The following is a 276,497-nucleotide window of genomic DNA, read 5'->3' on the forward strand; positions in this document are numbered from 1 at the left end:
TATCTTTTCTTAAAGAGCATTCCAAGCCGCACTGATTTAAACAATAAAAAAGGGGGGTCATACGTTTTGCAAGAAAGAACTCGACGCGAATCAGCGGTCACTGTTTTATGGCCATCTATTTACCGGCTTCGTACCAGTTGAGAAGGGTTTCCCGCCATCTGTTAAAATCTCATGTAGTCTCCAACCTTCAAGCAAAAGAGTGAATTCCTGTTAAACATCAATGTTTTCCCTACCACATGCACAAAGAAACGTTCTAAAATAAAGCCATGGCAAGTGCCCCTACAGAGAATTGTGTCTTCTTACAAATGATGTTCATGTTTTTAGAGAGTATAGCGTTGTACTCCAAAATGCTTGCATGCGTCGAAATTGGGCACTCGAGGATAACTATTTTATAGCAGTAAATGTGGAAATAGTTTTGTTCGAAACGGAATTTTCATGAAAAACTGTAAAATTTTCTAACTCGGATAAAGGTGTGCACAACTATGTAGAGTATGTAAAGTATTTTTCTTAAAGTTCCCTGTGTTATTGGTAACTTGACTGTACTGAATGCGATGTTTTTCGTTTGCGTCGTCTCGCGGTGTTAGGTTTAAATTTTGAATTATCACAGTCAGACTGGTCCGACCTACTTAAGAGTTTTAAGACACAATTACAATAGACAAAAAACAACCAGGTAACTAAGTATTTTCAAATAATAACATGAAGCACGGGATGATAGATTGCTTTTTGTATTGAATGATTTGTCATATGTTTTCGTGTCAAAGCTTGTTCACGTTGTTTGTACCACAGGTGTAGGGGACGTGGCCAAGTCACTTTAACACTGATTTGATCTGATTTTTTTCTGATATAATATATATTAATATTTTTTTCTTGTCAATATGATAAAAAATGTTGTTTTATTATAAATTGATAGTGTTAAAGTGACTTGGCCACGTGCCCTACACCTGTGGTTTGTACTCTAGAGTTGGAACTCCGATAAACAGTAAACGAAAATAAGATCTTGCTAGCAGCTAAGTTTGTTTCAAGTTTGTGCGGCTTTAAAATGTACATGTAATGTAAGAGGTGTCTTCACCATTTAATTGTGATGGTTAGCTGGGGCTTAATTCGTACCACGGACACATCATACCAATGTATGCTTATACTCATTTATTGGAGATTTCGTAATATATATGAATAAAAATGAACTGACTAATATAATTATATATAGGTGCTTCCTTATTAACGGGCAAAAGCTATTTTAAGTTTTTTGATAACCATGTATTTTTAATAAATACATGGACAATATATTGGTTCAAAATAGTATAATAATTGTTTCAATAATAAAGTAATGCATCCAAAACAAAATCAGGGCCCTCAATCCATTTTAGGGGAAGCGGGTCGCTACCCTCATAATTTTCACAGCGTTTCCTTATTTGGGGGATTATTTTACTTTAGTTGCAATAATATTACTCCCAGCTATTGACCCTCCGGGTCGCTGGGAGTTGCAACTGACAACCCGATTTTCCATAGTTTAATCGGAAATATTAGCTACATAAACTATGTTCTGGCATAAATAAACACAAATAGATCGTAAATATATCCATAATGCACAAATTAAAACAACTAACATGATATGTTATGCTCGCATAATAATTAATATTGATATTAATCCAAAGTTTCAAACACGTCAACGGTTCTTTTAAATGTGTATGTTTTTGCAATGGACAAAGCCGAGTATTCAGAGTAATTCCGAATTCTAAAATACCCTTTAAACTATCTCCGGAATCTTCGGCGAGATGGATCTCGTGTCTAATCTATCGTAATATACCGACTATCTCCGGAACACCCGTAAGATAGATGGAATCGTCAATTAAAAACTTCGGCTTTCGGTTTGATAACGGTTTTTGTATAAAGATTTGTTTTAAGTATTTCTCCATAATTCACTTGCAACCCAGCAAACATTACAAATCGGTCCGATATCGGCCCGATATTTATTTCAATATCGGCCCGACATCGGTAATTACATCGGCCCGAGACCGGGAGTGCAACAACGCGCAATGTTGGCCCGACGTCGGTATGTATATCGGCCCGACATCGGTAATTACATCGGCCCGAGATCGGGAATGCAACACGGTTCGATGTTGGCCCGACATTGGTATGTATATCGGCGATACCTTCTTGAGCCAGCATGGTGCCGACATACATGTACTTTTAAGGGCCTACCATTAAAACAGTTTCTTAAATAAATGAAAGAACATTTTCTTCAAACAACATTTTATTTTTACATTCTTTTTAACAAAACTGGAACACAGTATTTGCTAACTATACTACTGATTTGAAACTGAAAATAATAAACGTATTTAGTACTAATTCCAACATTTTGATTCTAATGGTGTAAAATTAATTAATATATATTATACGTTGACTAACAACAAATGTAAAAGAAATTATTTAAACAGACTATAATTCTACTGGTACAGAAACTGAAAAAGGAACATATTGAATCAAAATGGTAAATGACAAAATGACTTGAGTATTGTACTTTGGTAATAGAATGCTCAGCAAATGTAAATAAAATAGAGAATTATGAAAAAACGAACGTATCCAACATGCATAATGTATACATGGAAAATTACCAAACATACATGTATAAATGGCTCATATCACCCATATCATCAAAACTGGTCTATATATACCCTGGCAATTAATAAAATAACCATTTCTTTAAACTGGATGGCGTACGATACACATAAAATAGTAACAACAAGAGATTGCCAAGCAATATGGTCCCATACCGGTGAAACTCCACCATTGTCAGTTAAAAACAATTTTTTTTAAATTTGTTGTCATAGCAACAAAAATTTTTGACCTAGGAACAAAAGGAAATAACGTGCATAATCTCCATATAGCCATCTATCCCTGTTTCAAGTTTCATGAAAAAATATGAAGAACTTTTTAAATTATCGCAGGATCCAGACAAGTGTGACGGACTGACAGACAGACTGACAGAAAGATAGACGGAGTGCAAACCATAAGTCCCCTTCGGTTTCCCGGTAGGGGACAATTAAGACTAGTCAGCAAAAAACAACATAGTATATAGTCATACGATACACACAAAAAATAGTAACAAGTAACACAAGTCAGCAAAATACAACATAGTAGTCATACGATACACAAAAATAGTAACAAGTAAGACTAGTCGGCAAAATACAACATAGTAGTCATATGATACACACAAAATTGTAACAAGTAAGACTAGTCAGCAAAATACAACATAGTAGTCATACGATACACAATAAATTTTAACAAGTAAGACTAGTCAGCAAAATTCAACATAGTAGTCGTACAATACACACAAATTAGACACAAGTAAGACTAGTCAGCAAAATACAACAATTAAGTCATACGATACACACAAAGTAGTAACAAGTAAGACTAGTCAGCATAAACAACATAGTAGTCATACGATACACAAAAAATAGTAACAAGTAAGACTATAGTCAGCAAAATACAATAATGAAGTCATACGATACACAAAAAATAGTAACAATACTAGTGAGCAAAATACAACATAGTAGTCATACAATACACACACAATTGTAACAATTAAATTCAGCAAATTTCTATCCAGCAGCAAAAAAATCAACAACATAGTATTGGTACTTTTAACCATTCCCCAGTCCCTGTCTGGCCTTAATTATTTGTAATTGTTGTTGGTATTGTTAAGGGCCTACCATTTAACCAGTTCCTTAAATAAATGAACGAAAAATTTCCTTTAAACAAAGTTTTATTTTAATATTCTATTCAACCAAACTGGAACAATTAAAGTATTTGTTAATAATACTACTAACTTAACTGAAAATGTAAAACAATATACTTTTGTATTACTCATTCCAACATTTTTATTGTAATGGTGTAAAACATATTTATATATACCAAAACTAACAAATGTAAAACAAATTATGTAAAAAGTCTATATAATTCTACTGGTACAGCAACTAAAAAATTAACATTTTTAAACAAACTGTTTAATGACAAATCGACTGAGTTTTCTTTAAAAAAAAAAGACAAATTAAAATGATTATAACACCAATATATTGAAAAGTAACACATGCACAATTTAAGCTATTTATGTAATAAAGGCTAAAAAAAAAATAATAATAAAAACACTGCTTCCATCATTATGCATAAAAGTTGTGTAAAATAAGTAATTACAAGTTCAAAGAGACCTTTACATAATAAATGATTCCAGTAGAAGACTTAATTCACAGTTTAAACAAACGAGTTATAATAAATTGCGACGCTTCATCATGTTTCTTGTCCGTCCTTGCTTTTCTGCCACGGTTATGATCAGAGGCTGTTTGAAACCATTCCTTGCACTCAATTTCAACTTCTGCAGCAGTTCAAGGAACCCATGACAGCTTCTGAAAATGGTTATGCAATGTAGGCTCATATTATTAGAATATTCATTCTATGTTCAAACAGGGTTGCAAGAATTAACGATACTGGGCAGTTTAACCAATGAAATTTCTTAACACTTTTTACATTACAATTAAGACTATTTCTGAAAAAAAGGAAACAAGCCAGATGTAATTTTGTATATATAAATATTTTGAACTGTGACAAAGTCTTTTTATACATACTATGACAACTTACTGTGCACAGCAACAGACAATCGAAGTTCTCCAACAGCTGCCTTTCGTTTCTTTCCATGCCTGTTGTTCTACCTGGCGACCACATTTTACATGCAATGAAATACAACAAACATTAGAAAGTGGCGAAAACATGTGACATTTAATGACAGATAACAATTTCGGAAAAAAGCTTTAACAAACATTGTCAAATCTTGTGGATAAACAATTAAAACTGATTGCTAACCTGGAAAATGTTAAGGGCAGAGTGTTTTTACCTTGATAATTTCGAAATAATTCAAAACAGCTCTCCCGCCTGGATCTTCACTACAAATTTAAAATGCCAAGGGAAACAACCACGGTAATTTCTTTTGACAACTTTTACTCTTCCTGGACACACCATTACATTTTTATTTTATACAAAGTATCATTCACGCTTTTTAATTAAAACAGATATATACAATTAAATTTAATGCAGCAAGTAATTAAAACGAAAATAATCAAAGTAACCTTTTCTCTTGAGTGTTAATAATGATATCGGGCCTATGTTGGGCCGACATCATACTTTAAACTGTCGAGTTATAAGTATGTTTATAACAACGGGCCGACATCGAGTCGACATTGTCCTATAAATATCAATTTTATAATATGCTACCTATTCAAACGTTATTAAACCAGATGGATTCACTAACATTGAACATTACAAAAAGGGTCTTATCTTTTAACAAAATAATTTTTGTTTAACATAAAGGTCGGTCCGATGTCGGCCTAACATCGGCAAACCTCTGCCAATATGCCGTCATTTAGCCAATATCGGGCCGATATGGGCATGTTTGCTGGGAAATTGATATCGGTATTAACTGGTATTGTGTTTGTAACGATGCATTAGGTTGATTGAACTCGATTTGATAGACATACGTGAGACATAATTTTTTGACATTAAAAAATGAGTGAACAAGAAGAACTCTGAGCTGTTTGTATGTACTTATAAAAGCTCAGAGCATTCAAGAAGAACTATATTTTACTTACTCTTTCATTACTACATTTGTACATGTTTGCACTATATTCATTTCTTTTTTCATAATTTAGTATGTTTGACAAGATTAAATTGAAATAGAATTGAGATATAATAATCATGAGACACATCTTTCTATCAAAAAAAATCAGGGGGAATTTCCCCCCCGAAAAGGGGAAAAAAGTATACTTTTCAGGTGGGGGACTGCAGCGGAAAATCGGCCGCAGATTTGATAGATTGATCAGGGTCCTGAAAATCAATCTTAAAACGAGTAATATGTTCCTAGCTTTAAGATCTAGCATCTTATAATTTTGTGTTTTCTAGCCGCAGGAATTTAAAGATGGTTAGGTGACTGCTGTATAGTCGATAGGGTGTCTGCTTACTGGCTTAGTCACTGGGAGGTCTCTGTATTGATCCCTTAAGTGGGAGCATTCTTTAGATAACCCTAAAGACACTATAAAGTACTGGTCCTACCCAGGAAACAGTTTGTTTCATCAAATGTCTCAATTCAACTTAACAGCTTGCTAAATCAGTTGATTGTAGCATACACTGATTTAACATAATCAAAATAATGAAATGTGTCAAATCAGTTTTAATTCACATGATTATTTTTTTAATTCAATAAGTTTTAGACTGTCAAATTACACACACTATGTACAGGGGTTTTCCTCGCTTCATTAGGAAAAGGCCCTAGTCTATGGATTTTGGGAAGAAACTGCTCATTTTGGGAAAAAATCTCGCTAAAATTACTGCAATGAGAAATGAAAAAGCTGGTGTAAGTTAGGATTTTGGGGAAAACTGCATGATTTTAAAGAAATGTTCAATTGGAAGCGGCCTTAAATCGGCCTATGTTATATAAGGCTGAAAACACATTCACTTAAGTATTGAAAGCCATACCTGGAGCTTTCGTCCATGTACTACGGACTTCATCAGCAAAATGATTTCTAATGTTGGGATATGTTAACACCGCTAAATGTCTTCTTTTTTAGCTCGGCTGTTTTCGGAGAAAACTCCGAGGTATTGGCCTCTTCGTCGTCCGCCGTCCGGGCGTCGTGCTAAAACATTTACATTGGCTCTAAAATTAAAGTGCTTTCACCTACAACTTTGAAACTTCATATGTACATGCACCTTGATGAGTTCTACACGCCACACCCATTTTTGGGTCACTAGCCGTAGGTCAAAGGTCAAGGTCACTGTGACCTCTAATGTAAAACTTTAACTTTGCATCTAACATCATAGTGCTTCCACCTACAACTTTGAAACTTCATATGTACATGCACCTTGATGAGTTCTACATGCCCCACCCATTTTTGGGTCACTAGGTCAAAGGTCAAGGTCACTGTGACCTTTAATATAAAACTTTAACTTTGCCTCTAACATCACAGTGCTTCCACCTACAACTTTGAAACTTCATATGTACATGCACCTTGATGAGTTTTACAGGCCACTCCCATTTTTGGGTCACTAGGTCAAAGTTCAAGGTCAATTGTGACAAGCTTTCGCAGCCGAGCGTGGCACCCGTTATGCGGTGCTCTTGTTTAATTATCAATGTATTATTCAGGGCCCTCTCTTGTCGCCAGGGGAAGCCACCCACAGCCGTCATGAGGGGGAATTTTCACGACGATTACCTTTTATGAGGGATTTTATTACTTAGTCTCTCATGACTTCTTTTTTTTGTACATGTTTGCACTATAATATTTTTATGTGATTTACATAGATATACATATAACCAAAGGTTAGTAGCAAGATACCAGCTGGCAACATATGTATAAAAGTAAAAAAAATGTTGTTTTTTTTGGAGGGGGGAATTATTAGCTGAAATAGGGGGAAAAAGTATACTTTTTTCATTGGGGAAGCCGCCGATATTCGGCGGTAAAAAGTGCAAAACGAGGGCCCTGTTATTATGTGGAACAGAATGACAGCATACTTGTTTTGCAATTAAAATAATTTATAAAATAAAATACAGGTATCTTGCAGGGTTCTAATTTTCTTTCGCAAACTATCGTCGAATAGTTTAAATTGTTTCGCCACTAAAAAACTAGCCATTTTGTAGCAATTCATAAATCACAGTCTAAACTGCATACACTTAGTTTGTAGCTGTATACCGGTAGTTACAATTTGAATGCAAATAAACATAATGTTATATCATCCATATTTTTTTATTCAAACATTCAAATAGCACATACAATAAAACATAGATTATTAGTTATCATATGAGCTTATTTAAATGTCAATCATTGTCTTTCTTGGCTAAGCCGCATGAAGCATGTAAATGATGTTAGTATTTATATATTCAGTACCAGGGCTATAGATAACTTTTGGGGTATATTGGGTTGTTCACCCCTTGTTTTGACAACAATAAGGTTTTTGTAAATTCAATAGAGTTTCAGCAAAAATTGTTGCCCTATACTTTTGAGCTTAATTGGGTTTTTCACCCCCGGTTTTTTAACTCAGTAGGGTAATTTAGGGAATGACATATATAATATAATAACAATCTACTAAGGTTACTATATTATTTATATAAATGGAATTCAAAAAGGTACCTGTACATAACAACAAACAATTACTGAATTTCTGATCAAATATCATTCATTTTTTGCGTTGGATAAGACCGAGGTCGTGAAAATCGCTGGACAAATGATGAAGTTATGTCTGTTCAAAGCGATGCACCCAGTTTTCGGGGCATTTGAGTTGAATACCTTGAAAAGGAAAGTTCAAATCGGACGGGTCTACGAATAATTACAATAATGCCCCAAAGATTGATTACCGCTGGAAATACTGCCTTCTTTTCTTCATAGGACGGCATATAAACTATCCGGTACATTTTTTTACGGAAAATAAACAGTCTAAAAAATACGCCCGGTGTTCGTAAGAATTGCGTTTCATGACGCATTTTTTATGGGAATTACGTTTTTAATTTGTATTTGCGTTTTTGTACACTTTTTTTTTTAAATTAATGACATCTTTGGTTGTTTTAATTTTGTAATTGCGTAATAACGCAATAAATACGCTTGTTATCTATAGCCCTGCAGTACATATATAAAAAGGTATATGATATTGTGTGGAGATACAAAACACTTCACATCATTTATAATATTTGCACATAAAATAATAGTTACACAATAAGTAATACTAAAACCCTGTCATCAACTTACAAGAATATTTACATATATGAAATTACAAAGTGATGTTATCTTTTGAAAAACTGTGGAATTAATGAAGTAACATTTTATAATAAATTATTACCTTTTACAAAATTAACAATTCTGGTTTTGTTCTAGCGCATAAAACATTTATCATGGAACAACAAGTAACAACCAATGTATTAATTACACAATAGATAGGAAATCATATCAATGGCATAATGCATTAACTAAACAAGCTATTTGCTACTGTTAAGAATTACACTATCTTACTAAAAATGATCACAGCAGGTACTTAGTGCTTTTACATACTTGTGGTAAGTTTTGTATTACTAGTTTGACATTTATTGGTAGACACTTGTCGATATACAGACTAAATTTGCATGGAAACCTTAATATTTCGTCAGCATAAGTGCCTTCAAATTGTTTATTTAACAACCCTTCGACAATGTTTGCACATCTGATCTTATAATGCCATAGCTTATTTTTTTTTAAAGATAGAAATATACAGACTTTTCAAAGTTCTATAAAAGTTCACACATGTTCCATCCAAGTAAACCCACACAACCAATAAATAAGATCACCACAGCTAATAACTGTAAGTATACACTATGCGACCCGTGATTTTTGCCTAATTCGCGGGGTCACGGTGCACAGTTTGAATTTTTTGTGGAAAATCACCGAGATTTCATGTGATTCGTCAATCCGCTGTCGCGCGAGTGCAAGATAATCCTAGCGCTGATTTCCTGAAATTTTGTGGTGATTCGCTGCGATTCGCCATGATCGCAGTGGATATCGGTACATAGGTGATTCGCCAATTAATGCATATTAACCTAATCATATCGATAATTGTATACATACCACTTTTCTAATGTTCACATTTATCCGATAATCCAATATAATTACAACATCACTTACGAAAAAATCATCTTAAACATTTATGACTATCAATATGTTAAAGAATTTCAAAAATACAACCATATGCCTATGCCATTTTTCAGAAGTGTAAAGAGTACAGTGCATTATGGGACACAGCTTTCATTGAATGAGCGAATATAAATTTAGATTGAATGCAATACGATCATGTACAAAAAAAATGTTTTATTTCGTCATACATAGTAATGTAAAAAACATACTTCCCGGGGACTTTCTGATAATGGGTAAAAATGAAAGTGAATATCTGATAACAGTTATACTGCGTTAGCATGTAAAAAAATCGTCTGGATGATTTCATTTATTTTTCTTACACGTACTGCTGTGATAGGGAATACATGTAATAAACACTGACTCGTGAGTGTTTCACACCTTAATTGACATTACACAATAGATTAACACCAATTAGCTATCGAAGGTCGTTTAACCTTTTAGAATTGGTTAAACGGACGGATAAAGCAATGTTTAAAGCTGTGATCGTCGCCATCTTTGTACCGGATTGCTGTATTTCGAATGTCAGATTTCCAGTTTGCAAAAAAATCATTTTTGACAAGTCCCAAATGGCCAAATTTTTATTTTTTCGGTTATTTACAATGAATCCTAGTTTGCGGAATACATATTTCCGATTCCCATGTTTCCGACTTCAAATCGCGAAAAAAGGTGAATCACGGCGGTTCGCGGTGATTTGCACTGATTGCCTAACAGCGAGATATATCGCGCGACAGTCACCGTGGAATTGCTGAAACATCACCAAATTTTTCTTGTCGCTCCGAATCAACTCGATTTGTCACGTTGCATCGATTGCGGTGATGTGAGATGTATGCAAAAATCACCGGTCGCGTAGTGTAGCTTGGAAACTTTGATAGTTCAGGAATCCCTACTCTGTTGATTTCTGGAAATCAAAACTGTCAGTCTTGCTCGATATAATGGCTTGTGTGATGCCCAGCTCTTGCCTTGGCAGAACAGCTTCTGAAAACGGAAAACAACATCTTAAAATTTGATTAATGATGCAGACAATTTATAAATATCTTTTTTTGTTGATTTCGAATCTGGAAGATTTGTTATGAAAGATTTTGGTACGAAAATCCAACGATATTAGATTTTGTGGTTTTAGGCCTAAACTTCATATAGTGATCTGTAACCTTTGGGGATATCGGCAAAGTGCGAGCAGACGAGGTGTAAATACGCTTAAAATAAGCTAAAAGACTAACAAGTTACATCGGAATATTGTTAAATTGTGTGAATAAATGTGTTTCTCATGGATAACAACTACAACTTACCAGAATATTGCTCATGATCACACGTAAAACTGCTTGATGAGAGCGAATGGATAATGCGTCACGAATTCTGACAAGTAAACAGTAGGGTGTCGTTATTGAAATACCGCGAGAATACAGGTATTAACCGGACGTTTTATGCGCAATGGTGAGCTCCCCTTAAAAATTTGAGAGCTCGATATCAATGCCAATGTTCATGTTTTCAGCGAATCAATTTTTTAAACAGTTTGATTTATTGATTTGCGAGGATAAAAATAACATTAAGATATTGAAATTTCGGATCAAATAAATTCGCAACTAAACAAACGGAGGCAGAACATGGACAAGATAAGTATTCAAGGGAGATAATTGCATCGCGAAGATATATGTCGCGTGGCAATTTTTTTAGATGCATCCCCTTTTCTAATTGTTTTGTCTAAATTTCCATATGTATGAACGGTCAACGCCCGCTAAGCGGGCTTTTGCCCGTACAAGATAGCTATTTGATTTTCATCTTTAAAAAAAAGAGACAAGCCATATCCAATCTACCATAGCGCGAAGAATCCAATATACTTTTACATTTTTATATCAATTTATTGTTTATCTTCAAAAATGAATTTTTGTCAATTTAATGTCAATGTGTGAGTTTTTTTAATGCAATATACATGAAAGAAAAAATGACTTTAATTGTGTATGATCTTTGTTTAGAACATGCATGTATACCTGTTATTTTAATTTGAAGGTATTGGGATGTCATAAACGTTAAGACCGACACACACATATTAAAAAAAATGTTTAAACCCATTAACAGTTTAAATAACATAATGTACAGTCCTGAATAACACAGTGAAAGGAGTATTCTAGTTTTTAGCTCGGCGTTTTCGGAGAAAACCCGAGGTATTGTCATAGCCAGCTTGTCGTCCGCCGTCTGCCGTCCGCCGTCCGCGTCGTGCCAAAACCTTAACATTTTGTTATGGTTTTGAACATCGGCTCTGAAATCAAATTGCTTCCACCTACAACTTTAAAACTTCACATGTAGATGCACCTTGATGAGTTCTACACGCCACACCCATTTTTGGGTCACTAGGTCAAAGGTCAAGGTCACTGTGACCTTAAAAAAATCTTACAAGCTTTCATTTATTCAAAAGTACCTGTAGCCGAGCGTGGCATCCGTTATGCGGTGCTCTTGTTATCTTTAACTTATCACTGGGCCTAAAAACGACCTAGCTACGACACTATATGATATTATTATTTCACTCCTCTCTCTATTATTGTCAAATACTTGTGTGATTATCAGATTTGGTTTTTATATCAAATGAATACAGGATTGAAAGGTCATTGTTATAGCCCTCCCCCCTTCTGGTTATTGTGAAGACTGACTGCATTTGTTTTAAATTTATTTTAAGTACTAAAGAAATCAACTTTAGTAAATAAAATCATTTAACATTGCTGTTTGCATGTTCACAAATGGTCTGAACAATTACCCGATAACACACACATAATTAAGTCCTAGTACCAGTATATTTAGTATATTTATATATTACAGTTTTTCCTTTAGAGTTGTTTATAGTCTTACATTATTTGTATATTTATAAGTACTAGTGAGGTCATTGTGAAACTCCTTTTACTCCAATGTTCTTCAACATAAGTCTATATTGTTCACATCAATAATATTGTTTTTGGCATTTATATACATCTACCATCTGTGATAAAGCATGTAGCAATTGTACATTGACATAATTTGTACATTTAAAATATTTGATTTACTGATGGTAATTTAAACTTAATATTAAGCAAGGCGTAGTTTCTGGTTAAATGGGTTGATGTCATTTAACCATAAAAAGACAAACATCTATGGTTACTTTATCATTTATACTGAGTCTTTCAATATTTGTATTCAAATCTATTGAGCTCCACATACCAGGGTAGGTGCTATCGTTGCAAAGTGAATATAATACAGGTGATAAATAGAAAATCCATTTGATCTAGTGTAATCATGGTTATCTGCTTTACTAAGCTCTGTAAATGCACTTTCCTTGTTCATTTCAAGTGTAGAAAATCTACACATGCCTACTTGGTTAAACAAACTAGATTTTGTAAATTACTAGATTTGCTGTTGTACAACTGTAAGAGTTTTTTTAGTCAAATGAAAGGCAAAATTCGGCCCGGTTCCTAATCTTAAAAAGTATATATTTTTCCCAAATGATAGCCTAAAATTTTCAATGAAAAGTTAAAAAAATGAGTTGTTTAAAAAAAAAATTAACTGTATAATATAAACTTGTGTATGTATTATATTGAAATGTTGAAATTCTCAATTTTAAAATTTTTGTTAGCAAAAAACAACAATGTTCCATTTGGAGTAAAAATAACACAATTTTCCCAATCCTGAGGTTCCTAGCCCCATTCCCAAAAATGATGAAAAAACACTGAATGTGTCTTCAATGGTAGAACAGCTGAAAATTGTGTAAATAAAAGTGGAACCATTTCTGTATGATCAGCCAGAATATGTGTGCATTTTAAAGTAATGAATCATTGTTTAAGATAGGGTGACAATTAGTTCAGTGGATTTTGATTTTCCTTTACAAAAGGTGTGTACAATACTGCTTAAAATTAATGTCATTGAATTCAGAGACTACGTCTTCAGTGAAATATTATGATGGGTCCCATTAAAGATTCTACATTGTTGTCACTACGATTTAAAATGGGCATAGTCGTGGAAAGGATTTCCTTTTGAACTATTTATTCTTGAACTTGAATCATAAATGTATTTTCTGCATACAGAATACTCTTAATGACATGTACATGTATGAATGCTGTTTATGGTAAAGCTTCAGTATAAAGTGTTGCATAAGTGTGTTATCAACAGTAGCATGTAAAATAAGCTTGCCTACACCCATCTGCTATATACACTCAAGTTTCTGATTAAATAAGCTTTTAGCAAACATTTTATAAATCCAGTGTCCATAATGTACCAGAGAGTTTTTGAATTAAAATATGATTGATGTTTATATGAAAAGCATACAAAATTTGAAAGTAAAAGATATGACAGATCAAGACTGTCATATACATTTTATTTCAGTTGAAGTTTAACCATCTTTTTCGTCTTCATGAGTTTTTATTTTAGAATTTTGCCATCATTTGGTGCAAAAAATAATTTTTGGATGACTTAGTTTTTGATACCGAGTTTAATTAAAGCAGGTAATATGAGTATAAGAAAAAATAGTGGAAATTCTGCGAGGTTATTATTTGCTGTTATTAAATCACACATTTGTATTTGTTAAAAAAATGTTATTCGTATAAAAAGGTATGTATTCCTGCCATCAAATCACTATTTTTATTTAAGTTAAGTAGACTTTGCGTTAAACTTGTAAAGAAATCATTTAATAAGTTTGATCCTTTATGCGCACAGGTGTTAAGTTTGATGACTTGACAATTTTAAGTATTTTTCATAAAACAACAACAAATAAGCACATTAGTGTCTAAAAATACCTAAATTCATGTTATGTTTATTTCTGCTGTTTATTTACAGGGCCAAGCCACTATGGCCCAATCTACCTTGCCCTAGATCTTGGACCCATTAACTTCATAAACTTCTACCCATTAAAATGATGTCTAACCGTCGGTACCCTCCAAAGGAGGAGTGGCATGGATCGCCATCATCCGACCGATCGATTGTCGGGCGCCGGAAGATTGACGAGCTCCAGCGTCAAATTGCTGCCATGGAAACGGACATAAAGGGCCGGTCAGACCTGATACACAAGTTGAGCCGCTTGCAAGAGATTGAGCGAGAGAAGAGGGTTGTCGAAGAGCGTGTTTTGGTGTGTATTTGTAGCCGAGTTTAATTTTTGTTGATGATTTCTGATAAAGGGTTTGAGACATTTTCAGCGCATATTTTGTGCATTTATGGGCCTGAAATGTGGTACTTAATAATACACTGTAGTTTGGCTCTTTGTTTTTCTTGACCTAACTGAAGCATTGACACTGACTGTTTTGGGATCAAACCAGTATGTTGTACACAATGTTGACCTTTTCAGGAGAGGAACAACAGTAGAAACAGCAGTCGTAATGAGAGTCGCAATAACAGTCGCAATGGCACGCCACGCTTGTTACATAGTGAGATGCAAAGAATTATCGGTCGAGAATCAAAAACAGGTATTAATAATACAATATTTATTAATATTGTACATAATAAAGAAGGTGCAATGCAATAATTTTATTTAATCCTCATGGCTTTTTTTTGTTGTAATTATATAATGTTAAACTGTCTAACTGGTGTTGATGTTGTATTCATTTTTGATAAAAAGTTGATTCAGCATTGAGTGGCTGAATAAAACCTGAGTAGCAGGGAAAGAATCATTTAAATGTAAGCTTCACACTGGTAAAACTGGGCTTCATGAACATGCATACAGCGTTGTCCCAGATAAGCCTGTGCATTCTGCATCGGGTAATGAGGGACAACAATTTTCGCTTTTATGGTATTTTTATTGAAAGTCTCTTCTTAGCAAAAATTCAGTTGAAGCGGAAAGTGTGCTAGAGTAGCTTGTACCTTCACAGGCTTATCAGGGGCGACACTTAACACACATGCATTAAGCCCTGTTTTCCCAGAGCAAGGCTTATATTAACTGTACCAATGCTTGGAATTATCTCCCACTGAACATATTACTGAATGTTCAGGTGCTGACAATCCTGCTGGTGTAGACAGGCATGCTATTGAGACCGTAATCAAACACAGAACCAAGGAGTTTTCAACCAAGCAACAGGAGGCTGCAATGAAAGCAAAGTTAGTTGTTTAGATTGTACAAAATGAACAAATTTAGTTATTAAGCTACTACAAATAAAACAAAAAAAAACAAAGTTTCTATTGAATATAATGTTATTCATACAGTCTAAATAAATTCAAGGAAAATTGAATGAACAGTTAACAGTTGCTGATAGTTGTTTTTTTATTGAGAATTTTAAAACAGTTTACAGGTTCATGTCTTTCTTGTTAACCATATTATTTATTTTAATTGTGTATACAATAAAGGTATTCTAAAATTTATAACCAATTGATAGCAGTTTTTGTTGAGAAATTATATTTCGCACAGGCCTTTAGAAGGGATCGTTCTCTCACGAGAAATATTGATATTCCTTCAGATTCCCCTTGTAACCATTATTTAACTCGGAATTTCCATTCCCTAGTGTGGAAAACTGTCAACATCATTGTCAAATATAGATCTGTTTTTGCTAAACAAAAAAGCGCAAAAGGCACTTACACTAAGATGTAAAAAAAGTATAACTACTAGCTGATGAATATGTTCCCATTCTTTGCAGGTACCTTGATAAAGAAAGGCAGCGTCTGCAGGAGGCTCGTAGATTGGTGGAAGAACAACGTCTGGCCCTGGCTCAGGCTCAGTCTCCAGAGGGTAAGCCATTATTTCGATTTCATAACGATAAACTCTACCCGCGCTACGAACCGTACCTTTTCTCGGAGGACAGGGAACGACGGTTCAAAGATTCTTTACCCTTGCCTTTACAGGTAGATGTGCCGAAAACAAATTGTTGAAAGTGAAATTTGTGCCAGTTTCGATCGAGGAGAGAGACTGGTGGAAAGATTACCATAAACAAATGCTTGAAAACAATGAAGTTGCGGTGGACGACGCAGTTGCAGCATTTCAGAGATTGACCAAGAAACCGAAGCCGAAAAAGAAATGGAATTTACCATTGCAGTATGTGCCGTATTTTGACCGAGATTACCGAACTTATATGGATATTCCTGTGTACTATCCAATAGATAAAAAAGATCGTGATATTAATGACATCAGCAACTCTTCTTTACTTAAGGTGCCAAAAATGGCAAACGGTGGTGATGGAGGCAAATTTAAAGACACAATGAAGTTTACGGAAACACCTGACCAATACCGAGACTCAAGAAAGCGGGACATGGGCACATCAAACCTACCAGATTTTTCACACCAGAAATCTCAACACTCAAATATACAATTAGCAAAAGCTGAACAGCAGAAAGCTGAGGGAAAGCAAATGAAAATTAAATACAGAGCTACACCTGCATATTTTTTAGATATACGCATTATATATATAATACTAGCAAGTATGATATTTAAAAAATGGTTAAATAATGTGCAATATTTGTTGCATGTTTTTATAGTATGGTAACAATGCACTATTTTTATTTACTGTACAGTATCATCATCAGTTTTCACTTAAATAAGTAACCTTTGAATGTAAACGTACTGTCTGCCATATCACATAAAATAATATTTATGCTTATAAAATAGCAAATGGAATATTTAACCAAGGATCAAATGTTGCACTTGAAGGAATGTGCATATGAACTTTTTTTATTTAAAATCAATAATTGTTTTTAACTTTCATTCCATTTAAAATAAAATATATTTGTATTAGCTTTATTAGCTCATCTATTTTTTGAAAAAAAATTATTAGCTCATCTATTTTTTGAAAAAAAAATGAGCTATTATCATCACCTTGGCGTCGGCGTTGGCGTCCGGTTAAGTTTTGCGTTTAGGTCCACTTTTCTCAGAAAGTATCAATGCTATTGCATTCAAACTTGGTACACTTACTTACTAGCATAAGGAGACTGGGCAGACAAAGGTAGATAACTCTGGCGTGCATTTTGACTGAATTATGTGCCCTTTTTATACTTAGAAAATTGAAAATTTTGTTTAAGTTTTGCGTTTAGGTCCACTTTTTTCAGAAAGTATCAATGCTATTGCATTCAAACTTAGTACACTTACTTACTATCATGAGGGGACTGGGCAGGCAAAGTTAGATAACTCTGGCGTGCATTTTGACAGAATTATGTGCCCTTTTTATACTAAGAAAATTGAAAATTTGGTTAAGTTTTGTGTTTAGGTCCACTTTATTCCTACAGTATCAAAGCTATTGCTTTCATACTTGCAACACTTATTAACTATCATAAGGGGACTGTGCAGGCAAAGTTATGTAACTCTGACTGGCATTTGGACGGAATTATGGGCCCTTTATACTTAGAAAATTTGGTTAAATTTTGTGTTTTGGTCCACTTAACCCCTAAATTATCATAGATATTGCTTTCATACTTGGAACACTCGCAAACTATGTATATATGATTAAATTTTGTGTTTCGATCCACTTTACTTCTTAAGTATCAAGGCTATTGCTTTCAAACTTCAAATACTTTCATGCTATCATGAGTTTACTGTACCTGGCAAGTTGAATTTAACCTTGACCTTTGAATGACCTTGACTCTCAAGGTCAAATTATTAAATTTTGCTAAAATTGCCATAACTTCTTTATTTATGATTAGATTTGATTGATACTTTGACAAAACTACTCTTACCTGACATACCACAATAGACTCCACACAAACCACCCCCGTGCTCCCCCCTCCCACCCCCCCGAATCGCCCCCCCTTTTTTTTTTTTTATCATCTTACAAATGACCACCACACCCTCACACTATACCCCCCCACCCCCACCCCCATTTTTTAACCGTTAAAAAACACAACTATTTATTTGTATTATTTTATGTTTGAAATACCCTACAACCATCGCACCGAAGAATCCCCCCACCCCCCATCCCCCCACCCGAATCCCCCCCCGAATCCCCCCCCACCTATTTTTTTTACGATCATCTCACAAATTGACACCACACCCTCACACTATACCCCCCAACTCACCCCTCCCCCCAATTTTTTTTTAAAGATCTTCTCACAAATTACCACCACACCATCACACTATACCCCCACCTCCCCCCCCCCATTTTTTTTAAACGGTTAAAAAACACAAATATTTATTTTTATTATTTCATGTTTGAAATACCGTCCAACCATCGCACCAAAGAATCCCCCCCCTCCCCCCCCTCCCCCCGGAATTTTTTGTGTGCATTTTTTTCGCATTTTTGGAAGATGTAATAAATGTCCACACCCCCACACTATACACCCCTCTTCACTCCACCCCTCCCTCCTTTGTGATTGAAAATGAGAGTCCCTTCACCTTTAAAAAGACAATAGATGAGCGGTCTGCACCCGCAAGGCGGTGCTCTTGTTTTGTAATTTGTTCTAGTACCCTTGTATATGATGTAAGACAATGCATGCCTTAGTATCATAAACACTTATACATGTAATATGTGGATCGTTGCAACTAAATGATCTATTCGAAATACATGTTATATATAGTGAATATACCAAGCGCATTTTTACACCAAAGTAACTGACACTGATAAACAGAAAAATAATGGAAAAATATAATATTTCATATTTCTTTTAAATATTTGCACTGCAGTTCAAAAAAAAAAATCATATGTCTTCACTAAAAAATCAAATTTTCATTCACCAATAACATTCTATTTTCCACTGAAGAGCCTATAATAAATAATAAATTGTTATGGTCGGGTTTTGCATGTATATTGTTGAAATCAGTTGGTTTCTTTAATTTGTACAACACATTTGAACAAAAACAAACTCAAGTCAACTGTAAATTGTATTAGTTTAACAATCTTATGGAAACTGGATCTGTCACTGAGCTTGGAAAGAGTGTAATTTACTTAATAATTTTGTAAGTGAACAAAAGTTAATAACAGTTCAGTATTCCACTCTTTTGTTCTCCCACTAGTACATGTAGGTGATATAATTTTTATTTGCTCGGCTGTTTTCGGAGAAAACCCGAGCTATTGTCATAGCCAGCTCGTCGTCCGCCGTCCGCCGTAGGCGTCGTGCTAAAACCTTAACAATGGCCATTACTTTTTAAATATTGAAGATAGCAACATGATATTTGGTATGCATGTGTATCTCATGGAGCTGCACATTTTGAGTGGTAAAATTTCAAGGTGAACATCATCCTTCAAGGTCTGGGGTCGAAAAACAAATCTAAGGGAAGTAATAAGCTTTCAATGGACATAATAATCTGACGTGCCAACGTATATATTTTTGTTAAATAAATCAAAGCGGGGCAGTAAGTGGCATTGTGTTTCTAACAAACACATCGTGGTAAAAGGTCAAGATAAAGGTCATCCTTCAAGGTCTAAGATCAAAAATACAAAATCAAGGAAAGTAATAAGCTTTAAAGGGAGATAATTATTCAATATTGAACATAGCAACTTAATATTTGGCATGCATGTGTATCTCATGGAGCTGCACATTTTGAGTGGTGAATCTACAGTCACGGTAGTGGCTTTTAATTATTTGCTACTAAAAATAGATTTGTTAGAGACAACTATTTTCAAGGGAAGTAATTTATATAAGTATAAATCTCATATTATATATTTCCTTACCAAGAATTTAAGTTCTTTTCACAGTTACTGAACAGATTTATTATTTTGATTATTTATAACTCATATGATTGATATGTGAAAGTTTTTTTTAATGATATAATTATCATTTCTTATCTGTTCTAATTTGTGAATGCTAGTTTTCATTAAATACCAGTGGTATAAGCTTTAAAGGGAGATGATTTCTATACCTGCAAAGTAATAAATAGACGTTTTATTTCAAAGCGGCGCAGTAGGGGGCATTGTGTTTCTGATGAACACATTTCTTGTTGGGTCAATAGGTCAAAGGTCAAGGTCACTGTGACCTCTAAAAAAAATAATTCTGACAAGCTTTCGCAGCCGAGCGTGGCACCTGTTATGGGGTGCTCTTGTTTGCTTTAAATTTTGTAATTGATTGATGTATGAATAGTTGTAAATCATAACTTATAATTCAGTAAAATGTGTTCAAACAAATGTTTGTAGACTTTACCAAGCTTTACTGTTTGCTTTTATTGTGTTATTTAAATAAAAACCTATTACACTTAGGTGTGTTGTTGAAACAAGTTTGTTGATTTACTTATATACAAGATCATAGAAATACAATGTATTGATTTCGAAAGGGTATTTAGATCTTTTTACCATTTAATGTATAATCAATAAACATTAAATTTCTGATTGAACTCCTGTGAGGTATCTGAATGTGATATTTGAGAGAACGCTATTCATACTGAAAGAAAAGAAAATGAAAAGAAGCAGTCTTCAGTCTTTCATGCCCAAGGGACCGAAACAATCTGGTAGCAATGAATAGGCATTCACTGTCTGTGTGACGAATATGATATACAATCTGCGTCAATGGAAGTGGCCTTGAACTTTCAACTTTGCTATTTCGTACCATGAATATTTATGAATGCTTGCTTGAGTGACCAGCAACTCACACTTTCTGCCATGAATGAATGATTTATTATCACCCTCACTGAACGCAATAATGAAAGAAGTTTATGAGTTGAGATGGATCCAAAAGTTTTAATACGATTTTAACGTTCAAATTATAATATGAATTCTTTTTGTTTGGCTTAGCTGAAATTTTGCAAATATGATATTTTAAAATGTTTGCGTTCATTTCAATCAAATTTGTAATTAACGTGATGTTGAAGAAATTATTTTAAATATTTTTGCATTTTAAGCTCACGTGATTGCTCAGGTGAGCTTTTGTGACCGGTCTTTGTCCGTCATCCGTCCGTCCATCCGTCCACATTTGTTCGTAAACACTCCAGAGGCCACATTTATTGTCCGATCTTCATGAAACTTGGTCAGAAGATTTGTCCCAATGATATCTCAATCGAGTTCGAAACTGGGTCATGCTGGGTCAAAAACTAGGTCACTAGGTCAAAAAAAAGAGAAAAACCTTGTAAACACTGTAGAAGTCACATTTCATGCCCAATCTTCATGTTACTTTGTCAAAATGTTTGCCTTAATGATATGTTGGTTGAGTTCAAAAGTGGTTCCGGTCCGTTGAAAAACATGGCTGCCGGGGGGGGGGCGGGCAGTTTTCTTATATTTATATACATGTAGTAAAAAAAGCTTGTGAAGTCACATATTTGCCTAATCATCAAGAAACTTGGTTATAAGATTGGTTATATATATATCTCAAATGAGTTCGTAAATGGTCCTGATCGGTAAAAAAACATGGCCGCCAGGGGGGTGGGGCAGTTTTCCTTATGTGACTAGAGAGAAACCTTGTGAAAAAGGCTCAGATTGGTGAAGCACAGTTTTTAGCTCACTTGATTGCTCAGGTGAGGTTTTAGGATTGGTCTTTGGCCGCCGTCCGTCTGTCCACATTTGGTTTGTAAACACTCTAGCATTCACATTTCTCAAGCATTCTTTATCAAAGTTGCTGAACGATCTAAGTTAAGTTTGATAATGAGCAAAATCACATAATTAATGCCATAATTATTGCCCTTAGATCGTCCAAATTTTCATTATATTATACAAAATCCTTGAAAACTCTCTAGAGGTCACAATTTTGTTTCAGATTTTATGAATCTTGGTCATAATATTTATTTTTGTAAGCAAAGTTTGATGTTTGGTAAGGGGGGTCAACTTAAAATGTAGCTAACCAGGTCAAATCTTACAAAAACAAAAACACTCCATATGCCAGAGTTTTGGTTCAATAATGATGAAACTTGACCAGGATGTTTGTCTGGACAATATCTAGGTCAAGTTCGACATTTGGTAAAGATTGAATGAACCGACTCGTTCAGGTGAGCGAACTAGGGCCATCTTGGCCCTCTTATCTTATTTATGATGTGTATCAATATTTATTTTTTTTATAAAATAAAAACACGAGGTGTTTGTTTTTTAAATAATTATTTTCTTATTATTACTGCTAATTACCTAGAATTATTTTATGCGGAACATGATTTGAAGTAAAGGATAACTGCCAATCTTAACATTTCAATGTATAATAGTATTATGGCAATTTAAAATTGAATTTTAATTTATTTAGATTTGCTTGTAATAATGCAACTTACCATATGTGTCTTGAAAAGAAAAAGTTAGAAGGAGAATGATAGATAAAAACAGAACTGTAGAAATTGGGTTTGAATGAAGTGAAAAAAACACAACTTATATTGATATAACGCAAAACTGTACAAACTTCATAGTATTAAAAGCAAATATTGTTCATCATTTGTTTATCATGAGAAAACTGAAACTAGCTAGTTTTTTAGATTTAATGAAAATACATTATTTTATAGCAAATTGTTTGCCAGGGAGTTCTAACTTTTGAGGGGAATAAAAACTTAAGTAAAATTATAGCCTTGTAATTTTCAGTTACTGAGAGGATGGCAAAGACAGTTGTCAAGACCTCCCAGGCTGTGGAGTCCTATATCAAGTCCACTGTGGCCAGACTGCCAGGCACCATGGACAAGATATGGAAAATGAGGTGAGAACCTGGGGTTGTTTGTATGGAACGTTGAAGGAATAATTGCAGGGCATTTTTGGCTCGTTTTATAGCCTTTTTTGGGTCATATTCACAATTGAAAAAAGAGTACATTTTAAGTCCTAAATCATGTCTTTAAATAATCAAGTGATAGCTTTCTGTCTAAATCAGTGAATTTTTTACCTCTACGTCCTGCGTCCTAGACGCAAAACAATTGCCGTAGACGCAAAGTTTAAGAATTTTCGCATCCAAAGGACGCATGCTTTTTTCAAGTAACGAGTTCGTCCGAAATCGTATTTGTTATAATTGCACTTTCCGTACGGGGTACAATGTAGGTAAACACGATGTCCCGTCAAAATTGCACGGCTCGTAATAATTGGATAATCAGTTGCTTAGAACCAATGAAATTTGTTGTTAGTAAACTGTCTAGGGGTAAGCGGTGTAGTAGTAAAAATTTACATAGTCAGTGATGTAGCCAATATCGTCTGCAAAAATGGGTCCAAAGCGAAAACACAATAGCGAAGGCCAGCGGATTTTATTCGTTTTTTTTCCAAAGCGATTCAAACGCATCTACAACGACAACCAGTACGACTGTTTCCAGCGAAGAACCACATAATGAAAATCGTTCTAAAAAAGCTAGAAAATAACAGACGGAATGGTAAAAACTGTTTAGCTGGCTTGCCTTTGACGAGTGCACAAACATTATGTATTGTAAATTATGCACTGATGCTAAAAATTAAATGGCATGACTAAAAGTGCACAATGCACAAATTTTCAGCAATCAACTCTAACAATATAAAGAAGTGAAACTCCAGCTGCTGGAGCAGTATTGAATTTTCATTAAAACAATTAGTTGGTCCTTTATTTAAGGCAAGTGACCGATTGCCCAAACAGTACAAAACAGCACAATACAGCACAATACAAACCAACATAAACACAAAATATGAAAATAAAGCTGGGGTCACCGCCTTGGAACGGTCAATGCAAAGCATTGGGGGTTTAAACCTGGTTATAGAGCGCTCAACCTCACACTTGGCCCAGCAATATTCATAATACATTTAAGTGTAAATAAAATTTAATGTCATAGCATTGTAACTCAAATTAAACAATAATAAAAGGGAATTAAAACGCATTCAATTTAATTACTATTTAATTACTCAATTGCATTGAAGATACAAGAGTAACAGAATTACAACTTTTTGACGAACGATTAAATAAAACTATTAACAATTGTCAACTACATTCCTTCTTTATAGAAAAGATTTGAGAATATAGAATCATATAGTTAATATCTCAGATAATCATCGCGCAAATACAGGAAGAAGCAGCAATAATGGGTGTAAAAATTCCATATTACATAGCTTGGTTGTTTATGTGACTGCTAAACAAATTAAAAATAATTAAATCAAACAAGAAACGCCTATCAGAGAGAAAATATAAATAAAATGGAACGTTATGACATGCTTCTTTGCCTGAGCACAAAATGTTAATTGAAGCACCCGTCTTGCAAAAAGACCTTAGTGTATGTTTTAAATGCCTTGTGCGTGATAACTAGTCAGCATATTTGTAATTTCCAACATAACATGTATGTGTTATGCTCTTCCTTAGCTAATAGACCATTTAAAACCTGGTTACTGCTTCTCATTTGTTATGTGTGTGTGTTTTGTTGCTAAATTCATCAATGGACAATACTTGGGACTCACACTTTCAGTTTGGAACTCACACATTTTTAGTCCAGCGAGTCCCAGGACTCACATATATTAAATTGTAAAACAATCACTGCTAAATGTTTGGAAAAACGACGGAATCAGTGTAGGATTAGTTAAAATTGCAATACATGCTTTGGAATATTACCTCTACATATATGGTATTAGATGGGTTGTATTGCTAAAGATGATTGGATGATGTCGTATTACACAAACCAGCAGGTTAAGTGGAATACAAATTTACACAATCAATGAATGCAATACAACCAATTGAAAAACCACAACCATGCAATATCCCATTTATAATAAACCTTCCCATCCCCAATGTAACAAATTATGTACCAGTATACATTCATGACATTAAAAAAGCATTACATGTATATTGAACGTCCTAATGATGCCTTCATAAATAACATCATTGAAAAGTCCTTTTTCCAGCTGTTGAATACTTTCTAACACCAATCAAGCACAATGTTGAAACTTTCCATAATTAGAGTCATATCATCAAAAGGTAAAAAATTGAAAAAAAAACAATGCATTCTAAAGGATTGATTTCACCTCATACACCTGTGTTTGTTTTAGAGAGGATTTGCAGCAGCACTACAACTTCTACAAGCGCCCATACAACGGCGAGCTAGATATTGGCAGTTATGAACCCTGGCAGGTCCAGGACTACTTTGTGGTACGATGAATAATGTATTTATACACCACATTTTCAAATTGTAATTGGTATTTACAGGTATATTTTCTGGTATGTTGAATTGCATTTTCATACACTATACATTCTAAGTGTTATTTGTAATTGAAACACAACATTGCTTTCGTGTGTGAAGCACATAGCATTTTCTGTGTCAGTGTATTTTGCAAGACAATACATTATTGTTGTTGTTAATGACAGGACTATACTAGTCTTTCTGTTGTGCTGAATACTGGTAGTGTTATTCATGCACAAAATGAACAATTTTGCTTTTTAGAATGTGGCGTTATGTTTAAATGTATGAAGGAACTATTTTAAATGGTCATAGCATTTTAAGAAGCCCTAATTGGTATTCATTGATAAATTATGTGAGTTGCCAAGAAAGCCTGTAGTATTTAGTGAGCACTGAGATATACATCAAGTATTGATTGTTCTCTGGAGATGGATGTAATAGTATCTAATTATGTCCAGGGATGTTGACGCCATCTTGCTGTAATAAATACATGGTTGTCTGCCCTTTTCAGTGTCGTAAAATTGTGAATGACGTTGTGGAGGACTTTCTCAACCTCTACTTCTTACATGATGACGTCGTGGAGAAAGGCACTTACAAGTAAGAAATTGTGCATTTGCATTAAAATGAAAACGCACTTTATTAATTTGAAGTCTTTGTATGATCTTTTTTTGTGTGTTCTTTTACTGTTTGAAAAACATAAAAGTGAAATTTTTAAACATGTTTTCGATATATATATTTTTTGTTTGAATTATGATAGAAATAAGAAATGTGTTTTAATAGAGAACATAAGTACTGCTGCTGACTATAATCAAGGTGCCTAAAAGTTGAATCGTTTGCATTTTGCAATCTCAAGATGCTTACACACACATTGTCCATAGGAAGAACTGCTTGTGTCATTTTATTGCATATGGAAATTTCTCCAGTTGGTTTGTCTATTGACAAGTTAAATTTTTGGGTTAACAAAATATTTAAAAGTTGATAGTTAAATTACTATGAAAAAAGTACTTATTATTTTATGAAAAAATATTACAGGACAGTGAGGAATACAAACAATATTTTTCTGTAAAAGTATAAACAATTTTGCACATTCAACAATTTAAATAAATTCCCTGTGCTTAGAATTGGTTTATCAATACGGGCTTAGCATTAAGATAACATTTCCTTTGCCTCTCAGATATAAGCATTAACACTTCTTAAAAATCTGTTATTGGTTATTTGTAGAGCCATGTTGGAAGAAGATAAGCTGTGGAGGGACAGACAGACAGAGTCCATAGCAGAGAAGCGTGCAATACACCTCATAGCTGAGGAAACCATTCTTGATGTAGGCTATTATTTTACAACAATTCACACATATTTGTGTTAGATTGTACTATTATGAATGGCTTCTTAGCTCTCCTGAGCACAACTTGATCATGGTGAGGTATAAGGATACCGGTCATCGTCTGTCTGTCCATGATGTGTTTGTGCATTGTCAACGTTTTCTTTAAAAGACATCTCTTGAACCGCTGTGCGGAATTTGACAAAACTTCCTGATAATGTTCCTTGCACTGCCCTCTATTAACATTGTTAAAATAATTCTGGTCCATTGATTATTAAAATCACAGGGCCTAAAAAGGGGGTTTTAATATGAAAACATTATTTTCCACTCTGAAACCACAAGGCCTAGATTTTCATATTTTGTAAGTAACTTAGTATTGTTTTCCTTTACAAAGCTTGTGTAAAATTATGCCCCAGGGGTCAAAACTAGCTTTGTCCCTGGTCCCCAATTTAAGAATTTAAGAATTATATGGAGAAAACCTTAAACAGCAAAACTTAAGATTTACATACTATTTGGAATTTAGCATCATCTAAAGATCTTCTACAAAATTTATTAAAATCATGGCACTAGGTTGAAAAAAAGATGCATCAGGGTGCACATGTTTAATTTAAATATTAAGCGAAATAATTTTTCTGGAACAACAAGGCTTTTATATTTGGTATGTATATACAGACAAAACCTGATGGCTTAAACTTGCGGGGACTGAAAATGGAATGTTTAAGCCATCGGGAATTCATGTCAAATGATTTGTAATGTAATGTGTTTGCTTTCACTAGACTGCAACTGGGAGCCGTTTCATCAACGATTTACGACTAGTTGTAAATTACGATTTACATAAATTACGATGTTTCAATGAAATCGCGTTTCATCAAGCAAATCGTAAATTAAAATTACATAAATTTCATACATAAATATACGACTGGGTAAGGGCACCCGTAAATTAACGTAATGGCGGTCGTTTTTGTCATCCACGATGACAGGAGACAAAAAATTACCAATGCCAAGGCTTTTTAGGGAGAGAATTGTTCTCGAAAACCTAAGAGATGAGAACATTGCTTCGATATATCGTCTAAGTAAGGGCGGAATAGAGCGATTGTTGGTTTTGATCGGGGAAGACATAGCACCAACTTACCGGCGAGCTCATCCCTTTCATTCCGTCGCTTAGGTATGTAAATAAGGCGAAGAAATCATTGATTTAAACAAGTATAATTATGAAATTGTATTTATTTTCAAATAGCAATTAAGTAGAATTTAACCCAAAAACTTTAGAGTAGTTGCCCTTTGTTTACTTCATTCTATACATAGATGGTGACGTCACTACGTTATTGTCACCTCTATGCTAGGACGCATCACATTCCCCTGGTAAGGGGATTTGTGATTCCGCCAAAATAGTTCCGCGTAGGAATGAATATTTTTTTTAATGAGAAAAACGGTGTTGAATATGTGTTTAAAATGGAATGTTATTTAAAGAAATTTTATTAAATTATGTTTAAGGGTGATTTCAAATGTCTATAAAGAAGAATTGCAATTATTAGAAACATGTTTATCTGTCTTACTTTCGCTTTCACAATTCAATCGTAAACATGGCAAGTCCAAGAGATATCATACTTGAGGTTGCTAAAAAGGGAGGATTTCCCATGCCACTCAAGGAACTGCAAATCGAAGCGTTACTTTGTGTCATTGAAAAACGTGACATTATGGCTATACTCCCAACAGGTTATGGTAAAAGCCTGATTTACCAGCTGGCACCACTTATCCTTAAAGATTATTATAATCTACAGAAGTCTGTTTGCATCGTGTTGACACCTTTGAACAGTATTATGCAAGATCAGATCATTGCACTGCAAAAGATTGGAGTACAAGCCTGTTGTGTGGACTATAACTGTCAGGGTGGTCAAGCATTGTTTGATGATGATGATGATGAAGGGGGTGCTAAATCAGATGGAGATGTAATATTAACGGTCCCTATGTCCGATATTGCTGATGGAAAGTTCACATTGGTGTATTCTCACCCTGAGGCGCTTTTAAGCACTGATACGGGGAAATCCTTGATACAAAATTTGAAGAATAAAAAAATAATTTCGTGCATAGCTGTAGACGAGGCACACATGATTCTGGAATGGTAATTGTTTCTATTATTTATACTGATGTTTAATACATATACACATGGCTGGTAGATTTAACACTTGAAAAATGGTGATTAAACAGTTACCTAATCCACCCCTGATCCAGGTCTCCAAGTCACCTCACCAACAAAATTTCACCTACATGATTATAGCCATTCACTAAGCAAATATGAAGATATTCAATGAGTAAGATATGTGAAATACTCCAGAGTTTGGCAGTTATTTCACCTATCTTGATTTTAAATTTGATCCTCAAACTGATCCTGGATCACGTACTAATTCCAATTTCAATTTCAACTACTGAAATGCTTGGAAAATGTACATGTGTATTCCGTTTGATATTCTGAACAATGAACCCTTTGCATGCTGGGAAATTTGTCGTCTGCTAAAATGTTGTCTGCTCAATTTTTAAAATTAGCATTTTCTTCGATTTTTTTTCAAAGAATACTATCAGAATAGCAAACAGTTTGGATCCTGATGAGACGCCACGTTTTGTGGCGTCTCATCTGGATCCAAACTGTTTGCAAAGGCCTTCAAATTCCGGTTCCAGCGCTCAAAGGGTTAATGAAGAACAATCTTTAATGAAGTATGACTGAGTTACGATAGTACTTGATCCCGATATAACTTTTGGCACTTGATCCTTTGTGAACATGGGGCCAGGTGATCACTTCAGGATGCATTTTTTTTAAAACAACACACACAACTGAATAATATGTGTTTATTTATACATAAAATACATATATAAGTCCAAAAGAGGTATAATGATAAACACAATAATGACATCAATAATGCTGTACTTTTTTATAATGGTTTATGATTATGACAATGATGGTCAGCTGAAAATCATTTGAGACACTGCATACAGTTTTCTGCTCAACAACTCTGAATTGACACTTGTAAGAACTACACAGTTTTTAAAATAAGTTAAAACAGGGTCATTATCCTTTTTTTTTCACTGAAAATCTTTCATACTGAAAAGAGCAAAACCATGGGATAGTATTATGGACCTATGTCTCTGGCTCATTTAACCTGACAGATAATTGATTTCCAATCCTGTGCATTTTATGTCATGTTTTTCTTTCACAAATAAAAAACATTCAATAATACAAGTTGACATGAGGTGAGGTAGCAACAATTGTAAGATTGAATGACAAAAGTCTAAGTAACACATATTGAATTTCACTTAAATAATTCAAATAAGACAGGAAATTTTACTAATAACACTATTTGTACCTCAATTTCATCAATATCAAAACAGTTTTATCATATACATGTACTTATAATTATATACACGGAAAAGTACAACACGAATTTATTTATAATATTACGTTAAAATATTATTCACAGTTAGGCTAAGAAAATAAACGTGTCACTCATGACCAGAACAACCAAGACTCACACAACTTTTGTCACTAGTGGCTATTTTAAAACATTATAATGAATAAATCATGCAAAACAAGTTAAAAGCTACACAATTTTTGATAGTTAACACAAATTGAAAATAAATAAGGAAGTGTTTGCATATTTCTCATATCTAAACAAGAGATGTGTTTGTCAGAAACACAATGCCCCCTATTGCGCCGCTTTGAATCCATATCTTTGACCTTGAAGGATGACCTTGACCTTTCACCACTCAAAATGTGCAGCTCCATGAGATACAAAATGTACACATGCATGCCAAATATCAAGTTGCTACATGTATCTTCAATATTGCAAAAGTTATTGCAACACTTTTACCTACGTTAAAGTTTTAGGTTAAAGTTTTGGGACAGAATGACAGACAGACAGACAGGCCAAAAACAATATACCCCCGATCATTTGATCCGGGGACATAAAAATGATTGCATGAACAAGACTGACATATGCTTCATCAATCACATATTACTATGAGTGAAGTAGACCACTCTCCATTGCACATATGTGCCCTCACAAAAAGATTTCTCCTTTTAAAATACTTAACCTGATAATACAAATGCCATACTAGTAACTAATGTTTTCCAACAATTTTGGGTAAAAATATCCAGTGGAGTAAGTTCATATTGTGACAACTATTCATAGAAAGTTCTCACTGTTTTTGCTTCTGATATTTGGGTAGAGAAAAAATGGATGTTATATAGTTAGATGAAAAGTAGAATTCTTGTCTTTTTACATAAATGTAATAACATGCATTCTTATGTGATGCCATGGTTATAGGTCCAGTAAATGCAATAAAACTTTTTTTCTGACATATTTTAGCAATCAGACTGTAAAAATTGTAAATGGTATGACAATTGATACATATTTCTTCATTAATTAATATCAAAATATTGTGCATCTGGTAGAAGGAATTGCTGGTTGCTAAAATCAAATTGTTGATGGTCTGTGCTCAATATGTACACATGATTTATTTTACAGGTTACAAAACAATATTAATGTTCCATTAATGTTAAGCGCCATAAACCATTTCTCAGACTTCAGGTGTGTTTTTTTTATGTTTTTATGTGTTTTTTACACAATTTAATTTTCATGTGCACTTAAGTTAAAGAAGGATACAAAACTTTAGTGCAAATAGCAAAAAGCAAAAAAACCCACATTTTTTTCAATTTTGCAAAAATAAGTGTTGAAGATCTGACTACAAAAATCAATTTAACGAGTCCTTATTGGCATTAACAGCATCCCTTATTAGTCTTCATTGTCATAAAAAGCAAGCTTATTAACTGCTCTGGAGCTGTGCCTGATTATAAAGTCCTTTAATTTGTCTTTGTTCACAGCACCAATCACATTTGATGAAATTTTCTTGAAAGGATTCATTTGTCTACCCTTCTGATAGTTGAAAGGCCTTATTTTTCGAATTGCATCCCCTAATCTTGAAATATCTTCTGATATTGACTTTCTGGAGTGTCTATCTTTATGTGTCTTGCTTCCTTCTAGTCCATTTACCATTGCACTGATTACAGGTGCTGCCTTCGATATTCTTAGCATAGCTTTATCACTTTTTCCGGCTCCAAGTCCTCTAATTACGTGTTTGACAAGACGAATATTATTCTCCTGTTCCATGTCTGCTGGTTTGTTTTTTCTTGGTCGGCCTTTTCTGTTGACCAACAATCCCAGTTTCACTCTAGCACTTTCAAAGTCTGACAACAGGCATTCAGTTTTAGTAAGGAAGTTGACACACTCAATAGCATACTTTGATTTGTAGGATGACAATCCTATAAACAGTGGAATGAATCGTTTCATAAGAATTGTAATCATGTCTATATCACCTGATTTTATTGCATCATTGAACATGATAAAATCCATTGCAACTCTGACAATCCCAAGGCTGTATGAAAACACACCATCTTCTGCTTCGTCAGTTTTACAATCTTCAGACACTCTTATGCGGACAGCTTCACCTGAAAGCCAAACAAAATTATTTTTACAATAGAAAAGCTGTCATCATAAACAAATAACTTAAAGATACAATTAGTTGTAATTTACCTCTGACTGATTAGACTGATATATGTTAAAAAAGCGAGTTTCCAATTAAAGGTTACACATACCAGGAAATAATATAATATTTTTGATAAAAAAAAACAAAGAAAAATCAAGACGAGGCATTCAGTAAATGCACATGATCTGGATGTTTATTAGTGAGTTATGTGAAACAAAGCCCAAATAAGGTCAAGGTCAAATATGGGTTTGAATTAAGAATTTATATTTAATTACCATTTATGATAAGATCAATGGTTTTCCCGACATCTTTTGAAGGCACCGTAACACAGTACAAATGGCCACTGCGCCGAAGGTATATTTTAGCATCTTTCGGAGCAGAGTATGGGCAGAACAGTGTATCCACCACTTTGGTCACTTGCTCCTGTAACCACTGCTTCTTCCCTTTGGTATTAGAAGTCTTCACTTCTTCCGGAACCAGAGACCCCAAGTCTGTCTTGGAATCAGCCCCCCATCTTTCACAAGCTAACTCTATCACAAGAGCTCTGAAAAGATGTAAAATAATTAACAAACAATAAAATAAAAGCTACAATGACAGGGCCTAAGACATTACTGTTAATTGTATTACTCTGAGCCATCACCAACTCTAACAACCCTGTGTTAGCCCTTATACTAAATGATGAAACCACTGTGTCAACATTTATTATGTTGAATCGCTGGTAATAGCAAATGGCAAACAACTACAGTCATGCATAACACTGAAGTGCCAATTTTCTATGTAAATCTCTTAATAGGCATTCAAAATATATTTCTATAATTTTGCTCAAGCAAGAACCAACACAGTTAACGGATTTTATGATGATAATGTTAATTTATAATGACAGCATATAAGTGTACAAACCTAGTGACAGTAATGAGGAAGTCTTTGTGTGATTCATATCCATTAGCCTTAACTTGACCATTAACGTTTGTTCTATGAAGAATTGCTCTGTACTGGGCAAGTGATCCCTCTTCACGAGCTGTTTCTGGTATGTAGAAGGTTTTGATGATTTTCTGAAAATACATAACACACATTTTGTTTCATTTCAGGGGACAGCAGTTTCGACAAGACTTCAGCAGAATAGATTCTGATCTCTTGGCAAGGTTTACTAACATTCCTGTTCTCGTGTTCACTGCTACAGCTTCAACAGATGCTCAAAAGAAGATATGCGCAAGTCTTCAACTTAAAACTCCAAAGATAATAGCAATGAATCCTGATAGACCAAACATTAAATATATTAAAACTGAACGACCGTCTTCTTCAAACACACAAGACCATCTGGATGAGATCCTTACTCCTATGGCTGAACAGCTTATCAAAGAAAAACATCAATATCAACTTACTATCATGTACACGGACACATATGTAATAAGCTATGTCTATGCTTTCTTTCAGAAAAAAATGGGTGACCTTCAGTATGTGGGAGATGCCGTGCCGGAGAACAGACTTTTTGCTCAGTACCACCAAACATATACAGAAAAAATGAAACGACACATAGTCAAAGAGCTATGCAAAGAAAATTCGAAGATCAGACTCATATTTGCAACTGTAGCCCTTGGAATGGGACTAAATGCACCAAATATCAGAACTGTTATTCATTACAAGCCACCAACTTCCATCGATAAGTACTTCCAGGAAACTGGCCGGGCCGGAAGGGATGGATTACCAAGTACGGCAGTTATGTATTATAACAATACTGACATACGAAGAAATCGACCAGGAATAGTGCGGCAAATGATACAATATTGCAAGAACAGTTCAAAATGCATGAGACTATTAATGCTGGAATGTTTTGGATATTCAAAAAGTGAAAATATTGATAACAACTTGTGTTGTAGCATTTGTGATAAGAATCTTCAAACAACAGTTGCCTAATACAAAACAAGAATTAGCCTATATGAAAACTGTCACTATAGAGATACCATTCACATACCTCTAACAAGTCTTGCTGAACATGAAATAGTTCTTCGATGACTGGAGACAACTGGTCAAACCTCTCTGTTCGACTGTGAGTACCAGATCTCAGAATGCGTGCCGAATCAAATGTTACCCGTGTCAGCTGATCACCACCCAGGGGAATACTGGCCATGTTGTTAAACTCATCACCTGAAAATAACCAAAACAAATAATTAATTGTTGCATTTTATTTGTTTCATAAAAATACTAATTTGTTTCAATGCACATTCTTGTAGTATTTTTAATTGTTTATGTTTTCTTTACCGATATACAATATATTTGGTATGCCTGATGTTTAGGAAATGTGATTAAAGAATTTAAGTGTTATGTGCGTATTTTTCCGAATAATAGAGACACTTATAAATGGAGAAGACAATTAACTTTTTTCCTTGTTTTCGCTCTGTTATTGTATTCATAAATGAAAACTTTGAGCTTTATGTATATAAAACAAAAATGCTTAATATGGTGTTTGTGAAACAGAAAGCCAGTAAAACATTTTCATTAGTATTAGCAATAATAAATACCATTTCTGACACAAATATTTTTGTAGAATGGGAATAGTGTATAACATAATGATGTATATTGTAACTGAAAAGAGTTTCAAACAGTTTATCAAGCAACTAAACTGTAATATGTTGCAACATATTAGGGAAAGATCTAGGATCCGATATGGTACAGGGTGCTGCATAAAAGGAGCAGGGTGGAAATTTGGACCAAAAATTTTCTTTTAGTTTGCTATATCCAGGGTACTCATTAGTCAAATGCATGTGATCAAGGGTTTAAAGCACATCTGCTGCATTTTTCATTAAATATTTGGGAAAATTAAATATTTTCATAATTTTTGTTGGCCGGAACAGAGGGGCAGGAGGGAAGAACAAAAAAGGAGCAGGTTGCAGCACCCTCCTGTTTTACTTTAGATCTTTCCCTAGACATACATTGTATATAACTAAAGCCAAGCAAAAGTGTGGCCGTAACACATGCTTATTACGTCATATTTTACTAGTACGCGAAGCAGAAAAGTGTAAACATCGTTGAAAATTTTAAAAATCCATGTAAAGTATCTTATTTTTCAATTGACTTTAATGAAATAAAGACGAGACTTTTGAGCCGACACAAAAACCCCATAAAAACACAAACTGAAATTGATAAAAACGGACTATGTAAATATTTCAACAAAAGCATGACCCGTTGTGCACATTTTCCTTCTTTCTGGGGGAATTTGTTTTCAAATTAGGGAAAAATAAACCTTTGGGGTCAAATTTTCGGCCTCAAAAATATGCCCTGTAAAGAATATGGAAAAACAACAATAACATGAACTTGGAAACTGTGGTCTAACTCAAACTAAATACCTCTCCCAGCAGATGTATATAATGACTCTATGGTTCCTAATATAGTGTCCATTATCTGAACACAATTAGGTAATGACTTTGGGTCTTTCATGATCACCTAATTAAAAAAAATCCATGTAGCTTAGTTCTTAACTATTTACTAGTATATATATATATATATATATATATATATATATATATATATATATATATATATATATATATATATATATATATATATATATATATATATATATATATATATATATTCTTTAGGAAAATATCTAGGACCACTTAAGTTATACAGGGTGCTGCTGCTTAAGTGTTAACCTTTTAGTAAACACTTATTATTAGTAAATTCATTTGCATAAAAAGACAAGACTGTGTATTTTGGTGATTAGTTAACATGGCAACATAATTGGTGTATTTTTAACATGTCCATTATGCTGTTGCTACTTGATTATATTGTTAACAGGTATTTGATTAAAGAAATATTCCTATTTTAAAAAAGTTTGGCTTGTTGTTTGAATAATGTTTTAAGTGTGTTTTATTCTAGAAAGTGACCATTTTTCCTACCAAAAAGCTGTAGGGTTGGTCATTTTTGCAAACTACAATGTTTACAGAATCTCAATTAACCAAAAAGTCAAAATGTGATTTTTGACCACAAGACTGATTTTCCCAGCTGCGGTCACATATAATGAAGTTAATTGTCAAAATGTACAAAATTTTCATTTAGCCAATTCCATTATTTATTAAATCATATTTATTTGTCCTACTTACAAACATTGGATGAACTTGTGATGGTCTATCAACCACTTGTCTGTATTTCTGGTCCACAAGACGAGGTGTTGCCGTAGAAAACATGGACAATGGCTGTATTTCTTCTACCAGTATCCGCATGACAAGCTGATTACATCTTTTCCTACGAATAAAGAAAATCAAAGCGCTGAAGGCACTGAATTTGTTCGGCATCGCTGTTGTATAATCTTAGACGCAACTTAGTTTTCAAAATTATGTTATAGCTTTTTATATCGCAAGTTTGAAATGACCACAACCCATTCAAATTTATAAAGAGCTTGTCTTAAAGCACTGGTCAAGATGTGGGTTTTTTTTCAAATCATTAATAAAAAGCTTTAAGCTTCATTTTAGGAAAACAGGGCTTAATGCATATGCATTAATTGTCATCCCAGTACCAGAAACTCTCTTTAAACAAAAAACACCACAATATCAGAAAGTGTCGTCCTTGATTAGCCTGTGCACATTGCACAGGCTAATCTGTGTGCACAGGCTAATCTTTTATGATATGTATTAAGCCCCGTTTTCCTTGAAAGCAGCCAATATGTACAGATTTCAATGACAAACACTAGACTAGCCAATGTTGTCTTACAAGCTGTTAAATACTTTTGAATGCATACACACTTTGTAGTGTACCAGTGGAGACTATAAACAGGCAGATGCGGTGGATAGGCTAGGATCGTCTGCTTAATTTTACTGCAGTTATCCATACAGGTAGTGGTAACGGTTCCTAGCGTACTTAACGCAGACTGACTTGAAAAATTGTCTCTACATTATTTGTGAGCTAACGCTCACATATAAAAAATGAACATTACCTTATGTAATTATCTGAATTGAAAATGTATTGCTGGATTACAAACAGAAAGGTTGCAATTCAATCAACATGGTTAACTGTTTCTTATTGTTCTTTTCTTCACTCACATGTTGTATTTGCGCTACTTTCAATCAAGTTGAAAAAATAAATGAATACCTTAATGCTTCATGTTCGTTTGAAGACAAGAAGAAGATGGTAGGGTCAGGTCCTTGGGCAGTTATCTGTTTCGGTTGTGTGCTCAGTCCTTGAAGATCTCTTGGGTCAATTCTGTCGATAAGGATCGACCAATGAGTGTAGTGAAAATCTCTGTTTCCACTACCAAGCCTGACCTGTGGAAAATAAATTCATATTACTCCTGTTGAATCTACAGACTCTATCTGTTTTAATTGTTGTTTTCTCATTTTTTTATCAAAATTATTCTTATATATTAAATATATATTTATATATTAAATATTGTTAAAGTGCAACAAATAGTAAAACATTGATAAAATTATACAGCTTAATTAAAGTTACAAACATATTAACTTCCTAACCTGATAAGCTTTTATGTGCCCGTCAATGTTATCAACTGTGATTTTGATGGTTTTCCCAATAGCCAAAGCAGAAACTACATCCCGACCATTTATTTGTCCAAGGTCATCCAACATTGGCAGCTTGCTTTTTGTAGGTATTGACATTCCCAGATTGTGTAAAAACTCCATGAGCTGGAAATGAAATTTGAAATCTCAAGCATTGTTTGATATTTAACAACACTTAAAGCTGCACTCCATAAACTCTAAATCAATATGTTTGACATTGGCATAGGTTGCTTTGAATATAAATGAATTTTATTCAAACTAAAACTAATTTGTATTAACCAACAAATGTATGTTTGAAAGTTCTAGGGTACATGTATGACTAATTGTACATATATGTCCGTTTTAAATTGGTAAGAGAAGAAATAGAAACCTTATCTACAATGTAGACTAGTAGTTTAATATATATATATTTATATAAAAAAGCCATCTATGGAGCGTGACTTTAAACTACAGATACATCACAGGCATTCATGATAACCATTGATTGAATCTTCGTGCACATTACAATTATGTTTTAATACCGTCATTATGTGCACATTTTTGTATGAAATTATAACAGACATTTAAAAAAAGTTGTTACAGCAAAATGGAAAGAACATGACTGCACATATAATACATTGTTAGATATGATATAAATTTATAATAAAGTACACATACATAATCCAGAATGTAAATGCCAACCATTCCACAGGCTTATAAACTAACATTTTGAATCCATTAGCCCAACATTTTTCTTTTAATCTGTTTGTGTAGTGGATATAGAAGTTGTCTATGAAATTTTACTAGCCCATCACACATTTTAGGGGCCATGGCTAATTTGGGCTAAAGCTAATGTATATCCCTGTTACATGTTAATGTTTTAAGGCCAGAATAAACATACTTACTCCATTCCCTGCATTATATCTTATACATGATGCAGCAACAGCTTTTTGAAAGGCAATCATGTGGTTGTTCCGTAAGTACATGCCAAGTGCATACATAGCTGCTATGCCATGTTTTTTCTCTAGAACTGCAAGATCCTTTGGGCAAGACAGGGTTATCAGAAACTGCAACACCTTCGGACATTTCAAGTGCATTTCTTTTACAATGTCACTGAAAAAGGTTTCAGGTTCTAGTTCTGACACCTTTGTCCTTAAAACACTTTTGTCTTTTGTTCCACAGATCCTGTTTAGTTCTCCAGATAGTCGTTGCAATAAACATAGATATAGTCTTTCATTTACAGAAGGGAGATCAAGAAGTTTTTCCAAAACAGTATTAACACTTACAGTGTCTTTTGATGATTGTTCAAATATTGTTATGACACTTTTCTTTTCGTTAACAGTAATTTCAGGAGGCATCAGTATTTTCTTCTTATGAAAACTGTATGGATTATTAAGATCTACATTTTGATTTACGGTTGTTGAATACAAATGGTCAAGGATTTGTGTTTTTGTTTTACTTGGTATACCAGAGTATGAATGATCAATGCTGCCTGATTTTGGACTAATAACTGAATCAATACATCTTGATGGAGATGGAGATGGCATCTTAAAAAGTGCCCTTGAACTTTTTCTAGATTTTACTGGTACAGTTGTGTCCTTGAACTTCTTAACTACTGGAGAAACAGAATGCATAATTAATCTCTTTGTTCTATCCTCACTCTTCTTTAGTTCCTTCATGTTCATTTGTAAATTCAACTTCATTTCTGATAGTTTGTCCAATATTTTCAAACATGTGTCACAAACCAACAGATTTTCATGTCCTACTTTCACAAGGTCTTCAATATTGCAGCCCAGACATTCAGACTGTTTTTTCAGTAGTATGGATCGCATAGCTACATTTCTTAAGTTTTTTAAATGTCCTTGAGATGAACGATTACAGGTTAGACAGGCCCTCACTGACTTTACTGGAGTTGCTGTTTCCATGGCTACAAAAGACAATAACATAGTATTAACAAAATCTGAGCATGACCTTTTCACGGGCTTGTGGTCTTCAAACTGGATATTAACCACCGCATGCCAAATCAAGTTTGTTAGATAAACTATATACAAATGATGTTTAAGCATACACTTAATACAGCATAGTTAAAGCAGGGCTTTTTCATGCTGATTTTATAGCCGTTATTCAGTCATATTCCCAATGGTAAAACATACCTTTTTTCCAAAATCCACTAAAAACATTCCCAATGGTGAATGGATAGTTTCAGTTTTCAAAGTATAGAAATAAAAAGATTTTCAGTGTAGAAAAAGGACTGGTAGGTTGAAATAACCATTTTTCTGATAGGTTTTCAGTTTCTATTTTATAACAATTAACTTAGAAATTTTACTAATAATATTTTCCCAATTTAGGGTGAATTGACACTTCAATTCCCAATTTCAAGGGTATGGGTCATGTTCCCAAAGTAGGGTATACCTAAGGTAAAGGAATAAATCAACAAAGTTTAAGCAAGAAAGCTTTTGTATTATGCTTACAGGGGGATAAATGCAGCAAAAAGTTAACTGGAACTGATTGAATTAGTTATGTTTTGAAATGTGAATATGGATATAGGAGGCTTTATAATTTTCAAATAAACTTTTTGCTGATTGATAACAAATGCCATGACAATGTTTTGAAATACTAATTATATTATTATTATGTAAATGATTTTTAATAATTCTCTAAAGGGTGAACTTTAATTGGCTATTTTTGACAAATAACTGCATATGCTGTCTTGCCTAATCTGTTATCATACAAAATAAATTTTACCCTTTATTTTTACATCTTCTCACATTAACACTAAATCCCGAAAGAATTATCGTGGTAAAAAAATTCAAAGTTTTTTGCCGGGTTATTCTAACCTGGTGGACTGACTGTACAATATCATACCACTTTCGGAGACTTACATGTAGTACCACATAAGAATATGTGTTCAAACCTATGAAAATGTGTAAATGCTTTAGTTTAAAATAAAGGTGTGATATACATGTTGAGCAATATAGCAACTCATTTTGCTGTAATAAATTATTATACAATCTGAGAAAATAATTACTAGTACATGGGAAAACATCTTCAATTAGCATTAATGTGAAAATACTGAGCAAAGGCCTGGGATTGAACCCACGACCTCCAGAGTGGTAGTCAGACACTTTAACCACGTCGCTAAAGATCTATCCCAACAACAAGGCTGTTGGAAGTGACCTTATTTCACTACACTCCTCCCCCTTTTTAATGTTTCAAGGCCCATACACGCCCGCTACAGCATGTCTTGCATCCGCATGGCCCTCCCAGACACCATTGATCAGCTCAGACCCATTTCCGCATTCACAGTTCTTTTTTGCCTCGTCGCCATTAATGTGAAAATACTGGGCTCAGGCCTAGGATTGAACCCACGACCTCCAGAGTGGTAGTCAGACACTCAAGAGCTAGCCCAACAGCAAGGCTGTTGGAAGTGACCTTATTTCACTACAGCTTTAATGTGTGTGGTTCATTGTTGTAAAATACTATATAACATTACTATGACATTGACACTGACAGTTAATGTAATATATCAAATAGCTTTTTATTGGTGATTTATCGTATTTCATCTAATTAAACTTACAGCCAAACAATGTATGCAACAATAAATAATAACTACAACTTACATGATTGTAACTGACAATCAGTATACTCACATATTGTTACCTTGAACGTTGACAAACTGAGATGATGTCAATCGGCAGCCATGTTGAAAAAATAGTGCTTCCCACAATTCCTTTCGCGATAGTACACAGGTCAGTAAAAACCGGTGTGTACACAATGTTGTTTACTTAGCATTTGACAACTCGGGTTTTGCAAAATGGTTGAAGATGAGTAATTGTTGTATCTTTTCTTAATAAAAGCATTCGATGATTACCGGTATTAGTTTAAGCATTTATTGTTGTGTTTCTTTACAAATGACTTTATGTTAAACTCATTATATTTTGTGTCGACGTGTACTTAGCGATGACTTTAAGTGCAGACTGATTTACCCCACCCGTTAATGTTGAACTTGTAGTTGTTCTACTTCTAAATGTTGTGATTGAACAATACTTTACCTCGAAATTGTTGATTATAACATCATGATCATGAAAATTAGTATGACATTATGATACTGTTTGTGTTTGCTATTTTTAAACAAGTTTATTGTATTGGTGAGTTAAGTAGATGCTGATGGTACCTTATGTATTTAATAATTGTAGAAAAATCACCATAATTGTTTCTATATTGTTCTCATTTGATTACAATGTTGTTCGATTGGTCATTGTCAGCTCGGATACTACTTACCTGTACCCCGGGTACTCTTTAAGTATACTTACATGTAGAGCTAACCCTGTTACAGTTAATATACTTTAACATAGCCGGAAATTTAATGCTAAATGGGTTGTTGTAGGCTTAATTTTTTTAATTATGTTCACATTAATGTCATTTTTTTCTCTCAAATAGTCTTTACATCATCGAAATTTATACTCAAAAAGCATGTTGATGCAGTTTTTTTAAAAGGTAAGTTTTATTTAGATAAACAATATCGCTTTACATTTATCTGTAGTGCGCTGTACCACATCGGATTTTGGGCAGGAATACAACTCAGGTACAGTCTAATAAGGTAATAAGGACCGGGTACGTTTAAGTATATTAATCTTACCCGAGGTACATGCAAGTATGCTTAATGGTACCAGGGGTACATGTAAGTAGTACCCAAGCTGTGAATAACCAATCGAGCGTGAGTAAAGTAGATTGTACCTTATGTCTTTAATAATTGCAGAACAATTACCTTAATTATTTATATATTGTTTTCATTTGATTACAATTTATTTATTTGTCAAATTCAATTCTGCAGTGCTATACATATGCTCCCCCCATCCAAAAAATTTATTTCGTGCATATTTTTTTTATTTATTTACTCCTTTTCTGCATTCCTCCCTTTTGTGTTGGTAATGTAAACATGAAATGATGAGCACTCTCATGTTAATGAATAACTTTTATTTTTTATAGATTTTGGCATATTGCATATTGCCAAGGGAGATGTTTACTGAGGATTCCATGCCATTAATGTGCAGGCTGTTGCTGACGCCAGCATGAGGTAAATGTAAATACAGTATTATGATTCATTATCTTATCATTAAATTTGGTATCAAAGCAGATAAATACTATGAAAGGTTGAAATAAGCGTAATGCTTATCATCTTTGACATCTAATAATAATTAGTTAGGTACGTGCGCAAAAATCATTAACCACCACAATAAGCACCATTAGCACTGTGTGATCAAGCTTTTGTTCTTTTATGTGTTAGCCAATGCAGCTATCAGTATTATCTTTAAATAATGTCTTAAGTAACATTATTTCATCTAGGTAACTAAAATGTAGTGATTTGATAATACTTAAGCTAGTTTTGTGAAACTTATTGAGATGCTTTCCTTCCTTAATCTAACAATATTAACTGTGGACTGCTGTTTTATCAAAGACAAAGCAACTGCCCAATAAAATATTTCAATTTACAGCAATATCTGAGCACCAATGATGAGGGTCATCGGCTGGGAGATAGTGGGTATCCGTTAAGGACTAACCTGATGACCCCTTAACCTCATCCCTCCCATGCTGCGGAACAGGCCTACAATGACCATCAAAAAAATGTCCGTTTAAATAAACTGATGATTTATTCATTTTATTTTAAATATTACAAATTCGTTTTGCTTATCCTCAGACACTATGTATGAAATATTGTTTTTAATGTGCATTTAAATGATATTGTGCATTAATAGTGAATACAAGCACAAATAAAGTGTTTTGTAGGCTATATATTATATATAATTTATATTGAAATTAAATTTATGTCAATGGTATCAGGACAATTTAGTCACTTAGACAAATGTCTATGTTAAAGAAATACTTTTGATATTTGTTTAGATATCTGCATGCCACTGGTGGATGTTGGCCTTTCAAGTCCAATAAGTGCTGTGAAATATCAACTGTGTACATGCCACTGCATAACCTGCGTCTGGATTCAAACGTTCCACTGATAGAGGAATTGGTTTGAAACATGATGGAACCGGAAGTTATGAACAACACACCAGTACATCGAGCAGCATGTGATAAGAGGTAGCAGCTTATCAAACTGTTTCATAAAAAATGTTAAAAAGTTATAGTTATAAATGTTATAAAGTGATAGATGGCTTGAGTCTTCTCTGAATAGGCAGAGCTACAATACTCAGCCAAATGGCGTAAAGTTGTGTCATAGCTGATTTGGAAGGATTGGTATTCCTGGTCGTCTAGACACAATAGTTACAACAGCTGATGTTTGCATGTTTTATAATTGTGTATGCATAATTTGTCTAATATTTACTTCAAGGTTATAGGTTTGTGAAAGAAAAAAATGCCAATGTTCTGAGGACCAATAAAAAAGTTATGTGTTAGATATTACCAAGTGCTTGATTTAATATTCATTTTAAAGGAAACTTTTCCTAAATTTTGGCAGATATTTTAGTTTTTCATTAAACGCTTTTATATTGATACATGTAAACACTGGATCTAAAAAGCTCCAGTAAAAAAAGAATACAAATAAAGAAAGATAAAAAGTAACTCCTACAGGGCTCAAACCACTGAAGTAAAAGCCTCACACTAAGACCACTTGTCCGTCCATGTTGATACAATGAGTGATGTATTTTACACTTTATATAAGCAATCCTCATCGTGTCACAAAATATAATGACAACAACAGAACTCTACAAATTATTCAATCGTCGAGTGTTGCAGCAGTTAGTTGCAACTCTTTAAAATTTTCAAGTTTTTAAATCGTCAAAAGATGCATATAATGGATATTTTAGAGCATGGTAAATGTTCAGTATTACTGTTTCCTCACAAATATCATAACTACAACAAAAGTTTGCGAATCTTAAACTTATTTTTTTTAATATAGTCAATTTACCCAAACTGGACAAGGTCCCTTGAATATTAAACAGTTATCTGAGCTCCAGAAAAGATCATATACTCAAGGTACTTTTCCCCATTAACAATTATTCAAGTGATATTTTACCCACTGACTTTCGCTCTAAAAGGTGTTCTCTGTAATGAACATTCTCAAAGCCACATTAAAACAAGGGCTGTTAGAAAAACATGCATGCCCCCCATATGGGCTGTCAGTTGTAGTGGCAGTCATTGTGTGAATACGTTTGTTGTCACTGTGAACTTTACCTTTGACCTAATGACCTGAAAATCAATAGGGGTCATCTGCCAGACATGATCAATGGACCTATGAAATTTTATAATCCTAGCTGTTAGCATTCTTGAGTAACCATCCGGAAACCATTTTACTATTTCGAGTCACTGTGACCTTGACATTTGACCTAGTGACCTGAAAATCAATAGGGGTCATCTGCAAGTCATGATCAATGTACCTATGAAGTTTCATGATCCTAGGCGTAAGCATTCTTAATTCATCATCTGGAAATCATTTTACTGTTTCGACTCACTGTGACCTTGACCTTTGACCTAGTGACCTGACAATCAATAGGGGTCATCTGCCAGTCATGATTAATCTACCTATCAAGTTTCATGATCCTTGGCCTAAGCTTTCTTGAGTTACCGGTATCTATCATCCGGAAACCATCTGGCGGACAGACCGACCAAGCAAAACAATATACCCCCTCTTCGTTGAAGGGGGGCATAAAAAGTGGGCTTGTAAATGTATCGGTACTTTATTATAATAAGTGGGCTGTCTATAAATATGGATATTATTGTCATAAAAAATAGAAGTTTTCCAGTATATTAGATTGTTTCCGAATGTATTTACTAAACTTTACCCCTATATGATTCTCTGTTCAATTATTTATTCATCTACCGTTAAAATATGTTGTTTACCTGTGAATTTTTTTGTATTTTTATTGAAATGTTTATCATAATAATGTTAATGGTTTTTGATAAGAGTTACTATGGCACTAGTTTTCAATGAATAAAACACAAAGAACATTCACAAATATTTATTATGAATCAGGAAGTACAATATATTAATTGGGCATGGTATTATAATTCATATGACAATTTATATCTTACATGATAGTATGTGTTATAATAAGTTTCATAGACTCACTGAACACCATCACATGTATAATAAATGAAAAGTTCCAGAAACAATTGAGCAATTTAAAATTTCATTTTTTTTAAAGAGAAACCAGTTCCTCATGATTATTGCTCATGTCCCTCTGAATGACATATCTTTCCCTTGACGCCATCAACATCTCCTCCCGAGTTTTATTACGCTGTTGCTTCATTCTTCACATGTTGCTGCAAGCAGATAAATTTACTAGTTTATACATTTAACAGAACTAAATATTAAATACACAACATGACACTATGGTCATAATAAGTAAGCATGCCTACATGACCTGGTTTTGTTTCTGAAAGTTGGTTTTTGTATTGCAAAATTAACCTAGCTTTCTGAACTTAAACTCAACATTTGTGTGTGACACTAATGCTCTACATTCCAATTTCTTTTTTTAATACATTGATGTCGAAAGAATTAAATAAAAAATACCTTGACACAGAAGTTCGTACCCTGGTAAATAGGTTACCGGTAATAAAGTTAAATGAATAAATGCAGCAATACTTTATACCCATAAAACAGAGTACAATGAAAAACAAGAGCACCGCATAACAGGTGTGAAAGCTCGGCTGCGGGTGCATTTTTTAACGAATAAAAGCTTGTCAGAATTATTTTAAGGTCACAGTGGCCTTCACCTTTGACCTAGTGACCCAAATATGGGTGAGGCGTGTAGAACTCGTCAAGGTGGAGCTGCATATGAAGTTTCAAAGTTATAGGTGGAAGCACTTTGATTTTATGGCCAAAGTTCAAGACATTGACAAAATGTTAAGGTTTGAGCATGACACGACAAACGACACGACACGCTGGCTATGACAATACCTTGGGTTTTCTCCGAAAACAGCCCAGCTAAAAATTGAAAACATAAATTGTTACATTTTCATTGTAGGAAATAATTAGCAGTCAGCTTACTATAATCTATAGAAAGAAAAAAAAACACTATTTGTTGCTTCTGCCTTCAGTTTTATGTTTTAATGTAGCTGAGTGACACAACTTCTGTTTGAGTTTTGACAACCGTGTTCTCTTTCCATTCAATTTTGGTCCTTCAGCCAGTAATAACATTTTGTATTCTGGAAAAACAAAGAAATGAAAACTGCATTTGTGGTCTTTACATGTAACACAGTTTTGCAGAGAAAGCAATATAAATCAATGTTGATTATTTACATCTTGTGAATCAACACTATAATAAATTATTGTGGACAATGATATTTATTTAATGCTTTCCGGAGGTTTATAGAGAAATATCGGTGGATTAAAACTGATAATTTCACTGTTTCAAACAATGAAAATTATCAGTGAGAATTGTCGATAATTTTCACTGTTTACTGTGAAATGACGTCATTTATTTGACAAAATGACAACATAATCCCAACGACATTCTTAAGTAAAACTCTTTAACAATGTATATAAACTGCGAAAAAAGCATAAAATAAAAAGAAAATTGGTTGGATTTGGTGGATTATCGTTTTTAATTCACTCGTGATCATAGAAAATATATATTTTCACTCGTGGCTGCGCCACTTGTGAAAATATCATTGTCTATGATCACTCGTGAATTAAAAACGATAATCCACCGAATCCAACAAATATTCTCTATATAATAGACAAACAAGTAGCATTCTCAATGATATGACATTTGTAATGACTAAACATGTTGTGTCATGTGAATCTAATACCTTATTGAAATAAAATATTTGATAATTGAACACTAAAATGCTGACATGACAAACTTTCAATCCGTGATGTCTTGTTATTGTCAGCCTGAATTCCGATTGGTCTATATTAAATTATATTATTGAACTGTTAATTGATTTACACCACAGTCGCATTTCTGCATAGAAAGAACAAAACAATTAATCTTACCAATACATTTTTATTCATGGATAAAGAAAATAAGCAAAAAATAATCTTCATTCTTGTCAATATCAATTGCCGCCTTAGAGTCTTTTGATGATTTTTGCTTTGGCAGACACTTGGCTGAAATAATTCGCGTTCAGATTTATCCTGAACGCGAATTATTTCAGCTGTCTTCATTCATGACCAACAAGTTCTCAACTCACATTTCAACCGTCTCCATCCAAAATAACTTCTTTTTGCGTTTAATAACGGAAGGAGAATGTCGGCCAAACAGCAATCGGTAGCCTTCCACACAGGTCTACACGTCGTTTTCCAGTGTTTGTTTTTGTTTCGATTCACAACTAGCATTGTTTGTGTTAGTCCAAATAATTAGACGTAAATCGACCTCATATATATAGGAGTATGTTTTTGTGCGATGTTTTCCTTAGCTGACAGAACGCGCGAAAATTACGTCATGCAATTTTTCAGACTGTGTCACTATTTTTTTCGGTTACAAAATACGTATATTTAAGTAGTCGTTTTTTATGTATGTTGCATTTACGATTTCGTTGATGAAACGGAGTTTATGTAAAATCGTAAACGACTACATTAATCTCGATACATAATTTACGATCGTATAAAAATACGTAATTATTAATGAAACGGCCCCCAGATTCGTATCTCTATTGGAAGAGTATGCATACTGCCTAATCTCCTTACTATTTTCTGCGTGTGGATAAAAACAAGTTATTTACTTGAAAAAAAACCACACACATTTAAAAGCTGTTACACTTAAGTCGAATAAATATCACAATATAAATGTATATTAGATCAACTTGTTTTTACGAATCATATTTACGGGTACATGAAAGAAACAAACCTAGATTCAAAACTATAATATGCACTTTATATATTACTTAAGATTATCTATCTATTTGTTAGCTTGTATAAAAATTACATGGTGAAAGCTTGTTTGATGTGTGGTGTTGATGAATTGTCGTCAAGATACAAATTTTTTAATTACATCCAGTTTAATTTGTAGATGTTGTGAGTTTTTGCATTCTTCTTGAAATTCAGGATTATATGTATCGCTCTAATTGCTGACTTCACCAACGATTAACGATTGATGATAATGATGATTAATGTATGCTCATGAAGTCAATTGTCAATCGTCACCCCAAACCGTTTTGTATCCATCTTAATCATTCAAACCTGTGGGATCAACTTAGCTGTATTTCCACTCTTTTACACTATGATTTATACAACATAAATATGCATGGATCCCTTGATACTACTCCATTGTGTATGGAGCCATGGTCTTATGCACAATCATTGGCTTTTGGGTTGTGAGGTCAAGGGCTTGAAAACTACCCAATTGGCTGGAGTTTGTCTGAGCTTACCTCATGCTTGCTCCTTTCTGCTTAGGGCTTGAAATGTGTACCTGTGGGGCAAATAAGGCAATGTGCTATACCTGTGTGGTTGAGACTTCTATCTACAATCCCATGAAGGTCAAAGTCTGCTGTAGAAGGCTTTGATCAATATGAAACTAAACACAACCTTAAACATTAAACTTTCTTCTGTTTTTAGGTGACTGGTGACATGATATATGAGGTGATACGAGAACAGTACCACATGTACCGCATGTTTGGAAACATTAGACACCATGCTGATATCTGAGGCAGAGGTAATATCATTTCCATTATGATATGTGAGGCAGAGATAATGTCATTTCCATTTTGATATGTGAGGCAGAGATAATGTCATCTCCATCCTGATATGTGAGGCAGATATAATGTCATCTCCATTATGATATGTGAGGCAGAGGTAATGTCATTCCCATGCTGATATCCGAGGCAGAGGTAATGTCATCCCCATGCTGATATCTGAGGCAGAGGTAATGTCATCCCCATGCTGATATCTTAGGCAGAGAAAATTTTATCCCCATGCTGATATCTGAGGCAGAGGTAATGTCATTCCCATGCTGATATCCGAGGCAGAGGTAATGTCATCCCCATGCTCATATCTGAGGCAGAGGTAATGTCATTCTCATGCTGATATCTGAGGCAGAGGTAATGTCATTCCCATGCTGATATCCGAGGCAGAGGTAATGTCATCCCCATGCTGATATCTGAAGCAGAGGTAATGTCATCCCCATGCTGATATCTGAGGCAGAGGTAATGTCATCCCCATGCTGATATGTGAGGCAGAGATAATGTCATCTTTATTCTGATATGTGAGGCAGAGGTAATGTCATTTCCATTCTTGAGGCAGAGATAATGTCATTTTCGTTCTGATATGTGAGGCAGAGATAATGTCATTTCCATTTTGATATGTGAGACAGAGGTAATGTCATTTCCATTCTGATATGTGAGGCAGAGATAATGTCATCAACATGCTTATTGTAAGATTATTTAAACCTTTACTGTATACATCTTCCAAGATATTGCGATTAAACAGTATAGAAATTGCTAATATAAATCATTTTGTTTTTTATATAAATTGCAATTGTGAAATTAAACTTTATTCGAACAAATGGCCTTGCTGGTTAACAATTTTGGATAACACTTTCTCTAAATTTAAGTTTCTCTCTAGTACATAGATGACAGTCTTTCAATGCTGTCAGTGCATTAATTTCTTTCAAACACAGAAGCTCAGTCTATTTTACAAATCAGGCATACCGTAGATTTCATTTCATTTTAGTTTCTTTCCTGTCATTAGAGCTTTGAGTATGCATTGTTTGTAGTAAGGTGCTACTGGGAATGACTTTCAAAGCTCTCAGAGCTTTGATTATGTGTTGTTTGTAGTATGGTGCCACTGGGAAGCAGAACCCACATGAGCCTGGTGACCGGGCATACAACATGATCACCAAGGGTTACTTCAGTATCAAGGAGAACAGAAACAGTCACAGGTTAGCTTCAACGAATTTTTCAGATATTTGGTCCTATAGACAAATGCACTGTCAAATTGTTTACATATAAATAAATTTATCATAAGATGTAATAAAATATCGTATTGCTGATACCAGCACTTGTAAAATTGTATACATTATTATTCACAAAGTATAACTGCTAGGGTGATAACACTTTATACACATTTTCAAAAGTTCTGGAAATTGTGCAATCAGGCAAAACCTTCTAAAAGGGTAATTTATTGCAAATGATTTGAGTCTTTACCAAAAAATGAGAGCATGGTTGTCCAAATGAAACCTGTTTAAGAGCCTTAATGCACCAAACAACTATTTAATGCAAGTAAAAAAAATACAATTTTCTTAAAACTGTTGCTCTAATAATATAGTAAAGTTCAATGTGAAATGGAATTTTACTGTTCTAGCAATATGATTCTTCTGTTACAACTATTTATTGATGACATAAGCAACATTTGTAGCCTGTATACATGTATATTGAAACTCTTTTTTAGCTCACTTGAGCACAATGTGCTCATGGTGAGCTTTTGTGATCGCCTTTTGTCTGTCGTGTGTCGTCTGTCGTCAACATTTTGCCTTGTGAACACTCTAGAGGCCACATTCATTGTCCAATCTTCATGAAACTTGGTCAGAACAATTGTTCCATTGATACCTCGACTGAGTTCGAAACTGGGTGATGCTGGGTCAAAAACTAGGTCACTAGGTCAAAAAAAAGAAAAACCTTGTGAACACTGTAGAAATCACATTTGATGCCAAATCTTCATGTAACTTTGTCAAAATGTTTGTCTAAATGATATGTTGGTTGAGTTCAAAAATGGTTCCGGTCCGTTGAAAAAACATGGCTGCCATAGGGCGGGGCAGTTTTCCTTATATGGCTATTGAGAAACCTTGTGAACACTTTAGAAGTCACAATTTTTGCCCAACCATCATGAAACTTGGTGGAAACATTGGTTTAATTAATATCTTGCATGAGTTTGAAAATGGTCCAGATCGGTGAAAAAACATGGCTGCCAGGGGGCGGGGCAGTTTTCTCAATATGTATATAGTGAAAACATGTGAATACTCTAGAAGTCACATTTTTGGTCCAATCTTCATGAAATTCGGTTAGAACATGTCGTTGCTCGATATGACGGTTGAGTTTGAAAATGGTTACGTTTGCTTGAAAAACATGGCTGCCAAGGGGCGGAGCATTTTTCCTTATATGGCTATAAACGGCTATAGTTAAATTTTGTTAACACTCTAGAGGCCACATTTATTGTCTGATCTTCATGAAACTTGGTCAGAAGATTCATCCCGCTAATATCTTGAACGAGTTTGAAAATGATGCCGGTTGGTTGAAAAACATGGCTGCCAGGGTGTGGGGCATTTTTCCTTATATGGCTTTAGTTAATCTTGTTTACACTCTAGAGTCCACATTTATTTCCCGATCTCTATGAAACTTGCCCAGAAGATTTTTTCCAATGATATCTTGGATGAGTTCAAAAAGGGTAACCTTTGCTTGAAAAACATGACTGCCAAAGGGCGGGGCTTTTTTCCTTATATGGCTTTATATAGCTATAGTAAAATATTGTTAACACTTTAGAGGCCACATTTATTTTCCTATCTTCATGAAACTTGGTCAGAAGATTTGTCTCAATGGTATCTTGGATGAGTTTGAAAATGGTAACCTTTGCTTTAATAACATTGCTGTTAAGGGACGGGGCATTTTTCCTTATATGGCTATATATGGCTATAGTAAAATCTTGTTAACAGTCTAGAGGCCACATTTATTGTCCAATCTTCATGAAACTTGGTCAGAAGATTTATCCTAATAATATCTTAGAAGAGTTAAAAAATGATGCCCTTTGGTTGAAAAACATGGCCGCCAGGGGGCAGGGCATTTTTCCTTATATGGCTATAGTAAAACCTTGTTAACACTCTAGAGGCCACATTTATTGTCCAATCTTCATCAAATTTGGTCAGAAGATTGGTCTCAATGATATCTTGGATGAGTTAGAAAATAATTATGTTTGCTTCAAAATCATGGCTGCCAAGGGGCGGTCTTCTTAAACTTGGTAAGAAGTTTTGTCCCAATAATATCTTGTCATCTCAGGGGAGCGACATTTTGACTTTCAGGCCCTCTTGTTCTTTTCTTGTTGCAATTATTTTCTTTTTTCTTGAGTCTAAGAATGGGATGGTGAATACAGGCCCATGTTATCATTTGTTTTTTGCTAATGTTGAAATGAACAGCTGTTCTGAATTGTATTGCTGCAGGGATGATATATGGGGGCATTCCCAGTATGCAATGAATAAAGTGAAGAAACGGAAGATCACAAGGAAGGCTGGAGGGGAGGAAGTGGTGGAGGAAGTGCAGGAGCCGGAGAATGAGGAAGAGTAAGTGTTCTATTTTTAGATCTCGGAAATTCCATGATTTTATAAAATAGTTTGCAGTTTGTTTTACTTGTTCCTGAATGATTTCAATTACTATTAACTGTGTTTAACATGTTTTGTACGATAACATCCAGTCTGATTTTTTGTTATTATATACGTGTTGTTAGTAAGCTATTTTAACCAGTTTGAATATTCTAAAAAATATTATGGATGTTTAATCAATCTGACATTTTAGTTTTAGTAATACTTTTAATGAAAGTGTTAACATTTGTTGCTGTTTTTATGCCACACTTCTAAAAGGCAGCTGCACTAGCAATGTGTAAGTCTCTATGTAATTGCAAAATTTTATGTCTCAGCTATAACTGGATTTGAATATAACTTGTCACAAATGTAGACCATCATAAGACAACATGTTGCCTGTAACAACTGTCTCCTTACCTCAAAGATCATGGTCACACTTAGAGGTCAGAGGGCAAATTTGTCCAAAGATGACCTTAACAATTTCCGTCTAAACCATATTTGTCCATGTATGATGGATTTTAAAGTAACTGGGCAATCCCATCATAAGACAAAGTGTTGTTTGTAACACATGTCTCCCTACCTTAAAGGTCAAGGTCATACTTAGAGAAGGTGGAATGAGAAAATAAAAAAAGCTTGTCTGAACCTCACCTTTGTCATTGATAATGCTATTTTAAAATAGCTTACCACTCATGATCAATATGTGGGATGGCATTTAGTTTCCCTACTTGAGGAGTCAAGATCCCACTTAAATCAATTCTTACATTTTTCCATAAATCAGCTTCTCTCTGCTGTAACTTTGTAATTCAACATGCAATTTCAAGATAACTGATTATTAAGCTTGAGGACACTGTGTATTGGTTGCATTATCTGTCTCACTCCATCACATGTCAAAGTCACACTTAGAGGTTAATATTCAAATTTGTCCATAACAAACTTCTTTTTTACACAAGAAGATTTTTGACATTTTCGCCCTATGAAATATATTTTTTGGTAAAAATTGCAAAAATCTTAATAGGAGAGAATCAACAGCATACGTTTTGTTTATACAACCATTCTTAATTGACTATCTTTTGTTTATTAAATAATGCTACATACTAATTAAGCATAGCTTTATATGATAAGAATGTTCTATTCAATATCTCCAATAAAAAAAGTATAATAGTGTATGATCAGTCAAATGTTTTGTTTTGTTTGTGCTTTATTTACACACATGCAATGTTTACTACTCTAGATGATAGTGTGGTAAGTATGTCACTCCGTAGTTCTTGCAAGTCTTCTGTATAGACACGTAGACCTTAGTCTTTTATCCACTCTGTTTCAAATTTCAACCATATACTTGCTTTATAAATTGGTAAAAATCATTGGTATAATGCATTCTGACAGAAAAATTCTGTATTGTGCTACTCAGTTTCTTTTTCAATTCTGTATTACATTACTGGCTGTGCAAATCAGTTTATGATAGAATAATAGACCAAGATTTTAACACATATTTTTTATACATAAACTTAAGATTTTTAAGTTCGTCTTTTAATTTTGACCTAAAGTGACAGGGTTTTTCACCATCTCTATCAAAAGCTACACCGCTTATAAATACATTTATATTGAACAAAACTTGGTCTTTAGCATAATATCCCATATTATATATCAAAAACATATTATATAGTAATACTTTTTTAATATATAATTCAGAGCTCCAAAAAAATTATCGCCTAGGCCTCTGTGTTCATGATCAGTTATTGAAAAAGTAATGTAATTTATGATAAATTTTATTGAAAGTGATCATGCATTTTATTTAGAAGTTGTATTATTTATTGCTTAAAAAACGAACATTTAGTTCTATGGCTTGAACCTAAGTTATTATCAAATTGAAATCTTGACAACACTTAGTTATAAATTGTCAAGTATTTGTGAGCAAAAAATCAAATACACCAATTTCCCAATCTGAAGACTTCATGTTGCGAATTTTACCAATATCAGGGTGTTTTGCAGTAAGTTTTCCCAATGGGGCTGATATTTTACCAATATCAGGGTGTTTTGCAGTAAGTTTTCCCAATGTGGCTGATATTTTACCAATATCAGGGTGTTTTGCAGTAAGTTTTCCCAATGTGGCTGATATTTTACCAATATCAGGGTGTTTTGCAGTAAGTTTTCCCAATGTGGCTGATATTTTACCAACATCAGGGTGTTTTGCAGTAAGTTTTCCCAATGTGGCTGATATTTTACCAATATCAGGGTGTTTTGCAGTAAGTTTTCCCAATGTGGCTGATATTTTACCAATATCAGGGTGTTTTGCAGTAAGTTTTCCCAATGTGGCTGATACTGGTACTTTTCCCAATATCAGGGTGTTTTGCAGTAAGTTTTCCCAATGTGGCTGATACTGGTACTTTTACCAATATCAGGGTGTTTTGCAGTAAGTTTTCCCAAGGTGGCTGATATTTTACCAATAACAGAGTGTTTTGCAGTAAGTGTTCCAAATGTGGCTGATATTTTACCAATATCAGGGTGTTTTGCAGTAAGTTTTCCCAATGTGGCTGATATTTTTCCAATATCAGGGTGTTTTGCAGTAAGTTTTCCCAAAGTGGCTGATATTTTTACCAATATCAGTGTGTTTTGCAGTAAGTTTTCCCAATGTGGCTGATATTTTACCAATATCAAGGTTTTTTGCAGTAAGTTTTTCCAATGTGTCTGATATTTTACCAATATCAGGGTGTTTTGCCGTAAGTTTTCCCAATGTGGCTGATATTTTACCAATATCAGGGTGTTTTGCAGTAAGTGTTCCCAATGTGGCTGATATTTTACCAATATCAGGGTGTTTTGCAGTAAGTTTTCCCAATGTTGCTGATATTTTACCAATATCAGGGTGTTTTGCAGTAAGTTTTTCCAATGTGGCTGATATTTTACCAATATCAGGGTGTTTTGCAGTAAGTTTTCCCAATGTGGCTGATATTTTACCAATATCAGGGTGTTTTGCATTAAGTTTTCCCAATGTGGCTGATATTGGTACTTTTCCCAATTTGAAAAAAAATCACTGCTTATAGTAAATCCAATTACATCTGTAGATACACATATTCTGTATGTAGTATCCATCAACAACATTCATCTGACAATAACAGATATGTATGAATATTTAAAATGCAATTAGATTGCATTAGTCATTTCCAAAACTAAATATAGATAAGTAAAAAGAAAATTTTACAAAATTACTGTTAAAATTCTGGCTCTTCATCTTAAGCAACAATTTCCCAGACAAAATAAAATGACACCAGGAAACATATTATTTCAGATCTATAAATTATTAGTAAATAGTCCACACGCAACAAATATAACATGTAATGTTGGCAAGCCTTTAAGGACAGGCTCCTTAAGTTACCATTATCACAATGCAAACCTACCATCAAATACAGCATATCTTTATTCCCATACAGAACATCAGGAGACTTTCGGCTTTGGTTTTGGCTCTTTCCCACAGCTTTTTTCTGCACCACAATTAAATTGCTTTTCCAGCTACTTACGAAAGACTTATTGAAAATAAATATGTTATTTATAAAAAACTTGCTATGTTTTATTATATATACAAGTAATTATTGCATGTAAATTATCTTGTTATAAAAAAGGTGAAGTTTTCATTTATTTAATATTTTAATTGACAAATTGTATACTTTTTTGATGTTAATTCTATTTTTATATAATTCGTTTGATGTAAATTCTATTTTTCAATATGGCTGTACATGAATGTATATTAAGTGTTGAAGAACTTATATCCATGCAGAATATATTTTGATAAATTTAACATAAACACTACATGATAAATTAGGAAAAGTGACATTTACATTATGTCTTTCTAAATTGGACTAGTAATTAGTTGTATACTCCCACTGGCCTTTTTGGAATAGAACATTTTGTTACTGTAAGAGTATTAATAAGTTGGTACACAAACTGCTTTGACATTTTCATGTGTTTTATAAAACCAATGAAAGCAAAGATAATGCTAATATTGATTGCATGGTCAGGGACACATTATTGTCCTAATTTTCACACTTTCATCTTATTTTGGTACTTCTTTTGCATCAAAACAAGTTAACTCTACTAATTGCCATGTACCAGTACATAATTATGTAAATATTGTACATGACACTATGTAAGTCTAATGATTTCATTTAAAAAAGGGGGTCTGCATATCTGGGGATTGTATTTAAGATGTCCGCAAATATGCAGAGTATTAACTCTACCCAGAAACAGACTCCACTTTGTCTCAATAAGTCAAAGGCTTTTGATGAAATGCAGTTTAACCCATTTCCCCAAAATGAAAATGGCTTTTGCAACCAGCTTAAAACCAGAACAGCCTGCAAGTAACTCGCAGTCTGTTCAGTTTTTATGCTGTTTGCTGCTCATCAGTAACTAAGAGTTTGAAATGAAACCTTTTAAACTTGAATTTAGTAAGAAACGTCTTACATTAAATTAAACTTCCTAAGGGAAAACAAATGCGTAAAAATACGTATCTAAGTGGTTAAGGGTTAAACTTATTGGGTTCTTGTTATGTTTTTTTCAGAGAAGACATAGACGCACCAGATTTAACACTAATAGATTTCAACACAGTAGCACGAGAACAATACCGTAGTTAGGAGCCTGCAATCATAGACCCGGTGGAGGTTGTCAAGGAAAAGGATGCCTTCAGACGCTACATGCACAGAGAACTGAAATATTGGAGGGTAAGTAAAAGTTGATTTGTTAGATATCCCTTATCCGGGTAGCTTTTGTTCTGTTAGGATTGCTGTAATGATATTCCAGAAACAGTTTAAGGGTAAATTATGCCAACTAAAAATCATAAAATTTCTAAAGCATTGTATTCTATTATATTAGGAACATATTACAATTGTGCTCACTTTTTTAACTGTTTATTTTCTACTTTTACTGACTTTTAGGGCCTATAGTCAAGAAAGAAATATTTTTTGTTTGTTTTAGTTCCATGTTGTTATTTTGCAGAACATGGAAGTCACAGTACATGAATTGTTTTTTAACAAGAAGACTAGAGGACTAAGTCTAGTCCGTCCATCACCAAATCACTGCTTTATAGCTGCTTGTACATATCATGGTAAGTCAAAACATGCCTTGCATGCTAGTTTAAATAATCAAATGTTTTACAGAAAAAAATAAAGATCAGCCGCAAGTGTATTTAATCATGCTTCAAAACAGTTTTGTTTTTGCCTATTGCTAATAAATTATTCAATTATTGTGTAATAAACTAATACTATTATTGAAAAGCTCCTTACAAAGATATGGGATTGATATAATAACAGGTTTTAATTATTTTGGTCCTGATATACATGTTATTGATGCAATTATTGAAAGTTGAGTTAATTCATGTATGATGCTTTAACTAAGTTTCAAGGTCAAATAAAAAAGATTGCTAACATTATATTGTCATATTACCCAAGATTTATGAAACTTGTTGAGAACATTTACCTCAGTGAGGTCAAGGCCAAGTTAAAATCTGGTGGTGTAAAAACAAGGTCACTTGATCAAATTGATGGAAAATCTTGTCAACCATTTTTAGGTCATGCTATTCTCATTCTCACATAAGCTCAGCTGAGGACATAGGGCCCTTTGGCCTCTTGTGTAGTTGTTAGTTGTTTTTTGTAAATCGCAGACTTGTTTGATACACTTTGATAATAATGGTTTTAAAATATTGAACATAATTTATTCTTCATCAGAAGTTAAAATATTTCTAAACAGTTTAACGAGCGAGTCAGTGTACAAACATTGACATCCATCTGGTTTACCAGGAGACCTGATGGTGTACGACGTGTCAATAGAGCCATGGCGACCGTTCAGAGTTGTCACGTACGATGACAAAAAAGACGTTCCTATAACTTACCTGGAGTTTGGATAGCACTAGGATCATCACTATCAATCAGTTGGTTTGGGCAGCATATATACTAGTGACAAAAGATCATCAGGCATTGAATGTCATAGGATGATCAGAGTAAATGAAATCAATGAGTTTCCTAGTGTTGAAGCAAATATGTATGTCGTACAAAAGGTAACATTTGTTTTACAGATATCAAATCAGTGTCATCACGCACAATTAAATGGTAATGCAGTGGTATTCTGAGCTTCCCAAGAGATAAGTATGTTACACATAGAATGGTGTGTTTGGACACACCAGCGTATTTATCATTATTGAATAAGTGTTTTGCATGCATTACGTTATGAAAAATCAAATATGGATGTAAGCACAATTGAGGAAATGGTAATGCATTTACATTTCCTGCAGACAAACCAGATAGGTTTATCCCACATATCTAGACTTATTGTATTCAAAGTCCATGCAATGGTGTTGCAGTTGTATTTCTTTATTACAAAACTTTCGCAGTGTTTAATTCCTAGCATGGTGTTTTAATTAAAAGCTCTAAACTAATGAAAAGCTGGTTGTATTTCCTAGCAACAAAATATCTTACAAGGAGAAAGCTGTACTACATGCATACTAAGTTACTATATTTCTGTTCAGGGCAGACTGCTGGTTCTAACAGTGCTGAATGGGCCGGTGAGTTTTGCTGCACAACGTGTATACTTAAGTACCTTATTTCTGTTCAGGGCAGACTGCTGGTTCTCACAGTGCTGAATGGCCCGGTGAGTTTTGCTGCACTACGTGTATACTTAAGTATCTTATTTCTGTTCAAGACAGACTGCAGGTTCTCACAGTGCTGAATGGGCCGGTAAGTTTTGCTGCACTACGTGTATACTTAAGTACCTTATTTCTGTTCAGGGCAGACTGCAGTTTCTTACAGTGCTGAATGGGCCGGTAAGTTTTGCTGCACTACGTGTATACTTAAGTACCTTATTTCTGTTCAGGGCAGACTGCAGGTTCTCACAGTGCTAAATGGGCCGGTGAGTTTTGCTGCACTTCGTGTATACTTAAGTACCCTATTTCTGTTCAGGGCAGACTGCTGGTTCCCACAGTGCTGAATTGGCCGGTGAGTTTTGCTGCACTACGTGTATTTTTAAGTACCTTATTTCTGATCAGGGCAGGCTGCAGGTTCTCACAGTACTAAATGGGCCGGTGAGTTTTGCTGCACTACGTGTATACTTTAGTACCTTATTTCTGTTCAGGGCAGACTGCAGGTTCTCACAGTGCTGAATGGGCCAGTGAGTTTTGCTGCACTACGTGTATACTTAAGTACCTCATTTCTATTCAGGGCAGACTGCTGGTTCTCACAGTGCTGAATGGGCAGGTGAGTTTTGCTGCACTTCGTGTATACTTAAGTACCTTATTTCTGTTCAGGGCAGACTGCAGGTTCTCACAGTGCTGAATGGGCCGTTGAGTTTTGCTGCACTTCGTGTATACTTAAGTACCTTTGTTCTGTTAAGGGCAGACTGCAGGTTCTCACAGTGCTGAATGGGCCGGTGAGTTTTGCTGCTGGTCAGAAGCTGGAGCTTCCTGCAAATGTCAACGGCATCTACCCCAACCAGTAAGAAGTGCTTATGACCCTGGACACTAAGAGGGGGGACTTCCACTTCCAGCAGGGTTGGTGGATTGGTGGACTTTATTTTCGGGTATCGGGGTTTATGGTAACTATGGTCACATAACCGTAGTTGGGTGATATTGTGCAGTATACATATTATGATGTCTTGGCTTTTGTACTCCCTTAATGTACAGTATAGTGTGAATAATAATGTTTGTTTTTTATATTTTAAGTTTTTAACTATGGAAAAAGTAAGTGAAATAAATCATTTTTTTAACTAATATGATGGTTTTTAATACCATAAACGGTGAAACCATTATAATTCGTGGGACATTTCTTTTGGACGATTTTGTTTGACTGATCCACACATTTAATATAGCAACACATACTTATGACCAATGTTTAAATTTTTTAAGAATTACCTGAAGGCATTAATTACCATAGGCATGAATCCATTTGTTTCTTAATCCCGATATATGCAGATACTATACAAAGGGGAGTACATTACAGTGTGTACTGAGCTGACACTTTACATTTCCTGTTGTTTTTTGCAGCAAAACTGTATCATTAGCTTTGACTGGCTAAGGTAGAATAGTAAGTATGAGGTATAATTTTTTAAAACTCTTATGGCAAGTATATTAATTGTAACCAATAATACTTGCACTTCTCTAATAAAGTTAAATTTTTGTCAGTATTGTCATTATTGTTATTTAATAAAACCAATTGGAAATTTGCTTGTCGCTTCAATCACTGGTTAAGGGTCATTCAGTCCCACTAATCTACTTATCATAACAATGCACTCCTTAAGTGGCATGCAATAAAAAGGGCCAGTTGCTATCACATCATAACAGTCAATAGACTAGTTGATTGGCATGTGATAAACATTAGGGCCCAACTCCTGCAAGTGATCCCTCTTCCCACAGTGTAAATGTATTTCAAACAAATCAGAAAAAGACCCACATTTTTTTACACAAAATAAACAATCCACGAATTTCATGTCCACAAAAAATAATTTCGTGAAAAATCAGCACAAAAAAACCCTGAAGTTGATGCTTATGCGAATCCACTGTGTTGCAAGTCATTTGTTGTGAAGTTTTATTAAGTCTGCTAATTTCTACACTCTTATAGGGCCGCTCGCAGACCAATAGGATAAGCAAATTTAACAAGAACACCACTAGGTGATGATATTTCAAACAGCATGGTCATGTTATTCATTTTCAGTTTCCTTAAAAAAATATTGGAGTTGAAGAAAATTTTGATTTTGCCGCTCAGCTAGTAGGCTTTACAATTGTATGCTTTATTTTAAGTATGATTCAAAACTAGACTGATATCTTTATGTGGTCACATTACACTATACATTGAAATAGGCAAGCGTATGGATTATGTCCAACACTATTATTTAAGGCTATTCTTATGTCATATTTTGCAACCTCTTGTTTCAAAGTGTATCTGTGGCTCTTTTGTTCAAGTGTATATGTGGCTCTTGTGCTCAAGTGCATACTAGTATGTGACTATTGTGTTCAAGTGTATCTGTAACTCTTGTGTTCAAGAGTATTTGTGGCTCTTGTTTGAGTGTACATGTGGCCCTTGTGTTCAAATGAATCTTTGGCTATTGTGTTCAAGTGTATCTGTTCCTCTTGTGATCAAGTGTGCTGCATAATGGCCATGTAATGACCCAGTTTAGCCTTGAGAATTACCTGTACCTGTATTTTTATATAGCCAAAGTCATACAGATTCTGAACAAAATAATACAGCATTAAATTTTATTTTTTGTAATACTATTATAATTGTACACTTTCTTCCTTGGGTTATTTAAGAAAGAATAATCTGTGGGGTGAATCCTTACCACTTGCCAGTAATCAAACATTTACTATTTAAGTAAATACAAGTCCTCGTTTAGTTCATTCATCCCATCAAGGAAATACAAACTGGAGACGTCAAAGGTTATGTACAAGGAATCAGATTCAGATAAACCAAAGGTAGGTAACTCAAAGAAGCATTCACTGGAGTAATAATTACACCATTTATATTGTATATACAATTACGTAATCGGTACTTGAATGAAAGTTATCACTTAGTGTGAGTATAATTATGATTACCACAACATGTAAACAATGTCGTTGCTTTTTTGAACCAATACTTTAAAACAATATCAACTCAGGTTGCTTTATTAACAAACCTATTCTGTTCGACTTAAAAACAAATGTACACCAGCTACTGTATTTACGAATCCATTCTTAGACTTAAGAATTAGGAATGGACTTAATTCAAGAAAAAGCTCTTCTGACTTTGAATATGTGCAGGTTACCACTGGTACTTATGTCAGTAAGAAAATGTCTGAAAAAAAAAGAAACTTGTCAACTAAAATTGATTTATTGTGAATAATGCCAAGTAAAACATACAATCAAAAGGGATTATTTAATATTTCAATTTAAATAAAATTCTGTATTATAAGCCTAAAGTCTAAGAATCGTTTTGTGAATAAGGGCACAGGACAAATAAAAAATACATCTTAGATTGTGTTAATACAGTAGATCTTCATTATTGTAATATTGCATGTGTATATTCAAGTTGTATTCCCATGAACAATTGTATCTTTAGAAAAGATAAATAACAAGTACTAGTTTTTTACATTAAAGCAATTTAAGAACAATTCACTTGTAAATATTCCTTTTATGCCACCGGTAGGAGGGCATATAGTGATCGGACTGTCCGTCCGTTTGTCCGTCTTTCCGTCACACTTTGCGTTTAGGTTTAGAAAAATGCTAATAACTTCTATGTCCCTTGAGATGTAACCTTCATATTTGGTATGCATGTGTATATGGACAAGGCCTTTCCATGTGCAAATTTTTTTTGACCCCTGTGACTTTGACGTTGAACTTAGGGTCCGCATTTAGGTTTCGAAATCTGTGTTTAGGTTTCGAAAAATGCTCATAACTTCTATGTCCATTGAGATATAACCTTCATATTTGGTATGCATGTGTATATGGACAAGGCCTTTCCATACGCTCTCAAATTTTGACCCCCGTGATCTTGACATTGAACTTAGGGTCCGCGTTTAGGTTTCGAAATCTGCATTTAGGTTTCGAAAAAAGCTCATAACTTCTATCAAGCATTTATAGGGGGCATAAGTCATCCTATGATGACAGCTCTTGTTTTACACTAGGTAAAGTCTTAGATTTGTTTTCATGCACCCGGATCGATTGATCGGGGGTATATTGTTTTTAGCCTGTCTGCCTGTAATTCTGTCTCCAAACTTTAACCTTGGTTTAACTTTTGCAATAATTTTTGCAATATTAAAGAAAGCAACTTGATATTTGGCATGCATGTGTATCTCATGGGACTGCACATTTTGAGTGGTGAAAGGTCAAGGTCAGCCTTCAAGGTCACAGGTAAAATATATGGCTTCGAAGATGCGCAATAGGGGGCATTGTGTTTCTGACAAACACATCTCTTGTTTCATACTGGACCCAGGTATGTGTGTTTGTGCATACCCGGACCATGGATCAGTGTTTGTTTTTGTCTCAGGTGATTTTCACTGATCAGCCCCAGCCAGGGAAGAAACCAAGAACCAGACAGGAGCTGGCAGCAGAGAGACAGAAGTGTGAGAACTATATTAGCCTTACATCAAATAAATTTAGTTTGCATTTTTCAGTCTAGTCTAAAATAATGCTATGCTTCCAAATTACTTTATTGAATTGGTGATGCAATTTTTTAAGTATTTGGTATGATAAGTCTTAAATGTGTTTTGATGGCATATATTGTTTCTATGATAAAATGTTCACTCACTATTTGCTTTGTGCAGATTCTGAACAAAATTGATAGTCTTTTAGAACCTATTGACAGTTTACTTCGGAAAGAAAAAGGAGAAGAAGTATATACAAATCTCTGCCAATGAACTATAATTATTGGTCATGACACCGTAACAGTTATAACAAGACTATTGCCAAGCAATATATGTCCCCTACCGGCTCCACCATTGTTAGGAATTCCACCATTGTCATATTTTTTTTCTAATGATATTTGTTGCCATATCAACCAAAATTTGTGACGTAGGAACAAAATGAAATGACATGCACAATGTCCATATTGCCATCTATCCATGTTTCAAGTTTCATGGAAAAATATGAAGAACTTTTAAAGTGATCGCAGGATCCAGAAATCCACCATTTTTAGCAGTATTTCTAGTCTATTTGTTGCCATAGCAACCAGAATTCTTGACGTAGGAACCAAATAAAATGACCTGCATAATCTCCATATTGCCATCTATCCATGTTTGAAGTTTCATGAAGAAATATGAAGAACTTTTAAAGTTATTGTAGGATCCAGAAAAGTGTGACTGACTGACAAACAGAGCGCAAACCATAAGTCCCGTTCGGTGAATCCGGTAGGGGACAATAAATATCCTCATAAACAACATTGAAGTAGTAGCCTTTTTTCCCAATTCTAACTTGAGATGGTACATTGTCTCTGTATTTGCATGCATTTAGATAAACAAGTCGTTTTCACAGATACGAAAAGAACATTTTGTGTTTGGACTTTGGATAATCCTTTCTTATTCAGTTTACACGTTCTTAATCTATGTACATGTATATCAGAACACCGTTGTCTTAGTCTCCATCTCAATCAATTTAAAAGTTTTCAACTTTTTACAGATCAGAACACTTTGGACAACATGCAGCTGGGTAACCCCTGGTATGAGGAAATAAATGATCAAGAGGAAATGATTGTGAGTGTTTAACTCTTACGAAGTTTTATGACTCTAGTATTATTATGTGGTCTATGAATGCTTTCTGCTGACTAAATTTTAAGTGATTGACTGGAGTTGAACTGTTGAATATACTCTGACATGTGGTCGTGATAGATGAATTGTTGAATAAACTATTACTTTGGATCCTGATATTTATGTTTCCATAATCTGTTTATATGTTATGTCAAGGTTTCATAAGTTTTTTGTCAGCTTCTCTTCTGAAATTGACAATGACAAACCATGATCGTTTAACAATTCTAAACATAGTGAATGAATCAGTTTTTATGCCCCCAGATCGAAAGATCGGGGGTATATTGTTTTTGGCCTGTCTGTCTTTCTGTCAGTCATTGTGTCAGTTATTGTATGTATGTGTCTCAACACTTTAACCTTGGTTAAAGTTTTGCAATACCGGTAACTTTTGCAATATTGAAAATAGCAACTTGATATGTGTCATGCATGTGTATCTCATGGAGCTGCACATTTTGAGTGGTGAAAGGTCAAGGTCATTCTTCAATGTCAAAGGTCAAATTTATTACTTCAAAGCAGCGCAATAGGGGGCATTGTGTTTTTGACAATCACATCTCTTGTTCTATGTTTTACAATTTACCCATCACTTTCCAGATCCAGATATTCACACCACGTGTAGTGATAGCTGAGACAGGCGCCATGTTCCATATTGTGTACCGCCATTCAGAGGCACAACAGCTTTCTGCCTACTATACCAAACTGTACAAACCTGTCAAGGTGGATTAACAATCTGTTCACTTCTCCATGAATTATACTCTGTTGTAAGAACACATTATTCCTTCATGAACAACCGAAACATGACATCAATTTCGTAAGGGTCAATAATAATATTACAAACTCGACGTTCCTTTCTGCAAAATATTTTAATGAAAGTTCTGAACATCAAATCACTTAAAACAAGCATCTTAAATTAAATTCTGAACATTTTATCTCTTCATCAGACATCAATTGTAAACATAACATCACTACTTCAAACATAAAAAAAATTAAGGTCTGAACATAAAAAACTTTTGCATGGAGCAAAAATGAAGCTTTGGTCATTATATTTCTTCTGATAGGAATCAAAAATAAAATTTTGAACATTATACCACTTCGGAAGAATGATGAATCAAAAATGAAATTATTTACAGAACTTATGCAAGCATCAAAGAAGAACTACATTAATAAACGAACCCATTAAAAAATACTTTTAATATTTCTGGAGTTTCATTATTTCTGTTCATCTTTTTTGTAAATGTAAATGTGACCTAATAAAACGTTTCCTATCTCCAGTTAACAGCAAATTACAAGGTTTGTCCAGCTATTAGTATATTCCTACATGCCGGATAACATAATGACATAATCAAATATTAAAAAAACCTGCTCACTCTGGTATTTCCATAATAAAAACATTGGGACTGAGATGCTTTGTAGTGATACCTTCTTCCATACTAAGTGTCCTATCAGGACATTACATTTATAAAATGAGTGTAAAAAGTTCTTCATTAGTTACCATTTATCAACACTAGATAATCAATGTAAACGGATTACCATTTTTTGGGATAGTTATTTTCTTTGAGTTTTATACCAACAACAAAACAGTATAGTTATAAACTAAGTAACTCTGGAGCCTTAGTATACGAAGTACGTTTCATTGAATTTGTCAACAATTTCCCCACCCATTAATGTATTGTTCTGAAAAATCAGAGTACATTTTATTTATTGGAAATAAAATCTAGAAAAATGAATTCTCACTGGTTTGATTTGAGGCAAATATTTCATAAAGATGTTAATAATTTATATTTTTTACTTTAACTATCCGTATTAAAGAAGCACTAGCAGTTTTTTTTTATTTGCGTTGAAATTCCAAAATGTTCCATTCCTAGTTTGATAACTGACTGAATTGCTAACTAAACCATATTTAAATAATTATATAAAATAATCATTACACTTGCATTTTCTAAACATCTATATTGCAGTAAAACATGGACAAATATATTAAACTCAGCATTCTTAAGTTTTGTTCAAAATTTCAGTTCGCATGTGAAAGTAATAATAAGATCATTATTTTGTTTGGGTACTATGAAAACATGCTAACGCGAAAGTTCATCCTATTTGTCATGTTCTTAACTCCAACGGACAATCTTTCTCAGATTACGTATTCTTTATGTATCAAAAGGATGAAGCATTGAAACTGTTCCAATAAACCTTTGTTACGTTATTGTGATTCTTAAAGCGGTAACATTAATGTTTGAAAATGAAACATGTGAATTTTTGAGAATTCTATTTGGGTTATTATTTCTGACAAGAGCTTATTGAATCAGTCCCTTACTTAACAAAAAGTGTAATCGATCTGACATTCAATATCCCCATATTAACCACAATTAAATTAAATGCCAATCCAAAAAATCTCATTAAGAAATTACCAGCACAGGGTCTATAACTTTGTTCTAATTTCAACAATTTAATAGAAAATTTAAGGAACTAATTTTATTGATTTTAAACGTTTTACACTTGCCATCGTACTTTTGAAATGTGTGTTTCATCTAAGCAACAAATAGCTTGAAATATTGAATTTATTATAATGCCATCCCTTTCAATATATTATGCCCATTTGATTTTGTTTTGCATTATTCCGACCACTTTTTGGCTTAATCCAAATGATACTTATTCATAACAGTTCAGTTCCATTGTGCATTAGAGAGAGCACCCGTGGGCATCAGGGTAGTCTTCTTTGAAGTTACTATTCTTTCATGTTGTTGAAATCATCACTTGATAGAAAATGCTGATTATATAAGAATTATGAGATGCTAATATGTTCAAACAGTTGTAGAAATTACAATGCTAATAATTTGTACAGTTCCTCAAAGGTTTTTTATTACCCATTTACATTTTAAATCCAAATATTTTATCTGTTCTTCTAATTAAAATAGTGCAATTCTTTCATCAACAGGTGCGCTGTTCTCGTATTGTTCGAGTGGTAGGTACTCCCACCAGTACAGAGCTGATTGTCATCTTGTTGTTCAATGCATACCCACCTCAAGGTCAGAGACGTGATTGGAATAGGTTGAGCAGCAGAAAATATATCGTTTCGAATAAACATCTGAAATTCTCAGCTCTTCTTTTCTGTAACTAAAACTTCAAAAAAGGTTTTGATTTAAAAAACTAAATTATTTTGCAATTGGTAAAATGATGGTTTTGTACTTTCAGGTGAATACTAATCACCTTAATCTTGAGCCAGTTTAGTTTAAACCTATTTCATTTTAGCTCAGCCTTATTTGAAATGCTCTCCAGTCCGTTTCCTGGAACTATTGGGGCTCGAACCCACGACCTCCTGATTGATAGGCAGACACCATAACCACAACATACAGCCTATTTGAGTCCGTTTGCAAATATTCATTTGAGCTAGGTGCAAATAACAGAAAATGTGTGTGTACCAAGGAATAAGTTTAGGTCCAAATAACGTATACTCTAATAAATGGAAGAGCAAAGTCCGTTCTTTTTAAGTTGATAACAACATTTCAGGTCCAAATTTCACAGTGTTCATTGTGGATCTGAGAGAGATGACATTGCGTGACTTCAGGAAAGAGCTGCCAGTGTCCGTGCAGGAGTACAACACCATGATGACAAAGACCATCATATCATGTGACGTGAGTGTTCATCTCACCTTGCCTTGCAGCAACTTCGGCAGGCATAATAGCCCTTGTTTGAAATGGGAAATTCCTGTGGATAATTTTTTTCTATACGAGTTGTTAAACTCTTGATAAAAATGGAATATTCATGTAGTAAAACGTTCGGTCGGTTCAATGAGTAGTTAAAAAAACGTTGAGGAAAATAAGATATTCTTGTAGTTCAATTACTGAAATTCAGATCTGTTTAACATACAGTTTAAAACTTTAAAAGTTTGGGTTTATTCAAATGGCAGTCGCAATATATGGGGCGTATGCCCCCAGGCCACATGCCCTTACAATATTCTAGTCAAAATCGAATTTATGCCCTCTGGTACCTATGCCAACCTGTACTTATGCTACTCCGCTTAATGCTACTTAAAAGATGACCTTTTTGGAAATTTTCCATTCCGCAAATTATGTTTTCACAGTTTTACAAGTGACACATTAAATATAGTATTTAAATGCTGAAAGAGATTTCCCAACTATTTGAAATGTTAAGGTATTTTTTTATACAAACGCCTAATCAATTCCCTTATTTTCATGAAATGTACCGAATGGTTTGTTCTTTGACACTAAATTAGTTTGCTGTTTCAATACATGTATTTGTATTCTTTCATAATTTTTAGATTTGGGATACACGTAGTGATTATCCTGTGTTTTTGAACCTCAGTAACAGGTTAAGTGGATTTTAAAAATTTTGCCAACTCTCCTTTCAACATCACTTCAGTACTTACACATTTGTTTCTTATTACCATTCCAAATAAATCCATATTAACTTATCGAACCTTGATTTAATTTTGACTTATTATGAAAAATGATCTCTTGATAACATAGTACATTACTAAGTGCATTACTATATTTTATGCCCCGGGATCGAAAGATCGGGGGTATATTGTTTTTGGCCTGTCTGTCTGTCATTCATTCATTGTGTGTTTTCCAAAACTTTAACCTCGGTTAAAGGTTTGCAACAACTTTTGCATTATAGAAGATATATATTAAGCAACTTGATATTTGGCATGCATGTGCTTCTCATGGAGCTGCACATTTTGAGTGGTGAAAGGTCAAGATCATGCTTCAAGGTCAAAGGTCTAATATATGGCTTCAAAGCGGCGCAATAGGGTGCATCGTGTTTTTGTCAAGCACATTTCTTGTTTCCTGATAATATTTGGTTATGAAACTAACATGGCAATATGTATGCTTTTCTGTTCAGGTGACTCGAGTGTTGGGAACTTCAGGCTCTGACTATATATTCATCGTGTTCAACAATCGCATTCGCTGTATATCACTATTCTCGGGGAAGACTGTTGTCAGGAAAGGTCCATTACCAAGTGATGATGATGAGCAGGAGGAAGAAGAGGAAGACACTGGTGGGTGGGGCTTGGCTGAATGTAGTGAAATGTGGTTTAGTTTATTAATGTTAAGGTGCAGACACTGTCTTAGGAAAGGTTTGAAACTTACAAATTATGATGATAATGATGCAATGGAGAGTAGGAAACAAAAGGGCGCATGGGGTAGGTTGTAATATAGCTCATTGTGGGTTTGTAAATTTAACTGTTTTACTGAAATGATTGTAACAGGTGTTTTACTTGTTCAGCTTTAATTATAAACTAAACAAACCCATATCACCTTTAAACCAACATAAAAATACTCAAAGAGAAAAAAAAATTCCTAGGATATCAATAGTCAGGACATGATTTGACAGTCCGATGTTGCTATTTCCTTTTGGTTGGATACATTATCAAAATATAAATAACGTTCATGTAGGGGTTTAATTTTTTCTAATAAAATGCAAAACAATTTGATGTAGTTAAGTTTTATTTTTTTTAACATTAAAAAAATAAAATATGAAATCAATCTATTTCAAGCTTTTTTATTTATGTTTACATATCAACCATGGGTTGATTGATGTATTGCAAGTATGCGTGTAACTTTCCATTATGAATATTTCATTATCATGGCTGTATGACATTAGGTATGGACACACATGTATTTTATATATACAGATCGCTTCAACGGCTGTATTATTGATGAGACCCTTTTAGATCTGCCCCTATCCACTGACTGTACAGTGGTCAGCTTTGAAGGCAGAATACACCTGGTCCTGTTTGCAAGGGTAATTCTTACCAACATTCAACTTGTACAATAAATAACAACAAATGAGTTTACTGAATTTTGCATAATCTTGTATATGCCCCTCATTATTTGCAATATTAAGAATCCTGAAGATTGGAAACAAATCTACCAATACGTTAATTTATGTAGAAATTCCTATGTGTATCTGAATGGCCAAATGTTGGAACAAACGTTTGACAATTAGTTTGTTTACACACCCACAAAGTTTGGGGCATAAGGCATTGCACTTGTCTGTCGCTCTATAACTACGTTTGTCGGTTTGTTTGCACAATTGTACCTGTTTATATAGGTATGTCCTGAAATGTTGTGTACTTTACCGCTCTTGAACTGGTCATCTTCACTCATACACTCTTACAGCTGAATGGTCACACCGGTAGTTCTATGGGATTTTAAAGGGAGGAATTTTGGCTCAAATAATTTAAGCATATTTATGCCTTTTGTAATGTGCTAGTAAGTATGAAATATATTCATGTTTAAAGATGATGTTTTAATTAAGAAAAAAAATATTTTACTAACTGGTTTATTTGTATGTGTTGATTCATGTTTTGACTTATCAGTGTCTTGGACACAATCGAGTTTTTGTTGAGATACAATGTTTATGAGGTAGATACAGGAACTTCTATAAACAGCTTTTAAAAAACATTAAATAACAATAAGTTATAAATTCTATTTCAGAAAATGTCCAAGATGTACATAGTCACGTTCATAGACAAAAACAATTATGCAGACAGACGGGCTCTGTGGAAGACGTATACCACAATGTAAGTGAATAATACTAGAATCAGAATAGTTTATTCAGACTTAAGCATTACAAGCTCATCGTCATTTACAATCGTATACAATAACAGCATGAAGTAAATACAAACAAAAATATACTCATTTCGAAGAAAGATCAATTTACAATATAAGGAGTAAACATGTCAATGTGTTTTCGTGAGAATTTTATAACATAATTTCAAACGTAGTTTAATAATTGCAGCACTAATTGTATTATTCTGCAACAAGTTGCACTAGTGAATAGAATTATTGTTTCAATCTTCATATGGAAGATATTACTCGTTTTTTTGTATGCATTTAAACTTATGAGTCTTTTTAACAAGGAAAAATACATGAATATGAATTCGTATGATGGGCATATATAACCGCATAATCCAACTTTATATTTGAATGTTATTTTTCATTCGTAGTTAAATGAAATTTATACTTATCGGATAGGAATGCTGATACCTTTAAAGCTGTTTGTAATCAAAATCATATGTCGAAATGTGTTACGCTTACTTGTAGTTAAGTAATGTATAAGTGTTAATAATAGTTCTTTCCCCTTTGTTGACCACCTAAACGAAACTATAGTTGGTCTATAGGGATATTGCTCCTTAGTAAATATTAAAACAGTATCAGTTAGAGGGCAATCTTAGTTTTAAAAGTAAAATCTCCATCTATATACACTAGTCAATTTAATTTAAATTGTATCATACCCCAGCGTCGACCATCTATGCGAAAAAAGAAATATAGATGATCTAGGAGTATGTATGCGACAAAATAACTTTCATAGCAGTTACACAAAACTTTAAATATTTGATAAACAAATAAAAATACAAATAGCACACAAACATACACAAACATGATACAGGGGTATGTATGCTGCAAGATTACTTTCGTAACAATTATACAATACATTAAGTATTTGAAAAATAAATAAAAGGAGAAGCAGCACAAAAATACACAAACATGATCCAAGGGTTTGTATGCGTCAAACTTACTTTCATACCAATTATACAATACATTAAATATTAGAAAAGCAAATAAAAACACATACAGCAAAAAGCATACATAAACCTGAATATTCAAAATTATTTGGGTGTATGAAAGCTTTGAGTGATGTGTAAATCACAGATTTTATAATTAAACTGTAGATATTAACGTTTCTCTTAGTTGGAAAGCTCTTTGGCAGTATGTTGCTAGCTTTTTTAAAGTAGTTTTATTTTCGCTTTGCATAAGTAGAACATATTTAAGCATACTCGTGTGAGCATAGAAATATTTTGAAATATATTCTTTCCGAATATGGATATATATATGGGGCACTTTAGGACAAAATGAAACTCGTCTTCTATATCATTTAGGTTACAGAGGGTGCATTTTCTATCTTAGCTAGGCACATTATTATGACGGCCGATTTCAATATTTAATTTGTGGGATGATAAATATAATTTTGCCAATACATTTCTGTATTTTGGATTTTCCAAATGGCTAATATATGCTGACTTTTCAAAAGTAAGTTTTATTTCTCTATATACATCTAGAGACGTTGAGTGTTCTAGTCCTGATCGCCAATCGCTAATAAAGATATCGCGAAGTCGGACTCTTAGCTTTGGGGTGAATGTTTCTATTTTAACAGAGTTCGGATACATCCATATTTCATGTAAGCCCGAGGATTGAAGAATCAGACGCACTTTTGATGCCCAGTTTGAACGAAATTTGTTAGCATTTATGTTATTTAATTGTTCGTTTAAAACGGTATTTAAAATACAATTTTCTTGTTTGACAGTGTGTTTGTTTAAAAAGTATTTAACAATTCTAATGTATCTTTCGATATACAGTGTAAATCTAACCAGTTCGCTATACAATGCAAGAGTATTTGTAGAGGGTTTTACATTAAGGACCCATTTACTAAACTTTTTGTGTACTCTTCTTAAAGTTTCACCTTGATCGTAACCCAAAACTTCCGAGCAGTAATTTAATACTGATAGGACATACGCGTCAAATAGGTTAAACATTATATTTATTGGTACTTTGTTATTGTTAATTAAAGACATAAGCGCATGTAAAGATCGCAATCCTTTCCCCGCAAGTGTTTTCATTGCTAGAGCGAATGACCCGCCGCTGGTAAACACAACCCCTAAGTAGTTGAAGGAGTTAACAATTTCTACCTCTTGATTATTATAAAACTATTTATCGGTAGCACCTACCCTTCCCCTTTTCGAAAGATCATTACTTTAGTTTTTTCGATGTTAACTGTTAAATTCCATCTTTGAATAAAGACTATTGAGAGAATTTTGCAGTCCATCTTTGGATTCAGGTACGAGCACTGCGTCGTCAGCGAATAGTAATAAGAAAATAGCGATTTGGTCAATATTTATACCTGCATCTATATTTTCCTGTAAGTGCATCTCAATATCATTTAGAAAGAAAAGCAGATCGGAGAGGTGGTCTCCCCCTGGAATAGTCCAATGTTGCTATTGAAAAAATTTGACAATGTTCCTAAATGTTTTACGCAAAGTTTAACTTCACTGTTCATAGAACGGAGCACGGATAATAATTTTCCGTCGATTCCTAAATGTATTAGTTTGTACCACAGTCTATTCCTATCTATGATGTCATATGCTTTACGATAATCCACAAAACAGCAATACAATTTGTTCTTATTACATATTTGTCTCTGTATCAATGAGTTTAAAATAAACACCGAGTCTATACAGCCATAATTGTTTTTAAATCCAAATTGAGCGTCCGTTAAAACCGAGTTTTCGTCAGCCCATAATTTAAGTCGCTCGTTCAATACTATAGTGAACAATTTGGAAAAACAGATTGTTAGTGTAATCCACCTATAATTATTTGGGTCGGATTGGTCACCTTTTTATGAATGGGGATAATCATGCCCGAGGCCCAAGCACGGGGAAATGACTTTGAGTTCAGTATGTGATTAAAAAATGTGTTAAGCGGGCGGACTATTTGTGGCGCGCATACCTTAAAATATTCATACAGAACATTGTCAATTGATGATGGTTTATTAACACCAAGTTTCTTAATTGTTTTTAAAATTTCAGTGCCCGAGATTGGGCTATCTTGGCATTCAAATGTCGATCCAATATCTTGGTCATTATCAAACTGGCTAATAAAGTTTCAATAATCATCATTCGTTTGCGTGTCGCCACCAGACATGAGTGTATTAAAATAGTTTTTAAATTCTTCATTTGAAATATCATCTCCGGTTGCCGATTGTTTTCGCGATTTAAATATTTTCCAAAATTCTTTCGGTGACTTTCGCCTTAGATCATTCATCTTACGACAGCGGGCATTATTATATGATTTTTTTTACTTTCAACATTTATTTCATAATTATAAATAAGTTATTTTATACAGTCACGTTATTTGAGTTTTGCTGAACTTACAAAAGCATGTATTGCAAATGAAACTACAGCATAACAACATATATTGGTTAAAACAATCTTACAAATTGATTCATCATAAAAGTTACAAAATTAAAGATAAATTACTTTTTATGGAATTAACACATTAAATGTGATAGGAGCTATTTCCCTGGAAGTCCAAATGTTCAGGTTTTGTTTTAATAGTTATGTATTATCTTTCTTTTTGTGTAAAAAAATCATCAATATATTCATCAATACTTTAAGTACAGGTAATCATTATTCAAAGAACATATAACTGATTTAAATGCTACAAACTACATCACCAAAACCATACATTTTGAGTAGTATAAGCCATTCCATTTGTTTTTATAAAAAAACAAGGCTGATAATACAATCATCAGTCATCAAAAATAAATTTAAAATAATATGTCAAGATAATGCAATAACAAATTCTAACAAGAGCACCGCCTTGCGGGTGCAGACCGCTCATCTATTTTTCTTTTCAAAGGTGTAGGGACCTTTCTCAATTTCAATCACAAAGGATGGAGGGGTGGAGTGGAGAGGGGTGTATAGTGTGAGGTTGTGGTCATTTATTACATCATCTTCCAAAAATGCAAAAAAATGCAAAACAAAAATTTTTTATTTGGGGGGGGGGGGGGATTCTTGGGTGGGATGGTTAGACGGTATTTCAAAAATAAAATAATAAAAATAAATATTTGTGTTTTTTTTAACCATGTTTAAAAAAACAAGAGATGTGTTTGTCAGAAACACAATGCCCCCTATTGCGCCGCTTTGAAATTATTTTATTTTACCTTTGACCTTGAAGGATGACCTTGACCTTAAACTTCCAACACTCAAAATGTGCAGCTTTATGAGAAGGCCGCTTTAAAATATTATTTTTTGACCTTTGACCTTGAAGAATGACCTTGAACTGCCACCACTCAAAATGAGCAGCTTCATGATAACGCCGCTTTGAATTTATTTTTTTACCTTTGACCTTGAAGGATGACTATGACCTTGAAGAATGACCTTGACCTTGATCTTCCACCACTCAAAATGTGCAGCTTCATGAGAATGCCGCTTTAAATTTTTAATTATTTTTTTGACCTTTGACCTTGAAGGATGACCTTGACCCTGAAGGATGACCTTGACCTTGAACTTCCACCACTCAAAATGTGCAGCTTCATGAGAACGCCGCTTTGATTTTTTATTATTTTCTTTTTTGACCTTGAAGGATGACCTTGACCTTGAACTTCCACCACTCAAAATGTGCAGCTTCATGATAACGCCGCTTTGATTTTTTAAAAATTCGTTTGACCTTTGACCTTGAAGGATGACCTTGACCTTGAAGGACTTGACCTTGAACCTACACCACTCATAATGTGCAGCTTCATGATAACGCCTCTTTGATTTTTTTTTTACCTTTGACCTTGAAGGATGACGTTGACCTTGAAGATTGACCTTGATCTTGAACTTCCACCACTCAAAATGTGCAGCTTCATGATAATGCCGCTTTGAAATTTTGTATTTGTTTTTTTACCTTTGACCTTGAAGGTTGACCTTGACCTTGAAGGATGACCTTGAACTTGCACCACTCAAAATGTGCAGCTTCATGAAGAACGCCGCTTTGAATTAATTTTTTTTGACCTTGAAGGATGACCTTGAAGGAAGACCTTGAAGGATGACCTTGACCTTGAACTTCCACCACTTAAAATGTGCAGCTTCACGAGATACACATGCATGCCAAATATCAAGTTGCTATCTTTAATATTACAAACGTTATGGCCAATGTTAAAGTTTTCGGACGGACAGACGCCATATATTTGACACTTGACCTTGAAGGATGACCTTGACCTTTCACCACTCAAAATGTGCAGCTCCATGAGATACACATGCATGCCGAATATCAAGTTGCTATCTTAAAAAGTGAAAAAGTTATGGCCAATGTCAAAGTTTTTTTCGGTCTGACAGACCGACTGACTGACGGACAGTTCAACTGCTATATGCCACCCTACCAGCGGCAGAAACATTTTTTGGGGGGTTGGGGGGGTATAGGGTGAGGGTGTGGTGGTCATTTATTAGATGATCTTTAATTTTAAAAAAGTAATGGGGGGATTGAGGGGGGTATTCGGGGGGGGGATGGTTTGGAGGGAGTCAATTGTGGTATGTCAGGTAAGAGTTGTTTTGTCAAAGTATCAATCGCATCTAATCAAATCTAATCATAAAAAAAGAAGTTATGGCAATTTAAGCAAAATTTAATAATTTGACCTTGAGAGTCAAAGTCATGCAAAGGTCAAGGTAAAATTCAACTTGCCAGGTACAGTACCCTCATGATAGCATGAAAGTATTTAAAGTTTAAAAGCAATAGCCTTGATACTTTAGAAGTAAAGTGAATCTAAACACAAAATGTAACCATATACTCAAAGTTACTAAGTCAAAAAAGGGCCAAAATTCGGTAAAACTGACAACCAGAGTTAGGCAACTTGTCATTTACTGTCCCCTTATGATAGTTTGCGAGTGTTCCAAGTATGAAAGCAATATCTATGATACTTTAGGGGTAAAGTGGACCAACACACAAAACTTAACCAAATATTCAAGTATAAAGGGCCCATAATTCCGTCAAAATGCCAGTAAGAGTTACATAACTTTGCCTGCACAGTCCCCTTACGATAGTTAGTAAGTGTTGCAAGTATGAAAGCAATGGCTTTGATACTTTAGGAAAAAAGTGGACCTAAACACAAAACTTAACCAAATTTTCAATTTTCTTAGTATAAAAAGGGCACATAATTCCGTCAAAATGCCAGTCAGAGTTACATAACTTTGCCTGCACAGTCCCCTTACGATAGTTAGTAAGTGTTGCAAGTATGAAAGCAATGGCTTTGATACTTTAGGAAAAGTGGAACTAAACACAAAACTTAACCAAATTTTCAAATTTCTAAGTATAAAAAGGGCACATAATTCTGTCAAAATGCCAGTCAGAGTTACATAACTTTGCCTGAACAGTTTCCTTATGATAGTTAGTAAGTGTTGCAAGTATGAAAGCAATATTTTTGATACTTAAGGAATAAAATGGACCTAAACACAAAACTTAACCATAATTTTCAATTTTCAAAGTATAAAAAGGGCACATATTCTGTCAAAATGCAAGCCAGAATTATCTTACTTTGCCTGCCCAGTCCCCTCATGATAGTAAGTAAGTGTACCAAGTTTGAATGCAATAGCATGGATACTTTATGAGAAAAGTGTACCTAAACGCAAAACTTAACTGGACGCCGACGCCAAGGTGATGACAATAGCTCATAAACATTTTTCAAAAAAATAGATGAGCTAAAAAAGCAATTTATATGAACATAACAGCAAATCTTTTAAAGCTATTACAATCACCTATCACTAAAGTTATACAAGACCAAACACACACCATATTACCATCATAATACATGCACGGAATATTATACATTTTTCAATAATCAAAATGAAATTCATGATAGTTATCTTAATAAATGAGCATAATTATATATGCATTTTTTGTATAATTACCAGTTATTAAAATGCAATTGAAAGAACCAGCATCATAATAAATGACACCGAATTATGATGAAAGCAATTATCTCTATATTTATGTTTTTGCTAAACTTTTGTTTGTATTTAATTACACATATCAACAAAAATACAAAATGTACAATTTTATAATAGATCAGAATATATTTGCAACAATATACACACATACAACGAAAGCCATATAATAATGGACTCTGTTAAATAAATTCATTGTGTAGAAGCAGACATGACTGGCTTCAGTCTAAAAGGTCATATAATGACAAGGAGAAAACACAATACAGGGGCTGGACATTTGTAATTTCTATTTCTTAAATTAAGAATAAATATTACTATTAAGATACCATAAACAGTTATTTACTTTGGATGGCATTCATAATGGGTTAAGTTGGATTGCAAGTGTAACGGAAAATAAAACAAAATGTGTGCTCAACAACAGTACAATAAATTGAAATACATGCAAACATATATTTTATTTACCATATAGCATAACTCTGATCTAGATTGGAAAGGTTTGAGTGAAGGTCTATGATGTGAAAATAAGAAAATAAAATAGACCACTCTAAAACTTGATAACAATAGGAATCGTACTGTCCATCAGTCAGTCCAGTTGTCCTTCTGTCTATTCTAAAGCTAATCTGCATTTTATGCAAAACACCAAAAAATAAATATAATCGCCTAGTATGTTGAGACAGTTTGACGCATAAAAGAACAACATAAATTTACGAACCTTTATAGATCAAGGTAATTCCTTGGGGTCAAAAGTAGCAATACAACTTTTCATTATCCGAAAAGGGCCAGTCTATTCTCTTGCTTTAACATGCATTCAAAAAATTTGAAACAGTTTTGCTCAAACGTAATTCTATATTACAATATGTGTCAGTCATAAAAAGACATTGCTGCCATAAACGTCAATACCATACTTACTTGAATGTCAAATTCATTGTCAGAATGATATTTTCTGCTCTCATATTTCCTAACAATTTAAAGATTTCAAAATAAGTAACACAATTAACCACTATAAAATGTTGTTGTGTCGAGCACAATCACAAACGTGCAACCTTAAAGCCGAGGTCATAGTAAGAAGTGGAAGGTCAAAGTACAGCAATTAGTTTCATAACTGTCTCACAATTTTCACAAAGCAGTATGTTTGGTATTAATAACCTTATGAACATCCAGAAATGTTTCCAGACCAAATCATCAGGTTGTCCCACGTGAACTAAGAGTGAACACGAGTGATTGGCTAATAGACGACGTACAGCATGTGAGTGTGGCGGCACGCAAGATACTCCTACGTAAGGTGGATATGGAAATGAGGAAGGCGGGGCTTATCAGGGACCATCCACGCACCATTAAACGAATCATGCTGTCAGACAAAGTGGAAAATTACAAGATACTTGATAAAACAGTAAGTTTAATTTGTGTTTTTTCCCCGGAAAAATGTATGTATAATTTCACTCAGTGCATGCCATTTACAAAAGGCTTGATAACTGTTTCTTACATGTTTTTTTTTCTCAGGTCACAGAGAGAGCCTTGCTGGACAAGGAAGCGGTGATGCAGAGACGGGCTGCAAGTCGAGCTGAGACTGCCAGCCCAAAAATAGACGAGGACGATAAATTCTAGTGATCTTGTTGCCTTAGTGATATCATATGAAATGCGATTCCTGTTCTATGGAGCCTGATACCATAGTGTTGTCATTTTAAATGTGCTTCCTCTAGTGACATTCACGCATATTGAATTCATTAGGACCATGATCAGACTTAGGTGACCTTGTTGTCATAGTGATGTCATTTAGAATGGGGTCTGGCTTTAATCACGCTTTTACCATAGTGATATTTTAGGGACATAGGGTCATAAACACAAACAATGGAAGAGAGCTGATTTTATGTATTGTGATGTGTTTAAGGACAAAATAACTCCAAAAAGACAATATTTTGTAAAATCTGGTGCGTCTATGTCGTATTAAGCAAAACAGCTTAATCTGTTCATGATGTTTAATGTCCCCCAGTCTATACTGGTGGACATATTGTTTTTGCCCTCTCTGTTTGTTGGTTTGTTTGTTTGCGTCAAACTTTAACATTGGCCATAACTTTTGCAATATTGAAGATAGCAACTTGATATTTGGCATGCATGTGTATCTCATGCAGCTGCACATTTTGAGTGGTGAAAGGTCAAGGTCATCCTTCAAGGTCAAAGGTCAAATATATGGGGGGACATAGTGTTTCACAAACACATCTTGTTTCGTATTGTTTTTATATTGTTATGTGTACTTACGAAACAAAAGTATACTATTTTGTTTTATTTGAATTGATTTAGTTGCTTTAAATGATGTGGAAATGCTAAACAATAAATGAACAATGTTCATTAATGTGATATCAACGTTTGTTGTATTATGTTAAATATTATTCTTTCGTCATAAAAAACGAAATGTAAAACCAATGGTTGCGCATGGATCCATTACAATTTATTATTGCATAACTCGCCAACCATAATATTGTGTACATATTACATAATTAAGTATTTGAGCCGTGTTCTGTGAAAAGGGGTTTTAATGCATGTGCGTAAAGTGTCGTCCCAGATGAGCCTGTGCAGTCCACACAGGCTAATAAAAGACGACACTTTCCGCATAAACTTGATTTTTGCTAAAAAGAGACTTTCTTTCAACGACAAATATCATTAAAGCCGAAAGTGTCCTCCCTTATTAGCCTGTGAGGACTGCACAGGATAATCGGAGAAAACACTTTACACACACGCAATATACCCCCTTTTCACGGAGCATGGCCCATTTGCTTAAAAGCATGGTGGAATATAATTTCGTGAAACGTCATTCAAACGATGGGGCAATGTTCATGGACATAATTTAAACTATGTAGAACTTAATTATAGCCTTAATTTAGACGAATCTCAAAATTAATATTTCAGAATTTTCTAATTAGATCACTCACATGCATTTGTTGTGCTTGGAAATGAACTCATTTTAACAAGGAAGACAAAAATGTAATATAAAATGGGCTAACAATGTTATGTCATGTAAAGACGATACTGTAAAAAAGTTAGGCAATAATGTACAACATTTATCAGACATTTAAAATGAATTCCCTATTTTTTGAAGTAGTGCATGGAATATAAATAAGTTGTCATACTGGACACCCAAACAATAGCACATAAAATGCATAGTGAGTTGAGTAATACTTTAAACAGTAAGGGATTCATTTAATTTAACAATATAAATACAATGAATAGTTGATATCTAATAAAAATGTTTTTCACTATGATCGTGAGTAATAATGCGTTGATCCAAACAAGCTCTGTTTTCAAAGGTTAAAACCGTTTAAATGAATTATTGAAGCTTGGTCAATACGTATGTTAGTTATTGACATTTTGTTTTACAATCACATATGTATTATCCCGTTTAGTGTCAAAACCGTTCGTGTCCACTATGTATAAAGCAAAGAAGCACAAATAGTATGACGTATTTGAAAGAATCCAAAGTAGACATGCACATAAATATTTGTGTTAATAGAATATATACGCATACATGTGAACTACGTTAAGGGGCAAAATGAAACGATTCAATCAAACATTTGAGTTATATCCATGACTTAATAGTATGTATTTCATTTAAATAAATAAATAAAGTGGATACATTTTTAGGTGATTCACATTTTTGTACTTAAGTTAGTAAAATATCGGAATTCAGTTGTAGTTACGATAAAGATATACCTTTGGTAACTAAGAATAAAAGTTAAGCATTAGCTATACAATCATTTATCATAATACCGTAATTTTGCCTGACGTCTAGCCGATGATGGTCAAATTGTTGAAATGTTAAAACAATGCGTTAGCAAACAGCTAAATTCAAATCAGCAATTCAGCACAATGTGTGCATTTCTACATGGCATTTAAATATTATATTGTGTAAATGGCACGTAATTCTTCAAAATAATTATATGTCTACATTCCTTTTGTTAACGACTCTATTCTATTATGAATAATTCTGTCACTATTACTATTATTAGTACACACTTATTAAAATTATTTACATCAATGTATTTGTAACCGTCCTTTGATCAAACACATACTTCAACAAACCGTCAACTGCTGATCAATGATGAAGTTCAATGACCACATAGATAGCAGCTGATCTGTGATCACATTCTAGTTATTGAGTGTTGGTAGTATTTTATATAGCTGAAGTTTTTTGTCACCAATAACGCTGTTGGACACCGCCAGCCTAGTCTTATCCCTAGACACACATATGCTGCACGGGAACGTCATATTCACGGGGTATGTACACAGGATGTCACCGTCTACAGTCAGGTGCACAACGGAGTGCATTTTGAAACTGCACACCATGACCGTATCACCTGGTCCGACACAGGCACCACGTGGTTCCTGTATGTTCCCATTAGTGACTGCTCTAGACGTGCCCTTCACGGTGTCGTACATATGCACTGTGTGAGCAAGCCTGTCAGTCAGTACTAACGTGTTCTTGGCTTCAACATACGTGCTCCTACTGTAATCTTGTTCATAAGTCTTCTTCGGAAACTCCACGTGCTGAAAGTCAGCCTCAACTCCGTCCACAGATATCATTCTAACATTACGGATATCATGGATCGTACTCACGACCAATTGTGTTGGCGTCTTGCAGCATATAGAGTAGAACCTCGACGATGTGTTAATTTGCCTAGTCATACTGATGACATTGTCTAAACTCACTGATAAAAAAAGTAAATATTTAAAACATGTCACTACTATTTCACTATTAGACAAAACTGCTACATCGTATGGGGTTAACATCAACGTGTATGGTGTTCCGAGTCGCCTCAGCCCTTCGTTCAGTATCATACATTTGTCGTTCATGTTATCCACAGCTACCAGTCTTCCGTCAGGCAGGAAGTCTAGTCCAGAGAGCAAAGGTTCGTCTTCATTATCTTCAGACTTTGGTAGATTCAATGACACAATCAGCTCCAGGGTGACTGGCCTCGACTGAGATAGTGAACTGATGGAACTGGGATTTCCTGAATACAAAGTACGATATGGACTCACTATTTCCCTTTCAATTATATTAGTAACACGTGGGGTAAGTCAACGTACGACGCGCTTTAATTTCATGAGCTAAACACACTATTTTTATGAATATTGAATGTGGTTTTGCAAGGATGTAGCTGACATTTCGATTGAATTGTGTTCGCATGTAAATCTACTGGTGTCGTGATGATGTATGGTAACAGCATTTAATCATGCCATTCAATAATAATATGCAAGATGTAGTTATTTTTCATACTTAGAAGACTTATCGGCTTAAATGTGACAGGTTCGAAAATCCAAAAATTTAGCGTTTGCATCAAGACTATCAGGTAAGTGTTGAATGTATAGAAGTTTATTTTGCGAGCTATCGACCAACGGAAACGGGATTCTTGACATATATATACATTAAAATAACTATCGATGCTTTATGAACTGGATCAATTCGTAACAAAATAACACTTTACGCTTGATGAAATGAATATCTGAGTCTATCGAATTTATACTTTATAAGTAATTTGCATGTGATCACAAAGTCGTTTTACTATTCACTTTTGTATATTAATTCGTTAATGTATTTCACGAATATCCATGGACAGTGTTGCTTAAGTTACAATATAGCTTGTGCATTCAGCACGCCGTAAAAGACGACATATTCTCGGCGAGGGCACCGATGCCTCATCCAAGACGACGTTTGGTTTGATAAGCTTTGTGTTTATTAAATAATGCATCCATTTGCAAGAAAATACTTTTTTTATATAAATATGTCAAATTCAAGAGTTATTATATACATTCCGAGAGAATGCGAGTACAGCTCGAAACGTGTATTTGTGAGGTAGTTTTTAAGGTTCATGTTGCTTTCTCTAAACAATAAAACCATTTTTATAGAATCGATATTTTTTAAGAAGTTCGTAGTAGTATTATAACAGATTCAACACACTGATGTGATTGGGGGTAGATACGCACCGTTCCACGCGATTTCAATTGTTCACCGACGCCGCCGTATGACCATAATAAGTAAAAGTTGCAAAATAGTCAGATCATACTGATTTACTAACGGCATACATATATTGCTAGTCAGATTCAGATACATAGCAACATGTGTTCATCCACACACAAAAGTACACGGAATTATACAATATACGTGCAGATGGTTTATTAACATTACTTTCCGTGTCCTGTTTAAACGGGTTTGACTTATTTCCGGATAAGACATGGGAATAATACAAGTACAGTTTGTTAAGAGTCGTTGCATGTTGAGCTTAATGGTCTAACGTGTTTACTTTCATATCTGTAGGTCGGCTGCGAAAAATGTATTAAATATATACACAATATATTGTAATACTCGATGGAGGGATTATGCAACATCAAACTAGTTCCTATATAAAAATAAATCGAAAGAACTATCTTTATAAATGAAGGTTAATATGTTAAGATTGTAACTTCATATTGCTATGCTTTACAAAAACCAGAATTTTATTATCTAATTTTACATGGTTATAATAACGTATACAAAGTATTAATTTTAAAATAAATACCCTTTCGTTCCAAATTCACTTTCATGAATTGTTTTCCCATTTCAAGAATCGACGACAGCTTTCCCGCATACGACAATGCCACTTTTGATGAAACTTGCGTAATTCGTTGTTCTTTTATAGATTCGATATTTTTATTTTTCTCCTCAACCTGTTTAGATAATATAAACATTTGCTGAGGTGTACCTAGGTCTGCAATAGAAGACCACATTGGAAACAGTTGATTTATTTCTTCCATAATTTTTGTAGAGACAGATTGCAATATACTAAGTCTCTTCACTTCCTCAATCTTTAAAACCTTTGCTTCGGTAAGCAATTCTTGTTTCGCATCGTCAAAGAGTTTTATCATTCGATCTGTCATTTCGTTGACATCTTTGGATACGTCTTCAACTGATGCATTCAACTCTTCTTCTGGGTGCTTACATTCGGCAACAATAGCGTCAGCATCGGATTTCAATTTTAACAAGGATTGTTTCAATCCGTGCAGCTGTGCTCTTTTTTGCCTTGAAATGCTGGCTATGTCATCCAATTTGTCACACTTCTCGTGTGCTATTCTACAGGTAGTACAGCAGAGCTTGAAATGATCTTCACAGTAAAACTCGAATCCTTTACCATGCTCTGAGCATTTGTCCATTCCATTCATGTCCACTACCACAGTAATATATATAGTAATCATAATACAAATAATATCAAATTTAACGACTTTTATGAACAGCCATTTTCATAATAGACTAAGACGTTCAGGTATATTATGAGATATATTGGGTAGGTCGCTTGTGCCACATTGGATTGCTAAAAGATACTAAACATAAGGGTAGTGGTATTTAAACAATTTTGTTGATTTGCGTTTAAGCTCTTTATAATTTGAAATGTATTTAAAATAAAAATATTGGAAATAAATTTGGCTGAATTTTGGAATTGAACAGACATTTCTGCGTGGGAGTCGAAAACTTTATCCGAGACGCTAGTTAAAAAACTTGTAATTATGAACGTATCGCATGTAAGCTTGGTGCCTCCTAAAGTGTAATTGATTGGTAAATTACGACCGCGAGGTATTTTAGAAACAATCAAAGAGTTCCAAACCTCTGTAAAATAATGCGTTCAAACAAATCCTTGAAGTGTTTAGACAATGCATAAAAATGCATGACAATGTTATTTTAAGCAATTCTTTTAAATACAAACTGGATTTAATTGGTATTTTCGCTATGTGTAATGTTCGTTATATGTGGCGGGCAGCTTTAAAACAATGCAAAATTCATGTAAAATTTACCTGGATTGACAAGCAAAAGTTGAACCACGCAGCTTGTACATTCATCAAAGAGATCAATGAAGCGAAGTTGTATTCTTCGATGCTTCAGTTGAAAGAAACACAATAGTATCATACAAATACAATATCTCACTCTGCAAATCACTACCGTTCTAGTGTCACTTATGCGGTACAATTGCCGTACCATAACATATATATTAATATAATTTCGGTTTTATACTGACTTTCACTCAGTTATGGTTTCTGACAATACAGAATTCTAAGGAGCTGAAAGTTAATTACGTGAAAATGTTTAACATGTAATACGAAGAAAAATGGCTTCTTCATGTACCTTAAACGGCCAACGTAAAATTGGTGGCGGTGAAAAGAAATCGAAGTATTTCACCTCCACCATATTCAAATGTACTTTAGACATATTACAAGAAATGGTTTTTGCAAAGAAGATTTTCAACATGTTCAAAGTTCGTTGATCCCTCACTAATCACTATTTCTAAGAACTATTCTATTAAGATGTTTTATGGGCGACTTGACATTTTTAATTTTGTCATTGCTCTTTTCAATGTTCTCAACTGGTTGAAATTGTTTCTCAATGGATGGGAATGATTTCAGCTTAAGAACATTAGTAAACTTAGTCTGGAAAATATGGTTTTAATATGACCACATTAACTGACTTGTATTTGGGCATATACGTTTAAATGCCACCTCATTTATTCTTATTGAGTAGAACACCGAAATCATTTCATTGAAATTATTTTTTAAATTTACACAGCTGTTTACATATTTGTTTCTTCACACATCTCTGAATGTCACGTTTTTAAGCAAACCGGCTCATAGAAATGGACATGGTTAATGGAAGAAATAAGTGCATACAGCAATATAGTAACACTTATTGATATACCTTGTTCCATGTGCAGCCATGAATAAATAAAGACATGTTTGAAATGAAAACGGTTAACGCTTGTTCTGTGTCAGTGTCGCACTTATTCCTTTTATCTTGTAAATCCTTTATGAAACTCTCCATTTCAGTCAACTCAAATTCTTTCTGGAAAACACGCAAACATTTTGTTTGTAATTGACAATAATAATCAAGCATTCATGGTCTTTAACCTAATTTAATATATCATATTATCACATGATATACCCTGTTTCCCATGTAATACAACCATTACATATTTTTTTATATTACACATGTGTAATACAACATTTTTAAGCGTTTCCATTGGCTTAGTTTTCGTTTATTGACCAATCGCATTTTGTTATTTTGCTGAAATGACGTTGCAACGTCAAATGATGTCACGAAATGTAAACAACATTCGGGATTTATCATTATGTTGCGTATATATTTATTTAATTTGCTCATATAAAAGCATATGATAAAAATATCTGACACTCGTTGTCATATCATACCATATTTTATTAAACTCGTCCAGGAAATTCGTTAGTAAGCTCGCTTACTAAAGGCTCGCTTACTAACAAAATTCCTGAAATCGTTTAATAAAATATGGTATGATATGACAACTCGTGCCAGATCCTATATATATATTACCTTTTCATGCATGTAATCCTTGACAGATTTACCATTTTTCAAGAAAAAACCGGACGGTTTATGACAATTGCCTGTCAGTGAGAATCGTAGCTTGCAGCACAACAAACGCTTCGAGTTCCAAGCAAGCACAAGTTTTTCTATGTTGTCTACTTCTTCACAACATTTGGCACCCGTATCATAAACAATGCACAAGCAATCGGCAATCTTGTTTGCATGTGACATTGACTTTTGATGCACATTAAGTTGTTCTCCCAATAAGTCTGCAATGTTTGAAATTAAACTTTTATGAAAACATAACTATAAGCGTGAACATTTTAATGCAAATTGTAAAGTTTTGTACACGCTTGATCACACAGATATTAGAAGTGGTATTTTTGAATTCACAATGTATATACGTTTGTTCCTTAAACAAAGGCAGTGTTTAAAAAAATTAACATCGAATCTAAAGAGAAACTAAAATAACTTTAATTATGGAAATATGAGACAGTACAGGTAACTTCAATTGATTTTCTAGGGTACAATAACACTGGCTGATAAATTAACTATTTGATACATCTGTAACGAATATAAATACAAGTGTATTTGCTAATTATATTGAAACTTTATAATTGTTATTGTACATAATTCAACTTTTATGCTTTAAAAAATATTAAATCAATGGTTACACAGGAATAGATCATTCACGGTTCTTGAACGCAAATGTGAGGTTTTGTAATTAAACTTATATTAACATTAATTTTAAAACGGAAAATCGTCGCTGTTCTTCAAAAACCGCGTAAGTACATTTTTACAACTTTTTAATAGGCAAAAAACATTTTTAAAATATAATAATTTAGATAGTCTAAAAAAGGAACAAATTTTAAAGAGAAAACTGCGTATGTCCATTTTTAGAATTAAAATGACAACTACAGACTTTTATATTTTCATAAATAAAAAGTATGCCCATTTTGACTTAGACTATCTAAATTAATATATTTTAAAACTTCAAAAATAATTTTTACAAAGTTTTTTGAAAAGTTGGAAAAAATGACTTACGCAGTTTTTGCAGAAACAATTAGTGCACCAATGAGTGTTCAGGATTTTCTCACGTGCTCATAACTATGCCTTCCAATTGGATATGAAATCCAGTATTTTCACAGAAAATGACCCGTGAACCCGCCGTTCTTATAAAAACAAATAACAATTTGCGCCAAATTTAACTTACGCGGTTTTCAAAGAACAGCGACTAAATTCATTTCGCCCAGATAATACACGCTTGCATAAATCACATTCACATAACAAAATCGTCAATTACTCTATATGTTCAGCGGTTATCTATTCAAGCAAGCACAATTGCATTACTCAATATATAATCATTACAAGAAAAATTAAACACTTGTTGATAAAGATCAGAAGCAACATTTATTGTCCGTTCGTTTCGTTTTTAAATTACAAATTTTAAATCTCTGGCCCAGACTTCTCAAATGTTCTTTAACAGGATTTACTTAAGCACCGTATTGTAAAATTGCAATGCAGTTAACAACATTTAACTGAGCTTTTCATTAAAATTTGATTTGAAATAAATAGTATAAATACTATTTTATGCAACACCTTCAGATTTTAAAAATAAAACAACTGCATTAACAAATGGCTTTAGCTATTTTAACTGAAAACAGACTATTGTATTAACAATCGGACTGGTAATTACATTTTGATTCAGCAAGAAATCATACAACAGAAATGCATAAGTGTTAATTTTTCTTTATTATTAAACTTTAAATTTAGTAAACAGTATATCTTCTCCTACCAGCAAATCTCGGAAATAGAATCTTTTGTATCAGGACATCATAGTCGTTTACAGTTGTTGCCAAAACCTTGTATGGGTGGTTTGACGTAAACGGTGAAGGAAGTACAATGTCGAAACGAAATTCCACTTTGTATGAGTAATTGTAGGCAAGGCATTCATTTTCCCAATTAATTTTGATCAAGCTCTTTTCAGGTTCCATGCCATGCAGAAGTCCGTTTTGTAAGTGTATCTCAATGTAATGCGATAATGAATCAATTGTTATAAAGGGTCCATCTATGCGACATTCACAATGCGGCAAAGCACATTTGCCACCTGAAGCTTTCATCGTGAAAGCCTGTACCAACAACTTCGTAAAAGGACTTCCTTCGTTTCGTAAAGATTCTGCCGTATCCGTACTTGCAGTTGCGTTGAATTGAATGAGACGTTGTTCTTCTTTTAATTTGATTATTTCTGGCTGGCAACAGTCCACGAAAGCTATGACTTTTTCAACATTTGTACATTCTTGTATTTTTCTGTTAATGTGTTGCATGCTGACATATTCATTCATGCCAACTTTAAATCCGTCTTTGCCGTGGTGTCCTGAGTAGAGAAACACCAATGTGTGAACGTTCTGTCCCATAATCGTCTTAAATGCATCATCAATCCGGACTGACACAGGTTCTGTTGTTTGCGTTGCCGAATCAATTGTGATCACAGTGCTAGACATATAACATGATATACGTGCATTTAACTGATATATTTCACAGTAACAAATGTGCATGCTCCAATAAAAGTTGGATGGGAAAGGTAGAAAGTGAAGATATAACGGTTTAATATTTTTATGAATTGGCTCTTATGTATTGACCCGTAGTGACCTTGACAGATGAGGCGAAAAGACGGGTGTTAAACGTGATACATTGTCTTATGGTGGTTTACATTTACTGCAAATAATCTTAAATTATTGCAAAATTATTGCTGAGACAATACTTTCCTGAAGGACATGGAGATCAGGACGGCCACACTGACGCAAAGATACACAGATGCATAGACAGTGCAACTGTTATATGCCGCTTTTTTTCAAATGAAGGCATATTAAATAATGAGCTTCTATTGTTCCTAAAAAGGCTTTGATGTCATACACCGTTTATATTTCTTCAAATATTTGCAATACATGAAATAGTTGAAATTGCTTTTACTGCTTACTTTAAAGTCTTAAGTGTTTAGATAGTCTTCAATACAGGAAAATAGAAAAGACAAACACTCGTCAAATACCATGCCTGTCTAGTTTACAAAAATGATCATACATATATATAAATTTATTTATTTATTTATTTATTTATTTATTTATTTATTTATTTATTTATTTATTTATATAAATATATTTATATATTTATTTATTAAATAATTTTATGGATTGAAAATCATTTTATCAAATTATTTACGCCAATCTTTTCAGACAGCATTTATACTTGTAACCATTACTTTTTATTTGAAACACGTTAAGGTAGGGTATTTGTGGCTTCACATTAATTTTAAATAACACGGAGTCCCATTGCTTTTAGAATATGTTAATAATGACATATGTTTCATTTAGATCAAATTATTCACAAAGAATTATTATTTTTAATGAACATAATGCTTAATATTGATAAGAAAAGGGACATTACCTTACACACATCGATGGTAGAACTTTCGATGATATAGCATGTGCAAACATCTTCACATCATTTCGAAACGAATTGTTGTCTTCGTCGAATCCAGCTATTAAGATGGCGCCCCATCCATCTCCTTAATTAGTGATGTTTAGTAATGAATTTCAAATAAATAGAAACGTAAATTAAAGTATAATGCATTTAATGATATCGTGTGAATGTTTACAGAATAATAACAAATACGTTAATCATATCAAATACATGGTATACTGAAGCCAAGAAGTGTGTTGAATTTTGGATTTACCTATGATAGATTTGATCTCGTTATCGCACTCTTGACACTTGACTGTATTAACGTACGAATTCTTCATGCAGGCACAACATATTTTTATTTTTGTTGCGCAGTCAGAATGATTTATTTCCGATACTCGGCGAAAGGAAATATTTTCTGAAATTTAATATTACAACGTCTACTGACAATATGATTACATTCATGTGTATGTTATGTGACTTCCTACTTCCTTCCATTCTTACTTACCTGTTTTTAATCACACTAAATTTAAATTCGAATAAGAAGCATTATTGAAATACAAAGTAATTGGCAAGCAAACAAGCGTCTATACGCTGTTAAATAACGGACTCTTGTATCTTTGGGAAACGTTCAATTTGGCTTATCTCGAACACAATACTTATATATGTGTTATGCCGTTTCAGTTTAAAAACTGAAAATTGTTTTGAATATTGTCGACGCAATATATTATTGTTTCAAAAATGATCACTGTTTGACATGAACACAAAAGCATACCAAATAATACAATTTCAAATGATTTTATACGAATAACATCGTTCTTTGTGTACAAATTTTACACTACTGTTCAAAGCCGGTTCAAATGAGAACTAGCTGATTCTTGTCATTATTTACCTGAGATGGATTTGTATATTAAAACATGTTAATTATTGCCGGATTTATTTTTATTTAAAAGGTCTCCATTCAGACAAAACCCCTAAATATTCCTTCAATGTTTATGTTGCTACCCCTGGAGTGCAATGTACAATTGGTGTGGAACAAATTAACTAGGGATGGGGGCATACTACCACACTATGATTCTCAATCGTGTCTTTGAACAAGAAGACAGACTTGAACATGTTAGCAATACAACTATCCATGAAAATAGAAACGGGGATCTATCCCGGGTAAATGATCTCAAAAATTGAAAAAATAACAATAACAAGACGGTCATAATAGCCATACAGAGCTCTCATTCGTTTTGGACACAACATATTGAAGACTGGACCAGGTGATCTAGTTTTTGATCAGAATTAACTTAGATCAAACAGGGCCTATAAATTGTTAAGATAAATATTCTGACAAAGGTTCATCAATACTGAGTCATAACTGTGGCTCTTATTAGGTAATATGTTGTGTTTGTTTTTTTACCGGTGACTAGTTTAATACGCATCTGACTCAGATACAAACTGGGCCTAGATATTGTCAAGATAAACCTTCTGACCAAGTTTTATCAAGCTTGAGTCATCACTGTTGCCCGCAAAGTGATAATATAGTTCCTTAACGCTAGCGACCCAGATTTCAACTTTGGTTAATCATTGTTACAATATAAATTATGGTAAAGTTCATTAATATTGAGTCATAAATATTGCCTATCGAGCATTGACATGGTGAACTAGTCTTAGCAAAATCTGTCCCCGATTAGAACCCGTCATTGACATTGTCAAGATAAACACGCAGAAATATATATTAACTCTAACGTCGTAACAAGAAGGTTCTGAGATTTGACCTGTTGGCCTAGTTTTGATTTTACGAACATGATACAGATTCAAACTGGGCCGTGATTTTATGAAAATAAACATTTTGATCAAGTTTCATTAAGATTGACTTTTTGCTCTAGAGCCTAAAAGGAAATAAACCTTTTTACCAGGTGACCTAGTCAGACGGTTTTGAAACGTACGGAGTCCATATTTGAGCTCGGCCTAGCTTTCGTCAACAAAATCGTTTTAACATCGTTTCTACGTAATTTGACAAGGTAACAAGTTTTTTTTTACATTTGACCGAGGTTTTGGACACACGTGACCCAGTTTCGAAGTAGTCCTAGATATTGTCCAGATAAACATTTTGACAACGTAACATCAAGATTGAGTCACGTGTCATATATGTTGCTTCTAGAGCTATAATACAGATTTCCTTAGATACGACCTGATGACCATTTTTTGGACGCAGGTGGCTTAGATTCGTACTCGGCCCATATATTGTCGAGATTAGCAATCTGGTAAAGTTTTATAACGATTTATTAATGAATCTAACCTCTTTAGTGGTAACAAGGGTTTCATACAATTTGACATGATGACCTTTTAATGCACGTGACCTAGATTCAAATAGAACCTAGGTAGTGCAAAGATAAATACACTGATCAAGTTAAATCACTATTGAATATACATGTTGCCTTTTTAGATAGGCTACACACTTTTTCTAAGATTTGATCTTTTAACATAGTTTTTGGACGCACGTGGTCTAGATTCAATCAGTAAATGTCAATATAAAGATTTGACCTTTTTGACATAGATTTGAACTTAACGTAGATATTGTCAATAACAAACATTATGACCAAGTTAAATCAAGCTTGAGACATGAATGTAGCTTATAGAGTGGGAACAAGAGAGATGTAATTCGTAATTTTTTAATCGTTTTTGAATAAATGTAATTAAACTTTTTTTGACGTAAAAATATGGTTAACTCTTAATACCGATCGAATCGCGACAGGAACGTCAGCATTCTTGTCCCTTCTTATAATAAATGCAACCATATACCGTTTCAGGTTTTCTAACATACTATTCACCACATATCACGGATATGTCTCATAGAAAGGAAATCAAGTTCGAAAACAAGCCAAACGATATGGCTTCCCATGAGGTCCATCCTAATCACATTATTTATTTAAATTATATATGACAAGTTCTTGAAATTACGCAAAATAAAAGCAGATACATTTAACAGTAATTCACAGATTAGCACCAAACACGCTTCATATTTGTATCAAAGACATTGAATGATAACTCAATAGTTAATGCAATCAATTACTAACCTTTTTCCAATTGTCCATTAACCATACATATTTCGCAGTTATTGTCATCCAGGACCGTCCACTTTTGTATTGATTCTTTGCTTAAAATCGACTGTAATTAAAGTAAGATAACAATTAATCTACGTGTTTTCTTTAACAACAGCTGCAATGAAAATCTTTTTTTCTGAATATATATAATGGAAACAAGAAAACACGCTTAAAACATACACAATAATTTATGAACGCAGACTATAGCATTATTTATTTATTTATTTTTTTCCTAAAAATCATAATTAATGTACGTACGGAACACGTACATTTTATCAAGATGTTTATACTGGCCCTAAAGCGCTCGAATGAGTTCAAGGCATCCTAATTGTTCAATACTTGACCTATTGATTTATTGTGTGGCCCAAGTAAACTCAGCAAGTAGACTCACATTCAAAAACGGACTAGATATTATCAAGATAAAAATCTTACTAAGTTTCGATAATACTGAATCGAAAATGCTGCGTGTATAATTTTAACACGTTTTTGTTAATATTTTACCAGGGGACTCAGGTATTGGGCGTAGATTTAGACTAGACTTAGATATTATCAAGATAACTATTCTAACCAATTGTAATAAAGATTGTGTCATGAATGTGGCTTCAATGTTTTTATAAGATTTGACTTGGTGACCTAGTTTTCAGAAGCTCGTTAATAAGATTCAAATACGTTATAAATATTGATTACATGAATATTCTTTTCAAGATGCATCAAGGTTGAATCATAACTATGAGCTCTAGAGAATTAACAACCTTTTTCTAGACTTAACCTTGCTACATTTTTTTGACAAACCAGAGTTGAACGCGGCCTAGATAGTGTCATGATAAATATTCTGACTAAATTTGATCAATATTACTTCATTCACGTGGCCTCTTAAGTTGCAACATATTTTTATTTTAAATTTGACATTGAGAAGTGCTTTTGGATGCACGTTACCCAGACTCGAACTCGGCCTTAATATAGTCAAGATAATGTCGCAATAAGTTTCATAAAGATGGAGTCATAACTGAGTTTACTATAGTTGTACCAATGTTTTTATAAGATTAAACTAACATACCTTGTTTTTGACGCACGTTATCATGAATCATATTAATCCAAGAAATTGTTGAGATAACTTTTTTGATCAACATGTATAAAACTTAGATGACTTTTGTTACCTCACGAGCAATACAAAGCTATAAGTTCAGGACATACGACATTTAAACGACACACGTCGCACAATGCCGGCCATGGACTTACCACAATAACTTACCATTCTTCGTGCTCAGGTGAGTTTAAAATACTACCAATACGTTAAATGCATAAACAACACCCAACCGAGTAATTATATATGTTTCCAACTATTATTTCAATCTTCTTAATCCGCACAAAAAATAGTTTTAACAAGGGCTGTTTGTAAAACATGCATGCCCCCATATGGGCTGTCAGTTGTAGTGGCAGCCATTGTGTGAATACGTTTTTTGTCACTGTGACCTTGACCTTTGACCTAGTGACCTGAAAATCAATAGGGGTCATCTGCCAGTCAAGATCAATTTACCTATAAAGTTTCATGATCCTAGGCGTTAGCATTCTTGAGTTATCATCCGGAAACCATTTTACTATTTCAAGTCACTGTGACCTCGATCTTTGACCTAGTGACCTGAAAATCAATAGGGGTCATCTGCCAGTCGTTATCAATGTACCTATGAAGTTTCATGATCCTATGCGTAAGCATTCTTGAGATATCATTCTGAAACCATTTTACTGTTTCGAGTCACTGTGACCTTGACCTTTGATCTAGTAACGTGAAAATTAATAGAAGTCATCTGTGAGTCATGATCATTGTACCTATGAAGTTTCATGATCCTAGGCAAAAGCATTCTTGAGTTATCATCCGGAAAACGTTTTACTATTTTGAGTCACCGTGACCTTGACCTTTGACCTAGTGACCTGAAAATCAATAGGGGTCATCTGCCAGTCATGATGAATGTACCTATGAAGTTTCATTATCATAGGCGTAAGCGTTCTTAAGTTATCATCCGGAAACCATCTGGTGGACGGACGGACGGAAGGAAGGACATACATGTGAAAAACAATATACCCCTCTTCTTCGAGGGGGGCATAAATATTAAATATTGCGGGTTGTGGCAACGTTTTCTATAGCTATGTGTTTATTACAAGATTCTCACCTTCAATGATGTGCATATTTTAGCTGATGATATTTTGCCATTTGTTTCGTCATCATCTACGCTAGATATGCATCGATTTACTATACGTGACACACTCTCCCAGACATCATCAATCGTCCATATGCGTCTCTAAAAACATGACAACGAAATGTAATTATAACAACTATTGTGTTCATGATCGTTTGTGTTTAGCTACTTAATATTATACCTTAGTTTTAACATTCCTGCACATAATCATATTCGAAGGTGTTCTCGTGTAAGAATTTAATATCACTAAATGTGATTAACACAAAACATTAACATTCAAGCACAATAACGGAAATCTGCTCTGCTTGTTTCGCGTTTGAACGTGGATGAAGTCCATATTTTTCCCGCTATTGACAATCAGGAATTTGCATGTTTGTCAATCGATGTTGCATTCCATGTCTTTTTAAATTGTTGAATGGGCTAATTAATATTATACAATGTCATTTTTATAATAAATTTGCAATAAAACCCTAAACAAATGGATCTGGAGAGCGAAAACACAAATATGCACTTAATCCACAAAATTGCAATGCTTCAGATAAAACTTCACCGAAATAATATACGTACTGATATTTTCCGGAAACAAAGTACTCAATGGAACAGAAGGACATAAGGAACCTTTTTGTAGTTTTTTTTTCGGAAAATGTACAAAGCAGCGAATACATATTTCCTATTTTGGTGCATCATACACACCATTAAATACATTTTAAATTTCTGATAGTTGTTATTCTACGCCGTTTTTCGTACCTTTTAGGGAACTGTAGTTCCTTTTAATATCGTCAAAAACAGAGAGAAATTAGCCCAAACGAGTAGAAAGTCTGTGGACGCCATTTAAATATCACGGATGGTACGTATTGTTCGACTTTCTAGTTTACCCGCAACTGTTAACTTAAATACCTGATGGGATTTATACATTGGCAACACACGAATAATTGAAGATTAAATCTACTAAAATCCAGACCGAAATGACTTCCAGAAAGCATTAAATTGTGTCTACGCTCAAACAATGTAATGTTTGTAATGTAACCTATGTTTAACCTTTCGTGGATTAGTTTTCGTTAAACACGGTAGAAAATTTGTTTTTGTATATCATGATAATTATTTGAATGCTATTTAAACAGAAATGTTCTGCATAATATTATAAAGCAAGTTAATTTAATCTTCATTTAGAATTCAATTGAATTGATATTGATGTTGTCGCGGTTTTGGCGCGCAATACCGAAAAATTGTATACAAGATCCGGGAAGCAAAAAATAAGTATCAGGAACATAAGTCAAGCGAAAACTGGTTACAGTCCAAACAACTTAGGAATCTTAAAACCAGGACAAAACGAGAGTCAATATCAGTCTATTTCAAAGAAAGATGTGATGGGGGACCCAAATCCAAAGACTTCTGGCCCACTTTAAAACCCTTCTTATCCCAAAAGTCAACACAGAAATCAGACAGTCAAATTATTCTTAAAAACAATAAAAATAATACACTGATTTCTGATCAACACCAGGTAGCAGAAAAATTAAACACATTAAACACATTAACATTGCTAAAAATATAGGTATAGAAAACAAAGTCCCAGTAAATGAAGAACACCCTAGCATTAATACAATAAACAGTAAAACTAAGGTCAAGACTTTGGAATTTAATAAGGTTACGGAAAAGTGTATTAGTGAATGTATAAAAAATCTAAACCCCAAAAAGGCCACTGGTGTTGACTCAATCCCTCCTAAAATTATCATAGCAGGTCAAAATAGCCTCAAAACCCCATTTACAAATATAGCAAACGCCATTATAAATAAAGGTCAATTTCCCGCTAAACTTGAGCAAGCGCAGGTTACACCAATATACAAAAAAGAAGATCCTTTCAGTAAAACAAACTATAGACCAGTTAGCATCCTGCCCACAATGTCAAAGATATATGAAAAAATCATTAGCAACCAACTCACAGAACATTTTAATAATAAAGTTTTCCATGCTTATCTATCAGCATTCAGATCATCTTATGGATGTCAAACAACTTTATTAAAACTAGTAGAAGATTGGAATCAAGCCCTAGATGAAAACAATTATGTAGGAGCTGTTTTAATGGACCTGTCTAAAGCGTTCGATTGCTTACCTTACAATCTAATTGATCTTAAACTCAAGGCCTATGGATTAACCGAGCATGCATGTAAATTAATGTTAAACTATCTATCAAACAGGTCTCAAAGGGTTAAAATAAACAATTGTACTAGTAAATGGCAAGAAATCATTAAGGGAGTGCCTCAAGGCTCTATACTCGGTCCGTTGATCTTTAATATCTTTATCAATGATATTTTTTATTTTATAGATAAGTCAACCCTGTATAACTATGCAGACGACATTCCTTCCTTTCCTTCATTTACAAAAACTTTAATACCTTTAAGGAAACTATTGAATCAGAAAGTAAATCCCTGATACACTGGTTCAATATTAACCAAATGCAGGCAAACCCCGATAAATTCCAGGCAATATGTGTAGGTAATAAGACTTATAGAGAAGTTAAATCATTTACTATAGGTCAAAATGAAATTAAATGTGAACAAAAAGTAAAACTCTTAGGAGTGGAACTTGGTTACCAATTACATTTTGATCCACAGGTTACAAATGTATGCAAAAAGGCAGCCAAACAATTAAATGTTCTCCAAAGAAGCAACTTCCTGAGTGTAAGCACTAGGTTAATAATCTTTAAATCTTTTATCCGGTCAAATTTTAATTTTTGTCCCCTTATATGGCATTTTTGTAGTAAATCCAACACAGAGAAACTAGAAAAGCTACAGTTCAGAGCCCTTAGAATTGTATTTAATGACTATGAATCTAGTTATGATACACTTCTAAAAAAAGTTAACAGTACTACTCTTCACTTAAACAGGTTACGCCTCATTGCGTCAGAAACATTTAAATGTATACACAATCTTTCCCCAGAATATCTTCAATCCTTGGTTCAAGTTAAATCCTCTACCTATAATTTAAGATATTCAAACATCCTTGAGACACCACAAGTAAGAACAACAAGGTATGGCAAAAATTCCTTTCGTTTTGAGGCTGTACAGGTGTGGAACAGCCTCCCAGAGGATATTCGCACAGTCGACAAATATAAAGACTTTGTACGGCTGATCCGCACCTGGACAGGTTCAAAATGTAAATGCGCCATGTGTGAGTAACCCGCTTCTCACATTTTTTGCTTCCGTGCTTGTTTTTGCTGTCCTGCTTATATTATTTATTTATCTGTCAGTTAACCCCTTGTTTATTATCCTTGTATATAGTGTATATGAGTTTCTTGTGTTTAAACAAAAATAAAAAATAAACATGTATATGTGTGTATATATATGTGCTATGTAGTTGTTTTTCATGTGATTAAATATGTTGTTTTGTTTTTGTTTTTTTATACTCCCTTCTTGTGTGTTTTTAAAATGTAATAAACATGTATATATGTGTATATATGTGCTATTTATTTGTTGTACTATGTAGTTATTGTGCATGTGCTTGTATATGCTTTTGAACATGAATTGTGTGCTATACTTGTTTTAATATCTTAAATTTTATTATGGATATGCAATGCTTTGTTTGTAAAACTTAAAAGTGTACAACATATGTTTAAACATATGAACAATGTAAAAACAGCTCCAATATAGTTTTTTAGGTATATTTCCCTTTGTCGTATCTGTGTGTAACTTACAAAATATAATGCTGTTAATGAACATTTTTTACTTAATTATTGTGTTTTATATGCTCTAAATATGCCCTTGTAGTATAAATGCTTATATAATATGCTTAATCTTTCTTTCTTTCAGCTCAATATACAATTGTTATATATACATATATATATATATATATATATATATATATATATATATATATATATATATATATATATATATATATATATATATATATATATACACAATTGTTTAGTCGGGAAATAGCTCATGAGCTAATGTTTATTGTTATTCACATCCGACGTTAAATAAAGATTCTTGTATCTTGTATCTTGTATCTAACGTAACGCCGTCGTAACGCCGCGCCACTTTAAGTAACGTTGTTTTAACGTCATATCCTATTAGTTTGTTCTTGTTAGTTTAAATACAGGAACGAACCTGAACACAACGTCTTATTACTTACAAAGCCTTTACATTTTGGTGCCGTGCCGATTACACTAGAAGAACGATGAATTTACAGAAGTTACGATCAATTAGAGGAGGTACTAAACGCACAATCGCTATTTTGCTGGAGAAAATCGAAGAAAAGAAAGAGAATGGAACGCTGATAGAAATCAACTCACTTCTGAAAATTTTGGAGACAAAAGTGGAAATGCTAGAGACACTTAACGAAAAAATCTTATCAAACACTGAAACTGACGGAATCGAAGATAAAATTGTGGCAACAGAAATTTACATGATGGATTTACGCATGAAATAAAACACACTTATCGCCGAGCGTTATCAACGGGATACGAGCATAGGGAGTCAGCAGCCGACATTTCATCCCATGGATACGCAGCGTGGGCGAGGGGATACGGGTTTAGAAGGTCAACAAACGACATTTCATCCCTTAGCACATCGTGATCAAGCGGATACGAGGTTGGACTTTCAGCAGACGACATTTCATCCCGACGATACACCACTTACACTGGATAACAGAAATTACTATGCGTTACATAATCCAGTCAATACCATTCATCTTACAGCCGTGAAGCACGAGAGGGCGCCTTGCAGCTTCCAGTTCCGGCGGGAAGGATACGACGGCTACCGGGCGGCACACGATAGACGGTCCCCGTTTGCGTACGGAGAGTACCTCGACCGGACAAGATCGGAGTACTGGCAATCAAACCAACACAACTCTCACGCAAACATCGCAACTTAATTCCCTTTCGTAAGCGGCCTTTCGAACAGGGTCGGCGTACCGCAAAATACCCACAGCCATTTTCCGGCCGTTGACCCACAGGATGTCGCCGCCTGGTACTGGCTACGAACCACCCACTATATTTCACTTCAATGGCGTATATCCGACGCTCCATCACCATCCCGCCGCCGCCCACCTGCAGCCACATCCTACACATTCAGTTTACCGGAACACCTTCTCACACAAAGGCCGCTACGCAAATGTTAACCTTGCGACTCCCTTGTGGCCTAATTATGGCGGACGCTCAGAACGCCCGGATCCGCCTTATCCTAGCAGCGCCGACGGCGACCACGAGCGACCGCGGAGCTCCGGCGATCCGGCGGGAACCGCTTTCAGCGACCAGACAAGCGTCTCCTCGGTAGAGATTAAGAGCGAGCGGACGGACGGCGGATTGGAAACTGAGACGATCTCAGTTTCCCGATATCCGTCACCGCAGAGTTTTCAGGGAGCAAGCCCCCAGTCACGTGACACGAGCATGCCCGATTTCAACCCACCGTCCGACTCCAAGCACTCGTCCGGCTCTAGAGCGAAGATCATAAATCAATCGTGGTGTTCGAAAAGTCCCGTGGCGATAGTCTGACGGTCAGCTCTTCGGTCACCGCTTCTCACCAAGATTCCTGCTGGTCTCCGCTTTTGCAGCGTACGCCGTACCATCACCATAGCGCAGGAGAGGCGCCCGTCGGCTTCGGCTTCCGGTACACCAAGTGCGCGGATGTCAACATGAGCATGTACCCGCATGCACAGAGAGAGCCGGTGGAGCAGACGTACGAGGCGGCCGCAAAATTGCTCTTCATGTCCGTGAAATGGGCGCGCAAATTCCCCTCCTTTCGGCTAGATTGAACTTTACTGGTACGCAGTTGTTTACCACTATCGACAAAGCGGGGGTTTGGGGGCGGTAGCCCCCGATACAAAGGAAATATATAGGATAACAAGATGAGTTTGTAAAACCCAAGTTCCCCCTATATGACGTTTGACCTTGAAGGATGACCTTGACCTTGACCCTTCACCACTCAAAATGTGCAGCTCCATATGATGCACATGCATTTCAAATATAAAATTGCTAGCTTCAATATTGCAGAAATGACATTACATGGAAATTTTGACCCATATATTTGACCTTGAAGGATGACCTTGACCTTGACCTTTCACCACTCAAAATGTGCAGCTCCACGAGATACACATGCATGCCAAATATCAAGTTGCTATCTTCAATATTTCAAAAGAATTCATAAAATAAGCGATTTGGGCCACATATATTTGACCTCTGACCTTGAAGGATGACCTTGACCTTGACCTTTCACCACTCAAAATTTGCAGCTCCTTGAGATACACATGCATGCCAAATATCAAGTTGCTATCTTCAAAATTGCAAAAGTATTCATAAAATGAGCGATTTGTGCCACATATATTTGACCTCTGACCTTGAAGGATGACCTTGACCTTTCACCACTCAAACTGTGCAGCTCCATGAGATAAACATGCATGCCAAATATCAAGTTGCTATATTCAATATAGCAAAAGTTATTGCAAAATGTTAAAAGTTGGCGCAAACCAACCAACAGACCAACCAACCAACAGACAGGGCAAAAACAATTTGTCCCCCACTACTATGGTGGGGGACATAAAAAGGATTATAAGGTGTTGCGTTAGTTGTTATGTGTTAGGTGTTAAGGGTTAGGGTTAGGGTACGCTGTTTGATGTTAAGTGTTGCGTACCGGTAAAGATCAATCGTCCCCCTCCTTTCTGTCGCTGCCCTTCCGGGACCAGGCCAATCGTAAAACTCTATTCGTTAGACGTGCTAAGTGGAAGCGAAACCGAGAGATACTAGTGATTAACATTGTGATTAAACATGCGAGAAACAGCGCTATAAACAGTTGATAAACAATGAGCTTAACATGAGATGGGTACATATGTGATGCAAAGTGAACTTTCAAAGACAGTGCAATCTATTCTTGGGTTAAGGTGATTAATCGATACTTTGACAGTAATTGAGATGATCATTTTGACTAATAATTTATTCTTCGTGTATTTTTGTTGGATTAACATTTTGATCATATTTTTGTTGGATTTACATTTTAATCAGACTCATTGATACATGGTGTTTAATCATTTTGAGGCCCCCAGAATGTCGCTGTTTTGGCGCGTTAACGTAACGCCGCGCCACTTTATGTAACGTTGTTTTAACGTCATATCCTATTAGTTTGTTATTGTCAGTTTAAATAAAGGAACGCACCTGAACACAACGCCTTATTACTTACAAAGTCTTTACATATGTATTATCTTTGGGCTACAGTTATCTGTTTTAGGCACCGGCCTCAAGCTACTATGGCAGCCATTACACACAATAACGAGGTTAATAAGAAATAAACTAAGTATAATTTATTGTATTGATATTATATTTTCAATATGTAGTTGCATTCCCATTTACAACCGGCATTCATGTTTCCTCTCAAGGTTTATGTAACCTATAGTGTGTTGTTGTTGGGCCTAAAGTCACATGCATTTATGGAAGTATTTGCCTTTAATCAATAATTTGGTGTAGGCGTCTTCAAAATACAGGATATAGATGAAGAAATGGTTCATATAGTGAACAATGAAACTCTAGATAGTAAATCAGGAAAGATATTCAAAATTTCTTGACACATATGTGTACTTGCAAGTCAAATGTCGCAAATAGGCTTTACTTTTTCTAAGCTTGTTAGATATGATGTTATATATAATTATTATAGTGTGCGCAACCAAATGAAACTTAAATATTTTACGAAAAAAATTGAGTTTATTTATACAAACCTACAAGCTTTTTCAAACCATACGATTTAAATTTCAAATACAAATTCACCTGTATCAACACTTCAAAATTCACCCTGTCCAACCGTCCCAGTGGTGTCTGAGAACGACATGTTCCCTCAGGACCTAGGCCGGTTAAAATTTCCCGAATAACTGGAGAAAAGAATTATAACACATATATCGCTAACAAAATAAAGAAGCATATTGGTCAACGTTAATATGTGTTATATTGCCTGTGAACTCGTCATGTAACTAAATAATTAAATGCGAAGGAAAATTTTCAAAATTAACACATTTGACAAAAATGCAACGGGCCAATAACAAAAGACGTAAAGAAGGTGTATATTTAAATGATATGAACAATCAAACACCTTACACATGATCAGATGGAAAGTTCTTCCCCGTTATACGTAAGTGGTGCTTTTTCTATATAAATCAGGACTATAACACACACGATTTACTGAAGTCTTACCAACACCGAAAGCATAATAATCCAGTAAAGGGCTCGTTTTGTGAACACCTGGTGGGCGGTATAATTCGGTTCCTGCTAAAGGCGCTGTTGTGAAATCGCTTCCTGTCATTGATTCCCTTGACAAGCCAAAATCTATCAACCTAGCGTTGAATTTTTTGTCAAGCACGTTGTTCTTTGACTTGATGTCCAGATGTAGAATGGTTCCCCTGTTTGAAAGATAAAGAAAATGAAAACAAATACTTAAACTTTGGACGCAGGGTCAGTAATATGAGACCTATACTGGCCATGATATCATCTGATAAAACTAGCATCCCCGTTAGCAGGATAAAGGAAAACAATGTTAGTGCGTGTCTCTATGGATATTCTTTCCTAATATGCATCCGAGCAGCTTGCATACAACGCATTCATACACTATTAAAAATCGGAAAAGTCGGTATACTTAATTAATCCTTTCAGAACACTTTTTGAATGCCTTTGGGAGAGTCGATACACTGTAGTGACTTATGCAAACACTGTTTTTATATAATTCCGACAAAAACAGTAATCGAAAACAAAAAGTGTGAACCAGAGGCGCTGTCGGCTTAAGAGATCGAATTTGGTTCAGAGATTATTGTGCTTCAAGTGTTTTTTTAATTCACGTTTTTAATTTGAGGTCAATATAAATATGAAAATGGAAGACATACCGAAACGAATTACTTGTATGCATGTAGTCTATTCCACATGCTATCTGGTAGCTCACTTTCAGCCTTGTTTTCCAGTCAAGTAGAACGTTGTCCCCGTTGTCGGATCGAAGTGCATCGAACAGATCACCATTTTCAAAATACGGTGAAATTAAGTAACATATACTGTAATGTAAATGATATATTTATAGAAAATAATACTAAATAACGACAGTTACTGTTTAAATAAGTGGTTGTTATGATGTTCCAAAGGGGAGGTGTGAATTAATTTGAATTTAACATTAACGCACTTACACACAAGCACGCACGCGTGCACACACACCCGCACACACACACACGCGCGCACACACATACACATACATAGATGTGTACTTAAGTGTGAGCATGCGTACCTAAGTGCGTTGGTACGTGTTCATTAGTGTGTGTGTGTGTGTGTGGGTGCAGTCATGCACGATTAAGGCCTCACAAGAGGTGAAGTAATTAAATGTAACATTGAAACATTATATCAATACTTACTTGTTTTATATATTGTTCCTCATATTTATTTGTCCGCCTTTATTTATATGACCGGGTTCTGTATGTTAGGTATGTTTTAAATAAATAAACACTATAAAGTTGTCACCATTGGTTATAAAATGTGCGTGCTTACTATTATTTCGGATGACAAAACTGATTGGATTACACAAAGCTAATTTGGGAGAGAACAACTTTCAACAGTAGTTGACACTGACGATTTTTTTCTACATGGATATAGTGAAAGTGCATGAACGTGTGCGGTTCAAAATATATTGATACAACCACTAATAATATCAAGTCAATATGTCGCATGCAATATCAGTGCGCTCGCTGAAAGGTCTAGGTGATAATTATCAATTGCAGTATATGATGCAGCGCTGTGTAAATCAAGTATGACGTTCGTTTACAAGTCAATGTTAGAATTTAGTATGAGAAAAAATATTCACAACAGTTAGTTACCTTTTATAAACTTTCTTTCGAAATGTTCACTGTTTATATTTATTGTTTACATCAATATGTGTCACTCAACATCTATTTCTGTTAGAAGTATGTTTTGCGGAGACATTCGTTTTCTATGGACATATTATTAGTATTCAAAATAATGTTATCCTTCGAACGGAAAAACCAATAATATCATTCGAGTTTAAATGTGTGTTCTTCCGGAGCTTGGCAAACATGTGAAAAAAATGTGAAGTACCATAAAAAACAGATTACCTGTAAGTTGTTATGTTCATTGCATCTCATTTAACTTTTGAAACTGTTCCAACTTTTCTCATAAACAATACAAATACTTATTACTAAGCATTTTGTTATATGAAGTGTCCTATTGCAGATATCGATGTTAAACTACAAGTCAGGAACATATTTATCATTTTGTTTCGCTCAAGTAATATTAATCTAAATTTGATGTACATAACACTATTGAAAGTCATCAACGGTCTGTTATACATTAGATAGTTTGGATTTTTCTATGTGTATTTGTAAATATGTTGCGGGACAGGTCGATTGTGTTCTCAGTAGTACGTACGAAATCGTTGTGTTTGCCATCATTCTTAACGATTTTTGGACACACGAATGTGTCGATGATTTTAATTTATCAATGACATGGTCGCCTAAATGTAGGGCAAAAAGCATGTTTGTTTACAAAGCTGTGTCAATACTATCGTTTATTTGATAACATACGTTTTTAATGCAATCTATTATTACTGATAACAATTTAAATTGGGTTAAACTAGAGAAATGTTGCAAAACATTCGGAAAGTTTTATACCGATTAAGTGTGGCCATAAACACAGTCTACTAATGGTATAGATGAGTTTCATAACAAGAGGACCATGATAGCCCAGAATTGCTTACACGAATTCTTATTCTGATACAAGAGTGATCTTTGCTATGAGACGATTTTTATGTTGTACAATAACGAAAACAACTTACGAACAAGCCGTGGCAAATTTTGAACACAAAGTCAGGGTTTTAATAATTTAAATCGAAGATCACTCTATGATTTTACATACCGTATTCGAAACCGCTTGATTGTATGGTTATATATGAGAACATATAAGTATGGAAGAGAGGCATATTTTATACTTTATATAAGCAATCTTCGTAGTTTCACAAAAAAAACACGACAGCAACAGAACTCTCCAAATTATTCAATCGTTTCGCGTTGCAACGCTTTATAATTTTCAGTTTTTTTTTTACATCGTCAAAAGATGCATTTAACGGTTATATGAGACCATGGTAAATTTTCAGTATTACTACTTTTTTACAAATATCATAACTTAAAAGAAAATTTGCAAATCTGAAACAACTTTTTTCAATTATGTCAATTTACCAAAACGTGAAAAGATCCATTTAAGGGAAATATGTAACTATCAGAGCAGAGCCAGTATTACCCACGGACAAGATTTGAACAAACAGGATAGAGGACCGCTATACCGCTATACAATAGAAAATGTCATATACCAGACCATTATCATTATATTCATCATCATCATCATTATTGTTATCACAAGAAGGTGTTGTTTTATTAGTAGTAGTTACACTAAGTGTAATGGTAGAAGTATTTAAGTAGTAGTAGTAGTAGTAGTAGTAGTAGTAGTAGTAGTAGTAGTAGTAGTAGTAGTAGTAGTAGTAGTAGTAGTAGTAGTAGTAGTAGTAGTAGTAGTAGTAGTAGAAGTAGTAGTAGTAGTAGAAGTAGTAGTAGAAATAGAAATAGAAGTAGAAGTAGAACTTGTAGTAGTATAAGTAGAAGTAGTGTACTCATTTTCACCTGTAACGAAGATAAACGGTTCAATAATAATACTACAAAATTCATATGATGCTGTTTTATATAATCATCTACTTAATTGAAATGAAATAATTCATCTGTGATGCTTTAACACGCATGAACGCGTGCGCGTCATTTCTAAGTGTAAATGAAAATAATTACATATTTCTTATGTTCATTGGAAAATAATTTTACAAAAAATTATAAAAGATCAATCTCTTTTCAGAAAACCAAAATATGTTTTGAATACATTTCACAAATGAGTGAATTTGCGAATAGACGAGAAAAAGCGTGCATTTACACATGTATTACATCTCACAATCTATGCTTACTCTGAATCAAAATAACCCGACTTAAAACTGTTTAAACATATTCATGACAATTGTATCATTTATGTAAATAAATATAGTGTACGAGAACCTGAACGGAAGAGTATTTGGGAATGGAAGAACATTCCATGACATTCATCAGATATTACGGTTCTCGACGAGATAAATAAATAAAAATGTCTTCAAAGCAACGAGTTAACCTGCATTATACCTTGCACCTAGGAGTTGATAATTGTTAAGTTGAAGTTCAAATAATAAAGTACTTAAAGAATATAAAAAAATAAACTTTTACGTCGTGTATTTTTGTTTTAGCGTAGTAATTCGTGTTCGAAATGTTGACGAAATCGCATAAAGATCAAAATATTCAGAGATGTATATTTGTGAAGAATCTAAATTTAACAAAAATTAGTTAATAAATAAGAAAGGCATCATTAAAAATCGTAAATGTTGCGTTATTCGATGGAGTGTCGTTCTCATCTATCAACAAAGCTTTTCCGTTTCGTTCGTTTCCGTTTGCATAATCTTACCCTATCGACAGATCATCGTGGTATGCCAACAGTGGAACGATAGCAAAGTGTCTCAAGCGTGATGCCAGCTTCTCCTAAAACAGCGCTGATGTAAGTACATTTGTTTAAATCGAACGAACGAGTACTAAGTAGCTAAAGTATATTTAGAGATGCGTATATGCATGGTGATTGGACAAATTACCACATATAACACATAATACACATACTCACATTTTTAACGGACCCAAAAAGTTGCGATTGAGATTTTGAATTCTCATTATCTCCTCCAATTTCCTTTAGGACAAGTTTGTGTTTAAATCCAGGAATAGGAATGCGAGCTTAAACAAAAAAGTAAGGACTTGCAAAATGTACGAATGGAACATTAAACTAGATTATAAAGTAACAGATAACAAAAACTAAACAAGATATTACACATTATAAAGATATATATATATATATATATATATATATATATATATATATATATATATATATATATATATATATATATATATATATATATATACTTACAAATATATATTTTACCGAAACCACCACCCTTGTTCGTTAGGTCGGAACAATTTTTTATCTTCATGAGAAAAGATTTGCTAAGTTTAACTATTCTGCCATCTTGTAAATGTGATGCAATCTCTTCGACTTTGCTCTCATCTTCCATTTCTCTGATTTCTGCAATTATATATAATATCGATAATAATTATTACTACAAATATTTTGGATATGTCTACTTTTCGTAAATGGACTCCTTTACATTAAGCATAAAATCGATTCAGTTTTCGAACATGTTAAATTAGAACTAATGACATTATAAAATGACTTCAAGTCAACTTTAATTTGATATGTTATGCGAATTAAGATAAGCACACTCAGACTATAACGTTACTTATAAAGTTTATGTGTGTATATGCTATTACTAGAATCGATATATACTGGATTGAAACAACACTTTCTAGACAATTTATGGTATTTACCTTTGCAAAATACGTCTTGGAAAAGCCAAAAGCCAAGATAAACAACAGGTACGGCATATTACCTTTTGTTTTTAACAAAAAAAAGTTGCTAGTTCATAAGTATTTACTATGACATCCATTTAAACTGTTTAATTATTTGAAATTTAAAACTAAAAAAGACCAAGGGCCATAACAGAGCCAAAATATGTCGCAGCTAAAATAACTTCTTAATAATCATATACACCTGAAAGTCGGTCAGCTACGAAAGTTTGAGCACTCTCCGCTAGGCAATCAGGGGAATGAACACACACTGTTGGGACTCTATTTTCCATGTTGGAAACACAAACAAGAGTCATACTTCTGCTAAGCACGACGCAAAAACAACAGTCCATTATAAGAATAAATATTATTAATTATTACCTATAATAACTGTAAAAATGTCATTTTGCATTAAATTTAATTGAAAAACAAACAAAAGTTGTTTAATGACCAAACAATCGCAGAAAAGTCGTAAATGTGACCTTAAGCTGAGATCTCCTGATGTGAATATCCTAAAGGGTCGTCTTTCGTGCAAGTCTATTAACCAGCATATGAATGCGTATGATGATATTAATTCTCTAGATATTGAGCAAATCCCAATCGATTATACAAGCTCAAGTGACCTTGAATTTGCATGATCGTAGGTGAAAGCATTCTCTAGATACAATGAAATAATAATTTTTTTGATACAAGTTTATGTGCCCTTCACCTTTATCCTGTTGACTTCAAAATTAAACTGCGCCTTCCGTTCTTTCCATCTATATATACTAATGTACATGATCGCAGGTCAAACAATTCTCAATTCTAGAAACCGAAACAAATGTTCTGTTAATTGACACATTGACGTTGAGCTTTGATCAGCAGCAATATTTTTCCTTTCTTATAAAGCCCCGGTAAATTTTCTCAAAAATGCAAAATTGCAAAATCCCCATTGCCGTCTAAACATAAAAAAACGAAGGCAAGTTGGCTCAATATCGTTCCTAATTCGTGTTATCAGCAAGTGAACACATACAAGAGGTTGCATGTAACCACGAGAACATGGCTTGATTGATTAAGGTTGCATAAAGCAGCGTATTCGATCAGGTCATTTCCGTTTTAATCATTATTGATTCCGCCGGCGAAGTTTATTAACGTAAAATGAATACTTTTTTGTAATTAAATGAGTAACTCATAACAAAAATATTATAATAACTAGAAAATAATAAAAGAGAACATCTTCCTCATGTGCCGTTGTCAATGCATGACTTTAAGAAAGCTTTAACTGTTGATGATGACCAACCTGGGTCAGGTGTCAAACGATGCCCTGGAGGTTCATCAGTAAGGTTCTCAGCTGAGTGAACAAGTCCACATTTCATCGAAAAAGGCATGTAAAAGAATATTTAGATGGGTTCGTACAATTAGGTACAAAGAAATTAATAATACCTACAATGCCCAGTTTTAAGATTTCACATGGGAACTTTACAACTTGTCATTTTCTTTGTATTGCGCTTATTTCCTAATTTGGCTGGTAGAGATACTTTTCTCAATTAGATTAAAAAATCGCTGGACCGGATGACTTCAACAAGAGTGCGAAACTGTCACAAATACGCCCGTTTGAAGGTTTTGGACAATTCTATAACTTTACCATAGAACGAATGAAAAATAGTTCAATTAAAGAGCAGACACCGTGCTAAATGCTTGAAATGCAATAAGCAACCTCGTGAACTAGTCTTTGACCCGGCATGACCCAGATTTGAACTTGACCTAGATATCATTTAGACACAACTTCTGACCAAAATTGGTGAAGATCGGATGAAAACTACTTCAATTAGAGAGCGGACACCATGCTAAATCCTTGAAATGCACTAAGCGACCTCGTGACCTAGTCATTGATTCGGCATGATCCATATTTGAAATTGACCTAGATATCATTTAGACTCAACCTCTGACCTAATTTGGTAAAGATCGGATGAAAACTACTTCAATTAGAGAGCGGACACCATGCTAAATCCTTGAAATGCACTAAGTTACATCGTGACCTAGTTTTTGACCAGGCATGACACATACTTAATCTTTTCCGAGATATCTTTCAGACACAACTTCTGACCAAATGTGGTAAAGATCGGATTTAAACTACTTCAATAAGAGAGCGAACATCATGCTAAATCCTTGAAATACACTTAATGACCCCGTAACCTATTTTTGACCCGGCATGACCCATATTTATACTTGACCTAGATATCATCTAAACACAACTTCTGTCCAAAATTGGTAAAGATCGGATGAAAACTACTTTAATTAGAGAACGGACACCATGCTAAATCCTTGAAATGCACTAAGTGACCCCGTGACCTATTTTTTGACCCGGCATGACCCATATTCAAACTTGACCTAGATATCATCTCAACACAACTTCTGACCAAAATTGGTGAAGATCGGATTAAAACTACTTCAATTAGAGAGCGGACACTATGCTAAATCCTTGAAAAGCACTAAGTGACCTCGTGACCTAGTCATTGATTCGGCATGACCCATATTTGAACTTGACCTAGATATCATCTAGACACAACTTCTGACCAAATTTGGTGAAGATCGGATGAAAACTACTTAAATTAGAGAGCGGGCACCATTCTTAATCCTTGACATGCACTAAGTGACCCCGTGACCTATTTTTTGACCCGGTATGAGCCATATTTGAACTTGACCTAGATATCATCTTGAAACAATTTCTGACCAAATTTGGTAAAGATTGGATGAAAACTACTTCAATTAGAGATCGGACACCAATCTTGAAATGCACTAAGTGACCTCTTGAACAAGTTTTTGACCCGGCATGACCCATATTTAAACTTGACCTAGATATTGTCCAGATACAACATCCGACTAAGTTTGGTGAAGATCGGATGATAACTCTTTGAATTAGAGAGCGGACACTGCTGTGGACGCCGCCCGCCCGCCAATGGTGATCTTATTATATTTTTATATATTTTTTTCAGTACAACAATTTAAATGATCATATGTTAAAGTGTTCGCAAAAAAAAAGTTTGAAAACAACTGTTGGAGACACTCTGACATATGACCTATTAACTCGATAGGCGTCTACCTATAATCAAAAGTTACCGTGAAACCAATTTACAATTTGCAGAGCAGAGCGTTCTCTGAATATCATTGGAAAAGTCTACAAACCGACCAACCGACCTTCCTACATTTTATCGTCCTACAAACCTACCGATCTATATACTTTTAACGGTTAATTTTTAAATGCTTCTCTTTAAGACATATCTTAATATAAATGCATACTTTTAGTTTCGGTGTGCCTTGTAAATCGATAGCTTACTTGCAAATAAAAGAATGATGTTAGCTAAATATGCAGGTTTTCACTATACACAATAAGGAACACAAGTTACCGATTTCAGCCACATAAGCAAGATTTGAAAAAATAAATAAAATAAAAGGCAATCAAAAAATGCTACCATATGTAAACAAATAACACATGTCTGGGCCTTGTGGCATCGGATTAGGTTGTTGAAGTAGTTTTTTCTAATATTCTTCGTACACATGCGACCTCACTACCGGGTGTCGCCAGTTTTGTTCCCAGTGGCATAATTGGAACACAACTTTGTCAAGGACCACTACATATGCTAAATAACAAATATAATGCAGCTTTATAGTTTTGGAAAATAAAATGTATCATGTTTTTCTTATATACATATGACGAAAGCAAGTTACACCCAGGATGGGAAAATCCTTGAGAAAAGAGCATGGTTTGAACAAACTGCTAAAAAAACACGATGTTCCCTAATAAAACACTTAACTCTGGACATTGCAATTTGAGATTTTATCTTTAAAGATCTCGAAATATACCTTCAACCAAAACTTATAAAGCATTTATATATTTATATTTAATAGACCCGTACTTTTACATATGAAATTATTATTTGAAACTTCGCATTATGGCAAAGGAACCACGCATCTTCACGAGCATGAAGTTTTCATAATGTATTGCAATGAACAACATTGATATGTGCGCATTTTATGTAAATCACCATAAAATCCAAAATAAACAATACCAAACATAGATTTGTTACAGCTCCTAACAATTGTAGACAAACATCCACACTAGCGGATGGTGACTTAGCTTCATGAAGTTTGAGAAATAAATGTGGTCTTCGGAAATAAATGTTGTCTTTAGAGCTTTCATAAGCTGTTTATTTAAGTGTCACCATGCTTAAGGTTCGAGACAATTGGACAATAAAAGTGAGTGTTAATTTCTTAATCTGACCTACGGACCTAATGGTTGACCCAACGGTCCCAGTTGTGAACTCGTCTGTGATATCAATTGGTTCGACCAAATTACCTTGATTTAATAAATTTTGCAATACATCTGACCTTATAAGTGTCAACAATCTTTCAATTCAAATCAATCTACAGATCGACTTTTTGATTCCACATTGCCCATATCATAAAATGGTCGACATATCATCATAACTAATGTGCTGACCAAGTTACGTGTAGATTGAGCAATCAGTGTGGCCTCAACAGTGTTCCAAATCCTCTCCTTCAATTTTTATCTAGTGACCTAGTTTTTTATCCAAAGCGACCCAGTTTTGATAACAATCGTGATGATATCATGATAGGAAATTTTCTGACCAAGTTTCATTAAGATTAAGCAATAAATGTTGCCACAAGGGTGTTTCCAAGCTTTTACTTAAATATGAACTAGTGATCTAGTTTATACCAGTTTTGAATTCACCCGAAATTTCAGGGGGGAAAAATGTTCGTACCATGTTTCCGGCTGAGACTGGAATACAAGTTGCCTAAGGAGTGGTTCCAAGTTTGTATTATCTGACTAACATTAAGCATTTTCCAACTCGTCTGAGATATCATTAAGAAATATGTTCTGACCAAGTGTAACGAAGATTGGGACATACAAGTTACATTTAGAGTGTTCACAAGCTTTTTAAAAATCCTGACCTAGTTACCTATGTGTTATCACGTCGTAATACACTTTCGGAATCATCAGAGATAGTATTGGGAAAATTTTTATGACCAATGGCATGAATGTGTGGCTATAAAAATTGTCTTTAGAGTGTGAACAACTTTTTTTCTTATATTTGATTTCGAAACTTGATGTGCTCGACCCCACGTATACCAGTTACACAATCAGCCGATATAGCATTGAAACCAATGTTTTGATCAACATTCGTTAATATTTGGAACATGTTGCCTCTATGATGTTAATAGGCGATTTCTGTATATTATATAAGTGGTGTGGTATTAGAACCCACGTATACCAGTTTTGATCTCGACCGAAATATGATTTGGACAAATAATCAATGTTTCATGGAGATCAAGCAATACTTGTGGACTTTAGAGACTTCACAAGCTCGTTCTGTAATTTGATTTGACATCATGACCTACTTTCTTAACCTACGAACTCCAGTTTGAAACGCGCGTAGTATATCACGAGGCTGAATATTCTAGGTTTCATAACAATTTGGCTATAAATACAGCTTCTAATGTGTTCACAGAGGCCATAACAACCTCGTACTCAGGTGGGGTAAAAGAAATCAAGGCGGAGTCCTCAAAGACATTTTCCCAGATGTTAAGAGTCTCGTGGCTTACAGAAAAAAATACATTATATTTTCAAAATTATTTCTTCTGTAAACTGATTGATTCCGTAGATATTATTGTGATCCTACCTTCTTTGCTACTGTGCATTTTTGGGGACACCCTGCGACAGGTGTTTTATTGTTTCTTTCCGGCGTCGGAGTTTGTGTCCACTGGTAAAATAAATAAAAAATATGATGATACATTGCAATTAACAGAGCTTATTCCAACTCTACAAATACCGAGTAAAATTAAATATAATTAGTTTTTTTTCTACAAGACAATCAAGCTGGTTAAAGTTTTATATTCAGAAAAAGAACACTTCATAACTGATATAATAACATAGTTTCACACGAAAGTCAATATACGAAGGATAATCCAGAAATACGTAGGCTTTTGAAATGAAACGCAGAGCATGTACATAACATTAACCCTTTTAACATTAAGAGAAAGCGAATAATTGTCCTTAACACTATTTATATGATTCGTAATAAAAGCCCTCATAAACAACGAACAGTAATATTTATCATTACTTCATCAACGCTGACATGCCACACGACAACCGGAATGAAGGACGTCAAATGAAAATGTCAAACATTATTTAAGCGAACATAATATATAACATATTTATCTTGCGAAGGATATCAATTGTACTAAATTGACCTTGAAATTACGGTAAAAATGTAAACGTTTTTCTGGATTATCCCACGTATTGAAAAAAAAATGATAAAAGTATGTCCTTCGAATGTGTTTACCAAACACTGGTCATACTTCGTACTTCATAATGTACTGTATAGTTAAAATGTCCAACATAAACAAGAAATATGCAACAGACACTCATGTCCCGAAAACACGTCTAGACATAGAACAATCCACTATATAATATAACATGGACACACAGACTTATCGCTATAGTTCTGCCAAACTTCAAAGATCTATGCCTACTCAACTAGATGTATCTTCCCAATCTATAAGCAGTGATTTCAATTGAAGCAGAATCGTGTATGTTGATGCAAGCAAGGTGCAATATTTTCATTTTTGACTCCTGCAAAAAAATAATCTTGCATCATTTTGACACATTTGTTGTCCAAAATCCAACTTAAAAAATGACCAGAAATGGTCAATTAAGAAAATATCAATGCTTTTGTGAAAATATTTTATAAATTATTATGATAAATAAGCTATAACAAAACCCTCAACCTGCATAAAGGAACATTTCAAGTAACTTCAGTTATGTTACCATTATCATGTTTATGTTGACCCCTCATTATTTTGAGACTTTGGGTCATTTTTACTCCTGGTTTTCAAAATCTTCTGAAATCCCTGTATTAGGCCAACAAATAGTATATACTAACGCTCCAGAGCTCTCTATACCCAGTACTCAAACAAAGGCAATTCAGCAAGGGCTTATACAGGCATCCGTTTCAACACGAGATATACCAAGGCTGTTGAAAAAACCAGTACTCCAGACGCCAGTTGACTTATGACTCTCCGCATCAGCCGGGCACACGTCTATGGGTTTTAGTTTAATATATTAATTTGTTAAACACTTTTCCATATAGTGTATTTTGTTTCATATCTCTTTCATTTGTTTGGTCTGTGATAGTCAAATAATCACTACTAAAAGTCTTTGAGAGATAAAGCTATTAGCATACTATTTAAGTGCAATCTTCATCTTGTTTATTTTCAGATAGTGATTATTGCTTGCAGATACCAATAAAGTACTCAACATATTGACAGAATTCGTATTTACAAGCATGTGCCATAGCATTTTAAATCGCCGATACACGTTTTTCGGTATAGTTTAAGACAAACCAATATTTAACGGAATCATGCGAGTAAATGGATTGTTTACAGTGAGTACCTTAGATTGAATACGCGATTATTTTCTGTTCATGTATTACATGTGAAAATGAAAAAAAAAAGATGCATCTTTCTAGTCGAGTAGACAGTTTGAGTAAGCATGTACATCTTATAGACTATTTAGAATGCACTTGAATTCGGTCGTTGTTAGAGTGTTTTTGCCTTGAAACATATTTAAGTTTCTTGAAAATATGCTAACATCCGGCGGCTTGTCTTAAAGTCCTATAAGCGACACCTACATGTCCTGCTCCTGTATACTATCCAAACTCAGAGTAAGAGATACATAAACCGTAATAAACGTTTTCAGAAGTAAAACCTGTATGACCTGTGTTCATAAAATCAAATCAATCATATACAACACCAATCTCTTGCACAACGGTTACATTACATTCACCTCTGTGTTGGGCTCAGAACGGACTATTGTTATGCAAGCGTCTCATTTATGCCATACTCATTCCAAGCGTTCATCAGTGAGGTTACAGAATACTAAACAATCTCGTGCACGACGGTTACATTGCATTCACTGCATTAAAGAAAACCATCTCTTACCATGATATCTTATATCAGTATTAATTCATTATTATAAAATTGATATGTTTTTTTTTATGTTAAGAAACCAACATACATACACACGTCGAAGCAATTCCTAACGTCACTCAAAAAAATATGTTCAATTGTTTACATTTATGAAGTGCGTGGAAAGATTCCATCTGCGTAAATGGGCAATAAATGAGTTCCAAAGAGTTGCATTAAAACTCGCAAGTTTTTGCACGATTTATCGTACATTTAAAAGTCTTATTTCTTAATTTAATGCATGCGATCTTAAATATCCAATCAAATATACGTTGAATGCGTTTGTTCGGTTTTATCTATTATATAGACAAAATGGAGGGCTGAGCCTTTCGCAGAGTTGTATGTGAGAGCAAGGAACGACAACTCTGCGTGGAGATTGATACAACACTGATAAACACTTAGCGTCTGCACATGTGCAGACGAAAAGTCAGCTTGAGTAACTTACCCGACTTGAAATTTCGAGTACAAAATTGAAAACAGCACTGACTTGCTCTGTGAAAGATTGCTCAAACGGCGGTTATTGGCTTAAGAAGTGGAAACATCAGTTTTGTGACAAATGCGGATGTTTGCGCAAAGAGAAGTTGTGTGCATGTGAACCACCTTTCAGGTATGTTTAAATAAATATCGAAATAATGATTGTTTTATGCGTTCATTTAGCCGGTAGTAAATGCGATGAAATTTGCTAAAGTTTAAACGAGTATTTACACCCGTATTTACGAGAGCCTCTTAATTCTCAAATCTTACAGTTTGAATGGGTTAACTGATTTTGAAATGGGCTCAATCTTCATGACTTATGAAGCTGTAGGTTGCAGTACGGAATATTAATTCATAAACATTTTATGACAAATTAACATTCTTAGAACCCTTCACAATTGGACTGTCTAATAAGTATACCCTATTATCGTCCACCTGAAAGGATATTTAACTACAATGCTTTAAGAAAGTATTGTTTCGAGAGATTTACTAAAAAGGACGATTTGAGATGATAACTTGAGAATCAAGGTGTATTTAAAATACATTTCGTTCATTAGGAATAATAAAATAATTAGCTATTCCATTGATAATAAAGAGTACATGCATGGTGGCCACAAGTCACAAGAAAGATAGACAGAGCTCTAAATAGAGGGGTATTTCCACAGCTAACTTTGTAATTCCTGACCCAAACCATAGGTTATTGGTACTCATTATAATATTGTCTCTGAGATCTTTTTTATACCAATAATGGTTAAAAAAGGGGGGATCAAGCAAATATTATATAGACCGGATTTTTATATTTTAAGTGTCGCATGAATGTATTATCTGTATTTTTTAAGGCTGTACCCTTTCCCTACCCGCAAGATCAATCATGAGGCGCGTGACAAATGGCTGCATATTGTTGGGCGGCGTGTAAGCAACAAGTCTTGGTCTCCTTCAAAGGACAGTAAAGTGTGCTCGAGACAACAGCAGTTAATCCCCCACCGTGTCTTGATATGGGGTAATGTATATACTACTATTTACCATTACAAGTTAACGGTGCTTTTAGCTATATTCACATATCAGGGTTTTTTTTATCTGATTTTGTGGAAAGGGCCTGGCCTTTTTTTAGGGGAAAAAATCGCGCGAAACGCCGGATTTTGGGGAAAATAAGGAAAGTCTTAAATAATCAATTTGACATATTTTACTGTTTTTTTTTTAAAACAAAATCTAGGCATTAGATAATTTAATTATGCCCTATTTTTCTATTTTCTACACTGGATCAGGTTAACTTATATATTTAAAGGTTTAAAAAAAATGTTGCTTTATGTTGTTGTTTTTTTTTTTGGGGGGGGTAATAAAATCTTGGGGTTAGTTCACCTGCTGAGGGGAAACAATCGGAGGGGAAAGGGCCGTTTTTCGGCGGGTCACAAAGAAGGAAAACAAACCTGCATATACATGTAGATGAACTCATTTCAAATCATTTGCATACCCAAGCTTAATCTCGGTGGGCTGTCAAATCTTTCTGTAGTCTATCCGAAATGTGTAACCAGTTCAGTTCAAAATCATTAACATTTCTATGTATAAAGGTACTCAACTGAAATATTGATTACAAAAGTAAATTCCAAAAGAGGTTTATAAAAAAAAACGGTTACTTAAGTGTTATGGTTAGAGTATTTTGTACTTTATGATTTCTTGAAGGAATTATCAACCTCAAACAAAAAGAGATATTGATTACCCAAGAAATAGTAATGTTTATTGTATTTTAGTTATGCGGATGCTAAATGTAAAACCTGAGATAACAAGATATTATTGGGACAAATATTCTGACCAAGTTTCATAAAGATTAGAAAATAAATGTGGCCTCTAGAGTGTTAACAAGCTTTTACGATAGCCATATAAGGAAAAATGCCCCGCCCCTGGCTGCCATGGTTTTTTTTAACCAACCGGCATCATTTTTAAACTCTTCCAAGATATTATCGGGATGAATCTTCTGACCAAGTTTCATGAAGATCGGACAGTAAATGTGGCCTCTATAGTGTTAATAAGACTTTACTCTAGCCATATAAGTAAAAATGCCCCGCCCCTTGGAAGCCATGATTTTCAAGCAAACTTAATTATTTTCAAACTCATCTAAGATATCATTAAGACCAATCTTGTGAACAAATTTCATGAAGATTGGGCAATAAATGTCGCCTCTAGAGTGTGAACAAGGTTCTACTAAAGCCATATATAGCCATATAAGGAAAATGCCCCGCCACTGTTGGCCATGTTTTTAAAGCAACCAAAACCAGTTTTAAACTCATCCAAGCAGGGCCCTCACCCTACTTTGGGGGAAGGGGTCCGCAGCCCTAGGGAGGGGGAATTTTTTGTAAATGGGGGAATTTTTATAAAAAACAACAACAACTGTGTTTAACTGTTATAGACATATATTTCTATATGTGACTGTCTATAGGACAGAAAGGTGGACTTTTACTCAATCTATTGACTATATAACAGTAATCTAATTTAAATGTGTGTCGGTAGGTAGGCTTTTTTCTTCTTACCACAACACTAAATTGAATATTTAACTCAATGAGAATGTCATTATGTTCTGGTATCAGCAGTGTGAAATGCATGACGACATATTAACTTTTAATAAGAAGATGTTTGATCCAGATTGTCCCGGGAGGGGGGGGGGGGGTAACTTCCTACATACGGGTATATAGTGGTGTGCCGATTTTATGGGGTGTGTTTTTCGACTGAAATTATAGATATGGGTATGGTTTTGAGCATCTAAGTACAGTATAGATATTGGTAGAAATCAAAAATTTGCTTGTATAAATGCAAAGATTTGATAGTATCAGTATCGAAATGGGTGTGATAAATGTCATTCTTGTGTATAAATTGATATCAAACAGTAAATTTCAGTAACGGGAAAGATGCAGAAACTTGATTGTGTCCACTTTATCAAATTCAAGTATTTAAATGGTTTCAGTTTATCAAAATTCTTGTACTGAAATGGGTCAACTTTCTCAATGGTATCATATACAAATGGGTATGCTTTAAACAAAATCTTGTATCAAAATGGGTCTCTTTTATCAGAGTTCCGGTCACGCTCGAAGTACGACATGTCAAATGATTCTGGAGCGAGGGTAAACAATAAAAAATAATGACGATTGTTAACAATCAAGTTACAATGTATACAAATGTACATTCAAATGTAACAAACCGTTCTAGAACTTTGCAAAAATTATACGGTCTGCAATATCGAAATATACATATTTATTCACGTGTACCTGTATTTCACAGCGAACCACCGAGGCCGCGGTGGTAGACCGCGATCATGGTGGTCCACCGTGAGATCAATTTCCCGATAACGCAGAGACTAAATCCGCAATTCGCCACAGCGAAATCACCGTGTTAAACGGTGTATCGTGGTGAGATAGTAAATGTCCACTCTGGGCTAAATTACTGCGATGCGATGTGGATGGCAGAAATCGCGCTAGACGTAGTGTATATAGCCATATAAGAAAAAATGCTCAGCCCCTTGGCTGCCATGTTTTTCAAACAAAGGTTACCATTTTCAAACTCATCCAACATATCATTGGGACAAATCTTCTGACCAAGTTTCATGAAGATCGTAAAATAAATGTGGCCTCTATAGTGTTAACAAGGTTTTACTAAAGACATATATAGAATAATGCACCGCCCCTGGTGGCCATGTTTTTCAACCAACCGGCATCATTTTCGAACTCGTCCAAGATGTTATTGGGATGAATCTTCTGACCAAGTTTCATGAAGATTGGACAATAAATGTGGCCTCTAGAGTGTTAACAAGATTTTACTATAGCCATATATAGCCATATAAGGAAAAATGCCCCGCTCCTTGGCAGCCATGTTTTTCAAGCAAAGATTACCATTGTTGAACTCATCCAAGATATCATTGGGAAAAGTGTTCTGAGCAAGTTTCATGAAGATTATAAAATAAATGTGGCCTCTAGAGTGTTAACAATGTTTTACCATAGCCATATAAGGAAAAATGCCCCCTTCCCTTGCAGCCATATTTTTCAACCAACCAGCATCATTTTCGAACTCTTCCAAGATATTATTGGGATTATTCGTCTGACCAAGTTTCATGAAGATCAGACAATAAATGTGGCCTCTCGAGTGTTAACAAGATTTTAATATAGCCATATTGAGCCATATACGGAAAAATGCCCCGCCCGTTGGCAGCCATGTTTCTTCAAGCAAACGTAACCATTTTCGAACTCATACAAGATATCATTGGGTCCAATCTTCTGACCAAAAGATTGGACAATAAATGTGGCCTCTAGAGAGTTTACAAGGCAAATAATGACGCCACACGACGGACGACGGACAAAAAGCGATCACAAAAGCTCACCATGAGCAAGTTGTGCTCAGGTGAGCTAAAAAAACGAGCCCTTACAGTTTCAATCCACATGTGAATTTCCTGCCATATGACCCTAATTAACATAAAGAAATGAAACTCCAGCTGCTGGATCAGTATTGAATTCTCATTAAAAACAATTAGTTGGTCCTTTATTTAAGGCAAGTGAACGATTGCCCAAATAATACAAAACAGCCCAATACAGCACAATACAAACCAACATAAACACAAAATATGAATAAAGCTGGGGTCACCGCCTTGGAAAGGTCAATGCAAAGCATTGGGGGTTTAAACCGGTTATAGAGCGCTCAACCTCACACTTGGCCCAACAATATTCATAATACATTTAAGTGTAAATAAAATTTAACTTCATAGCATTGTAACGCAAATCAAACAATAATAAAAGGGAATTAAAACGCATTCATTTTAGTTACAATTTAATTTCTCAATGGTATTGAAGATACCAGAGCAACAGAGTTACAACTTTTTGACGAACGATAAAATGAAACTACAAACAAGTGTCAACTACATTCCTTCTTTATAGAAACAGATTAAAAAATATAGCGTCATTAAGTTAATATTTCAGATAATCATCGCGCAAATACAGGAAGAAGCAGCAATAATGGGTGTAAAAATTTCATATCACATTGCTTGGTTGTTTATGTAACTGCTAAACATTAAATTAAGAATTATTAAATAAATTAAGAAACGCCTATCAGAGAGAAAATATAAATAAAATTGAACGTTATAAACCCAATGACCTATGCATGTAGCTTACAACTGGAACAGAGAAAGAGTTATGACGTAATTGACAGGCGAAGACACAATGACGTGAAAAAAATCCAGGGGCGGTACTGTAAAGTAATAATAAAACTATTAATGGGGTGCTACTTCAAAATTGTACTACTAATAAAACAAGTTTAGTTGATTAAATATTAAGAATCAAATATATAAAAATAGTAATTCCATTAAAGCGACATTATTGGAATCAAACAGTATATATGTGTTTTGACAACTGACGACAGAAATGATTTGATGTACGATTTGAGTCCAAATGTAGTTTTCATGCAGATTTGTTCATACGACACAAAGACACAATTTTGTTCAACAGTTAAAAATGCCCATATAAAACAAGTTAAGTTGATTAAAAATTAGAATCCACCAATTAACATCAGTGTGTACGCTCGACAACATGGTCAACTTACTGACAAGGAACGTGAGACTCTACTCTCTACCGACTGGAAGCCCTCAGAAAAACACGTGTACAAGAAGACACAATTTGGCAAAACAAATCGTACATTCCAGTCATCCTGGCTCCAGAAGTATCCAGGACTTGTGTATAGACTAGAAGAGGATGGCGCGTATTGCCATTTGTGTTCCCTGTCACCCCATGCGAGTGTGAAAGATCCTTTCCTTAGGAGTATCCGTGCCCTAGGACTTGTTAAGACAAAACTAAGATCATCAATCGGTCAGGACAGGTTGTCCGCTTTGTGCCAGCTTTCCAATGTTGTCCGAGAGTTTGCTCGGAAGCATCCTAGGCGGATGGATATTCCTGACATGATGTCTGAGTTGTAGATTGTAACCAGTGATAGTACTAAGAGATATATGAATTATCTAAGTGATCATTTCTGAGAAAGTACAAATATAATAACATTAGTTGAATAGTTTTAAGAACATACGTGTGCATAGATTTTCTTGTATTGTTTTTGTTACAAAATGACATAACATTTGATAAAACTTGAAATAGTAAGTGTTGCTTAAAATTTTATTTTTATCATTTGTAACAAGGTTTATCAATTACTTTGCCCTATTTGACATGTTTTGAACCACAAGACTCAACAAGATATACATAATATGATTACAACCAAGTTTGAGAAATATCCACCCATATAACAGGGTGACCTAGTAGGCTATCCAACAAGGTTAAATGGGAGGTACATCCATCTAGCACTGTAAACAAATTTCTGGATAAAGATTATGTCTCCTACCACTTTGCTGATTAGATAGCAGGAAATTGAATCATTTCAAGGTGCCATTTTAAAAAAAATCGACTAACGGAGGGGACACCCAGGGCTCACACTGGGCTCAAATTTTTAGGAGAAGTGACTTTTCCCTGGACACTGATTTAGGGAGAAGTGAGGAGACTCTATGGAGAAGTGGAGAGACTCGGACACAAGGGTTTACATGTAGGGCGTTATAACACACACATATGTGTATCACATTATATAAGTATGCCAATGTAGTACACATAATTAATTTCTTTTGTGTATCTTAATTTTTCCAGCAGTTCTAATTAACCAAGTAATAATAGACAGATAAATAAAGATTAATAACTTAAATTTGACTAGCTCTGTATTCAATCCATTTTGATGTAAATATCAAGTATTAAGTATTTCCAGATAATATGTTTATGAAGCAGTAGGTAACCTAAGCTTAATAAAACTGTCAAACCAGATAAATATTTATGTTTAAAATAGGACATTTAGCATATGCTTTCTTAATAATTATTTGTTATTTTTTATAGTCTTCTCAATTGCAATTTCATGTGAATACAATTCGAATTATGATAAACCACACCATTTTGACATCACCATGGGCGTAAAAATCAGCCAACTTGTGTTATACATTCCATTATTCATTACCGTTATTTGAGAAGAAAGCATGTAACTCAAAATGCCCTAGGGGTAATGAATTTCTCCCATTTAAATGATGGGAAATGTTTAATGGACCTAAGCGTATATTGTTACATCCGCCAGCGTAAGGTTTCAGGATTGTTCATTAAATGTTGATTAAGATAAACTCTTTTCATTGTAAGAGTGAATATATTGTAGTCAAATACGTTACAGTAGCCAAATACTTTAGGCTTATTTTTAACATCAATCTTCCATGTACAATGCCCTGAATTGTGGAATTAATGTATATTTGTTTAATACTTATATAAGCAAGACAGGGGAATGTTATAACCATCATACATTTTTTCAAGCAGTTTTTGCTGAGATCTATAGTATTGACATTTGAGTTTAATTAACTTGATCATCATACATGTATATCCATTTTGTTACTTTCATCATTAATGACAACATTTTTACTGAGATTTATTGCACTTAATTGTCCCAAATATCAACGCAATTTTTTTTTAGAGTTCTCTAATTGATTAAGAAATCTTACACTTGAAAATTATCAAAACCAACTGTTTAGCAAGCAAGGTATGATACTTATTTCATGTAAAACCCTTTCCAATATCAAGTCCATTTGGCGTCAAAAGCATTAACAACAATAATTGAAACATATGTCGCAGGATCAGGATTACATTGAACGATTTCCAGTAAGTTTAATTTTCTCAAAATATTGACCCTTGTTGCAACAGTTTGCAAATAATTAATATTCAAGCCGTGGGCCTTTTGGGGGAAACCCGCCTGGCGTGACATCGTAAACTTCATACACAGGACTGTTAATGGGCAGATTGAAATGTGAGTCCCCAGATAATAGTAATCTATGACATTTGCAGGGACCAATTTTTTCAAATCTGAAATTCAACATGAAATTATTTCTGTCCTCTATCACTTTAGCCCTTTGCATGCTGGGAATTTGTCGTCTGCTAAAATGCCGTCTGCTGAATTTCTAACACTAGCATTTTCTTAGATTTTTTTTCGAAGAATACTATCAGAATAGCAAACAGTTTTGATCCTGATGAGACGCCATGTTCTGTGGCGTCTCATCTGGATCCAATCTGTTTGCAAAGGCCTTCAAAATTCGGTTCCAGCACTGAAAGAGTTAGACCTCACATAAATATCACTTATAAAACATTTTTTCTTTAGTTTTCTAAATGCAAGCTATTACCATGAGATTTTGCAATTATTATTATTATAATTGCCATTGTTGTTGATGATCATGATGTCATCATATTGCTTCTTGGTCATTAAATTTGTATTTAAGTATTCTTGGAAGTTACACAATCACACAATTATGGTAACTATCATTTATTTTTCTATTAATCAATGATAAAAAGTTGTCATCCTCCTTAAACCCCCCTCCCCCCTCACAGTTGTAATTATTTATTGAAAAACATAATTCTCAATTTTCATTATTGGCATATTCAATTTAATTATAGTTTAATTAATACCAATAGATATGCTTTGCATAAGAAAAAAAAGACTCAATGAATACATGTATATTCCGCACCTTCTACAGTTACCCTTATAAAATGAATTCCACTCTAATAAATTATAATTAATAGCTGAATGAAAGTGATGCAGGAAAGTAGTATCTATATATGAATAAAATGTCCACATACATGTGTATAAATGTGTGTGATTAATACATAATTTGAACAATAGACAACACCAATCATGATGTTTTGAAGAAATGATCACTTATTGAGATTGATGATTAAAAGAAAGCTTTTATTGCCTAACTACTTACTACGCAATCATTAACAAAGCCAAGCTATTAACATAATATGATTTATATTGAACAATCAAACAAGTAATGCATCATCAGAGACAATCTTTATTTTATACAACCAAAAACCATTTAACAAAATATTAAAACAACAAGAAATTTGTCCCCACGACACGGATGCCCCCAACTGTAACTTTGTCACTACATAAAAGCATAACTGTGTATATGTTTTTGAGATATACATCGCCTTTATTTTATTAAACTATTAATTGCTGCATAAAATATTTTCAATAATTAAATTTTGTTGTTTGTTACATATTTTATCTGCTGCAGTTTGTAGATGTTTTTTTCTGCCAATTCTTTGTATGCAAATAACAGGAATGCACGTATCTTCTTGTCAATTGTAGAAAAAAACATTTTCTTATACTTACTAGTTTTTGGCCTGGCATGGCCCATGTCGAACTTGGCACAGAGATCATCTAGATAAAAAACTTATGACCAAGTTTCGTGAAGATCGGATGAAAACTACTTGAATTAGAGAGCGGACACCATGCTGAATGCTTAAAACACACTAAGTGACCCCGTGACCTAGTTTTTGGCCCGGCAAGGCCCATGTTCGAACTGGCGTAGACATTACCTAGATACAACTTCTGACCAAGTTTGGGGGAGATTGGATAAAAACTACTTAAATAAGAGAGCGGATACCGTGATGAATGTTTGAAACGCACTAAGTGACCCCGTGACCTAGTTTTTGGCCCGGCATGACCCATGTTTGAACTTGGCCTAGACATTATCTGGTACAACTTCTGACCAAGTTTAGTGAAGATTGGATGAGAGCTACTTGAAACAGAGAGCGGACACGAAAAGTGTGCTGTACAGACAGACAGACAGACAGACAAACAGACAGACCGACAATGCGAAAACTATATGCCGCCCGTTGGGGGCATAAAAAGTCGTGTTCTTACTTCAACTATTTATTATGTTCAATGTTAGCTTTAAAGGGAGACAAATCAAATTCAACAAATAAATTAACCGTGCTCTGGGAAAACAGGGCTTAATAATAAAATGCATGAAAGTTAAATGCAGTCCCAGATTAGCCTGTGCAGTTTGTATAGTCTAATCAGGGACGACACTTTCTGCCAAATCTGGATTTTCGATTAGAAGGGACTTCCTTTAAATGAAAAATACCATAAAAGCAGAAAGTGTTGTCCCTGTGTGGACTGCACAAGGTGATCTGGGACGACACCTTAAGCATATGCATTAAACCCTGTTTTCCCATAGCAATGCTCAAATACGCCTACAATCCAATACTAAATTGTAGCTCAAGCAAACACTTTAAAAAAAGATTCAGCATCATTGAGCATGCCATCCCAGAGAGCAACTAGGGTAATGTACCTCAATCAATTCAAACAATGTATTATTTCATTTAACATTTATTATCAGACAATCTTACTTTGAATACAATGTGATAATCAAGTATTTGTTCTTAAATACTGAACTGATACAATATTGGCCTGTTTACAAGCAAATCTACTGTGTATGTTATAAACCCGAGTGCATGATACCTGTTCATTTATTATAATTAACTGAGTTTCACAGCTAAAACAACTCTCAGTTCTTCAGTGAAGTTTATAATTAATGGATCATAATGTCTAACTCTGCAATGATAAACTTTTAACTCTGTATATTTAAGTACACTTTAAAGTGTTTTTAACAATGCTTTAAAATTCAATACTTTAATTTCAAGCATGTTTATTGATTAATACGCCAGACTGCCGTCACAAACAATAACATAATACTTTCCAATTAAAAACATCGCAACACCATTTTGAAAGGTTTCCTAAAATTGGTTTATAGTTTACCCATTACTTTTAAAGGGGTCATCCATTAAGGTAAACATAATATGATTTTCTGTTTTAGTGAACATTATCAATGTTTGGATCATTAGTAAAAATGAAAAAAAAAACACTGTAAATTTAATTGCAAAGTGTTTCCAAATGTTAACTATGTGTAATGGGCATTAAAACGAATTTAATAGCTAAGTATCATGTCTATGAATAGTCATGCTCGAGTCTAACAGTGATAAAAATACCAATAAAGTAATACCTTATATAAAAATATCTAATAAATATTCCACAAATCTTAAATCAAGTTCTGAATAATTAAAACATAACAAATTGCAAAATATCAGCCATATATTATGTTTATGGTTGCTATGGCATTTTAAATATATTGACCTATATTTTTTATCATCAAATTTTCAACAATCTCATCAAAGGTTTCTTGGATAAATGCAAAAAAATAAACATAAATTTCATAAACACAATAAAACAAAATAGCAAGCATAACTTTCAGAAATTACTACAGCACGTCAATCAAATAAATATTAGAAAAATACATTTTCTGTCAAATAGTTTCCACTTAAATTGTACTGAGACACGAAAATATTTAATTTATTACCAAATTTCACATAAACATGAGACTAAGCAAAGATAAATGTCACACCTTGAAGAAATTGACGCACAAAAAAGAAGAAGACATTCTTCAACAATTCACTATCTAGTCTTATTTAACATCTTCAATAGAAATATTAGATGGTCTGATTACACGCCTCGCTTCACGCCCAAACATAACATCCAATGTATCTATTTACAATCCCATTTTAATCCCGACATAAACTCCCCAACCTGCCGAAAAAAATCAAATTTCAATAAATTCTCGAATCCTTCGAAAAAACTTTTTAGAACTACTAAAAACTTTTTGCTAAAAACAGTCCCCACGTAACTTGTTTTATATTATTTCTTTTAATCATTTAATGTTATACAACCTTTTGAGTACCAGCAGGTGATTTAAATAGGTGAAACTGGTATACATTACGATGATAAGACAGACGACTTTTTAAAAATGTTTTGGTTGGTTGCACCAATGCCCATGTTAGTGTTTTATTGCAGCAGCTATGGGTGCTAAGGCCCATTCACGGAGCTTGTCGAGCACTGTTGAGCCTGTCGCATACCGTTGACGGATATTTCGCAGTTTAGTGTCATTTATAATACATAAACATTGTTGATGGATGCCACATACCAAATCTTATGACACTCTGCGCTGATATCAAATTATGCCCGCCATTTAAGGATCATAGGTAAACGATGAAATAAATACAAGAATTTTACAATCTAGAACACATAATCGCATAATGCATACCAAAATACAGTATCAAGCAGGGCTCACTCTGGGCTCAAATTTTAGGGGGAAGTGACCTCTCTTGACACTGATTTAGGGAGCAGTGAGTAGACTCTAGGGAGTAGTGGAGAGACTCGGACACAAGGGTTTGCATGTAGGGCATTACAACACACATATATGTGTATCACATTATTGAAGTATACCACTGTAGTACACATAATTAATTTCTTTTGTGTATTTTATTTTTTCCAGCAGTTCCAATTAACCAAGTAATAATAGACACCACAGATAAATAACTAAAATTTTAATAGCTTTATATTCAATCCATTTTGATGTAAATATCATATTATACAGACTCAAGTATTTCGAATAATATGTTTATGAAGCAGTAGATAACATAAGCTTAATAAAACTGTCAGACCAGATAAATATTTATGTTTAAAAAATGACATTTAGCATATGCTTTCTTAATAATTATTTGTTGTTTTTTTATAGTCTTTCCAATTGCAATTTCATCTGAAAACAATTCGAAGTATGATAAACCACACCGTCCGCATCACCCCATCTGGATTCTTCATTCTATTTTTTTCTTTAAAGAACTTCGAAATTAAATTATAATCGACGAAAAATAATGAATCCGAAAACGACGGTCCGAAAAATTGTACGCGTTACGCACATGAAACAAATTGAGCATATCGTTTGACAGGAAAATAATGAAAACCGGAAACCTAGCAAATACGTAATTAAAATACAATTTAATTGACATATTGCTTTACAATAGCATAGTTTGTGGTTAAAAAATAACTTTATTATCACCTTTTAATTTCAAACGGTAATCGGCAGAAAGGCGTAACATCATCGACATAGATCTTATTATTTAATTATCATCATTTTGTTAATTCAGATCGATAGTCGGTAGAAATGTAATTTGATCAACTTAGAAACATTTTTTTTGTTAGGCTCCTTTTTATTTGTTTATCTGTAAATACGACGTTTGCCATCAGCCGCTATATAGTGTTGGCAGACGACAATATCAACTGTGTATTTCCAAGTATACAGTGTCTGCGCATGAATTATTATGTGTGAGCGAACTCATTGTTGATTGGCCAGCTACCATGTGACTTGAATGCTGACTTGACCAATATCGATCGCCGATTCGATAAGTTCGGAGGTTGGGAGAATCGGGGCGGGGTTTACCTTAAATTACCTGTCGCTCAATTGACATGACGCCTTTTCTTTGATCGCTCCGCGCACTTAATCACGTGGCTCAGCGGGTAGCAAATCTAGACAAGCTAACACCAAAATGGCTTCATTGCCTATATACTGCATGTAGATTAACGCGATATTCCGGATTATTTTTATGGATTTTTGACACCATATGACACTTGTATAAGGGGTTTGTGTCATTTAGTTATTCTGCGAATGCAAAAAATATACGTTTATAGAGAACATCAGCTAATTATAACGGGTTTTTCGGTATATGAATAACGCTCTCAAACGCTTGCGCGCTGACCGAAATCGAACCTGTTATTACGTGTGATGTTGGTATTAGCAATAAATTAACACTTCTTCAACGGCATTACCCATGTTATTTACGAAACATTTCCACTCGTGTATTTGACACGAAATAGCGCTTTAAACTGGGATTTCGGTGAAGTTTTACACGCTTTCTGACAACGAGTGTACCAAAATCCTACATGTTATTACGTATAAAAGTGATATTAATAATATTAAACATTGCTTATGGGACATTTATCAATCATTATAATTGAAAGTGCAAGACAGCACAATAAGTTTGGTCATTGTCATATATAAAGTAGCGCTGTATGAAGGGGAATTCAGTAAAGCTACCTGTATCAGACGCTGGCGCAGGTACTGACTTCTCCCAAGTTCGGCATTTATTGGTTATATCAGTAATAATAAATCGTATTATGTGGCATTTATCGATTCAATTCTATTAAAATAGAAACATATAATCGTTTACACTTGTTTCTGACACACGCAAAACTCGATTTATAACGGGGATTTCGTTAAGTTACGCAAAGTTGGTACCAATCTTCTCTATTATTCTGCAAGCACACGTGATATAATTCATACTAAATAATGCGTAGTTATTTCTAACATAACATTTCCAGTTTTTTAAATAAATAAATGCTCCATAAGGGTGATCTCGGTAATTCTAAACATTGAAGCTTCCACTTGATCTTGTCAAGACCGCATTTCCGCGTTTGAAATGGTATATATTTCATTAATCTTACTTATGGATACCGAATGTCAGAGTTACATAAAACCTATTCACACCGTTTTTGCCTTGTTTCATTTCCGCTTTTTTCCCCGAACAAATCAAACGAAACTCGTTGAAAAAAATGAGAACTAGGTATTCGATCCCAAAGGTGGATTAAAAGCGTTCATTGGTGACATCAAATGTCTGCACATGTGTAGATACCGTTATTAATATAATATATCACGTGCCACCTTCTAATAACATGTATAATGGCAATAAAGTGCATTACTATCAGAGTAATATAACACAGCACAAATTAGGCTTCATGCTGGGTTTTATTTCTCTATAAGTAATGCAGATGAACCTCGCTTCTGTATATTAATGACATAGTAACTGATAAAACTATTTAAAAAAAAACGTGAAATATTATGTGATAATCAGATCGATAACATAAACTATTTAAATCTGCTAGTATACCACTACACTCAATACAACTATTACACAATGTTTGACGTGAACATCGTTTATATTTGACACGTATGTGGGCGTTAAGGCGAATTATTCTCTCGGAAAACATGGATGCCGATTATGAGTTTGTATACAACAAGAGCTGTAAGAGGACAGCGCGCTCGACTATTCGAGTGCTTGACAGTATAACGTAAGTCATCATGGAGAGGGGGTATAATGTGGATGTGTGGTCATTTAATAGATGATCTTTAAAAAAAAATGGGGGAGGATTCTGGGGTGGGGCGTGGGGGATGGTTTGGGTGGAGTCCATTGTGGTATGTCAGGTAAGTGTTGTTTCGTGGCAAAGTATGAATCAAATGTGATCATAAATAAACAAGTTTATGGCAATTTAAGCAAAAAATATTTATTTGACCTTGAAAATCAAGGTCATTCAAAGGTCAAGGTCATTGGAGCATTCAACTTGCCAGGTACAGTACTATCATGGTAGTAAGAAAGTATTTGAAGTTTGAAAGCAATAGCCTTGATACTTTAGAAGTAAAGTGGATCCAAACACAAAATGTAACAAAATATTCAAAGTTACTAAAACAAAAAAAGGCCATAATTCCGTTAAAAAGCCAACCAGAGTTATGCAACTTGCCCTGTACAGTCCCCTTTACGATGGTAAGCGAGTTTTCCAAGTCTGAAAGCAATAGCTATGATACTATAGGAGTAAAATGGACCAAAACACAAAACTTAACCATATTTTCAATTATATAAGTATAAAAGGGGCCATACTTCTGTCAAAATGCTTGATACACTTGTCTGCTCTTGTTAATACATTGGGGTCATGTTGGTAAAGAAGTTTAAAAGATATGAATGGAATATGTCAAGGGACATTGAAAATATTTGAGGTGGTACGCAGACTTTAACATAGAGTTATCAATAATATGCATATTCTAATTGGAAAAGGGCCATAATTATTACAAAATGCTTGATACAGTTGTCTGCTCTTGTTTATAGGTTGGGATCATGTTGGTAAAGAAGTATGCAAAATATTAAAGCAATATGTCAATGGACATAGGAAATGTTTGGGGTGGTACGCAAACTTAAACATAGAGTTATCAATAATATGCATATTCTAAGTAAAAAAGGGGCCATAATTATTACAAAATGCTTGATACAGTTGTCTGCTCTTGTTTATAGGTTGGGGTCATGTTGGTAAAGAAGTATGCAAAATATGAAACCAATATGTCAAGTGTCATATGAAATATTTGGGGTGGTACGCAAACTTTAACATTTGCACGCTCACGCTCACGCTCACGCTAACGCCGACGCCGGGGTGAGTAGGATAGCTCCACTATAAATATTTAATATATAACAGTCGAGCTAAAAATGTTAATTGCAAAACTGTTTAGGGCTCGTAACATTTTGCGATTGTAACGCGGATTTGTTGTCAATGATAGGCTATGTTTCCATTACAAGCGTTAGCATTTTAAACAGTAGTCGGAACACGGTCTGCACAAGGTAATGCGACTTAGTGTGACATTTTTGTAATTGAATCTCACATGCTAGCTGGTTATTCAATATTAAGCTCGCTTGCACGCTGTGGAATGAAACGTTAGAATCGGTGAAGCTATCAGGTCATACAGGAAATATGTGTTAGGAATGAAGACAGGTAAGGAATACGAAATCACTGTATAACTTGAAATCAATTTAATATAGTTTCTTGCTCACAAAATATCGATTGTTAGCAAAAGGCTGTGAAAAACAGTATGGGCAATATATTAATTATCTCAAAGCTGACGATGTTACACCTTTCTGTTTATTATCGATCAATATGTACGAGTAATAGTTAATTTCTAATGAGTAATACGTTATGTATGTACATACCATAAGCAAACTGAAAGCGGCGTAATTTAATTTTCTTTACTAAAGCCAGTGGCAGAAGTGATGGTTATTGTCCCCTACCGGTGAAACCGGAGGGGACTTATGGTTTGCGCTCTGTGCGTCAGTCTGTCAGTCTGTCTGTCAGTCGGTCAGTCCGTCACACTTTTCTGGATCCTGCGATAACTTTAAAACCTCTTCATATTGTATCATGAAACTTGAAACATGGACAGATGGCAATATGGAGATTATTCACATCAATTCATTTTGTTCCTATGTCAAGAATTCTGGTTGTTATGGCAACAAATATATATATATAATTTTTACTGACAATGGTGGAGTTTCACCGGTAGGGGACCTAATTGCTTGGCAATCTCTTGTTATTAGTTAGACAATTGCGAGCCCATGTTGACATGTACAATGACCATGATTTATTTTATTGACAACTGCATGTTAAATAACATGACTAATAATATGGACTCTCTTTTCATAAAATGAAATAAAATACAGTAATTACTATTTGTACTATATTTTGAGTTGTCGCAAAACAACAAACGAACAATATTCGACTCAAAGACATATTAATCAAGTGAATACATCCATACCGATACAAATACATATTAAATAAACACTGAAACTCCAGTTTATGTTCTATTATTTGAAGATAAACATTCTCATATCACAGTGTAAAAGATCCCATTTCCATACAAATTGTTTAGAAACCGTAGAACAATAAAAAAAAACATTTAATCGTTTTCTGCTTTAAAGATTTATAAAAACATAAAACATACCCGCGCACCATCAACTCCTTTCCGAACACATAACGTTAGATACCCGTCCGTCTACCATTGTTGAATGCAGTGAGCCCAGACGATTGTCGAATTATATTGAAGTAATGTAATAGGAGAACACATTTTTTTGCGCTGTATATTTGAAATCACTGGGGGCTGACGAGGTCAAAGCGTAGTCCGTTTCGCTACGAAGTCAGGTATATGTTTTTACTACGAAAATATTGTGTACATACACATGCCATGGAAGAATGGATTAGTGGAAAGTTGTGTTTAAAACAGGTAAGATTATGCTTTTGTAATAACACAACTATGAATTTAAGCACAAGGACATTTCAAAGTTCTGTAACATCAAATTATGATTCAACATGTGTCTAGTTTATGCGTTTACATTAAATATACCACTGATTTATCACACCGAAGTCAAGTTTCACTTAAACAAATGCAATTAAGGTTTACAACTATGTTTAATTGACACAATTTTACAATGTCTATATTGATGTATGTATCGTTAAGCCACTGGTGTGTCTAGAAATGTGCAGGGTGACCCAGTTATCAGAAATAAAGGCTAAATAGTATTATAATGTATGATCATGTCTCTGACAGTATACGTATATGTCTCGCTACGACAACGCTTTAGCGTGTATGCGTTTCTCCCAGAAAACTTATTGGTAATCTCTCAAAGGCGAAATAAATAAAAAATGTTTTTTTAAATACAGTGTCATGGAGTAGCTTGATGTTTCCTTTGAGAGAGAGGTAGTAACAACGACACAACATGATCCGAAGCGCACAGTTGACATGGTAATGCACATTATTATGATATAATTAAATTCACGACAAGGCAAAAAAAAACACGATCAAAATCAAAAATCCATTTATAAGACGACAGTTGAGAGTCGAGAACTTATGTCCTCGGTCTCAATAAAAATTACGCATCTTCACCTTGTGACGATCCAATATACAGTCTTTTGGATAGAGACCGACGATAGGTTTTTAGCATACGGTATTCTTTATCAAATAGCATTCGATCCTCGTTATGTCCAACTCGCTTATCTGGAAACTCTGCTTATGTCAAAGTAAATCCCATGTCCCAACTTCGATCCTTCTTTATCTCATACGGATTTTTATTTTTGCCTTGCATATATCAAAGCGATTTTCTTAAAAATCGGTTATCGCCAACTAATTTTAGATGAATTTCATGTTCGTAAAAACGATTTTACCTGTAAAATCAACACCTGTAACAGCCGTAAGATGTGGAAAGTAGGACCCCAATGACACAAATCCGCAATTTCCTAATCAATGTATTGTTGTTAAGGTTTGGCAGTGGGTTTTTGTCACAGGTTATTGTTAACAGCGTACATGACGGCCGGTAAATTTACCTCGTGTTACAATGCGGTTAAGGTCCGGTCTCACTATGATACCGGCGGAGCCCCGGTGCGTGATCAGGCATCTACCGGCATGAAACGGGGCTCTACCGGGATGAACCGGTGCTCCACCGGGATTAACCGTGGACGACCGGGGACAACCGGGGCTCCTCCGGGAACATATTAAAATGTTTAATACCTCCATGATGAACCGGGAGTCACCGGGAAGGACCGGCAACGACCGGCGTGTCACTGGGAACAACCGGGACTGCACCGGGAACAACCGGGAAGGCACCGTAGCTCCACCGGGGCTCAAACATACCCCGGCAGAGCTACCGCGAGCCTGGTGAATGCCGACAGAGTCCCGTCACAGCTACGGTACATAAGTAAACCGGCCACTAGCACACCGGCGCTCTGACGGTGCCGTCCCGGTTGTTCCCGATGCAGTCCCGGTTGTTCCCAGTGCCAAGACAGTCGTTGCCGGTACTTACAGGATGATCCCGGTTTATCCCGGAGGTATTAAACATTTAAGTACTTTCCCGATGGAGCCCCAGTTGTCCCCAGTTAAACCAGGGCGTTGCCGCAGCTCTGCCGGGGTCTGATGCAGGTATAGCCCCGTTGAGTGCCGGCGTAGTGACGGTATACCGGGGCGCTGCCGGAACACTGCCGGGTTTCACCGGGGATCAACCGGGTTATTACCGGCGACAACCGGGGCTCCGCCGGGGCTTCACCGGGATAAACCAGTCCGGGGTTTACCGAGAATCTGCCGGGTTGTTGACCGGCTTCAACCGGGGGCAGTTCAACCAACTGGCATGTCGGATGTGTCCTTAGTTGTATCCGTCTGATTGGGTTTGATTTATATGTATAATTAGATCTGACATATAGGGTAGTGATAATCCATGTGCCATTTTGTAAAATAGAAGTAGGCGATGTTGTTTCCTTCTTTCCGAGAGTGTATCCCATTTGATGTCGTTCAGTAGCTTTTGGATGTTGCAATATTTTGTTGCTCCAGTACATATACGGACAGCTTCCACTTGAACAGATTCAAGTTCTTGACTAAGGTATTCGCTACAGTTGTCCCAGACAACATCGGAGTATTCAAGTGTAGGGCGGAGAAGTGAACAATACATTTTTTTGAGACAAGAGCGGTTAAGGAAGAATTTAAGCGACCTAAGAATACCGATAAGTCGCCAAGCTTTTGTCAGAGTAATTGAAATATGTGGGTTCCATTTTACGTCAGAGGAAAGGGTTAGACCCAGGTGCTTGTGGGTGTCAACTTCTTCAATATTCAGAGAATTCTTAATTAAAGGTGGGTGTTGTGGTTTACGCCTTTTCCTGCTGAAAATAATAGATTCAGTTTTCTCAGGGTTAAACGATACAAGCCAAGACTGGGACGACGAATGTATGGATGCAAGGTCGTTGTTGAGCGTGGTTGATGCAGTTACAAGATCTTCTATAATAATGTAGAGACTGGTGTCGTAGGCAAGCAGCCGGATGTTTGAGTTGACAGCAGAAACGATATCGTTAATATAGGCGAGGAAATATAAGGGGCCAAGGATGGAGCCTTAAGGGACGCCTGCTTGTATATGGCGCCAGGATAATGTAGAATGTGCAAACACAACGCGTTGTATGCGATTTGACAGGTAAGACATAATCCAGTTAAGTAGGGAGTCACATATTCCAAAAGACGAAATTTGTGTGATGAGACCACGAAAAGTTTGGTATAGTAATAGTCCCATACGAATCTGCTTATTGAGTGGCTAGAAGAGCAGGCCATTGCAACATCTCCTATAACATGCGCCCCTAAACTTTGGAAGAGATATGTGGATGACATTCTGCAGATCGTGAAGAAAGGGTTTGTGAATCAGTTGACTGAGCACTTGAACACAGTGGATACTACAGGCAGTATCAGATTCACAAACGAGGAGGAAGTTGAGGGCAATATACCATTTTTGGACTCTTTGATAGTGAGAAATGAGGACGGATCGGTGAAGCTATTGATTAACAGGAAACCTATCCATACATATCAATATCTGCAATTCGACTCCCACCACCCGTTATCTCACAAATTGAGTGTGGTAAGAACTCTAGTTGACAGATGCTTTACAATAGTGACTGATAAAGAGGATCAGAAAAGGGAACTTGACCACAAAAAGGGAGCGCTGAAAGCGTGTGGATATCCACAATGGACAATAAACAAAGTGGTTAAAGACACTGAAACGAAGATATCAAAAACACAAGTGGGGAATGATTAAAGGATGAAAGAAAGGGATAAAACCAAGAACAAGTAAAAGGGTAGTCATTCCCTATATGAAAAAGTGTATCTGAGGCGCTGGCGCGAGTCTACAGGAAGCACTGTCACGGTATGTGAAATATATTCTTGGAATGTACATATACACCGTTCAGTAATTTCTAAAACAATTCCTGATGAATTTCCTTCGTATACAGTCGTCATGTTTTAATGAGTCCATATTCCTTTGGTATTGTCATTCAATCACCAACACATGGAACAATCTATTTAAAGTCATTATATCAAAATATGATTTTTCCTTGTTGCAAATCATGAACAAATCGGGTGTTAAACAATATGAACAGCGTGTAACGTCTCAATGAAACTTCAAGACGTGTTTGACACGATGAACATGTAACACGAGTGAAACTAAGGTGTCGTAATAGTATGATCACCTCGAAGACCATAACATGTTCAGTGGTTTATTGTATACAAAGTTGACAATATTATATAAATATATAATATGAAAATATCAGTGATGATGCCTGTAAAATATGCCTAAATGCAAACATCAATATTGTATGGCGGAATTGAAGATTCCAGATAAGTGATGGAAATAAATTGTGAATGACAGTAGTGGGGAATTATCGTAGGTCATAAGTGTTCGAAAATGACAAGTTACCCATGTGAAAATTATTGATATTGGTTCCACAAATGACTTTCGCTATGTCTGTATCTTTTATTTTTTATTTTTTTAATATGCAAAATATATAATATGTTATTATTTTTTCATTTTACTACAAATGCAAATGAAAATGTTTCCATACATGCGATATAATTCTTCTTTTAAAGTAAGTTCAAATGCCTACCTGCCATATGCTTATGTAAGGTAATGACCGTGTTTGTTAAAATGTTTAAGCAGGTCTTTAAACGAGAACACTTCTTTAACTCAACGGTTATACGTCTTCTATATTAAGAAACGATAATTCACTAACAATACATCGCTTACCGTGTTTCTTAAAGAGGAAGAAGGAAACTCTCTAGTACGTGCATCTTTTTTCATCGACATGAAACGTGGCTGAATTTGTTTAAATATATCACGTACCCTTGTTTTTGAAATACCTTTGCATTAAGCCCAATTTGAATTCAGAATATGTCTTCGTAGTGTCTAAGCGACCACAAAATAATTGACCTGATATTTAAAATTATTGAAAGTATTGCATATTCATTCTTTTATATGCATTTATATCTGAATCGTGGATGATTTTTTATTTTAACATTGATTACAATTGCACTAATTTATTAACTTAAGGAAATACTACTTAGCCCTTATGGGGCTTGGGAACAGTTAGATAGAAAGACAATTAAATAGATTCAAACAAGACTGTTAACATCAAATTCAAACAGCGAATAGCACACCTTACTTAGATAATTTTTAAGAATATCAGTTCGCATATGTGAAATCAACAATTCAAATTGGAAGAATAAAACAGCGTTTGTTTAACAGTTCCTCATAAGGAAATACGGCTAATACTATCAAAACATTTTAACTACGCTGTAAACTTCTAAAACCTGATTGGTAGCACAATAATTATAATTATCCAATCATTATTTAACGAATATCAAGAAAACATAGTAAACTATACAGTTGCTATATCGGAAATAAGGAAAAAGTCAACCAAGATAAATAAGTTAATCAAAACGTTAAAGGCAGTTTGGGACATTTAGCTTAACGCAACAGGCCATTTGCGCCAAAGAAAGTTAACTTTCACAGACAATTATACAAATATATGCAGTGAGCAGCAACATATTGTGTTTAGTACATGTGAACACCAAACATCTTATAAGAGTTAACATATTTTAATATTATGTTACTCTTCAGGACAACATGGCACTGTCTCTTGATGAAGTTACTATATTGGTACTGACACAGTCTTTTGGGGATGTTACTGCCTGGTACTGACACTGTCTCTTGAGGTTGTTACTGCCTGGTACTGACACTGTCTGTTGAAGTTGTAATGTCTGGAACTGACACTGTCTTTTGAGGTTGTTACTGCCTGGTACTGACACTGTCTCTTGCGGTTGTTACTGCCTGGTACTTATAAAATCTCTTGAGGATGTTACTGCCTGGTCCTGACACTGTCTCTTGAGGATGTTACTGCCTGGTACTGACACTGTCTCTTTAGGTTGTACTGTCTGGTACTTATATTGGTATTGACAATCTCTCTTGAGAACGTTACTGCTCGGTACTGACACGGTATCTTTAGGATGTTACTGCCTGGTACTGACACTGTCTCTTGACGATTTGACTGCCTGGTACTGACACTGTCATTTGATGATACAACTACATTTATACTGTCACTTTCTTTTGAGAATGTTACTGCCTTGTACTTACACTGTCTCTAGGTGATGTTTCTGCTTAACGTGACACTGTCTTTTGATGACGTTACTTCCTTGTACTTACAATGTCTCTTGATAATGTTATTTTCTGGTACTGACACTGTCTCTCGAGAATGTTATTGTCTGCTACTAACAATGTCTCTTGAGGATGTTACTGCCTGGTCCTTACAATTGCGGATGTTACTGCCTGGTCCTGCCACTATCTCTTGAGGATGGTACTGCCTGGTACTGACACTGTCTCTTGAGGATGTAACTTCCTGGCACTGACACTTTCTTTTGAGGATGCTACCACTTGGTACTGACACTGACTCTTGAGGATGTTACTACCTTGGTACTGACACTGTATCTTGAGGATATGACTACATTTGTACTGACATTATCCTTTGAGAATGCTACTGCCTTCTACTGACAATGTTTCTTGATTATGTTACTACAAGGGTACTGACACTGGCATTTAATGATGTTGTTATATTGTAACTGACAATGTCTCTAGACGATTTTACTATATTGGTGTTGATACTGTATCTTGATGATATTACTGCCTTGTACTGACACTGTCTGTTGAGGATGTAACTGACTCAAACTGACACTGTCTCTCGATTTTGCCAATGCTTTGTACTGACACTTCCTCTTGATGTTTCTACTACATTCGCACTGCCAATGCCTTTTGGGAATATTACTACACTGTTCGTTGAGGATCTGAATACAATTTTACTGACACTGCCTCCTGAGGATGTTACAACATTTTACTGGCACTGCCGAATAAGCAAGGATGTTTCTACATTTTTGCTGAACTGTCTCTAAAGGATAATGTCTCTTGAGGACGTTACTTCATTGGTAATGTCACTGCCTATTCAGGATAAAACTACATTTTTTTACAGATACTGTCTCTTGATGATTTTATGTATTGGAACTGACACTGTCACTTGAGGATGTTACTACAATTTTACTGACCCATTGTTTCTTGCGAATATTACTACATTTTTACTGATACTCTCTTTTGAAAGTGTTACTTAATGTTTACTGACACTTTTCTCTTGAATATGTTACATCATTGTTGGCGCATTTATCTCTTCAGTATACATTTACATTGGTACTTGCACTTCCGCTGTCATTGCACTTTTAGCGACACTGTGTTTAAAGTAGTTTCCTAAATCGTTACTGAACATATCTCTTAATGATATCTATTCATTGAAAATACAACCGCGTAATGATGTTTAAACATCAATTTAAGCCGCTTCCTCTTAATGACATTAAACTGGTGCTGATATGTCATTATTAGGACGTCCTTAACAAGAACTAAAAATTGTTTTGTTTCTAGTTATTTATTTTTAAGCATAAATTCCGAAAATACAAGTATTTCGTTTAGAAATAATGTTAAAACAATATACACAATATGCCTTTCACTGATTGTTTACCTTAGTAATTACACTTACAATATTTCAAACGATGTTTGCTACATATAAATACATTAAATTATATATGATACCTACACTGATACCTTCAAATACATACAAAAGTAAAAAACGAAGTTAATAGTTTATTAGTGTATTGGCATTTTGGAGATTTAGTCAATATTGATCAAAACACTGCGATTGAACTGTTATTAACCTATTGTGGTATGTTGACATGGGCACGTCAGGACATGAATTGATAATACATCGTATTTTAAAAATCGCATAAGTTGGTAATTAAGTATTCATAAGCATGTTCGACGCTTATAAAATAAAAACCACAACGTACTTCTATGTGCTACAATATTGTTAACATAAATGACAAGGTCACAAGGTCATTAACGCACGAAACGCAAACTCTGTCCTAAAAAGTGTACCTGTAGTATGTTATTTATGAATTAATATTTTCATATTTTCTTTGATACCATTTTGTTACATGATATAAACTTGAATCCAAGCTGCCAAAACGCCTATAATACCTTAACAGTATTAGTGTTTTATTAAGCAGTATAAAGTGTATTCATCACAGAAAACGTATTCATAATGCTAAAAGTTTGCGTGTTGGCCCGTATTATATAAATATTGGTGTACAACTATTGTATTACCATTAACCTTAATCATTCCTTATGGTGCATTATGTTTAAGTGCTGCCTCTTGTCATTTGTCCTCATGGCCATATAGTCGCGCAATCCACTTTGTTCCTTTTTTTCAGAACTTTGGCTCATTTATAAAACTGTCGTTGGTGCAAATACAATTTTAAAACAAACACTGCGAACCTGAATCAGGGCTTTTCGCCTTAATTTAATCATATAGACTGGCTCGCTTCAGAGTCTTTAATGTTATGAACGTTTTAAGAGGGCATTTTGTAATATTTAAAGCAGTTTATACAGTTTATACCTTCAAAACGACCATGATGCATTTTTAAAGATCCTAAGCGAAATGATCACAGTAAGTCGAACTATCTGGCTCCGTATATAGCATAAACATGTAGAGTCACAGTGCTTATATTATTTTATTAGTACGATTTCATAAGTTTGTGTGTGTTCATATTATTTCCGTTTTTACTTATTTTATACTTTGCAATGCTAAAAACACAGACATAAAAAATGGAGCTTTTACCATTATAATTGTTCAATATATTTACCTGACCTGACCACGTATGCTTATTCAGTAAATCAGTGTTGTCTTATTGCATTAAAAGTAAGCATGCTAGTATGCCCGATCAGTCAACATGTAGGCGCTTGAATCAAAGTTATTACATATGGTTGGAAATAAGTATGATGTCAAATGTATATTATCTCAAAATAGGAGTCGAGTTCAATGTTCACCTTAACCGAATTATCTTTTAACATTGAAATTGATTCGTTTCATATTTAATCATGTCAATCAACTATGCAAAACCGACGACCTTCTTATGCAAACGAGTAACTTGATATATATATATATATATATATATATATATATATATATATATATATATATACCGTCTTCATAACAATGACATGACAGTTTTGTAATGGTATAATATAAAGAGAGTAGTTTTTTATGCTGACAATAATCTAGCGTTTTAAGGATAAACACGTTGAAGGTTAAGGCCAATGCTTTTTCAAAGAACACACTTTTGATATTTGATATAATTAAACATTGACATTTTCCTTTAACAGCAAAGATGCTTACCTATTTAGCGATTTATAAGTGTTGACACACGCCTTTATCATATTACCTACTGAAAACGTGACTCTCACTAGTGATATGTCTGCCGCAATGTGTAAAATATACTGCATCATTATACCATCCCGAATTAAATGAGACGTTTCAACAGCAACATTCAAACCTGAACTGAAGTAAGATCGACTGAGCGATCAAGCATATTCAGAAAGCTTTGATAATAAGCTAGTCTGTATAGACTTTGTGATAGATCCTGCTGAATTAAAACCCATCTAATTATACCTAGTGGTCATTATATATTTCGTTTAATCAAATTTCAATCAATTCAATATCAAAATAATCCTCTTAAGTACACACATCGTGATAATATGTTTATATAGTTTTCCCAGTGGAGAGTTATGTACAGATTAAACAATTGATAACCGAGTGCGAACTGCTTAAATTTTATCCATATACCGTTTCATCGATATAATATGTTCTATTACATGTACATGCAGATTATTTTAAAGGATATAACTATTCCTAAGCATATAAAAATAAACGGCAACATCCTGTTCTTTTCGGATTTTTATGTATTCTTACAAATATTACTTTGTGACTAAAACAATCGAGCAATAACAGATATTGACCTAGTGGCTGTTATAACTAATGAGCTGCCAAGGTAACAGGAAGGCGCTGGTCGGCTAAACCAAACTACTACGAAGCAATGAGGAAAGTATATGTGCTTAACAAGTCGTTAAATTAACTAATATGACAAAGAAGAATTATAGGCAATGACAAAGAAAATTTGTTTGCTGTCCTGGCAAATCTTGAAATAATTTTCCAAGAAAAGTTATACAAAAATACATATTGTAAATAATGATTTTTACTAAGCACAGTTATATCTCAAAATCAAACAAACGACCTATATGTAGTAACCTGTTATGGTTTTTATATCAAAAGAAGAAAAGAAAATTCTTGGCAGACATTTATATATAATTATTTTTACAAAGTAGCGTGCATACCAAAACATGAAATATCAAAGCGCTAAAGGCACTAAAATTGTTCGCTATTGCATACTTTAAGACGCAACCCATTTTTCAAAATTAATCGCAAGTTTGAAATGAACACACGCCATTCAGATTTATAAAGAGTGTGTCATAACGGACGGGTCGAGATTTGTGTGCTTTTTTTATCATCCTATTTATTTTATAGAGATAACTTAAAGACAATAACAACAACATGGCCCTTTTTTGACGTTCTGAAAGCATAACAAGTATGATGAAGATGGTAATGAAAACTGAATATAAAGACAATTTGCAATCACCATGATATTTAATGAATATTGTTGGAATATCGAATACCTATCTCACTAAGAATATAATTTCATTATGGAAATTATCTGTACAAAACTTTCGATTTTTGACACCATGAACAAATTGAAAATATACAATAAGATAATTGACGAAGATAAATAAAAAATAAATCTGCGAGCAATACTTTTTACTCACGAATTATGTTGTAATAAAGACAGCCCTGTTGACTCGTACTTTCTTGTTTATGCATTACTTGTTACCCTAGCAGTTCACACGGTTTCAACAATTCTGACCTAAACATAGCTATAGAGCACTAATGCGCTTTTTCGGCATAGCTGTTTTACCCAGCTTTTCACTTTAAATGACGTTTACATAACGAGCAGACACGCATGAACAGTTTCGAATATTTCATAGGCTGATTCGACATAAAACCTCTGAACTTTGGTTACATCACTTTGTCTGTGCTCAGCGCAAAAGATATTGCACTGTTCTGTGTAGGAAATTCCGGACTATTCTCTGTATGTTTAAACGACATAAATTGTGGCCCAGTTACAATTACGCGTTAAAATCCATCTCGTGGAATTTCAGGGTCATTACTCGTTCACTCAATCTTCAGGGAAATATATAATTGACTATCGATAAACACAGTTTTGCTTTCAAGATGAGGAAACAAACATTACCGAAGCAGTATAGTCACAATAAGAGGAACATCGTTTAATTATCCAACCACAAATGTTTGCCGTACTCGGTCAACACTTCTGGAAATCGTTCCTGAACGCCTGGATAGGCTGCCCTAATTTACAAGTTTGCTATTTTTAATTCAATCTGGTATCGAAAAGCATTGTGCTAAAATGTGCCATTTACAATTTGCAATGTGAATTTTTATGACCCTCGTCATGCAAAAATGGGTCTCATTCCTTATGCGCACATCATATATATAGCCCGCTCAGCCTGCGCATCTCTCAGTCTGGTCAGGAGATACATAATGCGACCATAACACATTGAGTGATTTTATAGCGAACAGCATCGCCTCTGACCAGACTGCGCACATGCACATGTTGGGCTTAAGATACGCTGACCGAAACGCATAAGACCCATTTTCTCATGACGCCGCTATGAAAGTGTGATTTAAATGTGTTGAAAGAAAACTGCGTGTAAATCAAATCTTAACACACGATATATTTCGATGGTGAAGAAATATACTCATAATAAGGCATCTGATGCGCACTTCCGTAGGATTATTTTTATCTACTTGAACTAATGTGTGGTTTGACAATGATAACACACATTTCATGTGGTGAATATGCGACTTCCAAGTGAAAAAAAGTTAAACTGTTTTCAATTTAATTGTTTAGAAACGTAAATTGCAAACTTTATTTCAAAGTCAGCATTAACGCCGACTACTTTTTTTTAAAGATATGTCTTGTTGGTGTAACGATAGAACCCATGTCTTTTTTATTTAATGTTTATTATCGGGCCTCATATGTATAAAACTGTGCATTTGTCAAGTTATGTACGTTTTCAGAGTTTTCTGTTTGGTGGTTATAATAGGGGTTTTAAGCAAGTTTTTGTTAGGCACATTATTCAGAGTGGTAGAAGATACATTTTAAGCCAATACACGATTAAATTCGTTTAGTTTTAAGAAACTTCGATCTTCATATTTTTGTAAATTGTTATGTTTTTCTGTAAAGTAAGACTTACGGGCCTCAGTAATTCAGGCTTGTAGTCGTACGATATCGGGTGATGTGTACATGATCGATTTATGTCTATTTTATCGGTCAGTTGAAGGAAAGTTGTTCAGTTCGAGTTCATGGAAAGCAAGTTTCTCGCTTTGGCGGTAAACGCTGCTGGGCGATTACACGTTTAAAATCGGCAGGCTATTTGATATACACGGACAGTTACAGCATTGTGACAGGAGCACTAGATGGGAAGTAAGTTTCCGCAACATACGACATTTGGGTAAGTTATTTTATTTTCCATTACATTTGATACTCGTTTTTGCTAGGTTTGAAATTAATTGTTGTTTTGTTTAAATATTACAATTAATGCGTATAGGAATAAAGTAAATTGTTGTTTGCATTTTCATAAGTAAGCGCCGAAGTCGTGTTTCTTTATAAACCAGGTTTTCCGAAGGAAAAAACTGGTTATTAGATTGGCGAATGCGGGCGTGCTGGCGGGCTGGCTGGCGGGCGGGCGGAACAAGCTTGTCCGGGCCATAACTATGTCGTTCATTGTCAGATTTTAAAATCATTTGGCACATTTGTTCACCATCATTGGACGGTGTGTCGCGTGAAATAATTACGTCGATATCTCCAAGGTCAAGGTCACACTTTGAGTTCAAAGGTCAAAAATGGCCATAAATGAGCTTGTCCTGGCCATAACTATGTCATTCATTGTGAGATTTTAAAATCATTTGGCACATTTGTTCACCATCATAGGACGGTGTGTCGCATGAAAGAATCACGTCAATATCTCCAATGTCAAGGTCGCCACGACTAAAAATAGATTTTTTTTAAAAACAAACTTACAAAGGGGGTTAATTTTGTTTGTCCATTTCAAAAGTTCAGTTTCTCCCTTTATCAGATTTTTTTTCACAATGAAAACCCGGTTTTGTGACAATTTTGTCCCTTGTTAAAATATTTGTCAAAGCGGAAATTTGCATGAACCTGTGTAATAGTTTGCTTTTGTACATAATCCTAGGTATGCTAGGCATGTATTATAATGACTGTGTAAATGTCTATATCATTAAATTATGTAGACGCTTTATGTGTTAGTTGATTTAACAAATATTAGAGTTCGATTTAATTAAATATTACACATAACGGCGGAGTATGACATTTACAATTCAGATATTAGTTGGTGAATTTAATATTATATGAGCAACTCTTTGGCACACAGTTCATTTACTATATGCATTCAAGAATATTGTACCATATACATATATATGGTATGACTGTAAGACAGTCGTTAATGACAAAGTATTTACTTATGTCATATATTTTTGCCGTTTCAATGTGGTGATTCGTATGGCATGATATACGTCAGGTCGTCAACGCACCGTTAGCGTTACGCCAGTGCTACATGAGCATCCGCAAGTCTACAGGGCGTCATACTCGTTGACAGTACCTACCACTACTCGTTATACGGCGGCAATACTGGGAACCGTTCACACCGGTATACGGCCTGTCGCGTGATACGTCTCAAATACGTTCTACTTCCGGGCATAGTCTGCTCGGTGTTTGACAGAACACTAATTCCGGGCTTGATACAGCTCGGGTATCGCAGTCTTCTTCCGGGCATAGTCAGCTCGGGTATCTACAGTCTACTTCTGGGCATGATACAGCTCGGGTATCTACAGTCTACTTCTGGGCTTGATACAGCTCGGGTATCTACAGTCTACTTCTCGGCTTGATACAGCTCGGGTATCTACAGTCTACTTCTGGGCTTGATACAGCTCAGGTATCGCAGTCTACTTCTGGCCTTGATACAGCTCGGGTATCTACAGTCTACTTCTGGGCTTGATACAGCTCAGGTATCTACAGGCTACTTCTGGGCTTGATACAGCTCGGGTATCTACAGTCTACTTCTGGGCTTGATACAGCTCGGGTATCTACAGTCTACTTCTGGGCTTGATACAGCTCGGGTATCTACAGTCTACTTCTGGGCTTGATACAGCTCGGGTATCGCAGTCTACGTTCGGGCTTGATACAGCTCGGGTATCTACAGTCTACTTCTGGGCTTGATACAGCTCGGGTATCTACAGTCTACTTCTGGGCTTGATACAGCTCGGGTATCTACAGTCTACTTCTGGGCTTGATACAGCTCGGGTATCTACAGTCTACTTCTGGGCTTGATACAGCTCGGGTATCTACAGTCTACTTCTGGGCGTGATACAGCTCGGGTATCTACAGTCTACTTCTGGGCTTGATACAGCTCGGGTATCGCAGTCTACTTCTGGGCCTGATACAGCTCGGGTATCGCAGTCTACTTCTGGGCTTGATACAGCTCGGGTATCTACAGTCTAGTTCTGGGCTTGATACAGCTCGGGTATCTACAGTCTACTTCAGGGCTTGATACAGCTCGGGTATCTACAGTCTACTTCTGGGCTTGATACAGCTCGGGTATCTACAGTCTATTTCTTGGCTTGATACAGCTCGGGTATCTACAGTCTGCTTCTGGGCTTGATACAGCTCGGGTATCTACAGTCTACTTCTGGGCTTGATACAGCTCGGGTATCGCAGTCTACTTCTGGGCTTGATACAGCTCGGGTATCTACAGTCTACTTCTGTGCTTAATACAGCTCGGGTATCTACAGTCTACTTCTGGGCTTGATACAGCTCGGGTATCTACAGTCTACTTCTGGGCTTGATACAGCTCGGGTATCTACGGTCTACTTCTGGGCTTGATACAACTCGGGTATCTACAGTCTACTTCTGGGCTTGATACAGCTCGGGTATCGCAGTCTACGTTCGGGCTTGATACAGCTCGAAGTTTGCTACTTCGAAGAACACTACGACCGGTGCTCAGTTCCGGCTCTGGTCATTGACGACTGGACATAAGTTCAGTTCGTGACACTCAATTATACTCCACCACTACATCTACCGTTCGACTTTATCATGTACAGTTTGACTACGTCATCTATCGTCCAAATATTACTTGAATATTGGATTTTAACTGGCCATTAACTTTGATACTTTGTTGTTTATTTATTTGTATAGTCATATCATATTGTAAATAGTTTATTTTAATGTTGTAAATAAATTGATTTATTGTACACGTGTATTTGTATCTGGTTCTGGAGGGGTTATTGCGCTGGGTTATCATATCTTCTGCAATCCTGACCGTTAGAGTTATATATAGTTGGGTTTTTTTATATTCGGATTTAGCGATTATAAAGCATGTTGGGGTTGTTTATAGTATACCTATAGTAATTGGTGAACTTATGTTCAACGTTTTATAAATTGAGAACTGTGAATATAAACAAGCTTAACCCACAGGTGGTTAGCGTGTAGCTATGATATTAATTAGTGAAAACATCATTTTGAATGATACATAAACAAATTATAACAAAAAATCAACTTTTCTGAAGAAAAACAAATTCACAATCAAATATTTATATAACATTAACAAGGTATATAACTCAAAATGACCCGAATACGGGGTGCATCGCGTTGAACAGCCATAAATTCATCAAATGTGCAGCGATTTTCACGAACGCGGTCTTATTCAATACAGAAATGAATTTCGCGTTACCTACTCGTTGTCGATCAGACCCGCTTTAAGACTGAAATCTTCACGGAGTAAAGGGCATTTTCCCGGCAAAGTTCACGGACCTCGATACCATAATTCATAAAACGTATGAAAAAACATTCTTACCGTTTTTGCCGTTACATTATGCATAAAAACTAACTGCCCATCGACTTTTGAAACCTTTGTTTTTATACATTTCAACTAACCGACATTTTTAAACACACGAGTGATTTCATTGGTCCAATGCGAAGGTGTGCCTTTACACCGGAAGATTCCATTCATGAATCGGGTATAATCGCTGACAAGTGGATCACGCGAATTGTGTATCGTGTTTTTTCTTTAAATTTGACCGAGTATTTGTAGAAATATTACAAGATATGTTCTATTTTCCAGAAAAGAAATTCATTTCTGCATTTGAATAAGACCGGATTCATGAAAATCGCTGCACAATTGATGAAGTTATGGCTATTCAAAGCGATGCACCCTGTTTTCGGGTGATTTTGAGATGGATACCTTGTTATATCTATATTTGATAGTGAACAAAGTATTTTTCAGAAAAGTTGATTTTTTGTTATGATTTGTTTATTTATCATTCAAAATGATGTTTTCACTAATTAACATCATAGCTACATTCTAACCACATGTGGCTTAACCTTCTACTTTTGCGTTGCTAGCATCCGTAAATATAAAAGATCGACGCTATCTGTTGAGAACAAATGAACGTTTCCCAGAAATTTCAAATTTAACCCCGCTGTAGTACATGTAGCATGCACTATAAACGAGGTTACAAAAACATCCTACTATACTTGTTTATCAGCAAATGTGTTATTTTCCCGCATCTATTAATATCCACAGATGCGGCAGATGCGGTGGTTATCGTTCTTAGCGTAGAAAGAGCAGACCGACTCGCAACGGGAAGTACTAACCTTAGTTGTTCGCAAGCTAAAAACTCGTCGTCAGATATTCGAAACTAACAAGACTAATGTTTTATTTAGAAGACAAAATAAATAATAAATATTTATGTATAATACCAAAATCCCCCACCCCCCCAAAAAAACAACACTTTTTTTAATTGTAGGGTGGATGGGTAGTGTATGTAAATACAATTTATATTAAGCACTTGCATGCACACTTGAATGCCGTAAGAAGTTTGTTTATTGTGTTGTTTTCTTTATACATGATTGTTGATTTAATTAACTATAAAGAGAATTGAATAAGCAGGATTGATAATGCACATCTTGTATTCAGTAATTTAAAAGGGTAAACATTATTGCAAATAGCTACAAGATAAAAAAAAACAAGACTTCTCCTTATTTCTCCTGACTTCTCCCTAACAAATGCAAGTCAAGACAGAAGTCACTTCTCCCTAAAATTTGACCCTAGGCCGACCCCTGTAAAACTGTTAATTAGCTGTAATTGTTCTAACTATAAGCTCACGTGAGCAGGAAAGCTCATGGTATGCTGTTGTGATCGACACCATCTGCTTTTTCAACGGTTTGTGTGTCCTCAAAAGTTTGCTTAAACATTTAACTTCTTTTCATGTTTTTAAACTTTTTTGAGACCCCTCACACTTAATACTGACTGGACACTTTCTGGCAATACCAGGCAAGTCTACAGGTAGTTATTTTTACTGTTTTTAGTAACCTAAACAAATACAAAATACTATTTTTATTATGCCTTATTATTTTTTATTTTTCCTACGATTTTTTTTTAGTTTTTATTTTTATTTTTTTCCCTCCTCCTTCTCAAACTTTCAAAAAAGAAATCCCGTTAAACAGAAAATAATAAAACTCTGGCCTTAGAGGAAATGTCAATGCCAAGTATTTCGCAAGGTACATGTACCCCGGTAATAAAGTCTAAATTCACAAGGAAACTTTTAATGGAAATTAAAATTAATGATATCAATGTTTTGCCCACTATAGAATGTTTATTTACAAATAAATACACACACGCCAATTTTCGCGCGCTTTTTATCAGAACAAAGAAATTAATTTAATTCATTTGCACTATGTATTTGTGGCTAGGATTTGTAACCGAAAACAGCTGTACACGACGCGTGCAAACCGTGTCAGGAGATTTACGCATGTACAATACAACTGATCTGTTTGGGCGCTTATTTCATCAAATCTTTAAGTAGATACATATGCCGAAATTCATTTGATAATTTCGAACGTATGTGTATGACATTCATTGGGACTCTTATTGTCAATATTACCCAGAATTCGCTTTTAAAATGGAAATCGGGCATATGCGGGATTATCGAGTAATGGATAAAGACGGAAGAAGTTGCATGTATGTGATTGAGAAAGTTGAAACGTATGTATCGAGTAATTGAGTGACTCGGAAAAATACGACGATTACATTACAATCAGTTATGAGTTTTCCATGGCTTCAAACTGTTAATTGCATAATCAAAAACGCAATTATCACTCCTCCATCTGCGATATCATACAGCTAGTTGCGAACACTGTTTTGTTTTATACGCAGCATTTAAAAAAGACAAAAAAAACCTGTCATGACATGGGTGTGAAATATATGTTGACATTTAAAAAAAACGACACTCAATTATATCTGCTAACAATGCTAATAATCCTATATTGCTATAATCTCTGTGAAGATTATTTATGTACATGTAACGTAGGAAAATCGTTCTTCACCACGTTGACCGGTAACGCGATTATTCGCGGTGAATCACAACGGAGATTATATTTATCGCATTCGCGGCGATCATGCTCGACCTAGCGTGATGAAACGCGCGAGATTGCGGTGATTTTTCAACCAAAAAAAAAAATGACCAACGCGTGTCGGTGATTTAGGCAAAAATCGCGGGCCGCGTAGTGCATAATGTGACTGCATGCCCTCAGTAGTAAAAGTAAATTATTGTTTTTTCTTATAAATAATTATAATTGTTAACACTTTTGCAATTTACTACATTAATATACATCCTGTTCTGATTCACAGCTATGCGGTATTATTCACACTTATCTATCCGGACATATATTATTAGTGGAATGAAACATCTACCCATTTTCAGCACAAATATCATTGACACATCGGTAGTGGCAAGAAACGTCCATAAACCTTTATGACGGTTGAACAAAAAAATTATTTTATTAGTTTTATTTTCATATAGTTTTTCTTCAATTATACACACGATAAATACGTAAGATAATCTTTGACTAGTCACTTGTAATAATGTCCATTGTGTTCATGAATAAAAAAAAAATATATAAAATAAAGTGTTGTTTGTTGCATGCTTATGTTTATTTAATTAGTTATAGTTATTTTTTTAATTTTTATCAATGACAAGTTATTTTTAGCTCGGCTGTTTTCGGAGAAAACTCGAGGTATTGTCATATCCATCTCGTCGTCCGACGTCCGCACTCGGCGTCGTGCTAAAACCTTAACATTGGCTCTAAAATCAAAGTTCTTCCACCTACAACTTTGGAACTTCATATGTAGATGTACCTTGATGAGTTCTACACGCCACACCAATTTTGGGGTCACAAGGTCCAGGTCACTATGACCTCTAAAAAATAATTCTGACAAGCTTTAATATATAAAAAACTGCATCCGCAGCCTGGCGGTGCCTCCTGTTATGCGGTGCTCTTGTTCACCTTTTTCAATAATTTTATTCTAAGATTACAATGAAAATGTTTTGTAATTGTTTACTTACATTATGCCTTAAAATTTCAGGAAAAAACCTGTATTTTAAGCAAAGACATACAATACTCAGGGTTCCCAGCCAACCTTAAAAATCAGGAAAAACCTGGAAAAAGACTTTCATCTGTCCAAATAATATTTTGGATGAGTTCAAAAATGGTAACCTTTGCTTTAAAAACGTGGCTGCCAAGGGGCGGGGCATTTTTCCTTATATGGCTTTATATGGCTATTATAAAATCTTGTTAACACTAGAGGCCACATTTATTGTCCTATCTTCATGAAACTTGGTTAGCCGAAGATTCATCCCAATAATATATTGGACGAGAACGAAAATGTGTCCGGTTGGTTGAAAAACATGGCCACCAGGGGGCGGGTCATTTTTCCTTATATGGCTTAAGTAAACTCTTGTTAACACTCTAGAGGCTACATTTATTTTCCGATCTTCATGAAACTTGGTCATACGATTTGTCTAAATGATATCTTAAATGAGTTCGAAAATGGTAGTGTTTGCTTGAGAAACATGGCTGCCAAGGGGCAGGGCATTTTCCTTATATGGGTATATATGGCTAAAGTAAAATCTTGTTAACAATCTAGAGGCCACATTTATTGTCCGATCTTCATGAAACTCGGTCAGAAAATTCATCCCATTAATATCTTGGACGAGTTCAAAAATGATGCCGGTCGGTTGAAAAATATGGCCACCACGGGGGCGGGGCATTTTTCCTTATATGGCTTTAGTAATACCATTTTAACACTCTACAGGTCACATTTATTTTCCGATTATCATGAAATCTGATCAGAAGATTTGTCCCAATGATATCTTGATGAGTTTGAAAATGGTTTTGGTTGCTTTTAAAACATGGCCATCAGGGGCGGGGCATTTTTCCTTATATGGCTTTATATGGCTATAGTAAACCTTGTTAACACTCTAGTTCTTACAATAATGATTCTTTAAATTACAATTTTTAATAACTTTTAAATTTATTAATGATAGCTAATGACTTATTAATTCATTAATGATAGACCAGGTATAATTTCTTTGTATGATAATTCTTAATAAATGAAATAAAGGCTTTAAACCTTCAGTAAGTTTAGATAGAGAAAGTTTACATCAGTGGTCAGTGCTCAACTCTTCTGATCAGTGCTTATCTTTACCTGGATACTAAGAATAGCAGTGCTCTCATTTGATTGGATGTTTACCTTGCCAGCTACACTTCAGAATCAGGGGATTAAATGATTGTTGGCCTTTCTAATTGAATTAGTGATTTACTGTGTTTCACTACCTGGGAATATTAAGTTAGTCGAGTTAGTTTAGATTTTTAACTAAGTGTGATTATTAACTTTATTTATAACTAAGGCAACGATACTTAGTTTTTTTTCTCTAAGTGAAAATATTGAGATAGTGATTTAATAAAGAACAGAGTTTTGTGAATTCATGCAACAACTAGTAAGTGTTCTTAATAAGTGATGAGTGAACATCGTGAATTAATTAAATGAAGAATCTCAGCTAGTCTTTTAATTAAAGTAACTTAGTGTGTTGTGTTTAACACAAGTTATAAGTGATTCATCAAAGCCAAAGAAATGGATTTAAACTGTTTGTTTTCTTTAATTGTCTTACATTAGACTTAAGTATATAATACAATGAAAGTGAGTTCTTAATTATTTGTTTGCTGAAAGTGGAGTTTGTGTGTGAATTCAATTTAAGTGATCACGGGTGTTTGTTTATCCTAGTGCTTTAATCAGGCATTTGCCTCATACTGAACAAAAACTGTTGACCAAGTTTAGACATTGTTTAATTGTTTTCGAAACCTTTTTTTAACTATGATTAACTTTTGAAAGTTTATGAACTGTATTCTTACCGGCATATAAGCTGTTTCATTGTTTGCATTATTGCTTAAGTATAAATGATGTATGTTTGGAAAGAATAAAAATAGTTTAGTCACATTGTTGTTGATTTTTCTTGTGCCTCAAGCCAGGCTCAGATGAGCCCCAGTAGCTTTCCCTGTCACTGTATGTGATAAATAAATAATATAGACTTTACCCCATTTTAATAAATTCAACCAAGCCCCACCCACCAGTAACTTCCTCTTCTTCCTCCTGCTCATCATCAGCACTTGGTAATGGACCTTTCCTGACAACAGTCTGCCTTGATAATAGTGATAGACAGCGAATGCGATTGTTGAACACGATGAGTATATAGTCAGAGCCTGAAGTACCCAACACTCGAGTCACTTGAACAGAAAAGCATACATTTTGCAATTTTAGTTCTTTAACCAAATATCAGCAGGAAAAAATATAGTAATGTACTTAGTAATGCACTATGTTATCAACAGATCATTTTTCATAAGAAGTCCAAATCAAATCAAGTTTCGATAAATTAATATGGATTTATTTGAAATTGTAATATGAAACAAACGTGTAAGTATTGAAGTGATGTTGATAGGAGAGTTGGCAAAAATTGTAAAATCCTCTTAACCTGTTACTGAGGTTAAAAAAACACAGGCCAATCACAACATGTATCCCGCATCTAACAAATATGAAAGAATAAAACATATTTGAACAATAAACTTATTTAGTGGACTAAAAAAGGATAAGAGCTATATGAATTGAAACAGCCCTTGTTAAAATAAGATTCCGACGTTAATGTTTTTGTACCCGAGTGTAAATGGTCTGGGACACAGTTAAATGAGACAGTTGTATAATTATATGTCTAAAGAAAAAGATGAGAAAACGAAATCCTTTCATAAAACTGTTTGAAGCGTCAAAGATTGAAGTTATCGTGAGCAACAATGTCCACATAAGTAATGAGGAGTTAATTACAACGCATATTTGATCATTTGTGTTATTCTAATCTTGATACATTTAAAAGAGACATATTGCGAAAAATCTATTTGGTTTGAAGCTTTATTTCATGACAATTAAAAAAGTAAGAATAAACTTATTAGCATTCATGATAGTTCAGTTTGTTAATTGTATTGCTACGTTTGTATAATGTAAACACGTTTAACAACACACGTACGCACTCATGAATGAAAACATAGCATGTGTAGTCTGGTTTTATTCTAAACTTCAAAAGCTACTCGACGTTTATAGAGTCTTTTAAATGTAAAATGTTTTGATGGCGAAGTTAAATTGTGCGGTCTTATTGTTAACTAAATTATGAATTTCAGGAATTATTTCGGGTTGATTACCTAAATTGTATATGCCAAGATTCCTGTTTCAATGTTTGAAGAACAAAATAACCTCTATATTCAACGCGTTGCTTATACGTAAGCTAAATGATGTGATTTGCTAATATGCTGAATTCGAGCATACGCGTCTTCAAAGAACGTTGTCTACGATAGCATTATGTTTAATTGTATGATGATTGAAGGGCATACGTAAAACAAAAGTGTAACATATATCGCATTGAGAGTGAGCGAACTGTTCGAGCACAAAGCGTGTTAAATTTAGTCCTACATGGGTATATAATTTATTTATAATATTCAATTTACGGAATCAACTGCTTTTCACACTTTAATATAGTTTTACAAAATTGATGTATTTGGGAATTCTTAAAATTGGAATTGCAAATTTTTAAAGGAATGCAACATGAAAGCTATAATGATATTATGTGTTCGGTAATGAGCATTACCCTTTTTTGTAGCGTTTATAATTTCATCCCACATACTCAATACTGAACATAATTTCACACACATTTAAACGATACCGCATAGTTAGCCTGTATACAATATACAATTCATGTATTAGCTTCACTCCTGACAAACGCTTTATACATGCTGCAAAACGCCAACAACTTTTTCAAGTTTTTTCAAGTTTATTTGAACATAACATCCAGAAGGCCAAAAGCCCACGTGGACAAATTAAGCGTTCAGTGTTTACAGAGTAAATAATCATGAATTTACAAAGTAATAATACGTGCGATTGCAACAATACATATATATTAATAATTTGTAACATAAACTAAGTCTTAATATGAAATAATACTTTATACTTAATCAAATAACAATATTCATTCTTTGTACATGTTTGATAATTGTAGTACATTATGTGTACAGTACATGTACGCTGTAATTCAACTCATTGCAATTAGTAAACAGGGGCACAGTTATAAAACATTTATCAATAGGCACGATAATGTTAGATAACATTCATTCAAAAGATAATTATGACAATCAAATACATTCAAAGACTTTTTTATAATAGATTTTTAAGGTCCGTTTAACAAGTACATATATCAACAGGGAACATACATGTATGTATTACATCAAACATGGCCGAGGGTAAGCGCAACTATCACCGTCCAGTTAAAATGATATCTGTTGACGGAGTTGAGACTGACCCTGTGAATGCGATCATTGACTGATGCTGTCTTGGTATTTACTGAAAAACATCTTCAAACTACCATTATTTGTTTGTAATTCCTTTTTGTATTTCCCTAACATACATTGATATATTTTGCATAAAACAGATTTTTTTTTATTCACAAACAGAGAATATCTGTTCAGACATTTGTCCCGATTCTCGTTATGGTTCAAACATCTATAAAGAATATGATTGATTTGGGTAAAATATGTTTAAAACAGTGTAAAAAAGGGAAAAATTGTATGTTGCTTTAAGATAGGTGTACATATGTTACAAAGTATATATAAAACTGTTTTAGGGTTGGCATACTATACCATTTATCGTTTGCTGAAGTATATATTTGTTCAAATGACAAAGTACACATAAGACAGACGACAAACCTATACACATGCAATGCATCATATCTTGTATTCCGGAGTAAAACGAAGAACTACACGTACTGGTAATTGTGCAATATTCATTGAGATCGCGAATTACCTCACAATTCCCTTGTATTGAACTATCCGCCAAAGAAACAACACTATATTTGCCATCACGTATAAGGGATGAAATTATATATATATATATATATATATATATATATATATATATATATATATATATATATATATATATATATATATATATATATATATATATACATCTAAATACATAAACTGGCCCTTCGTATGTGATTTTAATCAGGTCATTAATATATACATTTAATGTACATAACTTGAGTTACTGTTACATCATAACATGTATATGTATACTATTCTACAATATTCACTATGTTTCACTGCCCACAATCATTTCAAACTTGGCAAATATATAATTCAAACAAGTTAACCACAATGTCGGTTTCAATCAAATGGACACAATATTTAAAAAAAAGTTAAGGAAAACAAAACGATCTAATTGTCACATACCAAACTTCGTACCTTGCAGTTTAAGAGAAGATTTTGAAAGTTTTCACGTTTATACTGTACAGGAAACCCGTTACAACATGGTAGAGCCAATTTAGAATCAGTTGCACCATTTGAACAAACTTGTTAAAAAAACATGTCATGTATCATGCAAACTACCAAAACCCTTTTCAAAGGGGTTTTAGTGCTTTTTGTCAGTTTTACTTTATATATGGAACAGGGGTAACATCCATGTGTCAGTTGTGAACAAACTAAGTACAGAAGCTCAATTTATGTTAGATGCCAATACCAAAACTCTGGGCCTTATAGTTCCAGTGAGAAAGATTTTTCAAGTGTTCAGTATATACGTAATATGGAAACAAAATAGATGCAGGACAAGGCACGTTTTTATTATAGGGGCATGATTTTAACAAACTTGGTAATGGAACACAATATACATGTAATTGAACTTTCAAATGTTTAACCTTCATGGCTTATCGTTTAAAGGAAGATTATTTACTTATCTTACTATACAAGTTTATATTACTCACAAGAAGCCCTAACACTTGTTTTATAAGAGATTTTTGATATTTTGCTGTTAAAGATATTTCTTCAATTGTGTATCCTTATGTGCTTCTACAAAATATCACTCGTGTTTGATGCAGAAACACAAACTCCTCACACTTGTACAGCCTTTCTCGTGAATGTATCCTCATGTTTGTCTTCAAGTGACCACTCTTCTTACATGCACAACCACAACTCACACTTGTTTCTCTCTTGAATGTATAATCAAGTGTTTTTTTCCCCAATGAACTACCATATTTAAATGAAAAGCCACACATATCCCACTTTATCGGTCCCTCGTCTGTATGTTTCTTCATGTGTTGTCATGGTACCACTCTGTTAAAATGCTTTACCACACACCTCAAATGTGTACAGTCTCTCTTCTGTATGTATCGCCATCTGTTTCTTCAAGTCAGAACTCTGGTTACAAGCATAGCCTTACTCCTCACACTTGCACAGTCTCTCTCGTCAATGTATCCTCATGTGTGTATTCAAGGTACTACTCTGGTTACATGCATAACTACACTAATCACACTTGTACAGTCTCTATCCTGAATGTATCCTCATGTGTGTCGTCAAGGTACTACTCTGGTTACATGCATAACTACACTAATCACACGTGTACAGTCTCTATCCTGAATGTATCCTGATGTGTGTCTTCAAGGTACTACTCTGGTTACATGCATAACTACACTAATCACACTTGCACAGTCTCTCTCTCCTCAATGTATCCTCATGTGTGTCTTCAAGGTACTACTCTAGTAACATGCATAACCACATTCCTCACACTTGTATGGTCTCTCTCCTGTATGTATCCTCATGTGTGTCTTCAAGGTACTACTCTGGTTACAAGCATAACCACAATCCAAACACATGTACAGTCCCTCTCCTGAACATGTACAGTTTCTCTCCTAAATGTATCCTCATGTGTGTCTTCAAGGTAAAACTGTGGTTACATGCATAACCACACTCCTCACACTTGTACGGTCTCTCTCCTGTATGTATCCTCATGTGTGTCTTCAAGTTACCACTCAGTTTAAATGCTTGAACACACTCCTCACACTTGTACGGTCACTCTCCTGAATGTATCCTCATGTGTGTCTTCAAGGTACTACTCTGGTTAACATGCACACCTCACACTTGTGTGGTCTCTCTCATGTATGCATCACCACCGTGTCTTCAAGTGACGATTGTATATACACGAATAGCCACACACCTCACACTTATACAGCCTTTCTCCTGTATGTGTCTTTATGTGTGCCTTTATAATTTATAACTATGTTAACATGAATAGCCACAAACCTCACACTTGTACAGTCTCTCTCCTGAATGTATTCCCATGTGTGTCTTCAAGGTAATACTCTGATTACATGCATAACTACACTCCTTACACTTGTACAGTCTCTCTCCTGTATCTATCCTCGTGTGTTTCTTCAATGTAATACACTCCTAACATGTATAGCAACACTTCTCACACTTTTACGGTTTCTCTCCTGTATATATCCCCGTGTGTTTCTTCAAGTCAGAACTCTGGTTACAAGCATGACCACATTCCTCACACTTGTACAGTCTCTCTCCTGAATGTATCCTCATGTGTGTCTTCAAGGTACTACTCTGGTCACATGCATAACCTCACTCCTTACACTTGAACGGTCTCTCTCCAGTATGAATGTTCATTTGTTTCATCAAGTTATCAACCCTGTTATAAGCATATTCACATTCCTAACACTTGTACAGCCTCACTTCTGTATGTATCCTCATGTGTTTCTTCAAGTTAGAACTCTGGTTTCAAAAATAACCATACTCCTCACACGTGTACAGTCTTTCTCCTGTATGTATCCTCATGTGAGTCTTCAAGTAAGAACTCTTGTGACAAGCATAGCCACACTCCTCACATTTGTACGGTCTCTATATTGCATGTATCCTCATGTGTGTCTTCACGTTATCACTCGAATGCTTTACCACACTCCTCACATTTGTACTGTCTCTCTCCTGAATGTGTCCTCATGTGTTTCTTCAAGTCAGAACTCTTGTGACAAGCATAGTCACACTCCTCACATTTGTAAGGTTTCTCTCTCTTGTATGTATTCTCTTGTGTGTCCTCAAGGTACTGCTGTGGTTACATGCATAATCACACTTCTCACATTTGTACGGTCTGTCTTCTGTATGTATCCTCTTGTGTGTCTTCAAATTACCACTCAGTTTAAATGCTTAACCACACTCCTCAAATTTGTAGGGTCTCTCTCCTGAATGTATCATCATGTGTTTCTTTAAGTCACAACTCTGGTTACAAGCATAATCACACTCCTAACATTTGTACAGTCTCTCCCTTGAATGTATCCCCATGTGTGTCTTCAATGCACTACTCTGGTTACAAGCATAACCACAATCCTCACATGTGTACGGTCTCCCTCCTGTATGTATCCTCATGTGTGTCTTCAAGTTACCACTCAGTTTAAATGCTTTAACACACTCCTCACATTTTTACAGTCTCTCTCCTGTTTGTATCCTAATGTGTCTTTTCAAATCATCACTCTTGTAACATGCATAACCACACTCTTCACATTTGTACGGTCTCTCTCCTGTATGTATCCTCATGTGTGTTTTCAAGTCACCACTCAGTTTAAATGCTTTACCACACACCACACACTTGTATGGTCTCTCTCCTGTATGAATCATCATGTGTTTCCTCAAGGTACTACTCTGGTTACAAGCATAACTACACTCCTCACACTTGTACAGTCTCTCTCCTGAATGTATCCTCATGTATGTCTTCAAGTCACCACCCTCGTAGCAAGCATAATCACACAACTCACACTTGTGCGGTCTCCCTACTGTAAGTATACTCATGTGTTCCATAAAGTGTCCAGTGTTTTTAGGTAAGCATGCGAGGTGTGTGGCTATTCGTGTATATACAATCGTCACTTGAAGACACGGTGGTGATGCATTCATGAGAGAGACCATACAAGTGTGAGGTGTGCATGTTAACCAGAGTAGTACCTTGAAGACACACATGAGGATACATTCAGGAGATTGACCGTACAAGTGTGAGGAGTGTGGTTATGCATGTAACCAGAGTATTACCTTGAAGACACACATGAGGATACATTTAGAAGAGAAACTGTACATGTTCAGGAGAGAGACTGTACATGTGTTAGGATTGTGGTTATGCTTGTAACCAGATAAGTACCTTGAAGACACTCATGAGGATACATACAGGAGAGAGACCATACAAGTGTGAGGATTGTGGTTATGCCTGTTACTAGAGTAGTACCTTGAAGACACACATGAGGATACATTGAAGAGAGAGTCTGTGCAAGTGTGATTATTGTAGTTATGCATGTAACCAGAGTAGTATCTTGAAGACACACATCAGGATACATTCAGGATAGAGACTGTACAAGTGTAATTAGTGTAGTTATGCATGTAACCAGAGTAGTACCTTGAAGACACACATGAGGATACATTCAAGATAGAGACTGTACAAGTGTGATTAGTATAGTTATGCATGTAACCAAAGAAGTACCTTGAAGACACACATGAAGATACATTGACGAGAGAGACTGTGCAAGTGTGAGGAGTAAGGCTATGCTTGTAACCAGAGTTCTGACTTGAAGAAGCAGATGGCGATACATACAAAAGAGAGACTGTACACATTTGAGGTGTGTGGTAAAGCATTTTAACAGAGTGGTACCATGACAACACATGCAGAAACATACAGACGAGGGACCGATAAAGTGGGATATGTGTGGCTTTTCATTTAAACATGGTAGTTTATTGGGGAAAACACACTTGATGATACATTCAAGAGAGAAACAAGTGTGAGTTGTGGTTGTGCATGTAAGAACAGTGGTCACTCGAAGACAAACATGAGGATACATTCACGAGAAAGTCTGTACAAGTGTGAGGAGTGTGTGTTTCTGCATCTAACACGAGTGATAACTTGTAAAAGCACATAACGGATACATAATTTAAGAAATATCTTAAACAGCAAAATATCAAAAATCTCTTATAAAACAAGTGTTAGGGCTTCTTGTGAGTAATATAAACTTGTTTAGTAAGATAAGTAAATACTCTTCCTTTAAACGATAAGCCATGAAGGTTAAACCTTTGAAAGTTTAATTACATGTATATTGTGTTCCACTACCAAGTTTGTTAAAATCATGCCCCTTTAATAAAAACGTGCCTTGTCCTGCATCTATTTTGTTTCCATATTACATATATACTGAACACTTGAAAAATCTTTCTCACTGGAACTATAAGGCCCAGAGTTTTGGTATTGGCATCTAACATAAATTGAGCTTCTGTACTTAGTTTGTTCACAACTGACACATGGATGTAACCCGTGTTCCATATATGTAGTAAAACTGACAAAAAGCACTGAAACCCCTTTGAAAAGGGTTTTGGTAGTTTGCATGATACATGACATGTTTTTTTTAACCAAGTTTGTTCAAATGGTGCAACTGATTCTAAATTGGCTCTAACATGTTGTAACGGGTTTCCTTTACAGTATAAACGTAAAAACTTTCAAAATCTTCTCTTAAACTGCAAGGTACGAAGTTTGGTATGTGACAATTAGATCGTTTTGTTTTCCTTAACTTTTTGTTTAACTATTGTGCCCATTTGATTGAAACCGACATTGTGGTTAACTTGTTTGAATTATATATTTGCCAAGTTTGAAATGATTGTGGGCAGTGAAACATAGTGAACATTGTAGAATAGTATACATATACATGTTATGATGTAACAGTAAATCAAGTTATGTACATTAAATGTATATATTAATGACCTGACTAAAATCACATACGAAGGGCCAGTTTATGTATTTACATGTATATATATATATATTTATATATATATATATATATATATATATATATATATATATATATATATATATATATATATATTATATAATTTCATCACTTATATGTGATTACAAATATAGTGTTGTTTCTTTGGCGGATAGTTCAATACAAGGGAATTGTGCGGTAATTCGCGATCTCAATGAATATTGCACAATTACCAGTACGTGTAGTTCGTCGTCTTACTCCGGAATACAAGATATGATACATTGCATGCGTAAAGGTTTGTCGTCTGTCTTATGTGAATTGTCATTTGAACAAATATATACTTCAGCAAGCGATAAATGGTATAGTATGCCAACCCTAAAACAATTTTAAATATTCTTTGTAACATATGTACACCTATCTTAAAGCAACATACAATTTTTCCCTTTTCGCATTCACAGGGTCAGTCTCAACTCCGTCAACAGATATCATTTTAACTGGACGGTGATAGTTGCGCTTACCCTCGGCTATGTTTGATGTAATACATACACGTATGTTCCCTGTTGATATATGTACTTGTTAAACGGACCTTAAAAATCTATTATAAAAACTTTTTTGAATGTTTTTGATTGTCATTATTATCTTTTGATTGAATGTTATCTAACATTATCGTGCCTATTGATAAATGTCCTATAACTTTGTCCCTGTTTACTAATTGCAATGAGTTGAATTACAGCGTACATGTACTGTACACGTATTGTACTACAACTATCAAACATGTACAAAGAATGCATATTGTTATTTGATTAAGTATAAAGTATTATTTCATATTAAGACTTAGTTTATGTTACAAATTATTAATATATATGTATTGTTGCAATCGTACGTATTATTACTTTGTATAATCATGATTATTTACTCTGTAAACACTGAACGCTTAATTTGTCCACGTGGGCTTTTAGTCTTCTGGATGTTATGTTCAAATAAACTTGAAAAAACTTGAAAACTTTGTTGGCGTTTTGCAGCATGTATAAAGCGTTTGTCAGGAGTGAAGCTAATACATGAATTGTATATTGTATACAGGCTAACAAAGCGGTATCGTTTAAATGTGTGTGAAATTATGTTCAGAATTGAGTATGTGGGATGAAATTATAAACGCTACAAAAAAGGGTAATGCTCATTACCGAACACATAATATCATTATCGCTTTCATGTTGCATTCCCTTAAAAATTGGCAATTCCAATTTTAAGAATTCCCAAATTACTCAAATTTGTAAAACTATATTAAAGTGTGAAAAGCAGTTGATTCCGTAAATTGAATATTACAAATAAATTATGTACCCATGTATCACTAAATTCAACACGCTTTTTGCTCGAACAGTTCGCTCACTCTTCTCAATGCGATATATGTTACACTTTTGTTTTACGTATGCCCTTCAATCATCATACTATTGAACATAATGCTATCGTACACAACGTGCTTTGAAGACACGTATGCTCGAATTCAGCCTATTAGCAAATCACATCATTTAGCTTACGTATAAGCTACGCGTTGAATATAGAGGTTATTTTGTTCTTCAAACATTGAAACAGGAATCTTGGCATATACAATTTAGGTAATCAACCCGAAATAATTCCTGAAATGTATTATTTAGTTAACAATAAGACCGCACAATTTAACTTCGCCATCAAAACATTTTACATTTAAAAGACTTTATAAACTCGAGTAGCTTTTGAAGTTTAGAATAAAACCAGACTACACATACTATGTTTTCATTCATGAGTGCGTACGTGTGTTGTTAAACGTGTATATATTATACAAACGTAGCAATACAATTAACAAACTGAATGATCACGAATGCTAATAAGTTTATTCTTACTTATTTAATTGTCATGAAATAAAGCTTCAAACCAAATAGATTTTTCGCAATATGTCTCTTTTAAATGTATCAAGATTAGAATAACACAAATAATCAAATATGCGTTGTAATTACATGTAACTCCTCATTAATTATGTGGACATTGTTGCTCACGATAGCTTCAATCTTTGCCGCTTCAAACAATTTTATGAAAGGATTTCGTTTTCTCATCTTTATCATTAGACATATAATTATGCAACTGTCTCATTTAAGTGTGTCCCAGACCGTTAACACTCGGGTACAAAAACATTAACGTCGGAATCTTATTTTAACAAGGGCTGTTTCAATTCATATAGCTCTTATCCTTTTTTAGTCCACTAAATAAGTTTGTTGTTCAAATATTTTTTATTCTTTCATATTTGTTAGATGCGGGATACATGTAGTGATTGGCCTGTGTTTTTGAACCTCAGTAACAGGTTAAGAGGATTTTACAATTTTTGTCAACTCTCCTATCAACATCACTCCAATACTTACACGTTTGTTTCATATTACAATTTCAAATAAATCCATAATAATTTATCGAAACTTGATTTGATTTGGACTTCTTATGAAAAATGATCTGTTGATAACATAGTGCATTACTAAGTACATTACTATATTTTTTCCTGCTGATATTTGGTTATAAAACTAAAATTGCAATATGTATGCTTTTCTGTTCAGGTGACTCGAGTGTTGGGTACTTCAGGCTCTGACTATATACTCATCGTGTTCAACAATCGCATTCGCTGTCTATCACTATTCTCAGGGCAGACTGTTGTCAGGAAAGGTCCATTACCAAGTGCTGATGATGAGCAGGAGGAAGAAGAGAAAGATACTGGTGGGTGGGGCTTGGTTGAATGTATTAAAATGGGGTAAAGTCTATTCTTTGTAAGGTGCAGACACTGTCTTTAGGAAAGATTTGAACTTCCAAAGTATTATGTTAATGATGCGATGGAGAGAAGAAAACAAAAGGGAAAGGGGTGGGGTAGGTTGAAATAAGCTGATTGTGGTCTCGTAAATTTAAACTAAAATGGTCGTAATATGTGTTTCACTTGTGATGCTTTATTTATAAAAACAAAACAAACGCATATCGCCTTAAAACCGACACACCAATACCTAAAGTTAAGAAATAATGAATTCTTCCTAGGATAGCATTAGCCAGGCCATGATTTGACAGCGACCCAGTATCTGATATTGCTATTTCAATTTTGTGGTTTTCTTGAATATAATTTTCGCAATATAAATAATATTCCTGTAGGATTTTAACTGCTTTTCTAATAAAATACAAAAAAGACTTGATGTAATTACGTTTTAATTTATAAAAAAACATTATATGAAATCATTATCTTTCAAACTTCTTTATTTGTGTTTACATATCCACCATAGGTTGATTGATGTATTGTAAGAATGCGTGTAACTTTCCATTATGAATGATTTATTGTCACGAGAGCAGTTATCTACACACATGTATTTTTATATTTACAGATCGCTTCAACGGCTGCATTGTTGATGAGACCCTTCTAGATCTGCCCTTGTTCACTAACTGTACAGTCGTCAGCTTTGAAGGCTGAATACACCTGGTCTTGTTTGCAAGGGTAATTTTTACCAGCATTTAACTCGTACAATAAATAGAAACAACTGACAATACTGAATTGATCTTTTATAAGACCCTCATTATTTGCAATATTGAAGATTGACAAGATTGAAAACAAATCTACAGACATTTTGACTTATGTAGAAATGTTTATTTGTATGTGTTGATAAATGTTTTGACTTACCAGTGTCTCGGACACAATTCGAGTTTTTGTTGAGATTTAATGTTTATGAGGTAAATCAGGTAGAGACAGTTTCAATGTCATGAATACTGACCTGCTATCTATTAGCTTACTACTTTCCATGGGGAATTAACTAATCCGGAAAATTAACTGGGAACCGGCCACCTCCATACTACATTATAGACTAGGTTAAACATAGTGCAATGCAACCCAGGCAAAAAACAGTAACCAGCCCTCATTATTCTTTCCGGATCGACCAGGTGTAGACGTTCTGTTAAGGCTCTGAATGTAAAATTGTTTATCGATATGTTTCACTTGGTTGAATGGGGTTTTGAATAAATAAATTGTGTTATTATGCCCCCCTTTGAAGAAGAGGGGTATAATGTTTTGCACATGTCGGTCCGTCCGTTCGTCCACCAGATGTCAGTCCGTTCACCAGATGGTTTCCGGATGATAACTCAAGAACGCTTAGGCCTTGGTTCATGAAACTTCATAGGTACATTGATCATGACTGGCAGATGACCCCTATTGATTTTCAGGTCACTAGGTCAAAGGTCAAGGTCACAGTGACTCGAAACAGTAAAATGGTTTCCGGATGATAACTCAAGAATGCTTACGCCTAAGATCATGAAACTTCATAGGTACATTGATTATGACTGGCAGATGACCCCTATTGATTTTCATGTCACTAGGTCAAAGGTCAAGGTCATGGTGATTCATTAATTTTGTTTGTCCCAAAACTGTAAACTTGGTTAAAGTTTTGCAATATCTTTTGCATTATTGAACATAGTAACTTGATATTTTCTTTATCTTTGTTTGTCGCCGGTAGGGTGGCATATAGCAGTTGAAATGTCCGTCAGTCAGTTTTTCAGTCAGTTTGTCAGTCTGTCCGTCCGTCCGAAAAAAACTTTAACATTGGCCATATCTTTTTCAATATTCAAGATAGCAACTTGATATTTGGCATGCATGTGTATCTCAAGGAGCTGAACATTTTGAAAGTTGAAGGTCAAAGTCATCCTTCAAGGTCAAATGTCAATTATATGGCGTCTGTCAGTCCGAAAACTATAACATTGGCCATAACTTTTTCAATATTCAAGATAGCAACTTGATATTTGGCATGCATGTGCATCTCATGAAGCTGCACATTTTGAGTTGTAGAAGTTCAAGGTCAAGGTCATCTTTCAAGGTCAAAGGTCAAAAATAATAATTTCAAAGTGGCGTTCTCATGAAACTTCACATTTTGAGTGGTGAAAGTTCAGGGTCAAGGTCATCCTTCAAGGTCAAAGGTAAAAAAAATAATATTTCAAAGCGGCGCAATAGGGGGCATTGTGTTTCTGACGAACACATCTCTTGTTACTTCTCATTCGGAATATTTAATGTGGATTTAATATACTTTTGTTTAATTAGTAAAGGTAAACAATGCTTGCTTTTATTGAGTAATGATGTATTTCTATTAGGCTGGGTGTTTTCAGGCGCGAACGAGCACGTGCAAAACGTGTTCTTTTAATGCGTGAAACTTTAATTGTTTTCAGCTTTGCTGGGTTTTTTGTACGTGCTCATGTACATGAGCACGTGCATATCGTGATCTTCGTCAAAAGAAAATTGACCAGTCGCCATATTCGCGATCGCTCCGCCTACTAAGTTGTGTTTTCATAAAACGCCTATTCAATTACTCCGACAGTCTTTGTTTGTCGGACCATGTGGCCGCAATAAACGAAATCTGATTGATTATTGCGTGAGTTTGATTGACCATTGGCGAGTGGTCAATTGAGAAGATTTGTACATTGTAATATTCTTATAATGTGTTACGAGATCGTGCAAAGCGCGTTCATGTAATGCATTGACAGAGTGTTTATCATTTGTCATTGTGTGCAATAATGATTTAACGTTCCATATGACAATCTAATTGATGGTCATTTTATTTTTCATCTGTTTTGAATTAAACTTTTGTTTAATTTATGATCTACGGCAGTGGTATCATACGTGCAATTGACTTTCTCTTTTATAATGATAACTGAGAGAATGTTAATTATTAACATTATTGGCAAATACTGATTGTATGTGCCGTATGATAATCTGGTCTGTGACCAGTTTATTGTTGAATATGTTTTGCTCTTGTTTTTCATAGCATCGACTACATGATGGTCTCAGATACAAGAGTTGATAAATACCCAGTGACTTCGCAGACAATAGATGATAAGTTGCAGCATCAGTCACCGGGTACCGGGCAAGATGGCGACCGTACTGCGCTTATTAAGTTAAACAGTCGGTCAACATCAGACCATATGGCGATCCCATACGCCGGTCTTTGCCGGAGGACATTGGTCACGGACATCGACCAATGTCTGACCATATGGCAGCCGCCATACTTCGGTCATCATCCGGTGACAACACTGGTCATGATAAGACCGGTACGTCACCGAGGAGGTTGATCACGGAGCTTGGCTCTGCATCGATCGACGTCTGACCGGTCACCGGGGACCGGTCCGGTTCCCGGTCATTGACCGGTCAAATCACCGGTCATGGTACCGGTCACCGGTCAGAAAAAGAAGTCGTTAATCATCATCGGACTATTCTTCTTCTTCTCCTTCGTCAAAAGATTCATCATCATCAACGAGCTGCCTACATAGATACCTCTCCTTCATTGAGCACAACAGGATAGAAATCGAACACACCACTCCTTCGTTGAGCAGTTATCGGCGTCGAAATGCTAGTAAGCTCACGGAGACACTATTTTAGGAGAGCTTATTTCCAGCGTAGCCGAACAACATTTCGGCATCGCAGGTATTTGGGACGTCGCCACTCCTCACGTAGGCGTTAACGTACCTACTTGTCATATCGACGGTTCCCATTTTATTCCTTTACGGAATATCATGTCTCCATTCCACCTTTGTTGGTTCCTTTATGGCATCCACACATATTGAAGTCACCTAACCTTATTTGTAAACGAAGAATACTAGTTCGTTTTACTTTCAGGCTTCGGGATTAGGTGTTCATCTCTCCACTAGGACTTCATTGGACACGTTGTGTCTATCAATACTGATAATATACCGTAGTCGTCCGGCTTAAATTATCAGTTACATGACTTTGTGGATAGTCATTCTTCTGCACCAGATATTTCCATTCTGACGCAGTCATATTATGACCTGTCCGGTCCGATCACCGGTCATCAGTCACCGATCATATCACCGGTCACTGGTCACCGGTCCGAATAAGCAGTCGTTCATCATCATCGGATTATTTTTACTTCTCTTCTTCGTTATCATCATTGGACTATTCTTCCTCATCTTCTATGTCATCGAATGACACTTTGTCGTCTGCTTTAATGATGTCTCATCGCCATCGGATTGGACTTGTGGCACGCTCTTTTTTGCCGAGCAGTTGTCGGCATTGATGTCAGACCATATGGATTCCACCATATTTTGGTCTTTAACCGGTACCGTACCGGTCATATTATGGACTGGTTCGTTCATCTGATTATAATCATATTGACCAGTCCGGTTTTGTCACCAGTTACCAATCACCGGTATTACCCTGTGTTTTCATCGTTCATACCATGTCTTCTACATGACCTAGTTGTATACCCGTGGCTATGATTCTATTGAATCCAATATTTATGAATTCAACAATCTCCATGATATTTTGTGCTTTTCAATACTGATGTTCTACTGGCGACCGTTGGTTTTCAAATCATCTCCGCTGACTTGGTCTATCGTTGATTTTCCTTCCCAGCTAATCCAATTTGGTGCTGGATATGAACTACTAATACTAGAAGATTATGAAATACATCTATCTGTTTTTTCTACTTCTATCTCAGCCGGCTACATGCAGACTATTGGTCTTGCAGATGGTTCGGCTGAAGCTGGCTCGGATTCTAACATTGAGGACGAACATTACTATTTGATCTCTTTTAATCAGATCTATAATTTATTTTCGAGACCCTAAGGATGAATTTTTAAACCGCCTTAACCTGTCAGCTACATACGTTACAGTCACTTTTGCGGAACAGTGTGGACACAACGCGACTCGAGCAGGATTAGCAAGACGACATTTCCACCGTCATTGAAAGTTCCTTAGGACATGACTTAGCCTAAACCGCTTGGTGGCGGTAAAAGCTACTAGTTCCCTGTACCTGACCCGACTAATAATTTGGATTTGTTTCCAAACTGCCGGGTCAGATTTCTGACATTATGATATTTTCGCTTCCTATGCCAGTTGTTTCTACTACTATCTCAGTTATCTACTCCATGTTGGAGAATTAACAACTGAGAGAACGCTGATGAAAAGGATTGCCTACCATCTTGACCGCATGGCGTACACAGTCTTGTAGATGACTTGGGAGCTGTTGAACTCAGATCTTAGAAGCTAAGGATCTGGAGAGACCTTATCTTCTCTTTTCATCTTCAAGATTCACTTGTTGGAGACAAGTTTATTAGAAAGAACAAATTTTCCCTCTTAAAGTTCTTCTTCTATTACACTTCTGGCCCAAACAGGCCGTCTTTCTATAACTGGTCGTATTTCTATTGAAATTCGCCTGGTTATCATTTTTGAAATAAAGGGCTTAACAAAGCTAGATTTGAAGACTTCCAAGCCTTCTACCGGCAAGGGTGGACCACCCTACGGTTACTTATAGGGTTTTCTCCTTTTCTTTCACCACACCTCCGATGCCGGAGGTACCACTTTCAGTCATATTTCCGTAAATTTCGCATATCGATGACTCCATGACCTTTATTCTCCAGGATTTTAGAAGCTACAGTATATTGGTTATAGCCTTAAAAGTGTTCAACACTTTCCTATTCTACCACCTTTCAAGTCTGTTGGGAGTGGGAACTTTCGGCTTGCCGTGATTTCTTTCCCCACCCATCCTTGACTAATGGTTCCGGCTACCGGTCGGTATTTACCAGTCTGGTCATCGGTCTTTCTGCTGAGACGTCTTTTCTTACGTCCGTTTCAGCTTTATAGTTAAGTTTATTGGAGTTGATCTCATGATTATTCAATGACACAGATTTCCTTCTTTTTGTCATTACTTCCCACTAATCAGTGGTGTCTAGACTAGAAGATTATCTTGGCAGTAGTATAGTTTCTTTTACCGCAGCCTTGCTTACATCTTATATAGATGTGAGCAAGGAAGGTTAGGGAAGATCACCTGTAACCACTTATCCCGATATTATCAAGTATGTGGTATCCTAATGAATATCACATGCACATTAACACACATCGGTTGTGGTTTACATCCAGACACAGAGGTAAAAATATTAACACTCCTTGTATCTGGAAACCAGGAACTTATTCGTTATTTGCAAGAACATTCTCTATCGTCCTAAACATAGCAGGTCGTATCAACGCCCTGTTGGACGTTAAGTCCTATAGTTCTTTCTGTCGCTTAATTTTCCGTTAAATGAATGTGATTTGCGCATGAGAGGCAGTGTTGTGCACAATGTCAGAGTACGCAGTGTAAATGCTGAACAAAGTGAACGCATTTCACAGAAATCGATTCAGCATTGTGTGCGATTGTTAAACATTCGTTCGCTTGACATCGACTGGATACTTACGTTTATATTTCATCCATTATATTCATTTGGAATATCTTGGTGAGCTTTGGCCATATTTTCATGGTTTCTACTTGGTGAACCATGGGAATATGGTTTTACGACCTTTCCAGTGTCCTGTACAATTTTTGTCAGGAAACTTCTTCCCAGGTCAATTATCATATCTCAGGGAGGCATATTTTATACTGATCAAAATATGTGCCACTACATATCTGGCCATTTTTTTAGAAATCACTACAGAAGAACATTTTTCTGTTAGAGCTTCAATCCTAGTTACTTTTGCAAGGATAATTTCACCAGAACTGTCTATGAGGTTCTCTGCAAATTCTTTTTTGACTGGGTATTCGAGAGCATAATTATGTATACATTAATCACTCTGCAGGGTTCCCGCTTTCGATCGCCATTGGTGCCAATGGCGACAAAATTAAAATTCTGGCGACAAATTTTCGTAACGTTGACACCCATGACAATCAAAAAAGTAAGTATCGATTGTTTGCAGCAAAATCGGTGTAATTATAGAAAATAATAAAACATTTTACATGTATCGGTTCTATTTAAACGTGACATGATATTCTGTTTCACTTGTCAAAATTAGCAACTTAGGCGTGTTTAACGCCCTGTAGACAGTGAACGTTAGATTCTGATAATGTTGATACTCATTCATAAATGCAGACGGTCCCCCGCTAACATTCACCAGCTTTCAAAAAACGACAGTTAATATGATTTTCAACACACAATCTATGCTGTGTCTACTCTTTATATCCTCAGAACTAATCAATTCAGTCCCTACAGGATGTACTGTTTTAAAAAGGCGAACAGTGTAAAGCACATGAAAATCAATTTGACATTTGATATACACACATGCTTATTTTAGTTGACTGTGTTGACTGTGTAGTGTTATGGGCTGCATGTAGTAGGTCATATGATAGATCATATTTATATTATTTATATGCTACACATTACTTGATTACTATTAGTATTATATTAATATTATATTTCCATTTTTGTATTTTCAGATTACCAGAAAGCTGCTGAAGCACCCAAACTGTGGCAATATAAACAGGCTGCTTAGAAGTTGTCAATCAACAAGACTTACGACTAATTTAATGAGCCTAAATAAAATGAACTTGTTAAATGTGTTGTTATTATTAATAATACTTTCATTAAATCAATTTAATTAATTTATTTAACATACTGCAAAATGCTCAGTTTATGTTTGTATTATAATAACATGATCTTCATTGCCTCAATGTTGCCCCAGTGTAGCGACAATTTTTTGAATTTGGCGAAAATAAGTGGCGACAACTTTTAAAAGCCCAGAGGGAACCCTGCTCTGCTAGAAGCATAGAGGTTGTTCTCATCTTTTTCTTTGATGATAAGAAATTTGTTCTTATTAACAGTTAAAATATAATTTTAATACGGTTTTCCTTCTTATTATGGCTTTAGCGATACGGAGAAGTGAAAGTCATTCTTTTTCTGTTGAATACGGCAAATTTCAGTTGATTATAATGTCGTCTTCACTTTTTTGTGTCAGCCAGGATTCCTTGCTTAATATCAATTCCTCTATATGGCTTCTAAAAATCTTCAAGTTCCCAAGTTTTTCTTAAACTGGTAGACATGAAGATGAGCTAAAAACTTCTATGGCCAATCGGGGCTTTGAAGTTCTATCTCAGCAGTGCTAGTACATTCGAAGTTCTCAAAAGACACTCTTCATTTCCCCAAAATGAAGGGGTGGGAGATGTGTCTGCGGCTTCTATATCTCGGGGTTAGACCTCGACTAATTAGGAAAGTTTACTCGTATCTCTAATCTATTTAGAATTCATTTTTTTAGGATCTGATCGCTTGAATAAAGAGCTCTGTCTGTTTCGTGGGCGTATATTAATCACACCCTACTTTTTGACGTGCTCAAAGCTGTTTTCTGGAGGAATCCGACCACCTTTTTCGTCTTTTTATCTTCGTTCTCTGAAGTGCCAACAATACAATTTGTATATGTTTTGTCTCGTTGTGATTTCACTAATTGTAGTGTCTTTTACGACATAAGCATACTTACTCTGTCCGAGAAGTCACTATTAATACCGTTCTAACGAAGATTAGCTGATAACCATTGTTTTGGGTTTTGTTATCATTAGCTGATAACACGGTATATGGGTTCTACTGTGATGGGAAAATATATACGAACCTTCCCTCCGCAGCTACAAAATCAGCTAATAGATAGAAGGTCAGTATTCATGACATTTAAACAAAAAAAAAATAAGTAAAATTCATTTTATCTATTAAATACTTACCTGCTATCGGTAAGTCCCATCTCCCACCCCGCTATTCGATAAATATTTTCGTATATATATTGAAAGAATACTGAGGGCTGGTTACTGGTTTTTGCATGGGTTGGATTGCATTATGTTTAACCTAGTCTATATTCCAGTATGGAGGTGGCCGGTTCCCAGGTAATTTTCCGATGAGTTAATTCCCCTTGGAATGGAGTAAGCTAATAGATAGCAGGTAAGTATTTAATAATTAAAATGAATTTTACTTAAAAAAAGGGTTTTTAAAGAACATTAAATAACTGTAAGTTATCAGTTTTATTTCAGAAAATGTCCAGAATGTACATAGTCACGTTCACAGACAACAACAATTATGCAGACAGACGGGCTCTGTGGAAGCATATACCACAATGTATGTAATTGGAACATATTCTCTCATTTTGTGTGTAATTTAATTGGTAAATGAAAGTATAATAATAGTATTAAAAAGTTATTTTCATACAGGCACGTTATTTGACGTAAGCTGACTTTGCATAAACATGTATTGCACCTGTAAATACAGCATACAACTGTATTTGGGTTGATACAATTTCACAAATGGGTTCATCGTAAAAGTTACAAAAATAAATTTTAATCACAAAAGTACCAACGTACAAGTGTTTAATATTAACAAGGACGGCAATATAAGAAGTAAATAAGGAATTACTTGACTAAAACATTTATAATCAATAACTTACCACTTCTTGTTTTACATTTAACGAATCTCCATCCCTTGAACGAAAAGATATCTTACTTTTTATGGAATTTACATAAGATAGGATAAAGGAGCTGTCACCCTGAAAAATCCAAATATTCATATTTGGTTCCATTAGTTATGTATTACCAATTTGTTTGTGTAAATGATACAAACTACAGCTCCAAAACTACACATCTGGGGTAATATAAGCAATGCCACTGGTTTTATCATTACAAAAGAACTGAACATAATGCAATCACCACTAACCAAAATGCAATTGATATGACTGTCCTAATAATATGTTAAGATAACGCAATCACATATTATCGAAATGCAATTTATATGACCAATATAATAAATCTACTTAAGCTAAAATAATACCCAATACACTACTTAATGCAATTTATATGACCGTAATTATACATTCGCCAAAGATAATGCATCTCCCAATAATCAAAATGGGAGCACCATTATAAATGTAATTACAAACTATAAAAATGTATTGGAAAGGACCAGCATAATACATGATAATGCAAGCAAACATTTTACATTAGGCATGAAAATAGATATTAATGTATGTGCAAAAACGTGTACATACAAATAAAATATGCATATTTACAAAGAATACAAAAATGTACTATTGCATAATAGATGAGAATATATTTTCATAAGATTTTCATTCATACAACGACAACAAAAAACACATAACAATCAATACTGATGAAATAAATTCATGGTATAGAAGCAGACATGGCTTGCTTAATAATAAACATCATAACACGACAAAGAGAAAAGACTATACAGCAAACTTTTAAGGTCAAGGTCATTCCTCTTGGTCTGAAGTAACAACACAACTCTCTGTTTAAACATTTTTATTTGTTTTCAGACCTAACCACCAGATTGTCGCACGTGAATTAAGAGTGAACACGAGTGACTGGCTGGTGGACGACGTACAGCATGTGAGTGTGGCGGCAAGCAAGATACTCCTACGTAAGGTGGCTATGGCATCTGACTCATTAATACATGGAAGCCATACATTGATGCCAAAAACATTTACCAACTACGTTATTCTGCATGTTAAGAACCCTGTTCAACCTATGGATTTATGGAAAACTCACAATGATGAAGGCCAATGTTACCATAAAAGGGGCCAAACAAAAATACCTAATATTATAAAATCATTTCTATCTCAAAATGCGTTTACTAGTTTCTTTAAATATTAATAGATAGTTGTATCAGCTGTTATACGCCATAATTTTCTTAGTCAAATTCAGACTTTTTAAGAAGTAACCCCTTTTTGGCCCTTCTTATTGCAATAGCGCCTTTAGAAAGACTGACGCGGAATTTAAATACAAAAAACGACACTTCACGGTTGGCCATTGCACAACTGATTGCGAAAAAATGCATATAAACTCAGTCGGAAATAAATTTAATACATGACACTCTCTTTTTGTCATCATCAAAACGGAAATTAGGAACACAGTACCAGTACTAGGTGCAACAAATTAAACCCAAACAGACGTTTTAAGGTAAAACAACTTTTTGTATGATGAATTCCATCGGCACTAGGACACAATGCAATGAAAAGAAACTGCGAAAGCAAAGTTTTTTTCGAAAAGGAAAATTCACCTTTTCACACTGTATAACATCGCTCATTAACAAAGAGCAGTGTCACACAAAATTAGTTTAAATAATTGAATACCCTTTTATACAAATTAAATACCGAACTTAACGAAAATGTATCTGCTGTAAAGATTGATTTAGTAGTACAAGAATCTAAACTTGGCTCAGCAACTGGATTCGATGAAATACAATAAGATGTGGTTAAAAAAGCAAGATAGTTACTTCTGCAATATCTTTTTAACTCATATTTGATAACTTACATTTTTCGTAAATCAATCATCTTTTTTTTTCTTTTTTAAGGGAACATTTTATTTCAACCTTTTTTTTTGGGGGGGTCGAACTTTTTCATCCTGCATACAATTATTGAATGGCATGATAATCCCTGAGACGAGCAAGCAAACTGTTCGTAAATAGAACGCGAAAACTTAGTGATACACGATTTATATGTATGATATCTTATTTACGAAGCAACATGTACATCATATAGTAAAGCTATAAAATATTGCTTTGATTTACGAGTATACCGAGAATGATATTTTTTCAAACTAAGAAATGCAATGATCATAATGTTATTGTACGAGTTGCATTTGAAATGTCAACCTACGCACTAAATATCGAACATAACTACACATACATCTTCACAATACCAGTTGATTAACATGCGAAAACTAAGCAATCGAATTTTTAGTCACATCATTGCAAATCCACATTCATTATTCATAAACAAAATACTGGGCTTAGCTAATAAAATTGAAGCGCGTCGTGCAATGACTTACCCCACTTATTACTAATATAATTGATAGGGAAATAGATATTGAGTCCATAGTGTACTTTGTATTCAGGAAATTCCAGTTCCATCAGTTCTCTATCCCAGCCGAGACCAGTCACCCTGAAGCTGCTCGTGTCCTTGAATCGACCAAAGTCTGAAGATAATAAGCATGAAACTTTTCTCACTGGAATGGACTTCCTGCCGGATGGAAGACTGGTAGCTGTGGATAACAGTAACATGAAAGGTATAATACTGAATGGAGGGCTGAGGAGACTCGGAGAACCATACACGTTAAAGTCATCCCCACAGACGTAGCAGTATCGTCACATAGTGAAATAGTAGTTACAGGTGTAAAGTGTTTATATTTTCTATCAGTGAGTTCAGACAATGTCATCAGTCTGACTAGGCGAATTAAAACATCGGCGGATTTGTTCTGTATGTGCTGCGAGACGCCAACACAAATGGTCGTGAGTACGTTTGATGATACCCGTAATGTTATAATGATATCTGTGGACGGAGTTGAGACTAATTATCAGCACGTGGCGTTCCCCACAAAGGCGTACAAAGTAGATGAGAGTAAGAGCAGGTATGCCCAGTCTAAGAATACGTTAGTACTAACTGACAGGTTCGCACACACAGTGTTCATTTACGACACCGTTAAGGGCACGTCTACCGCAGTCACTTATGCAAACATACAGGAACCACTCGACGCCTGTGTCAGACCAGGATACACGGTCATGGTGTGCAGTTCAGATAAGCACGCCGTTGTGCATCTGACTGTAGATGGTGACTTTCTGGGTACATACCCCGTGGATATGCAGTTCCCGTACAGCCTGTGTGTGTTTAGGGAAGGGACCAGGCTGGCGGTGTCTACCTGCGCTAAAGGTGCCAGAAAACTTGAGCTATATCAAATACTACCCACCCTCAATAGCTAGAATGTTAACACAGATTACCTGCTATCTTTGTGGACGTTGAACTGCATCATTTATCTGCAAATAACGGTTTCGCTGAAGTGTGTGTTTGATCAAAGGACGGTTAAAAATAAATTGATGTAAATGATTTTAATAAGGTTGTACTAATAAAAGTGATTGTGACAGTATGATGCATAATAGTGTCGTTAACAAAAGGGATGTACACATATAATTATTTTGTAGAATTACGTGCCATTTTTACAATATAATATTTTAATATCCTGTAGAAATGCACACATTGTGCTGAATTGCTGATTTGAATGTTGCAGTTTGCTCACGCAATTTTTTAACATTTTAATAATTTGATCATCATCAGCTGGACGTCATGCAAAATTAAGGTATAATTATAATTATCATAACTACAACTGAATTTCGTTATTTTACTAACTTAAGTACAAAAATGTGACACCCAAAAAGGTATCCACTTTATTTATTTATTTATATCAAAAACCTACTATTAAGTCATGGATATAAATCAAATGTTTGATTGAATCGATGCAATATGTCTAATAAATATTGTACATTATTGCCTTAATGCAGAGGCTCATCTGGGACGACACATGCATTTCAACCCCTTTTTTGATAGAACACGACTAAAATACTTATGTATTATGCATACAATATTTTGATTGGCGACTTCTTTAATCATAAACTGTAATATATCCATGGGCAACCGTTGGTTTTACGTTTTTTATGACAAAAATATTATATAACATAATACAACAAACGTTGTTATCACATTAATGAACATTGTTCATTTATTGTTTAGCATCTCCACATCATTAATAGCAGTTAAATCACTCAAATAAAACAAAACATTATTCTTGAGTTTAGTAAGTACCATAACAATATGATCAATACAAAAACAGATCATAAACAGATTAAGCTGTTTTGCTTAATACGACACAGACGCACCAGATTTTACAAAATATTGTCGTTTTTATGTTCTTAAACGTAGCACAATACATAAAATCAGCTCTCCTCAATTGTCTGTACACTTTGTAACAGTCTTATTACAATCAAAGCAATTGCAATAAAGACTATGAAACTCTGAAACATAGTCTTCATGTAAATGCATTGCAGACAATGTCTATAAAAACTGAATCACAGACTCGGTGTTATCATAATGGAAGCAAGGTCCCTTATACTTAATGAACATTTAATAAATCAATATAATACACATTCTTTGGCAAAATCGGTTTGTAATCTGTTGCAGACCGTAGGCTTTCAATATGCATAAGGCTTAACCAAGATGTAGGAGATGAAAATTGTTTTTTATCCTTGGTAAAGTCTAGATTAAAAGATATATTTATCCATAATTTGATGTCAGAACTTCAGAATTCTTCAAGAGCAGTTCCCAAGTGTATCTGTGGCTCTTGTGTTCGAGTGTATATGTGGCTGTTGTGTTCAAGAGTATATGTGGCTATTGTGTTCAAGTGTATATGTGGCTCTTGTGTGCAAGTGTACATGTCGTTCTCGTGTTCAATTGTATATGTTGCTGTTCTCTTGTGTTCAAGTGTACCTGTGGCCCTTGTGTTGAATCGTATATGTGGCTCTTGTGTTAAATCGTATATGTTGCTCTTGTATTGAATCGTATATGTGGCTCTTGTATTCAAGTGTACCTATATCTCTTGTGTTCAATCCTGTTATGTGGCTCTTTGTTTCATTTGTATATGTGGCTCTTGTTTTCAAGTTTATATATGGCTCTTGTGCTTAAGTGTATCTGTGGTTCTTGTGTTCCAGTGTATTGGTGGCTCTTATGTTTAATCGTATATGTTGCTTTTGTGTTCAAGTGCATCTGTGGCTCTTGTGTTCAATCGTATATGTGACTCTTGTGTGCAAATGTATATGTGGCTCTTGTGTTCAAGTGTATCTGTGGCACTTGTGTTCAAACGTGTAGGATTATCTTGGTACTTGTGTTCAATTATATGTGGCTCTTGTGTTAAAGTGTACATATTGTTTTCGTGTTCAATCGTATATGGGCTCTTGTGTTCAAGTGTACCTGTGACTCTTGTGTTCAAGTGTATATGTGGTTTTTATGTCCAAGTGTAGCTGTGGCTCTTTTGTTCAATCATATATATGGCTCTTATCTTCAAGTGTATATGTGGCTCTTGTGTTCAAGTGTATCTACGGCTCTTGTGTTCAAGTGTATTTTTGGCTATTGTGTTAAATCGTATATGTGGCTCTTGTGTTTAAATGTAGCTTGCTCTTGTGTTTAGGTGTATATGTGGCTCTTGCGTTCAAGTGTATCTGTTGCTCTTGTGTTCAAGTGTATACGTGGCTCTTGTGTTCAAGTGTATCTTTGGCTCGTGTGTTTAAGTGCTTATGTGGCTCTTGTGTTCACGTGTATCTGCAGCTCTTGTGTTTACATGTATCTGTGGCTCTTTTATTCAAGTGTATCTGTGGCTCTCGTGTTTACATGTATCGATGTCTCTTATGTTCAAGTGTATTTGTGGCTCTTGTGTTTACATGTGTCTGTTGCTCTTGTGTTTACATGTATATGTGGCTCTTGTATTCAAGTGTATCTGTGGCTCCAGTGTTTACAAGTATCTGTGGCTCGTATGTTTAAATGTTTATGTGGCTCTTGTGTTCAGGTGTACATGAATCTCTTGTATTCAATTGTAGCTGTGGATCTTGTGTTCAAGTATTTTTTTTGCTCTTGTGTTCAGGTGTATCTGTGGCTCTTGTAGTATTCAAGTGCATCTGTGGCTCTTGTGTTTACATGTATCAGTGACTCTTGTGTTCAAGTGTACATGTGGCCTTTGTGTTCAAACGTATCGGTAGCTCTTGTGTTCAAGTGTGCCGGTGGCTCTTGTATTCAAGTGTATCTGTGGCTCTCGTCTTCACGTGTTTATGTGGCTCTTGTGTTCAAGTGTATCTGTGGCTCTTGTGTTCAAATGTATATGTTACTATTGTGTTCAAGTGTATCTGTGGCTCTTGTGTTCAAATGTACTGCATATTGGCAATGTAATGACCCAGTTTAGACTTGAGAATTACCTGTACCTGTATTTTTATATAGCCATTCTTGTACAGAATCTGAACAAAAGGAAGATAGTATTAAATTTCATTTTGTTAATACTATCATAATTGTATACTTTCTTCCTCGTGTTTTGTTAACATAGTATTATTTGTGGAGAGAATCCTGACCACTTGCCAATATTCAAAAATTTAATGTTGCAGTAAATACAGGTCCTCGTTTTGTTCATTCATCCCATCACGGAAATACAAACTGGAAACGTCCAAGGATATGTACAAGGAATCAGATTCAGATAAACCAAAAGTAGGTTACTCAAAGAAGTATCCACTGAAAATCACAGAGATTGTCAGGACTATAAAAAGTTTTCACTAAGCGTTTGTATCAGTATGTTTTCGTTTGTTTACCACAACATGATAACAATGTCCTTGCTTTCTTGAGCCAATACTTAGAAACACAAGCAATTCAGGGTGTATATTTAAAAACCCATTCTTCGACATAAGAATAAGTGTTTAACATCTCCGGTATTCATCCATCCACTCTTAGACTTAAGAATTAACAATGAACTTTGATTCAAGAAAAAGCTCTACTGACTTTGAATATGTGCAGGATACCACTGATATTTATGTCAGTTAGACAATGTCTGAAAAATTTGTCCATTAATATTGATCAATGTAAAATTTTGAATCATACCAAGTAAAACTTACCAGTAAAGGGATAATTGAATATTTCAATTCAAAGAATATTCTGTATTCTAAGTCTTCAGTCTAAGTAAATACATCTAAGGTTGTGTAAATACAATAGATCTGCATTTTTTTATTGCATGTGTATTTTTAAATTGTCTTCACATGAAAAATCGTATCATTATAAATGATAAATAACAAGTACTATTTGACATTGAATCAATTTAAGAACAATTTTTTGTAGACTAGGGGAAGTCTAAGAATTGTGTGTGCATACACTGCTCAGGTATTGGTGTTTGTACATACATGATCCAGGTATAAGTGGTTGTTTTTATATCAGATGATTTTCACTGATCAGACCACTCCAGGGAAGAAACCAAGAACCACACAGGAGCTGGTACCAGAGAGACAAAAATGTGAGAACTATATGAGCATCAATCATCAATTATGTTTGGTTTCAATTTTGTTAGCCAATACTAAAATAGAAAGAAATGAAGAAGTCTCTTCTGATGAACCATAATAATTGGTCATGACACATTAACAATTTAAATAAATATGCACAAAAACAACAAGTAGTCGAATTTGTTTCCAATTCTTAATTGAGATGGTGCATTGCCTCTGTATTTTTATGCATTTAGATAAACAAGAGGTTTTCACAGATTTGAAAAGAACATTTTTTTGTTTGTACTTTTGAAAATATTTCCTAATTCAGTTAACAATTTCTTGATCTATGTATATCAGAACACTGTTTTTTAGTCGCCATCTCATTGAGTTTAAATGGTTTCACTTTTTGCATATCAGAACACGTTGGACAACATGCAGCTGGGAGACCCCTGGTATGAGGAAATAAACGATCAAGAGGAAATGATTGTGAGTATTTAATTCTGGTGAAGTTGTATGACTCTAGTATTATTACCGTGTGTGGTTTTTGCATGTTTTCTGTTGATTGCATTTTAAGTTATTTATTGAGTGGAGTTGAATTGTTGAATATACTTTTACTTTCGATCGTGATATTTATTGTTTTCATAATCTCTTTAAATGTTATGTCAAGGTTTCATTTAATGTCAGCTTATCTTCTCAAATTCACAACAACAAACCATGATCTTCTGGCAATTCTGAACATAGTGAATGAACCATCTGTTTTTGTATGTTCTACAATGTACCCAACTCTTTCCAGATCCAGATATTCACACCGCGTGGAGTGATTGCTGAGACAGGCGCCATGTTCCATATTGTGTACCGCCATTCGGAGACACAAAAGCTTTCTGCCTACTATACCAAACTGTACAAACATGTCAAGGTGGATTAACAATCTGTTTTTGGGCATGACATCACTTCAGCATAAATCATTCACTTTTTTTAGAACATTTTATCACTTCACGAACAACAGGAACATGATATCAATTTGGCAAGCGTCAATGATGATGTTATTTACATAAAGTCTCTTCTGCAAAATATTTGAAGGCATATTCTGAACATCACATCACTTAAAATAAGCATATTAAATGCATTCTGAAAATATCATCTCTTCACCAAACATCAATTGTAAACATGAAATCACAACTTCAAGCATCAAAAATCAAGTTCTGAACATAAAATCACTTTTGCATGAAGCAAAATTGAAGCTTTGAACATAACATTTCTTCTGATAGGAATAAAAAATGAAATTTTGAGCATAATGCCACTTCTGAAGAATCAAAAATGAAATTATGTTCATAAGCAATGCAAGCTTCGAAGAAGAATTACATTAATAAACGAACACATTTTTAAAATATTTAAACTTTAAATATTTCTATAGTTTCATTATTTCTGTAAATCTTTTTTGTAAATTTAAATGTGACCTTATAAAAGGTTTCCTATCTCCAGTCAACAGCAAATTACAAGGTTTATCAAGCTATAAGTGTATTCCTACATGCCAGATAACATAATGACCTATTAAAATATTAAAAACTCCTGCTCACTCTGGTATTTCCATAATGAAAAACATTGGGACCGAGATGTTTTGTAGTAATCCCTTCTTCCATACTAAGTGTCCTATCAGGACATTACATTTATAAAATGGTTGTAAGAAAGTTCTTCATTAGTTACCATTTATAAACGCTAGATAATCAATGTAAATGGTTTATCATGTTTTGGGATAGTTATTTTCTTTGAGTTATATACCAACAACAAAACGCTATATTAATAAATAAAAGTATTTCTGGAGCCTTAGTATACAAAGTAAGTTTAATTGAATTTGTCAACAATTTCCCCACCCATTAATGTATTGTTATGAATAATCAGAGTAAATTTTATTTAATGCAAATAAAATCTAGAAAAATGAATTCGCACTGGTTTGATTTGAGGCAAATATTTCATAAAAATGTTAATAATTTATATTTTTTGCTTTAACTATGCGTATTAAAGAAGCACTAGCAGTTTTGTTTTTATTTGCGTTTAAATTCCAAAATGTTCCATGTCCTAGTTTGATAACTGACTGAATTGCTAACTCAACCATATTTAATTCATAATATGAAATAATCATTACACTTGCATTTTCTAAACATCTATATTGCAGTAAAACATGGACAAATATATTAAACTCAGCATTCTTAAGTTTTGTTTCAAAGTTTCAGTTCTCATGTGAAAGTAATAATAAGATCATTATTTTGTTTGGGTACTATGCAAACATGCTAAAGCGAAAGTTCATCCTATTTGTCATGTTCTTAACTCCAACGGACAATCTTTCTCAAATTACGTATTCTTTATGTATCAAAATGATGTAGCATTGAAACTGTTCCAATAAACCTTTGTAACGTTATTGTGATTCTTAAAGCGGTAACATTAATGTTTGACAATGAAACATGTGAATTTCTGAGAATTCTATGTGGGTTATTATTTCTGACAAGAGCTTATTGCATCAGTCCCTTACTTAATAATGTAATCGATCTGACATTCAAGATCCCCATATTAACCACAAGTAAATTAAATGCCAATCCAAGAAAATCTCATTAAGAAATTACCAGCACAGGGTCTATAACTTTGTTCTAATCTCAACAATTTAATAGAAAATTTAAGGAACTAATTTTATTGATTTTAAACGTTTCTCACTTGCCATCGTACTTTAGAAATGTGTGTTTCATTTAAGCAACAAATAGCTTGAAATACTGAATTTATGATCGTGCCATCTCTTTCAATATATTATGCCCATTTGATTTTGTTTTGCATTATTCCGACCACTTTTTGGCTTAATCCAAATGATACTTATTCATAACAGTTCAGTTCCATTGTGCATTAGATGAGCACCCCAGGACATTAGGGTAATCTTCTTTGAAGTTACTATTCTTTCATGTTGTTGAAATCATCACTTGATAGAAAATGCTGATTATATAAGAATTATGAGATGCCAATATGTTACAACAGTTGTAGAAATTACAATGCTAATAATTTGTACAGTTCCTCAAAGGTTTTTTATTACCCATTTACATTTTAAATCCAAATACTTTATCTGTTCACCTAATTAAATTAGTGTAATTTTTTCATCAATAGGTGCGCTGTTCACGTATTGTTCGAGTGGTAGGTTCTCCCACCAGTACAGAGCTGATTGTCATCTTGTTGTTCAATGCATACCCACCTCAAGGTCAGAGACTTGATTGGAATAGGTTGAGCAGCAGAAAATATATCGTTTCGAATAAACATCTGCAATTCTTAGCTTTTCTTTGCTGTAACCAAAACTTCAAAAAAAGGTTTTGATTTTAAAAAGCTAAATTATATAGCCATTGGTAAATTGAGGGTTTTGTATTTTCAGGTGAATACTAATCACCTTAATCTTGAGCCAGTTTAGTTTAAACCTATTTTATTTTAGCTCAATTGCATCGAAAGCCTTATTTGAAACGCTCTCCAGTCCGTTTCCTGGAACTATTGGGGCTCGAACCCACGACCTCCTGATTGATAGGCAGACACCATAACCACATCATACAGCCTATTTGAGTCTGTTTGCAAATATTCATTTGAGCTAGGTGCAAATAACAGAAAATGTGTGTGTACCAAGGAATTAGTTTAGGTCCAAATAACGTATACTCTAATAAATGGAAGAGCAAAGTCCGTTCTTTTTAATTTGATAACAACATTTCAGGCCCAAATTTCACAGTGTTCATTGTGGATCTGAGAGAGATGACACTGCGTGACTTCAGGAAAGAGCTGCCAGTGTCCGTGCAGGATTACAACACCATGATGACAAAGACCATCATATCATGTGATGTGAGTGTTCATCTCACCTTGCCTTGCAGCAACTTCGGCAGCCATAATAGCCATTGTTTGAAATGGGAAATTCCTGTGGATAATTTTGTGCAATATGAGTTGTTAAACTCTTGATGAAAATGGAATATTCATGTAGTAAAATTTTCGGTCAGTTCAATGAGTAGTTAAAAAACGTTGAGGAAAACAAGATATTCTTGTAGTTCAATTATTTAAATTCAGATCTGTTTAACATGCAGTTTAAAACTTTAAAAGTTTGGGTTTATTCAAATGGCAGTCACAATATATGGGACGTATGCCCCCCAGGCCACATGCCCTTACAATATTTTAGACAAAATCGAATTTATGCCCTCTGGTACCTATGCCAACCTGTACTTATGCTACTCCGCTTACTTGCTACTTGAAAGCTTACCTTTTTGAAAGTTTTCCATTCCGCAAATTATGTTTCACAGTTTTACAAGTGACACATTAAATATATTATTTAAATGCTGAAAGAGATTTCCCAACTATTTGAAATGTTAAGGTATTTTTTCATACAAACACCTAATCAATTCCTTAATTTTCAAGAAATGTACCAAATGGTTTGTTCTTTGACACTAAATTAGTTTGCTGTTTCAATACATGTATTTGTATTCTTTGATAATTTTTAGATTTGGGATACACGTAGTGATTATCCTGTGTTTTTGAACCTCAGTTACAGGTTAAGAGGATTTTAAAATTTTTGCCATCTCTCCTTTCAACATCACTTCAGTACTTACACATTTGTTTCTTACTACCATTCCAAATAAATCCATATTAACTTATCGAACCTTGATTTAATTTTGACTTATTATGAAAAATGATCTGTTGATAACATAGTACATTACTAAGTACATTACTATATTTTATGCCCCCGGATCGAAAGATCGGGGTTATATTGATAACATAGTACATTATTAAGTACATTACTAAGTACATTACTATATTTTTATGCCCCCGGATCGAAAGATCGGGGGTATATTGTTTTTGGCCTGTCTGTCTGTCATTCATTCATTCAATCATTCATTGTGTGTTTTCCAAAACTTTAACCTTGGTTAAAGTTTTGCAATAACTTTTGCATTATTGAAGATATATATTAAGCAACTTGATATTTGGCATGCATGTGCATCTCATGGAGCTGCACATTTTGAGTGGTGAAAGGTCAAGATCATGCTTCAAGGTCAAAGGTCTAATATATGGCTTCAGAGCGGCGCAATAGGGTGCATCGTGTTTTTGTCAAGCACATTTCTTGTTTCCTGATGATATTTGGTTATGAAACTAACATGGCAATATGTATGCTTTTCTGTTCAGGTGACTCGAGTGTTGGGAACTTCAGGCTCTGACTATATATTCATCGTGTTCAACAATCGCATTCGCTGTATATCACTATTTTCGGGGCAGACTGTTGTCAGGAAAGGTCCAATACCAAGTGCTTATGATGAGCAGGAGGATGAAGAGGAAGACACTGGTGGGTGGGGCTTGGCTGAATGTAGTGAACTGTGGTTTAGTTTATTCATTTTTAGGTGCAGACACTGTCTTAGGAAAGGTTTGAAACTTACAAACTATGATGATAATGATGCAATGGAGAGTAAGAAACAAAAGGGCGTATGGGGTAGGTTGTAATATAGCTCATTGTGGGTTTGTAAATTTAACTGTTTTACTGAAATGATTGTAACAGGTGTTTTACTTGTTCAGCTTTATTTATAAACTAAACAAATCCATATCACCTTTAAACCAACATATAAATACTCAAAGAGAAAAAATATTTAAATTTCCTAGGATATCAATAGTCAGGGCATAATTTGACAGTCTCCGATGTGCTATATCCTTTTGGTTGGATACAATAATCAAAATATAAATAACTGTCATGTAGGGTTTTCTAATGAAATGCAAAACAATTTGATGTAGTTTAGTTTTATTTTTTTAAACATTAAAAAAATAAAATATGAACAAAATCTATTTCAAGCTTCTTAATTTATGTTTACATATCCATGGGTTGATTGATGTATTGCAAGTATGCGTGTAACTTTCCATTATAAATATTTGATTATCATGGCTGTATGACATCAGGTATGGACACACATGTATTTTATATATACAGATCGCTTCAACGGCTGTATTATTGATGAGACCCTTCTAGATCTGCCCCTATCCACAGACTGTACAGTGGTCAGCTTTGAAGGCCGAATACACCTGGTCCTGTTTGCAAGGGTAATTCTTACCAACATTTAACTTGTACAATAAATAACAACAAATGAGTTTACTGAATTTTGCATAATCTTGTATATGCCCCTCATTATTTGCAATATTAAGTATCCTGAAGATTTGAAACAAATCTACCAATATGTTAATTTATGTAGAAATTCCTATGTGTATCTGAATAGCCAAATGTTGGAACTAACGTTTGAGAATTAGTTTGTTTACACACCCACAAAGTTTGGGGCATAAGGCATTGCACTTGTCTGTGGCTCTATAACTACGTTTGTCGGTTTGTTTGCACAATTATACCTGTTTATATAGGTACGTCCTGAAATGTTGTGTACCGCTCTTGAACTGGTCATTTTCACTTATACATTTACAGCTGAATGGTTACACCGGTAGTTTTATGGGATTTTAAAGGGACGAATTTTGGCTCAACTAAGTTATGCATATTTATGCCTTTTGTAATGTGCTAGTAAGTATGAAATATATGCATGTTTAAAGATGATGTTTTTATTTAGAAAAACAATATTTTACTAACTGGTTTATTTGTATGTGTTGATTCATGTTTTGACTTATCAGTGTCTTCGACACAATCGAGTTTTTGTTGAGATTCAATGTTTATGAGGTAGATACAGGAACTTCTATAAACCGTTTTTAAAAAACATTAAATAACAATAAGTTATGAATTGTATTTCAGAAAATGCCCAAGATGTACATAGTCACGTTCATAGACACAAACAATAATGTAGACAGACGGGCTCTGTGGAAGACGTATACCACAATGTAAGTGAATAATATCAGAATCAGAATCGTTTATTCAGACTTAATCATTACAAGCTCATCGTCATTTACAATCGTATACAATAACAGCATGAAGTAAATAAAAACAAAAATATACTAATTTCGAAGAAAGATCAATTTACAATATAAGGAGTAAACATGTCAATGTGTTTTCGTGAGAATGTTATAACATAATTTCAAACGAAATTTAATACTTGCAGCACTAATTGTATTATTCTGCAACAAGTTGCACTAGTGAATAGAATTATTGTTTAAATCTTCATATGGAAGATATTACTCGTTTTTTTTGTATGCATTTAAACCTTTGAGTCTTTTTAACAAGGAAAAATACATGAATATGAATTCGTATGATGGGCATATATAACCGCATAATCCAACTTTATATTTGAATGTTATTTTTCATTCGTAGTTAAATGAAATTTATACTTATCGGATAGAAATGCTGATAACTTTAAAGCTGTTTGTAATAAAAATTATATGTCGAAGTGTGTTACGCTTACTTGTAGATAAGTAATGTATTAGTGTTAATAATAGTTCTTTCCCCTTTGTTGACCACCTATACGAAAAACGAAACTATAATTGGTCTATAGGGATATTGCTCCTTATTAAATATTAAAACAGTATCAGTTAGAGGGCAATCTTAGTTTTAAAAGTATAATCTCCATCTATATACACTAGTCAATTTAATTTAAATTGTTTCATACCCCAGCGTCAACCATCTATGCGAAAAAAGAAATTTAGATGATCTAGGAGTATGTATGCGACAAAATTACTTTCATAGCAGTTACACAAAACTTTAAATATTTGATAAACAAATAAAAATACAAACAGCACATAAACATACACAAACATGATACATGGGTATGTATGCTGCAAGATTACTTTCGTAACAATTATACAATACAGTAAGTATTTGAAAAATAAATAAAAGGAGAAACAGCACAAAAAATACACAAACATGATTCAAGGGTTTGTATGCGTCAAACTTACTTTCATACCAATTATACAATACATTAAATATTTGAAAAGCAAATAAAAACACATACAGCAAAAAGCATACATAAACCTGAATATTCAAAACGATTTGGGTGTATGAAAACTTTGAGTGATGTGTAAATCACCGATTTTATAATTAAACTGTAGATATTAACGTTTCTCTTAGTTGGAAAGCTTTTTTGCAGTATGTTGCTAGCTTTTTTAAAGTAGTTTTATTTTCGCTTTGCATAAGTAGAACATATTTAAGCATACTCGTGTGAGCATAGAAATATTTTGAAATATATTCTTTCCGAATATGGATATATATGGGGCACTTTAGGACAAAATGAAACTCGTCTTCTATATCATTTAGGTTACAGAGGGTGCATTTTCTACTTTGTCTAGGCACATTATTATGACGGCCGATTTCAATATTTAATTTGTGGGATGATAAATATAATTTGGCCAATACATTTCTGTTTTTTGGATTTTCCAACAAGCTAATATATGCTGACTTTTCAAAATTAAGTTTTATTTCTCTATATACATCTAGAGACGTTGAGTTTTCTAGTCCTGATCGCCAATCGCTAATATAGATATCGCGAAGTCGGACTCTTAGCTTTGGGATGAATGTTTCTATTTTAACAGAGTTCGGATACATCCATAGTTCATGTAAGCCTGAGGATTAAAGTATCAGACGCACTTTTGATGCCCAGTTTGAACGAAAATTGTTAGCATTTATGTTATTTAATTGTTCGTTTAACACGGTATTTAAAATACAATTTTCTTGTTTGACTGTGTGTATTTTTAAAAAGTATTTAACAATTCTAATGTATCTTTCGATATACAGTGGAAATCTACCCAGTTCGCTATACAATGCAAGAGTATTTGTAGAGGGTTTTACATTAAGGACCCATTTACAAAACTTTTTGTGTACTCTTTCTAAAGTTTCACCTTGATCGTAACCCCAAACTTCCAAGCAGTAATTTAATACTGATAGGACATACGCGTCAAATAGGTTAAACATTATATTTATTGGTACTTTGTTATTGTTAATTAAAGACATAAGCGCATGTAAAGATCGCAATCCTTTCCCCGCAAGTGTTTTCATTGCTAAAGCGAATGACCAGCCGCTGGTAAACACAACCCCTAAGTAGTTGAAGTCGTTTGCGTGTCGCCACCAGACATGAGTGTATTAAAATAGTTTTTAAATTCTTCATTTGAAATATCATCTCCGGTTGCCGATTGTTTTCGCGATTTAAATATTTTCCAAATTCTTTCGGTGACTTTCGCCTTAGATCATTCATCTAACGACAGAGGGCATTATTATATGAATTTTTTTTACTTTCGGCATTGATATTAATAATACTAAATAAGTTATTTTATACAGTCACGTTATTTGAGTTTTGCTGAACTTGCAAAAGCATGTATTGCAAATGAAAATACAGCATAACAGCATATATTGGTTAAAACAATTTCACAAATTGATTCATCATAAAAGTTACAAAATTAAAGATAATTTACTTTTTATGGAATTAACACATTAAAGGTGATAGGAGCTGTTTCCCTGGAAAGTCCGAATGTTCACGTTTTGTTTTAATAGTTATGTATTATCATTCTTTTTGTGTAAAAAAATCATCAATATATTCATCAATACTTTAAGTACAGGTAATCATTATATAAAGAACATATAACTGAATTAAATGCTACAAACTACACCAAAACCATAAATTTTGAGTAGTATAAGCCATTCCATTTGTTTTTATAAAAAACCAAGGCTGATAATACAATCATCAGTCATCAAAAATCAATTTAAAATAATATGTCAAGATAATGCAATAACAAATTCTAAAAATGCAATTTATATGAACATAACAGCAAATCTTTTATAAATAAAATAGACCACTCTAAAACTTGATAACAATAGGAATCGTACTGTCCATCAGTCAGTTCAGTTGTCCTTCTGTCTATTCTAAAGCTAATCTGCATTTTATGCAAGACACCAAAAAATAAATATAATCGCCTAGTATGTTGAGACAGTTTGACGCATAAAAGAACAACATAAATGTACGAACCTCTATAGATCAAGGTAATTCCTTGGGGTCAAAAGTAACAATACAACTCTTTATTATCCGAAAATGGCCAGTCTATTCTCTTGCTTTAACATGCATTCAAAAAATTTGAAACAGTTTTGCTCAAACGTAATTCTATATTACAATATGTGTCAGGCATAAAAAGACATTGCTGCCATAAACGTCAATACCATACTTACTTGAATGTCATATTTCATTGTCAGAATGATATTTTCTGCTCTCATATTTCCTAACAATTTAAAGATTTCAAAATAAGTAACACAATTAACCACTATAAAATGTTGTGTCGAGCACAATCACAAACGTGCAACCTTAAAGCCGAGGTTATGGTAAGAAGTGGAATGTCAAAGTACAGCAATTAGTTTCATAACTGTATTACAATTTTCACAAAGCAGTATGTTTGGTTTTAATAACCTTATGAACATCCAGAAATGTTTCCAGACCAAATCATCAGATTGTCCCACGTGAACTAAGAGTGAACACGAGTGATTGGCTGATGGACGACTTACAGCACGTGAGTGTGGTGGCACGCAAGATACTCCTACGTAAGGTGGATATGGAAATGAGGAAGGCGGGGCTTATCAGGGACCATCCACGCACCATTAAACGAATCATGCTGTCAGACAAAGTGGAAAATTACAAGATACTTGATAAAACAGTAAGTTTAATTTTTTTTTTCCCCGAAAAATGTATGTATAATTTCACTCTGTGCATGCCATTTACAAAAGGCTTGATAACTGTTCCTTACAACATGTTTATCTTTTTCCCCAGGTCACAGAGAGAGCCTTGCTGGACAAGGAAGCGGTGATGCAGAGACGGGCTGCAAGTCGAGCTGAGACTGCCAGCCCAAAAATAGACGAGGATGATAAATTCTAGTGATCTTGTTGCCTTAGTGATATCATATGAAATGCGATTCCTGTTCTATGGAGCCTGATACCATAGTGTTGTCATTTTAAATGTGCTTCTTCAAGTGATATTCTCGCATATTGATTTCATTAAGACCATGCTCAGGCTTTAGTGACCTTGTTGTCATCGTGATGTCATGAAGACTAGGGTCTGGCTTTAATCACGCCGTTACCATAGTGATATTTTAGGGACGTTGTGTCCACGTCAATGTCATCGAGATGGTGATTAGGTATTGGAAATGGACTATGATTCCGGATTTAGGGACCATGTTTCCAGAGAAACGATATTGAGGTTGTGGTTTAGTTTTAAGGGACCTTGTTTCCATAGTGATAACATCGAGTCTGTGATTCAGTTTTTATGACATTGTCATAAACACAAACAATGGAGGAGAGCTGATGTTATGTATCGTGCTGTGTTTAAGGACAAAATAACTAAAAAAAGACAATATTTTGTAAAATCTGGTGCGTCTATGTCGTATTAAGCAAAACAGCTTAATCTGTTTATGATCTTTTAATGTCCCCCAGTCTATACTGGTGGACATATTGTTTTTGCCCTGTCTGTTTGTTGTTTTTTTTATTGCGTCAAACTTTAACATTGGCCATAACTTTTGCAATATTGAAGATAGCAACTTGATATGTGGAATGCATGTGTATCTCATGCAGCTGCACATTTTTAGTGGTGAAAGGTCATGGTCATCCGTCAAGGTCAAAGGTCAAATATATGGGGGGACATAGTGTTTCACAAACACATCTTGTTTCGTATTGTTTTTATAATGTTATGGGTACTTACGAAACAAAAGTATACTATTTTGTTTTATTTGAATTGATTTAGTTGCTATAAATGATGTGGAAATGCTAAACAATAAATGAACAATGTTCATTAATGTGATATCAACGTTTGTTGTAATATGTTAAATATTATTCTTTCGTCATAAAAAAAACTAAATGTAAAACCAATGGTTGCACATGGATCCATTACAATGTATTATTGCATAACTCGCCAACCATAATAGTGTGTACATATTACATAATTATTTTTAAGTATTTGAGCAGTGTTCTGTGAAAAGGGGTTTTAATGCATGTGCGTAAAGTGTCGTCCCAGATGAGCCTGTGCAGTCCACACAGGCTAATCAGGGACTACACTTTCTGCCTAAACTTGATTTTTGCTAAGAAGAGACTTTCTTCCCCCTTGTCACAGAGCACGGCCCATTTGCTTAAAAGCATGGTGGAATATAATTTCGTGAAAAGTCATTCGAACAATGGAGCAATGTTCATGGACATAATTTAAACTATGTAGTACTTAATTATAGCCTTGATTTAGACGAATCTCAAAATTAATACTTCAGAATTTTCTAATTAGATCACCCACATGCATTTGTTGTGCTTGGAAATGAACTCATTTTAACAAGGAAGACAAAAATGTAATATAAAACGGCCTAACAATGTTATGTAGTTTCGATTTTGATATATAAGAGTAATCCCATAAGCTAAAACATTACGCAAATGTCATGTAAAGACGATACTGTAAAAAAGTAAGGCAAGTAAATGAATTCCCTATTTTTTGAAGTAGTGCATGGAATATAAATAAGTTTTCATATTTGACACCCAAACAATAGCACATAAAATGCATAGTGAGTTGAGTAATACTTTAAAAAGTAAGGGATTCATTTAATTCAACAATATAAATACAATGAATAGTTGATATCTAATAAAAAAAAAAATCACTATGATCGTGAGTAATGATGCGTTGATCCAAACTAGCTCTGTTTTCAAAGGTTAAAATCGTTTAAATGAATTATTGAAGCTTGGTCAATACGTATGTTAGTTATTGAAATTTTGTTTTACAATACACATACCTAGTATCCCGTGTAGTGTCAAAACCGTTCGTGTCCACTATTTATAAAGCAAAGAAGCACAAATAGTATGACGTATTTGAAAGAATCCAACGTAAACATGCACATAAATATTTGTGTTAATAGAACATATACACTAACATACAGAAACATATTGTGAACTACGTTAAGGGGCAAAAAGAAACGATTCAATCAAACATTTGAGTTATATCCATGACTTAATAGTATGTATTTCATTTAAATAAATGAATAAAGAGGATACATTTTTGGGTGATTCACATTTTTGTACTTAAGTTAGTAAAATATCGAAATTCAGTTGTAGTTACGATAAAGATATACCTATGGTAACTTAAAATAAAAGTTAAGCATTATCTATACAATCATTTATTATAATACCGTAATTTTGCCTGACGTCTAGCCGATGATGGTCAAATTGTTGAAATGTTAAAACAATGCGCGAGCAAACAGCTAAATTCAAATTAGCAATTCAGAACAATGTGTGCATTTGTACATGGATTTAAATATTATATTGTGTAAATGGCACGTTATTCTTCAAAATAATTATATGTGTACATTTCTTTTGTTAACGACACAATTATGAATAATACTGTCACTATTTCTATTATTAGTACAAACTGATTAAAATCATTTACATCAATGTATTTGTAACCGTCCATTGATCAAACACATACTCCAACAAACCGTCAAGTGCTGATCAATGATGAAGTTCAATGACCACATAGATAGCAGCTGATCTGTGATCACATTCTAGTTATTGAGTGTTGGTATGATTTTATAAAGCTTAAGTTTTTTGTCCCCAGAAACGCAGTTGGACACCGCCAGCCTAGTCCCATCCCTAGACACACATATGGTGCATGGGTACTTCATATCCACGGGGTATGTACACAGGAAGTCACCGTCTACAGTCAGGTGCACAACAGAGTTCATAAAGTTACTGCACACCATGACCGTATCACCTGGTCCGACACAGGCACCACGTGGTTCCTGTATGTTCCCATTAGTGACTGCTCTAGACGTGCCCTTCACGGTGTCGTACATGTACACTGTGTTATCAAGCCTGTCAGTCAGTACTAACGTGTTCTTGGACTGGACATACGTACTATAACTATAACCTAATTTATACGTCTTCTTTGGAAACTCCACTTGCTGAAAGTCAGTCTCAACTCCGTCCACAGATATCATTCTAACATTACGGATATCATCGCTCGTACTCACGACCATTTGTGTTGGCGTCTTGCAGCATATAGAGAAGAAACTCGACGATGTTTTAATTTGCCTAGTCAGACTGATGACATTGTCTGAACTCACTGATAAAAAACGTAAACATTTAACACATGTCACTACTATTTCACTATTAGACAAAACTGCTACATCTCTGGGGCGAGACTCTAACGTGTATGGTGTTCCGAGTCTCCTCAGCCCTTCGCTCAGTATCATACATTTCTTGTTACTGTTATCCAAAGCTACCAGTCTTCCGTCCGACAGGAAGTCTACTCCAGTGAGCAAAGGTTCGTCTTCATTATCTTCAGACTTTGGTAGATTCAATGACACGATCAGCTCCAGGGTGACTGGCCTCGACTGGGATAGTGAACTGATGGAACTGGGATTTCCTGAATACAAAGTACAATATGGACTCACTATTTCCCTTTCAAGTATATTAGTAACACGTGGGGTAAGTCAATGTACGTCACGCTTTAATTTCATGAGCTAAACACACTATTGAATATTGAATGCGGTTTTGCAAGGATGTAGCTGACATTTCGATTGAATAGTGTTCACATGTAAATCAACTGGTGTCGTGATGATGTATGATAAAAGCATTTAATCATGCCATTCAATAATAATATGCAAGATGTAGTTATTTTTCATACTTAGAAGAATAATCGGCTTAAATGTGACAGGTGCGAAAATCCAATCATTTAGCGTTTGCATCAAGACTATCAGCTAAGTGTTGAATGTATAGAAGTTTATTTTGCAGGCTATCGACCAACGGAAACGGGATTCTTGACATATATATACATTAAGATAACTATCAATGCTTTATGAACTGGATCAATTCGTAACAAAATAACACTTTACGCTTGATGAAATGTATGCTTGAGTCTATTGAATTTATACTTTATAAGTAATTTGCACGTGCTCAGAAAATCGTTTTACTATTCACTTTTGAATATAACTTCGTTAATGTATTTCACGAATATCCATGGACAGTGTTGCTTAAGTTAGAATGTAGCATGTTGTATTTCACGAATATCCATGAACAGTGTTGCTTAAGTTACAATGTAGCATGTTGTATTTCACGAATATCCATGGTCAGTGTTGCTTAAGTTACAATATAGCATGTTGTATTTCACGAATATCCATGGACAGTGTTGCTTAAGTTACAATATAGCATGTTGTATTTCACGAATATCCATGGACAGTGTTGCTTAAGTTACAATATAGCATGTGCATTCAGCTCGCCGTAAAAGAGACATATTCTCGGCGAGGGCACCGATGCCTCATCTAAGACGACGGTTGGTTTGATAAGCTTTGTGTTTATTAAATAATACATCCATTGGCAAGAAAATACTGTTTTATAAATATGCCAAATTATAGAGTTATTATATACTTTCCGAGAGAATGCGAGTACAGCTCGAAACGTGTATTTGAGAGGTAGTTTTTAAAGTTTATGTTGCTTTCTCTAAACAATAAAACCATTTTTATAGAATCGACATTTTTTAAGAAGTTTGTAGTTGTATTATAACAGATTCAACACACTGATGTGATTGGGGGTAGATACGCACCGTTCCACGCGATTTCAGTTGTTTACCGACGCCGCCGTATCACCATATTCAGTAAAAGTTGCAAAAAAATCAGATCATACTGATTAACTCACGACGCACATTTATTGCTAGTCAGATTCAGACCGTACTGATTTACTCTCGGCACACATATATTGCTAGTTAGATTCAGATACATAGCAACATGCATTCATCCACACACAAAAGGACACGGAACTATACAATAAACATGCACATTGTTTATTTACATTATATACCGTGTCCTGTTTATACGGATTTTACATATTACCGGATGAGACATGGACATAACTACAAGTACAGTTTGTTATGAGTAAATGCATGTTGAGCTTCATGCACTAACTTGGCTATTTCATTTCTGTAGGTCAGCCGCGAAAATTTAATAAGTATAATTCACAGTATAGTGTAATACTCGATGGAAGGATCATGCAACAGCAAAATAGTTCTTATAAAATCTAAACAAAACTGTTTTTATAATTAAAGGTTAATAGGTTAATATTGTAACTTCATCGTTACTATGCTTTACAAAAACCAGCCTGTGTATTACATAAGTTTACATGGTTATAATAACGTATACTTAGTATTAATTTTAAAATAAATACCTCTTCGTTCCAAATTCACTTTCATGAATTTCGTTCCCATTTCAAAAATCGACGACAGCTCTCCCGTATACGCCAATGTCACTGTTGATGAAACTTGCGTAATTCGTTGTTCGTTTATTTTAGATTCGATCATTTTATTTTTCTCCTCAACCTGTTTTGATAATATAAACATTTGCTGAGGTGTACCGTTGTCTGCAATAGAAGAGCACATTGGAAACAGTTGATTTATTTCTTCAATAACTGTTGTAGAGACAGATTGCATTATACTAAGTCTCTTCACTTCTTCACTCTTTAAAGCGTTTGCTTCGGTAAGCAATTCACGTTTCGCAGCGTCAAAGAGTTTTATCATACGCTCTTTCATTTCGTCGATATCTTTCGATACGTCCGCAACTGATGCATTCAAATCTTTTTCTGACTGCTTACATTCGGCAACAATAGCGCCAGCATCGGATTTCAATTTTAAGAAAGACTGTCTCAATCCATGAAGCTGTGCTCTTTTCTGTCCGGAAATGCTAGCTATTTCATCCCATTGTTCACACTTTCGGTGTTCGATAACACATGTAGTGCAGCAGAGCTTACAATGATCTTCACAGTAAAACTCGAATCCCTTACCGTGCTGCGAACATTTGTCCATTCCTTTCATGTCCACTACCACAGTGGACGATTCCTTGTCCTGAATACTGACCACACCATGCTTTCCTCCTTTATAAATGATGTGTGGATTTCTGCAAGTTTCACACAAATACTCATTGCAATCCTTGCACAAAACAGTAGCTGCTTTCGCTATGTTGGCTTTCATACATGGTTCGCAAGATTGTGTAATGGCACACTCTCCAAAAAAGTCGCTTGCGTTGCCTCGGTTTGATTCATGTAGTCCGCCTGTCGCCATTGTAGAAAAGTTTGTTTCAACCTCTGTCTACTTTCGATTTCAAAATTCAAGGTTTATCAATACTTCAGATATCTATACAGCACATACAGACTCTAATCTAACAAAAATTGTGTCCATCGATTCGCAGTACTTAAAACTGTATCTTAACTTGTTTTATTACACCAAATACCTTGTTATATTTGAGTTGAATGTCCTTTTTTTACCACTCCGTCTGCACTCTGCAGTTAATATAATCATATCGTGAATCCTAAGCGTGTAATCGTAAACGCGTCCGTAGTTCGTCGACTTACTCCGTAATAAAATATATGATGCATGGCCGGTTTAAAGGTTTACTCGTTTTGCGGGTTGGGCTATGTTTGAGATAATCGTTTACATCATTCGTGATACATCGACTATCTTCGGAATCATCCGTAAGACATGCTGATTGAAGCAATAAATCGTCTTCTATTCAAGGGGGCATTTTACATGTGACTACCTACATTGTTAAACTTCATACCTATCTTCAGTGATAGGGATATCAAATTGGGTCACTAAATTCATTTAGTAAATATTCAGCTGAATTTCGTTATCTCGAACCCGCTTAAGTCGAATTTTCGAATGTCGCAGTTGATATTTATACCCGACCTTACCCAATCTTATTTACTATAAAATAAATACAGTTATTTCGACGTTTTAACTCGAGTTTTTAAATATCTCTGTAACGTATATTGCTCAACGCGTGTTCATGCATATTCTTATCCATTTAATAAATATGTTCAGGGACCTATACAAACATAAACATTGTTGTATATGTCTCTGATATGTTGACGTACACAAGTACACACTAAATACGTTTGTCACACCATTAAAACATCTTAGCATTTATTTTGACTTATTTTTAACAATGTTTTAAATTAAATAATTGCTTTGGCCACTGTAAGCATACTTCTTTAATTCTGTAGTTGGATAATTCGAAATACGGGTCTCGTGAAGTCATTTCTGAACCTACATCAAATTAAAAATAAAGAAGTTTAGCAGTATTCAATGCACCAGAAATAAAATCAGAATTTGACATTTATTTTGGGTTCTTAAAACGTATCATACAAAACCAATGCTGATAATACAATCATCACTCATCATAAATCAATTGATATGAACATCATAATAATATGTCAAGATAATGCAATTACATATTCTAAAAATGCAATGCATATGACCATTATAGTAAGTCTGCTAAAGCCATAACAATCAACATTCGAAAATTACAAGATACTTGTTTATCATTTTTCCCAGGTCACAGAGAGAGCCTTGCTTGACAAGGAAGCTGTGATGCAGAGACGGGCCGCAAGCCGAGCTGAGAATGCCAGTCCAAAGATAGATGAGGACGGTAAATTTTAGTGATCTGGTTGCCTTAGTAATATTATATGAAATGTGATTCCTGTTCTAGCGGGACTGTTGCCATAGTGATATCATTTTAAATGTGATTCTTCTAATGACATTCTCGCATATTGATTTCATTAGGACCATGATCAGGCTTAAGTGACCTTGTTGTCTTAGTGATGTCATTAAGACTGGGGTCTGGCTTTAATCACATCGTTACCATAGTGATATTTAGGAACATTATTTCCACGTCAATGTCATCGAGATGGTGATTAAGGTATTGGACATTGTTTGCATTGCGATTTAATTTTGATTACGATTTCGGATTTAGGGACCTTGTTTCCACTAAAAAGATATTGAGACTTTCGTTTAGTTTTAACGGACCTTGTTTCCATAGTGATTACATCGAGTCTGTGATTCAGTTTTTTTGATATTGTCTGCATGGCAATTACATGAAGACCGTGTTTCAGAGTTTTACAGTCTGTATTGCGAGCATCGATTGTAATGGGCCTTTCATAAATTGCAAAGACAATTGAGGAGAGATGATTTTTTGTATTGTGCTGTGTTTAAGGACAAAAAACACAATATTTTGTAAAATCTGGTGCTTCTATGTCGTTTTAAGCAAAACAGCTTAATCCGTTTATGATCTTTTGTTGTTTTTTTTGTATTGATTTTATATTGTCATGGGTACTTTCGAAACAAAAGTATACTGTTTTTTTGTATTTATGTTGATTTTATTGCTTTCAATAATGTGGAAATGCTTAACAATAAATGAACAATGTTCAACCAACGGTTGCACATAGATATATTACAGTCTATGATAACAGAACCCGCCAATCATAATATTGTGTAATAATACATTATTATATATTTGAGCGGTGTTCTGTGAAAATGCATATGCATTTTCGCGCATCCTTATCAGGGACGACACTTTCCGCCTAAACTTGAATTTTGCTTAGAAGAGATTGTATTTAAACGAACAATATCATACAAGCGGAAAGGGTCGTTCCTGATTAGCCTGTGCGGACTGCACCAGCTTATTTGGGACAACACTTTACGCACATGCAATAAACCCTTTTCACAGAGCACGACCTGCTTAAAAGCATGGTGGAATATAATTTCGTGAAACGTCATTTAAACAAAGGAGCAATGCCCATTGATATAATTTGAACTATTTATTACTTACTGATAGCCCTGATTAAGACGAATCTGAAAAAAAATATTCATAATTTTGTAATAAGATCACATCACATGAATTTGTTATGCTTGAAAATAAACTAATTTTAACAAGAAAGAAAAAAACATGAAATATAAAATGGACAAACATCGTTTTGTAGTTTCGATTTTGATATATAAGAGTAATACCATAAGCTCAAATATTACGCAACTGTCATGCAAGACGACACTGTAAAAATATTAGATAATAATGTACAATATTTATTAGACATTTCAAATGACTTCCCTATTGTTTGAAGTAGTGCATGGAATATGAATAAGTTTTCATATTGGACACCCAAACATAGCTCATAAAATGCATAGTGAGTTGAGTAATACTTGAAAAAGTAAGGGATTCATTTAATTTATCAAGCTAAATACAATGAAAAGTTGATATATAATTAAATTTTTGTTTACTATGACCGTGATTTATGATCCGTTGATCCAAACAAGCTCTGTTTTCAAAGGGTAAAGCCGTTTAAGTGAATTATTGTAGCTTGGTCAATACGTATGTTAGTTATTGAAATTTTGTTTTACAATACACATACCAAGTATCCCGTTTAGTGTCAAAACCGTTCGTGTTCGCTATGTATAAAACAAAGTAGCACAAAGAGAATGACGTATTTGAAAGAACCCAGATTAGACATGCACACAAATATTTGTGTTAATAGAACATATACGCGTACATGCAGTACCACGGTGTTACTACGTTATGGGGCTAAACACCGATTTAATCAAACATATGAGTTATATCCATGACTTAATACTATGCATATAATTTAAATAAATACATAAAGTGGATACATTTTTACGTAAGTAAAATATCGGAATTCAGTTGTAGTTGCGATAAAGATATACCTTTGGTACAAAATAAATAATAAATAATCATTATCCATAGGATCATTTAATATTATACCTTAATTTTGCCTGACGTCTAGCTGATGACGGTAAAATTGTTGAAATGTTTAAAAAAATGTGTGTATTTATACATGATATTTAAATATTATATTGTATAACTGGCACATAATTATACAAAACAACTATATGTGCACATTCCTATTGTTCACGGCACTATTATGCATCATACTATCAGTATTACTATAACCGGTATTATTACAACCTTATTAAAATCATTTACATCAATTTATTTGTAACCGTCCTTTGATCAAACACATACTTCAGCAAAACCGCCAATTGCTGATCAATGATGCAGTTCGATGACCACATAGATAGCAGCTGAACTGTCATAACATTCTAGTTATTGAGGGTGAGTAGTATTTTATATAGCTGAAGTTTAGTGGCACCTTTCGCGCAGTTTGTCACCGCCAGCCTAGTCCCATCCTTAGACAAACATACCTGCATATCCACGAAGTATGTACTCAGGAAATCACCGTCTACAGTCAGGTGCACGACGGAGTTCATATTTTCACTGCACACCATGACCGTATCACCTGGTCCGACACAGACGCCTCGTGGTGCCTGTATGTTCTCATTAGTGACTGCGGTAGAAGTGCCCTTCACGGTGTCGTACATGTACACTGTGTGAGCGAACTTGTCAGTCATTACTAACGTGTCCTTAGATTGAACATATGTGCACATAACTCTCACCTAGTTTATACGCCTTCTTTGGAAACTCCACGTGCTGAAAGTTGGTCTCAACTCCGTCCACATTTATCATTCTAACATTACGGGGATCATCGATCGTACTCACGACCATTTGTGTTGGCGTCTTGCAACATATAGAGAAGAAATTCGACGATGTTTCAATTTGCTTAGTCAGACTGATGACATTGTCTGAACTCACTGATAAAAAAAATAAAAAATTGACACCTGTCACTACTATTTCACTATTAGACAAAACTGCTACGTCTTTGGGAGATGATGACTTTACCGTGTCTGGTGTTCCGAGTCTCCTCAGCCCTTCATTCAGTAGCATACATTTATTGTTCAAGCTATCCACAGCTACCAGTCTTCTGTCCGGCAGGAAGTCTAGTCCAGTGATCAAAGGTTCACGCTTATTCTCTTCAGACTTTGGTAGATTCAAGGACACGATCATCTTCAGGGTGTCTGCTCTGAGCTGGGATAGTGAACTGATGGAACTGGGATTTCCTGAATACAAAGTACAATATACAATCACTATCTATTTCAATTTCAATTATATAAGTAATACGTGGGGTAAGTCAACGCTTTAATTTGATTAGCTAAACACAATATTTGTATGAATAATGAATGTGGATTTGCAGGGATGTAGCTAAAATTTCAATTGATTAGTTGTCGCATGTTAATCAACTGGTATTGTGATGATGTATGTGAAGTTTTATTCGAAACTGAGTGCATAGGTTAAAATTTCAAATGCAACTCACACAATACCATTATGATCAGTGCAATTCTTAGTTTTGAAAAAAGTACATTCTTATCATACTCGTAAATCGAAGCACTATTTTAAAGCTTTACTATATGATGTACATGTTGCTTCGTTAATAAGATATTATACATATAAATCGTGTATCACTAAATTTTCACGTTGTATATACAAACAGTTCGCTTGCTCGTCTCAGGGAACTGTATGGTTAAAGTATTTAATAATGCCATTCAATAATTCATTTATATGCAAGATGTAGTTTGTGTTCATACTAAGAAGACAATGTACTCCAAAGACTAATCGGCTTCAATGCGACAGGTGCAGAAATCCGATAATTTAGCGTTTGCATCAAGACTATCAGCTAAGTGTTGAATGTATAGGAAGTTATTCTGCGAGCAATCGACCAATGGAAACGGGATTCTTGGCATATATGTACATTAAGATAACTCTTAATGCTTTATGAACTGGATCTAGTTAACCTAAAAATCTGAGAAATGTGCCTGGAAAAAAAGTTGGTTGGCAATTTTTAGGCATGGCTTTTTTATGTTTTTTAGTATCTACATACACTCTGCTGAAAATCTCGAGGGGATGTCACCTTCTCAGGTGCTTGACATCCTTTTAATTAGGTCAAAGGTCAATGGGTACAGTTTTCAGTTATTTAGGAAATGAAATACATGTCATGGTGATTTATAACCAAAATTGAAAAGTTTAAGGTAGTAATATTGTCTGCAAATGAACCTGCATGGATCTTTTTAAAATTATATATCTTATACTGCTGATCTACTCCCTGTTGACTTCATGCTCGTACCGAAAACCCAATACAGAAAATAGCCAAGCTTTGTAACTGAAAGTTAATGAAGAGTAAGTGCCCCTGAAAAGGAAAACGCCATTTGTATCAAGCAAAAAGTAAGACTCATTTGGAGCAATTGATAGTGATTTATGCAGCATTAAAGGTATATATTATTCAGGATTTGTTATCCCTTCCAGTCAAGTAGATGCTAATGAGTTGTCACATATTGCACTTTGCCCGTTTATTTTAGTGTGTTGTTTTTAAATATATGCCACTGTGTGATCTCATATTGTATTATGTACTGGGAATGTCTCATTTTGATCATGACTTTCCTGGCATAGTCATACAAGATCTATAAGGAATAACACTTTTACACTGATAGGACTATTGAAATGACAACCTGGTTTTTTGGTACAAAACCTGTGATGTGCATGAGACCAATGTACCATTTATATTCGTTAGAAAAAAAGCGCGGAAAAGTACAACACAATCTTAACTATCTTAAATAGATTTGAAGGAATAAGTAGGCATGTTGGACAGAAAACACTGTTATAACTGCTGACGAGCCATTATACAGCAAAGGCAAAGAAATATTATGGGCAACTAAAGAACATTACAGGAATGTTATTTTCATGATGGGAGAACCTCGTGTATGCTTCAAATGCTGTAACTAAGGTTATGGATGGAAAGGCATATTATTATGCGGTTGGGGGCTCTATGCTTGTATATGGGGCGATTTGGAGGTTAAAGTTAAGATATTTTTGTCAGTGGTTAGACTCTAAGGAAGAAGAAATCCCAGAATTTGAACATGATGTAAGAGAGTAAGAGGTTGCTTTTGAAATGAAAAGTCTTTTGAACCAAGATGATATACGTGAAGCAAATGATAATCTTCTTGAAGCAGTCAAGGATAAAAAGATAGGCGAATAACTAGATAAATTCGACAAAGATAAATTGAAGTGAAGATTTTTTCTATCTGGAATTCCTACCTACATTTGGATGACATCCTTATGAAGTTCATGAAAGCCCAAAGAATAGGCGATTGGCTGTTGCATATTGAAGCCTTTTCCGAGATGCTACCGTGGCTAATGCTGTACGACCACACAAACCATGCCCGTTGGGGTCCTGTTTATCTAGCAGACATAAAAGCATTAGAATATGCAGCACCTGAAGTGTTCAAAGAGTTTAGTGAAGGTCACTTTGTAGTCAGGCTGAAGGAAAAAGCATTCAACAGAGTACCTGTCGACCAAGCTACTGAGTGGATAAACAGCATGTGTAAAACGACAGGGGTATTATTGAAATAACACAACAGGACCAGGCAAGAGATAGGTTTTGTATTACGTAGTCAGTAAGATCTGAGATTTCCAATAATTCCATGAAATTGTTCAATCAACATGACGATGACGAAGATATTGTAATATTCAAGAATAGAGCAGATGGGACTCGTTCGGGAGTTTCTTCAGAGGAAGAGTGCATCAAGAAAATGATGCAGCTTTTTGGTTTATGTGATATATTCGGAGTGCATGAGGTGGAGAACAGACTGTTATCAACAGCATCTAAGAACGTTGCAACTAATGATATCAGTGATGATTTATTAACCTGTGAAAGTCGACCAAAAACATTACTCAAGAAATTTGCAGAGAAGAATGTTTAATTTTATGCTCTTATTCAAATGGTTCAGTCTAAAACATTTGTATATCTCTACAAGGAGACAGTCAGTGAAAAGCAGAAAGTGACAAAGATTTTAAAGGCTGACAGAAAGCTAATGCAGACACTTTTTAACTCAGCTAATTCAGGGAGAGCCGTAGAAACATCATCGGTACTAGAACATGAACTTTCTGGTGTGCCATTGTCATTTGCAAAGGCTAGTGGGAAAATGCATGAAACCCAGAAATTAAACATACTCCAAGTGCTTACAAAGGACAATGATATAGTGACGCCTCAAGTTGTTCCGACAGCGACTGAGGCAACATGTGCAATAAGTGATGGGCTCGCGCTAATACAGAGTTTAGGTAAACCTAAGGACTGTCAAACATTTGGCCAATATGCAGCTGTTTTTGTAACATCTGTTTTAACTTTTAAGGCATTTCAGCGCAAACACTACCCGAGTTAATGTGAATTTCGATCGATACTTTTGAAGTAAATCTATCAAAGAAGAAACGAGGAAAAGAAAGAGTCCACCTATTAGGAATCTCATAACAAGTCCAAAGGTTCCTCTGCCGCAAATATAGGAACAGTATATCACACACGATGACAATAAAGCAGAGTTGGCTGAATTTCTCTCAAACGAATTGCTAAAACAATCAGAAAATCTTCCAACAGGATAAACTATAGTTGTAGGAGGTGGATTTCCAGTCGATGTTGATTCAAAGTCGAGTACTTTTGATGCAAAATCATATGTGTAAATCATGAGGAGGCAGATACACGGATGATATTGCACTCAAGGGCCGCTATTGATAGAGGCTACAAGCGTTTATAAGTATATTGTAGAGACACTGACGTTCTGCTCTTGTTAATATACCACATTGAAGCTGACGCCGAGGTATATATGATATCTGGTACAGGAAAACAAAGAAAATGTTATCCTGTGCACACAATATCTGAAAAACAAGGTGACAATGTCAGTTGGAACATTTTCGGGTTTCACGCATTGACAGGATGCGATACACGTCTGTTCTAAATGTAATAAGTAAGAAAACCGCATAGGTGAATTATATTGCACAACCTGATACATTGGCGGGTGTTGGTAGAGATGGTGATGCTCTAGCAGTTTCTAAATTTCTGTGTGTGCTGTATGGCTGCTGTCAGGACCACCCACCAAACATTGACACATGTAGGTATCGGATATTTTTAAAAGCCAGGAAGAGTTGGATTTGTTAGCCCCTACAAATGATGCGCTTGAACTATACATTAAAAGGGAAAAATACCAGGCAAAGATATGGCTAAATGCCACAAATAAGGATTTCAGCCTGATGATCCTCTTGATACTGGCACATGGAAACTTGAAGAAAATACATCAATGAAACCGTTATGGATGAGGAAACCAACGTTCCCTGCAGCATGTGTCCAGTTAGTATCATGTGGCTGTCAAACCATGTGTAGTACAGCACGATGCAAGTGCTATCGATCTGACCAAGGATGCTTGTTTGAAAGCGCATGTGAGGCAAAAGGCTGTTTTAACCCTAGATAAGTATTGTCAACGATAAAAGATAAGGAGATACATATACTACCATAGTAATTCGTGTTTTGGAACAAAACTGTGAACTTATGTAACGTATGTTAAATACATTATCACACAAGACCGACATTATCTTCAGCATGATGATACAGTAGGTCAAAAAAGTACATTGAAGTCAGATGAACTTTTGTTTTATTTTATAAACGGTAATTCAAGATTTTTAAATATATTACTAAATAGATCACTGTTTTTGGTAAAATAATTTCTGTTTTACATTATTCATATCTATTACAATTAATACTAATTTGGTGAAGTAAAAATAACTTACCTTGCATGAATATGACATTATAGAACGTACAGTATAAAGAACTTCATTAGAGTATACTATTTGAGCTAAAATCTTTTATTTAAAATAGTATTTAGCATAATATGCATATAAAACAACTTGTATATTTAGACTGTAACGTAGATCACACATGTTTACTTGTAACTATACTTTCATTGTTTAAAGTCTCGTAATTGTAGTGATAGGATAATGCATAAATGTGGTTCTTTTTATAAAAAGTTGTTATATTATTAAACGCAAGAAGTATTAAAAGTCTAAAAATGAACATTGTTTTCTTTTTAATTAAGGTAACGTAATTTACAAAGTTAGGAACATTCACTTAAGATACAACAGGGAAATACTCTTTTCATCATCAAAGTATCCATCTCTCATTGAAAAGTTACTTACAAATGTATAATACATGGATCTTCGGTTGGTTTCAACATACACTGCAATTTACGTTATATACGGGTTACAAAAGTGCACTTTATGACCATTGACATACTTATGAAACGCCAAAATCAGTTTTAAAATGGGATAAGCCTTCAAGTATCAAATGCAAGTCAGTTCAGAAGTAACATCAGTAATAGTATCTGATATTTCACAATTTTAGCAAGGTTACCTCAATGTTTAAAGCAAAATGCACTCATTGACCTTTTGACCTAATTACGGGGTCGTCAAGCATCCAAGAGGGTGACATCCCCTCCAGATTTTTTTAATGTATTTGCAATCATTATAACATAAAAGGAAGTCATGCCTAAGAAATGCCATCAGATGTCAGATTTCAGGACATTTTAGACCAACTAATCAGTTCTTAACAAATTAATAGTTTACGCTTGATGAAATGTATACTTGAGTTAATGGTGTTTATACTTTATAATTAATATGCATGCGCTCAAATAGGAGTTTTACTATTCATTTATTTATATTAATTCGTTAATGGTCACGAATATCCATGGGCGATGTTGCTTAAGTTAGCTACAGTGTTTTGCGCGATTGGCTTCGACATAGTCGATGCTTATTTGTAATTTGTATGCCTACCATCTGCACTGAACACGTCGTAAAAGACGACAGATTCTCGGCGAAGGTTCCGATGCTCATCCAAGACGACGAGTGTAATAAGCTTGTTATAATTAAATAATACATTTATTTGCAAGAAAATACGTTTTTATATAACAATGCAATCTTCAAGAGATATTCGAAGCTACATGACATTATACTTTCCCAGAGAATGCGAATAAAACTCGAAACGTGTATGTGTGAGGTAGTTTTTTGAAAGTTTAGGTTGCATTCTCAAAACAATAAACACATTTCTATAGAATCAACCATTTTTAAGAAGTTTGTAATTGTTTTATTACAGAGCAATACACTGATGTGATTGGGGGTAGATATATTACATGCATCGTTCCACGCGATTTCAGTTGTTTACCGACGCCGCCGTATTACCATAATTTGTAAAAGTTGCAAAATAATAAGATCATACTGAATCACTCACGGCACACATATATTGCTAGTCAGATTCAAATACATAGCAAAATGCATTCATCCACAAAAACACACGAAATTTACGTGCAGATTGTTTACAAACATTACTTTCCGTGTCCTGCTTAAACGGGTTTTAGAAATTACCGAATGAGACATGGAAATAAAAACATATACAGTTTGTTAAGAGTCCATGCATGTTGAGCTTAATGTACTAACGCGTTTACTTGCAAATCAGTGGTCAGCCGCGCAGATTTTATTAAATATAATACACAGTATATTGTAATACTCGACGGAGGGATCATGCAACATCAAAATGGTCCTTATAAAAACTAAAAAAACTACTATTTAATGTTAATATGTTAAGATTGTAACTTCGTCGTCACTATGCCTTACAAAAACCAGCCTGTGTATTACATAGTTTTACATAATTAAAATTACGTATACTAAGTATTAATTTTAAAATAAATACCTCTTCGTTCCGTTCCAAATTCACTTTCATGAAGTTGTTTCCCATTTCAAGAATCGACGACAGCTTTCCCGTATACGCAAATGTCACTTTTGATGAAATTTGCGTCATTTGTTGTTCGTTTAGTTTAGATTCGATATTTTTTTTCCTCAACCTGTTTGGATAATATAAACATTTGCTGAGGTGTTCCGTGGTCTGCAATAGAAGAGCAGATTGGAAACAATTGATTTATTTCTTCAATAACTGTTGTAGAGACAGATTGCATTATACTAAGTCTCTTCACCTCTTCACTCTTTAAAGCGTTTGCTTCGGTAAGCAAGTCTTGTTTCGCGGCGTCAAAGAGTTTTATCATACGCTCTTTCATTTCGTCGACATCTTTCGATACGTCCGCAACTGATGCATTCAAATCTTTTTCTGACTGCTTTCATTCGGCAACAGTAGCGTCAGCATCGGATTTCAATTTTAAGAAAGACTGTTTCAATCTATGGAGCTGTGCTCCTTTCTGTCCGGAAATGCTTGCTATTTCATCCAATGTTTCACACTTTCGGTGTTCGATAACACATGTAGTGCAGCAGAGCTTACAATGATCTTCACAGAAAAACTAGAATCCCTTATCATGTTCCGAACACTTGTCCATTCTTTTCATGTATATTACCGCTGTGTCCTGCATACTGACCATATCATGCTTTCCTGGTTTATAAACGATGTGTGGTTTTCTGCAAGTGACACACAAAAACTCGTTACAGTCCTTGCAGAAAACATTAGCTGCTTTTGCAATGTTGGTTTTCATACATGGTTCGCAAGACCGCGTTACAAAACACTCTCCAATAAAGTCGCTTGCGTTGCCCCTGTTTGAATCCTCCAGACCGCCTGTCGCCATGGTGAATTGTTTGTTTTAAGCTATGACTACTTTGGATTTTAAAATACAAGATTTATCAATACTTCAGATACTTATACTGTATGCAAAGTCAAAAATTTACGCAGAAATTGTTCCCACCGATTGACAATACATAATACTAGATCTTAACTTGTGTTAATAACCAAACACTTTGCGAGTCAAATGTTCGTTTAACCACTCCGTGCGCACTCTGAAGTCGATATCAACATATCTGCAATCCCGAATGTGTCATCATAAACACATTTGTAGTTTGTCGAGTAATTTCGAAATACACGTTATGGTACGTTAACCGTTTGAAGGTGCACTCATCTTCTCGTTTTACATGTAACTTTTTAAAGGGTTAAACTTCATGAATATGGTCCGTGTTTTGGCTGTCATATTGGTTCACTGAATTCATTGCACAACGAACTTTCTATATAAGATAGTACATATATTTTAACGATAAATTAATATGAACTTCGTTATGTCGATATTGCTAAATTCGAAGTTGACATTTGTTCCCTACTTTATCCCATATTCTCTTATAAGAAATAAATACAGTAATCACGAGGTTTTAACTCGTTTTGATTACGGAAGTTTTGCTGATCATAAAGGAGCTATCTGTCCCATCACGTGTTTTTAAAATGTAGCTATCTCACGGTGTATACTCATATCGGCTGAATATTTTGCCGATCACTCACTGAATAAAATTAACAAAATTCGATATGCCCTTGCAAGCTTCGAAAAATTCACACTCGATCACGAGGAAGTACCGTGTGTCGGTTTGCTCGAGGAGCTCACCCAGGATGAAGTGAAAAAGATTATCAATAATCTGCAAACAAAATTATGCGATCTATAGATGCATTGCCAACAAAAGTACTAAACTCATTTATAAACGAGTTACTACCGTCGTGACAAAATTGGTTAATCTCTCTCTGAGTAGAGTTTTTCCATCAAAATTTAAGCAGGCAATAGTTAGACCACTTATGAAGAAAATTGGACTAGATCTGAGTTATGCCAACTATAGACCAGTGAGCAACTTATCATTTCTATCGAAAGTGATCGAAAATGCTGCTCTGTTTAGACTCAACATACATATAAATGAAAACAATCTCCTTCCAAAAAATCTGTCAGCCTACAGACAATTCCATTCTTGTGAATCTGCTTTACTTAGACTGGTCAATGATATACGCGAAGGTAAGGAGGAACAAGAGGTTACAGTACTTATCACCATTGATCTGAGTACTGCCTTCGATACAGTCGATCATGACATTCTACTAGACGTTTTGCAAAAACATACGGTGTATGTGGTACGGCACTAAACTGGATAGACTCTTATCTTCGTCCACGAAGCTGTCGTATAAGAGTTAATTCAGCTTTATCGTCAGCACATTCTTTGGAGTGTAGTGTCCCCAAGTGTAGTTGTCTTGGTCCATGGCTCTACCTGACGTACGCTGGAACACTGTTTGATGTCGTTCCTACATCCATCACAGTCTACGGTTTTGCAGAAGACCACATCGCAAAGAAGCGATTCAAACCTACATCTTTTTCTGTTTAAAGATCTGCCATTCATGAATTTGAACGTTGCGCACTCGTTTTTAACAACTGGGTGAACGAGAATAAACTGAAAGTGAACGCATCAAAAACTGAATTCATCATGTTCGGTAGTAGACCCCAATTAAATAAATGTCAATCTAAAGAAATAGATATTGCTGGTAACACTGTTAAAGCAGCAAATGCATTCTGTATTTGGTTACATATTTAGACGAAACACTGAATTTTAAAGAACACATCAAAATTAAGTGCCGTATAGCCATGTACAACTGCCATGTAATAAAACACATAAGAAAATACTTAACAAAAAAAGCAATACTCGTTTTGTTTTTGGTAATATCACATCTGGATTTTTGTAATCTCATCTTGTATGGAACAGCTCAAGGCGAAATAAAAAAAATGCAACGTATCCAAAACATGTGTGCCAAATTAGTACTCGGTCGACAGAAATATGACAGTTCAAAAGATGCTTTGCATGAACTACACTGGCTACCAATACAGGCAAGGATTACATTCAAATTACTGACCTTCATGTATAATTGTTCTGTTTGTCACGCGCCAAAATACCTTACAGAACTTTTAACAGAAAAACTACCAGCATGTAACCTACGGACTCGTATGACGGAATGTGTGATGGTAAACGCACAAAGAGAAAAACTTTCATGGACAGGAGTTTCGGAGTTGTTGGTCCTAAAGTGTGGAATGACCTACCATCAAGCATCCGGACTTGTGTCTTAATAGACAATTTCAAAAGGAATTTGAAAACATTTTACTTAAGATACTTTTACAACCTATTTTAATTTGAATACAGTACCTGTGATTTTAAAAATAATCGAGACTCAACGTTATTTATTTATTATAATTTATGATAATTTACGAGTGCGACGGTTGTCCTGACGGGGTTTGATTTCTCCAGTCTTCGACTCACATGATGGTAGTAAAAGCAATGTGTTTTAGTCAGCTTATCCCCTCTTGATGTGTCTTATAGTCACAATGTGATTTTAACCTTCAAGTTGTGTCTTGTAGTCACACTTGGTCAGTCTATTTGTGACGTGTGGTCACAATAGTTCAAATAAGGTAAAAACCCAAAAGAAGCGTCCGTAAGGGTGACAGGTGACCGGTAACTGCTGACTCCGACAGCCAGAGTGCTGACATATCCTTACACGTATCCTTTCAGTTAATGAAAAACAGTGTCTTTATGTTCCCCAAATAATTTGCTCATTTCATTAGAATTATTTCTTAACCCTAGTTATATCAATTTATTACATAATATTTTACTTGTGATGTGTTTCGATATTGTAGCCGGCATTGTTTTATTGCTTAAGTTTCTTACAGCATTTTTATTTATATCACACAATTTTTTATTATTAATCCTTTATTTTATGCATCTTAATAGTATCAATCACTATTATCTTTTATCAATTTTATGTACATACATATGTGTTGTACAATGCCATTAAATATAATTATATAAATAGGCGTTTCATCAAATTAGCAAGTTTCAAGTTTCAGTTTCATCGGTCCCCCTCTCGGATGAAACGCTATAAAAAAAAACATGATTCTGTGATGGAGAGTTGTCACCAAAAGAGTGCTTTTGACCTTGATGGAAACGAAGTACGTCAAAAGTAAGTATTGCACGGAACATTACAATAAATTGACTCATGTTTGTATGTACTTCGTTTTAATGTTCCGTTAACTGGAGTTTAGATATAAGTCACACCGTTTTACGTTGCACTGTTGACTATTGCATTGTAGTGTTGTTAATGTGACTTTCCATTCGCAACAATATACTTGGGCCTAAAATGTATATCAGAGGCTAATCGGTGATAACTAAAGAATATTTATCCCCCATAATTATAAATAGAACGTATGTAAAATATTCTGAAAATTGTCATTTTTTGGTTTGCATGAAGAACAGGTATCCCTCTTTTTGATGCAATTTCAGCGCACAGGCAACCTCTCGGATTCGATTCACTAACAGCAGTTCGTTTATTCACGTGAACTGGAATATTTATCAGCTAAATTACACAATGTGCAAATTATTTTATAGTTTTTAATAGGGATGGGACCGAATATCCAAATATTCGAATATTCAAAAATCGTTCGAATATTCGATTCCAAATTCATATTCGAATATTCTTTTTTTATGCATAGATACTTCCAAAAAAGTTATAAGTGCATGTACAAAGTCGCAGTTTTGGTTTCCATTATAAGTCATTGCTTTGAAAACAGCTTCCAATAATGAACGAGATGATAATTGGCCGACGGGATGGTATAAGGAGAGGGACCAATCGTCGATTTACTATCAATTCATAGTTATGCAATATGTTCAAACTATTTGCTGAAAATCAGTCGAAAATGATAGTTAATTTATGTAAAACATTTACGTATATTGATAAACATTAAAAATGTGTTTTGACAGGTTTTTTAACCTCAGTGGTCAATTGTATAAACAGTGGTTAATATTAATTTCAGTAACTTGATTAACGCAGTTATTTACATGGGTATGCTACCGCAAGATAATTGTATTTGTATAAACGATGGTTTCTTCATTGAAACCTTACCATTGAAATTTGTTAACTTACCACAGTAAAATTACCAACAATGCAACCCTGAAAATGACGTCGTTTTCGCGAAATTTGTCAGACGAACATTGTTCAATATGGCCTCTGACTCTGTCACAAGAGAAATAAGCGAAAACGGGTTAAACCCTTTAGTGACCGAGAAGTGGACATTTTTAAGAACTTAATGAAAGAAAATCTTCATAAACTCAAAGCTAGCGGCCACTCGTTACCGTAAAAAAGTAATTGACACCATGCTTGTTGTGGTCAGAATTTTGGTGCAAGACATTATTTAAAGCCCCATTAAGACTCAAAATTAACGAATTTTTCGTAAAATAAAGTTAACCAAACAGAATCATTGTTCCGTTAAGCAATAGCCAAAATGTGAACGCTGTATGTGGTCTGGTAACATAGATTTAACAATATACATTATTAACAGACCACATCTAGCGTTGACATTATGGCTATTATATACGGAACACTGATTGTGTATGGGATAACTTTATTTTACGAAATAATTAACGAAATATTCGTTGATTTTGAGTGTTAATGGGGCGTTAAAGGGATCTGTCTGATTAATATGTTTACGCATTGGATCGGAAAAACTCATTAATTTATCGGGATGATATGACTATTGTGGTCAGACTACATTAGCGACACGGTAATTCACATGGACCGAAGTATGGTGCAACGAAGCAATACAACGAAACGAACACATAATTGTTAAAATATGTTGTCACAAGATTTATTATCGAATCCCGGGTGAATACAGTTTCCTGCTTTTGTACATAATTTCACGAAATTTATGATCGAATCCCGGCTGTATAAATTTTGAATCAATAAAAGTGTGCGTTTTGCAGCACTGGGTTTTGCAGGATATAATCTATATTTGAAATATGAAATGAGAAAAATAGACATAAAATAATTCTTTGGACGAAATCACTTGCATTGAGTATCAAAGTTATTGAAGTTTGTTTTTAAATAGCTAATATGTATTTAATGTTCATGCCATTAAGCATTAAATATTGGGGACTTAAATTGATAAATTCATTCGTTTCAAGTTACCGAATTAATATACCGTACGAAACGTTACTAAAATTATGTTTTAGTTAAGCTTTATTTAATTTAATTCTTACATAGTTGATAAGTCTACTTATTGCTTTGTTGATTTAGTTTACTGTACCTTATACATAGTGAAGAGTACAGAAAACAGAACATTGTTTAAGCTTTGAAATGCTGATTTTTTTTCGCGATTGGTTAACCTTAAATCTTAAATGCAGTTCAACAGAGCTTTCTACGCCTAACATACCGGTGATATTGCACTCGAGAAGTAGAAGTTGGTTGTCAATAGGGGGCAATACAGGAATTAGCGAATGTAACTTTAAGCCAGACAGAGATTGAAAAGCGAATTTTATTGTGAATTTATAGAACGTTTTAACGAATATTTGGACAAATTGTCTCATATCGGGTTGCCGAAACAATCGCCAAACTGGCGGGACTGTCCCGTCGAGATCTTGCATGTATGTTTTAATTCCGATATCCATATATCAAATCAATGATCATCTAATCAGAATTTAGTTTCTTAAATCTAAACCATTTAAATCGTTCTTAAATGGTTCTTTATTCCAGAAAAAAATAGCGAAACCAAAAGCATAATATTATCGATGGAAAGTAGTCCAGATCGGTAAAAAAAGAGCAAAATAATCAATGATCTTTAAAAACAAATATTACTCTATCCTGTTTTTCGAAGCTGCACATAAGATACGATTTATAGTGGCATTTGTGGCAATCAGGAATAGAAATTTGCTCCGTACGGTTATAAATTCGGACATTTTAATATAAGGTTTAAACATCGAATATTCGAATATATTCGAATAATGACAAACGAATATTTGAATATCGTTTCCAGTATTCGTTCCCACCCCTAATATTGAATGAAAACATTTTATGAATTCTGATAAATAATCGTTTTTTAATTTGTTTGTTAGGCCCTTTTTATGTTTAAATTTGGACATCTGAATCGTGCTTATTCTATAAATCAATCGGTTGGACAGGGTTTCCATAAAGATTCGTTGATATCAACCTTGGTTACTCGTAAGAATAACGGGAAAGATGTATGCATATTTGTCTCCAAATGCTTCGTTCTGAGCATAACCATTGAAGAGTGACCACCGCATGTCAAATGAAATGTGTTAAGCAAATGATTAAATTGGATACGTCAAACCAATAAACAAAAACAAATGATATGTTCAACGTTTATTTTTTACAATATGTACATTTTCATTCATGTTTCGGGATCCCATATGTTTTAAAGTAAAAGTGCTTCATTATTATGTCATTTTGTACAAAAGTAGTGCATAGGATAAATCCATTGCCGAAGACAATTTCGTTGTTCATTGATATAATAAATACATTTTAATGCAAACGAATTTACAGCATTAGTCACGCAAACTATAACAAGTAAAAAGTCATAACGCATTCGTTTGAAGCTTTTAAAGCGTTTCGCATAATTATTCATCTTGAAAATAGTATACCATGAACTTCATCGTTTTTAACATAAATGTGGATCATCACTTGCATCGTATTTTTTTTAGTCATATGTGCGCCTAAGTTAAAAATGGATATACTAAGCAACAATGAGATCATAATAGGAGTAAGACCTTTGAATTATGTCCATTATAATGATGTAGATAACTTTGCAATAAACGAATCCCTTGACAAATAGCAATACTTTATTAAAAAATGTGTTCTAACAGTTTGTCAGTTTTTTTAAATGTCCACAGTAGCAGTTTAAGCATACAATATAAAATGTATGCATAGAAAACAAAACCAAATAAAAAGTTTATAATCAAATAATGATTAATCGAATTATTAATCGAACAAACATTTGAAGCTATCATAATAACGAATAAACATTATAAATGATGAAAAATGTGTTTGTTAAATAAATGCACATACACATATTTGATTTAATTAAATACCAAATTAATATATTAATTACAAAACAACATTATTTGTATCTAAACTTAAGAAATAATATAGCGAAATAGCTACATACAGTATGTACTATTCTCGAGACTCGTACATCCATACCGTAACTATCAGGAATAAAAACAAACACTGTATGGTTTATGTTCATGCCTGAACAAGCAAACACCGCATCATGTTCGTCAATAATTATATCCTAACCGGAACTAGCAGACGGTGCATGACTTCTGACAGGAGCGCAGCATGTAGCCGCTGTTGCGTTGACACTGGCCGCCACGTGCCCACACTCCGAACAACTGGTGCTTATCCTTGCACTCTGGACATGGAAATTATTGTATAAAAATTGTTGCAATTAGGTTATGGTTAATATTTCGTTCTACATATTTCTATTTTACATTTGTTTCAGGGGTTATTATGAACAAAAAAGAGCGTTATCACCCTGTGTGAAAAATAATACAGTAAAAAAGAAAACAGGCATTTGAAATTAAATTTCATACTGCGTCTCATTATCAATCAGGTGAAATAAATCCTCTAGAAGCAACTGCTAGACGCTTTGCTGTTAACCTACCGTTGGTCTCGACGGTGCAAGCATTACATGACTTCTTGCAGATCCTCAGTGCCGTGTTGGGGTTGTCCTCACAGAAACCATGGCGCGCCCATGCAGCACAGTGCTTCTCCTGGTCCGCGCACCCACCAGTGTTGCCTAGATAACCGATATACAGTGGATAAATAAACATAACTGAATAGTGTTTTCCCAGGAGGGCAAAGGGGCATGGCGCATTACTTTCAAAAAGGGCATTTAAGCGCGCAGTTTAGGCAAAAAAGGGCAAAAACGTTCCCTGAATACCTGAATTACGGGGAAACATGTAATCGCATCAGAAGCAGTTGTGGAAAAAATAACATATAAACAAGCAAATTTAATGGTAATAGATGTATTTAACTTACTATGATTTATATTAATATATTTACCTTGCAATGTACATTTAAGTTCCATGCTGTTTCAATAAACTATACAGCACGACAAACATAATAAAGCAATATATGCATATGAATCTGATTATACACAGATCCACTAACATATAAATGAAACCATGTTTGTCTTATCCCATTTTCTAACAATAATCTTGACAGATGTTTAAAATAACATTGCGAGTAAATTGATCGCTAACAATATGCAAACACTCGTTTCCGTGACAGACATCCACCGAGTAGATTACAAATAAATAAATAATGTTGTTGCTATCTAAAACATGTTTATGCATCGTTGATTATCACAGACATTTCATTAATTCCTTCTTAATGTATAATCTCCATCGTTAATTCGATCGTTAACGACGTTATATGCCATTTTTGCCGAGTCACAATTTAATTCTGTATAGTCCGCCATGTTGATAAAATGTCAAATGATGTAAGCGACAGGTGCGCATGGCAACGATAAATCGTATACGCGATTCGCATTTTGTTAAATTAGTATACGTCTTAGTAATTATTTCAATAATAAGATCTAATTATCTTAAAGACGAAAACGATAAAGAATAAATTTGTTGTGATTTTAAATGTAATTATGCGTACAAATATGTGTTTTGATAAAACTGAATAATGCATGCAATGCACAATTGACCAGTCGCCAAATTATCGATCGCTCCGCCCACATAGTCACGTGGTCTAGTGATTAGAAAACTCCGACAAGCAGATCGCAATTATAGCGCATTACGTGAGTGAAATACTATACTTGTAACGATTAAAGCCGCTCACTAAACTAAACTGCTTTGTACAATTTTAATACAATCATAAATGCTTTAGAGAGAAATGGCGTAATCAAAACAAATGAGTTAACTATCAGAAACGTTTCTTATACATATTATAGGAAGTTGATGAAAAATCAGTGGTAAAAATGAGCATTTATTTCATATTAATTTTGAACTTGTATTAAAACCGTCTGGCAGTGAATCCGGTTGCTATTCATTTATAATTTTGAAAATATTTTTATTAAATGCAAATGACATATCCATATCATGATGGGTTTTTTGTTTATTAAAATTGTTTAGATCTTTGTTTTATTGTGTTATTTTTAAAAAGACACCGATTTTTTAAATTTAGATATAAATTAAAATTTGATTGTAACCATAATATAATACAGGCCTTATTTCGTGGTTTCATTAACAGATCTTATATGCATTTTATTTCATTTATGTTTAATGGGAACCTGCTACATTTCACTATCGAAAAATGAAATTTTGGTATTACGGTGCTGTTCACGAACATTCGAATTGAATAAATTTAGCAAATTATGCATTTGTTTATTTATAGAAAGATGGCCCTTATATGTTAATTGCAGTTTTCACATTTCTCCCCGTATCAATATATGTTGTTGTTTTAGAAATGTTGTTGTTGTTGTTGTTGTTGTATTATAAGCCTTACATTTTACACTTGAAGTCGCTTTAGGCTAGCTAAGCCGCGTTGAAATCACCTTTTTGTTGTTTTAACCTAAGTTAAAACAATATTTAAGTTAACAGTTTATAATGATTTCCATTGTTTATGATCCACAGAACATAAATATATTATTGCAAATCATTTAAATAATTAAATATTTCTTTTCTTGTGTACAGTACCTAACAATGCCTTAATGTTCATTCATTCTGAGATCCACGCAACATACTGTCATTTATTAATCATCGACAATTACGCTGAGATTAATAAACACGTGTGGCAATTATTATGTTGCCCAAATTGCTTAATAATATTGTGCATCAAACGGTATAACACGTTTTATAGAACACAAAACTGGTGTGGTTACACTATTTATTGTGTTTGTTTTCTCATTACTCGTTCATATGTTCAAGAAATAACGAAAAAAAATAACCTTTTATAAAGTATGTATAGCACCTACAATTTTGAATAATGATCGAACAGTAATGATCATGCATTTGATATAAAATCTGTGTAAACTCTTAAAAATTACGTCCATTCCATATGTACGATACGCTTTGTTTGTCGGACAAAATGGCGGCCAGATAAGCGTTGCTGAGGGGTGTGTGAAAAATCGATATCTGATTGGCTGATCGAAGAATGTGGGTGGAGCGATCAATACTTTGGCGACTGGTCAATTGCCACGAGAATAACATCGAGTTTTTCATCAAAAGTCCCCGAAGTAATGATTTTATCGTGGAGGAGTACACATTGCCGACCGGAAAGTGCGCTTGGTATAACATAACCTCCGGCAATATCGATTGATACTGACAAGGGGTTATTCACGCATGACTAATTCACAGCTTTGGAGCAGTCAGTAAGACCTACCTATAAATCGAGCACTGTAATAGATTAAATCTGCTCAATTAATATAGTCGATTAGACGTTGACATCTCTCGAGTAAATCAAGCACAGTCACAGAAATCAAGGAAGCTGATTTTGCGGACCAAGTTAGGTCGTAAGGCAATAAAGATGTTATCGATAAGGGCGCGTGGCGAAATTTGCCTTTAAAAAGGGCAGAATGGCGATCCGGGAGGGCGGCGTGGCTTTTCGGCACGCTAAAATGGCCTGAGAAAAACATTACTGAATGTTCAACCACAACTCGAAAGGCTAAACATTTCAATCGCAAGTTTGTTTATTATAAAGACACTAAGTACTAACATTGTTTTAACTGAACATTGAAACATTTTCTTACTCAGAAATAACGTCGGTGAAAAAGAGTTGAGACATTATACATTTCACACGTTATTATATGAATTGAATATTTTTTTATCACGAGAGTAATATTGAAGTGTCAATGGGCTATTGGTACATTAACACTGAAGGAGTTTAATGATAACACAACACATACCCATCTAGTACAAGTGATCATGTTTTACACTTGACTAATGAACGATTGTACACGAAAACTGTTTTTATACCATAATTTACTAAACGAGTTCAGCATTGTTTATCATGCGATCTTTTGTCAAGCTTTCAAAACACATCACCTTAACGAATTACTTTAGGTTTTGTATTTACTAAAATCATGAGCAGCAGATTTAAATTTTGACATTAAAACTATTAAACGTATATAGGAACTAAAGCCGAAAATAATAACAGTGTATGTGAATCTAAAATCATGATGCTATACAGTAATATATGCCATATTTGCTTTTGAATGTACGCAAATGGTATAGCAGAATTATATATCTTGCACTGTGGTTATTGTATTAACTTAGGCATTTTCGAACCTTTTTTGTATCTGAATACTGATGATATTTGCGGAAACTTGATAAAAAATAGCGTTTTGTGTTGAGTAAACTGTTGTTGTAAAAAAGGAATTTAGTGTTTAATGACTAAACAAAGCTTATAATTATAACACAAGTGGAATACTTAGAAATAATATCTGTTTACCTCGGAAAATGGTTGCTACTTATTTAGATATTCGGACCTTTTTAAGAATACAGTACAATTATTAAATACAGTAACATAAATGTAAAGGTATGTATACATTAATGTGTTGTAAAATATCTAGATATATGGTTAAAATTGTCGCAATAATAAAGTTATTTCATTCATTTTCCAATTCGAACTATATATAACCTATACATTATATATCTTTGATTATTCCTTTATTGAAAGTCGTTAGGCATTCTTCATGATATTGGTATTAATAGTATTTACCTAACATACTTAGCTTCTTCATTACATACATACAAATCATTTTAGGTATTCAGTAAATGTTATTCCTTCATTATAATTTGCAACTCAACGCAACTTTTTGTATCAAAATAGTGTGTAATAGTGTGTGGTCTTCTCGGTGTATTGGTATTGTTTATTTCAATCAAATTGCATATAATTGTTTCATGAAAGTCATGTATTTTACATATGACTTTATGACTTTATTGAATCGGTGTTCATTTTAAAGAGTATAGGCTTCTTAAAAATCTGATTCAAGAAAACAACTGCTCCAACTGGTTAATATAACAAATTAAGTAATTGTTTATTCAGCACAAACGTAAAACTCATAGCAATGAGTTCATGTAAGATATGCTTTGAAAACAATGTTGACTTTAAAAGATATTCAAATGTTGGAAGAAATATTGCTTGATTTCGGTTACCATTCCATAAATGTAAGATGTCTATTATTCCCGGAATAAGTTGTTGTTTTTTATTCGACGCCATTTTTTCATTCGAATCAAAAATGCGTTCAATCGACCAGAATTCCTTCCAAGGAAGGTAAATGAGGCTTTTTAGATTGGCTTAAATTTTATGCCGTTAATTATACATTCGTTTTCGCGTTTTGACTTTTCAAGTAGTATGCCTTCAGTTTTGTGTTTAGTTAACCGGCTATTAACCCGAATTAATCGATTTTCTTGACAATTGGTTACTCTATTGTGATCATCAGCAAGTTTCAATCCGATCTATTAAGTTTCATTTTATTGTTATACATTCATATTGATTGCAAGAACGACGATGCGTTACTTATAAAATATTTAAAATATTTAAAAAAAGCTGAAATAGGATATATTTGTCGTATTCCTCTACTTTTTTTTAGATATTTAAAAGCCTTCATTTATTTTTTGCATATGGGCATTAGTCAATGTTAAATGATTTTATAGTATTTATAAGTCGTTATGGAAACCGAATTTTATTAAGAAGTTAAACATCATGTTCTATTTATCAAAATCTTTCATAAAATCAAGAAATACGAGTGCGTCATCTACTTTTAGCAGCTCTGAATAAACGATTTTATCCTGTATTTGTCAAATATTGCAACCAATAAATAACTTTTTAGTAAATTCAAGCTAGTCAAGGCCGACGATGTTTGGTTAAACAATTTCTAAACGTTTAGCTTAAACTTTTGCTTAAATTGTGTAATCTTTATTTTAAATGATATTGGTGTCCAGTTTTCTATATTTTCCTAACACGTGTTTATAGGGCAATCCAAAAATATATTGTTTAGGGGGAATGCGTTGATTCTCAATTAAAAAACCTTTAGAAAAAAATAGCACTAAAATAATAATATATCCCTTAGCTTTTTTGTTTATAGAATTCGACAGTTAACCCGTCAAGCTCAGAACATTTTTTTTTGTATTTCGTTGATGCGTATACATTCGACAGTAATTGTATTGAAACATGCACTTCGCATGAATATGCATCTTTTTGAAATGTCATATGCTATAAATGTAAACCTCTATAAAGAAGCTAATTAAATAAAATATGATACCAAGTTTTGTTTTATATCTTGCCAATAAAAACCCGACACTGGCAATTATACATACATATTAAAGTACCAGTGTGCGTGCTAAATATGTTAGTGTTTGATGTGGAAATGGGTTAAATATACGAAATAATGTTCCCTAATGTTGCAATAGTATTATGCAACATGTTCACTAACAAACCCAAGTGATCTCTACAATCACCACATAAAAGAAACGCAATCCCACACGTGACTCGGTTATGATAACTTTCAGAACGCATTACAACTCGTCCGATTTATCGCCTTATTTAAGGTACATAGTTGTTGATCATATATTCGACTTTACTTCCCCCCCCCCAAACAAAAATAAAAATAAAAAATAAATAGAACTACCTGAATCATATACATTTGTAATCATATTTACCACGTGACATTCGTTTGAACAGCATTTTAAAGTGCGTCATAGTAATCGCATCATTTATAGAAAGGTAAACAAAAAGGCGAAACATACCTCCGTTGTCCGTTTTATCAGGCTTTGATGTTGTTGTCGTCTTCTCTTGAGACTTGCAGGAGCCACACGCGGCCGCACAGTGGACTTTCATCCATTCGTTTAAGTCACAGTGACCATACTTCGCCCACGTATCACACTCCTTGTCGCTACGATGATCGTTTTTGCAAGCACCTTATAACAAATGAATATACACATGTATATGAACCGCATGCGGACACTTGTTTTGCAATATGCACGGGACATACATGTGTGTTGATTGTTACTAGATGAGAATGCCGTTTAAAATGTCATGAAACATACACGTGTATAACTACTTATAAATTATCCTGCGGTATTCATACGCGATTCCCGAATTGTATTTGGATTATTTATTATGTCATATAATTTAACGCCTAAATGCAAATTTCGTAAACATCATATGTGGAAATTTGTGAAATATTACCTATGTATTTAACAATGAAAGCTTATAATCAATTTATATTGTCCATCCCATTTACACTTTCTACATGTCCTACATCGTTTGGGGGTCAGTGACTTTTAAACTAGGAACAAACAAAGCTATCGTTAACGTTTATTATGCAAGCTTTTTTCTCAATAACGTACCTGGCGTTGTGATGCGCGGTTGTGTTGTTGTCTGCTCATTTTGTCTATCGGTAGTCGAGCCGTCTGGTGTGCATTTCGTGCAAGCCTTTTGGCAGTTCCGGTGCATCCAGACGCTGTTCTTCATGCACTCTTGGTCTCGCGCCCAGCCCGTGCATTGAACGTCGTCCCACGTGTTCTTGCACTCTGATAAAAACACATCATGATCAATAACATTACAGGTATTGTGTAAGAATGTCGTCATTGTTACAAATGTCTTCATGATGGTTTTTTTCTCTTTTCTTTTCGTATGCCTAGCTTCTTGATAGAATGTTTGCGTTCAACTTTTCCCGTGTGCTTGGAATATTAGTTGTGTGATATGTATAAGAAGTTTGGTTATTGATGAATTGACGGGCTCTAGTTTCTTGGGGACAGAATGAAAATATATATTAACGTCATTCTTAAATTACCTATGCGATATACCAAAGAGGTTACATACACGTGACTTATCGTTGGCTGGTACGATAACACATTCAAGTATAGTATGGTATATGTTTACACTTAGTAATGCTTAATTGAAAATAATTGCCGATTGATTTTTTTCCCAAATTTTCTGACTTTGCTGACTATAGATGACATTTTAATAGCTGAATGTGATTGTAATTGTTTGATTTTATGAAAACAATTATGTCTCTACAGAGCCAGTGGTACACCGTACATATTCATTGCAAAATCCACAGAGCATAAACTGTAATTGGTTAACCGTCAATGACGCGTAACTGACGAAATAGTACATGTTTAAAACATCTTAAAACGAAACATTATGTCAGTAAAACTAAAAGGCATAAAAAAGTGATGAATTTGCTTTCGGTATAACGCAGTGAAATAAAGTATAAGGAAGTGAAAAACTGAACCCCAGCACGCGTGCAAATATTCATGTTCTCATTTTACAGCAAAAAACATGTTTTGCGTAATGCCCCGAAAGCGAGCAAGTATGATTATTCTCTATATATCATCAATCCGCAGAATTTTATGAAAATAGATGTTCTTTCAGAATAAATATAAATTAAAAAAAAACACTATGTCGTGGTTCTTTTAAAATATAACCACAAACAAACTAAGACATACAATACCTTGTGCTCCCCCACCGCCGTCATCTCCCTCGCACTTCTTACAGCACTTCCGGCAGTTAGGGATCATCCAATCAGGGTTCAGCGAGCACTCGTCGGTGCGCGCCCACTTGTCGCACTCAAGAGTGTTGTGGATGTTTTCGCATTCGCCGTCTATCAACACATTTTTTAACGTAAAATATTGAGAGAAAAACGTGTGTTTATTACAAATCAAACTATACCCAGTGATGGACAGTGATTTCTTGTAAGGGTTATAAAACGAAAAGAGTTCAATTCTAAAGTTGTGCATATGTTTTTTAAGCAATTGTTTCGATGTTAGCTTACTGCAAAAAATCTGTGCCTGTATCATTTACGTATAATCATTTATTTATATTCTAGTACATATCATATGTTTTTCGATACACTGTAACGTTTAACTTACTATGCTTCGTTCAATTTGACACAATACATTTATATTAAAAAAAAAAAAATTCTTAAAACGACTTGCAAATATAAATTATGACTAAATTAAGGGGCGTTATGGATATAAACTAACGCTCTTTAACCTACTGTAATCAGGTTCGGGTGTGGTTGTGGTGACGACGACGCTTTTACCGCACATGTGACAAGACTTCCGGCAGTTCTCGGGCATCCAGACTCGGTTTATCTGGCACTCCCCTTCCGCCGCCCATTTCTCGCACTCCCCGCCTTTGTGTGCTTGTTTGAGCAGTTCACTGCAATAAATAAAGACTCAATCATAAAGGGTTCACTTAAGGTGCCGACAAGTCATTTGTCCATTATTCTAACACGGCACGTGCAAAATTTCATATAAAAAAGAAGAAAATCGTCTGGGTTATTCTGCAATAATTATGGGCGGAGCTTATACACTGAAAGCTCGCGCTGTAACTAAACGTAACGTGCCGATACATTTTCCACCAGCATAATAATCCGGTATTTTATAACTGAAAGTCGGATTTAATCGACAGAACAGCCGAAATTTATTTTTATGGGCGGAGCTTCACATAAAATAGTACACAAGAAAAATAAGATACATTGTATAAATCTTTAGTAAAAACCGTGTTAGAATCGAAATAATAAGTGTACGTTATAGTTTATTGTCGAATAACCCACGGCCGGAAGTTTATTCGGCAACAAACTATAACGTACACGAATTACTTCTTAAGTAACACACGCCGCCGAATCACATTTAAAGGTAGCAATGATATGCGAATACCAATTACGGAACGATAATATGATTGGTCAGATATTTGGTCGTTCGGTCCACTAAAACTCAATCGAAAGGCGTGTTTTTTTTTCTTTTTTCAGTATTCAAGTCACTTCTTTCAAATTCCTATCCAAAAGGTTCTCTAGATTTTCAAATTCGTCCAGGATTAATTAATGTTTTTTTTAAATATCAAATTAATATCAAATATATTTTTTGAAAACTTTCGTTCTGTAAAATTCGTGCTATACCAGTGTGTAATATAAACGCCTTATTAAAAAAATCAAATCCAATCCATAAAAACAAGCAATAAAAATAACTTATTGAGTAGTTAAGTATTCGGTAACCTACCATCCGGGACCGGTCCCGAGTTTGCGCATGCGTTGCATGTCTTTTTGCAGTGCTTGTGCATCCATTCGCTGTTGACTATGCACTCACCGTGCTCTTTCCACACGTCACACTTGGAGCGCTCGTAGTTGTCTTTGCATGTCGCTGTTGGACAGAACGATGTATGAGGTCATTACCACAGAAAATTATATGCCGGGGATGGAAGTTTCAATGATATACACAGTACCGACCGACAAGATTGTGGTAAAGTTTTGAATATAAAGACTTAATTAATCCAAATTATATGAACATGAAAGGTGAACAGCACTTAAAGTATAAGTGCTCAATGCAATACATATAATGAAAACGATATAATGATATATTGAAATACAGATTCGTATAATTTTCGAAATCAAACGTTATTTAGTTATGCTCAGATCTGCTCCTTCTTTTTTACGACTTCCAACGAAAACAATTATCAATCATAATATAACTAAAGGCGCAGGTATCGGTTTAATACTGGAATTGAATGTGACATTATCAAGAAGTTGACTTGCAAAAATATGGACAATATTGGTCTTCGTGTTTACTTTAGAATCTAAAGTAAACATGAAGGCCAATATGGACCATATTTTCGTAAGTTTAAATACTTTGATTGTTATTCATTGACGTTAAACATCTTAAATTTAGCTTATATATTTTATATTAGATGAGAACTAACATACATGAACCATCTTTGATTTAATAAGTGTTCTCCTGTTTTAAATGGAAACGAATGAAGTTTAGGTAAAATAACACATCTTTTGTATATTGTTTATCCGAAACATACCAAATGCAATAGACAATATTAGTAGCATAGCTGATTGTTAGTCTAGATCTAGTTTAGTAAAGCCCACTAAAAATTGGTGACTTTAATAACATGAGTTTTTTTTTGTATAATTGCAACAATTGAAAAATTGCAAAAATGACTTGATCCCATTTATAATCTTACATACATCTGAATAGAAAGACTAAATGTTGCTATTGGAAAGATACGTTTGAGTACAGTAAAATCTCTATTAATGAAAAACCGATGAAAGCCCCAATCCGTTGACACAAGCTTTATTAATGTTAGTTATATATTGTATTGATTATGTACAAGAAATATGTTACTTTCCGGTCAGTAGCATCGTATGTAACAACATTCAACATGTATATGTGCAATAATTTCGTTATAACGCATCTACTAATATCATTATCAATTTTTAATTAGTAACGTGGAACTGGCGTGTCACTCTATATTGCTGACAGATGTACGTAACGTTAAATAGGAATCAGGGTGCAGGATCACGTAACTTTGTTGGGTCCCCAATTAAAAGTTAATGGATGTAAACACATCGATGTTTAAGTCCATTTTTCTTAAGAATTTCAACTAGTGCTTAACAGACAGATTTGTATGCTGCTAATGGCAATGTGAAATACATCGGAATAACTTTAATAAGCCTATGTTCTTGTTAAAAAATGTTGTGTACTACACGGTTACGCTTCACGCAACGTGAAATTTTGATACTGATTTAAGACGTATTCAAGGATTAATTCTTAAACCGTAAGATATCGGCACAAACTGAAAGAAAAACTGTCTTTATGCACTAAAAGTGTTTGCAAAGGTATTTTAATAACTTGAGATATTTGCATATATAAATTTCTTAACGTCGTGTTTACATTCTGTCAGCCCGTGTGTAAACCCCTGAAAACCCGTTGATCCGGCACCCTGGAATTGGGATATTCTAAAGCTAAGTTAGGTGCAAGCATGTAAGCGGGAACTTTGAATGTTAACTTTGTCGCGTTTGAATAACATGGGTACAGTCACATATCATATGCAATACTCATGAATATCCATTGTTACGAAGCTTATATGGTGTTATATTCTATGGAAGCCTAAATCTACAGTGCATTGTTGACAAGCATGAAGCATTTGTATTGAAAAGAAAAAAAAACATTTTAAAAAGTGCAACATTCGCTTTAGTTGGTGATTAGTATTCAACACGGGATGTGGCGCATGTATTCAACATTCGCTTTAGTTGGTGATTAGTATTCTACACGGGATGTGGCGCATGTATTCAACATTCGCTTTAAGTTGGTGATTAGTATTCTATACGGGATGTGGCGCATGTATTCAACATTCGCTTTAGTTGGTGATTAGTATCCTATACGGGATGTGGCGCATGTATTCACCTACTGTCCAGTTCTGTGGATATAAGCTCGCAAATCTACATAACCACTGTCATGTCCAGAGGGCAATATGTGAACCTGAAAATCAGACGCGATGGCGTCATATTCTTGGTCATCCGAAAAGGAACATGATGATCCTTTGACGCTCATACAAGTTAGGAAAGCATTTAATTTTTAGAGGTATCCTCTATATAATTCTATGTTAAACAGGTGCCGTTTCCAGTTTTACCACATTGGCATTCTTTGAAGGAACTTTGTTGAGTATGACTAGATGATGTAACACACCAATTATAAAAGCCCTTGGCTTTGCGGTATCAGACAAGAAGATTGTTAACGTTTTTCCTAAGTCGATGCAAAACTGGTGACCCCAGAGCGGAGCAATTTTAACCCAAGGGGCATACTTTTAACAAACTCTATAGAAGAACTCAATATTCTGCTACATGACAAACATTAAACGTTTTGGTTGTAGACAATGTGATGTTTAAAGGTATTTATTTTATATTATTTAAATATATGGTTCCAGATGCAAATTTTTTAACCTTAAGGGCATAATGTGAACAATCTTTATAAAGAACCTCTAGGATAGGCTACTTGTCAAATATGAATGCCTTGGGTTTTGATGTTTCACAGAAAAAGATTTTTATGATTACTAAAACTGATGAACCCCGGGGCAGGGACAGTTTTGACTCCGTTGGCATAATTTTAGAGAACCTTTAAATGATGTTTTATACCAAATACGTTAGCCTTTTGCTTCCCGGTTTCAGACAAGAAGTTTTTGAACTGTATAGCTTATATTAGTACATGCAAAACTGGAGACCCTCCTCGCGGAGCAAGTTTTCATCCTAAGGCAAATATTTGAACAAACTATCTAGAAGACCAAAAAACGGCGCTTCTAATCAAGTATTAATGTGGGCATTGAGCTTTCAGAGGAGACGTCGTTTTCAAGTTTTCTTTAAAAAACGTGTAGGGCCCTGTAGCTTAATTTTTAATTAAGTCGTGTTCTGAGAAAACTGGGCATAATGCATGTGCGTAAAGTGTCGTCCCAGATTAGCCTGTGCAGTCCGCACAGGCTTATAAGGGACGACACTTTCCGCTTTTATTGTATTTTTAGTTTCAAGGAAGTCGCTCCTTACTGAAAATCAAGTTTAGGCGGAAAGTGTCGTCCCTGATTAGCCTGTGCGGACTGCACAGGCTAACCTGGGATGACACATTACGCACATGTATTAAGCCCAGTTTTCTCAGAACAAGGCTCAATTAAACCATTTTCATAAAGGACCAGTCAATGTCAACTCCAGAGATGTTTCGTCAAAGTTTAGGAGGATATATTTTTTGAAGGAAATGCTGACGGACGCACGCGCTCGCGCATGCATGGCCGCTATAAGGGACGACGTCCATCACGGTTTCTTAATAGCTCACCATTAGAACGTTGTGTTCGGGCGAGCTTACGAGAAAAAATGCCTAGCCGGAAATAAAACGACAAAATTACGTGATAATACTGGTTGAATATCAAAAACACAAATACAAATGTGAGCCTGCAAATTTTACTAAATGACATCATAATCATAGTTATTAATAAACCAACAACAATATGTAGGCCTGAAAATGAGACAACATCATGTCAGCGTTGTGGAAATGCAATAGCATAGCATACGGAAACGTATATGGTACACCCCAATAATGTGGTCATGCGAGAATAATTTATATCGACTTACTGTGAAATAACATGGAATGTCGACATAGTTTTGTAGCTTTTCCCACCTTAATTTTACTCGTCATAACGACACTAAGTTGAAGTCTCGACGTAAATGTTTCCGGCTTTTCCCGAAAATATATTTGGTCGACATGATCTAAGTCGACAAATGTACATACTTTTTGGCGTCATGCTCTTGTGAAAATGACTTGCCATCATAGTTTTAGTCGGCACGTTGAGTTATTTTTTACGCCATGATACCATTTTCATATCGTGTCGTCGTAGAATTTTGACATCATCACATTATTGCAACATTGGTTCATGACTTCCGGCGTCGAACAGATTTTTCGTTTCTGGTATACTCTTTCGAAACACGCAAGACCTCAGACAGTCCATTTTTATAGCAGGAATGCTTGGTATAAAGGTAAAAATAACATATACTGTTTGCAAACAATAAATATTAATGTGTTTGTTGGGTTTTACGAGAATTTACAGAGCTTAAATCTCGATTGATTCATTTAAATTTTTCTCTTTAACTTATACATGCAAAACGTGTGTTTAACGACTCACAACTTTTTTATATTGCAGATTTGTGTCTTAATGGCACTGATATATGTTTACTCATCGTTAGCTGTACTTTCAAATCAAGAAAGGGATGTTTGGATTTCGCGTTATCACAAACAGGGCTATACGCGTATGGATATATGTGGATTCTTGCTTTTCCTACACAACACTGCTCTCAGTTTGAGTCCACTGAAACGGATAATGCGAAGATTAAGGCTCAAAAGACGCAACGCGTCGTCTCCTCTTCCAGATGTTATACGAGCGATTTGTTCAGTATATAAAAGAGGAATGGCTGAATGTGGTTATAAACCTATATTGAAACTGGTCAACACAACCACAAATGTCAAAGTAACCCAAGAAACAACATGGTGTGTATTGAAGGTAATTGATCCTGAGGGTGTTGCTCTCAGGTCTTAACATCGCCTGCGACGCAGAGTCTATACCAATAAAGGTCCTAATTTTACAATACACATTGATGGGTATGATAAACTAATGCCTTTTGGAATTGCTATACACGGGGCGGTTGATGGGTTTTCCAGATGCATATTATGGCTGGAGGCATGTTATTCGAATAATGACCCTCGAATTATCGCGGGCTTCTTTGTTAACTTTGTGAAACGGATTGGTCGCGTTCCACGTCTGGTTCGTGGCGATGCAGGGACAGCAAACGTTTGGGTACGGGCTATGCAGATAGCGTTTAGGTTTAATGACAGAGATAAAATGTCTTGCATGAACAGTTACATGACTGGGAGATCCACTGGCAATCAAAGAACGTTTTTGGGTAAATTTAAGAGTCAGTTTTACTGTTTTTTGGATTACAGTTTTAAGGATATGGTAGACAGACAGCGGCTTGCTTCGGATTGATGATCCTGTGCATTTAGAATGCTTGAGATTCTGTTTCATACCATAAATACAACGTGATCTGAACTCTTTCACCCAACTATGGAATTCTCATCGGATTCGGCAGCAAAAACATGTGGAAGCACCAAATGGGATACCGATGGAAATGTACTACCAGTCTGAGGCGTATGGAACCCGAGATTTTTCATTTCGGCTTCTTTGCGAATTGGAAACCATTGATCGTATTCAAGAGAGATACTTTGTAAAGAAACCGCATTTTGGGTGTTAAGATGACTTCATACCCGTCCTAAAACATGTGTGTGAAATGCAGCGGGAGCAACTGCCAATTACTGAATGGATTGAAAGTGCGACTTCTTTGTTATTGGCCTTGACTGAAATATTGGATGGTTACTAATTACATATGCAAAAATATATGCTTAAAGAAGTGGTTATAGTTTGCAAATTTAATCGTTTAGTTAGTTTAGTTCAAGTAAGTTTCGTTTCGAGTTTTATTTACAATGTGTCGATAAGCAACACAAAATTTATATTCTTGTTATTGGAATTGATCATGAAGTAGTTAAACGTTGTTTGTTTTTCTTTGCAAAAATAAATTCACATTGTTGTACACATTTACAGACATTGCAAACTTTGCAAAACATATTAATCATGTTCTTCATTTCATTGTTATATTACAAAAAAATTGATGAAACGTCACTAATTGTTTGAAAACATGGCGGTCATTTAGTTATGAAATCCTCGTAAATTGTGGAATGGTTTTAACATTTCATTTCAAACTTAAACGAAACAACTGTTGTAAATCTTATATTTAATATTAACACGGGCGCAAATATATGATATTTTTACTGTGTATTTTCATACTCGATTCTTTGTTCCTGAAACTCCAGTGTATATAGTACATGTTTGAAATAAATGTTCATACTGCAATTCGAACTTTATTTTTTTTTCGAATGGTCAAATAAATCGTTTTTAAGGAAATGGAAAATTATTTAAATGTGACACAAAATTGAGCTGATCAATTTTAGGGCTAGTTAGTGTGATCGGTCTTTCTTCGTCGTCCGTCAAAATTTTCACTAAAGCAAAATCACCTACTCAGCTGTGTCAATAAAACCAAAACATGTACAGTCTTCAGAGCTAGTATATATATATACTCAACCGGATTATTTATGTGTTATTGTAAGCGAATTATGCATTTAATCGCCAATTATATGTGCAGTGATCATTGTAAAACGACAAAAATTCACGGCGAATATAAAAAAAACGATTGACTTTAATTTCATTTTATTTTTCTTGCAGTTGATTACATAATGACAATTTCCCTATGTTTCACTAGTGTGCATTATTCTGATTGGCTATAGTATATCATTTGACTGGGCGTTAAAATTCAATGAATCGAGTTGCCTCCACGAAGCGCACGAGGAAATCGAGCGTGGGACTACTTGGATTAATTATGCCATGTGCGACATGTACACAGTCGAAACTGCGTATTGGAAAAGGAGGCGCTTACTAAATTCATGCACGAATAAATCCCAAATTATATCGTCTTTTAGCCGAACCATTGAAAACTTATGCACCTGCAGAATGACAATTGTAATTACATGTATAAGAATTGAAACGCTCGTTTCTTCGCTTCATCGATGTAAGTAGGTAAGTTTTGGTATTTAATTCGGCTTTATGCAAATTAGTTTCTCACAAAAAAACATGCACATTTTTATCTAGAGACAACTTAACATCTTACATTTAAAAGACCGGAAAGCGCGTTCAAGATAACATCTTAATAGCTGCAGTGAAGTATCAAGCAGATACTATAATGGTGAGCATTAAAATCCGATTCAATAAAAACTTTATTCAGATTTAACAAAAGTTGAGCTTAAAATCTTCGCACAGAAGCTGATCATTAAAATTATAAATCTCTAATTCTAAATATCAAATTTAAAAAGACGATTTAAAAAACAACCTAACAGCTAATGAGTTTCAAACTGTTCTTCAGTATTTATTCAGAAAAAGTAAGACAAATGAAAACAAAGTTAAAGACATATCACTTTCTGAAATGGTCAGAAGTGGGTGGGGTAATGTAAAACAATCATTCCTTATATTAACATTGTATTATGAAGTTTGAAGAACATGGTGCACAATTAAAATAGCATATACTTCAGTGATACATGAACCAGTTCTAATGAAATCTTTCAAAAATAGTAAATAATAACATGTTTTCACCTATAAACCACTTTCTTCTTGTACTTTGGAAGTCCTTATTGTTTTGTTTTGTTCATAAATCCATTGACACGAGCTGGAACCTACACTACTGTAGAAGATAATTTTAGAGTATTATTAAATATAACGGACTAAAAAAAGGACTTCCAAAGTAAAAATGTGATTATTTACTCTTTTTGAAAGATTTCATTTTTCATTTCATTGGTTAATGTATCACTGAAGTATATGTTATTTTAGTTCTGAATATTGTTTCAAACTTAATATAAGAATGCTAATATGAGGAATTATTATTTGACATTACTCCAACCACTTCTGACTATTTCAGAAAGTGATACGTCCTTAAACAACAAAACAAGTAACACGAAAAAGAGGGCTAAGAGGCCCTGGGTCGCTAATCTGAGGGAATGAGATGAAAAGAAAAACAAGCTAACTCGTGTGCAAATAATTCAGAACATTTATATGACAAAGGCTGACTTCAAGTCAAGGTTAAGGTCTTCCAAAGTATTTAATATAAGAAAATTATTCGACCCCCTGGTTTTTAATACTGATTGACCAGATCCATATAACAATACAAAAGTGTCAAGGAAACAAAAGTTTTGACCAAAGTTCATGAAGATTGGGCTAAAAATGCAACTTCACATGTTTACATTATAAACAAAAAGAGAAAACTGCCCCACCCCCTGACGGCCAATTTTTTTCCCCACCTATCAGTACCGATTTCGAACTTGTCTGAAAAATCAAACATACCAATTTTCTGACTAAGTTTCATAATGATTGGCAAAAAAAGTGACTTTAAGGGTGTTTACAAGCTTCTTTTACTACATAAAATATTTGGAAAATGACCCCACGGTTGCCATGTTTTTGATGGACCAGAACCAGTTTCAAACAAACTATACATTTAGAGAAAACTGCCCTGAAAGCCATATTTTCCCACCGATCTTGACCATTTTCAAACTCGTCCATGATATCAATAAAACCAATATTCTGATCAAGTTTCATGATAGGGAAAACATGTGACTAACATGGTAACTTTATAGCCATGTCCGGAAAACTGCCCCGCCCCCCTGGCGGCCATGTTTTTCAACCGACCAGAACCATTTTCGTACTCAATAAGCGACATATCATTTACACAAACATTTTGGCAAAGTAAATGTGACTTCTAGAGTATTCACAAGGTCTTTATTTTTTACCAAATGACCTTGTTTTCGACCCCACATGACCAGTTAAGAACTCAGTTGAGGTACGATTTGGACAAATGTCCTGACAAAGTTTCATGAAGATCGGACAAGAAATGCGGTTTCTAGTGTTCACAAGGCAAAGGTTCACGACGGACACAGGTCGATCAAACATCACCATGAACACTTAAGTGCTTATGTGAGCTAAACACTGGGCAGCCAATTTGTTGACATAGGCATTGAAAGGACCAATAGCTGTTGAAGGACGGAGCGCTCTACTTTTCCGTCACTTACGTACGTACGTACGTACGTACGTACGTATGTATGTAGCGCTCTACATTTCCGTCACTTACGTACGTACGTACGTACGTGCGTACGTACGTATGTACGTACGTACGTACGTACGTACGTATGTATGTATTTATGTAAGTATGTATGTATGTATGTATGTATGTATGTATGTATGTATGTATGTATGTATGTATGTATGTATGTATGTATGTATGTATGTATGTATGTATGTATGTATGTATGTATGTATGTATGTATGTATGTATGTATGTACGTATGTACATTTGTGACCATTTGCGCATCTTGGTACTTCTATATTTTTTAATACAAATTCAATTAGTGGCTGCTGAGTGCAGAAACCTAAAAAGTCATACCTTATAGTGCCTATGGCATCAAAGGGCAATAACTCATCGAATCAGAATGGTTAACATTGACATGAATAACATTGTTTTGTAGTTTCATTAAAATATTTTCAGAATTATAGAAATGGTTAAAGTTGAAAAAAACAACATTTGAACGTCCATCATTTGGAGAAAAATATATCATAAACATACAAACATTATGGGCAATAACTCATCGAATCAGAATGATTACATTGGCATGAATAACAGTGTTTTGTACTTTCATTCAAATGTTTTGAGAATTATAGAAATGGTTAAAGTTGAATAAAGAAGAGCTGTCTCCATGAAATGACATATGCCCCTGAAAAATGCTTTGATAGATTTATGAGCATTTTTCGAAACCTAAACGCTGATTTTGAAACCTAAACGCGGACCGTAAGTTCAAGGTCAAGGTAAAAGGGGTCAAAAATTGTGTGCGTATGGTAAGGTCTTGTTCATATACGCATGCTTACCAAATATGAAGGTTACATCTGAAGCGACATAGAAGTTATGAGCATGTTTTGAAATCCTAACGCGTATTTTAAAACCCAAACGCGGACTCTTAGTTCAAGGTCAAAGACAAAGGGGTCAAAATTTGTGTGCGTATGGAAATGCCTTGTTCATATACACATGCATACCAAATATAAAGGTTACATCTGAAGTGACATAAAAGTAATGAGCATTTTTCAAAAAAGTATGACGGACAGTCCGATCACTATATGCCCTCCTTCGGGGCATAAAAAACAAAAACATTTGACCTCCATCATTTGAAGAATAATATATCGTAACCATACTAACATTAAGATAACAAGCAAATTCCTTGAATTGATATCCCTGCCAAATAAATTGTGTTTATGGATGGGTGTAGAACTAAAAGAAAAGATATAAGTGAATGGTTGTGCCTTTTCTCAATTATTTTTTATAACTCATTTGATGGGTTTGCAGACAATATAATGCAGTTATTACAAAATCCTTTGATGCATAGTAAATGAATAACCTAATAATGAATCAAATTTGTGACCTTTGACCTCAATGTGTGACCTTGACCTTAGACCCTAGGATTATGGGTGTTGAATGTGAACACCCCCTGATGATTGAGATCAACTATGGCAAGTTTCATGGCTCTGACTCATGTGTTAATGGAGATAAAGCTCTAAGCTTATATTAAAAAGCATTTTTTTTTCAAGATATAAATGGCCATTATTCCATTATTTACAGATGGTGTACAGTGCCATTTTGCGTGCATCATCCTCTTATCCATATATATACTCATACCAAGTTTCAATAAAATCCGCCACAGCACTTCCAAGGTATGGCTCCGGACACAAAAGTGCCGGTAGGACGGACGGACGTTATAGCGCCATGTCAACATTATGTTTCTTGCAATTCATCAAGATATATGTCGTCATACAGTAAACAACACAGAAATAGTTAAATTTACAAGACGGCTAAAGGTTAAAATATCGTCAGAGATTTAGGCTCTTATGTCAACATGCGGGTTGTTTAAGTCTTGACAACTTATCTTATGTCGACAAATCAACATAATTTTAGGCGTCATGCTCTTTTGAAAATGACTTGCAATCGTATTTATAGTCGACACGATGAGTTATATTCGACGACATGACACCTTTTTCATATCATGCCGTCATATAATGTTTACATCATCACAGTATAAGGGTGTACCATATACGTTTCCATACATAGCATGAGTATGTGTACGCGACAAATATTCAAGGTTTTTCTACGGAAACGTATATGGTACACCCCAATAATGTGGTCATGCCGGAATAATTTATATCGACTGACTGTGAAATAACATGGTATGTCGACATAGTTTTGTAGCTTTTCCCACCTTAATTCTACTCGTCATAACGACATTAAGTTGAAGTCTCGACGTAAATGTTTCCGGCTTTTCCCGAAAACATATTTGGTCGACATGATCTAAGTCGACAAATCTACATAATTGTTGGCGTCATGCTCTAGTGAAAATGACTTGCCATCATAGTTTTAGTCGACACGATGAGTTATTTTTAAGCCATGAAACCTTTTTCATATCATGTCGTCGTAGAATTTTGACATCATCCCATTATTGCAACATTGGTTCATGACTTCCGGCGTCGAACAGATTTTTAGTTTCTGGTATATTCTTTCGAAACACGCAAGACCTCAGACAGTCCATTTTTACAGCAGGAATGCTTGGTATAAAGGTAAAAATAACATGCAATGTTTGCAAACAATAAATATTAATGCGTTCGTTGGGTTTTATGAGCATTTAGAGAGCTTAAATCTCGATTGATTCATTTAGATATTTCTCATCAACTAATACATGCAAAACGTGTGTTTAACGACTCACAACTTTTTTATATTGCAGATTTGTGTCTCAGTGGCACTGATATATGTTGACTCATCGTTAGCTGTACTTTCAAATCAAGAAAGGGATGTTTGGATTTCGCGTTATCACATACAGGGCTATACGCGTCTGGATATATGTGGATTCTTGCTTTTCCTACACAACACTGCTCTCAGTTTGAGTCAACTGAAACGGATACTGCGTATGTAAAGGGCTCAAAAGACGCAACGCGTCGTCTCCTCTTCCAGACGTTAAACGAGCGATTCGCTCAGTATATAAAAGAGGGATGGTATGTTATTCGAATAATGACCCTCGAATTATCGCGGGCTTCTTTGTTAACTTTGTGAAACGGATTGGTCGCTTTCCACGTCTGGTTCGTGGCGATGCAGTGACAGAAAACGTTTGGGTACGGGCTATGCAGATAGCGTTTAGGTTTAATGACAGAGATAACATGTCTGGAATGAACAGTTACATGACTGGGAGATCCACTGGCAATCAAAGAATTGAACGTTTTTGGGTAAATTTAAGAGTAAGTTTTACTGTGTTTTGGAGGAACTATTTTAAGGATATGGTAGACAGCGACTTGCTTCGGATTGATGATCCTGTGCATTTAGAATGCTTGGGATTCTGTTTCATACCATTAATACAACGCGATCTGAACCCTTTCACCCATCTATGGAATTCTCATCGGATTCGGCAGCAAAGACATGTGGAAGCACCAAATGGGATACCGATAGTAATGTACTACCAGCCTGAGGCGTATGGAACCCGAGATTTTTCATTTCGGCTTCCTTGCGAATTGGAAACGATTGATCGTATTCAAGAGAGATACTTTGTAAAGAAACCACAGTTTGGATGTAAAGATGACTTCATACCCGTCCTAGAACATGTGTGTGAAATGCAGCGGGAGCAACTGCCAATTCATGAATCGATTGAAAGTGCAACTTCTTTGTTCTTGGCCTTGAATGAAATATTGGATGGTTACTAATTACATATGCAAAAATATATGCTTAAAAAAGTGGTTATATTTTGCAAATTTCGTTTAGTTCAAGTAAGTTTCGTTTCCAGTTTTATTTACAATGTGTCGATAAGAAACACAAAATTGATATTATTGTTATTGGAATTGATCATGAAGTAGTTAAACGTTGTTTTTTTTTCTTTGCTAAAATAAATTCACTCATATTGTTGTACACATTTACAGACATTGCAAACTTGGCAAAACAGATTAATCATGTTCCTCATTTCATTGTTAGATTGCAAAAGAATGAATGAATGAAACGTTACTAATTGTTTGAAAACATGGCGGTCATTTAGTTATGAAATCCTCGTAAAGTGTGGAATGTTCCTTTCAAAATATGGTTCTTTCTAAAGATTTATTAACATTTCATTTCAAACTTCAATATATGAAACGAAACGACTGTTGTAAATCTTATATTTAATATTAACACGGGCGCAAATAATGATATGTTTATTTAGTATTTTCTTACTTGATTTGCTGTTACTGAAACTGTAGTGTATACATGTATAGTACATGTTTGAAATAAATGTTCATACTGCAATACGATCTTTATTTTGTTGAATGGTCAAATAATTCGTTTTTGAGGAAATGGAAAATTATTCAAATGTGACACAAAATTGGGCTATTTGTAGATCAATTTTAGGGCTAGTTAATGTGATTGTTCTTTCTTCGTCGTCCGTCAAAATTTTCACTAAAGCGAAATCACCGACTCAGCTGTGTCAATATTACCAAAACATGAACAGTCTTTAAAGCTAGTAAGGTTGTTGTTTGCTTTTTTTCCATATGATATCCACATCGCACATTATTTATCAAAATATTTTCAAAAATGTGAATTATTTGGTTTATATGGTCCGCTATAGATCGGTCTATGTTCTGACCCTATATATATATATATATATATATATATATATATATATATATATATATATATATATATATATATATATATATATATATATATATATATATATAGATTATAATAAATTATTAGATTATATATACATATAATATGTATGTATTAATATATACAATTGTCTGCATTCATTATTTCGGTTCCTTATCTAAAAGTCTTAAAAAAGCATTTTCGGACTTGATGTATATATTAACAACATCCGTACAAGCTTAATTGTAATTGTAACATCAAAAACCCACGTTAAAGGCATATCATGAATGTCGTAGGCGTTTATCTATTTAGTTATTTTTTCATCAAACATTTAGTTTTTTCTATTATTTTAGAATCGGATCTACCCAATAAATATACGCGAAATATCAAAGGGTAGTGTAAACATATTACAGCGGGTATTTGTGATATGTTGTTAAATAGAGACACGCTATTATATGCAATTAGTGTATTTAAATGACCATTTACGAATTTGGATCAATACGATGCGATGGTATTTCCTGTTAAGCTACTTTTGTATATCCCTAGTTGGTTGTTATTTAGTTGACCGATTTTGAAACTCAGTAGCATCTTTATCCGAAATGGACCAGATGCAATAAGTGTATTAAAATGACCATTTACGTGACCATTCAGATAAAACCAATGCGATGGTATTTCTTGATAAGCTGCTTTTGTGGGTGACCGATGGCCGATTTTGTATCGCAGTAGCATCTTTTACCGAAATAAACCAGATTTCCGATTGAACCTGAACAATTAATGTAAGATTGAGATAGCAATTGTATTCATGGTCGTACACAATCAAAGTAATCTTTAAAGATAGAACGTGATTTATGATAAAGGAAACACCATCCAGTTCAACCGTGGCGAGTAAATTTGAATTTGACATTGGCTTAGGGGAAAATGTTTTGTAAAATAAGAAACTGTTAATATACTTAGCCGGTAATTAGTTTAATCTTTGTAGGTCATTTGAAACTGTCTTTCATGAATCTTATAAATATTCCATGTCGTATACAAACAAGCTTACTGAAAGAAAAGAGCCATTTACTAAGCATATGGTCGAGTAAATCACGTGTTCCGTAATTTTAAAAAAGGTTCTCGTTTTAATGTCCAAGCAGATGTGCAATTATTATTTTTTGATACATTTTATTCACAAACCCCAAGCATCCTATTCGAATATGTAATTGATGTGAGAGAATCGCAAGTTATAAATTATCAATATGACTATAGGAAGCACACCGTTTCAGTCTTAAAATGTTTAAATTCTTGTCATTCAACAAAGTTATGATTTGTTCAATAGTAAACAAGAAACATGTCCTGAAAAATAAAGTTGTTACTAGATTTACCAGAAGTGATACATAACAAAAATCAGGCGCGAATAAAATATTATTTGATACGCGTAAATCATCAACCTTTGCAAACCGATAACAACCCCTTCAAACTGGTCACTATATAATATAGTAACGTGTTATTGTCAGGGATACAATTTAAACACGGCCGTGATACTGTGAAAGTCTGTGGCAAAATAAAATATGTCATCATTTATCAGGCAATCTCTTAGATGGCCAATTTTAAATTTAATCTTACCTTAACCCATTTATGCCTAGCGTCTAGAAAAAAAGGCCTTTGCAAACAGCGTAGACCAAGATGAGACGCCGCATGACGCGTAGTCTCATCAGGGTCTGCGCTGTTTGCTAAAAGGAATTTCTGTAAGAAATATTCTAAATATAGAAATAAATATACCAGACATCCCTAATTTTGGGAATAAATCGATCCAATTTAGTAGGATGGGAGAGTCCACTAGGCATAAATGGGTTAATCTGATACAATTAGGATAGCCACTGAAATATGTATGTGCACACATTACAGGTGAACATTTTGGACCAGGACACGTGTCAGTTGTGGAAATGTTATCCTAAATAGGAATGAAATACTGTTGAAAACGGTGAAAAATCTTACAAATGAAAAACAAAACAAAAACAATCAAAAGAACAAATGCCTTTGTTTATTGCAGACTTCTACAGAATAGTATTATCGCATGTTTAACGATTAAAACACTCAACGAAAAAGAGCAATGCACGTGAAACAGAAATATGTAATTATTAGAAACACACTTTAAATTAACTTTACAAATCAATAAAACCGCAGGGTTTATATTAACGCTTAAGAACCTGGCACTTTTAGGGGATTGTACAAATTCTCATCTTAATATAAGCCTTGTTCTGAGAAACTGGGCTTAATGCATTTGCGTAAAGTGTCATTACAGATAAGCCTGTGCAGTCCGCACAGGCTAATCAGTGACAATACTTTCCGCCTAAACTTTATTTTCGGTAAGGAGGGACTTCCTTGAAACTAAAAATACCATAAAAGCGGAAAGTGTCGTCGCACATGCATTTTGCCCAATTTTCTCAAAACAAGGCTCAAATATTCTTACTTTAGAAGCTGACTCTCGTCGTGGAAATCTGTCATAGCTCATCTAAGTTTATACACATTCTGTAACTCTTGTAACTGTCCTTAGTAAAGGAATGATACATTGGAACTGATCTTAGTGTCTTCATGCTTGTAACATACTTGGTATTTATAAAATAATAATCGGAGACAATTTTTAATAAATCTTTTATCACAACACCCATAATTTCATAAATAGGATTCTGGAATTGTGGAGATTATTTATAGATGTTTAATTATAAAGAATATAATGTAATATATGTTAAATTATAGAGAAAATAATGGTTTAAATAACATTATAGAATATTAATTTAAATATTTACCAAATGATAAGAGAAAGTCATTAAGTTTACATTAAAACGTACCACGGTTATCACGGTGCAAATGAAAACGTGACTGCCTATAGGTATATACTTTAAGATGTCAAACAAGATTAGTTATGAAACACATAATTTCTGTCAAACACCTGCCGACCGCTTCATTAAATCGGAACATAATGCAAATTAAAACGTGACTGCCTATAGGTATATACTTTAAGATGTCAAACAATATTAGTAATGAAACACAGTCCGAATATACTTATCTTGAAAAGCCATCAAAAATATTCGACATGTTCATATAAGATAATTTCTGTAAAGCACCTGCCGACCGCTCATTAAATCGGAACATAAGAGAGTCGGTCAACCGACATATTAATAATGGCAAATCAAAAATGTATACAGCCTGTTTGGTCAGTTTGATTTTTCATGGTTCTAAAAAGACAAGAAAGTAGAGCAGTCACGTTTTCTTGTCGTGGCGGCCATATTGTTCGCCGTGCTGTAAAAATGAATTACACGTACATTAGCCAGCGTTGTTTTAGACAATATTCAACAGAAATAAATCACGATGAAAAGAGAAATGAACTTTGTTTGTTACTGTATGTTTTCCACGAACAATGTGTAATTTCGTTACATGCTTAAGAGCTTGAACCTGGTCATAAAATGCGCCGCTTCTCAGCAAAGATTCTTCACTCGAATCATACCATGGATCTCCTACTGCTTGCTTTTAATGCTCGGCATTTAATAATGTTATAACTACTTCTGATTTAAGTACAATTTAAATAACTTGGTTTTGATATAACTGTTATCGCTTCTACTTTGTGTACTTGATTTTCTTATGCATAATATATTGCAATTATTACTGCTGCTTATACTACTACACACATTAATCATGATTTTTATTGAACAAGGGACCAAACACAAACCATATTTTGATTGAGATAATTTTTGTCTGTAATAAGACATGTATTTGTTTATCGTACATGATTTTTTTTAAAGTCTAAGACGACAGAGGCATGGATGTATTTACAGTGAGAATTAATACCTTGTTATTGACATCAATGTTTGTGCTCATAAAAAACAGATACACGCGGATATCACCCGTTAAACGATAAGGCAAGAGAGATAACTGCGTACTTACATTATATAATATTTTTGAATTACGTCCTTTGATTTGTATTTCTGCTTCTTATTACAATACTTATTATATGACCCTATATAATAATGTTATTTGAATACAATATTTCGTAGAAGTATTTTTCTTAAAAATAAGAAGGTACGTTATTAAAGGTCCTTGAATATGTTGGGCTACCAAAATATTTATCTGGAAGTTTAGCGGGTAAAATGCAAATTTGATAATTTTTCGTACACTGAGCCACTGCATGTATATATATACTCAACCGGATTATTAATGTGTTATTGAAAGCGAATTATGCATTTAATCGCCAATTATACGTGCAGTCATAATTGTAAAACGACAAAAATGAACGGCGAATATAAAAGTAACGCTTGACTTTAAAGCGGGTATATACGATTATTTATATGTGTTTAATTGTAATATATTGATACAATATGTTACAATTACACAAAATAGGCAATAAAAATTATACATTAAAGCCGAATTTCATAAAATGAAGCAAAGACAAATTAGCGGCCCGAGCCGATTGTGACGTACATATTTTCCTACAATAACCGAAGCATTCGTCTTTGTATTAGGATTGGAGTTAGTGTTCGTGTGTCGTATGAATAGATATCGTTGCAGGAATTCAAATAAACCGTTAAACTAAGTTTAGTTTCACATCGTACATGTATGATATACATGCTGGCAAATTCGGCTGTACAGCCGTTTTCAATTTCAGAATTAAATATCTGGCTTATTTCGCATTTTTCGACACATGTTCTTCTTAACTTTTATTTAAATTTATATTGAAATATATGTATAATACGTTTTTTTTACACATTTTATATACATTCATAAATATTTGACAAAATCGTATATACCCGCTTTAATGGAATTTTATTATTCTTGCAGTTGATTACATAATTACAAGTGTCCTATGTTTCACTAGTGTACATTATTCTGATTGGCTATAGTATATCATTTGACTGGGCTTTAATATTCAATGAAGTGAGTTGCCTCTGCGAAGCGCACGAGTAAATCAAGCGTGGGACTACTTGGATTAATTATGCCACGTGCGACATGTACATAGTCGAAACTGCGTATTGGAAAAGGAGGCGCTAACTAAATTCGTGCACGAATAAATCCCAAATTATATTGTCTTTTAGCCAAACCATTGAAAACACATGCACATGCAGACTGATATTGTTATTACATGTATTAGAATTGAAACGCTCTTTTTTCGCTTCATCGATGTAAGTAGGTTAGTTTTGGTATTTAATTCGGCTTTATGCAAATTAGTTCCTTACCAAAAAACATATACATTTTCAACTGGGGACAACTAAACATCTTACATTTAAAAGACCGAAAAGCGCGTTCAAGATAACACTTCAATAGCTGCAGTGAAGTATCAATCAGATACTATAATGGTGAGCATTACAATCCGATTAAAAAAAAACTTTATTCAGATTTAACAAAAGTTGAGCTTCAAATCTTCGCATAGAAGCTGATAATTTAAATAATAAATCTCTTATTCTAAATATCAAATTTAAAAAGATGATTTATAAAACAACATAACAGCTAATGAGTTTCAAACTGTTCTTCAGTATTTATTCAGAAAAAGTAAAACAAATGAAAACAAAGTTAAGGACATATCACTTTCTGAAATGGTTAGAGGTGGGTGGGATAATGTAATTGCTTATATTAACATTATGTTATGAAGTTTGGAACAATGTGCACAATTAAAATAACATATACTTCAGTGATACATGAACCAGTTCTAATGAAATCTTTCAAAAAGAGTCAATAATAACATGTTTTCACCTTATAAACCACTTTCTCCTTGGGCTTTGGAAGTCCTTTTTTTATTGTTTTGTTCATAAATCCATTGACACCAGTTGGAACCTACACTACTGTAGAAGATAATGTTAGAGAAAGGATACTTTTGTGCAAGAAAAAAATGTAAACAACTAGAGTAAAAAAAGTACACTTGAAAAAGTATGGTGGGCCAGAAATGATGTTAATTAAATCCCTTTAATTTTATAGCGTATGTTAGTACTATAAAGATAATGACATATCAATGTGTTTGTTAAAGTGATATTTCACGCTGTTTCCAAAAGTTTCAATCAAATTTATATTTGTCATCCTGGTCAACCATACTTTTTCCAACTATTTTTAGACTCAATTTGTTTACATTTTTCTTAAAAAAAAATAATTTGTTCAGTGTTTCTAGTATGTTAAATTTAATCATACTTTAATATTATCTTCTACAGTAGTGTAGGTTCCAGCTGTTGTCAATGGATTTATGAACAAAAAAAACAAAATAAGGACTTACAACGCCCAAAAAGAAAGTGGTTTATAAGGTGAAAACATGTGATTTTTTACTCTTTTTGAAAGATTTCATTACAACTGGTTCATGTATCATTTAAGTATATGTTATTTTAGTTCTGCATATTGTTCCAAATTTAATATAGAATGCTAATATGAGGAATTATTATTTGACATTACTTCAACCACTTCTGACTATTTCAGAAAGTGATATCTCCTTAAACAACAAAACAAGTAACACAAACAAGAGGGCAAAGAGGCCCTAGGTCTCTCACCTGAGGGAATGATATGAAAAGAAAGACGAGTTAAACTCGTGTGCAAATAATTCAGAACATTTATATGACAAAGGCTGACTTCAATAAGTGAAGGGTTGTTCCTTTTTCTCAATTATTTTTTATAACTCATTTGATGGGTTTGCAGACAATAAAATGCAGTTATTACAAAATCCTTTGATGCATAGTAAATGAATGACCTAATAATGAATCAAATTTGTGACCTTTGACCTCAATGTGTCACCTTGACCTTAGACCATAGGATTATGGGTGTTGAATGTGAACACCCCCAGATGATTGAGATTAACTATGGCAAGTTTCATGCCTCTGACCCATGTGTTAATGGAGATAAAGCTCTAAGCTTATATTAAAAAGCATTGTTTTCAAGATATAAAGGGCCATAACTCCATTATTAAGAGATGGTGTACAATGCCGTTTGGCGTGCATCATCCTCTTATCCATATATATACTCATACCACGTTTCAATAAAATCCGCCACAGCACTTCAAAGGTATGGCTCCGGATACAAAAGTGCCGGAAAGACGGATGGACAACGCCAACACAATATCCCTCCGCCTATGGCGGGGGATTACAAAATCAAGATTAACAACAGACCTATCATGTTTTAACTTAAAAAAGTGTCCCTCAATTTGGTTTATCTGAAAGAACTGAACAAAAGTGTCACTATCTATGTAAAAGCCATACAGCACTAGTGTAATGGATGAATCGTACTGAAAGTACTTTAGTACGCTCAATAGTACGCTCAATAGAAAATTTGCGATATAAACTGAACTAAAAATGAGCAAAAATAAGCAAAACAATATAGCACAATAAAAACATAACTAAAAATGTTATTTCACAGTGAGCCGATATAAACTAATCATATCGCATGACCATATATTTGGGCACCATATACGCTTCCATAATTTTTAAACAACGACCTTTGTCCACATAAATTATATCGACTCCTTCAGTTATATCGCCATGTCAACATTATGTTACTTGCAAGTCATCAAGATTATACGCCGTCATACAGTAAACAACACAGAAATAGATGAATTTACAATACGGCTAAAGGTTATAATATCGGAAGAGATTTAGGCTCTTATGTCAACATGCGAGTTGTTTAAGTCTTGACAACTTATCTTATGTCGAAAAATCACTATAATTTTAGGCGTCATGCTCTTTTGAAAATGACTTGCCATTGTAGTTATAGTCGACACGATGGGTTATTTTTGGCGACATGACACCTTTTTCATATCATGCCGTCATAGAATGTTGACATCATCACAGTATCAGGGTGTACCATATACGTTTCCATATTTTTCAAACCATGAGAAAAAGCTGGGGCTGAAAATTACGGAAGCGTATATGTTACACCCCAATAATATGGTAATGCCGGATTAATTTGTATCGACTTACTGTGAAATAACATGATATTTCGACATAGTATTGCAGCTTTTTCCCACTTAATTGTATTCGCCATAACGACATTAAGTTAAAGTCTCGACGTAAATGTTTCCGGCTTTTTTCGAAAAAAACATTCGGTCTACATGATCTAAGTCGACAAATCAACATAATTGTTGGCGTCATGCTGTTGTGAAAATGACTTGCCATCATAGTTTTAGTCGACACGATGAGTTATTTGTTTTACGTCATGACACCTTTGTCATATCATGCCGTCATAAAATGTTGACATTATGACAGCATCAGGGTGTACCATATATGCTTCCATAGAAAATGGAATAAAATTACGTCGTCGTAAAGAACCATAGGCTTACATAATCAGTGTTTCCATATGGGACACGCTGATAACCTATTTGTTGGTCTGATTAAAAGTTGTGGCTTATACGTCGGTATAGGGTAAGATTAAATATTTAATGAGACGCATCAAACGAATAAAATATTTAAACGGACTAAGTCAATGGACAAAATTAGCAGTATTATTTAATATAAATGAATATTGCATATAATAGAGATAACAAAACGTAAACTATTCGCGAAAGCCTTCTTATTAAACTATAACACAATCATTACCGTTGTCAGGTTTCTCGTTGCCTACACGCCTTCTTGCAGCTCTCCAGCATGAACCGGGGGTTCCGCTGGAACTTGCCCTGGTTCGCCCACACGGCACATTGCCAACTCTCGTGGGCGTTAAAGCACTCGCCTAGAGAACGAGAACAATGCCATTGTCTCTTATAGGAATTCTTTAGAATTGAAGCACTCGCCTAAAACCAAAAGATCAATTTGTGAAATAAGTGAAATGTTATATACTTGCTTTGCGGATATACGTCTTTTGCTCTCCATTGGTATAGTGTTTTCCCTATAACATTATAATTTACTAGTATTAAGAATGATTGAACCGGGTTCAAGAAATAACTTAAATTACATTCCAAGTATAGATTGCACATGCAAACGTGATCAAGTACATAATAATGAAACATATGTCGATACAGGTTGCGGGACTCGTACCATCTTTGTCGTCTTGTTTGGCCTTGGAGCAGGAGTCGGAGCCATCGGGACAGATGCACTTGCAATTCTGGTCCACGTAGCCACCGTTGTTACAGACGATGGAGCTGTCACATTGTTCTGGAGTGAGAGTGGTTAATATGTAGGCATTCTGATTGCGGCCACTTTAAGTGAGAGTGGTTAATATGTAGGCATTCTGATTGCGGACGCTTGGAGTGAGAGTGGTTAATATGTAGGCATTCTGATTGCGGCCACTTGGAGTGAGAGTGGTTAATGTGTAGACATTCTGATTGCGGCCACTTGGAGTGAGAGTTGTTAATATGTAGGCATTCTGATTGCGGCCACTTGGAGTGAGAGTGGTTAATATGTAGGCATTCTGATTGCGGCCACTTGGAGTGAGAGTGGTTAATATGTAGGCATTCTGATTGCGACCACTTGGAGTGAGAGTGGTTAATATGTAGGCATTCTGATTGCGGCCACTTGGAGTGAGAGTGGTTAATAGGTAGGCATTCTGATTGCGGCCACTTGGAGTGAGAGTGGTTAATATGTAGGCATTCTGATTGCGGCCACTTGGAGTGAGAGTGGTTAATATGTAGACATTCTGATTGCGGCCACTTTAACGTTTAGGGAAAATTAGTCAAGTTAGTAGTATTTGTCGACCCCAGGCTAAGGTTACGCAAAAGCGGATTTTTTTGTTGTAATGTGCTGACTAAATAATAAATTAAAAAAAAATCACATTCTGTGTAATCCGTTTCACTAAGCTCCTTTTCCCATATTATTATTATAGTTATTTTTTATATTTATCGGTGAATGATCGACCAAAAGAATATGTCATAAATTTTGGGTTTACATTTCCGTCCGAATATTATTGCTAAGTTTTAAAATGCTGCTATCCACTATATTTTTATTTATCAATATGCCAGTGTTTCTATCCCGTTGTATTAAGTCGCCTATATATACCGTTTACACAGTGAGCAATCTTCACAAAAAAGTTCCATAAAACGACTGACGCATATTAAATCAATTTTATACTTAGAACGGAAAATATGTAATAAACATCAAACTAATTTTATTTTCTCGCGGATTCTTAAAACAAAAATATCGCTGAACATAACTTACTTGCGCATTGATACATGAGGTTGACTATCTTGACGTCAGTAAAAGATAGTTCCTTCCGGTACACGCGACCAATGGAGCTTTCCTTATCGGGGTGCAGAGCTTTAATAGTTTGCGATTTACCATCCGATGAAAACGCCTGCAGCAATACGAACATATTTTATAAAGTAACATGCGAAAAATTCAATACAAGCTATTGAAACACTAAAAATCCGGTTAGTATTATTTGTATAAGCTCAATTTATGGTTGCTTCGAAAAGAACAATATCGCATGAAATACAGTTTTTAGTGCATATACGCCTTAAATTGCGGAGATTAAGATTCTGAAATTATTTTCAAAAACTGTATGCGACTATAAAACAATACACATGTTTTGTCGATGGAAGATTAATTGAAAAGCTTCGAGCAGATATTAATCTTAAAATAACCCTCACAGTTATCCCATAATGCATCACAGATGAATATTCATAGTCCACTTTCAGCTGGTCCACTTCCTGTGCGGAATATTTATTGAACCAGATGCGCATGCTCGGCTGCACGTTCTGGTAGAGGATCTCGATGTACTGGTCTCTGTTGGGGTGCTGGTGCTCGTGCACGAGACCAATGGCGTGCCCTATCTCGTGCAAGTACCGTTCTTTTCTGAAATACAGCGGACGAGTGAAGCAAAGTGTTATTTGAATACGGATATTTCATTCTTTCTGAGAGTCTCTCATACAAATTCAGCTTCCTCAGAGTGGCAATTTTCAAACTTTCAAACACAATCTCGAAACGTTGCCAACATTTTTTTTGCCATATTCTGTTTTAGCATTATTTCCTTAATCTAAAATGATAATGCAATCTATCAGTATCCGTTTAACGGGGTATGGTCAATTTTTAAATTAAAACATTCAGGTAAATAAAGTCGATTAAACGTTGATAAATAGAGACTTACAGGCTTCTACTTTGTCGTTGTTAAGATATCAAGGTAGGCTTAGAATGTCAAAAACAACAGCCTTTAAAATGATCCAAACGCTATAGTCTACTTTTGATTTCAACCTCCAATATCGTTGGAAAAATGCACCAAAAACGCATAAAAAGAAGTTTTCCAGTTATACGCGACACATGCACAAAACGGATATTTAAATCGTTTCATATGCCACATGGACACATCGTTCACCCATAAACAAAATTCCATGTGTCCATTTCGGCTTTACATTTTGCATTCAGTATACCTTTTTTACAAGTACAAAATGTTAATAAATTTTGCGGGCCGGCTATTTTCGTTGGTAATGCGTTGAGCTACAAATCCGAAGATTGCAGGTTCGATAACTGGCCCAGACACAAAACTTGTCCGGGGATTAGAAATGTAATGTGTCTTGTTTTGTGAAAATTTCGCAAAATGCATGTGCGTACAGTGTCAACCCAGATTAGCCTGTGCAGACCGCACAGGCTAATCAGGGACGACACTTTTCGCTTTCGTTTAAAGGAAGTCACTTTTTACCAAAAATCTAGTTTAAGCGGTAAGTGTCGTCCCTGATTAGCCTGTGCGGATTGCACAGGCTAATCTGCGACGACATTTTACGCACATGCATTATGTCCAGTTTTCTCAGAACGCGACTCAAATAATTTTTTTCTTAAACCGTTTCCCCCCACCCCCCACTCTGAGTATAGTATGGTTGTTATCCGCTACTCGCTAAAGTGTGCTATCCCTGAGTCGGTAGACTGACAGCCGTGATCTCAAATAAATGCAGTTGACAACTATAAAAACAAGAGCTGTAAGAAGACAGCACGCTCGACTTTTCGAGTGCTTAACAGTATAAAGGGGAAATTGTTCATATGCAATAAGGTCAAGGTAATATAGTCATATTCTAACTGGAATAGGGCCATAATTGAAACATATTAATCGCGTATGTTTTAAAAAGTGGTACATTATAGACGATTCTGAGTTCAAGTATATTTTCCACAATCTATTGAACATTTGTAAAGACATTAAACAAACTAATAAGATTATATTTCAAGTTTGATAGCAATAGCTTGGATGTGATGGTTGGACGGTCTTTCAAAAATAAAATAATAAAAATTAAAATTTGTGTTTTTACTATGTTTAAAAAAAATTGTGTGTGGGGTGGTGGAGAGGGGGAATTATTTGGCTGTGTGGTCATTTAATAGATGATATTTCAAAACTAAGAAAAAAAAGGAAAAACAAAATTTCAGGTGGGGGGATGCTGGGGTGCGGGCGGGGAATGATTTGGGTGGAGTCCATTGTGGTATGTAAGGTAGGTGTTGTAAGTGTTGCAAGAGCTGTGTTCGTGAAACACAATGCCCACTTCTGCGCCGCTTTGAAGCTATATCTTTGACCTTGAAAGATGACATTGACCTTGACATTTCACCACTCAAAATGTGCAGCTCCATGGGATACGCATGCATGCCAAATATCGAGTTGCTATCATCAATATTGCAAAATTTGACCTTTGACCTTGAAGGATGAAATTGACATTTCACCACTCAAAATGTGCAGCTCCATGAGTTACGCATGCATGCCAAATATCGAGTTGCTATCTTAAATATCGCGAAATTTGAACTTTGGCCTTGCAGGATGACCTTGACCTTTAACCACTCAAAATGTGCAGCTACATGATATACGCATGTATGCCAAATATCAAGTTGATATCTTCAATATTGCAAAATTTGACCTTGACCTTTGACCTTGAAGGATGACATTGACCTTCCATCACTTAAAATGTGCAGCTTAATGAGATACGCATGCATGCCAAATATTGAGTTGCTATCTTCAATATTGCAAATTTTGACCTTTGGCCTTGATCTTTGACATTCAAGGATGACTATGACCTTTCACCACTTAAAATGTGCAGCTCCATGAGATACGCATGCATGCCAAATATCGAGTTGCTATCTTTAATATTGCAAAATTTTACCTTTTACCTAGACCTTGGAGGATGACCTTGACCTTTCACTACGCAAAATGTGCAGCTCCCTGAGAAAAGTACAAGAAATTACAATGCTAATAATTTGTACAGTTTCTCAAAGTTTTTTTATTACCCATTTACATTTTAAATCCAAATATTTGTCCTGTTCACCTAATTAAATTAATGTAATTCTTTCATTCACGTATTGTTCGAGTGGTAGGTTCTCCCACCAGTACAGAGCTGATTGTCATCTTGTTGTTCAATGCATACCCACCTCAAGGTCAGAGACGTGATTGGAATAGGTTGAGCAGCAGAAAATATATCGTTTCGAATAAACATCTGAAATTCTTAGCCCTTCATTTCTGTAACTAAAACTTCAAAAAAAAGGTTTTGATTTAAAAAAATTAAATTATATTGCCATTAATGGTAAATTGATGGTTTTGTATTTTAAGGTGAATACTAATCACCTTAATCTTGAGCCAGTTTAGTTTAAACCTATTTTATTTTAGCTCAATTGCATCGAAAGCCTTATTTGAAACGCTCTCCAGTCCGTTTCCTGGAACTATTGGGGCTCGAACCCACAACCTCCTGATTGATAGGCAGACACCATAACCACAACATACAGCCTATTTGAATCCGTTTGCAAATATTAATTTGAGCTAGGTACACATAACAGAAAAACGTGTGTGTACCAAGGAATTAGTTTAGGTCCAAATAACGTATACTCTAATAAATGGAAGAGCAAAGTCCGTTCTTTTTAATTTGATAACAACATTTCAGGCCCAAATTTCACAGTGTTCATTATGGATCTAAGAGAGATGACACTGCGTGACTTCAGGAAAGAGCTGCCAGTGTCCGTGCAGGAGTACAACACCATGATGACAAGGACCATCATATCATGTGACGTGAGTGTTCATCTCACCTTGCCTTGCAGCAACTTCGGTAGTCATAATAGCCCATGTTTGAAATGGGAAATTCCTGTGGATAATTTTTCTATATATGAGTTGTTAAACTCTTGATGAAAATGGAATATTCATGTAGTAAAATTTTCGGTCAGTTCAATGAGTAGTTAAATAAACGTTGAGGAAAATAAGATATTCTTGTAGTTAAATTATTAAAATGCAGATCTGTTTAACATGCAGTTTAAAACTTTAAAAGTTTGGGTTTATTCAAATGGCAGTCGCAATATATGGGGCGTATGCCCCCCAGGCCACATGCCCTTACAATATTTTAGACAAAATCGAATTTATGCCCTCTGGTACCTATGCCAACCTGTACTTATGCTACGCCGCTTACTTGCTACTCGAAAGCTGACCTTTTTGGAAGTTTTCCATTCCGCAAATTATGTTTCACAGTTTTACAAGTGACGCATTAAATATATTATTTAAATGCTGAAAGAGATTTCCCAACTATTTAAAATGTTAAGGTATTTTTTTCATACAAACACCTAATCAATTCCCTAATTTTCAAGAAATGTACCAAATGGTTTGTTCTTTGACACTAAATAAGTTTGCTGTTCCAATACATGTATTTGTATTCTTTCATAAATTTTAGATGCGGGATAAACGTAGTGATTGTCCTGTGTTTTTTGAACCTCAGTAACAGGTTAAGAGGATTTTAAAATTTTTGCCAACTCTCCTTTCAACATCACTTCAGTACTTACACATTTGTTTCTTATTACCATTCCAAATAAATACATTTTAACTTATCGAACCTTGATTTAATTTTGACTTATTATGAAAAAATGATCTGTTGATAACATAGTACATTACTAAGTACATTACTATATTTTTATGCCCCCGGATCGAAAGATCGGGGGTATATTGATAACATAGTTCATTATTAAGTACATTACTAAGTACATTACTAAGTGCATTACTATATTTGTATTCCCCCGGATCGAAAGATCGGGGGTATATTGTTTTAGGCCTGTCTGTCTGTCAGTCATTCATTCATTCATTGTGTGTTTTCCAAAACTTTAACATTGGTAGATATATATTAAGCAACTTGACATTTGGCATGCATGTGCATCTCATGGAGCTGCACATTTTGAGTGATGAAAGGTCAAGATCATGCTTCAAGGTCAAAGGTCAAATATATGACTTCAAAGCGGCGCAATAGGGGGCATCGTGTTTCTGTCAAGCAAATGTCTTGTTTCCTGATGTTTTAATGTTTAAAGATGATGTTTTAATTAAAAAAAAAATTTTTTACTAACTGGTTTATTTGTATGTGTTGATACATGTTTTGACTTATCAGTGTCTTAGACACAATCGAGTTTTTGTTGAGATTCAATGTTTATGAGGTAGATACAGGAACTTACTGATGATATTTGGTTATGAAACTAACATGGCAATATGTTTGCTTTTCTGTTCAGGTGACTCGAGTTTTGGGAACTTCAGGCTCTGACTATATATTCATCGTGTTCAACAATCGCATTCGCTGTATATCACTATTCTCGGGGCAGACTGTTGTCAGGAAAGGTCCATTACCAAGTGCTGATGATGAGCAGGAGGATGAAGAGGAAGACACTGGTGGGTGGGGCTTGGCTGAATGTAGTGAATTGTGGTTTAGTTTATTCATTTGTATGTGCAGACACTGTCTTAGGAAAGGTTTGAAACTTACAAATTATGATGATAATGATGCAATGGAGAGTAGGAAACAAAAGGGAATATGGGGTAGGTTGTAATATAGCTCATTGTGGGTTTGTAAATTTAACTGTTTTACTGAAATGATTGTAACAGGTGTTTTACTTGTTCAGCTTTATTTATAAACTAAACAAACCCATATCACCTTTAAACCAACATAAAAATACTCAAAGAGAAAAAATATTTAAATTTCCTAGGATATCAATAGTCAGGGCATGATTTGACAGTCTCCGATGTGCTATATACTTTTGGTTGGATACAATAATCAAAATATAAATAACTGTCATGTAGGGTTTTAATTGTTTTCTAATGAAATGCAAAACAATTTGATGTAGTAAAGTTTTATTTTTTTAACATTAAAAAAATAAAATATGAAAACAATCTATTTCAAGCTTCTTTACTTATGTTTACATATCCACCATGTGTTGATTGATGTATTGCACGTATGCGTGTAACTTTCCATTATGAATATTTTATTATCATGGCTGTATGACATCAGGTATGGACACACATGTGTTTTATATATACAGATCGCTTCAACGGCTGTATTATTGATGAGACCCTTCTAGATCTGCCCCTATCCACTGACTGTACAGTGGTCAGCTTTGAAGGCCGAATACACCTGGTCCTGTTTGCAAGGGTAATTCTTACCAACATTCAACTTGTACAATAGATAACAACAAATGAGTTTACTGAATTTTGCATTATCTTGTATATGCCCCTCATTATTTGCAATATTAAGAATCCTGAAGATTTGAAACAAATCTACCAATATGTTAATTTATGTAGAAATTCCTATGTGTATCTGAATAGCCAAATGTTGGAACTAACGTTTGAGAATTAGTTTGTTTACACACCCACAAAGTTTGGGGCATAAGGCATTGAACTTGTCTGTGGCTCTATAACTACGTTTGTCGGTTTGTTTGCACAATTGTACCTGTTTATATAGGTACGTCCTGAAACGTTGTGTACTTTACCGCTCTTGAACTGGTCATTTTCACTCATACGTTTACAGCTAAATAGTTACACCGGTAGTTCTATGGGATTTTAAAGGGAGGAATTTTGGCTCAACTAATTTAAGCATATTTATGCCTTTTGTAATGTGCTAGTAAGTATGAAATATATGCATGTTTAAAGACAATGTTTTAATTAAGAAAACAAATATTTTACTAACTGGTTTATTTGTATGTGTTGATACATATTTTTACTTATCAGTGTCTTGGACACAATCGAGTTTTTGTTGAGATTCAATGTTTATGAGGTAGATACAGGAACTTCTATAAACAGTTTTTAGAAAACATTAAATAACAATAAGTTATAAATTGTATTTCAGAAATGTCCGAGATGTACATAGTCACGTTCATAGACAAAAACAATTATGCAGACAGACGGGCTCTGTGGAAGACGTATACCACAATGTAAGTGAATAATATCAGAATCAGAATCGTTTATTCAGGCTTTAGCATTACAAGCTCATCGTCATTTACAATCGTATACAATAACAGCATGAAGTAAATACAAACAAAACAAGGGCTGTCCCATGTAAAACATGCATGCCCCCCATATGGACTCTCCGATTTAGTGACAGCCATTTCGTGAATATGTTTTTTGTCACTGTGACCTTGACCTTTGATCTAGTGACCTGAAAATCGTTAGAGGTCATCTGCCAGTCATGATCAATGTACTTATGATGTTTCATGATCCTAGCCATAAGCGTTCTTGAGTTATCATCCGGAAACCAATTTACTATTTCGGGTCACCGTGACCTTGACCTTTGACCTAGTGACCTAAAAATCAATAGGGGTCATCTGCGAGTCATGATCAATCTACCTATCAAGTTTCATGATCCTTGGAATAAGCGTTCTTCGGTTATCATCCGGAAACCATTTTACTATTTCGGGTCATCGTGAACTTGACCTAGTGACCTCAAAATCGATAGGGGTCATCTGCGAGTCATGATCAATGTACCTATGAGGTTTCATGATCCTAGGCATAAGCGTTCTTGAGTTATTATCCGGAAACCATTTTACTATTTCTAGTCACCACGACCTTGACCTTTGACCTAGTGACCTCAAAATCGATAGGGGTCATCTGCAAGTCATCATCAATGTACCTATGAAGTATCATGATAGTAGCCATTACCGTTCTTGAGTAATCATCCGGAAACCATTTTACTATTTCAGGCCACCGTGACCTTGACCTTTGATATAGTGACCTGAAAATCAATAGGGGTCAACTGCGAGTCATGATCAATCTACCTATCAAGTCATATGATCCTAGGCATAAGCGTTCTTGAGATATCATCCGGAAACCATTTTACTATTTCGGGTCATCGTGACCTTGACCTTTGACCTAGTGACCTGAAAATCAATAGGGGTCATCTGCGAATCATGATCAATAAACCTATGAAGTTTCATGATCCTAGGCATAAGCGTTTTTGAGTTATCACCCGGAAACCATTTTTCTATTTTGGGTCACCGTGACCTTGTCCTTTGACCTAGTGACCTGAAAATCAGTAGGGATCATCTGCCAGCCATTATCAATCTACCTTCGAAGTTTTATGATCCTAGGCCTAAGCGTTCTTGGGTTATCATCCGGAAACCATTTTACTATTTCGGGTCACTGTGAACTTGACCTTTGACCTAGTGACCTGAAAATCAATAGGGGTCATCTGCGAGTCATGATCAATCTACCTATCACGTTTCATGATCCTAGGCCTAAGCGTTCTCGAGTTATCCTCCGGAAACCATTTTACTATTTCGGGTCACCGTGACCTTGACTTTTGACCTAGTGACCTCAAAATCATTAGGGATTATCTGCGATTCATGATCAATGTACCTTTGAAGTTTCATTATCCTAGGCCCAAGCGTTCTTGAGTTATTATCCGGAAACCACCTGGTGGACGGACCGACCGACAGACCGACCGACCGACAGACAGACCGACATGTGCAAAGCAATATACCCCCTCTTCTTCGAAGGGGGTCATAAATATACTCATTCCAAAGAAAGATCAATTTACAAAATAAGGAGTAAACATGTTAATGTGTTTTCGTGAGAATGTTATAACATAATTTCAAACGTAGTTTAATAATTGCAGCATTAATTGTATTATTCTGCAACAAGTTGCACTAGTGAATAGAATTATTGTTTCAATCTTCATATGGAAGATATTACTCGGTTTTTTGTATGCATTTAAACCTTTGAGTCTTTTTAACAAGGAAAAATACATGAATATAAATTTGTATGATGGGCATATAAAACCGCATAATCCAACTTCATATTTGAATGTTATTTTTCATTCGTAGTTAAATGAAATTTATACTTATCGGATAGAAATGCTGATAACTTTGAAGCTGTTTGTAATGAAAATCATATGTCGAAGTGTGTTACGCTTACTTGTAGTTAAGTAATGTATTAGTGTTTATAATAGTTCTTTCCCCTTTGTTGACCACCTATACGAAACACGAAACTATAGTTGGTCTATAGGGATATTGCTCCTTAGTAAATATTAAAACAGTATCAGTAAGAGGGAAATCTTAGTTTTAAAAGTAAAATCTCCATCTTTATACACTAGTCAATTTAATTTAAATTGTATCATACCCCAGCGTCGACCATCTATGCGAAAAAAGAAATATAGATGATCTAGGAGTATGTATGTGACAAAATTACTTTCGTAGCAGTTACACAAAACATTAAATATTTGATAAACAAATAAAAATACAAACAGCACACAAACATACACAAACATGATACAGGGGTATGTATGCTGCAAGATTACTTTCGTAACAATTATACAATACATTAAGTATTTGAAAAATAAATAAAAGGAGAAGCAGCACAAAAAATACACAAACATGATCCAAGGGTTTGTATGCGTCAAACTAACTTTCATACCAATTATACAATACATTAAATATTTGAAAATCAAATAAATACACATACAGCAAAAAGCATACATAAACCTGAATTTCATGTAAGCCCGAGGATTGAAGTATCAGACGCACTTTTGATGCCCAGTTTGAAAGAAAATTGTTAGCATTTATGTTATTTAAATGTTCGTGTAAAACGGTATTTAAAATACAATTTTCTTGTTTGACTGTGTGTATCTTTAAAAAGTATTTAACAATTATTATGTATCTTTCTATATACAGTGGAAATCTAACCAGTTTGCTATACAATGCAAGAGTATTTGTAGAGGGTTTTACATTAAGGACCCGTTTACCAAATTTTTTGTGTACTCTTTCTAAAGTTTCACCTTGATAGTAACCCCAAACTTCCGAGCAGTAATTTAAAACTGATAGGACATACGCGTCAAATAGGTTAAACATTATATTTATTGGTACTTTGTTATTGTTAATTAAAGACATAAGCGCATGTAAAGATCGCAATCCTTTCCCCGCAAGTGTTTTCATGGCTAGAGCGAATGACCCGCCGCTGGTAAACACAACCCCTAAGTAGTTGAAGGAGTTAACAATAACTCTTGATTATTATAAAACCATTTATCGGTAGCACCTACCATCCCCCCATTTCTAAAGATCATTACTTTAGTTTTTTCGATGTTTATTGTTAAATTCCATTTTTGACAATATGAATAAAGACTATTGAGAGAATTTTGCAGTCCATCTTTGGATTCAGATACGAGCACTGCGTCGTCATCGAATAGTAATAAGAAAATAGCGATTTGGTCAATATTTATACCTGCATCTATATTTTCCTGCATCTCAATATCATTTAGAAAGAAAGAAAAGCAGATCGGAGAGGTGATCCCCCCCTGGAATAGTCCAATGTTGCTATTGAAAAAATTTGACAATGTTCCTAAATGTTTTACGCAAAGTTTAGCTTCACTGTACATAGAATGGATATTAATTTTCCGTCGATTCCTAAATGTATAATCCACAAAAAAGCAATACAATTTTTTCTTATTACATTTTTGTGTCTGTATCAGCGAGTTTAAAATAAACACTGGGTCTATACAGCCATAACTGTGTTTAAATCCAAATTGAGCGTCCGTTAAAACCGAGTTTTCGTCAGCCCATAATTTAAGTCGCTCGTTCAATACTATAGTGAACAATTTAGAAAAACAGCTTGTTAGTGTAATCCCCCTATAATTATTTGGGTCGGATTGGTCACCTTTTTTATGAATGGGGATAATCATGCCCGAGGCCCAAGCACGGGAAAATGACTTTGAGTTCAGTATGTGATTAAAAAATGTGTAAAGCGGGCGGACTATTTGTGGTGCGCATACCTTAAAATATTCATACAGAACATTGTCAATCGATGATGATTTATTAACACCAAGTTTCTTAATTGCTTTTAAAATTTCAGTGTCCGAAATTAGGCTATCTAGGCATTCAAATGTCGATCCAATATCTTGGTTATTATCAAACTTGCTAATAAAGTTTGAATAATCATCATTCGTTTGCGTGTCGCCACCAGACATGAGTGTATTAAACTAGTTTTTAAATTCTTCATTTGAAATATCATCTCCGGTTGCCGATTGTTTTCGCGATTTAAATATTTTCCAAAATTCTTTCGGTGACTTTCGCCTTAGATCATTCATCTTACGACAGCGGGCATTATTATATGAATTTTTTTACTTTCAACATTGATATTAATAATACTAAATAAGTTATTTTATACAGTCACGTTATTTGAGTTTTGCTGAACTTGCAAAAGCATGTATTTCAAATGAAAATACAGCATAACAACATATATTGGTTAAAACAATTTCACAGATTAATTTATCATACAAGTTACAAAATTAAAGATAATTTATTTTTTATGGAATTAACACATTAAATGTGATAGGAGCTGTTTCCCTGGAAAGTCCAAATGTTCACGTTTTGTTTTAATAGTTATGTATTATCATTCTTTTTGTGTAAAAAAAAATCATCAATATATACATCAATACTTTTAAGTACAGGTAATCATTATACAAAGGACATATAACTGAAATAAATGCTACAAACTACATCACCAAAACCATAAATTTTGAGTAGTATAAGCCATTCCACTTGTTTTTATAAAAAACCAAGGCTGATAATACAATCAGCAGTCATCAAAAATCAATTTAAAATAATATGTCAAGATAATGCAATAACAAATTCTAAAAATGCAATTTATATGAACATAACAGCAAATCTTTTAAAGCTATTACAATCACCTATCACTAAAGATATACAAGACCAACCACACACCATATTACATCATAAAAAATGCACGGAATATTATACATTTTTCAATAATCAAAATGAAATTTATAATAGTTATCTTAATAAATGAGCATAATTATATATACATTTTTGTATAATTATCAGTTATTAAAATGCAATTGAAAGAACCAGCATCATAATAAATGACACTGAATTATGATGAAAGCAGGTATCTCTATATTTATGTTTTTGCTAAACTTTTGTTTGTATTTAATTACACATATCAACAAAATTACAAAATGTACAATTTTATAATAGATCAGAATATATTTGCAACAATATACACACATACAACGAAAGTCATATAATAATGGACTCTGTTAAATAAATTCATGGTGTAGAAGCAGACATGACTGGCTTCAGTCTAAAAGGTCATATACATGTAATGACAAAGAGAAAACACAATAAAGGGGGTGGACATTTGTAATTTCCATTATTTGAATTAAGAATAAATATTACTATTAAGATAACATAAACAGTTATTTACTTTGGATGGCATTCATAATGGGTTAAAATGGATTGCAAGTGTAACGGAAAATAATACAAAATGTGTGCTCAAAAACAGTACAATAAATTGAAATACATGCAAATATATATTTTTATTTACCATATAGCATAACTGATTTAGCTTATTTATTAATAACCTTATAAACATCCAGAAATGTTTCCAGACCAAATCATCAGATTGTCCCACTTAAACTAAGAGTGAACACGAGTGATTGGCTAATGGACGACGTACAGCACGTGAGTGTGGCGGCACGCAAGATACTCCTACGTAAGGTGGATATGGAACTGAGGAAAGCGGGGCTTATCAGGGACCATCCACGCACCATTAAACGAATCATGCTGTCAGACAAAGTGGAAAATTACAAGATACTGGATAAAACAGTAAGTTTAATTTGTGTTTTTTCCCCGGAAAAATGTATGTTTAATTTCACTCTGTGCATGCTATTTACAAAAGGCTTGATAACTGTTCCTTACAACATGTTTATCTTTTTTCCCAGGTCACAGAGAGAGCCTTGCTGGACAAGGAAGCGGTGATGCAGAGACGGGCTGCAAGTCGAGCTGAGACTGCCAGCCCAAAAATAGACGAGGACGATAAATTCTAGGGATCTTGTTGCCTTGGTGATATCATATGAAATGCGATTCCTGTTCTATGGAGCCTGATACCATAGTGTTGTCATTTTAAATGTGCTTCTTCTAGTGATATTTTCGCATATTGATTTCATTAGGACCATACTCAGGCTTTAGTGACCTTGTTGTCATCGTGATGTCATTTAGACTAGGGCCTGGCTTTAATCACGCCGTTACCATAGGGGTATTTTAGGGACATTGATTCTACGTCAATGTCATCGACATGGTGATTAGGTATTGGAAATGGACTATGACTCCGGATTTCGGGACCATGTTTCCATAGAAACGATATTGAGGTCGTGGTTTAGTTTTAAGGGACCTTGTTTCCGTAGTGATAACATCGAGTCTGTGATTAAGTTTATTTGACATTGTCATAAACACAAACAATGGAGGAGAGCTGATTTTATGTATTGTGCAGTCTGTAAGAACAACATAACTCAAAAAAGACAATATTTTGTAAAATCTGGTGCGTCTATGTCGTATTAAGCAAAACAGCTTAATCTGTTTATGATCTTTTAATGTCCCCCAGTCTGTACTGGTGGACATATTTTTTTTGCCCTGTCTGTTTGTTGGTTTGTTTGTTTGCGTCAAACTTTAACATTGGCCATAACTTTTGCAATATTGAAGATAGCAACTTGATATTTGGCATGCATGTGTTTCTCGTGCAGTTGCACATTTTGAGTGGTGGAAGGTCATGGTCATCCTTCATGGTCAAAGGTCAAATATATGGGGGGTCATAGTGTTTCACAAACACATCTTGTTTCGTATTGTTTTTATATTGTTATGTGTACTTACGAAACAAAAGTATACTATTTTGTTTTATTTTAATTGATTTAGTTGCTATAAATGATGTGGAAATGCTAAACAATAAATGAACAATGTTCATTAATGTGATATCAACGTTTGTTGTATTATGTTTAATATTATTTTTTCGTCATAAAAAAACTAAATGTAAAACCAATGGTTGCACATGGATCCATTACAATTTATTAATGCATAACTCGCCAACCATAATATTGTGTACATATTACATAATTAAGTATTTGAGCAGTGTTCTGTGAAAAGGGGTTTTAATGCATGTGCGTAAAGTGTCGTCCCAGATGAGCCTGTGCAGTCCACACAGGCTAATAAAGGACGACACTTTCCGCCTAAACTTGATTTTTGCTAAGAAGAGACTTTCTTTAAACGACAAATATCATTAAAGCCGAAAGTGTCCTTCCTTATGAGCCTGTGCGGATTGCACAGGATAATCTGGGACAACACTTTACACACATGCAATATACCCCCTTTTCACAGAGCACGGCCAATTTGCTCAAAAGCATGGTGGAATATAATTACGCGAAACGTCATTCATACAATGGAGCAATGTTCATGGAAATAATTTAAACTATGTAGTACTTAATTATAGCCTTGATTTAAACGAATCTCAAAATTAATATATCAGAATTTTCTAATTAGATCACTCACATGCATTTGTTGTGCTTGGAAATGAACTCACAAGGAAGACAAAAATGTAATATAAAACGGGCTAACAATGTTATGTAGTTTCGATTTTGATATATTAGAGTAATCCCATGAGCTAAAACATTACATAAATGTCAGGTAAAGACGATACTGTACAAAAGTAAGGCAATAATGTACAACATTTATTTGACATTTCAAATGAATTTCCTATTTTTTGAAGTAGTGCATGGAATATAAATAAGTTTTCATATTGGACACCCAAAATTAACAATAGCACATAAAATGCATAGTGAGTTGAGTAATACTTTAAAAAGAAAGGGATTCATTTATTTTAACAATATAAATACAATGAATAGTTGATATCTTATAAAAATGTTTTTCATTATGATCGTGAGTAATGATGCGTCGATCCAAACAAGCTCTGTTTTCAAAGGGTAAAACCGTTTAAATGAATTTTTGTAGCTTGGTCAATACGTATGTTAGTTATTGAAATTTTGTTTTGCAAAACACATACCTAGTATCCCGTTTAGTGTCAAAACCGTTCGTGTCCACTATGTATAATGCAAAGAAGCACAAATAGTATGACGTATTTGAAAGAATCCAAAGTAGACATGCACATAAATATTTGTGTTAATAGAACATATACGCGTACATACAGTAACATATTGTGATCTACGTTAAGGGGCAAAAAGAAACGATTCAATCAAACATTTGAGTTATATCCATGACTTAATAGTTTGTATTTCATTTAAATAAATAAATAAAGTGGATACATTTTTGGGTGTTTCACATTTGTGTACTTAAGTTCGTAAAATATCGAAATTCAGTTGTAGTTACGATAAAGATATACCTTTGGTAACTAAAAATAAAAGTTAAGCATTATCTATACAATAATTTATTATAATACCGTAATTTTGCCTGGCGTCTAGCCGATAATGGTCAAATTGTTGAAATGTTAAAACAATGCGCGAGCAAACAGCTAAATTCAAATCAGCAATTCAGCACAATGTGTGCATTTCTACATGGCATTTAAATAGTATATTGTGTAAATGGCAGGTAATTCTTCAAAATGATTATATGTGTACACTCCTTTGTTAACGACACTATTATGAAAAAAAATGTCACTATTACTATAATTAGTACAAACTTATTAAAATCATTTAAATCAATGTATTTGTAACCGTCCTTTGTTCAAAAACACACTTCAACAAACCATCAACTGCTGATCAATGATGAAGTTCAATGACCACATAGATAGCAGCTGATCTGTGATCACATTCTAGTTATTGAGTGTGGGTAGTATTTTATATAGCTGAAGTTTGATGTCACCATCAGCGCAGTTGGACACCGCCAGCCTAGTCCTATCCCTAGACACACATATGCTGAGCGGGAACTTCATATCCACGGGGTATGTACACAGGAAGTCACCGTCTACAGTCAGGTGCACAACGGAGTGCACACAGCACACCATGACCGTATCACCTGGTCCGACACAGGCACCACGTGGTCTCTGTATGTTCCCATTAGTGACTGCTCTAGACGTGCCCTTCACGGTGTCGTACATGTACACTGTGTGAGCAAATTGGTCAGTCAGTACTAACGTGTTCTTGGACTGGACATACGTACTCAAACTATCACCTACTTTATACATCTTCTTTGGAAACTCCACTTGCTCAAAGTCAGTCTCAACTCCGTCCACAGATATCATTCTAACTTTACGGATATCATCGAACGTACTCACGACCATTTGTGTTGGCGTCTTGCAGCATATAGACCAGAAACTCGACGATGTTTTAATTTTCCTAGTCAGACTGATGACATTGTCTGAACTCACTGATAAAAAAAGTAAACATTTAAAACATGTCACTACTATTTCACTATTAGACAAAACTGCTACATCTTTGGGGAACAACTCAAACGTGTATGGTGTTCCGAGTCTCCTCAGCCCTTCGTTCAGTATAATACATTTCATGGTATTGTTATCCACAGCTACCAGTCTTCCGTCCGGCAGGAAGTCTAGTCCAGAGAGCAAAGGTTCGTCTTCATTATCTTCAGACTTTGGTAGATTCAATGACACGATCAGCTCCAGGGTGACTGGCCTCGACTGGGATAGTGAACTGATGGAACTGGGATTTCCTGAATACAAAGTACAATATGGACTCACTATTTCCCTTTCAATAATATTAGTAACACTTGGGGTAAGTCAACGTACGACGCGCTTTAATTTCATGAGCTAAACACACTATTTTTATGAATAGTGAATGTGGTTTTGCAAGGATGTAGCTGACATTTCGATTGAATAGTGTTCGCATGTAAATCAACTGGTGTCGTGATGATGTATGGTAAAAGCATTTAATCACGCCATTCAATAATAATATGCAAGATGTAATTATTTTTCATACTTAGAAGACTTATCGGCTTAAATGTGACAGGTGAGAAAATCCAATAATTTAGCGTTTGCATCAAGACTATCAGGTAAGTGTTGAATGTATAGAAGTTTATTTTGCGAGCTATCGACCAACGGAAACGGGATTCTTGACATATATATATACATTAAGATAACTATCAATGCTTTATGAACTGGATCAATTCGTAACAAAATAACACTTTACGCTTGATGAAATGTATACTTGAGTCTATTAAATTTATACTTTATAGGAATATTTGCATGTGATCACAAAGTCGTTTTACTATTCACTTATGTATATTAATTCGTTAATGTATTTCCCGAATATCCATGGACAGTGTTGCTTAAGTTACAATGTAGCATGTTGTATTTCACGAATATCCATGGACAGTGTTGCTTAAGTTACAATGTAGCATGTTGTATTTCACGAAAATCCATGGACAGTGTGGCTTAAGTTACAATGTAGCATGTTGTATTTCACGAAAATCCATGGACAGTGTTGCTTAAGTTACAATGTAGCATGTTGTATTTCACGAATATCCATGGATAGTGTTGCTTAAGTTACAATGTAGCATGTTGTATTTCACGAATATCCATGGACAGTGTTGCTTAAGTTACAATGTAGCATGTTGTATTTCCCGAATAACCATGGACAGTGTTGCTTAAGTTACAATGTAGCATGTTGTATTTCCCGAATAACCATGGACAGTGTTGCTTAAGTTACAATATAGCATGTGCATTCAGCTCGCCGTAAAAGAGACATATTCTCGGCGAGGGCACCGATGCCTCATCTAAGACGACGGTTGGTTTGATAAGCTTTGTGTTTATTAAATAATACATCCATTGGCAAGAAAATACTGTTTTATAAATATGCCAAATTATAGAGTTATTATATACTTTCCGAGAGAATGCGAGTACAGCTCGAAACGTGTATTTGAGAGGTAGTTTTTAAAGTTTATGTTGCTTTCTCTAAACAATAAAACCATTTTTATAGAATCGACTTTTTTTAAGAAGTTTGTAGTTGTATTATAACAGATTCAACACACTGATGTGATTGGGGGTAGATACGCACCGTTCCACGCGATTTCAGTTGTTTACCGACGCCGCCGTATCACCATATTCAGTAAAAGTTGCAAAATAATCAGATCATACTGATTTACTCACGGCGCACATATATTGCTAGTCAGATTCAGATCATACTGATTAACTCACGGCACACATATATTTCTAGTCAGATTCAGACCATACTGATTAACTCACGGCACACATATATTGCTAGTCAGATTCAGACCATACTGATTAACTCACGGCACACATATATTGCTAGTCAGATTCTGACCGTACTGATTTACTCTCGGCACACATATATTGCTAGTCAGATTCAGACCGTACTGATTTACTCTCGGCACACATATATTGCTAGTTAGATTCAGACCATACTGATTTACTCTCGGCACACATATATTGCTAGTCAGATTCAGACCGTACTAATTTACTCTCGGAACACATATATTGCTAGTCAGATTCAGACCGTACTGATTAACTCACGGCGCACATATATTGCTAGTCAGATTCAGACCGTACTGATTTACTCACGGCACACATATATTGCTAGTCAGATTCAGACCATACTGATTAACTCACGGCGCACATATATTGCTAGTCAGATTCAGACCGTACTGATTTACTCTCGGCTCACATATATTGCTAGTTAGATTCAGATACATAGCAACATGCATTCATCCACACACAAAAGGACACGGAATTATACAATAAACATGCATAGTATTTAATTATATTACTTTCCGTGTCCTGTTTATACAGATTTTACATATTACCGGATGAGACATAGACATAAATACAGTTTGTTTAGAGTCAATGCATGTTGAGCTTCATGTACTAACTTGTTTACTTTCATTTCTGTAGGTCAGCCGCGAAACTTTAATAAGTATAATTCACAGTATAGTGTAATACTCGATGGAAGGATCATGCAACATCAAAATAGTTCTAATAAAATCTATATAAAAAAACTGTTTTTATAATTAATAGGTTAATATTGTAACTTCATCGTTACTATGCTTTACAAAAACCAGCCTGTGTATTACATAATTTTACGTGGTTATAATAACGTAAACTTAGTATTAATTTTAAAATAAGTACCTCTTCGTTCCAAATTCACTTTCATGAATTTCGTTCCCATTTCAAAAATCGACGACAGCTCTCCCGTATACGCCAATGTCACTGTTGATGAAACTTGCGTAATTCGTTGTTCGTTTATTTTAGATTCGATCATTTTATTTTTCTCCTCAACCTGTTTTGATAATATAAACATTTGCTGAGGTGTACCGTTGTCTGCAATAGAAGAGCACATTGGAAACAGTTGATTTATTTCTTCAATAACTGTTGTAGAGACAGATTGCATTATACTAAGTCTCTTCACTTCTTCACTCTTTAAAGCGTTTGCTTCGGTAAGCAATTCACGTTTCGCAGCGTCAAAGAGTTTTATCATACGCTCTTTCATTTCGTCGATATCTTTCGATACGTCCGCAACTGATGCATTCAAATCTTTTTCTGACTGCTTACATTCGGCAACAATAGCGCCAGCATCGGATTTCAATTTTAAGAAAGACTGTCTCAATCCATGAAGCTGTGCTCTTTTCTGTCCGGAAATGCTAGCTATTTCATCCCATTGTTCACACTTTCGGTGTTCAATAACACATGTAGTGCAGCAGAGCTTACAATGATCTTCACAGTAAAACTCGAATCCCTTACCGTGCTGCGAACATTTGTCCATTCCTTTCATGTCCACTACCACAGTGGACGATTCCTTGTCCTGAATACTGACCACACCATGCTTTCCTCCTTTATAAATGATGTGTGGATTTCTGCAAGTTTCACACAAATACTCATTGCAATCCTTGCACAAAACAGTAGCTGCTTTCGCTATGTTGGCTTTCATACATGGTTCGCAAGATTGTGTAATGGCACACTCTCCAAAAAAGTCGCTTGCGTTGCCTCGGTTTGATTCATGTAGTCCGCCTGTCGCCATTGTAGAAAAGTTTGTTTCAACCTCTGTCTACTTTCGATTTCAAAATTCAAGGTTTATCAATACTTCAGATATCTATACAGCACATACAGACTCTAATCTAACAGAAATTGTGTCCATCGATTCGCAGTACTTAAAACTGTATCTTAACTTGTTTTATTACACCAAATACCTTGTTATATTTGAGTTGAATGTCCTTTTTTAACCACTCCGTCTGCACTCTGCAGTTAATATAATCATATCGTGAATCCTAAGCGTGTAATCGTAAACGCGTCCGTAGTTCGTCGACTTACTCTGTAATAAAATATATGATGGCCGGTTTAAAGGTTTACTCGTTTTGCGGGTTGGGCTATGTTTGAGATAATCGTTTACATCATTCGTGATACATCGACTATCTTCGGAATCATCCGTAAGACATGCTGATTGAAGCAATAAATCGTCTGCTATTCAAGGGGGCGTTTTACATGTGACTACCTACAGTGTTAAACTTCATACCTATCTTCAGTGATAGGGATATCAAATTGGGTCACTAAATTCATTTAGTAAATATTCAGCTGAATTTCGTTATCTCGAACCCGCTTAAGTCGAATTTTCGAATGTCGCAGTTGATATTTATACCCGACCTTACCCAATCTTATTTACTATAAAATAAATACAGTTATTTCGACGTTTTAACTCGAGTTTTTAAATATCTCTGTAACGTATATTGCTCAACGCGTGTTCATGCATATTCTTATCCATTTAATAAATATGCTCAGGGACCTAAACAAACATAAACATTGTTGTATATGTCTCTGATATGTTGACGTACACAAGTACACACTAAATACGTTTGTCACACCATTAAAACATCTTAGCATTTATTTTGACTTATTTTTAACAATGTTTTAAATTAAATAATTGCTTTGGCCACTGTAAGCATACTTCTTTAATTCTGTAGTTGGATATTTCGAAATACGGGTCTCGTGAAGTCATTTCTGAACCTACATCAAATTAAAAATAAAGAAGTTTAGCAGTATTCAATGCACCAGAAATAAAATCAGAATTTGACATTTATTTTGGGTTCTTAAAACGTATTATACAAAACCAATGCTG

At 34.6% G+C, this 276,497-nt stretch overlaps 6 protein-coding genes and 3 long non-coding RNA genes across 10 annotated transcripts; 2 read left to right on the plus strand and 7 right to left on the minus strand.

The window, feature by feature from the left end:
• Window positions 1–32,915: 32,915 nt before the first annotated feature.
• Window positions 32,916–34,480, minus strand: LOC127836692 (uncharacterized). Its single transcript, XR_008028875.1, has 3 exons — window positions 34,386–34,480; window positions 33,314–33,465; window positions 32,916–32,957 (listed from the first exon to the last, which is right to left on the minus strand). It is a non-coding gene; the product is annotated as an uncharacterized LOC127836692 (long non-coding RNA).
• Window positions 34,481–34,487: 7 nt separating this feature from the next.
• On the minus strand, window positions 34,488–36,550 carry LOC127836693 (uncharacterized). Its single transcript, XR_008028876.1, has 3 exons — window positions 36,517–36,550; window positions 35,758–35,854; window positions 34,488–34,558 (listed from the first exon to the last, which is right to left on the minus strand). It is a non-coding gene; the product is annotated as an uncharacterized LOC127836693 (long non-coding RNA).
• An 805-nt stretch (window positions 36,551–37,355) lies between these two features.
• Window positions 37,356–39,581, minus strand: LOC127834232 (uncharacterized). The gene is made up of 5 exons (XM_052359902.1): window positions 39,486–39,581; window positions 38,808–38,942; window positions 37,879–38,049; window positions 37,502–37,674; window positions 37,356–37,359 (listed from the first exon to the last, which is right to left on the minus strand). Exons 1-5 carry the CDS (start codon window positions 39,579–39,581, stop codon window positions 37,356–37,358), a joined length of 579 nt encoding a protein of 192 aa, XP_052215862.1.
• A 29,316-nt stretch (window positions 39,582–68,897) lies between these two features.
• Window positions 68,898–196,645, plus strand: LOC127836686 (uncharacterized). Of its 2 annotated transcripts, none has more exons than XM_052363380.1 (6): window positions 68,898–69,010; window positions 70,242–70,398; window positions 71,035–71,144; window positions 71,840–71,925; window positions 196,184–196,400; window positions 196,514–196,645. In XM_052363380.1, the coding sequence occupies exons 1-6, from the start codon at window positions 68,924–68,926 to the stop codon at window positions 196,616–196,618; spliced, it is 762 nt and encodes a 253-aa protein (XP_052219340.1). In that variant the 5' UTR covers window positions 68,898–68,923; the 3' UTR covers window positions 196,619–196,645. The 2 variants fall into 2 exon arrangements, with proteins under 2 accessions (XP_052219340.1, XP_052219341.1); XM_052363381.1 differs by lacking the exon at window positions 196,184–196,400 and adding an exon at window positions 80,059–80,275 and having other exon boundaries at window positions 196,514–196,618.
• On the minus strand, window positions 107,297–116,218 carry LOC127836687 (uncharacterized). The gene is made up of 5 exons (XM_052363382.1): window positions 116,141–116,218; window positions 109,984–110,139; window positions 109,684–109,790; window positions 109,474–109,547; window positions 107,297–108,620 (listed from the first exon to the last, which is right to left on the minus strand). Exons 1-5 carry the CDS (start codon window positions 116,157–116,159, stop codon window positions 108,617–108,619), a joined length of 360 nt encoding a protein of 119 aa, XP_052219342.1. The 5' UTR covers window positions 116,160–116,218; the 3' UTR covers window positions 107,297–108,616.
• A 571-nt stretch (window positions 196,646–197,216) lies between the features above and the next one.
• LOC127836683 (uncharacterized) lies at window positions 197,217–203,091 on the minus strand. The gene is made up of 2 exons (XM_052363377.1): window positions 201,925–203,091; window positions 197,217–200,131 (listed from the first exon to the last, which is right to left on the minus strand). The coding sequence occupies exons 1-2, from the start codon at window positions 202,811–202,813 to the stop codon at window positions 199,269–199,271; spliced, it is 1,752 nt and encodes a 583-aa protein (XP_052219337.1). The 5' UTR covers window positions 202,814–203,091; the 3' UTR covers window positions 197,217–199,268.
• Window positions 203,092–222,110: 19,019 nt separating this feature from the next.
• LOC127834238 (zinc metalloproteinase nas-14-like) lies at window positions 222,111–256,770 on the minus strand. Its single transcript, XM_052359919.1, has 12 exons — window positions 256,745–256,770; window positions 256,023–256,227; window positions 255,592–255,727; window positions 254,476–254,592; window positions 254,066–254,170; window positions 231,893–232,037; window positions 230,894–231,057; window positions 230,348–230,497; window positions 229,239–229,421; window positions 228,636–228,806; window positions 222,539–222,673; window positions 222,111–222,286 (listed from the first exon to the last, which is right to left on the minus strand). The coding sequence occupies exons 1-12, from the start codon at window positions 256,768–256,770 to the stop codon at window positions 222,177–222,179; spliced, it is 1,647 nt and encodes a 548-aa protein (XP_052215879.1). The 3' UTR covers window positions 222,111–222,176.
• Window positions 256,771–259,381: 2,611 nt separating this feature from the next.
• On the plus strand, window positions 259,382–261,826 carry LOC127836691 (uncharacterized). Its single transcript, XR_008028874.1, has 3 exons — window positions 259,382–259,399; window positions 260,869–261,025; window positions 261,670–261,826. It is a non-coding gene; the product is annotated as an uncharacterized LOC127836691 (long non-coding RNA).
• Window positions 261,827–271,228: 9,402 nt separating this feature from the next.
• LOC127834239 (uncharacterized) lies at window positions 271,229–275,666 on the minus strand. Its single transcript, XM_052359920.1, has 2 exons — window positions 274,517–275,666; window positions 271,229–272,085 (listed from the first exon to the last, which is right to left on the minus strand). The coding sequence occupies exons 1-2, from the start codon at window positions 275,403–275,405 to the stop codon at window positions 271,229–271,231; spliced, it is 1,746 nt and encodes a 581-aa protein (XP_052215880.1). The 5' UTR covers window positions 275,406–275,666.
• Window positions 275,667–276,497: the final 831 nt, after the last annotated feature.

This window comes from Dreissena polymorpha, chromosome 6, assembly GCF_020536995.1.
Source record: "Dreissena polymorpha isolate Duluth1 chromosome 6, UMN_Dpol_1.0, whole genome shotgun sequence".
Lineage (NCBI taxonomy): Eukaryota > Metazoa > Mollusca > Bivalvia > Myida > Dreissenidae > Dreissena > Dreissena polymorpha.

Excerpts from the sequence above, each read along its gene's own strand:
- LOC127834232 (XM_052359902.1), bottom strand. The coding sequence starts at position 39,581 with ATGAAGGAACTAAAGAAGAGTGAGGATAGAACAAAGAGATTAATTATG. Across the intron at positions 38,943-39,485 it reads TCAAGGACACAACTGTACCA|GATCTTGCAGTTCTAGAGAA; the intron begins GTAAAATCTAGA and ends TCTTGCCCAAAG. Across the intron at positions 38,050-38,807 it reads GATATAATGCAGGGAATGGA|CTCATGGAGTTTTTACACAA; the intron begins GTAAGTATGTTT and ends TTTCATTTCCAG.
- LOC127836686 (XM_052363380.1), top strand. The coding sequence starts at position 68,924 with ATGACATTGCGTGACTTCAGGAAAGAGCTGCCAGTGTCCGTGCAGGAG. Across the intron at positions 69,011-70,241 it reads AGACCATCATATCATGTGAC|GTGACTCGAGTGTTGGGAAC; the intron begins GTGAGTGTTCAT and ends TTTTCTGTTCAG. Across the intron at positions 71,145-71,839 it reads ACCTGGTCCTGTTTGCAAGG|AAAATGTCCAAGATGTACAT; the intron begins GTAATTCTTACC and ends ATTCTATTTCAG.
- LOC127836687 (XM_052363382.1), bottom strand. Across the intron at positions 109,791-109,983 it reads TTTCGGTAAAATATATATTT|CTCGCATTCCTATTCCTGGA; the intron begins GTAAGTATATAT and ends TTTTTGTTTAAG. Across the intron at positions 109,548-109,683 it reads TTTTTGGGTCCGTTAAAAAT|GAGAAGCTGGCATCACGCTT; the intron begins GTGAGTATGTGT and ends GCGCTGTTTTAG.
- LOC127836683 (XM_052363377.1), bottom strand. The coding sequence starts at position 202,813 with ATGGCGACAGGCGGACTACATGAATCAAACCGAGGCAACGCAAGCGAC. Across the intron at positions 200,132-201,924 it reads AGTGAATTTGGAACGAAGAG|GAAATCCCAGTTCCATCAGT; the intron begins GTATTTATTTTA and ends CTTTGTATTCAG.
- LOC127834238 (XM_052359919.1), bottom strand. The coding sequence starts at position 256,770 with ATGGACACATGGAATTTTGTTTATGG. Across the intron at positions 254,171-254,475 it reads CAAACAAGACGACAAAGATG|GCGAGTGCTTTAACGCCCAC; the intron begins GTACGAGTCCCG and ends CTCGTTCTCTAG. Across the intron at positions 222,287-222,538 it reads TTGCACCGTCGAGACCAACG|AGTGCAAGGATAAGCACCAG; the intron begins GTAGGTTAACAG and ends TTCCATGTCCAG.
- LOC127834239 (XM_052359920.1), bottom strand. The coding sequence starts at position 275,405 with ATGGCGACAGGCGGACTACATGAATCAAACCGAGGCAACGCAAGCGAC. Across the intron at positions 272,086-274,516 it reads AGTGAATTTGGAACGAAGAG|GAAATCCCAGTTCCATCAGT; the intron begins GTACTTATTTTA and ends CTTTGTATTCAG.